General features: G+C 41.0%; 3 protein-coding genes and 2 long non-coding RNA genes across 15 annotated transcripts, besides 19 other annotated features; 2 read left to right on the top strand and 3 right to left on the bottom strand.

The window, feature by feature from the left end:
• Positions 23564–24063: an enhancer, noted in NCBI's record as "H3K4me1 hESC enhancer chr18:48636545-48637044 (GRCh37/hg19 assembly coordinates)". NCBI's record gives its function as "activates a minimal SCP1, AML or CMV promoter by ChIP-STARR-seq in naive H9 embryonic stem cells {active_cell/tissue: H9 hESC(naive)}" and the evidence as "EXISTENCE:reporter gene assay evidence [ECO:0000049][PMID:30033119]".
• Positions 23712–23821: a silencer, noted in NCBI's record as "silent region_9462". NCBI's record gives its function as "represses an Ori minimal core promoter by ATAC-STARR-seq in GM12878 lymphoblastoid cells {active_cell/tissue: GM12878}" and the evidence as "EXISTENCE:reporter gene assay evidence [ECO:0000049][PMID:35858748]".
• Positions 24064–24565: an enhancer, noted in NCBI's record as "H3K4me1 hESC enhancer chr18:48636043-48636544 (GRCh37/hg19 assembly coordinates)". NCBI's record gives its function as "activates a minimal SCP1, AML or CMV promoter by ChIP-STARR-seq in primed H9 embryonic stem cells {active_cell/tissue: H9 hESC(primed)}" and the evidence as "EXISTENCE:reporter gene assay evidence [ECO:0000049][PMID:30033119]".
• Positions 49196–104025, bottom strand: SMAD4 (SMAD family member 4). Of its 6 annotated transcripts, NR_176265.1 has the most exons (13): positions 103615–104025; positions 86943–87318; positions 85378–85552; positions 84914–84943; positions 79245–79457; positions 75994–76113; positions 75782–75898; positions 74322–74372; positions 68632–68815; positions 67051–67219; positions 57462–57600; positions 56819–56931; positions 49196–55982 (listed from the first exon to the last, which is right to left on the bottom strand). NR_176265.1 is itself a non-coding variant. In NM_005359.6 (12 exons), the coding sequence occupies exons 2-12, from the start codon at positions 87189–87191 to the stop codon at positions 55771–55773; spliced, it is 1659 nt and encodes a 552-aa protein (NP_005350.1). In that variant the 5' UTR covers positions 87192–87318; positions 103615–104025; the 3' UTR covers positions 49196–55770. The 6 variants fall into 6 exon arrangements, 4 of the variants coding, with proteins under 4 accessions (NP_005350.1, NP_001393971.1, NP_001393970.1 ...); NM_005359.6 differs by lacking the exon at positions 56819–56931; NM_001407042.1 differs by lacking the exon at positions 56819–56931 and having other exon boundaries at positions 103962–104025.
• Positions 103411–103990: a silencer, noted in NCBI's record as "silent region_9461". NCBI's record gives its function as "represses an Ori minimal core promoter by ATAC-STARR-seq in GM12878 lymphoblastoid cells {active_cell/tissue: GM12878}" and the evidence as "EXISTENCE:reporter gene assay evidence [ECO:0000049][PMID:35858748]".
• Positions 103411–104440: a biological region, named in NCBI's record as "H3K27ac hESC enhancer GRCh37_chr18:48556194-48556812".
• Positions 103796–104414: an enhancer, noted in NCBI's record as "H3K27ac hESC enhancer chr18:48556194-48556812 (GRCh37/hg19 assembly coordinates)". NCBI's record gives its function as "activates a minimal SCP1, AML or CMV promoter by ChIP-STARR-seq in primed H9 embryonic stem cells {active_cell/tissue: H9 hESC(primed)}" and the evidence as "EXISTENCE:reporter gene assay evidence [ECO:0000049][PMID:30033119]".
• LOC107985152 (uncharacterized) lies at positions 104144–159450 on the top strand. 4 transcript variants are annotated; one of them, XR_007066370.1, is made up of 4 exons: positions 104144–104320; positions 149898–150113; positions 151284–151372; positions 155152–155906. It is a non-coding gene; the product is annotated as an uncharacterized LOC107985152 (long non-coding RNA). The 4 variants fall into 4 exon arrangements; XR_002958225.2 differs by lacking the exon at positions 104144–104320 and adding an exon at positions 135040–145599; XR_007066371.1 differs by lacking the exons at positions 104144–104320; positions 151284–151372; positions 155152–155906 and adding exons at positions 135040–145599; positions 159245–159450.
• Positions 104271–104440: an enhancer, noted in NCBI's record as "active region_13325". NCBI's record gives its function as "activates an Ori minimal core promoter by ATAC-STARR-seq in GM12878 lymphoblastoid cells {active_cell/tissue: GM12878}" and the evidence as "EXISTENCE:reporter gene assay evidence [ECO:0000049][PMID:35858748]".
• Positions 106076–106175: an enhancer, noted in NCBI's record as "active region_13324". NCBI's record gives its function as "activates an Ori minimal core promoter by ATAC-STARR-seq in GM12878 lymphoblastoid cells {active_cell/tissue: GM12878}" and the evidence as "EXISTENCE:reporter gene assay evidence [ECO:0000049][PMID:35858748]".
• Positions 115952–117861, top strand: LOC124904303 (uncharacterized). Its single transcript, XR_007066372.1, has 2 exons — positions 115952–117365; positions 117460–117861. It is a non-coding gene; the product is annotated as an uncharacterized LOC124904303 (long non-coding RNA).
• Positions 124825–125119: an enhancer, noted in NCBI's record as "tiled region #5267; HepG2 Activating non-DNase unmatched - State 23:Low, and K562 Activating DNase matched - State 9:DNaseU". NCBI's record gives its function as "activates a minimal TATA promoter and a strong SV40 promoter by Sharpr-MPRA in HepG2 and K562 cells {active_cell/tissue: HepG2 | K562}" and the evidence as "EXISTENCE:reporter gene assay evidence [ECO:0000049][PMID:27701403]".
• Positions 141425–141719: a silencer, noted in NCBI's record as "tiled region #8611; K562 Repressive non-DNase unmatched - State 24:Quies". NCBI's record gives its function as "represses a minimal TATA promoter and a strong SV40 promoter by Sharpr-MPRA in K562 cells {active_cell/tissue: K562}" and the evidence as "EXISTENCE:reporter gene assay evidence [ECO:0000049][PMID:27701403]".
• Positions 141710–142210: an enhancer, noted in NCBI's record as "H3K27ac hESC enhancer chr18:48518398-48518898 (GRCh37/hg19 assembly coordinates)". NCBI's record gives its function as "activates a minimal SCP1, AML or CMV promoter by ChIP-STARR-seq in primed H9 embryonic stem cells {active_cell/tissue: H9 hESC(primed)}" and the evidence as "EXISTENCE:reporter gene assay evidence [ECO:0000049][PMID:30033119]".
• ELAC1 (elaC ribonuclease Z 1) lies at positions 146117–166198 on the bottom strand. Its single transcript, NM_018696.3, has 4 exons — positions 166124–166198; positions 159677–159841; positions 149675–150142; positions 146117–147619 (listed from the first exon to the last, which is right to left on the bottom strand). Exons 2-4 carry the CDS (start codon positions 159831–159833, stop codon positions 147153–147155), a joined length of 1092 nt encoding a protein of 363 aa, NP_061166.1. The 5' UTR covers positions 159834–159841; positions 166124–166198; the 3' UTR covers positions 146117–147152.
• Positions 165871–166360: a silencer, noted in NCBI's record as "silent region_9460". NCBI's record gives its function as "represses an Ori minimal core promoter by ATAC-STARR-seq in GM12878 lymphoblastoid cells {active_cell/tissue: GM12878}" and the evidence as "EXISTENCE:reporter gene assay evidence [ECO:0000049][PMID:35858748]".
• Positions 166511–166570: an enhancer, noted in NCBI's record as "active region_13323". NCBI's record gives its function as "activates an Ori minimal core promoter by ATAC-STARR-seq in GM12878 lymphoblastoid cells {active_cell/tissue: GM12878}" and the evidence as "EXISTENCE:reporter gene assay evidence [ECO:0000049][PMID:35858748]".
• Positions 171932–172132: a silencer, noted in NCBI's record as "peak3151 fragment used in MPRA reporter construct". NCBI's record gives its function as "represses an SCP1 promoter by STARR-seq MPRAs in K562 erythroleukemia cells {active_cell/tissue: K562}" and the evidence as "EXISTENCE:reporter gene assay evidence [ECO:0000049][PMID:32103011]".
• ME2 (malic enzyme 2) lies at positions 179981–255120 on the bottom strand. 3 transcript variants are annotated; one of them, NM_002396.5, is made up of 16 exons: positions 254930–255120; positions 238310–238429; positions 226042–226175; positions 221288–221437; positions 217995–218070; positions 216730–216891; positions 216025–216128; positions 213673–213782; positions 213480–213577; positions 213051–213164; positions 210026–210140; positions 208340–208482; positions 201878–201980; positions 194598–194668; positions 193852–193950; positions 179981–187221 (listed from the first exon to the last, which is right to left on the bottom strand). In NM_002396.5, exons 2-16 carry the CDS (start codon positions 238415–238417, stop codon positions 187054–187056), a joined length of 1755 nt encoding a protein of 584 aa, NP_002387.1. In that variant the 5' UTR covers positions 238418–238429; positions 254930–255120; the 3' UTR covers positions 179981–187053. The 3 variants fall into 3 exon arrangements, 2 of the variants coding, with proteins under 2 accessions (NP_002387.1, NP_001161807.1); NR_174094.1 differs by lacking the exon at positions 194598–194668; NM_001168335.2 differs by lacking the exons at positions 193852–193950; positions 194598–194668.
• Positions 233400–233449: a silencer, noted in NCBI's record as "silent region_9459". NCBI's record gives its function as "represses an Ori minimal core promoter by ATAC-STARR-seq in GM12878 lymphoblastoid cells {active_cell/tissue: GM12878}" and the evidence as "EXISTENCE:reporter gene assay evidence [ECO:0000049][PMID:35858748]".
• Positions 234292–234492: a silencer, noted in NCBI's record as "peak3150 fragment used in MPRA reporter construct". NCBI's record gives its function as "represses an SCP1 promoter by STARR-seq MPRAs in K562 erythroleukemia cells {active_cell/tissue: K562}" and the evidence as "EXISTENCE:reporter gene assay evidence [ECO:0000049][PMID:32103011]".
• Positions 254732–255291: a silencer, noted in NCBI's record as "silent region_9458". NCBI's record gives its function as "represses an Ori minimal core promoter by ATAC-STARR-seq in GM12878 lymphoblastoid cells {active_cell/tissue: GM12878}" and the evidence as "EXISTENCE:reporter gene assay evidence [ECO:0000049][PMID:35858748]".
• Positions 254732–255331: a biological region, named in NCBI's record as "H3K27ac hESC enhancer GRCh37_chr18:48405277-48405778".
• Positions 254830–255331: an enhancer, noted in NCBI's record as "H3K27ac hESC enhancer chr18:48405277-48405778 (GRCh37/hg19 assembly coordinates)". NCBI's record gives its function as "activates a minimal SCP1, AML or CMV promoter by ChIP-STARR-seq in naive H9 embryonic stem cells {active_cell/tissue: H9 hESC(naive)}" and the evidence as "EXISTENCE:reporter gene assay evidence [ECO:0000049][PMID:30033119]".

The following is a 282673-nucleotide window of genomic DNA, read 5'->3' as shown; positions in this document are numbered from 1 at the left end:
TGACCTGCTCAGCTTGCAGTCAACCATGTGCACTTAAGCTATGTCAAGCTGTTGCTGAAAAACGGTGGAAAAGGTGGGTGACAAACTTGCAGAAAATGCTTAGTACATTTATATTTCAAAATGAAATCTTTCAGTGTCTCTCACAGAATGACAGCTGAGGGGCGGGAGGGCTGGACTGCGGACCTTCCCCACGGCCTGTGGAAACAGCAGGCCGAGTGCCAGCCGGCACGTGGCTCCAAAGAGGTCTGGGTCTGAGGTCAGTGAACTGGCAGCCTGAGGCTGAAATCTGGCCCTCAGACCTGTTTTGATTGGCCCAAAGTGTTTGAAACTTTCTTGAATCATTTGCCAGCATTTAAACATTGAGAAATGTAAAAATAAATAAATAAATACAGGTTTCTGACTTGTCTTGAAAAGTTTGCCCTGGCGGCGAAAGGCTTGCTTTCCTGCCTGGCCATGGCCTGCTGCTGCCCCCTGGAAGTGGTATCGCCCCCTCCGTCCCCACGGCCCCACTCTGCCCAACCCCTGCCCCCACAGAGGCCTGAAGCAGTTGGCAGCTACAGTCAACTGGGTGTCTAGTCTTCCTTAGAGCCGGATTGAGAAGGCAAGTGGTGTTTTTCATACCTATGTCTCTACCAAAAGGCTAGGAAATCTAAGCTAAGCCAAAAGAGCTTCAGGTTTCAAGGAAAGAAATCTAGGAGTTCAAGACTAGCCTGGCCAACATGGTGAAACTCATCTCTACTAAAAATAGAAAAAAATTAGCCAGGCAGGCGGCGCGCACCTGTAATCTCAGCTACTCTGGAGGCTGACAGGAGAATCACTTGAACCCGGGAGGCAGAGGTTGCAGTGAGCCAAGATCGTGCCACTGCACTCCAGCCTGGGCGACAGAGCAAGACTCCGCCTCAGAAAAAAAAAAAAAGAAAAAGAAAAGAAATCTATTCTCTTTTTAACCCAGCTGCTTTCCCCATTTGCTCATTGGAGGCACCTGAGTTTGCCATCCTGATCTGACTTTTTTTGTTGCATCCTATGATGAAAGGGAAGGTGGTTCTTGTACCCAGCTCCCATGGGGAAACTGAGGCACTGAGAAGTTGCCATCCACCAAATACAAGGACCTGGCTCTAGTGCGATACCGAGGGTGAGGGTGTCCTGAGATCTGGGGCTTCTTCCCAGCTTTCTAATATTTCAGGGCCAAGTAACCAGGGTCTGCCCGGCCTGGGGGGCAGAATCCAGTTCAGTCAGCCACACCATGGCTGTTCCCAGGAGCCACAACCAGGCCCAGAAAAGAAAGGGATACAGTTTAAGCTAAACCAATGACAGGAGACATTCGAGAGAGCAGTGGCCTCTAACAAATGTTCACCTGCTCCTTTTCCCGCTGCTGGGACATCCTCTGTCCCTAATGGCACCCTACCTTTGGGGTCCTGGAGTACAGTCCTGTTTCCCAGGGTGTCTGGGGCCAGCCACACCCAGATGCTGCCAGCTTTCAGAACAGGCAAGGCAGGGTGCCAAGCAAGGGTGGGACCCAGACTGGAACTGGGCAGCCTCCACAGCCAGGGGCGTCTCTCAGCTTTCCACTGAAGGCCTTGGAAGCTCTTAATTGCCCCAAGAGACTTCGGGATTTTATCTTATTTGCAAATGGACAGGCAGTACAGGGCAGGCTGGACAGGGCAGGCTCCCTCTGCAGGGGAGGGAATTCGGCTTTAGTTATAACTAAGGCTGCCTATATTGTTAAAAAATTAGTCCACTTCAAGAAATGTGGTTACAAGAGTGTGGGAAGGGTAAAAGGGAGGGGAGGGTGGAGAGAGGTTGGTTAATGAATACAAAGTTGCAGTGACATAAGAGCAAGTTCTAATGTTCTATAGCACTGCAGGATGACTAGAATTAACAATAATTTATGTTTTCAAATAGCTAGAAAAGAGGATTTTGAACGTTTCCAACACAAAGAAATAATGGGTGTTGAGGTGATGGATGTGCTAATTACCCTCATTTGTTCATTACACATTTTAGACATGTATGGAAGTATCACTCAGTACCTCATAAACATGTGCAATTATTACATGTCAACTACAAATTTTAAAGCAACAAGAAAAGAACAGTTAGTCTACTTTATTGGGAGGAAATGGGACAAGAGCAGAGCAGGAGATGCCCCTAGCTGCTAACAGAAACCCATTGAGATCTGTTCCCAAAACTGATTAACCAACATGAAACAGATACTTGCCTACTAGCCTGGACTGCAGAGCAATGCTTGGTAAGTGGCAAGGGAGGTGAGTCCTTCGTTTTACTAGGAAGTGAGTGGGAAGACAGATTTAGGGTGAGGGAGGTGGCTGGACCAGGTGAGCCTCTGCCTGCAGGATTCTCATTTGCCTGTTGTTTGGCAATCACAGTATTCGCACATCTATTTGCTTGTTTGTTTGGGATTTTTCCCTTTGTTTGTTTGTTTTTTTAAAGTATTATGTACCGATACAGAAAGAAAAAGTAATAAAAAGGGGGGGATGGGCAAAAACTGCCTTTGGTATGCTGAGTTTATGTTCGAATGAGGGGAAATAATATGGTTCAGGGGCCGGGTGCAGTGGCTCATATCTGTATTCCCAGCACTTCGAGTGGCTGAAAGGGGAGGATTGCTTGATCCCAGGAGTTTGAGACCAGCCTGGGAAATACAGTGAGACCCCCCGTATCTACTTTAAAAAAAAACTTAGCCAAGTGTGGTTGCACATGCCTGTAGTCCCAGCTACTCTGGAGGCTGAGGCAAAACGATCACTTGAGCCTGGGAGATTGAGGATGCATGGAGCCATGGTAGCACCACTGTACTCCAGACTGGGTAACAAAGTGAGACCTTGTCTCAAAAAATATATATATATATACATATATACATGTATGTATATATGTATATATACACATGTATGTATATATGTATATATACACATGTATGTATGTATACACATGTATGTATGTATGTATACACATGTATGTATGTATACACATGTATGTATGTATATACACATGTATGTATATATACATGTATGTATATATATGTATGTATATACATGTATGTATGTATATATATGTATGTATATACATGTATGTATATACATGTATGTATGTGTGTATATACATGTATGTATGTATGTGTGTATATACATGTATGTATGTGTGTATATACATGTATGTATGTATGTGTGTATATACATGTATGTATGTGTGTATATACATGTATGTATATGTGTGCGTATACATGTATGTATATGTGTGCGTATACATGTATGTATGTGTGTGCGTATACATGTATGTATGTGTGTGCGTATACATGTATGTATGTGTGTGCGTATACATGTATGTATGTGTGTGCGTATACATGTATGTATATGTGTGCGTATACATGTATGTATATATGTGTGCGTATACATGTATGTATATATGTGTGCGTATACATGTATGTGTATATGTGTGCGTATACATGTATGTGTATGTGTGTGCGTATACATGTATGTGTATGTGTGTGCGTATACATGTATGTATATGTGTGCGTATACATGTATGTATATGTGTGCGTATACATGTATGTATGTGTGTATACATGTATGTATGTGTGTATATACATGTATGTATGTATGTGTATATATGTATGTATATATGTGTATATATGTATGTATATATGTGTATATATGTATGTATATATGTATGTATATATGTGTGTATATATGTATGTGTATATATATGTATGTGTATGTGTGTGTGTATATATATATATAGTTCAGAGTTGCTTATATTTGCATCAAGAAAATGCGGAAGGATGGCCAGGCATGGTGGCTCATGCCTGTAATCCCAGCACTTTGGGAGGCTGAAGTGGGTGGATCGCCTGAAGTCAGGAGTTTGAGACCAGCCTGGCCAACAAGGTGAAACTCCGTCTCTACAAAAAATACAAAAATTAGCCACATGTGGTGGCAGGCGCCTGTAATCCCAGCTACTTGGGAGGCTGAGGCAGGAGAATTGCTTGAACCCAGGAGGCGGAGCTTGCAGTGAGCCGAGATCACGCCACTGCACTCCAGCCTGGGCGACAGAGCGAGACTCAGTATCAAAAAAAAAAGGAAAGAAAAGTGTGGTTGTTGGGAACCAGGAGATGGGGACAGTTTACAAAGAATGTCATCTCAAGTTATACATTTAAAAACTAAAAAAAAAGTACCACAAGCAACTTCATGAAGAGTTTGAAGAGCAAAAGACGAAAACTCACCCTTAATCCTACGGTCATAAAAGCATGATACGGTGTGTTCATTTTGACATATTCTGTTCCTGTTTTTATCCAGATATTCGTATTTTATATATAGGTACAGACATGGAGCACATAAAACTGTCTCCTAATTGTTTCACTGACCATCCGAAGTATTTCCTATGTTGTTATGTTGGATTCATTTTGGCTGGCTGAATAAAATTCCACCAACTTTTTTTTTTTTTTTTTTTCGAGTCAGGTCTCCCTCTGTTGCCTAGGCTGGAACGCAGTGGCACAATCATAGCTCACTGCAGCCTCGAACTCCTGGCCTCAAGCAATCCTTTGCCTCAGCCTCCTGAGTAGCTAGGACTATAGGCGTGAGCCACTTGCCGGGTGAACTTTCTCATTTCAAAAGGCCAATGGTGCCTTTAAGACTCCTCCCCTACGCAAGGGATTACGCATGCACCTGGAGGTGGGACTATGGGCCTCTCTTTCCACCCTGAGCTCAGAGTGAGGGGCGAGACCCAGATGGATGAGTCTGAAGCTTATCACTTAGCACAGTTATGGCTGCAACTGGGATTGATGGGAGAACAGAACAGACCCTCTTCTCTCAGTGCACAGGCAGAAATAGAGGCAGCTGTCCCACCCTTCCCCAAGGGCAACTGGGATTTGTTCATTCACCTAGCACTGCCTGAGTCCCCACAGAATGGTATAATTTCCCCCCACGGCTAAGTGTTCTCCAGTATTTGTTTACTTTTTAGTTTGAAATAAATATAGATTGCAAGTTACAAAAATAGTATAGCGAGGTTCCATGTAACCTTCACCCCCTCTATGCCCAGTGGTTACTTCTTACACAAGTACAGTACAACAGCATCCCAGGAAATTGACATTGATACAATGTGTGTATAGTGCTGTGCTATTTCTTCAGTGTGCAGCTTCCTGTACCCACCACCCATCAAGATAACTATTCCAGCCCACAAAGATCTCCCGCGTGCTACCCTACCCACCCCCACCATCCCTAACTAGCAATTCGTAATCTCTTCTCCCCCCTTTAATTTTCTCATTTCAAGAATGTTATATAAATGGAATCATACAATAGGTGACGTTTTGAGATTGGCTTTTTGGGGACTATTACAAATGAAACTATTATGAACATTTATGTATAGGTTTTTATGTGGATGTAAGCTTCCATTTCTCTGAGATAAATACCCAGGAATGGCATTGTTGAGTCATACGGGAAGTGTCTGCTTAATTTTTTAAGAAACTGCCAAACTGTTTTCCTGAGTGTCAGTACCATTTTATATTCCCACCAATAACGGATGAGCGATCCAGCCTCTCCACATCCTTGCCAGCATTTGATATTGAGCATATGACACACATGAGCCAATCAGATCCTCCCCTGGACTTTTTTTTTTTTTTTTTTTTGAGACAGGATCTCACTCTATCACCCAGGCTGGAGTGCAGCGGCATGACTGTAACTCATTGCAGCCTCAAATTCCTGGGCTTAGCAATCCTCCTGCCTCAGCCTTCCAAACAGCTAGGACTACAGGGATGCACCACCATGCCGGGCTAATTTTTACAAATATACTATTTTATTCTAAGGGAATATTTCTGTGGTTTCTGCAAGGGGAAAACCTAAAAGTGGTTAAAAACCAAAAAATAAAAGAAAGGATGATTTAGATGTTTCTCTTTTTGTTTGTTTGATGTTTTTTTCTCCCCTGAGGGAAAAATATTTAATTTTACACAATTTTTGTGAAATTAAAAAAGCAATAATCAGACACACACATCAACAGCTACACTTACAAGGAATGACCAATAATTATCAATATTTTCTCTTGTGAATAAATGTAGGGTTCTGGGCAACTCTGTGGACTAACATGCAAATGAAATCCTGATACAGTCATTTATCTGGGTATTGCTTGTTCTCAGTTAAAAGATATACTTTTTTTTCTTTCTGGTATTTCATAACAATTTATCTACCATGCTAACAATATTTGTTTTTTCATACCACTACAGAAGGGGAAAATGTTAGTGTTTATACAAAACATAAGATTCGTATAGTGGGGACTATTACATCTGCTGTTTCTGGATAGTTTATTAGCAGACTTATCAGACAATCCAATTATTTGTCCTCCATATCAAACAAGGTATGGAAGTAAGTTTTCCGGGCAGAAAGGACAAACACAGATGGAATTAATCATACAGAATCGGGGCAGATTTACTTCTTTCATACAGTTCTTGGTAACAAAAATGAGATTTGTTACAGACACAGGGACAGAACCAGCAAGTACAGAATGTCAAAAGGCCTACTTTTTCATTTGAATTTGACCTAAATGCCTTTTATTTGTTAAAAAAAGAAATACATCTGTCACCCCTACCTAAAAAATGAGATATCCTGAAATGTCTTTCAAGATTAAAACTTCTAAGAGGCTTTTTGACATCTCTCAATTTTATCATAGCATCAAATTAACCTTAGCTAAAGAAGTTCTGCAATTGGCAAACGTCATATAAAAGCTTTGATTCAAAATTTTGTGGGGAAGAAACTGCCAATGGAGATGAGGGAGATGGACTGATATGCCACACACACCTATGATTTGCAATCCTCATAGAACTACTGAAACAGCTAGAGTTCGGAATAATGCTCTAAGACCTGCTTATGGATATGCAAGACAATGTCTTTGTATCCTCACCCCAGAATCCCTATTTTCAAGTTTCATTGGGCAACAAGGTCATCTTCCAAATGCTTTGTATAGGAACCTACTAGGACCTTTTCTGCCATAATTCAGATAGCTAAGTAATACCGTACATTTGTGGAATCACTCACAGGTTTGCCAGGAAAGAGACTCTTCTTTTTGAAATAACAAGGGTCTCCAGAAACTGGTGCAAAAGACAAAATAAGAGGAATTGTTTGGGAAGTAGGAAGGTAAAACAATGGGAGAAAAGCTGCCATTGGGGAAAAAATGAAAATAAAGGGAGAACCCCCATTTCTGTGTACTACAGCTCAGGCTGTGAGACAGCAGCAATAAAGGCCCACACCCAGAGACGCGGGCATTTTAGTGGGTTTCTACAAACATTTCAAGACACCTTGGGGTCTGATAGGCTCCACGATTTTCTGTGTGCATAGTTTGTGGAATATCATCCCCTTTACCTTAGTTTACCCACATCCGGACCCACCGCTGAGAAGGCTTGACCCAGAAAATGAAAGGGACACATTACTGTTAACAGCAGTGAAGGTCATTTTCCCTGATGTGAGGGGCCCATGGCAAAAGCTTCTGTCCTTCACATGATTGGCTTGGTGGTGAAAATCAAAATCAATGAAGACCACTTCACTATCTTTTTTAAAAAGTTGAGTATTGTTATTGGGTTTTCAAATCTGGCTCCCACAGTCCTCATTTGATGTCACTCTTCGCTCTGTACTGAGCTCTCCTCTGACTTTTATGGAGGGCTTGCCTAAGTAGCCTATTGCAGACATCAGGCTAATTTTTTTAAAAAACTTTTTGTAGACACAAGGGATCTCCTTGCTATGTTGCCCAGGCTGATCTCGGACTCCTGGCATCAAGCAATCCTCCTCCCTCAGCCTCCCAAAGTGCTGGGATTATAGGCGTGAGCCACTATCCCCAGCCAAGAGAGTCAAATTCTTAACTGAGGTGGCTAATTGTGAAGTGTGTTAAGTATGACTTCTTGTTTTCTATATTTTTGATACTTTGACATCTGGAGCCTTGCTGACCTTGAAGAGACTGCCCTCCCAGGGATAGCTAATTCCTAGAAATAGCAAAAGATTCTCCTGCTGGTGTGCCTTTCACATGCACATGAACCAGTCCAGACCCTGTACTCCCCAGCAGCCTCCTTTATTGGGCTCTCACACTTGGGGCACTACTGACCTGCCCTGCTCACCCAGGCCCAGAAGATACAGACAGGAGACAGGGAAATACTGGGTAGAAGAGGGCAGTCCCCCAGCAAAGGCCCCACCCTGAAGCCTGGATACCTGTGGCCCTAAATGGAAACAGGCATTCCTGTTTTCACGCCCAAAAATTTGTCTTTGTGGCCCGCCATACCCCACTATCCTGTACCCATATAAACCCCAGATCCTAGGCTCCAAAAGGAGATGAGAAGACGAACAGAAGAACAGAAGAACGGCAGAAGGGTGTGACAGAGAGGAGAAAAGGAGCGTCTGAACGCCAAGAGGAGTTCAGTTGGGGGCGGTTAGAGAGGAGTTTGGCTGCTGGATGACCAAAATCCAGGAGATCATTTTCCCACTCCATTCTCTTTCTAGCTCCCCATTCATCCTGCTGAGAGCCACCTCCACCATCCAATAAAACCCCTGCATTCACCACCCTTCAAGTTCATGTGTGACCTGATTCTTCCAGGACAATGGACAAGAGCTTGGGATATAGAAACCTGTGACACTGGCCCTCTGCCCTTGTGAAAAGCAGAGGGTCCACTGAACTGGTTAACACTTAAGCCATCCATGGAGGCCAAAGCTAAAAGAGCACACTGTAACACATGCTCCTGAGCCTGCCTGTCTGCGTGCTCCCCCTCCCATAGGGGTTTCAGCGTACTGTGACCAAACACACAAGCCACACCGCTGTCACACATCCTCAAGAGGGGTCAGGGAACTCTCCCATTTCACAGACATCAGACAATTAGGGCAGCCCCTACATCCCAGAACCTGCTGAAATTATTCAAGCTGGCCAATCCTACACCTGCTAAACCTGCTTACCTACCTTGCCCCTTCCTTCCCATGAAAATCACAATGACGGCTCTTGCCCACATTTTCCCCTTACATCCTCTGCCTCCTGGCCAACTCCTGCTTCCCCAGGTGGCCCTCTGTGGTGCAGTGTGACCCCTCCTCTTGGGAACTGTGGGTAACAATCTCTTCAACGGCAGCTGTCTCCTGACCTGTTGGCCTCACCATACCTGATACTAATAATAAAACCTGCATTTTATTTTATTTTTTTATTTATATTTATTTATTTGTTTATTTTTGAGATGGAGTCTCCTTCTGTCTCCAGGCTGGAAGTGCAGTGGCGCGACCTCAACACTCCAAGCTCTGCGGAGCTCCACCAAACCCTGCAAGCCCTGCCTGTCAGGTTCAAGTGATTTTCCTGCCTCAGCCTCCTGAGTAGCTGGGACTACAGGCTACAGGCATGCGCCACCATGCCCAGCTAATTTTTGTATTTTCAGTAGTGACGGGGTTTCACCATGTTGGCCAGGATGGTCTCCATCTCTTGACCTTGTGATCCACCATCCTCAGCCTCCCAAAGTGCTGGGATTACAGGCGTGAGCCACGGTGCCCAGCCAGAAAACCTGCATTTTAAAACACGAGGACCATGTGAGCCTGTAGTTGCTGGTGGCCACCTTACCCCACATGAAGAGAATGAACCCAAAGAATGCTGAGAATGAACCCAAAGAAACCTAGAGGATCTCAGCACTTTGGGAGGCTGAGGTGGGAGGATCCCTTGAGCCCAGGAGTTCAAGACCAGCCTGGACAACATGGTGAGACCCCCATCTCTACAAAAAAATAAAATAAATTTAGCCAGGTGTGGTGTACATGCCTGTGGTCCCAGCTACTCAGGAGGGTGAGGTGGGAGTGACACTGAAATGCTGGAAAGGGAAGAGCGTGGCCCCTTTAAATGATATGGAAAAGGGGAAAGGAAGTGCTGGGTAGAGGAGAGTTGTGGTCCCTGGCTAGGGCTCCACCCCCACGGACCTAGGTGAGGACAGGCATTTTTCTGCCCAAATGTTGCATTCCCCAAGACTACCCTGGCCTGCCACGCCCACATCTTGGGCCTATAAAAACCCATGACCCCCTAGAGGGCAGACACAGAAGCAGCTGGAAGTCGGGAGGAATACATTGGAGGAAAAAGACAAGCAGCTGGTCTTTGAGACCCGAGAGCCCACCACCCGGCAGGAAGGCAGGCAGACCGGCCATGAATCAGCGAAATGATGCGGAGTTTGGATGGGGCCGTTGGAAGGGAGCTGGGGCCACTGAGCAGCCAAACTCCAGGGGAAAACCATCTCCCTTCTGGCTCCCCCATTGGCTGAAAGCTACTTCTACTCAGTAAAACTTTGCACTTATTCTCCAAGCTCACCTGTGATCTGAATCTTCCAGTACACCAAGGCAAGAACCCGGGATACAGAAAACCCTCTATCCTTGGGACAAGGTAGAGGGTCTAATTGAGCTGTTTAACACAAACCGCCTATAGAGGGCAAACTAAAAGACCCTGTAACACACGTCCACTGGGACTTCAGGAGCTGTAAACATTCACCCCTAGACACTGCAGTGGGGTTGGAGCCCCACAGCCTGCCCGTCTGTATGCTCCCCTAAAGATTTGAGCAGCGAGGCACTGGAGAACCGAGCCACTCCACATGTCGCACACCCTGCGAGGGGGACAGGAGAACCTTTCCCGTTTCAGGAGGATCGCTTGAGCCCAGGACTTCAAGGCTGCAGTGAGCCATGATTGTGCCACTGCACTCTAGCCTGGGTGACAGAGTGAGACCCCGTCAAGAAAGAAAAGAGAGGGGAGGGAGGGAGGGAGAGATGGAGGGAAAGGAAGGAAAAGGAATGAAGGGAAGGAAAGAACACAGAAGAGACAGTGTCCTAATGGAGTCATTTCAGGTTCTACCAATCCCAGACGCCTTAGCTACATGAATAAGTACATTTTTTGGGCGGGGGAGTAGGCTTAAACTATTTTGAGTTGGATTGTCTATCCCTAGCACCCTGACTGGGGTGCAGACGGTCTGTGTGGACTACCCAGGTGCTGCGCTGTGGTCAGACTCAGCCCCCAGGAGTGCTGTGGGACCATCCTGACTGTGCCTCACCGGCAAAGAAAGGACTGGGCTGTTGGGGGCAGGAGGCCCTGGTGGGAGCGTCCACTCAGGTGCCGGTTGGGAGAGTAGCTCTCTGCGCTGTCTCCTCACCTTAAAGGGAAGCAGTCAGGCTGGATGTTCCCATGGGCTCTCCCCTGTTCTTTTCCCCAATTTTCTGCAAGTTTTTGTTTCAAAGTAAAAATAATACTAAAATAGAGCACTTACTACAAGTCGGGCACTGTGCTGAGATTCATACACAGGGATTCCTTGGAGCCTCATAACAACTCTGTGAGGGGTGATGGCCGTCCGGTTGCACAGATAGGGAGCCAGAGGCACCCATGGATGGAGGCCCAGCCTGCCTGGTGATCCTGCCGATGGGCGCTGCAGAGCTGCTCGGCGTCCCTCTCCAGCGCTTCCATCTGCGGGAAATTCACCTGTAGTCTCATCCAAATCCTCATTTTCCTTCTTCCAGTCCTTCCTTCAGTCTTAACTCTCCCAGGCTTAATCATTAAAGAAAGCCTTTTTAGACTGTCCTCGAGAGTGTTAGCTTGTTATTTAAAACAGTTTCTTCTAAGTTCCCTCCCACATTCCCCCTCATGGAATTCCAAACTGGGCATATGGTAGGGGAGGTTCATGCTGGGGAACAGGTCAGGCAGAGGACCGCGGCAAGGGCGAGCAGTGGCACCTTACAGTGTTCCCAAAGGCCAGGCAGCAGGGCCTTGGGACAAGACAGCACCAGGAGGGCGGGGCTAGACTCTGGAATGATGCTGGGGCAGAACGACTTGAAGACCCAGGTGTCGGGGTTGCATCTGTCTCCCATTTGTGAATAGTCCTGTGATGGGTGTTCTTTTCATCCTCCCCTCAATCGCATATAGTTTTCCTTCCCCACCATCAAGACCACCAGCAGGCCGAGGCGGGAGGCTTGCACCAGACCAGGAGGTTGAGGCTGCAGTGAGCTGTGATCGCACCACTGCACTCCAGTTCATTAGATGCCATTTTTCTAACGTTCTTGTCCCCCAGCATGTCCAAAAATACATTCTCCTGGCAAGCCCCCTGCACTTTGACTCTCACCATGAAATTCCTTCCCATTTCCATAATGATGTATCCTTAACATGTTGAGGGGTGGAGAGCCTCCCTCCTGAGTCACAGGTCCTCTGATCCCATTCACATGCAGACTTCTAGGGCACTTCCCTTTCAAAACCGTTGAATTTTTAGGAAACTGAAACCCAGAGAGACTTAAGATCCGTGTACCTCACTTTTCTCAGTTGTAAAACAGTGATAATATCCCCCCAAAGACTCTGAGAATTAAATGAGTAATGACATGTAAAGTACTTAGAATAGTGCCTGGCACAGGTTAGTGCTAGGTGTGAGCTGTTGTTGCCTTTAATTATTTTTGTTCCTCCTGGGCCTGGCTCTAGAATTTCCCCTTTGGCTCCTGATGCTGGGGGCTCCCCCAGCCTTTCAGTAACAGGGGCTGTTGGGGAGCTGAGCCTGGGTGCGGGGTGAGGACTGAGGAACAACTTTCCCAGCGATTCTCTGGGAGGTGCTCCCTGAGCACCAGGGGCTGCTGTCCCCTAGGCCCCTGAAGGGGACGGGGTCCAGGAGGCCTGAGGCCCGCAGGGTCAGGTGGGGCCTCTGTCCTGGGGAGGCGGACTCCCCCACCTGCGGATTCTGGGTGGGTGAGGTCCTGGCGTGGTCCCTCTGCAAGACCGAGGCTCTTGAGGCCATAAATCGACAGCGGTCACAGTGAGAGGTGACAGCGTGCTGGCAGCCCTCGCAGCCCTCGCTCACACTTGGTGCCTCCTCTGCCTGGGCGCCCACTCTGGTGGCACTTGAGGAGCCCTTCAGCCTGCCGCTCCACTGTGGGAACCCCTTCCTGGGCTGGCTGAGGCCAGAGCCGGCTCCCTCAGCTTGCAGGGAGGTGTGGCCGGAAAGGCACGGGTGGGAACCGGGGCTGCCCGCAGCGCTTGCAGGCCAGCGTGAGTTCCGGGTGGGGGTGGGCTCAGCGGGCCCCGCACTCCAAGCGGCCTGCGGGCCCTTCTGGCCTGGGCAGTGAGGGGCTTAGCACCTGGGCCAGCAGCTGCTGTGCTCAATTTCTTACCAGGCCTTACCTGCCTCCCCACAGGGCAGGGCTCGGGACCTGCAGGCCACCATACCTGAGCCTTCCCCCACCCCGCACCTTGGGCTCCTGCGTGGCCCGAGCCTCCCCTACGAGTGCCGCCCCCTGCTCCAAGGCGCCGGGTCCCATCAACTGTGGAATGCAGGCATACGGCACAGGACTGGCAGGCAGCTCCACCTGTGGCCCAGTGCGGGATCTACTGTGTGAAGCCAGCTGGGCTCCTGAGTCTGGTAGGGACTTAGAGAACCTTTATGTCTAGCTAGGAGATTGTAAATACACCAATCAGCACTCTGTATCTAGCTCAAGGTTTGTAAACACACCAATCAGCACCCTGTGTCTAGCTCAGGGTTTGTGAATGCACCAATCAGCACTCTGTATCTAGATAATCTGATGGGGACTTGGAGAACCTTTATGTCTAGTTAAGGGATTGTGAATGCACCAATCGGCACTCTGTATCTAGCTCACGGTTTGTAAATGCACCAATCAGCACTCTGTGTCTAGCTCAGGGTTTATAAATACACCAATCGACACTCTGTATCTAGCTAATCTAGTGGGGACATGGAGAATTTTTGTGTCTAGCTCAGGGATTGTAAACGCACCAATCAGCACCTTGTCAAAACGGACCAATCAGCTCTCTGTAAAACAGACCAATTGGCTCTCTGTAAAATGGACCAATCAGCAGGATGTGGGTGGGGCCAGATAAGAGAATAAAAGCAGGTTGCCTAAGCCAACAGTGGCAACCCACTTGGGTCCCCTTCCACACTGTGGAGGCTTTGTTCTTCCGCTCTTTGCAATAAGCAGCTTCACTCCTGAGCCAGCAAGACCATGAACCCACCAGAAGGAAGAAACTCCGAACACATCTGAACATCAGAAGGAACTAACTCCGGACACACCGCCTTTAAGAACTGTAACACTCACTGCGAGGGTCCGCGGCTTCATTCTTAAAGTCAGTGAGACCAAGAACCCACCAATTCCAGACACATTTTGGCGACCACAAAGGGACTATCGCCTATCGCCAAGCGGTGAGACTATCGCCGAGTGGTGAGACCATCGCCTATCGCTGAGCAGCAAGACTATCACCTATCGCCAAGCAGTGAGTACCATCAGACCCCTTTTGCTTGCTATTCTGTCCTATTTTTCCTTAGAATGCGGGGGCTAAATACTGGGCACCTGTTGGCCAGTTAAAAGTGACTAGCGCAGCTGCCAGACTAAAGACACAGGTGTCAGGCTTTCTGGGAAAGGGCTAACAACCCCCAACTCTTCGGAGTTGGGACCATTGGTTTGCCTAGAAGCAGCTTCCGCTTTTCCTGTACTTCCAGGCTGAGCCAAGCGTCGACAGAGAGGAAAGCCATGCAGCTCCGGGGTCCCAACAACAAATTGGTTGACCCTGCGGCCATGAGCGGAACTCTCAAAGGCATGTTGCCCAAGCGAGATTCGCCCATCTGTCCTATCTATCCTGACCCTTGCCCCTTGGGTCCTAATGCTTGCCAGACAAACTTCCTCTTGCCTCTCTTCTCTGAGGTTATTCCGGCTTCTAAAAATTGCTGCCTGTCTCTGGCGCTTTTCTAGTTTCTCCCATAAGAATGATTTCTAGTATAAACTCCAGGACTGTTACCCTCTTTAGGCACCCAGGCTCACCAATCAGAAAGACACAATTTTTGCCCAAAGCCCCATCATAGTGGGGACTACCTGGAATTTTAGGATCCCTCCTCAGACTAACAGGCCTAACAAAAGCTATTCCTTAAGCTAAGATATGGGGAGCCTCAGAAATTGTATCCTTCCTATTCATATAAGTGAAGACAAAAGGTGTCACTCTTCCAACCCTGGAGATCCCTTCCCTCCCTCAGGGTATGGCCCTCCACTTAATTTTTGGGGCATAACATCTTTATAGGACGGGGTAAGTTCCCAATACTAATAGGAGAATGCTTAAGACTCTTAACAGATTTTCGAGAATGCATCGGTAAGGGCCACTAAATCCGATTTTTCTCGGTCGGTCCTCCTTGTGGTCTAGGAGGACAGGCAAGGGTGCAGGTTTTCGAGAATGCGTCAGTAAGGGCCACTAAATCTGACCTTCCTCAGTTCTCCATGTGGTCTGGGAGGAAAACTAGTGTTTCTGCTGCTGCATTGGTGAGTGCAACTATTCCGACCAGCAGGGTCCAGGGACCGTTGCGGGTTCTTGGGCAGGGGCTGTTTCTGCTAATGCATCGGTGAGCACAAGTACTGCAATCAGCAGGGTCCAGGGACCATTGCGGGTTCTTGGGCAGGGGGAGAAACAAAACAAACCAAAACCGTGGGCAGTTTTGTCTTTCAGATGGGAAACACTCAGGCATCAACAGGCTCACCCTTGAAATGCATCCTAAGCCACTGGGACCAATTTGACCCACAAACCCTGAAAAAGAGGTGGCTCATTTTTTTTTTTTCTGCACTAGGGCTTGGCCCCAATATTCTCTCTCTGATGGGGAAAAATGGCCACCTGAGGGAAGTACAAATTACAATACTATCCTGCAGCTTGACCTTTTCTGTAAGAGGGAAGGCAAATGGAGTGAAATACCTTATATCCAAGCTTTCTTTTCATTGAAGGAGAATACACAACTATGCAAAGCTTACAATTTACATCCCACAGGAGGACCTCTCAGCTTACCCCCACATCCTAGCCTCCCTATAGCTCCCCTTCCTATTAATGATAGTCCTCCTCTAATCTCCCCTGCCCAGAAGGAAATAAGCAAAGAAATCTCCAAAGGACCACAAAAACCCCCGGGCTATCCATTATGTCCCCTTCAAACTGTAGGGAGAGGGGAATTTGGCCCAACCCGGGTACATGTCCCCTTCTCCCTCTCTGATTTAAAGCAGATCAAGGCAGACCTGGGGAAGTTTTCAGATGATCCCGATAGGTACATAGATGTCCTACAGGGTCTAGGGCAAACCTTCGACCTTGCTTGGAGAGATGTCATGCTACTGTTAGATCAAACCCTGGCCTTTAATGAAAAGAATGTGGCTGCTCTCCCTCTCCCTCTCCCTCTCCCTGTCCCTGTCCTCTCTGCATGGTCTCCCTCTGATGCCGAGCCGAGGCTGGACTGTACTGCTGCCATCTCGACTCACTGCAACCTCCCTGCCTGATTCTCCTGCCTCAGCCTGCCGAGTGCCTGGGATTGCAGGCGCACACCACCATGCCTGACTGGTTTTCGTATTTTTTGGTGGAGACGGGGTTTTGCCATGTTGGCCAGGCTGGTCTACAGCTCCTGACCGAGAGTGATCTGCCAGCCTCGGCCTCCCAAGGTGCTGGGATTGCAGACGGAGTCTCGCTCACTCAGTGCTCAATGTTGCCCAGGCTGGAGTGCAGTGGCGTGATCTCGGCTCGCTACAACCTCCACCTCCCAGCCGCCTGCCTTGGCCTCCCAAAGTGCTGAGATTGCAGCCTCTGCCCGGCTGCCACCCCGTCTAGGAAGTGAGGAGCATCTCTGCCTGGCCGACCATTGTCTGGGATGTGAGGAGCCCCTCTGCCCGGTCACCCAGTCTGGGAAGTGAGGAGCGCCTCTTCCCGGCCGTTATCCCATCTAAGAAGTGAGGAGCGTCTCTGCCTGGCCGCCCATTGTCTGCGATGTGGGGAGCGCCTCTGCCCCACCGCCCCGTCTGAGATGTGAAGAGCACCTCTGCCCGGCCATGACGCCGTCTGGGAACTGAGGAGTGTCTCTGCCCCACCACCACCCCGTCTGGGAGGTGAGGAGCGTCTCTGACCGGCCGCCCCATCTGAGAAGTGAGGAGTCCCTCCGCCCAGCAGCCGCCCCGTCTGGGAAGTGAGGAGCGTCTCTGCCCAGCAGCTGCCCTGTCCGGGAGGTGGGGGGCAGCCCCCACCCAGCCAGCCGCCCCGTCCGGGAGGTGGGGGGCAGCCCCCACCCGGCCAGCCACCCCGTCCGGGAGGTGGGGGGCGAACCCCGCCCGGCCGCCACCCCGTCTGGGAGGTGGGGGGCACCTCTGCCCGGCCGCCCCATCTGGGAAGTGAGGAACCCCTCTGCCCAGCCGCCACCCTGTCTGGGAGGTGTACCCAACAGCTCATTGAGAACGGGCCATGATGACGATGGCGGTTTTGTCAAATAGAAAAGGGGGAAATGTGGGGAAAAGAAAGAGAGATCAGATTGTTACTGTGTCTGTGTAGAAAGAAGTAGACATAGGAGACTCCATTTTGTTCTGTACTAAGAAAAATTCTTCTGCCTTGGGATGCTGTTAATCTATAACCTTACCCCCAACCCCGTGCTCTCTGAAACATGTGCTGTGTCCACTAAGGGTTAAATGGATTAAGGGCAGTGCAAGATGTGCTTTGTTAAACAGATGCTTGAAGGCAGCATACTCGTTAAGAGTCATCACCACTCCCTAATCTCAAATACCCAGGGACACAAACACTGCGGAAGGTGGCAGGGCCCTCTGCCTAGGAAAACCAGAGACCTCTGTTCACATGTTTATCTGCTGACCTTCCCTCCACTATTGTCCTATGACCCTGCCAAATCCCCCTCTCTGAGAAACACCCAAGAATGATCAATAAATACTAAAAAAAATTAAAAAAAAATACAAGTAAGTAACCAGAAAAAAAAAAAAAGAAAAGACAAGTAAAATTTTTTGTTTTTTTTTAAAAAAAAAGAAAAGAATGCGGCTTTAGCTGCAGCCCGAGAGTTTGGAGATACCTGGTATCTTAGTCAAGTAAATGATAGAATGACAGCTGAAGAAAGGGACAAATTCCCTACCGGTCAGCAAGCCAACCCCAGTATGGATCCCCACTGGGACCTTGACTCAGATCATGGGGACTGGAGTCGTAAACATCTGTTGACCTGTGTTCTAGAAGGACTAAGGAGAATTAGAAAAAAGCCCATGAATTATTCAATGATGTCCACCATAACTCAGGGAAAGGAAGAAAATGCTTCTGCCTTCCTCGAGCAGCTAAGGCAGGCCTTAAGAAAATATACTCCCCTGTCACCCAAATCACTCGAGGGTCAATTGATTCTAAAAGATAAGTTTATTACCCAATCAGCCACAGATATCAGAAGAAAGCTCCAAAAGCAAGCCCTGGGCCCTGAACAAAATCTAGAGGCATTATTAAACCTGGCAATCTCAGTGTTCTATAATAGGAACCAAGAGGCACAGGCCCAAAAGGAAAAGCGAGATCAGAGAAAGGCCGCAGCCTTAGTCATGGCCCTCAGACAATCAAACCTTGGAGGTTCAGAGAGGACAGAAAATGGAGCAGGCCAATCACCTGGTAGGGCTTGTTATCAGTGTGGTTTACTAGGACACTTTTAAAAAGATTGTCCAATGAGAAACAAGCTGCCCCCTCATCCATGTCCACTATGCCAAGGCAATCACTGCCCCAGAGGATGAAGTTTCCCTGGGTCAGAAGCCCCCAACCAGATGATCCAACAACAGGACTGAGGGTGCCTGAGGCAAGCGCCAGCTCATGTCATCACCCTCACTGAGCCCCGGGTATGTTTAACTATTGAGGGCCAGGAAATTGACTTCCTCCTGGACACTGGCATGGCCTTCTTAGTGTTAATCTCCTGTCCTGGACGACTGTCCTCAAGGTCCGTTACCATCCGAGGAATCCTGGGACAGCCTGTAACCAGGTATTTCTCCTACCTCCTCAGTTGTAAATGGGAGACTTTGCTCTTTTCACATGCCTTTCTTGTTATGCCTGAAAGTCCCACACCCCTATTAGGGAAGGATATATTAGCCAAGGCTGGAGCTATTATCTACATGAATATGGGGAACAAGTTACCCATTTGTTGTCCCCTACTTGAGGAAGGAATCAACCCTGAAGTCTGGGCATTGGAAGGACAATTTGGAAAGGCAAAAATTGCCTGCCCAGTCCAAATCAAGTTAAAAGATCCCACCATTTTTCCTTATCAAAGGCAATATCCCTTAAGGCCTGAAGCTCATAAAGGATTACAGAATATTGTTAAACATTTGAAAGCTCAAGGCTTAGTAAGGAAATGCAGCAGTCCCTGCAACACCCCAATTCTAGGAGTACAAAAACCGAACGGTCAGTGGAGACTAGTGCAAGATCTTAGAATCATTAATGAGGCAGTAATTCCTCTATATCCAGTTGTACCAAACCCCTATACCCTGCTCTCTCAAATACCAGAGGAAGCAGAATTGTTCATGGTTCTGGACCTCAAGGATGCCTTCTTCTGTATTCCCCTGCACTCTGACTCCCAGTTCCTCTTTGCTTTTGAGGATCCCACAGACCACACATCCCAACTTACGTGGACGGTCTTGCCCCAAGGGTTTACGGATAGCCCTCATCTGTTTGGTCAGGCACTGGCCCAAGATCTAGGCCACTTCTCAAGTCCAGGCACTCTGGTCCTTCAATATATGGATGATTTACTTTTGGCTACCAGTTCGGAAGCCTCGTGCCAGCAGGCTACTCTAGATCTCTTGAACTTTCTAGCTAATCAAGGGTACAAGATGTCTAGGTCGAAGGCCCAGCTTTGCCTACAGCAGGTCAAATATCTGGGCCTAATCTTAGCCAGAGGGACCAGCGCCCTCAGCAAGGAATGAATACAGCCTATACTTGCTTATCCTTGCCCTAAGACATTAAAACAGTTGTGGGGGTTCCTTGGAATTACCGGCTTTTGTCAACTATGGATCCCCAGATACAGCGAGATAGCCAGGCCCCTCTATACTCTAATCAAGGAAACCCAGAAGGCAAATACTCATTTAGTAGAATGGTAACCAGAGGCAGAAACAGCCTTCAAAACCTTAAAGCAGGCCCTAGTACAAGCTCCAGCTTTAAGCCTTCCCACAGGACAAAACTTCTCATTATACATCACAGAGAGAGCCGGGATAGCTCTAGGAGTCCTTACTCAGACTCGTGGGACAACCCCACAACCAGTGGCATACCTATGTAAGGAAATTGATGTAGTAGCAAAAGCCTGGCCTCACTGTTTAAGGGTAGTTGTAGCAGTGGCCATCTTAGTGTCAGAGGCTATCAAAATAATACAAGGAAAGGATCACACTGTCTGGACTACTCATGATGTAAATGGCATACTAGGTGCCAAAGGAAGTTTATGGCTATCAGACAACCGCCTACTTAGATACCAGGCACTACTCCTTGAGGGACTGGTGGTTCAAATAGGCACCTGCGTGGCCCTCAACCCTGCCACTTTTCTCCTAGAGGATGGGGAACCAATCGAGCATGACTGCCAACAAATTGTAGTCCAGACTTATGCCACCCGAGATGATCTCTTAGAAGTCCCCTTAACTAATCATGACCTTAACCTATATACCAATGGAAGTTCATTTGTGGAGAATGGGATATGAAGGGCAGGTTACGCCATAGTGATGTAACCATACTTGAAAGTAAGCCTCTTCCCCCAGGGACCAGTGCCCAGTTAGCGGAACTAGTGGCACTTACCCGAGCCTTAGAACTGGAAAAGGGAAAAAGAATAAATGTGTATACAGACAGCAAGTATGCTTATTTAATCCTACATGCCCATGCTGCAATATGGAAAAAATGGGAGCTCCTAAGCTCTGGGGGGACCCCAATTAAATACCACAAGGAAATTATAGAGTTATTGCACGCACTGCAAAAACACAAGGAGGTGGCACTCTTACACTGCCAAAGCCATCAAAATGGGAAGAAGAGGGGAGAACAGCAGCTAAGCAGCTGGCAGACCAGCAAGAAGGAAAGAGAGAAAAAGAAAGTCAGAGAAAGAGGAAGAAATAGAGACAAAGAGAAGGAGTCAAAGGAAAGAGAGAAAGAGACAGGAAGTCAGAGAAAGAGACAAAGAAGAAGTCAAAGAGATAGAAAGAGAGATGGAAGTAGTAAAGAGAAAAACAGTGTACCCTATTCCTTTAAAAGCCAGGGTAAAGTTCTGTTTACCCAGCCAAGGCATATTTTTCTATGTGGAAGATCGACCTATATCTGCCTCCCCACTAACTGGACAGGCACCTGCACCTTAGTCTTTCTAAGTCCCAACATTAACATTGCCCCAGGAAATCAGACCTTATCAGTACCCCTCAAAGCTCAAGTCCGTCAGTGCAGAGCCATACAACTAATACCCCTACTTATAGGGTTAGGAATGGCTACTGCTACAGGAAGGGGAATAGCCGGTTTATCTACTTCATTATCCTACTACCACACACTCTCAAAGGATTTCTCAGACAGTTTGCAAGAAATAACAAAATCTATTCTTACTTTACAATCCCAAATAGACTCTTTGGCAGCAGTGACTCTCCAAAACCGCTGAGGCCTAGACTTCTTCACTGCTGAAAAAGGAGGACTCTGCACCTTCTTAGGGGAAGAGTGTTGTTTTTACACTAACCAGTCAGGGATAGTACGATTTGCCGCCCGGCGTTTACAAGAAAAGGCTTCTGAAATCAGACGCCTTTCAAACTCTTATACCAACCTTTGGGCAACATGGCTTCTCCCCTTTCTAGGTCCCGTGGCAGCCATCTTGCTGTTACTCGCCTTCAGGCCTTGTATTTTTAACCTTCTTGTCAAATTTGTTTCCTCTAGAATTGAGGCCATCAAGCTACAGATGGTCTTACAAATGGAACTCCAAATGAGTTCAACTAACAACTTCTACCAAGGACCCATGGACCAACCCACTGGCACTTCCACTGGCCTAGAGAGTTCCCCTCTGGAGGACACTACAACTGCAGGGCCCCTTCTTTGCCCCTATCCAGCAGGAAGTAGCTAGAGCGGTCATCGGCCAAATTCCCAACAGCAGTTGGGGTGTCCTGTTTAGAGGGGGGATTGAGAGGTGACAGCATGCTGGCAGCCCTCGCAGACCTCGCTCGCTCTCGGAGCCTCCTCTGCCTGGGCACCCACTCTGGTGGCACTTGAGGAGCCCTTCAACCCACTGCTGCACTGTGGGAGCCCCTTCCTGGGCTGGCCGAGGCCAGAGCCAGCTCCCTCAGCTTGCGGGGAGGTGTGGATGGAGAGGCACGGGTGGGAACCAGGGCTGTGCACAGTGCTTGCAGGCCAGCGCAAGTTCCGGGTGGGTGTGGGCTTGGGGGGCCCATGCTCGGAGCGGCCAGCCAGCCCTGCTGGCCCTGGGCAGTGAGGGGCTTAGCACCTGGGCCAGCAGCTGCTGTGCTCGATTTCTCACCAGGCCTTAGCTGCCTCCCTGCGGGGCAGGGTTCAGAACCTGCAGCCTGCCATACCTGAGCCTTCCCCCGCCCCGCCACCGTGGGCTCCTGCATGGCCCAAGCCTCCCAGACGAGTGCTGCCCCCTGCTCCACGGCCCCTGGTCCCATTGACCGCCCAAGGGCTGAGGAGTGCAGGCGCATGGCGCAGGACTGGCAGGCAGCTCCACCTGCGGCCCCGGTGCGGGATCCACTGGGTGAAGCCAGCTGGGCTCCTGAGTCTGGTAGGGACTTAGAGAACCTTTATGTCTAGCTAGGGGATTCTAAATACACCAATCAGCACTCTGTATCTAGCTCAAGGTTTGTAAACACACCAATCAGCACCCTGTGTCTAGCTCAGGGTTTGTGAAGGCACCAGTTGGCACTCTGTATCTAGTTAATCTGGTGGGGACTTGGAGAACCTTTATGTCTAGCTAAGGGATTGTGAATGCACCAATCGGCACTCTGTATCTAGCTCACAGTTTGTAAATGCACCAATCAGCACTCTGTGTCTAGCTCAGGGTTTGTAAACACACCAGTTGACACTCTGTATCTAGCTAATCTAGTGGAGACACCGAGAACTTTTGTGTCTAGCCCAGGGATTGTAAACGCGCCAATCAGCACCCTGTCAAAACGGACCAATCAGCTCTCTGTAAAACAAACCAATCAGCTCTCTGTAAAATGGACCAATCAGCAGGATGTGGGTAGGGCCAGATAAGAGAATAAAAGCAGGCTGCCTGAGCCAGCAGTGGCAACCCACTTGGGTCCCCTTCCACACTGTGGAAGCTTTGTTCTTTCGCTCTTTGCAATAAATATTGCTACTGCTCACTCTTTGGGTCCACACTGCCTTTAAGAGCTGTAACACTCACCACGAATGTCTGCAGCTTCACTCCTGAAGCCAGTGAGACCACGAACCCACTGGGAGGAACGAACAACTCCAGCGGGAGGAACGAACAACTCCAGATGCGCCATCTTAAGAGCTGTAACACCCACTGCGAAGGTCTGCACCTTCATTCCTGAGCCAGCGAGACCACGAACCCACCAGAAGGAAGAAACTCCGAACACATCCGAACATCAGAAGGAACAAACTCCGGACACACCGCCTTTAAGAACTGTAACACTCACCACGAGGGTCCGCGGCTTCATTCTTGAAGTCAGTGAGACCAAGAACCCACCAATTCTGGACACAACAGGATGTCTCCTGGAGGGCCCGGCAGCCTCACAGTGAAGATCCAGACTCCGCAGAATCCAGGTGCTGGGAGCGTCCGGGCAAGGCTGGGCCTGGCGGGCTCTCTGAAGGCAGCGGTCCAAGCCCACCCAGCCTCGGGCTCTGCACAGGGCCAGCCCCTCAGGGACTGCGGTTGACGACTCCGGGCTTGGTCCACTACGCCCACCTGGGTCCCGGGACATTGTCTATCTAGCCCGGAGGAGCTGGGAGGACAGAGGCGCCTCGGGAAACGCGCGCCTGCTCCCTTCGCGGGGCAAGGGCGACACCCAGTGGTGGCCGTGGGAACTCGGCTGCGTGGTATCCCCAGCCCGGGGCAGGCGCTGGGGCCCTCTGACCCCACTGCCCTCTTCCCTCTCCTCCCTCCTGCCCTGCTCCCAGCCCGCCCTGCAGACCCTGGCCCAGTTCCCAGGCTACCGTCAGCGCTGCTTGCCCCAGCTCCCTCCGCCCCACAAGGGGCAAACCCTGGCCAGGGCGGGGGCACCCCGGCTCTTTCCCAGGGTCCACCGTCCAGGGTGTCTTAGGTGGCCTTGAATACCAGGGACTGCCGCCCACCTTTAACTCCAGTCTCGCCCTGGGGTGCATGGCCCCGTTACCTGTGGGCCTTCACAATAAACGCAGCTCCTGCTAGCCCCTTCTCGCTGGGAAAATCCGCCTCCCCAGTGCATTGAGGGGACCTCGCGCTGTCACCTCGCAAAGGGCTCGCTCCACACCTAGAATCTGGAGCTCCCTTCACCTGCAGAGCCAGGACCACACCTGCCGCGGTGGTGAGCCTTGGAGGAGGCCACCATTCCCCAAACAGGACACTGAACAGTCCCTCTAGGCCAAGTTTATGACCGGCGTGTCCACTTCAAAGGCCACGGACATCTCCCAGACTTAACACTTTTCCATTATGCGTCCCTTTCACTTTCGGTAGCGAGGTCTCAGGAATGCCTTTCCAGGCTCCAGTCATATCGTTAAGATCGTTACGTACACTTTTCTCACTTTATGCTCACGCCAAACCTAAGAAGTTAGGTATTTCCGTCAGTGTTTTACAGATGAAGATACAGCGTCTTTCAAAGTTAAAAACGTTGTGAAGTTCCAACACACAGTAACAGAGCTAAGATTTGACCTCGGGAGGGACAGATGCCATAATCTCTTAATCTGACACCTGAACGTTCAGTTACTGATTCCTGTAAACCTGTAGGAAGACGTATTATTGTGGTAGTGTGGTCACCCACGGTGGAATATTTCGCACCTTTACTCTCCCTCCTGTCTGAGTAGTCCTTTGGTTGGTTTTCAGTGTACCAAGGACAGGTACTTCCAGCTCACCAGAGGTGACAGCTAAGTCCTCCTGCCCCAGTTCCGCCCTGGGTGTTCCTCCGACTTGCTCTGATCCCACCGCATGTGCCCCTCAGCCTTGGCCTCTGCAGGCCAAGGATCTGCATTCCCAGCGGGTTCCCTTAAGGACACTGCAATGTGGCCTGGCTTGGCCCAATACTATAATAATTTCTCCTTAAAGAAAGCAGCCTGCCAGGGCATTAAGTCAGCTACCATTTTGCTCAGCAGAGAGTCCACCTGCAGCCCCCAGCACAAAGCCTGGTTCACAGTGGGCACACGCTGCACACTTGAAGAATGAATGACCCCAGGCTGGATGGCTCACGCCTATAATCCTAGTACTTTGGGAGGCCAAGGGGAGTGGATCACTTGAGACCAGGAGTTTGAAACCAGCCTGGCCAATATAGTGAAACCTGTCTCTACTGAAAATACAAAAAATTAGCCAGGCATAGTGGCAGGCACCTATAATCCCAGCTACTTGAAAGGCTGAGGCACGAGAATCACTTGAACCCAAGGAGGTGAGGGTTGCAGTGAGCTGAGGTCGCGCCACTGCACTCCAGCCTGGCCGACAGAGAAAAAAAATATATTCCCATGGTGCTCTCCCTGGTGTCAATCTGTATCTTTTCTTTTTCTAAGGACACCAGTCATAGTGAACTGAGGCCCACCCTAATGACCTCATCTTAACTTGATTACTTCTGCAAAGACCCTGTTTCCAAATAATGTGACATTCACAGGTACTAAGGGTTAGAATAACATCTCTTTTAGGGGGACACCATTCAACCCGTAACAGCAGTGAAGGGCAATGTACCTGTGGTCTCACTGTCAATTAAAACCAAAGCTCTCAGGGCTTGGTTTGTCACAGGAAAGGTCAGCGGCGTTTATGAGGTTGGGTTGCTTTACACACTGCAGAGATGTACTGGTTTCCCCCATGACTCCTTTCGCTTTTTATTGGTCCATCAGTAATGTTTTTGTGGTCACTGTAATGACTGTGTTTACTCCAGGCTTAAGTGCTTGTGTTTCTCTCTCTCTCTTTCGTGTTAGGTGTTAAAATGGACTATTAACTTGGAATACAGCCTCTCCCTCTTGGGAAGTGACAAGAATATTCTAATGTCAAGATAAGTCAAGCTGACCTTGCATTGTTACTGAAGCCGACGCTCCTCTGCCTAGTCCTTACCCTTCATCCCGGTCCAGCCCCAACCCTTTCCTGCTGCTGATCCTCCATTCTCAGCTCTACACACTGGCTGCTTGCCCTTCCTGAAATGCTCCTCGGGCTTCCACACTTGGCTGTGTCTTTCCTGGAAGCCCCTTTCCACATCCAGCTCATCCTGTTGGAATTCTCCCCAGTCTTCAAGGCCAGGTTTAAAGGCCATCTCCTCAGGAAGCCTTCCCTGATCCTCCAGCTTCCTCCTCAGAAAGTTGACCTTCAGTGCAAACACCAATCATGTGCTGCTTTAATCTGAAGTAAAGGTGTGTCTCTCACCCTTCTCCCTTCTCCTACGCAGCAGTAATGGAGAGCTTCTGGAGACCTCGCATAGAAGAAATCGCTGGGGCTGCTGGGAGTGTTTCATTGAAAAAGAGAACACTTCCTGGAGTCATGAGTCATGTGCCCTAAGCTTCCTTCAACTGTTAATCATCTATCAGACTTTGAGCTCCTCATGGAAACTCTACCTGGGCTTCTTTGGAGGTCCTTTACACACACACACACACGTGCATGCATGCATGCACACACACACAAATGCATACACACACACACGCACACATGCACACACACGCATGCACACATGCACACACACACACCCCTGTTCCTAGCACAAGCAGTGCCCACATACAACTTCCTGTCTGATGTGAAAGGTCTCTCTTTTGCACCCTCTTTGGTGGTATGGTGGGCAGAATTCTAAGATGGCTTCCAAAGCTTCCTGTTCCCTGAGTGCCTGTACCCTGACCTGAAGGATCCCTGAGACTGTGAATATCACAGATTTTACTCCTGTGATTCAGTTATGTCAGATGGTAAAGTTGATCTTAAAATAGGGAGATGATCTGGGTGGCCCTGACCTAATCACGTGAGCCTTTTGAAAGCAGACCGTTTTCTTCCATGGGTCATAGAAGGGGAAGTCTGAGAGCTTCAAAGCATGAGAGGGACTTGACGGTGGGTGGGTCCCGTGGCTGAGCTGGAGGAAGTCACGTGGCAAGCCCTGAGAGTGGCCTCTAGGATTTGAGAACAGTTCCCAGCCAACAGCCAGCAAGACAAAGGGACCTCAGTCCTCCAACTGTAAGAAAGTGAATTCTGCCAACAGCCCGAGGAAGTCTGGAAGTGGATCAAGCCTCCAGATGAGGACACACCTGGCCAGCACCTTGGTTTCAGCCTTACAAGATGCTGAAAGGAGGACCCAGCTACAATGTACTGGCCTCCTGCTGGATGTGGAAGTTCACCCTTGTGATCACAACTACTTGGGAGGCTGAGGCAGGAGGACTGCTTGAGCCCAGGAGTTCTAGGCTGTAGTACACTATGCCCATCAGGTGTCTGGACTAAGTCTGGCATCAATAAGGTGACCTCCTGGGAGTGAGGACCACAGGATTGCTCAAGGAGGGTGAATTGGCCCAAGTCCGAAACCGCAAGTAAAAATTCTCATGCTGATCAGTAGTGGGACTGCACCTGTGAGTAGCCACTGCACTCCAGCCTGGGCAACATGGCGAGACCTCATCTCTATTAAAACAAAACAAAACAAAAAAGGCTGCACTCCTGACCCATGGAACAGTGAGCCAGTAAGTTGGTGGGGAGGAGTATTTTCATCTGCTCTGCATGTTAAAATCATCTTACCTTAATACTAGTCAGGAAAATGCAAAGTAAAATGACATTATAGCATCGCTCTTAACCCAATGTGATTGTCACAAATTCCTAAATATATAATATCCAACGTGGGCAAGGGCAATGGAATATATAAACACTTGAATACACATTTGGTGGGACTGCAAAATGATAAGGGCTTCTGGGAGACAATTAAAATTTTTAAATGGGCATACCCTTCAATCCAACAACTCCCCTTCTCAATATCTGTCCTAGAGAAATATACTCAGAGGCATGTGAGATATATTTATTGTACCATTTGGTACTATTTAGAAACAAGTTAGAGACCTATTAATAGAACAGTGGTTAGAGGAGTTGTGGTAGAACCATACTGGGAATACTGTAGGTTTCATACAGTGTTTTAAAACAAGGTAGCAGCTCTAAATGGGCTAACGTGAAAAGATCTTGTGCATATATCAGTAGATGAGAAAAGGAATTGCAGGACAATATTTATAGGCCACATTTTAGCAACTGATTCGGAGACACACACTAATTACTTTTCAACAGCTCAGAAGGCACCTTACAATCGAGGGTGGCCCAGTGCCAGTCAAACTGCATATCCTGAACATACGTGAACCCTTGAAATTTCAGTTAACAAATCACCTTAGGACCATTTGAGGAAGGAACAAGGAGTTCTGTCTGTTTCTGAAAGCTTTCTATGAGATCAAGAAAGTATCAGCATCAAAAATTTTAGGCCAGGCCAGGAACGGTGGCTCACACCTGTAGTAATCCCAGCACTTCAGGAGGCCAAGGAGGGTGGATCACCTGAGGTCAGGAGTTCGAGACCAGCCTGGCCAACATGGCAAAACCCTATCTCTACTAAAAATACAAAAATTAGCCAGGCACGGTGGCATACGCCTGTAGTCCCAGCTACTTGGGAGGCTGAGGCAGGAGAATTGCTTGAACCAGGGAGGCAGAGGTTGCAGTGAGCCAAGTTCAAGCCACTGCACTCCAGCCTGTGTGACAGAGTGAGACTCCGTCTCAAAAAAAAAAAAAAAAAAAAAAAAAAAAAAAAACATTGTAGGCCAGGTGCAGTGGCTCATGCCTGTAATCCCAGCATTTTGGAATGCCAAAGTGGGAGGATCAATTGAGCTTAGAAGTTCAGGGCCAGCCTGGGCAACATAATAAGACCCTGTCTCTACAAAAAATAAAAAATTAGGTCAGGCGCAGTGGCTCACGCCTGCAATCCCAGCACTCTGGGAGGCCGAGGCAGGCAGGTCACCTGAGGTCAGGAGTTCAAGATCAGCCTGCCCAACATGGCAAAACTCCCTCTCGACTAAAAATACAAAAAATTAGCTGGGCATGGTGGTGGGCGTCTGTAATCCCAGCTACTCAGGAGGCTGAGGCTGGAGAATCTCTTGAATCCGGGAGGCAGAGGTTGCAGTGAGCTGAGATCGTGCCACTGCACTCCAGCCTGGGCAACAAGAGAGAAACTCCGGCTCAAAAAAACAAAACAAAAAAAATTAGGCCAAGCACAGTGGCTCACGACTGTGATCCCAGCACTGTGGGAGGCCAAGGCGGGCAGATAGCTTGAACTCAGGAGTTTGAGACCACCTGGGCAACATGGCAAAACCCTGTCTCTACAAAAAATACAAAGGTTAGCTGGGTGCAGTGGCATGCGCCTGTAGTCCCAGCTACTTGGGAGGCTGAGGTGGAGGATCATCTGAGCCCAGTAGGCGCACGTTGCAGTGAGCCAAGATGGTGCACACCACTGCACTCCAGCCAAAGCAACAGAACAAGATCCTGTCTCAATAAATAAATAAATAAACAAATAAATAAATAAATAGCTGGGCATGGTGGTGCATACCCACAGTCCCAGCTACTTGGGAGGCTGAGGCAGGGGGATTGCTTGAATCCATAAGGTTGAGGCTGTAGTGAGCTATCATCATGCCACTGCACTCCAGCCCGGGTGACAGATCAAGACCCTGTTTCAAAAAACAAAAAACAAATTGCAGAATGAGTGTTGGCAGCCAGGAAGACAATCCCTGAGATAGTAGTGAAGCAGTCTTTTCTTCTTTTTGTTGCCCAGGCTGGTTTTGAACTCCTAGGCTCAAGCAATTCTCCAATCTCGGCCTCCCAAAGTCCTGGGATTACAAGTGTGAGCCACTGCGCCTAGCCACTTTTTAATATTTTAAAAGATAATTGCCTGTTTAAACAAAAACAGTAACAATGTAATGTGGGGTCTATAACATATATAGAAATAAAATGTACAACCGCAGTAACACAAAGAATAGAAGAAGGGAAATGAAAATAAGGCTCACATATCATAAGTAAAGAAACAGAACTCTATATAAAGGTAGACTATGTTAAAAGTATATATTGTAAACCTTAAAAAAGCCACTGAAAATACAACAAAGAGGTAGTGCTAATAAGCCAGTAGAGAAAATAAAATGGAATCATACAAAATTCTACATCACTCCAAAAGAAATCAGGAATAGAGGGGAAAAGAACAAAGAAAATGTAGAATAAATAGCAAACAAATAGCAAGATGTGAGTTTTAAAACCAACTATATCAATAGTTATATGAACTATAAATGGTCTAAATACTCCACATAGAGAGATTTTTTTAAAGCAAGCTGGTCATGCTGGATGAAAAAAACAAGACCCAACTATAAGTAGAAGGATGGGGAAAAGATATACCATGCATATGAATCAAAAGAAATGGAGTTGTTACAATAGCATCTGACAAAATACAATCAGAGCAAAGAATATGATCAGGGGCCAGGCGTGGTGGCTCACACTTGTAATCCCAGCACTTTGGGAGGCCAAGGTAGGCCGATTGCTTGAGCTCAGGAGTTTGAGACTAGCCTGAGTAACACACAGAAACCCTATCTCTACAAAAAATAGAAAAATTAGTTGGGTGTGGTAGCATGTGCCTGTGTTCCCAGCTTCTTAGGAGGCTGAGGTGTGAGGATCACTTGAGCCTGGGAGGTTGAGGTTGCAGTGAGCCATGTTCGTGCCACTGCACTCCAGCCTATGTGACAAAGCGAGACCTTGTTTCAAAAAAAAAACAAGCAAGAAGAAATTATCAGGATAAAGAGAGACATTTCACTATTTAATTGCTAACTCGTTAAGAGGATGCCCAAATCCTACATGTAACCACAATCAACAACAGAGCTTCAAAACACATGTGGTCAATTGGTTTTTTGTTTGATTTTGTTAAACTTGTTATTTTATAAAGTTTTAGATTTACAGAAAATTTGTGAAGATAATTCAAAAAGATTCCATATAGTTTGCATGCAGTTTCTCCTATTATTAACATCTTCCACTGAAATGGTACATTTGGCATAATTAATGAAACAATCTTGATACATTACTATTAACCAGGGTCCATAATTTATTCAGATTTCCTTCATTTTTACCTAATGTCCTTCTTCTGTTCCTGGACATTAGGTCTGTATCCATAATACCACATTCCACTTAATTCTCATGTATCCTTAGGTTCTTCTTGGCTGTGACAGTTTCTCAGACTTTCCTTATTCTGAATGACCTTGGCAGTTTTTAGGAGTACTGGTATTTTATGAAATGCCCTTCACTTGGAATTTGTCTGACATTTTTCTTATGATTAGACTGGAAAAAAGACCAAAGAGGTAAAGTCACATTTTTATCACATCATATCAAGGGCACAGAGTAACAACATAGCTGTTGATGTGAACCTTGACTGCCTTGGCTGAGGCAGTGTTTGTCAGGTTTCTCCAGTGTGAAGTTACTTGGGCAATTACTTTTTCACAAAGGCGCTAAGGTGATTTAATGGAGGTGACAGAAAGACTTTTCAATAAATGAAGCTTGAACAACTGGATATACTTATGGGAGAAAATGAACCTTGACACTTACTTCATAGCACACGTAAAAATTAACTTGAAATGTATCATAGACCTAAACATGAAAGCCAAAAGTATAAAACTTCTAGAAGGAAATCTTTGTGATCCTGAGGTAGGCAGATTTCTTAGAACACAAACAGCACAAAAAATAAATTTTAAAATTCATAAAGTTGACTTCATCAAAATTTTAAAACAACTCTTTGAAAGTCACTAAGAACATGAAAAGACAAACTACAGATTGGGAGAAAATATATCTTTCTCCTTGATACAGGTCTTTATCCAGAATAATTTTTTTAACTCTTACAATTCATTAACAAGGCAAAAAATCTAATTTTTAAGTGGCAAAAATTTGAACAAATACTTCACCAAAAAAGATATGCAAATGGCCGAAAAACACATGAAAAGATGCTCAATATCATTAGTCGTCAAGGAAATGCAACTAAAACCACAATGAGATCCTGTTACATACTCATTCGCATGGGTAAAGTTAAAAAGACTCACAATATCGAGTGTTGGTGAGAATGTAGAGTAATGAAAAGTTTCATTTTTCTCTGGTGGAAAAGTAAAATGAAGCAGTGGATGCAGTGGCTCATACCTGTAATCCCAGAACTTTGGGAGGCCAAGGCGGGAGGACTATTTGAGGCCAGGAGTTCCATACCAGCCTGGGCAACATAGTGAGACTCTGTCTCTACAAAAAATAAAACAAATTAGCTGGGTGTAGTGGTATGCGCCTGTAGTCCCAGCTACTCAGGAGGCCGAGGCATGAGGATTTCTTGAGCCCAAGATTTCAAGGCTGCAGTGAGCTATGACTGTGCCACTGCACTCCAGCCTGGGTGACAGAGTGAGACTTTGTCTCAACAAAGAAAAAAAAAGTAAAATGATGAAACCACTTTGGAAAAGAGCTTGAAAAATGTTAAACATACATTTACTCTACAACCAATCAATATTACTCATGGGGTTTACCCAAGAAAAATAAAAACCAATGTCATCTAAAGACTTGCACATAAATGTGCATACCAACTTTATGCATAATAGCGAAAAACTGAAAACAACTCAAGTGTCTCTTAACAGGTGAATGAACAAATTATGATACATTCATACAATGGAATAGCACACAGCACAAAATGATATGAACTTCCAATACATACAACAGTTTGGATGAGTCTCAAAAGCATTATGCTGAGAAAGACGCACCAAACACGAGAGTGTACAGACTGTATGATTCCATTTCTAGAAAAGGTCACCGTATATGGACAGGAAGCAATGGTGCCCCAGGGCCGAGGGAGTTGATGTACAAGAGGGAACACTTTGGGGTGATAGAAATGTTCTTTATCTCCATGTTGGTGGTGCTTCCATTTGTCAAAACTCATTGAACGGTAAACTTTAAATTGACGTGCTTTATTGTCTTCCTTGATTAAGCTGATACAATGCAGCATCAGAAGTCAAGAAGCTCTGCTCCCGGGAGTTGACGGCAGTCCAGAGTTTTCTGTGACCCTTGGCTCTGCCCCAGGAGGTATTCTTTTTCCATTATCATTCTCTTTGGCTGAATCCGAAGAGAACATTTGAAAATATGACCTCTTAGGGGCTCAGCAGAAGACAAGGGCCTCCACTGTTGTTTTAGGTCTGGCGCAGTCAGTCTCTGGTGGCAACAGGACTCTCAAAACATTCAGCCAAAGGCATCTTTTATTTCCGTTGGAGTTGCAGCAGTGGGTGTGATTACCACACCCTTGATTTGGTATTTGCCACCTCGAAGAGCTTTAACCAGCCTTTGTTCCTCAGGACACTTCTTCCTTCTTCTGTTTTATCTTCTTGAGAGTGACATATTACTTCTGCTGCATTTCAAAGGTCAGAGCAGGTCACATGGTATCAACTTGGGGGAAAGACAGTATAATCTTCCTGAAACAGGAGAGTTCCCTGATTCCCCTTGCAGGACTTGTGACAGGGGTGTGGCTCGCCTATTTGGTCACCCTGCAGCTCAAACCCCTAGGGGGAGTGTGCAGATGGGCAGGTGCAGAGGCTGGGGTGAGTGCTTTGGGCTCTCGGCCCTGCAGTAGTGTCTAGGGGTGGGTTCCTGCAACCCCAGTGTTACCAAGCTCTTCCAGCTTTGTGGTCTGCAGATGGCTTGTGTGTTAGTCAGTTCAATAGACCCTCTGCCTTATCGCAAGGGCAGAGGTCCAGTGTGACAGCCTTCTGCATCCCAAGCTCTTGTCCAGCGTCCTGAAAGAATCGGGGCATATGCAGGCTCAAAGAAAGAGTGCAAGGTTTTATTGGTGGTGGAGTGGGCTATCAGCAAGATGGAGGGGGAGCCAGAAGGGAGGATGGAGTGGGAAGGTGGTCTTCCCCTGGAGTCGGGCCACCCAGCAGCTGGACTCTTCTCCAGCTGCCCTCAGCCAAACTCCCCTTGGTGTCCAAACATCCCTCCTCTTTTCTTTCTCTGCTGTGTTGTTCTACCATCAATGATCTGCTGGTCTTGACATTCAGCCACTTGTGTGTGTGCCCGCTGAGCTCTTGGGTTTATATGGGCACAGGAAGGGGGGTGTGGCAGGTCAGAGTGGTCTTGGAAAATGCAACATTTGGGCACAAAAACAGGAGTGGCTGTTCTCACTCAGGTCCATGGGCACAGTCCCGAGGGTGGAGCCCTCACTAAGGACCCTGCCCTTCTATACCCAGCACTTCCCTGTCCCCCTCCCATATCATTCCCACAATGGATGGGTAGTGGATTTTTTTAAACAACAATAAAATCAACCACATTCACCAAATCCTAAAATAGGAGTGTACCCAAGATTCTGTTTATTATTTGCAGTGAGGTAAGTTTGTTTTGGATAAATAAAATGAAGATGACATCAGCCAAATATAGAGTTTGAACAAATCTTATAAATAGATCACCTAGTTCAGGGTTCTGTAACCAGGCTGTGCAACATAATCCCCCAAGGAACTTCAAATAATACATATTATTAGGCCCTAGAGAGTCTGATTTAGTAAGTCTGTTGGGATACCAGGAAATCTGCAGTTGTATAAAGCTCCCTGAACTCCTGGGACATTCGAGTGCCACCAGCCCTGCTGCCAACCCCCACATCCACTGTCTGGAAACCATTACAAACTCTGATCCAGTTCACACCCAGCCCCTCTCATCCAGTGCAGGATGCTACTACCTTAAACGGGGGTATCAATGAAAAATAGAAGTGAAGTCAAATAAGACCTGGACCACAAATCTATAAATCTCAAATGGCAGCATAATGGGAAGCAGTGATGAAAACCTGAGGACTAGGAAAGGGTCTTTAGTCCTGAGATTATGGCAGCCCTCCCATTGGCATTGTGTGGGCACCAGAGCCCTAGACTGCTCAACACAGATCCAGAGAGCCAAGTAACTTTTATAAAACCAAGTAAGGAAAAAAATCCTGAGTTAGTATCCTAGCTGCAAAAAAGGCTGGCAAATGTCATCTTTTAACTGGATCTTTTTCTACCCAGAATAAGATTGGAGTTCTGTTGCAATGGAAAAAGGTGAGAAGACATATGGAGTAGGGAAACTCCATAACATTGGTTGAATAAATGAGTTACAAAGAAATGAATAAAATAGATTGATATATTTCATTGGGATAGACATTTTACTGAAATATTAGGTTTCTGACATTCTTAATTGTGTCCAGGTAGGCTGGTTCAGTAAGAACCAATTAAGTTGGCTGGGTGAGGTGGCTTACGCCCGTAATCCCAGCACTTTGGGAAGCCAAGGTGGGTGGATCACCTGAGGTCAGGAGTTCAAGACCAGCCTGGCCAACATAGTGAAACCCCATCTCTACTAAAAATACAAAAATGCTGGGTGTGGTGATGCATGCCTGTAATCCCAGCTACTCGGGAGGCTGAGACAGGAGAATCACTTGAACCTGGGAGTGTAGTTGCAGTGAGCCAAGACCATGGCACTACACTCCAGCCTGGGCAACAAGAGCAAAACTCGGTCTCAAAAAAAAAAAAAGAACAAATTAAGTTGAAAACTAGAAATAGTGATGAATACATGGACATCTGTTATTTTGTGGATCCTTAATCAGCAAGATTTTAGCTGAGTCATGCCCCAGTCACAAATTGGAAACAACCTGCTTATTACCTATGCTAAGTATTGTTCAGGCACTACAGAAAATACAGAGTATTCCTGCTGTAGCCTAAGTTCCCTCTTATGGAATCCCTACCTTCCTAAGCAGAGCCCAGCTCCTGCTACAGAACCCAAAGATGCCAAATCTCTGCTTTCCCAGCCTCTCTTGAGGCCAAGACAGGGACACATGATCTATGCTCTCCACCCACGTTTACCTGACGCACTTTGCTTTGTAGTCAACAGAAAGAAGTGGGGACTGTAAAGAATCTGGGCCTTTGGCAGGGCAGTTGCCTCCAGGCTCCAGAGGCAGCAAGGACAGTGATCTAGCAATAGCATCCAGGCCCCAGTGTTGGCGGTGCAGGAAAAGCTCACTGTGAGTCTCAGTTCAAGCCCGAGCCCAGCAACGGTAGTGAGAACTCCGCCAGACCAAATCTGCAATGGGATGTGGGGCAGTTCCTTCCTGACTCTGTGGACGCTAAGCCTGGGTGTCCTACTCTAGTGGAGATTCTGATTACTAAGCTGTATCCTTGACATAAATTTCTTATCTGCTTAAATTAGCTAAAGTTGGTTTCTTTGCTTACTAGATAAATCATGTCCTTAAGGAATTCATATTCTAGACAAGAAGCATAACACAGACTCCCTGAAACAAAAGGAAACAAAAAAGAGTAATTACACAAGTAAACTGGGTAGAACAAACCGGAAGCAAGAGGGATCATGAGGTGATCCAGGGATTTTGAGAAAGGCTTAGTGTGGATGAGCCATTATCCAAGTAGGAAGTGAGCCGGGCTCCTTCCCATGGCCACAGGGCTGTGAGACCTGCAGGCCCAAGGACCACCCTTTCCCTGAGGGTCCAGAAGAACAATACCAGAGCATCCATTGCTCTTCAGAGCCAGAGCTTCCTCAGCAGTGCTGGGATGAGCTGGGGTTCACTCCAGGCAGCTTCTTAGGGCTCACTCACTGAGCAGTGCTACTGTGATCTGGAGAACCTACTAATTTCATCATTCGAGGGAGCACAGCCCCCTACCCAGAGCAAGTTCTTCTCAGATGTGTCTGTTTCCTAGAGATCAGCCTGATATGAAAGCAGCACAGCACTGAGAGGGACACAACCTCCTCGAAGAGAAAGTTTCCAGTCCACCCATCAACACATCTCTTGGAGTACGTACAACAAGCAAGCACGTGCTAGATTTCATGTGTGGAATATTTATTTCTAAATAATTAGAAATAGATATTAGATCTTCCTTTCCAGCTCCTGGTCAGAGTTTCTAAAACCCTTATAATTTTCTAAGTGCTGAAAGTGGAAGAAGCATCTTTTGCTATATTTGGTTTTGTCTCCAGTTCCTGAAATAGCTCCAGGGTGATAAAAGTGAGAAGAGTGTCTTGTTATTTTCAACCACAGCTGAGTTTACATTAATGAAATGATCTTTGGGAAGCCCCTAAGGGTGGGGGAGCTGATTTTCAGGGGAACCAACCACATGATTAGAGGATTGGATTTAGTTTCCCCCTCCACCTCCAGGGCTGGAGATTTACTTAATTACCCATGGTCAATGATTTCATCAATCATGTCTTTGTAACGAAGCCTTGGTAAAAACCCTGAAGAACAGGGTTTGGTGCCAGGAGAGTTGTGTGAGTACGTAAAGATAAAGTTTTTTTTAAATTTTAGCCTATAATCCCAGCACTTTGGAAGGGAAAGGCAGGAGGAGGGAGGATTGCTTGTGCTCAGGAACTCAAGACCAGCCTCCAGCTGGGTGCAGTGGCTAATGCCTGTAATCCCAGCACTTTGGGAGGCCAAGGAGGGTGGATCACTTGAGGTCAGGAGTTTGAGACCAGCCTGGCCAACATGGTGAAACCCTGTCTCTACCAAAATATACAAAAATTAGCCAGGCATCATTACATAATGGTAAAGAGATCAATGCAACAAGAAGAGCTATCCTAAATATATATGCACCCAATACAGGAGCACCCAGATTCATAAAGCAAGTTCTTAGAGACCTACAAAGAGACTTAGACTCCCACACAATAATAGTGGGAGACTTTAACATCCCACTGTCAATATTAGACAGATCAATTGAGACAGAAAATTAACAAGGATATTTGGGACTTGAACTCAGCTCTGGACCAAGCGGACCTAAGAGACATCTACAGAACTCTCCACCCCAAATCAACAGAATATATGTTCTTCTCAGCACCACATCGCACTTATTCTAAAACTGACCACATAATTGGAAGTAAAACATTTCCTTAGCAAATGCAAAAGAACGGAAATCATAACAAACAGTCTCTCAGACCACAATGCAATCAAATTAGAACTTAGGATTAAGAAACTCACTCAAAACCACACAACTACATGGAAACTGAACAACCTGCTCCTGAATGACTACTGGGTAAATAACAAAATTAAGGCAGAAATAAATAAGTTCTTTGAAACCAATGAGAACAAAGACACAACGTACCAGAATCTCTGGGACACAGTTAAGCAATGTTTACAGGGAAATTTATAGTACTAAATGCCCACAAAAGAAAGCAAGAAAGATCTAAAATCAACACCCTAACATCGCAATTAAAAGAACTAGAGAAGCAAGAGTAAACAAATTCAAAAGCTAGCAGAAGGCAAGAAATAACTAAGATCAGAGCAGAACTGAAGGAGACAGAGACACAAAAAATCCTTCAGGCCGGGCGCGGTGACTCACGCCTGTAATCCCAGCACTTTGGGAGTCTGAGGCAGGTGGATCACGAGATCAGGAGGTTAAGGCCAGCCTGGCCAACATGGTGAAACTCTGTCTCTACTAAAAATACAAAAAATAGCCGGGTTTGGTGGTGTGTGCCTTTAGTCCCAGCTACTCGGGAGGCTGAGGCAGAAGAATCGCTTGAACCCAGGAGGCGGAGGTTGCAGTGAGCCAAGATCATGCCACTCCAATCTGGGCGAACTTCAAAAAATCAATGAATCCAGGAGCTGGTTTTTTGAAAAGATCAACAAAGTAGATAGACTGCTAGCCAGACTAATAAAGAAGAAAAGAGAAGAATCAAATAGATGCAATAAAAAATGACAAACGGGATATCAGCACTGATCCCACAGAAATACAAACTACCATCAGAGAATACTATAAACACCTCCATGCAAATAAACTAGAAAATCAAGAAGAAATGGATAAATTCCTGGACACATACATCCTCCCAAGTCTTAACCAGGAAGAAGTCAAATCCCTGAATAAACCAATAACAAGTTCTGAAATTGAGGCAGTAATTAATAGCCTACCAACCAAAAAAAGTCCAGGACCAGATGGATTCACAGCCAAATTCTACCAGAGGTACAAAGAGGAGCTGGTACCATTCCTTCTGAAACGATTCCAAACAGTAGAAAAAGAGGGAATCCTCCCTCATTTTATGAGGCCAGCATCATCCTGATACCAAAACCTGGCAGAGACACAACAAAAAAAGAAAATTTCAGGCCAATATCCCTGATGAACATGGATGCAAAAATCTTCAATAAAATACTGGCAAACCAAATCCAGCAGCACATCGAAAAGCTTACCCACCATGATCAAGTCGGTTTCATCCCTGGGATGCCAGGCTGGTTTAACATACACAAATCAATAAACGTAATCCATCACATAAACAGAACCAATGACAAAACCCATATGATTATCTCAATAAATGCAGAAAAGGCCTTTGACAAAATTCAACACCCCTTCATGCTAAAAATTCTCAATATACTAGGTATTGATGGAACGTATCTCAAAATAATAAGAGGTATTTATGACAACTCCACAGCCAATATCATACTGAGGGCAAAAACTGGAAGCATTCCCTTTGAAAACTGGCACAAGACAAGGATGCCCTCTCTCACCACTGCTATTCAACATAGAATTAGAAGTTCTGGCCAGGGCAATCAGGCAAGAGAAAGAAATAAAGGGTATTAAAACGGGAAGAGAGGAAGTCAGATTTGTGTCTGTTTACAGATGACATGATTGTATATTTAGAAAACCCCATTGTCTCAGATCAAAATCTCCTTAAGCTGATAAGCAAACTCACTCAGCAAAGTCTCAGGATACAAAATCAATGTGCAAAAATCACAAGCATTCCTATACACCAATAATAGAGAGCCAAATCATGAGTCAACTCCCATTCACAATTGCTACCAAGAGGATAAAATACCTAGGAATCCAACTTACAAGGGATGTGAAGGACCTCTTCAAGGAGAACTACAAACCACTGCTCATGGAAATAAGAGAGGACACAAACAAATGGAAAAATATTCCATGCTCACGGTTAGGAAGAATCAATATCATGAAAATGGCCATAATGCCCAAAGTAATTTATAGATTCAATGCTATCCCCGTCAAGCTACCATTGACTTTCTTCACAGAGTTAGAAAAAACTACTTTAAATTTCATATGGAACTAAAAAAGAGCATGCAGAGCCAAGATAATCATAAGCAAAAAGAACAAATCTGGAGACATCACGCTACCTGACTTCAAACTATACTACAAGGCTACAATAACCAAAATAGCATGGTACTGGTACCAAAACAGATATATAGACCAGTGGAACAGAACAGAGGCCTCAGAAATAACACCACACAACTACAACCATCTGATCTTTGACAAACTTGACAGAAAGAAGCAATGGGGAAAGGATTCGCTACTTAATAAATGGTGGTGGGAAAACTGGCTAGCCATATGCAGAAAACTGAAACTGGACCCCTTCCTTACACCTTATACAAAAATTAATTCAAGATGGATTAAAGACTTAAATGTAAGACCTAAAACCATAAAAACCCTAGAAGAAAACCTAGGCAATACCATTCAGGACATAGGCATGGGCAAAGACTTCACGTCTAAAACACCAAAAGCAATGGCGACAAAAGCCAAAATAGACAAATGGGATCTAATTAAACCAAAAAGCTTCTGCACAGCAAAAGAAACTATCATCAGAGAGAACAGGCAACCTACAGATAAAATTTTTGCAATCTATCCATCTGACAAAGGGCTAATATCCAGAATCTACAAGAAACTTAAACAAATTTACAAAAAAAAAAAAAACATCAAAAAGTGGGCGAAGGATATGAACAGACACTTCTCAAAAGAAGACATTTATGCAGCCAACAAACATGAAAAAAAGCTGATTATCACTGGTCATTAGAGAAATGCAAATCAAAACCACAATGAGATACCATCTAATGCCAGTTAGAATGGCGATCATTAAAAAGCCAGGAAACAACAGATGCTGGAGAGGATGTGGAGAAATAGGAATGCTTTTACACTGTTGGTGGGAGTGTAAATTATTCCAACCATTGTGGCAGACACTGTGGCAATTCCTCAAGGATCTAGAACCAGAAATACCATTTCACCCTGCAATCCCTTTCCTGGGTATATACCCAAAGGATTATAAATCATTCTACTATAAAGACACATGCACACATGTGTTTACTGTGGCACTGTTCACAATAGCAAAGACTTGGAACCAACCCAAATGCCCATCAATGATAAACTGGATAAAGAAAATGTGGCACATATATACCATGGAATACTATGCAGCCATAAAAAAGGATGAGTTCATGTCCTTTGCAGGGACATGGATGACGCTGGGAACCATCATTCTCAGCAAACTAACACTGCATGTTCTCACTCATAAGTGGGAGTTGAACAATGAGAACACATGGATGCAGGGAGGGGAACATCACACACTGGGACCTGTCAGGGGGTGGGGGCCTGGGGGAGGGATAGCATTAGGAGGAATACCTAATGTAGATGACGGATTGATGGGTGCAGCAAACCACCATGACACGTGTATACCTATGTAACAAACCTGCACATTCTGCACATGTATCCCAGAACTTAAAAGTATTAAAAAAAAAATTAGCCAGGCATGGTGGTGCACACCTGTCATCCCAGCTACTCAGGAGGTTGAGGTAGGAGAATCGCTTGAACCCGGGAGGCAGAGGTTGCAACACTGCACTCCAGCCTTGGTGACAAAGTGAGACTGTCTCAAAAAAAAAAAACAAAAACAAATAAAACCTAGCCTGGGCAACATGGCAAAACCTTGTCCCCACAAAAAATACAAAATATTAGCCGGGCAAGGTGGTACAAACCTGTAATCCCATCTACCTGGGAGGATGAGGTAGATAGGATCACTTAAGCCTGGGAAGTCAAGGCTGCAGTGAGCTGTGATTGCTCACTACACTCCAGCCTGGGCAACAGAGTGAGCCCCTGTCTCAAAGAAAAAAAAAGTTTTTTACTTTAACATGAAATGTGAAGTACACTCCATGCTCTCTGAGAACTCATGGGTTGGAGAGAGAGGTGGTTTACCTAACAAGGCCACTATACAAAACAGGAGTTAAAGGAGGCTCTGAAGAGCCCTACAGGCTGCTTCATGGCCGACATGGACTTTCCCAGAGTTCTATAAGGACACCACGGGCACAGCAGCAGTCACAGGTTTCCCCAGCCCTGCCCTCTTCCTATGCTTCCATGACCTGCACTGCCCCTGATTTCTGCCTGAAGCAGCAACTGTGGCAGCTGCTGTGGACCCTGGCAGCTCTGCAGGTTTTCTTCAAGTAAAGGCTTCCCCAGTGGCCCAGCAGCCCTAGGTCCCCAAACCCACAGGATATTTGTAAAAGGTTGTTACTGTCACAACCATTCTAGTTCTGAAGGTGGGGAGTGGGTTTGTGGGTGCTCATTTTACCATTACACTGCATATCTTATATATTATGTTCCTTTTTATTTATCAAGCATTACACAGTATGTATGTATGTATGTATTTTGAGATGGAGTCTCACTCTGTTGCCCAGGCTGGAGTGCAGTGGCATGATCTCAGCTCACTGCAACTTCCACCTCTCGAGTTCAAGCAATTCTCCTGCCTCAGCCTCTCAAGTAGCTGGGATTACAGGAGCACACCACCACACCTAGCTAATTTTTTTGTATTTTTTGTAGAGACGGGGTTTCACTATGTTGGCCAGGCTGGTCTCAAACTCCTGGTCCCAAGCAATCCACACACCTTGGCCTCCCAAAGTGTTGGGATTCCAGGTGTAAGACACCACCACACCCATCCCTGTATTGTTTTAATTGTTTAAAATTGTTTTAAATGCCAATAACTATAGCCAAAGGGGTTGTTTGCAAAATTCTAAGGAATTTTGCAAAGGATACTGTTAGCACTGGAGATCTCGTGGCTGATCCTCCTGCCTGTCAATTGTTTCCTGCTTGTAGCCTGAGTCAGATGATGGTGATGCCAGCCGTCCCTGACGCCAGGACGAGTGAGACAGATTCTGTCCCTGCTGAACTCCTGCTTCCTGGGCCCATCAGTAGATACTTGTGGAGAGGCTTGGCTGCCTTCCCTAATTTAAATCCCCTACTCTTACCATGCCTGCGGTTACATTTCTGTTTCAGGGATGTTTTTAGATTTGCCCATTTCTATATGCTTTCACTGGCAACTCACTAAGGTCACATCCTCCAACTCTCGCTTTCACCTTTTTGGTCCCAAAGAAGAAACCTCAAGAATATTATCACTGATGGTGAAGAGATGTCCATGGATGACAACTATGAGGCGGCCCTAGAGAAATGCTAGTCCTAACTGGAGCTCTAAGACAGAGGGCCACCTCCAGAAGACTCAATTAATTAATGTAACTGAAAGGTTGTCTGATGTGACTGACCATAATGAAGGAATTTTATTATTCTGTTGCAAAGTTGGGGACTCAAATAAGAGCTACACAGAAAAACAAGCAAATGAACATATTGAGGCAATTAACTTCCAGAAAAAGGCAAAAAAGTTGTATAAGAAAGAAAATTGACAGAGTGGCCCAGCTGTGAATAACGAATTAATCAAAAGTTGTGATTTACTTTCTTCGGTGAATGGGTAATAATGGTGGTAGTAGTGGTATGAGAGAGCTAACTCAACATTTTCCAGAGTAAGAAGTCAGTAGATGTCTATATTTAATAATAAAAGAAAGATATGGCAATATGACTATGCTATTTAGAAAGATGTGGGTAAACCCAGAAAAAACAGCTGACAAACAGGAATGGGAGTGGAAAATGCAGAGGTAAGAGACTGTTGTCTTTCATCATAAGCCTCATAGTAATGACTTTTTAAAATTAAAACTTTGAGATAATTATAGATTCACATGCAGTTCTAAGAAATGACACTGGGCAATCCCATGTACCTTTAACACAGTTTCCTCCAACAGTAACATCTTGCCAAATGCTAGTACAATATCACACCAGGGTATCCACATTAATAGAGTCAAGATAGACAACATTTCCATCCCTAGAAGAATCTGTTACCCTTTTAGATTCACACCTACTTACCTCCCATCCCATGCCCTCCCTTGGCAACTACTGATCTGTTCTCCATTTTTGTAATTTTGTCATTTCAAGAACATTTTGTAAATAGAATAATCCATCTTTTGGGAATGGCTTTTTTTCACTCAACGTAGTCCTCTAAATGTTCATCAAGGTTACTGCTTGTATTAATAATTTGATCCTTTTTATTGCTGAGTAGTATTCCATGTGTGTATTACAGTTTATTCAACCATTCACCTGTGAAGGACATCTGTGCTGTTTCTAGTTTTTAGTTGGTATAAATAAAGCTGCTATAAACATTCAGGTACGTTTTCATACTTCTCTGGGATAAATGCCCCGGATTACAGTTGGTGGGTTATATGGTACGTACTTGTTTAGTTTCTTTAAAAGGAACTGCCAAAGTGTTTTTCAGGGTGGATGTACCATTTTACATGCCCACTAGCAATGTGTATATGTGGTCCATTTTCTCTGTATCCCCACTAGCAGTTGGTGCTGTCACTATTTTTTACTTTAGCCTTCCTGATTTATGTGCAGTGATACGTCACTGTGGTTTTAATTTGCATTTTTCTAATAGCTAGTAATGTTGAACATCTTTTCATGTGCTTATTTGCCATTTGTATATCCTTTTTGGTGAAATGTCTTTTGTCCATTTTCTAATTGGATTTTTTTTATTGTTGAGTTTTGAGAATTCTTTATACATTCTAGATACGAGGCCTTAATTGGATATGTGGCTTGTAAATATTTTCTCCCCATCCAAAATTTGTCTTTTTATACTCTTACTAGGGTCACTCACAGAGCAAAAGTTTTCCATTTTGATGAAATCCAATTGACCAGTTTTCCCATTTCTGAATTGAGCTTTTGGTATCAGGTCTAAGAACTTCTTGCTTAATTCTAGATCCCAAAGATTTTGGTTATTTTCTAAAAGTTTTATAGTTTGATATTTTAAGTATGTAGTGCATTTTTAGTTCATTTTTGTACAAGGTATAAGATTTGGGTCAACATTCATTTTTATGTGTGTCCAGTTTCTCCATCACCATTTGGTAAAAAGGCTAGCTTTCCTCCACTGAATCGCTTTTGCATCTTTGTCAAAAATCAGCTGTGTGTATTTGTATGGATCAATTTCTGGGTTCTCTTTTGTTCCATTGGTCTATGTGTCTATCCCTCTACCAATAACACACAGTCTTGATTACTGTAGCTATAATATCTTAAAATCAGGTAGACTGATCCTTCCCACTTTCTTTTTTTCAACATTGTTTTAACTATTCTAGTTTTTCTTTACACATAAACTTTAGAATAAGCTTGTTTGTACACAAATACATCTTGTTGAGATTTTGGTAGAAATTGCATTAAGCCTGTCAAATTTAATAAAATTGAGGGAGAATCAACATCTTTACCATGTTGTGTTTCAATCCATGAAGATGGTATGTTTCTCCATTTATTTAGATCTTTATCAGCATTGTGTAGTTCTTAGCATGTAAGTCCTATACATGTTTTTTAGACTGACACCTATTTCTTTTTTTAAGTGGTTGTAATTGGTATTGTATTTCTAATTTGTGTTCACACATTCATTGCTAATAATAAAATTTTTGTCCATAGAGCTTGTATCTTGTGTCATTGCTGGACTCATTTATTAGTTGTTTAAAAATACATTCCTTGGAATTTTCTACATTGATAATCACATCATCTGCAACTAGGAACCATTTTGTTTCTTCCTTTCCAATCTGTATTTCCTTTTCATGCCTTATTACACTGGCTAGAACTTTCAGCATTATTTTGAAGAGTGGTAAAATCAGACATCTTTGACTTGTTCTCAATCTTAGGCAGAAAGCATTCAGTTTTTCACCATTAGGCATAAAATGTTAGGTGCCAGTGTTTGCTAGATGCTCTTTATTAAGTTGAGGAAGTCTCCCCTATTCCTATTTTTCTGAGTTTTTATCATGAATAGTTGTTGGATTTTGTCACGTGCTTTGCCTGCATCAACTGATATGACAACATTTTCCTCCTTTAGTCTGACAATGTGATGGGTTAGATTGATTTTCAAACATGAAGTCTGGGATGCCTAGAATAAACCCCACTTGCTCATGATGCTTTTTTTTTTTTTAATAGGTTGCTGAATTCCATTTGCTAATGTTTTGTTAGGGATTTTTGTGTGAATATTCACAAGGGATATTGATCTGTAATTTTCTTTTTTTTGTATTATCTTTGAGTTTGTATTAAGGTAATACAAGTATCATAGAACGATTTGGGAAGTGTTTCCTTCTCTTCTGTTTCCTGGAAGACTACAGAATCAGTGTTATTTGGTAAGAATTCTCCAGTAAAACCATCTAGGCCTGATATTTTTGGGATTTCAAAATTAAGAATCTTATTTCCTTAATAGCTATAGACTTACTCAAATGATCTTTTTTTTTTTTCAAATGATCTATTTCATATTGGATGAGTTGTGGTAGGTTTAAGAAACTGGTCTGTTTCAACTAGTTTGTCAATTTATGTGTGTAGAGTTGTTTGCAGCATCCTCTTATTATCCTTTTGATGTCTGCAGAGTCTAGTGATCTCCTGTTTCATTCCTCATATTGGAAATGTCTTCTTTGTGAGTCTTACTAAAGGTGTTTCCAATTTTATTTTTTCCAAATAAGCTATTTCATTGGTTTTCTCTAATGTTTTTGCTTCAATTTTATTGATTTCTGTTCCTATCTTTATTTCCATCTTTTGGGCTGCTTTCAGTTAATTTTGTTTTTTTGTTGTTTTTTTTTTTGAGACAGTTTCACTCTATCACCCAGGATGGAGAGCAATGGTGCAATCTCAGCTCACCGCGACCTCCGCCTCCCAGGTTCAAGCGATTCTTGTGCCTCAGACTCCCAAGTAGCTGGGATTACGGGCATGTGCAACCACGCCTGGCTAATTTTTGTATTTTTACTAGAGATGGGGTTTCACCATGTTGGCCAGGCTGGTCTCAAACTCCTGATTTCAGGTGATCCGCCTGCTTCAGCCTCCCAAAGTGCTGGGATTACAGGTGTGAGCCACCGCACCCAGCCTCGCTCTTTTTCCAGGTGCTTGAAGTTGGGGCTTAGAGTATTGAGATTTTTCCTTTTTTTCCTAAGGTTTGCATTTAGTGCTATAAAGTTCTCTTTCAGCACTGCTTTTGCCATATTCCACAAACACTGGTGTTTTATTTTCATTTTCATTCAGTTCATGGTTTTAATTTTCCTTGAGACTTCTTTGACCCATAGATTACTTACATTGTTTTAAGTGTTTGGAGATTTTCCTGTTATCTTTCTTCTGATGATTCCTAGTTTGATTATATTGTGGTCAGAGAAAACTTTGACTTCTTTTACACTTTTTGAGTTTTATGGCCCATGATATGACCTATCTCGGTTTATGTTGTTAGCATTTGAAAGGTATATGAATGTTGCTGTTATTGGATGGCTTATCCTATAAATGTAAATTAGATCTTATTGGCCGATAGTAGTGAGTTCTTCTATATTCTTGATTTTATGTTTAATTCTATTGATTGCTGAAAGAGAAATATTGTAGTACTCAAATATAGTTATGGATTTATCAATTTTTTTTCTTCACATATTTTACTGCTCTGTTGTTTGGTGCATACCTATTTAGGATTCCTATGTCTTCCTCATGGACTGACCCTTTCATCATTATATGTTCCTCTTTGGTATTTTCTTTGCTCTGAAATCTATTTTGATATTAGTATAGACCATTACTGTTTTCTTTTAACGTTTAGCTGATATGTATCTTTCCATACTTTTTTCAGCTTGCCTTTGTTATGTGAAATGAGTTTCTTGTAGACAGTATACAGTTGGGTCATGTTTTCTTGATCCATTCTGCCAGCATTTCTTTTAATTAGTATAGACCATTTATATTAATGTAAATTACTGATATGTTAGCATCTAAATCTCCCATTTTCCATTTACCTTTGTTCTGTTCTTTCTGTTCTTTTTCCTGCCTTATCCTGAGTTACTTTTTGAGAATTCTCAACATTTTTGAGAATTTCATTTTGATTTATCTGTAATGATTTTGTGTATACATCTTTGTATACTTTTTTCAGTACTTGCACTAGGAATTTCATTATATATTCATAACATCACAGTCTACTACTGTCATTTTACCAGTTTGAGTGAAATGTAGAAAACCTATATTCCTATAGGTTCCTTTACTCTTACCTGTTTATAATTGTTTTAAATAGTACCTCTATATACATTTTGAACCACCTCAGGCAGTGTTATAATTTTTGTTTCAACTATCAAATGTAATTTATAAAACTCAAGTTGAGAAGGAAATCCTACTTACCCATATTTTTGCTTACCAAGTTTTTTTGGGGTTTTCGGTTTTTCCTTCCTGATGTTCCAACTTTGCTTCTATCATTCTTTCTTTTCTGCTTAGGGAACTTCCTTTACTACCACTCGATTAAGGTAGGTCTGCTGGCAATGGATTGTCTGCTCTCCCTGAACGCCTCTTGTCCATCTGTCTGAGACCTAGTGGTGGCCTAACAAAACTATCAAAATATAGATGTGGATGCCACTCCAAAAGTAGGCCAGAACTAATGGAATTATTCTTTTAGAATACAAAGGGCTGAGGAGAAAGGGCATTACAATTTATCAGTAAGACAACAGGGGTGGGAAAGGTTTGAAGAAGTGATGGAGATTCCCTAAGCTTTGAGACTGCCATTTGTGAGAGAGTTGTGACGTGGGAGGAGATGGAATTAAGCACAAAGAATTAAGGGTCAAGAGCAGAAGGCAGAGAGACACACAACTGCCCTTTCACCTGAAGTGCTCCACAATGTTTTTCCTTTTTCTCAACTGAATGCTAACCTACTATCCTCTTCAAGTTCTAGCCTAAAATACTATAAATTTCAGGTTAGCAAACAGGTGAGAAGAAATCTCTCAGCCCGATAAACTCTCTGAAACTCATGTCAGCAAGCTTAGAAATAAAATGCTGATGTGGTCTTGTTATATACAAGCCATTGCCACGGAATCTACTTACCTGACCACCACTCCCCTCCCATTGACCCCTATTTCACAGAGAAGGCAGATGGGAGAGAAACAGCTTTCCTTATCCCTTAGCTGGGCAATGAAAGGGTCTCCAATTTCCAATTTTACCTCTCCTTTAAGCATCCTGGTTCTTATAATTCCCTAGCACCCATCTCTCTGATCACCATCACTTCACCTTCTCCTTTTAAAAATGAGAGAAGAATGGGGACTGTTATTCCAGGGTCATATTTTAAATGTCACATTTCCCATTTCAGTGGCCACAAGGCAATAAAGGAAAATGTTGACCTAAAGTTTGAAAATTCTCTAAGTGATCAGAAACCCTTTCCAGATCCAAGACATCCACAAGCTTAAGAAAAAGAATGAGCACATAATGATTTAGTTGGCTTTCTCTTTTAATCAAAAACATACTTTGTTACAGAGTTCTCAAGAAAGGTTCGACTATTTTTTAGCCACAGACTTTAACCAGGCAAAAGTATACAGAAAGCCACAAAGGAACTCCTGGGACTTTCAACTGACCAGTTGTCCCCAAAGCAGAAGCTACGAGTGGCTCTTCTCTGGCTTCTGGCATAGCTGCATTCCTCTGAATTTAGGGGAGGAAACAGTTGGGAAATACCACCACCAAATCTGTCCCCAACCCCCAACTCACTTCTTCTAAACTGGGCTCTGCAGCCCACCAGGTTTTCATCATCTATAAGCATTCACACTTTTCCCTTAAATCACATGTCCAATGCATTGAACAGAACTCAATACTTGAAGAAAGTTTGCCAACTCCATGTTTAGTCTTAATCAATCCAAGCCCGTGAGTCCTTCTATCAATGACAAGCAGCCTTTGCAACAGCAGCTGGTTTCATCCCTTCCTCTCCAGCTACCACAAAGCTGGCCTCTACCAGGACTCCCCAACCCCCCACCCTCAACCCAGCCCCAAGGAAGGCTCCCAGGTCCTTGAAAATATGAATTTCATTAATTGTACTCATCCAAGGGTAGGCTAGAAGAGAGCTCTGAATGATCCAGCCAAAAGTCACTTAATCAAAATGGACCTAAAAAGAGCCAAGAATAAAGTTAATAATCATCTACTGGTATTGTTTTCTTGAGTCATATAAACCAGTTTAATTGACACGGTTCAAGGGAATTTCCTTGTTTTGAGCATAATATCACTAAGCATTAACAACAGGTTTTCAATCCATTTTCACTGAAAAAAAAAATTACAAGCACACACCACTTAGGAGGGTGGTGTCACACACACCAACTCAAAAGCTATAATGTCATGACTCGAAAGCCTTAATAAACTCTGACCAGAGTGTGTGCGTGCGTGTGTGTGTGCACGCAATTCAAAAGCTAGAATGTCATGACTCGAAAGCCTTAAACTCTGACCTGTGTGTGTGTGTGTGTGTGTGTGTGTGTGTGCGCGCGCGCGTGCGCACGCGCGTTAAGTGTTTATTGCAGCCCCTAAGGTGGTGCTAGGCCTTTGGTTAAAATTAAGTCTTAAGGGCATACTATGTAACCTTTTGTCCATAAAAGAACAGTAATAAAATATCAAGCCTAGTCTCCTTTGAATAACATGGAAATAAGTAAAAAGCCCCCTCAAACAGCAGAACAAAGATAAGGAAGAAATCCAAAACTGCTGCAAGGTAGCCAAGGTCACTTAGAATTTCAGAGCTGGAATAATTAATCTACTCCAACTCCCTCATTTTACAGATGAGGCAACTAAGGCCCAGAGAAGATAAATGACTTGCCCAAAGGTCACACATCAAATTTGTGGCAGAGGGCAAACTAGAGAGTGCAACTGTCTGGCCCAACCCAGAGCCATTACTTTCAGGTTGAACAAGAACACTGGCTCTGGACCTATTGAGAAAGCATTTAAATAAACGGTGTGAAAAGTATCCACATCAACAGAGAGAAATGATTGTCTTCACCAAAGGTTTTCCTTAGTCCTTACTACATTAGAAAAAAAAAAACAGAAAAAAAAAGGACAAAAAGTTTCATTCATTCATTCCAGTCTGATGTTAAAATCCCTGAAAACACTAGCAATTACTTTAGCTACTCCTTGGGGCAGGATGTCAGACCCTCAATTCTCATAAAGGCACCTATAGGTCAAAAATATCTGTACAGGAGTAAGGCCAGAAGGCAGGGCTTCAAAGGGGACACCAAAACAAAACAAATGGCCTTAGTTTCCCAAGGTTTGTTTTGCTTTGTTGTGTGTTGTTTGCTGGTGTCCTCCAGACAACGGTATTGCCTCTGGCTACTGATGCTAATTTAGTAACCCTTGTAACCCCAGTTTTTGTAAGAGCAGCATTCAAGTGGAAGCAATGAAACCTTTCAAAATATTATTCTAAGGGGGAAAATATGAATATGACTCACTTCTCTCTATCTCAACTACCTGAAACTCAGCAAGAATCAGGAAGCACTCTAAGCTACATCAAACTGATATCAAATGCCAATACAATGAGGTCTTTTTCAGCACTTCACAGGAAAGTGTCTTGGGTCCTGTCCCAGAGTTTGTACTTGTGTTTTAAAGAACGTTCTAGTAAGTTTGGTTATCTGGTTTCCTTGCCTAGGCAGTCAGAAATGAAGAATCAGAAAGAGAAGAAGAAAATGCTAAAAGGAGGCACACTAACACTCACATATGAATGGTAATTATCAGAGAGGGAAGAGACCAGGAGGGGAAGTGGGTTAAAAAAAAAAAACTAAAAATTCAAAACCATAGCTGTCTCAGACCATTTAGTAAAGGCAACACAGTCCTGTCTGTTTTAGAAGCCCCTGAAGTCCACAAAGATAGCCAAGCACAGAAAGAAATGTTACCATCTAGTATATCCTCTGATATACATATTAAATAACTCCACCAAAAAAAGGCTAAAAATTAAAACGTTTTACTTCTTAAATAAGGCAATTCTGGATGATGTGGAAAATTTCACTCCACAGTGATTCCAGATAAACAAGATAAGCAACCTAGCAGCACTGGGACAACTGCTAGGGATAAGGCTGGGCCTAGGATGCCACTTTGTGGATGAATAAGGCCATGGACTTTTTACATACTTCTTGGTATGTTCAAAGAAATTACTTAGTTATCAGGGAAAAAAATGGAAAGGCTTGAACAAGATTGTCATAGCCTATTCTCTGTAGTCTTTGCAAAAGAGGATATGAGATTATTTAGATAGCTATCTGCAACAAGATGGATTCTGCCTTTACGGGAAAAAAAAATGCATTACTTTAAGCTGAGTGTACCCCACCTACAAAATAATTGTTAACTGGCTTTAGAGGTAATTGCTTTCATATACTCATTTACCTCCGTAACCTAAATTTGCCATTTTCCCAATCTGCTATCATTAAATAAAATGCCAGTAAAGTTGGCAATAACGAAGGGAGCAAACTAGAAATTATCAACAAAAAGAACTCTGTTCCACTCAGAGAATAAAACTGCTTCTCCCAAAAGGCTCTCAGAAAGGGTGTGAACTAATGTGACTCTGCATAAAATGGTGAGTAACTATTAACCAGTTACCATCAAACCAGGCACAGAAACATTTACCATTTTATTCTTTAACCTCCATAGACACTTAAGGAGCATTAATAGTAAAATGTAAAATTTTCCTTCCCCAGATGACCATAGTCAAAGATACCTGCAACTCACCTTCCTACAATTAGCAATAAACTTTAAAAATAATAAGATGTATATCATCTGGGAGACAGGACATTTTATTTTGCCTTCAACTTGTATTACAAACACCCCCCTTTACACACCACACCCTGCCCCACAAAAATGGATTTTAAGTCTGAAATGCAGCACAGCTAATATGAGTTCAGTTTACTCACATGTCTCAAGTATGGCTCTCCTTAAGCCAGACCATGCAACCTGTAAATCTGCACTGTTCACAGGAGGAATGGTATAGGCAACCTATTTAGTGGTTACAGCAATACAAAACAGCCATGTTTCTGGAAAAAGCAAGGTTATATGGCAGTGATTTATTGTCATTATCTTTGTATACCAGGGGCGGTAAACTATTAAAAATGAGATAGACTATATCCCACGATCTACTCCCCGGAAAATAAAGGCAACACCATGAAGGATTCCCTTTGATAATGCACTGAAAGGCACTGGACAAACATGGAATGAGGTCTTACGGTGGGTGTACATGGCTCATCTCTCATTCAGCTTGCACTGAAATTCAACATTTTGAGACTCTTTGAGATATGAATTAGCTAGAGAAAACCCACCCAGAACCATAACCTCATAATTTTACCCTTAAAGTAGACATAAAATTTTAAACCTGTGAGAATCTTTAGTCTTATTCATCAAAGATGACTACCACTAAGAAATAGAAATATAGATTAACAACCAAGCTCTCAGGAATAGCTGATCATAACATACTAGATGTTTTCTCAAAAGCGTGTGACTAAATCTAGGTACAAATATAAGCACTTAACAACTAGAAGTATTTCTATACTTTATGGCTCTTAGTAGAAAGAAACCAAGACAGGTGGCTTGGCTCCAAAGAGATACTTCTTAACAAATATTTTTCACATACTTTCCCCAGATGATTAAACATGAAAACTTTCCTTAAAGTAGAAAAGGGAACAATGAGGCCAGGGACAGTGGCTCACGCCCGTAATCCCAGCACTTTGGGAGGCCAAGGTGGATGGATCACTTGAGGTCAGGAGTTCAAGACCAGCCTGGCCAACAGGCAAAACCCCGTCTCTACTAAAACTACAAAAGTTAGCCAGGCATGGTGGCGGGCACCTGTAATCCTAGCTACCAGGGAGGCTGAGGCAGGAGAATCAGTTGAACCCGGGAGGCAGAGGTTGCAGTGAGCTGAGATCATACCACTGCACTCCTGCCTGGGCAACACAGCAAGACTCCATATCTCAAAAAAAAGAAGCAATGAATTATGTCAATGTATGATTAAGGTTTTAATCAAATCATCTGGATTTTTAAAAATCTGTTATTCTAAAACTCACTCCTATTCCTCATTCACAGTAAAATGGACCTAAAGTTAGCAATTTCTAGAGAAGATGTCTTTTTATAAAACTGCCAATAAAACTTAAATCACCAAACTTTTACAGAAGAAAATTAGGTGTTTACTGAAAGAATTTGTAAGTAATCAAGAGTACAAATGAGGTGGTAGATAAGTTATTTAAAGACAAAAGTCATGTAGCTTGGATCAAGATCTATGTTTAAATCACAGAAATAAGCAAACTCAGTGGTTTCTAGGATGGTCTATTTAAAAGACCTTCTGAGCAAGGCAGTAGAAGCTGTGTTCATTCCAGGTGATATAAGGAGGACTATCATCACACAAGTGTTTCTATAGCTAAAAGTTCTCCAGGCAAAAGTAAACACATCTGAAAGATAATCCTTGATTTTATTTCATACTATTTATCCTGTAGACAATCTATTTATCATCTTGTAGATAATCAGGTCTATTTCTGCTATAGTAAAATAAAAATTAAAAAAAAAAAAAACCAACTCTACACATGATACACAATGTCCATGGGGAAGTCCCGGTAGAGTGTGAGGGAAAAAAACAAAGCTGCCCAATAGAACTGGCTGTTGCCTGTCATTTAGTAGAAGGTACCTCATCACTGAGATTGGACTCAAAAGTGCAAAAGAAAAAAAAAATCTTAAAAATCAAACCTAGAATTCAACTTTGTATGTTGAGATTCAGTTTTATTTATGCTACCAGCTAGGTAAAAAGCATACATATTGTGTCTGTGGTACAGTCAATACATCTGCAACTTTTCTACTTAAATTCTCTATACAAAGTCACTGCCAATTGATATGATCATTGATGGCAAAGGGCTTAGAATAACCAAAAGATATAAAAAAGTTTGCAGTCTTGCCCCAAGATACAAAAACTGAATTTTAAACAATATCATAACATACATGATTTAAACATTATACCAAAAAAAGTCACATCAAATCAAGTACAAAAATATCCAAACTACCTATTATGAACTGTAATGTTTCCATTATTCTGCACAGTATTTAACATAGAATTTAGCAGTTTCCAAAATATTCAGTTTATTCATTATTTAGTTTAAGCATTGCCACCTTTGCAGAACAGTGAGACATTAGGTAGAGTGACGCTGCTTTTAGTGTTTTAAAAAATACAAAACCTTTCCCTATGAATGAAGGAAAAGAAATTCCTCTTATAGGCTTCTTAGCAACCAACCTTGTGCCTAGAAATACAGAAGAATACAACTACTGTTTAACAGGGGAAAAGTATACTTCATCAACAGTCATCCACTAGGAATAACAAACGTAATTTTAAATTTTTTTGTCTGGTAATTTTAAGGGATTCTCAATATACACACAGATTAAGAGTTTTTTGCCTTGGCAAAAATAAAACTGAAGTTGCAAGACAATCTGAATTGAAACCATCTTCACTAATATAACTTGCAAAAAATATTTTGGATGAAAGATTACAATACATTATTAACTTACTTTTTAAACACAGAGTAAAGTTACTCTTGGTAAAATTAACTCACCCACATGGCACATTATTTTTGAAGTATGTTCAACAATAACAACTTGTACACAAAATAACATAGGTGAATTAACTTTGAGAACTTCTCTGCCTTTAAAATCAGCAATACTGGATTATTCTGTAGAATGATATACATATCGATGTTCTGCAGATAAAAGGCTCTAAGACGTTTTAAAGGGCTAAATTTTCTAGCACTGGAATGATTCCTTCATACATAACAGGTGAAGAATTAATAAGAATGTGTTTCTCCTAATCTTCAAGCTCTGAGCCATGCCTGACAAGTTCTGAAGAGGAAAAAAAAAATTGTTTTAATCCAGTTTCTGTCTGCTAGGAGCAAGGCAGCAAACACATTTTCAACCCTTTATGAAAAGATAAAGCAGAACAAAAGTGAAATATATCTTCAGATTATAAACAGGATTGTATTTTGTAGTCCACCATCCTGATAAGGTTAAGGGCCCCAACGGTAAAAGACCTCAGTCTAAAGGTTGTGGGTCTGCAATCGGCATGGTATGAAGTACTTCGTCTAGGAGCTGGAGGGCCCGGTGTAAGTGAATTTCAATCCAGCAAGGTGTTTCTTTGATGCTCTGTCTTGGGTAATCCGGTCCCCAGCCTTTCACAAAACTCATCCTGAGTATGCATAAGCGACGAAGGTCATCAACACCAATTCCAGCAGCAGCTGACAGACCTAACAGAAAAGATTTGGAAGACATCAGAGGGACAGGGTGATCTCTTCCCATCCTCCCTACATTCTAAATTAATCAAGTGACCAGCTTTCTGTATTTCATTCTCCTCAGCATATAACTTCTCTGCTAAAGTGCCAAGAAGTAACAGTAGATCTAAACTTTATCAACAAGCTGCACACTTTTGGTTAAGGAACTTTACATTTCACATGTGTCTTCTAGCTACAACCAATTATAAAGTAAATTACCACAATCCACCAACACCTCACCTATTTTTTTCTTTAGAAGTGGAGGTGAAGGGATAAGAAACAACTTGTTTTTAAGAGGTAGTGCGTGTCCACAGGTTGCTTCTAAAAACCTTACTGTCTAAACAGCCTAGTTCAGAATAAGACATAACTAATAATGAAGCAGTTAATATTCTTAGTTCCACTAAGACCTCTTAGATGACCGAGATGAAGTCTCTCTCTCAATTTCAAAGTGTAACAGAGTAATACACTATTACTCAGTGGTGGCAACTGATGAGAATATGAAACTTAATAATAGTTCTGGATTCTTCAGTAAAAGCATGTTTATAACACTGAAACCAGCAAATTAATGGTATCACCCCAAATTTTAAAAAATCAAATTCTCTCAATGAATATGCCTAATCTACCTCTAAATTGTAAACTCCTGAACATAAGTCACAATGGAGACTGCATCTAATTTTCCAGTCAGAACATACAGTCATATAGTCCATCTGCATTCATCAATATTACAATGAAACTAATGGGAGGAATTTGCATGTACTGTAGAGAAACCTGCAGGGCCACTGCAGTTTTCTTAGCCAGTGTGATTTGCTTACCACACTGAAGAGGTTAAGAACAGGGGTTGAATGAATCACTAGTTATGCCTTCAGACGTGGAAGATGGGTGCCACGTGTTTCCATCATAAAAGTCTATAGTCAGGAGTTTAACTCTGCAGTAAAAAATTCCCCATCAGTGTGAAACCTGGCACACAGTTCAATTTTACCCTAAAATTAAAAAAAAGTCTACAAGTTATCAAAATACCACCCTCACTTAGTTTTCTCTCCATGTTTAGCATACTTTAAAAAAAAAATTGGAAAAGTGTCCAATTCTGAAATTGAAATATGCTTTCCTTACTAGAATAAAGCCAAGCACTTCAGTGATTACAACCCACCCTGGCTGGTGAGGCAGAATTATAATAAGCATCAACAAAAAAGGAGGAGATAGAACAGTATAATATAATAATCATCCCCTTTCTCCTTCATCCCATACTCCATTTTTGATACAAAAAGAATGCAAACAGGGTCATAGGCAAAAAGCAACTATTACAGAAGAACAGATTTTACCAATTCAAAAATGTCATCATCCCAGTAAAAAAAAACTTTAATTTCTATTACTGCTCAAAGAAACTAATCAACTGAGTAAATCAAGATAAAAATATCAACTATTATACCTTTAAAAAAGAATGAAAAGCATACTTACTGATAGCTGGAGCTATTCCACCTACTGATCCTGGGCCAGGGATGTTTCCTGCCACGGCTGCTGCCTGGGCAGCTGCTGCAGCTTGTGCAGTAGCCGCCTGCTGCTGCATCTGTCGATGACACTGACGCAAATCAAAGACCTTTTAAGAAAAAACATTTCATACTATGAGTTCATAAAGAAAAATTCCATACATTAAAAACCAATGCCTGACTTATTTAAAACTCAGTTTCATTATACCTCTCACATGAAAAGAATTAATTAAAACATGTAAACTTTTATGTACATTGTGATTGGTCTAAAACTAGTTAGGAAAGGTGGCTTGGAGCTCACCAAGAAGATCATGTCAACATCATGATGGCTTTGGCTGCCACACGCCTCTGTATCTTTTATCTAGTTCGAAGTGGGTCAGCTATTACTGTCCTTGTGGAAATCTGTGTAAAATGTACAATTAAGAAGTCCCCCTCCCCCTTTCATAATCAAATTGCTGAATTTTCCTTAGGCTGGAGTTGATAGCTTTGGTCGCCTGGCCAACTTTTTGTCTTATCATTTTTGCTTATTTGGAGGAGTTTAACAAAATGGCACTGTCGCTATATAAGAGAGATCAACATTTTTCAGAGATGCGTACTTTAAGCAAATAGAAGCAAAATAATATCCAGGACTTGTTTTAAAATACTTAAGAAACAACAACAACAAAAAGACTAGATCAAACAAATATAAAATTGTAACTACTTAATCCGTGCGATGGGTATATGGGACTTCATTAGTTTCTCTCTACATTTCTTTGTTTGTAAATGTTCATAATTTTTAAGGAAAAAAAAGGCCCAGTTTTAAATCCCATCACCGATACCTGCTAATTATATGGGCTGAGTTTCTTTTATCTATAAAATGGGAATGCTAAGTGTACATACTTTCATGAGGTTGTTGCAAACTTGGCATAGTATACAGTTACTTATTTTGTTTTTAGCCTCCCCCGTAGTCATTTATCTTTCAGGATGAGTTAAGGCGTTAATAAATAATTTTACTTTTATCAACCAAGTGAAGAACTGGCATAGTAAGGAAGGGGTTGCCATATCTACCCTTATATTTATGAAAGTACTGGAATGTTCTTTTAATATGCAACAAATTACAGATAATAAATCACATCACCTTTTTTTCTGGGGAAAAAAAAATCTTCCTAAAATATTTGTTTATTTGCATTTTTAAAAAGCATTGGAAGATTACACAAAAAGAATTTGCAGGAAAGGAGAACAAGGACAGGTTCTGAAGCAAGGCTGCTCAATGTCCACTGTTTTTAAATCACTTTAATTTCTGAACCATGTGGCTATACTCCCTATCTAAAAGGACATGAATATTTTTTAAAGTCCCATTACGTACATAAGGGGCCCAATACAAGCAAGCATAAATAATCTTGAAAATAAGAGAAATCTGAGAATGCATAATTTTTTAGTTGATGATAAACAATAGTTTTAGAACTTAAACCATAATTTTCAGATGCTTGAAAAAATTCTGATCATCTTCAACCATGGTATTTACATGAACCACAAAAACATACAATAACATACACTCTCCAAATAACAAATTGCACTCCTACTTACTCCTATTTCTCTACTCAGTGTCCATTTCCTCAAAAAACTTTTCCCAATTAGCACCAATGAAGGACAACACTCAGACTACCCTATTCTTTAAACAGACATGAATTTGTCCAATATACATATATGTATTTCCTGGACTATTAGGTCCTAAAATACTTTAGTAAAGAAAGCAATGACAGGGGCATGGTGGCAGATGCCTGTAATCCCAGCACTTTGGGAGGCCCAGGTGGGAGGATCACTTGAGCCCAGGAGTTCAAGACCAGCCAAGACCCCAACTCCACAAAAAAATTTAAATTTAAAAGAAAGCATGACAAAGTCAGGTTCTAGAAATCAGAAAGCCCACAACACCCAGAAGTGAAACCACTACTTCCTCAAATTTCTCACAGTCCATTCGTTTCAGAACTTCTAGGCTATGACATTTGGAAGGCATTACCCAGTACAGAACAAAGCAGGGACTCAAACATTTGAAAAGGTAAATAGCTCTACAACCACTTTTTTAAAGAAGTAAATTAATAAACTTTACTTTTTTAGAGCAGTTTTAGGTTCACAGCACAATTAAGCAGAAAGTACAGAGTCCCTGTCCCCACACCCAACCTTCCGCCACTATCAACATCCCCACTACAGTGGCACAATTGTTACAATCAATGAATTTACACTGACACATCATTATCACCCAAAACCCAGTTTACGTAAGGGTTCACTCTTGGTGTTGTACATTCTATGGGTTTGTACACATTTATGATGCTGAACACCTTTTCATATGCTTGTTTGCCATATGTGTATCTTCTTTGGTGAGGTGTTTGTTCATGTCTTTTGCCTTTTTTGTTGTTGTTGTTAAGATGGGGTCTTGCTATGTTGCCCAAGCTAGTCTTGAACACCTGGGCTCAAGGGTCCTCCCACATCAGCCTCCCAACTAGCCAGGACTACAGGCACATGCCACCATGCCTGGCTAATTTTTTTTTTTTTTTTTTTGGTAGAGATGAGGTCTTGCTGTTGCCCAGGCTGATCTTGAACTACTCCTGCGCTCAAGCAATCCTCCTACCTTGACCTCCCGAAGTGCTGGGATTATAGGAGTCAATCACTATGCCCAGTCTATTCTGCCCATTGTTTATTTTATTGTTGCATTATTTTATTGTTGAGTTTTAAGAGTTCTTTGTAATTTTGGATAACAGTCCTTTACTAGATGTGTCTTTTGCAAATATTTTCACCCAGTCTGTGGCTTGTCTTCTCATTCTCTGACCCTGTCTTTCACAGAGCAGAAGTGTTTCATTTCAATGAAGTCAGGCCTATCAATTCTTTCCTTTATGGATCATGCCTTTGATGTTGTATCTTAAAAGTTCTCGCTTTTTCTCTTGGCCAGGCACAGTGGCTCTCTCCTGTAATCCCAGCACTTTGGGAGGCCGAGGCAGGAGGATCACTTGAGGTCAGGAGTTCCTGACCAGCCTGGCCAACATGGTGAGACCCCATCTCTACTAAAAATGCAAAAATTAGCCAGGCATGATGGTGCAAGCTTGTGATCCCAGATACTTGGGAGGCTGAGACAGGAGAATCCCTTAAACCCAGGAGGCGGAGGTTGCAGTGAGCCAAGATGGCACCACTGCACTCCAGCCTGGGCAACAGAGCAAGACTCCGTCTCAAAAAAAAAGTTCTCACTTTTTCTCTTATATTATCTTCTAGAAGTTTTATAGTTTTGTGTTTTACATTTAGGTCTCCACAACTACTTTTTTTTAATCATCACTAACCAAGTATGGTGTGTGTGTGTGTGTGTGTGTGTGTGTGTGTGTGTGTGTGTGTGTATATATATATATATATATATATATATAATGTTATCTGGGAGTAGGGAATAAAACTTAATTATAATCTCCAAGATTCAAGTATGCCTTTAACATTAACACTCCCCCACCCCCACGAGTCATTTAAAAAAATAACCAAGTAATATGTCACACATAGGCTCTCTCCAATGTGTTGTAAATAATCGCAATTAGGATTGTTTCAGCCTGAATCTATGCTAACATCAGCAGCACATATTACAGGTTACCCACACGGATTAAACTTTATGACTTGCATCTGTAGATGCAGTAAAAATGATTCATTGGGCACCTCAGCAAACCTCCCTTCCACAGATTATTTACGTAATTATAGCACTCAAACCAGAAGACCTAAAATTATTCAGTTAGGTTCACTAATAACTAAAACCTGCATTGCCTCCTGACTTCACACTGTAACTAATCCATTGATAACGGATACCATAACAGATTCCATTTGTTACACTGGATGATAAAAATTAAAGCTATTATTGAAATGCTACTGTCTTCCTTTCATAATTTGACTAAATTGTTGACAAAGGCAATTCAAAGTAATCAAAGGCTTTAAATATTCTTTTTGGCTCAGATCCAAAAAATATTTCTGACCACCACTCCTGAGCTAATTTCTGCTTTAATTTATTTAACCATGTTTTCTGAATTTATTACAAAACCGTTACTTAACAAAGATGTGTGTCTCATAAAGATCACTGACAACATCTTTAGGATATTGTCTTTTACAACCAGGAGTCAAATTTTGCCATTTTCCTTTGACAAGGCTTAAATGCAATACTATATAATCTTAAATTAACATTAGGAAACAGTAATCCAGAATGAAAAATGCACCTGAACATAAACAAGATTGTGCTAAGGACATTCTAAGTTCTACTTGACTTAGGGAATCACAATGAGTGTTAATTGGGAATAAATTTAAATGAGGTTCATAATACCCTCTGACCTAGTCCACCAGTGGTTTAGAAGCATCTGCTGCCCCTTCCTCTAAAATAAATGTGTTCAAAAACAAACCCAACTCAATATTAACACAGGAAGTTTGCAAATCAAAACTACCACAATAAGATTATACTTCACACCTACTACAATGGCTAAAATAAAAAAGACAGATAACAAGTACTGATGAGAATGTAGAGAAATTGGAACCCTCACACCCTGCTAGTGAGAATGTAAAGTGGTGCAGCCATTTTGTAAAACAGTCTATCAGTTTCTCAAAAAGTTTACATAGAGTTATCTTACAATCCAGCAATTCCACTTTTAGGTATGTACCCAAGAGAAATGAAAACACACAAATACTTATACACAAATGTTCATAGCAGTATCCTTCATAACATAGCCAAAAAGTGGAAATCAAGTCCATCAATGGATAAACTGATGAACAAAATGTGTGTGGAGCACTATTCAGCCATAAAAAGGAGTGAAGAATTGGTATGTGCTACATGGATGAAGCTTGAAACATTATGCTTAGTGAAAAGAAGTAAGTCATAAAAGACTATATTACATAATTCTCTTCTATATAAAATGCCCTGAATAGGCAAATCTACAAAGAGCGTAGAATAGTGGTTGTCTAGAGCTAATGGAAATGGAGATTTGGGGGTGATAGTTAAAAGGGTATATGGAGTTTTTTTCCACAGTCATGAAAATGCTCCAAAATTGAGTAGTAATGACTGCACAATGTTGTGAATATACTAACAATCATTGAATTGTCCAATTTAAATGGGTGACTTGTATGTCATGTGAATTCTCTCTCAAAATCTCAATAAAGCTATTAAAAACTTGAAACGCCCAGTGCTAAATAACACAAAACAAAACATATTTTACTTTTGAAAGCAAAAGAACAAGGCCACTTAAAGAGAATTCAAACATTTGCTTCATTTAAAGCTTGTAAAATGTCATTTCATTACATCAGATTTTCGTTAAGTAAAAAATGACTACTATGTCATGAGAGAAGCAGGAAAAAAAGTCAACTTAGAAGGGTGAAAAAAACCACAATTTAGTCCTAGCTTCTTGGCTTATAAAATGAAATTATGGCTCTCCAAGTGTGTTTTCCTCATTTTAATTAAAAAGGGGAATGTGTGTGTGTGTGTGTATGTGTGTGTGTGTGTATGTGCATGCACACATTTGTGTACTCAAAGTGTGGGCACTCCTTCCAGGGGTGCATGCTATCTACATACAATTTACCCCAATAATATCATCTCCTGTGAAAATCTGATAACTTACAAATCCCTTAGTTACTGCTACCCAAAAAAACGAATGAAGAAAATGCCAATGGTTAAATTTTAAGGTATACAGTATTCCTCCCTTATCTATGGGGGATATGTTCCAAGACTTCCAGTGGATGCATGAAACTTTAGATAGTACTGTGCATATACTATGTTTTTTCCTATACATACATACCTCATAATGAAGTTTAACTTACAAATTAGGCATAGTAAGAGATTAACAACAACAGGTAATAATAAAACAGAACAATGTTAACAATATCCCAGCATCATTACCCTTGCACTTTGGGGCCATTATGAACTAAATAAAGGTTACTGGATGACAAGCACTGTGAGACCATGACAGTCAATCTGAAAACTGAGCTCGCTACTCAGTGACTAATGGGTGGGTAATGTAGACAGCATGGATATGCTGGCAAAAGGTTTTACATCCCAAGCAGAATGGAGTGAGATTTCATCATCTACTCAGAACAGCGCACATTTTAAAACCTATGAATTGTTTCTGGAATTTTTCATTTAATATTTTTGGACTGTGGTTGACCATGGATACCTGAAGCCATGGAAAGTGAAATTGTGGATGGGGTTGTACTTGTAACTGTCTCTTTCTGACTAGTAAGACTCTTCTAAAGAACAGTAATATACTTGGTAAACAGACATAATTATTTTAAAATCTTAGTTAATATACACAAATGAGATTTTTTTAAATTCCAAATATCTTGTCCAACAAGGTATTTATCTACTTTTCATGGTAAAAGTATGAGATCACTATTAAGATCTGTCCAAGACAGTGGTTTATCAAGTGATGACTTGTCTCACACCTTGGGGGCTTTTCAAAGGCCATCTGTACCAAAATATAAATAAGTCACAATGTATCTATTTGACATCCAAGAAATTACACTTGCACGATTCCACATTATTTAAGCTCAATTGTTTTAAATACTACTCCATATCTGATTAAGTTTATAAATACTATCTGGCACACAGTATATATTCAACACCATAGTTCTCTATCCAGTCACTTTAAATTACATAAATAAAACAAGAGACTTCTGAGTCAAGATGGGTTAAGTGGGTATACATAATCACCTTCTCTCTCTGCTTCAACCACATACAAATAACAGAAAAACTATTTAAAATAGTCATCCTCTCCAAACTGATCATGAAATTCATATGGAAACAATCCATACATCCAAACTGATGATAAATAAAACCCACAGTGGAGAGCAGAGACTAAAGATAGGAGGTACTAGGGGTATACCAAGACCATAAACAAAGGGCAGGGAACAGGAATTTGACTTCTTGGAATAATATGGAGAGAGACAACAGCCAAACTCTCTGGGGGCTACAAGTGGGCACCTGCCCATAAATCAAGTGCTGGTAAAATACAGCCAATTCAGAAGTACACCTAGGAATAAAATATTTGCCCACGGCAGGGAAAAGTTTCAGAGAAATCTAGGCAATCAGGAATTAGGCCCCAAGCATACCTGCAGAATGGAACTCAATTTCCTCAGGAGACAAAGTCCCCCTACTTCCTAAATTTATAAGATTTGGTTCTGAGATGTGAATCCCAGATGCCAGGGTAAGGCAAAATTGCCACATAGGGTGAAGCAATGACAGGAAGAAAAAATAAATAATAAAATGAGTGAATTCTCTCAAAACAAACTTGGCCCACGAATACAAAATGGACTACAAAACATATAAGGAAATCCAAAGCCATTAAAAAATAACAACAAAAGGCCAGGCGTAGTGGCTCACACCTGCAATCCTTGCACTTTGGGAGCTGAGTTGGGCTGATCACTTGAGGTCAGGAGTTCCAGACCAGCCTGGCCAACACGGTGAAACCCCGTCTCTACTAAATACAAAAATTAGCCAGGCGTGGTGGCACACACCTGTAATCCCAGCTACCGGAGAGGCTAAGGCATGAGAATCACTTAAACCCTGGAAGCAGAGGTTGCAGTGAGCCAAGATGGCACCACTGTACTCTAGCCTGGGTGACAGAGCAAGACTCTGTCTCAAAAATAATAATAATACAGCATAAATAACCAATACAGAAATTACTTGTGGAAAAAAACTGCAAAATACAAATAATTTCCACCTCATAGAGACAATTCCATTATACATACCAGTCTAGACTTATGGGTACATATAAACAAATAACAAATATCATGATATCATTTAACAAAAATGAGATCATAGTCTATGTATTGTCTATTTATTTATTTATTTTTGAGAAAGGGTCTCACTCTATCACCTAGTCTGGAGCACAGTGGCATGATCATGGCTCTCCGCAGCCTTGAACTCCTGGGCTCAAGCAATGCTCCCATCTCAGCCTCCCAAGTAGCTAAAACTACAGGCATGCACCACCACACCCAGCTAATTTTTTAATTTTTTTGTAGAGATGGGGGTATCACTTTGTGGCTTACGTTGGTCTTGAACTCCTGGTCTCAAGCAATCCTCCAACCTTGGCCTCCGAAAGTGCTAAGATTACACGCATGAGCCACTAAATCAGGCCTTATGTATTGTTTAATAACTAACTTTTCTATACACATGGATATCCTATCAATAAATATAATACTTTATTGCTTTATTCTATTGTTCTAACAGACTATAACTGATGCTCTATTGTTGAAAATTTTAACAGGGAATTGATGCTAATTTATTAAGTGTAATAAATAGCACCGCGATTATGTTTTTCAGAAGTCTGTATAGATTTGTGAGTTACACAGGAGTATTTTATGAGTTACTCACACAGAAATATTTTATGAGTGACTATGCTGTTTGGAATTGGCTTTCAACGACTCCAGGAAAAAAAAGTTGGGGGAGAAACACATTAAAGATTGGTAAAGTGCTGATAATTGTTGCAGCTGGATGATAGGTACATGTGGTTTATTATTTTCGCTATACTTGGCATGTTTAAAAGTGTCATATAAAAAAATTCCAACATTCTTTAACTGAACTATAACTGGAAATGAGAAACTGGGTTTGCTGTTGTGAGGTAATCAGGCAATTCCATTTTTATGGATGCTATGGGGCTACATTATTTTTATCCTAAGCAACTTCCTGGTAATAAGTTATGAGACACAGTTAATTCTACCAATTTACAATCACTGACAATGAAAATGTTGAGGATGACACACAATTAAAAATATATTTAGGCTATCTAATTACAACTGCCTTTCTCTTTCAAAAACAGGTTATATTATAAAGTAAAATTCAAACAGGTTGAATATATAACTAGTGAAAAATATTTCAGGCTTATCAGGTTCTTAATTTGAAAAGCTATTAATTTTAGAATTCTCTTCCATAAAATCCTGAAGATTGGCTAAGATGAAAGTCCAGAGTCTGATTCTTACAAATTTCAAGTTACAGGAATACAACTTTGGAGGCTTCACTCAGTATTTTCAAGAGCCTTTGTATTACTCTAAAACATGTAACAGGCCTGGCACAGTGGTTCACACCTGTAATCCCAGCACTTTGGGAGGCCAAGTTGGGCGGATCACTTTAGGTCAGGAGTTCGAGACCAGCCTGGCCAACATGGTGAAACCCCGTCTCTACTAAAAATACAAAAAATTGCCAGGCACAGTAACATGTGCCTGTAATCCCAGCTACTTGGGATGCTGAGGCACGAGAATTGCTTGAACCCAGGAGGCGCAGGTTGCAGTGAGCCGAGATCACGCCACTGCATTCCAGCCTGGGCGACGAGAGCAAGACTCTGTCTCAAAAATAAATAAATAAATAAATAAATAAAATAAAAAACAAAATGTAACAAATTGGCAACGATAAAACTAGATTACTGATAATGTCAATAAATGCCCTCAGAAAATGTGTTTTTTATACTTAAACACAATTTCTTATTATTTAATATATAAAACATTTTTCCATTCCTTCCACCCAGATTTCAATTCTTTTGACAACAAATAGAGCTTTAAGTCTAAAATATTCAAATAAAATTGTAACTAACCTTTATATATGCACTTGGGTAGATCTTATGAACAGCATCTCCAGGTGCACGCCCAGCTTCTCTGTCTAAGTAGTAACTCTGTACAAAGACCGCGTGGTCACTAAGGCACCTGACCCAAACATCACCTTCACCTTTACATTCCAACTGCACACCTTTGCCTATGTGCAACCTTAGGAAGAAAAAAGAAATTACATTTTATCTTGATAAGTATTTTAAATTAAATTTTAGTTCAGATTGTATAGCATGCTTAATATTGAAAAATTAAAAATAAAGATCACATAAAACCAAAAGATAGCTATTAACATTTTTGTATATTTCCTTTTTTCTTTTCCTGTTCATATCTAATAATGATGCACATATTTACAACACTTACTATGTGTCAGGAGCATGTAGTATGAATTCTCATTAAACCCTTACAACTCAACAAGTACTATTATTCTAATTTTTTTAGATAAAGAAACTAAGGCATACTGTCCAAATTGATAGCCACTAGCCACATGTGACTATTTAAATTAAATTAAAACTAATTAGAAATCCGATTAGTCAATCAAGTGAGCTATAATTTAAGTGCTCAATAGTTACATGTGGCTAGTGGCTACCGAACTGGACAGTGCAAATATAAATCATTTTCTTCATCACAGAAAATTCTATTAGGCAGAATGGCTTAGAGGTTAGGTAATTTGCCAAAGTCACATGACAGCAAGTGATAGAGCCAAGATTATGTTCTTTAGCACACACATCCTTAAAAGCCGAGATCATACAGTAGCTAAAATGGAATGTTCCTGTAATATTTCACTGTAAGCATTTCCATTTCATTATATAAACTTTTTTTTTTTTTTTTTTTGAAATGGAGTCTCACTCTGTCACCCAGGCTGGGGTGCAGTGGCACGATCTCAGCTCACTGCAACCTCCACCTCCTGGGTTCAAGCAATTCTCCTGTCTCAGCCTCCTGAGTAGCTGGGATTACAGGTGGACACCACCACATATGGCTAATTTTTGGTAGAGACAGGGTTTCACCATGTTGGCCAGGCTGGTCTCGAACTCCTGACCTCAAGTGATCTGCCTGACTCCGCCTCCCAAAGTGCTGGGATTATAGGTGTGAGCCACCGCACCCAGCCTCATTATATAAACTTTTAAACATTTTAATGACTGTATAAAAAAGGAAAAATTTATCATAATTTACTTAACCATTTCCCTTTTATTACCAATTTTTTTAACATTATAAGTAAAACTTTCAGAAACATGTTCTCATTTAATATTACTTCCTTTCAGTAATTTGTAGAAATGTATGATCACAGAAAATAAAATTTTCAAACTGAATTTCAAAAGGTATACTTACTATTCGAAACATAGAAACCTACTAACATAAAAAAGGCTATCTTTTATCATTATATGTTAAACAACAAAAACACCGACAATTAAGATGGAGTGCTTACAAATTCTGAGTTTTCAACATGACCTTTATTCCTTTATTTATATTTAAGAACACATATAATGTACATGGGAAAACATAACCTTGAATAAAAGACAATGTACTATGCTCAATTTTTTAAAGTAACTATCTGACTATACAATCAATACCTTGCTCTCTCAATGGCTTCTGTCCTGTGGACATTGGAGAGTTGACCCAAACAAAAGCGATCTCCTCCAGAAGGGTCCACGTATCCATCAACAGTAACAATAGGGCAGCTTGAAGGAACCTTAAATGTCTCTCCTACCTGAACATCCATTTCAAAGTAAGCAATGGAACACCAATACTCAGGAGCTATAGGAAATAAATGGGAAAGAACATCCTCCCATGAGAAAGATATAAGGCTTTCACTTGCACTCCACAACACAGTTTTTCCTAAAAGAAAGGGTAAAGGGAGGGGAGATGGAAATGTAATGCACCCAAAACAACTGGATTAAAATAACATAATGCATTAAAAGGTAGGAATTTCCATGTCTTCTATTTTCTAGCTCAGTACTTAGCACTGTTCTTAAAACACTAATTTTTTTTTTTAATTTCCAATTACCACTTATCCTCAAGTTCTAAAAGTCATTTTTTAAAATCTGGAATTTGGTTCTTACCTCAAAGGACCAGGTCAACTGAGAATTTAAAGAACAGAAATAATCAGAATCTAAAATAAATTATTTTACCATGGTATTTCATTTGACTACACATATTCTCTATGTAGTCTCAACTTTTATTTTTTAAAAACACACTGACCCTAAGATGTATTCCAGGGAACTGTCCTTGAATAACATCGACTCATGACATATTTTTATAGATTCCCTAATTGAGAGAAAGTGCATAAGCAAGTCAGCTATCCCATCCCTGAGTTAAGGTTAATTATACTCTAATCACACAGTTGTTGTACACACAGATTCTCAACTGTCTCTTGGGTAGAAGGTCATTTGTCCCACCTATGCCATAGCAAAAGGTATTTTTAGTGAAGTCAGGTCATGTTAACTACCACAATTTTAACTTTGGAGATGTATTTAGTGTACTCATTTGAACAATAATATATAATTTTAAATCACTGGGAAAAAAGAGGTGCTACTCTGGTTTACAAAGACAACTGATCAAGTATTTCTAATTTTTATTTGTAAACAACAATTATTACATCAAGCCCAAATACATAAAAATTATTTGGCTTTCCTGTTTTAACTCATTTAACAGATATCTACAGAGTATCTAGGGATCTTTCTAGGCACTGCATACACAGTAGAAAACAAAACAGCTACAGTCCCTGTTCTCACAGAGGTGCAGGGGCAGACAAATAAGCAAACAAATGAAATAACTCAGATAACAATGAACACTGTGAAGAAAATAAAACAGGGTATGGAACAGCAGATGATTGGGAAGAACACTTCAGACTGGATGGTAGGGGACATCCCATCTGAAAAGATGGGACCTGAATAACCTTTTATCTATGTGAAGACTGAACAGATTTCAAAGAGGAAGCGAAAGCAAAGACCCCAGGGTGGAAATAGGTTCGACATATTTAAAAGAAAGATTTATCTGTATCTCAATAAGCTGTTTATGAACTTTAAACTAGAATTTGAAGCAATAAAACTTTCAACAATCTTACTTTCAACAAAGTTACTTAGAATGACAAAAAAGAAACCCAGATCTTACGGAAAAAAAAAAAATAACCTAAAATGAAGTATGATTGATGCTTAAAATTTTTTTAAAAGAAAACAACTTGTAAAAGCTATGTACCCTAATTACTTTTCAAAATGCTGCCAAGCAATAAAATACTTTCCAATGCAATGAGGAGTTATCAAAACAGATCACATGAAGATTGGATAATTCAAAAACTTAAAAACTCAAATGTTTTGCCATGTCACTCTAATGAACTTGTCACAAAGATAAATATTTGTTTACATATATTTCATTATGCTTAGAACATAAAAACCAGTGATACACTAAGTGTCTTCACTGAGTGTCTTCTTAAAAAGCCAGTTTTGAAGTATTTATGAAATTATTTTCAGCCGGGCATGGTGGCTCATGCCTATAATCCCAGCACTTTGGGAGGCCAAGATGGGCAGATCACTTGAGCCCAGGAGGTCAAGGCCAGCCTGGGCAACATGGTGAAACCGCGTCTCTACGAAAAATAGAAAAATTGGCTGGGCGTGGTTGTGTCCACCTGTAGTCCCAGCTACACGGGAGGCTGAGATGGGAGAATCACCTAAGTCTGGGAGGTCAGGGCTGCAGTGGGCCATGAGAGTGCCACTGCACTCCAGCCCAGGCCACAGAGTGAGACCCCGTCTCAAAAATTTAAAAAAATATATATATATTGTCTATAGAAAATGTAATGTGAAGGTATCACATTATGCTATGGACAAGAAGCTTCAGCAAACAACTGATAGGTACACTGGTTAAACCAAAACTACAGAGATTGTCTAAGACAACAATTACCCAATGTTTTGGTGGCCAAAAAAAACACAACAAAAAACAGTAACAACACTTAAAAGTGGTCTTTACACAATCAGTCCAAATGTTAAATTGTTTTAAACAAGTATTTATAAAGCTAGGTAAAAAGAAAATGAGGGCCAGGCACGGTAGATCACGCCTGTAATCCCAGCACTTTGGGAGGCCGAGGCGGGCAGATCAAGAGGTCAGGAGTTCGAGACCAGCCTGACCAACATAGTGAAACCCCGTCTCTACTAAAAATACAAAAATTAGCCGGGCGTGGTGGCGGGCGCCTATAGTCCCAGCTACTTGGGAGGCTGAGGCAGAATGGTGTGAACCCGGGAGGCAGAGGTTGCAGTGAGCCAAGTCGCGCCACTGCACTCCAGCCTGGGTGACAGAGCGAGACTCCGTCTCAAAAAAAAAAAAAAAAAAAAAAAACAAGTAAAGCCAGATTACTAGACTGTTTAGGGATGTATTCATCACTTTAAAAGGGCCAGGCATGGTGGCTCATGCCTGTAATCCCAGCATTTTGGGAGCCGATGGGGCAGAGATCACTTGAGGCCAAGAGTTCAAGACCAGCCTGGATAACATGGTGAAACCCTATCTCTACTAACAATACAAAAATTAGCCAGGCATGGTGGCGGGTGCCTATAATCCCAGCTACTCGGGAGGCTGAGGCAGGAGAATGGCTTGAACCTGGAGGTGGAGGTTGCAGTGAGCCGAATTGCATGACTGCACTCTAGCCTGGGTGACAGAACAAGAGTTCATCTCAAAATAAATAAATAAAAATTTAAAAAATAAATAAAAGAGCAAAAAAAAAGTGATATCCATAAAAAGCAGGACAGTAGCTACCTCTGGGGAGAAGGAAAGAGGTTTTGACAGAGACAAAATTCATGGGGTAGGAGGGTTTCTGGGATGCCATAATGTTTTAGTTCTCAATCTGTGTAGTGGTTACATGAGTATTGGTTTTAGTGATGTTAGACTATATACTTACTTGTGTTACATACTTTTCTGTATATTACATTTCTCAAAAAAAGAAAGTTTATGAAAAGGCTAGACCCCTTGACCTACAAAAATGTTTAAAATCACAACACACAATGTAACACAGAAAATCCGTTACAGAAGATAATAAATATATATCGTTAAAAGAATGCTTCTGCCCCACTAATATCACCTTTTCCCTAACCAGAACAAGTATTTGCCTCTTAAATCAGCAAAAAGTTTATTAAACTATGACATCTACTGCTAGCCAGCACAGTAACCCTGGTTCTCACACTCTGGTGTCACTGTAATATGGCCTTTTGATCTAGAAATTCTACAAATTTCTTAAACTAAAATATGAGAAAAGTTATAAACACAAAGATGTTCCCTTCTATTTTTTTAAACAGCTAGAAGAAAAATTAAACCAACATAATCAATAACAGAACATTTACACAAAGAAAATTATGTAGACCTATTTAAGAATTTAAGACCCTTTGAATTAATCATTATGGGCGCTGTGTTTATGTTTTAAAAACCTTTACTGGAAATATATACTAAGATATTTACATATAAAACTAATATAGGATTTGCTTCAAAATAATATAGAATGAAGAAAGAGAGTGAGTATGAATGAAACAAGATTGGTCATTACTTGATAATGGCTGAAACTGAGGAATGAGTACAATGGGGGAACTTCCTGTATTATTCCGGTATGCTTAAAATTCTTTATGCTTGACTTATACACAGTGGAGTACTATTCAGCCATAAAAAAAATGCGATTCAGTCACTTGAGACAACATGGATAGAACTGGAGGTATTATGTTAAGTGAAAGAACCCAGGCAAAGAAAGACAAACATCACATGTTCTTATCTGTGGGATCTAAAAATCAAAACAATTGAACCCATAGAGACAGAGAGTAGAAGGATGGTTACCAGAGGCTGGGAAAGGTAGTGGGGGATTGGGGGAAGGTGAGGATGGTTAATAGTACAAAAAGTAGTTAGAATGAATAAGGTCTAATATTTTACAGCACAACAGGGTGACTGTAGCCAATAATTTAATTGTACACTTTAAAATAACTAACAGAGTATAGATTGTAACACAAAAGATAAATGCTTGAAGGGATGTATACCCCATCTTCCATGATGTGATTATCATGCATTATATGCCTGTATCAAAACATCTCATGTGCCCCATAAATATATACATCTCCTATGTACCCACAAAGATCAAAAATAAAATCATTTAAAAATATATTTTTTTAATTTTTCAAGCTTGGTGTGGTGGCTCACGTCTATAATCCCAGCACTTTGGGAGGCTAAGACAGGAGGATCACTTGAGGCTAGGAGTTCGAAACCAGCCTGGACAACATAGCGAGATCCCATCTCGGAAAAAAATAAATAAATAAATAAATAAATAAAATTATTAGCAGGAGGACTGCTTTAGCCCAGGAGTTCGAGACCAGCCTGGGCAACATGGTGAGACCCTGTTATCTACTAAAATACAAACATTAGCCAGGCATGGTGGCCCTTGCCTATAGTCCCAGCTACTCTAGAAGCTGAGGTGAGAGGATCGCTTGAGACTAGGAGGTCAAGGCTGTAGTAATCTGAGATCATGCCACTGCACTCCAGTTTGGGCAACAGAGCCAGGCCCTCTCTCAAAAATAAACAAGTAAAAATAAAAATATAATTCTTCATAATTTTCTTTTAATTAGGAGGAAAATTGAGTTTATAGTTTCCAAAAAATTAAGGTGATTAGCTGAAGTAATATATTTGCATCTTTTTATGCTAAGAAAAACAGATACGAAAGGATGAGAAAAAAATTCAAAATCTATGTTTGTGTTACAAGGGACTTTCAGTATTTTATTTTCAAGTGTTTTCTGTTTTATTACCTCTACAGTTTCAAAAATTATACACAAACTTTGAACTGAAGAAAGCTACTTAGCGATTTACTCTTTTGCATACAATTTAATCAAATAGTTTCTAAATTCCAGTTAACCAGAGATCCTGAATAGAGTGAATTATTTTTCTTTTCGGCATGTACTTAAGATTCTTTCCTGGCTTTTTAAGCTATAGTTTTACAGCTGTTCTATTTTGAAACCTAGTTTTATTCTGCTGCATATTTATGTATTCAATGCTGAAGTCAGCATTTCTGTAATTCTCATTTTAGCTGAAAAGATAGTTCTTTTCTTTTGGGGACAGTTAAACTGAATAAAATATAGACAGTCTATGTGTGACTATATTGACTACTCAAACTGTTGATTAACTCATGTCATGATGAGTATTGTACTCATCTGAGAAGTGACCCCATAATTCCATTAAAGCCTGTGTTTGTGCGTTTCAATCACCACTAAATCAATCTAAATACAGGAAATCAATTTTGAAATACACTTACCAGGATGATTGGAAATGGGAGGCTGGAATGCAAGCTCATTGTGAACAGGCCCTAAAGAAAAGACAACAAAAATTCCATTTTTATTTACTAAAAGTTGTCTAATGCTAAAACTTTCAGTAAATCTTACTTAAATATAACTATTATAGGTTAGGAATTGTTTAAAACAAGCTTATGCAATGTCTAAGAACTTAAAAGTTTACAATAAGCAAATAGTCTTAAACTATTAATACTTTTGTGGATATTTAATAACTAACATTTCAGTGCTATCTGCCAAGTGCTATTATTACACAATTTACACATAATTTTATATCCAACATTTAATACAGATCATAAATGAATTATTCATGTAACGTCCAATACAGTACAATTTATAATGCAATGTATAATAATAAACTGTTAGGTCTATTCTAAAAACAAGTGCTTATGTTAATTAAGGATGTTTATTTAATGGAATCATAGCTAACATAATTGAAAACTGGTAATGTGTTAAAACACTGTGCTAAACACCTCACATAAATTATTACGTTTACTTCTTACGAACACCCCTTGAGGTAGATACTACTATTATTACTCTTGAGGCTTAATGAGGTGAAATAACTTGTCAATGGTCACACAGCCTGTTAAAGGTCCAAACCCAGCACCCTTCAACACTATGACGGCCTAGGCAGCCATTAAAAATTACATTCTCTTAAGAAATGGAAAAAATAGTAACATAACTGAAAAGAAGCAAGATATATACAATACACATAGAGTAGGAGCCCCTGTCAATTTACATATACCTGTTTATATGACTGGAAGGAAAATAACAAAATATTAGAAGTGGCTGTTTTTGAGTAGCAGGATTCAGGGTAATTTTGCTTTTCTTATTTATACTTTTCTATATTTTCTAAGTTTTCTTTGGTACTATTAATATTATAATGAGAAGAAAGGGATTTAATGTATATAAGAGTTATACTCTCGATTTTACTAAGCCATATGAACAATGCTCCTATTCTACCTGAAACTACATGTTATCTGTAGGGTATTCCTCCCAATCATGCCAGCACAGAGTTATCTATAGATTCAACATTATCCAAAGTACACTGAATACTACGCTGAGGGAAACCTTGAGAACTTAGCACTCAAAGGGTTTCAATCCATTATGCGTGGATATACAAGACACAGATGAGATCTAAGAACATATACAAAGCAAACAAACAAATGAATGGAAATCAATGTGATGTTAATGAAACATTAGCAACAGAGAAATAAATGTATTTAGCAAACATCACTCCTCTAAAATAAAAAGGTAGGATAACTATGAAAAATAATACTGTTTACAAAAAATACTGAAAAGCACTATTTAATGAAACAAAATCACAGGATGAATAAAAGATGTAAAAACATTTTTAAAAAACAGAAAACAAAGCCCTACCAAAAAAAAAAAAAAAATAGCCCTTACAACAAAAACAAGAGCTTACAGTAATGTCCGGGATGGGGCGGCATAGGCGGGTGGTGCTGAAGATGGCCGTTTTGGTGGTGAGGCAAATTAGGTGTGTATGGTGCAGTCCTACTTCCAGTCCAGGTGGTAGTGCTGTCTAAAAATTAAGGCCCACATGGGTTAATTTGCTTTTATAAAGGCTGCCTACTTTTTTCTCAACTATTTAAAAGATTTTTTAAAGTATGTACATACTATGATGGTAAGTAGCTGGCTGACCAGTAAATCCATTCTGCTGCTGTCCTGGCTGAGGCCCTGATGCTATCTGCAACAGTCCTTCACTATGGCTGCCCCCCAGTATACTGGCAGGCTGACCTAGAGGAACAAGAAGACATTAACATGGTACATTCATAGATGTCATCTTATGATTTCATATACTAAATGAAGGACCAATTTTATCTGATAATGCACAACTATAAAGATGGGCAAAAAGTGTAACTCACCCATGGCCTATCAGGTAAAAAACCTACAGTCATCTATAAAGGCAAACTTTAACTTGAGGAAGCTCAAAATTATTCCATTTTAGGTAATGTCTAACTAATTGTAGTGGCTTATTTCTTCACAAACATATTTCAAATGCCAGCAAAACACCACTGTACGTCTGGCCTATCATATTAACTTCTTCAGAGGTATGTCAGTTCATCCTGGCCACTCCATCCACCTCTCTCTCTGGACCTTTCTGATTAGGACCCCAAAAATCCAGGCTCAAGAAAATGTTGAAAACTGAAAAATTAATCACTATCAGCACTGATACTAGTAATGGCAGAATGCTAGGGTTTGACAGAGAAAAGCAGAGCAGAAAATTATTTTAAATAGGATGTGATAGTGAAGATGAGGAAGTTAAAAAGATCTAGCTCTGCTGTCCAATCAATATACCATTTACTGGTTAAAAACAAACAAAAAAACTATCAGTCTACTTTCAAATTTTTTCAAGAGCTTTTATAAACCAAGAATCATTTCTTTTCAAGAACACCATCATATTCCCAGATGTACAAGAAATTAATTGCCCTCTCTGTATGTAATATACCAAGAGAATCAAGCTTCTCTTGGCTTGTATTCTATTCAAAAACCATCCTATGATATTGCTTACTGTCCTACATTTTTAAGGCTTTTTTTTTAAAGTGGAAATTTGGTTTCTTAAAGAGCATTAATTAACTCGACTGTTAATCCTATTTGGAAAGCACTAAAGTTATAATTATTTATAACTGGCATCACCTCATTCTTTTCTAAATGGGAGTATAATCAGATGGAAGAGAGTAACATGTCACCATTGCTCAAAGTATCAAAGAAAAGGAATATTTTTCTTTTCTTTACATATCACATTTCCTTAAAGCTAAGAATTACAAAACCAAAAGCTAAAGAGAATATTTCAATACTCCCCAAATTATTTATCTGTAAAAATGACATTTTAGCAACCTCCCTTCCTACTCATCCCCCAGATTCTGCAAGTTATCTTTAAAGGTTAATTATGGTTTTGTTCATATTTTTAACAATTCTACAGGCAATACTCTTAGCTAACTTACAAAAATTGTCATTAACTACACAGGATAAATTATTTTAATTTACAGGTATTTAAAAGGAAATTCTTAAAATATTCAGGTGTCAAAAGAACATAAATTGTAAAGTGACTCACTGTAGTTATCCATACTGAATACTTCCCTTATACAATTCTAAGTATGTAAAATAAAGTTAAACAATACGACTAAATCAGCTCACGTAAAATAGCCTTTCAAATCTTCTATTTTAGTTCAACTTCTTTTCATCAATATACTTTTTGAGACCTAAGGGAACCCTCTTTTTTTTTTTTTTTTTTTTTTTTGGAGATGGAGTCTCGCTGTGTCGCCCAGGCTGGAGTGCAGTGACTCGCTCTCTGCTCACTGCAAGCTCCGCCTCCCGGGTTCACGCCATTTCTCCTGCCTCAGCCCCCGGAGCAGCTGGGACTACAGGCGCATGCCACCACATAAGGGAACATTTTGACACAAGTTCTAAAACTTACAGTATTTACGGTATTCGATTATTAAAATCTACCCAATAAATACCAGGATAAAATTAGCTGCATTTCATTTCTATCACTTTTTCTAATCTTTGAATAGGATTCAACCTCAGGAAACAACACAGTCAAAATGAAGTCACTTTAGTAAGCATTGACAAAGGCACAGAAATTCAATCTCCAGATAATATAAACAGAAGTAGGTAGCTGTGCTCTAGCACTAATCTACGTTCAAGTGGCTATAATGTACCTTCTTTTATTTTCTATCACTACCCACTGTTTGTCAACCATATTCCTAATTTGGTAAATAAAAAGTAGACAGATAATAGAAGCACCAAGTGATTAAGGAACTGGGTTCTCAAGTGCTTAACCTATATGACCCATTTAGAATATGCTGCCTATAGTGAGACTGTCATCTCTTAGATAGCAAACCAAAAACATGTTGCTTTGAAGTGGTGTAATGAATTAAAGGGGAAATTCTGGTATACTTCACTTGAAAACTCACAATTACAGAAATCAGTCCCCCATTTATTCCAAAGATCAAAATTTCTATGTTGAATCTAATCTGATAGTAAAGCAAATACAATAATGGTACTTTCGGTAGCAACTAACACAGTATTAGCCCAGAGCTGTCAAAAATCTATTCTGATGTGGGTTTACATAAATTCCTTTAGCAACTGCATGCAACTAACACCATACACATGCCAAGACAATGCTCTATGATTAATTGAAAAAAAAAAAATGAAAAAAAAGCTACTTCATTTGCCAAGCAGCAAACTATCAAACCTTTGGTTACTGTGAAAATAAGTAACAGAACCAGGTCATATGATCATGCCCCCAAAAACCTGAACCTAGCAGCCCCTCTCCCTCCTATGACATGGCAGAAAAGAAGGATCTTTCTGAAACACTTTTTTTTTTTAATTACACATATATTTTAAAAAGAGATATAGAAGTTAGCTTATATCAAAATTGACTTAATTAATGTCTATCTTGAGCAATATATAACAAATTTGTCAAGATCCCTTTGCACAGTGAGAAAATCAGACAACTACTATAAGGTAATATTGTCCCAGAAAAACCAAAATAAGAACACCGCATTAAAAGAAAGGTTGCAATTCCATTAACACAGACCTTCATAAACATCTTGGATCAAAACTACTTGTTAATTATTTAAATATTTCTCCAAAATATATCTGGGAGCTTAAGAGGCTACTTACTGCTACATGTAATAGTAAAGTATAAATCAGATCATTAATTTAAATCAATATTATAATCAAAGCCATTACTTAAATTCCAAGTGATTGTGCATACCTGTTTAATACCTGTTTACCTATGAAAGATACTACAGTTACTTTTAATGTTTACTTACTTGGAGTTTCCCCCCAAGTGACTACACATAAATAAGCAATGATTAGGAAAACTCAACTTGCTGACTACATCTGATTCTAGAACTCACTTGTGGAAGCCACAGGAATGTTGGGAAAGTTGGCAGTGCTGGTAGCATTAGACTCAGATGGGGCTAACAGAGCTGGGGTGCTGTATGTCTCTGTCGATGCACGATTACTTGGTGGATGCTGGATGGTTTGAATTGAATGTCCTTCAGTGGACAACGATGGCTGTCCCTCAAAGTCATGCACATATTCATCCTTCACCATCATACTTGATGGAGCTATATAGAAAATTAAACATATTTTAAATTTTTATAAGCTTCTATTCCCAGAAAAAAAAATCTTATTAGCAAGTAATATAATAACACCTAAAATCAATTACAGTGTAAATTACTAACCTTAATTCAGAATTTTTTCATATTATTTTAAAAGCATACTACTTTACCAGCAAAAGTCATTTATTCAGCGGTAACAGCATGAGATATATTTTATCAATCAATCTGACTCTCAAATTTGAAGCTAGTCTATGTTTCAACAGCCTCCAGCAACAATCCTAAAAAGGTACTCCTCAGTTTCTTGATAAACCTAGAAGAATAATCACCTAAATACATAAGGCAGGCAAAAACCGAATGGCTGGAAAATGTGTCCAGCTGAGAAAAACAATTATTCGGTCTAAATAGAGACTGAGTATTTAACTATATCTTTTTGTTAATTTCACACTGTGGAGATATGAGTGGGATCTGATAGATATCCAATCCCAGGATCTAGAATTATTGTTAAGCAACATATTCTTTAAAAATGAAGTGTACTGAATGTAATGTCCCCTATAGGTTTAGAACCAAACGGAAAAATTATAAATGAAAAGTCAAACTGAAATTTCCCTCTAGAAACCCAACCCAAATAAGAGTATTTGATTAATATATGGTGTGAGAAAACTCAGTAATCAACATCTTTCACCTATGTGATTACACCTTCATAAGCAAAGCTAGATTCCAGCTGATACAGCATAACATCTTTCCATTAACCAACCAGGAAATAGTTAGCTCTGCTGTATGACAAAAAGAAAACTGAAACTGAACTGCATTAACAATGTTAATTCTCTGCCCAGAACCTTCCCATTTGTTTTTAGGTTATTGTTTTAAGGTTTGCTTTTTACCTTTAGCAACCAATCCTTTATTGCTTCTAAACTAACACTACTCCAGAACTTAACAATCCACTGAACTAACAGTAGGTTCTCTTCTTAAAGCAGTCAATTAGTAGACCACAAAAAGACATTCCCTTTTTCATTAAGAACCAGCATATCATTTCCCTTATCTTTCCCTATGTCAACCTTTGAAAAAAAATCTACTACATGTAAATATCAGTTAAGTTACATGGGTACTTTTTATTAAATTGAGACTAGTTTAAGGCAGTAATAATCATCCATTGTGCAAGTTTCTATGTACAACCTCTTAAAAACCTCTTAAGAAGTATGTTCATGCATCAAAAGTCATGAAGATGATATTCTGAAGACCTATAAATCCCATTCCAAAGTTCCTCTTTAGAAATTTTATGGAAACAAAAAGATAATCAAAAGGATGCGTAACAAATTATGTATCAATAAAAAAAACTGAACACAACCACTCATCAACATTGGCCAAGTTATAAAAATAATAAAAAGAAAAAAATTGTTTGGGGCACAAAATTGGTATGTCTACACTTATTCAGCCTTATATTACACCCTTCAACAAAGTTCAATGATTTTCTTCATATAAATCCTGACATCTCTAATTAATTCCTGGACATCTTAGGTTTTTTTTGTTGTTATAATGACTGGGATCTTTTTACCAACTTACTGGTTTTGCTAGCTGATTTGAGGATACAACTGGTCAACTTGGTACTCACTGCTTTTGCTTTTCAGATGACTCTTCAGTTTAATCAGCAATCATAACATCTTTATGTACCAACTGTATTCTGCTTTTAAACAGTTATGACCCATAAATCTTTCTTGCCCTAAATATGCTGGCTAAACTTCCCAAATGTAAGTTTGAAACTTCTACTGGTCTACAGATCTCTTTAACCCCAGATAATCCATAATAAATGTTTCTCAGGTAAAACTAAAGGTATCAACAAGGATAGAAGTCTGCAATATATTTTTGCCAAGAGAATCAAAGCAAGTTACAAAGCACTATTGTACACTATGATCATATGCATGTTTAAAAAATCATATACTGTAAGTAAAAAACCAAGGTCCAGAACAGTATGCATAGTATACGTTTTGTGTAAGAAAGGAGGTATGTATTTTTTGCATATAGAAACCCTGGAAGGAAACACCAGAAACTAAAAAAAGTGATTACCTGAGGTAGGGGGGAATGGGGGCAGGGGTGGGAGCACTTCTTTTCACTGTATACCTTTTTATAGTATTTTGATTTATGGACCATGTATTGCCTATTCAAAAAAATAAAATTAAAAAAACATATAGTATATATTTTTTAAAGTCCAGAAAAACAGATACCAAACTGTTAAATATTTCTCTTTATGGGCTAGCATTCAACAAATTCATTCACTGAAAAAATATTTCTTGAGCACTTCTGTTCCAGGTACTGTTCTAGTACTTGGGATATATCCATAAACAAAACAAATATCCCTGCTGTCATGGAGTTTGCAGTCTTTTGTAATATTTTTCCATTGTTTAAATATCTAATAGCAAGCACACATTACTCCGGCTCCTCCTAGTTGCCTATTCTTGGGCAAGTTCCTTCACCTCTCCAGGTAGCAGTCCCTTCATCTGTTAAAGTATAAATAATCCCACCTCCCATGTAGAAGTATCATGAGAATGATGACACAATACTCAGAAATCATTTAGCTCAGTCTGACCTGACACACGAGTACCCAGTGTTAGCTATTATTATTTAACCATATTTTTAGAGTAGTTATACATATATATAGTGATTATAAAATGTTCTAAGAGGGCTGGGTGCAGTGGCTCATGCCTGTAATCCCAGCACTTTGGGAGGCTGAGACGGGTGGATCGCCTGAGGTCAGGAGTTCGAGACCAGCCGGCCAACATGGTGAAACCCCATCTCTACTAAAAATACAAACAAAAAAAAATGCTGGGCATGGTGGCGGGCACCTGTAATCCCAGCTACTCAGGAGGCTGAGGCAGGAGAATCGCTTGAACTCGGGAGGCGGAGGTTGCAGTGAGCCGAAATCGCACCATTGTACTCCAGCCTGGGCAACAAGAGCGAAACTCCGTCTCAAAAAAGAAAAAAAAAATGTTCTAAGAGGGTCAAAGAATATATTCTCTATAGGTGACAAAAAAGCTGAAACCACTGGGCCCACCTTAGGTCTGTGTTCTTTATCATCACCAGCAACCAGGACACAGCACCTATCTCATGGTATTATCACTCTCTTATTTACTTTTTCTCTCCTCCACTAGAGTATAAGCTCACTTGAGTAGACAAAACATACCTTATTATCTAAGCATCCCTGGAACCTAACACAGTACCAGGCAATACATGCTTATTAAATACTTGTTAAAATGAATACACAGGTCAACGTGGTCATAGAAAGTTTCATGAAAGGTAAAAGATAGGCTGGAAATGATTACCACAAGACTTTAACTCAAAAATGAAGGAACTGTCCCATTTTCTTAACTTTTAGTTACCTGCTCTTGTATCATTCCTTTGTCCAAATCTAGAAGGAGCTGTGAGAAATACCAGTTGTTTTCTGAGGAAATAAGACACTGAAGACAGCCTTTACAAAACCACCACTAGGGGGATCTACAAGGCTGAATACAGCCCTACAGTCACTATAGAAAGGCTATCAACCCGTACAATCCCATCAATAACAGTGCATCAATAATTTTAGAATAGGGGAGGTGTGTGATGAGCACTCAGAATTTGAACCCCCTCACAAACAGCCCCATAGAGAGATTCAGACACACTTATCATTGCAGTCTCCCAACCTTTAATACCCACTGAGACAAACGTTTTCTCCAAAAACATGGATGGAAAATGGTGAAGATATGAAACGTGTTTACTTTCAAAAAAAAAAAGAAGTGATACAATATCAATGTCTGCGTAGCAAAGAAGCAGAGTTTTCACCAATCTTAAAGCAACCCTTCCCAGACCACCACAACAGCTCCTAATAATAAACCCACACTTGTCAGAAACCTACTAATCACTAACAAGCACCACAAGGCAGTGAGTCTTCCTCCATTACCAGTGATATGGGAGAAAGGTGGAAAAAAAAAAACAAGTAGAATTGCATACTCTTCCTAAATTTTGGTTAAGGTCACCTAGTATTTCTGACCCACCTCTAAAATTCTACAAACAAAAAAGGTGCTAAACTACTACTAACTGCCCTCCAGAACAAGAGCACACCTTTCTAAGATGACAGTGGTTCCTTTTTTTTTTTTTTTTGAGACAGAGTCTCGCTTTGTCAACCAGGCTGGAGTGCAGTGCCACTATCTCGGCTCACTGCAACCTCTGCCTCCCGGGTTCACACCATTCTCCTGCCTCAGCTTCCCAAGTAGCTGGGACTACAGGCACCCACCACCACGTCCGGCTAATTTTGTATGTTTTTAGTAGAGACGGGGTTTCACTGTGTTAGCCAGGATGGTCTCGATCTCCTGACCTCGTGATCCGCCCTCCTCGGCCTCCCAAAGTGCTGCGATTACAGGAGTGAGCCACCGTGCCCAGCCTCCCCCCACTTTTTTTTTTTTTGAGACAGTTTCGCTCGTTGCCCAGGCTGGAGTGCAATGGCGTGATCTCAGCTCACTGCAACCTCCACCTCCCGGGTTCAAGCGATTCTCCTGCCTCAGCCTCCTGAGTAGCTGGGATTACAGGCACCCGCCACCATGCCTGGCTAATTTTTTATATTTTTAGTAAAGACAGGGTTTCACCATGTTGGCCAGGCTGGTGTCAAACTCCTGACCTCAGGTGATCCACCCGCTTAAGCCTCCCAAAGTACTGGGATTACAGGTGTGAACCACCGTGCCTGGCTGACAGTGGTTCTTTATAAGAGTTTCTCTGCAAATTAATTAGTTCTTACAGAAATTTTAGTTTATTAAGTTCTAAGTAACAGAGCTAAAGATTTAATAAAACTCCATTCTCAAATATTACAATAAAAAACAAAAACACCCCCATTCACATTTCATTTTCTCACCTTAAAACACTTTTTCTTTTTAAAAATACAATTAGGTAAGCTGTGATGGGCATATGCTTTAAAGTAGCCTTGATTTATTTACTCAAAATGTAACAAGACTGAAAAAATACAAAAGAGTGCAATTTTAAACCATTCTCAACATTATCATTCATAAAAATGTTAGGCTGAAATGAAGGAAAATTAGAATACTGGTATTTTTAAAGGATATGTTATATGTGATTCCAAATTACCAAATATTCTGGGTATTTAACATCCATTTAAACTGGCTCTGTGAGATTTTCTTCAAAAATAGGTCTTAACTCAAAAAATATTCTTTATATTTGTTTTTGGTGCATTCCTCTATCATATTTTTTTACAGTACTTTAGTTCATAAATTGCAGTTCAAATACAAAGAGCAATAGCCAATTTAAATCCAGTTTTAAATCCAGTTTTAAATGCCCCTAACCTCAAAATCTACATTTCCAAAGCAGTAAGTTATTTTCTTGTTAATGTTACTGCCTGCCGCTCACACAAACTAATTCTAGGTCAACAAAAAAACAGAGAGGATAGGACAAAACAAAGAGAAAGTAGTAAGAAACAGATTACCTACCATTACTCTGCAGTGTTAATCCTGAGAGATCTTAATTGTTTAAAGGGGAAAACAAATGAAACATTAATCATTACAATGAAAGTATTTTCCATTTAAAAACAGAGAATGTAAATTTAAACCAAAGATTACAAAAGTTCATGAACCATTTCAATTCAGAAGTAGCATAAACGCTATCTAACAATACATAACTAAGTATTCAAATTTATAATGCTTTCCATCTTATTTCTCAAAAACAATGTTCTAAAGGGGCAAAATATCAACTACAATACTCGGTTTTAGCAGTCAAAATATAAGTTTGTTCCTAAATTCAAATTTAAATACGTATATTAAAAATGTCTGATTCTTTAACCTTATTTAAAGTCGCGGGCTATCTTCCAAATTTATAATTTAACTTACAAAAATTGAAACACTATTGAGATCCTTTTCCCTTTATGTTTCTTAGGATGAAAGCAAAGTCTACTTACCAATTCCAGGTGATACAACTCGTTCGTAGTGATATGGATTCACACAGACACTATCACATTTTAAGTCAAACGCATACTGACAATATTTAACATGTTTTAGTTCATTTTTGTGAAGATCAGGCCACCTCCAGAGACGGGCATAGATCACATGAGGAAATCCTTTCCGACCAGCCACCTAGAAAAATAAACGACCATTTATTCATGTGTCACATTATGCAAGACACTTTTATATATTCTGATTTAATCCTCACAATCCTACCAACTCAGTATTACAATCCCCATTTCATAAATAAGAAAACTAAAATTCACAATAACTAACTTGGCCATGTCATACATCAGACCTAGAATTTAAACCTTGGTATAATTTCAAGGCCTGTGCTCAGGTTTTAAAAATGTAAAAAGTGACTGGGCATGGTGGCTCACACCTGTAATCCTATCACTTTGGGAGGCCAAGGCAGGAGGATCGCTTGAGCCCAGGAGTTCAAGACCAGCCTGGACAACATGGCAAGACCCTTGTCTCCACAAATAATAAAAAATTACCCAGGCATGGTGGTATGTGCCTGTAGTCCTAGCTACTCAGGAGGCTAAGGCAGGAGAACTGCATAAGCCCAGTAGGTCAAGGCTGCAGTGAGCCATGTTTTGCACCACTGCACTCCAGCTTGGGCAAAAGTAAGACCATGTCTCAAAAAAATAAAATAAAATAAATAAATATGCAAAAAGACTGTGTTGCAGAAACTATGTGTAAAGTCTTGAAATAAAACTTTAAAATCTACGACAAAATTTCTGTAAGATTTATTTAAGCAAGGGAGCTGTATTATGAAGTTCTACCTGAAAAATGTGACCAATGAAACATTTGCTAACAGTGAAACATATCAGATTTCTAAATTATAAAAGGACTAAGTGTAATCCGGTTGTTTAAATGTACATACAATATCAAAAAAGAAAACAACACGACTGGGCACAGTGGCTCACGCCTGTAATGCCAGAATTCTGGAAGGCTGAGGCGGGTGGATCACCTGAGGTCAGCGGTTCAAGACCAGCCTGACCAACATGGTGAAACCCCATCTCTACTAAAAATACAAAAATTAGCCAGGCATGGTTGCACTTGCCTGTAGTCCCAGCTACTTAGGAGGCTGAGGCAGGAGGATTGCTTGAACCCAAGAGGTGGAGGTTGCAGTGGGCCAAGATCACGCCACTGTACTCCAGCCTGGGTGACAGAGCAAGACTCCGTCTAGGAAAAAAAAAAAAAAGAAAACAACAGGCTACAAAAATGAATACCAAAGTGCTAAAGGTAGTTCTTGCGAAGTGTGGGTTTTCTGCTTTTTATTTTTATTTTCCAAATTTTCTCCATTGAACATTTTTCTGAGTAGAACATTAAAAAACTTTAAGATTTTATCTTTTGCATATTCTTCCAGAAATTCCCATAATGCATATTTGTACAGGATGCACAGTATCTGAAGAGATGGAGCACAAATTAAATTACCCTGTAGTAGCTTGAAAGGAAACGTAGCAAGTTTTTAAATCTGCCACCATAGAGGGTATAGAAAAACTCTTATAAGACTAACCTGAAGCCTCCCATCCAATGTTCTCTGTATGGTAACACATTTACTAGGATGAGCTCCATTTGTAGTTATAGCTGTTATTAAAGAATCCAATTCATCTTTTTTCTCCTTCAGCTTCTTTACCAAACTTTCAATTGCTCTTTTTGCAAATGTTTCACTCTCTCCACCTTGTCTATGGCACATCAAACTATGCACAATGCTCAGACAGGCATCATTACTTGTTGGTGTATTCGTAATAGACATATTGTCCATTTGTTCAAGTTTTTCCTTTTAAATCAAATATGTCTCCAATTTCTGAAGCAATTTTGATCCTTTGGAAACAGTGAAAAACAACAGCTAACGTTGCAAGGAAAATTGTTAGACATGTATTCAGGATAACCTAAAAAAGAAAAAAAAAAAAGACACACATCAGAACACATTTTACGAAGTAGATCTGACTACTTGGGAAAAGATGAAATTGCTCTGGTTAAGTCAGAGATTCAATGCACATAATTAAAATTTGATGCTCAGAGTTGAAAATTACTTAAAATTCTTACAAAATATTAGCCATTAAAAATAATTTTTAAAAATAAAATTACTTAATTAAAATGTCACTGTTTTTGACATTCCAAAAATATTAAAGTTAGGTCTTCTCATTATGATAGTGGCATGCTCAATCAAGTCTTACTGACTTTACTAGTCACCCTAAAGGAAAATCTTACCAGCACTTTTTTAAAGGATTACTTATGAGGATCAGCACTAGTTAAACCTAAAAGTCTATTACTAATATTTATGAAAAATTTACCATCGCCTGGTATGAAATTCTACCTAGCAGTTAACACTCACCTTTGTTAAAAGAGACCAATTAAAAAAAAAAAAAAACCCCAATTTAGAAATGAACAAAAGGATTCTAAAGGACACTTCTCCAAAGACGATGGCCAATAAGCACATGAAAGATGCTCGACATTAGACATTATGGAAATGAAAATCAAAACCACAATGAGCTGCTACTTCATACCTACTGAGATGGATATATCAAAAAGACAATAGTAAGTATTGAAGAAGCCGAGAAATTGGACCCTCACTCCTTGGTGCTGGGATTACAAAATGGCACAGGTACTTTGGAAAACAGTCTGGTATTAATACAAAATGTTAAACAGAGTAAATATGACCCAGCAATTCTACTCTTCACACTTCTACTTGAGGGAAATGAAAACCCATGTCCACACAAACCTGTACATGAATGTTCATAGCAGCGTTGTTCATAATGGATACAACTCAAATGTCCATCAACTGATGAATGCATAGATAAAATTCCATACAACGAAATATTATTCAACCATAAAAAAGAATAAAGTACTAACAAATTATAACATGGATAAGCCTCGAAAACACATGCTAAGTGAAAGAAGTCAGTGACAAAAGGTCACACATTATATAATCCCATTTATATGAAATATACAGAATAGGCAAATCCACAGAGACAGAAAGTAAATCAGTGGTTGCCAGGGCCTGGGAGGAAGGGGAATGAGGAATGACTGCTAATGGGTATGGTGTTTCTTTGTTATAATGAAAAAGTCCTAAAAATTGATAATGGTGATGGTTGCACAACTCTGACTATAGTAAAAACCACTGAATTGTACACTTTCAAATAGTGAATTTTATGGTATGGAAATTATATCTCAATACAGCTGTTCTTTAAAGAGATCACTAAATTCCTCAAAAGATTTTACCTGTAAAAGCAGCAGGGTAAATTATTTTCAAAAAAATTAAAATAACAAAAACTGAAGATTAATAAAGAATCCATTCAACAGGTAGAAAACTAACTTATCTGATCCCAAGACCCCACAGAGAATAGGAAAAGGCCATTAGCTTAAGAATAAAGAAGATAAAGCAGGACTGGAGCCTGTACTTTGTGTGCTTGTTTGTATTTTATTTGTTCACTGAAGTTGCATTCCAGACTTATCTTGCTTTCATTTTCTTTTACTGCATACTTGAATCCTTAAAGTATCCTCCCACAAGATTAATAAAACTCATCATTCTACCAAAATCTCTTCCTCTTCTGAAGACCTTTGTTAAAGTATCAATTCCACTCAATTACCTAGCCTTGGGAAGCTTTGCAAAAGATCTCTGACGTGCCTCTTTCCTTCACTATCCCTACATTCCGTTACAGTTACAAGATTCTTTACCTCAGTCTTTTCTATCTCTCCTCCCATTCTCCCTGCCACTGTTGTAGTTTTGAGCCTCTTCAGAATGTACATCAATCACCTGATATTGAAGACTTGCTCCTCCCTCTGTTGTTATCTCTTTCACATAAATGTCTGTCTCAACTCATAAACCCCATGCAGAGAAGCAGTTTTTCATATGTCTTAGAGCACTTGCCCACATTAATACACATGCTGAAGGTACACTTTCCAAATAACCAAAGATAACCTGCATGGGAGATTTTGGAGTCAAGAGATTTGAATTAGAATTCCAGTTTTCATAGTAGTCAGAAAATGAAGTTACTCTGAATCTGGATTAAAAGGAGGGTATACAGAAGCTCAAAGGAAAAATTCTGCATAACGTGTCTGATACATAGTGTTCAGTAAAAAAGCTACTGTTGAAATATTAACATGCTTAATTGTGGCCAGGCACGGTGGCTCACACCTGTAATCCCAGCACTTTGGGAGGCCGACGCAGGTGGATCGCTTGAGCCCAGGAGTTTGAGACCAGCCTGGGCAACACGGCAAAACCTGATCTTTACTCAAAATAAAAAAATTAACTGGGTGTGGTGGCACACGCCTGTTGTCCTAGCTACGCGGGGAGCTGAGACTGGAAGATCACCTGAGCCTTGGGAGGTCAAGGCCTTGGTGAGCTGTGATTGTGCCACTGCACTACAGCCTGGGTGACACAGTGAGACCCTATCTCAAAAAAATAATAATAGTTTTACAAGAAGATTTTTCCTAAAATGCATTACGCATTTTTCTGCATTTTCTATTAAAATCTGTCTAAAAAAATGTAGGAGGTTCGCCAGGCATGGTAGTGTGGGCTTGTAGTCCCAGCTCCTCAGGAGGCTGAGGCAGGAGGACTGCTTGAGCTCAGGAGTTGAAGGCTGCTGTGAGTTATGATTGTGCCACTGCACCCCAGCCTGGGCAACAGAGTGAGACTCAGTAGAAAGGAAAGGAATCGGGAAAGAGGGAAAAGGAAAGATACGTTAAATTACAATTTAACAATTACGATTACAATTTAATTGTAAATTACATGTGTAAATTACAATGTAACACATTAGTTATTTGATTACATATCTGTCTCACATTGTTGCCACAAATTAGAAATCCAAGAAAACAGCAACAACACTCTCATTTTAGAAATTCCCAGCACCATGCACAGTTCCTGACATATACCAGGCAAGTGTTTCTGGACTGACCATAGCTTTTTATTCTGTGGAATTGTCTTACAACAAATTAGAAGAGTGCAGACACTTTTGAAGTCATTTTCTGATATTATATTCCAAAAGATGTGTATGAATCTACAATGCAATTAAAATGTTTAAGTGTTAACTATTTCACCACAATCTCACCATCAAATGTCATCATTTCTAAAATTTATGCTATGCTGGGGCCTTAACGGTATCTCAAAGTTTGTTTTAATACCAAGTTGCTTTGAATACAAATGATAATGACCTCGCTTTCTTAAACAAACAGCTTTCTCATCTCTCTCTTTATTGTATTCCTATGACCACAAGTGCCTGAAACATAATTAAAAGTTATGCATATAAAAAATAATACTAGCAGGAATAAAGAGATGTATTCCTACATTAAATGGTTCTAGATTATGGAAGTATGGTAGGCAAGAGCATAATATCGATATAAATAAAATTATATATTCTAATTAAAGGTCTAGCCGCATGACTGAATGTTAACATCTCTCTCAATTCTCTCATCTATAAAATGGAAACACCTGCCCTGACAACTTCACAAATTTATTGTGGTAATTAGATGCAACAACGTACATAAAAGAAATGTGGGAAACATAAATTGACCAATTCAACAAACACTGTATATACAAAGCACTACAGATACAAAAACAGGAAGCCCATAGTAAGAAAGTGGGTCTGGACTCTCTCAGACCAACATCCCATTTTTTTTCCAACAAATAATTTATATCACCACCTTAGCTTTACTGAAACAAAATTCTAAACTACTTAAACATATTTTGAAAATTTAACAATGCCCTAACTATAACAAAAAGGAGGAAAAGCTTAATATATAATGTGTACTTCCACCTATAAATACTCAGGCATGCCAACTAAGTTAGAATGTATAATAAAGAAGTTAGATGCTAGCACTTATATACAGAATCATTACAAATGTGACAGCTACAAATTCAGACCTTCCAAGACAAACGTGTTATACTGGCAACTCAAATAGCACAATGGCACTGCAGTCAGTAACATGGATTTTCCCAAATGGTGAACTCTTAAACAACTTGAACTAAGAAAATGAATTAACAAGAGGCTGGGGCAGGAGGACTGCTTGAGCCCAGGAGACCAAGGCTACGGTGAGCTATGACTGAGCCACTGCACTCCAGCCCAAGTGACAGAGTAAGATTTGGTCTCAAAAATAAAAAACAAAACAACCAAGTCCGGGTACAGTGGCTCATGCCTGTAATCCCAGCACTTTAAGAGGCCGACATGGTTGGATCACTTAAGCTCAGGACCAGCCTGGCAACAAAGGCACGGTTGCCAGGACCAGCCTGGCAACAAAGTGAGACCTCCTCTCTACAAAAAATACAAAAAATTAGTGGGGCATGGTGGCACATGCCTATAGTCCCAGCTACTCAGAAGGCTGAGGTGGGAGGACGGCTTGAGCCTGGGAGGCAGAGGTTGCAGTGAGCCAAGATCACGCCACTGCACTCCAGCCTGGGTAACAGAGCCTGAAGTAAGGGAGGGAGGCAGGGAGGGAGGAAGGAAAAAGAAAGAAAACAGAGAGAAAGAGAGAGGGAGAGAGGGAGGGAGGGAGGGAGGGAGGGAGGGAAGGAGGGAGGGAGGCAGGCAGGCAAGAAAAAAATGAATTAAAAGAAATTTAACTCCTGGCAAAGTGAATATATATTATAGAGTTAGGTTCTGGGCTAATTATATTTTCCTCCTACATGAATTTCTGGGGCATCTGAAAGTCTTGTGGGATGCAAGATAATTATTCGCTGTCTCTCACATTGCAGGATGGCATCCCTGGCCACCAATCCACCAAACCCATCCACAAATTTCTACAACATCCCTTAAAGAGCAGTACTTACTCCACTGAGAACTACTAATCTGGAAGACCCAAACATATTATTACATAAGTAATAAATGCTAAAAGAAGTAGGTATAAAGTGATTTGGGACTATAAATGAGGGAGCATGGAAAGTTCATAGGTAACCTAGGTCTTGGCACAACGTATCAGTCAGGATTGGCTAGTCTATGCTGCAGTGACAACCAACCCCCAAAAGATCAGTAGCTTAAAACAAAAGCTTATTTTCTGCTTAGGATATAATACACATTCATCACAGATCAACTGGGGGCACTGCTGTCATCGCTCAGAAATTAGACTGACAAAGGCTCCATTTCTACATATGTCCTTAAATGGCAGGAGAAGGGATAGGACAGCTCATATATCTTCTTTTAAAGGCTACCACTTCTGCTCATGTTTGACTGGCCAAAGTCATAAGGCCATGCCAGGAGTTCTCAACCAGGGGCAACTTTGTCCCTCAGGGGACACTTGGCAACATCTGGAGGCAATATATGGTCACAACTGGATACTACTGGGCATCTGGTGGCTAAAGGCCATGGTTGCTGCTAAATACCCTGCAATGCACTGGACAACACGCAAAATAAATTATCCAGCCTAAAATGTCAACAGTGCCAATGCAAGAAACTCTGGGCCATGCCTAATTTCAAGGTAGGGATGAGGGAGACAAAGAAGCACAATACTACCATGTGCCAGGGGACAGCCATCAGAATATTGGTAGAATAGTATTAATGGATTACCACATACGAATAAGAATTTGCCAGGCTGAAGGAAAATGATGAGGAAAAGCAGAGACGGATAAGAGCTTTGTCTAGAGTAGGTTCATGGTAGAAAGAGGAGAAAAAACAGCATTAGATTTGTATTAGAAAACTTCAGTGAGAGCCTGGAGAACAGCTTTGGAAAAGGAAATAGAAAACCAGTTAGGAAACAATTACCAGAAAAGCGGTAAGATCCTAGACTGGGGCATGGGCAATGGGCCAAGGAGGGGAGGGGGAAATCAGTGAGCTATTTCTAGGTAGAAAAGACTGGAGTCTTTAACCAACTGAAATATGAAGGGTGAAAAAGGGGGGACAAATAAAAGACGACCCATTTCTAGATAACTCAATGATTAAAAAATTTAAAAGCAGGTATGTAACAAATTCAGCTTTAGATATCTTGAGTTTGAAGAGATGAGAAGTTAGGCCTATCTGAAAGGCACTAACATATACAGGTATTAGATGCAGTCAAGAGTTATGAGAGGTAAAGAGTTAGCAAGAAGAGACAGCTGATTCTTGTTATCTGCCTGTTGTTTTTCCTCTAGCCTTGCTATTAATTGTAAGCTGTCACCTGACGTTGACCATAGGTATACTAATAAATGGACGAGAAAGCCAAATAACCAAACTAATTAAGATACTCTCTAAAATTAAACAGGCTGAATACTGGCCAGAGAGAGGTTCTCATGTAAATTCATGTATTTTAGGTAAGGAGTGTTGACATTTTTTCTCAGATGTTAGTTTACTTTTGAATTAACTGTATTATATGTGTCAAACATGTATTTTCTAGAAGTTGTAAGTGTTTTGATCAGTGATCAATAAACTACTTACTATGGGAATATTTGAGAAAAGTGCTTAAAATTTTTTTTTTTTTTTGAGACAGAGTTTCACTGTGGCCCAGGCTGGAGTGCAGTGGTGCCATCTTGGCTCACTGCCACTTCTGCCTCCTGGGTTCAAGCGATTCTCCTGCCTCAGCCTCCCCAGTAGCTGGGACTACAGGGGCGCATCACCATGCCCAGCTAATTTTTGTATTATTAGCAGAGACAAGTTTCACCACGTTGGCCAGGATGGTCTCGATCTCCTGACCTCATGATCTGCCCGCCTTGGCCTCCCAAAGTGCTGGATTACAGGTATGAGCCACCATGCCCGGCGCAAAAGTGCTTAAATTTAACTAGGGGAGGAGAAAAAAGCTGGGCCTGGTAATATATCAATGTTATTACTAGGAATAAACTCTAAACTTAGGTTTACCAACAGGAAAAAAAGGTGTTCACGGTTAGTGCAACTGTCTGCAGCACAAGCTAAAGACTAAATCCTAGACAGCAAGTTGAGGTTCTTCAAACTGAGGGCAGTTGGCGAACTTCCAAGAGCACATTTATACAGCAATAAAAGCAACAAAAAGTTTTTTTTTAACTTTTAAGATGAATGACAAAGGACAAATCGAGATGTATGCTTCTTGTTTACCTATGTGTCTTAAATGTCATTTTGGTATGCCACCTTCAGTTTAAATGATCTTATTTAAAAATTACCCTTTTTGGATTAATAAATTAAAGGCTGTTAAAAGAAGAAATAACAAAGTACTATAGGTGGACATCAGTTTTTGTGTACCAGCATGTATTTCTCCATTTGTAAAACAGCAGTCTGATTTTCCAAGGAGAATCTCCCCATCTGGCCAGGTGGGACAATTCCCAGACTAACCAGAGCCACCCCCTGGCCACAGTGTTGTTTCTGATGAAAAAGAACGCAAGGCAGGCAAGTGACATAGCTCTAGCACTTCCGATGGAACTACGGGGGGTGGGGGGGTGGGGGGGTGGGGGGGGGAAGGCCCTCTTCATGCTTCCTTGAAGCTGGGGATAGTTAGCCTGCAAACTACCTGAGAAACAGAAAGAAAGCAAAGTCAAGAGTCCTGGTGATGCTGCTTGAAACCCTGGATATAGCAATCTGAGGTCAGCTCTATCTCCAGACCAAGCCAATGAATTCCCCTTTTTACTTAAGTCTGACTCTTACATGTTCCCTGATAACTGAACAGAAACTGAATGACTAACGTCCTTAGAAATAACAGCAATATAGTACAAACCATAAAAACAATTCAATCAATCAGTAATTTAGTCGATAATGCATAGAAATAGTTACTTTAAAACAGCAGCTGTCAAACTCTCTGATCTCAGGATCCCTTTATTCATATTCTTTTTCTGAGACATAGTCTCAGTCTGTTGCCCAGGCTGGACTGCAGAGGCATGTTCTCAGCTCTCTGCAACCTCCGCCTCCCAGGTTCAAGTGATTCTCGTGCCTCAGCCTCCCAAGTAGCTGGGATTACAGACATGTACCACCATGCCCAGCTAATTTTTGTATGTTTAGTAGAGAAAGGGTTTCGTCATGTTGGCCAAGTTGGACCTTTATTTATACTCTTCATTATTAAAGACACCAAATAGCTTTTATGCGGGCTATATACATTGATATTTATCATATTATAAATAAATAAAACTACTAAAATTTTTGGTATTTGCTTTATTAATTCATTTAAAATAATAAACCCATTACGTTAATATAAACATCTTATGAAAAACAGAATTTTCTAAAACAAAGTCAGGAATCAGAGTAACACTGTTTTACATCTTCACAAATTTCTCTTAATGCCTAGCTTAATAGGAGACAGCTGGATTCCCATATCTGCTTCTGCATTCAATCTGCTATGATATGTTGTTTTGTTTAAAGTACATGAAGAAAACGTGTCTCACATGGACAGCTAATTGGAAGAGAGGAGTATTTTAACAGCCTTCTCAGAAAACAATGGATATTCATCTTTTATTCAACACCAAAACTCAAGTGGCAATTCTGAAAGGTTAGTTGCAATGTGGAATTCACTGTATCAGTGAACTTTTTGGCTCTGGTGTATATAAAAATCCATTTGTCTATGTTGTACTTTGAACGGATCGCCTACCCATGCACGATTTTGTAACATGAATTGGTCATTTGGGAAAATATTGGTTCAATGAGTTACACAGATCTTCCCAGTGTTGACACACTTCCTCATACTGCCCCCCCCCCCACAGTCTCGCTCTGTAGCCTAGGCCCGAGTGCAGTGGTGCGATCCTAGCTTAATCCAGCCTTGAACTCCCTGGCTGAAGCAATCTTCTCACCTCACCCTCCTGAGCAGCTAGAACTACATGCCACTACACCTAATTTTTATATGTTATTGTAGAAACAGGGTCTCGAACTCTTGGCCAAAAGCAATTCTCCCACCTCCGCCTCCCACAGTGCTAGAAATATGGGTGTGCATCATCGTGCCCAGCCCAACATATTTTTTTTAATCACATTCCTTAATATCACCACCCATCTCATCAGAAAAGTCTTTAAGTATTAAGAAACTGGCAAGTCATAGTGACAGGAGTTTCCCAAAAATCTGATTTTCACTTGAAACATCAGATTTTAGCACTGGCTATAAATGTTCTCCTCGAAGTGGCCAGCTCACTTTATTCATTTCCAAGGAATTACCTGCCAAATACTCAAATCTAAATAGCTATCTGAGCTTATCTGTCATCCTGTTAAATAAAAATAAAAATGGTGTCCCACTAAAAAGCAGCTAGTTCAGCTTGCAGCTCAATAACACAAGTGCTTTTCCTAGAAAAGAACACTGTACTTCAATGTGCAGAAATGCTTTATGCATACTTCCCATTTAATCACACTATTAAAAAGACATACTCCAAGGTAGAGATTTTTTTAAAATTAAACCTTTTTACTGCTGCAGCAAGGGGATTATTAAGTGAAACCGGCATTTTTTCAAATGCTTATGTGTGTTTGACTATAAAGAACACAATGAGGACTCATATGTTTGGTATAACTGCCTAGAGTCATTTTAAAGTGCCAGCAGTTTACCCACCACTGCTCCTTCACCACCCATACAAATGTCCTCACAGTGAAAGGGCAAATAACGTCTCAGTTTCATTATGAAAATAATTTTGATTTTGTGAACCCCTTAAATATAAGGATCCTAGGGATCTCCAGGAGTCTGTGGACCATACTTTGGGAACCACTGTTTTAAAAGATGGTGGAAACCAAACTGAATTTTAATAACTGATAACTGAAAAATACATTTTATAAAACTTTTTTTGTTTTTTTGAGACAGTCTCGCTCTGTCAGCTAGGCTGGAGTGCAGTGGCACAATCTCAGCTCACTGCAACCTCTGTCTCCCAGGCTCAAGCAATTCTCTTGCCTCAGCCTCCCAAGAAGCTGGGATTACAGGCATGTGAGTAGCTGGGATTACAGGCATGTGCCACCATGCCCAATGAATTTTTGTATTTTTAGTAGAGACGGGGTTTCACCATGTTGGTCAGGCTGGTCTCAAACTCCTGACCTCAGGTAATCCGCACCCCCCTTGGCCTCCCAAAGTGCTGAGATTACAGGCGTGAGTCACCGCACCCGGCCTCATTTCATAAAACTTTTAACTGAAGCAGAGTTTCAAGTCATCTAGCTTATTCCTTCAAAGGGGGATGTATCAAAATCCCCCGCAGGTTAGGCCAGCTCCACTAACTAGAATCAAGGGTGGGGCTGTACCTTTAAAAAACACTCTGGAAGTCTGAGGTACTGTTAGTTTTACAAAGCATTGATCTAGTCTACAATCTTTACTTTACAAATTAAGTATCATGAGTATATGCAACTGATTAAAAAGACTAATTATATAGAAGTTGTATCATTTTTCCTTACAATTAGCCAGCCCCTTCATTATTTCAGCATCTATACACATTCTTCCTTCAACTAGTTTTAGTAGGCATATTTATGATGTAAGACACACCTAATGTGTTTATGTACAATGATTCCTGGCTTAGCTTACCCCATTAAATATTATTTCCGGTCATCCTTTCACTAGATTATTCAATTTTTACAAGGACTGCCCATCTACTGATAACATATGCTCTAGAATTCACTAGTGAATATCACTGACAAATATCCTTAATTCATCTTATATTTAGAAATACATTTTGACTTGAAAAGACCTGAGTAGCATACATTCATCCATATTAACATACAGAAATAATACCTTACTATAAAAATATATATTCGGTAGCATTCCTAGTTTTAAATCATAAATAAGATTTGGCTAGCCTGGGCAACAAAGCAAGACCCCCGCCCCCCCATTTCTACAAAACAGTTTTAAAAAAATCAGCCAGGCGTGGTGGTGCCGGCCTGTAGTCCTAGCTACTCTGGAGGCTGAGGCAAGATCTCTTGAACCCAGAAGTTGAAGGTTATAGAGGGCTATGATGATGTTACTGCACTCCATCCTGGGCAACCTGTCTCTAAAAAATAGATAAATAAAGCAGTAAGGATAAGCATACCAAAATAAACAAAACCTTTAGAATCAAGAGGCACTTTTTAAAAATAACACAGATTCCCATGCCTCCTCCACTCCATTCCCATTCTGAAGCAGCATGTGTGTTGCAATCAGATGGGAAAAAATATTTTTATTTTTTTAAATAGCTCTTCCAGAGACAGAGATGAAACTACTCCATAGCCCAGCACTTGGGAACTACTTCAGGTGATGTAAATGGAGAGCTGAACATGCCCTAGATGATCTCTACAGAAGTACTAGCTAGCTGGCCTAGCTGAGCAAATGTCTCACAGTGTATTAATTAAGCCCTGACAGAAAAAGCCCAATGCAACCTGCCTCTCAGAAACCAGTTAAGTGACTAGTTAATTGGGGGCTTGAAAATGTAAGGTTTACCAAGTAGATTAACGCCCTAAGAAGACAATTTGCATTGGGAGTTATATTTATTTATTTATTTATTTATTTTAGAGATGAGGTCTCACTTTGTTGCCCAGGCTGGCCTTGAAATCCTGGGCTCAAGTGATCCTCTTGCCTTAGCCTCCTGAAGTGCTGAGATTATAGATGTGAGCCACCAGACCAAGCCCACAGGGAGTTCAGATGCTAACTTGGGGACTTAAAGTAATTAGTCTCCAAAAGGAGTACAAGTAAGCATTTGAGAATATACTTTAAAAGAAAATCAACTTCCTATTTAAAATAGTGATGATATACTAACTTCTCATCATGGGAAATACAGCTTCCTAAAACTTACTACCAGACAGTTCAAATAAACTGAAAGTGAAGAAAGAAACAGAGGAGAAAGGAATAGGTGACAGGAAGGGGGAGAGAAAAGAAAGAGACAGACACAGAAGCAAAGCAAATGTGGCAATACTTTCAAAAGACCCGTTAAGTTAGATGTGTGAGATGGCTACACTGTACATGTGTGTAACACTGTATTAAAGAATGTAAAGCTAACACAAGTGAAACAGTTCAAAAGAAAAAGTCAGAGGACCCTAATGACTCAATCACTGCGGAGGGCTAACCTGGCTGCACCCTAGACCAACCAAATCATAATTTCTGGGGCTAGAATTCAGGTATCAGTATTTTGTAAAGCTCCTCAAGGGATCTAAAAGTACAGCCAAGATTGAAAACTACTTGCCAGGCGTGGTGGCTCATGCCTTTAATCCCAGCACTTTGGGAGGTCGAGGTGGGACGATCACTTGAACCCAAGAGTTCAAGACCAGCCTGGGCAACAGAGAGAGACCCCCATCTCTACAAAAATTTTTCAAAAAATTAGACAGGTGTGATGGTGTGTGCCTGTAGTCCCAGCTACCGCAGCAGCTGAAGTGGGATTGCTTGAGCCTGGGTGGTAGAGGCTGCAGTGAGCTATGATTGCAGCACTGTACTCCAGGCTGGGGCACTGAGCAAGATGGAAAGAAAAAGGAAAAAAAGGCTGGGCGCGGTGGCTCATGCCTATAATCCCAGCACCTTGGGAGGCTGAGGCGGGTGGATCACCTGAGGTCAGGAGTTCAAGACTAGCCTTGCCCAAAATGGTGAAACCCCGTCCTCTACTAATAATACAAAAAAATTAGCTTGGCATGGTGGCGCACGCCTGTAATCTCAGCTACTCGGGAGGCTGAGGCAGGGGAATCGCTTGAACCCAGCAAGTGGAGGTTGCAGTGAGCCGAAATCGTACCATTGCACTCTAGCCTGGGTGACAAGAGCGAAACTCCGTCTCAGAAAAAAAAAAAGAAAAAGAAGAAAAAGAAGAAAAAGGGAGAAAGGGAGGGAGGGAGGGAGACAGGAGAGAAGAAAAGACCGTTGCCCTAAACATTGGGAGTAAAAAAGCAATAAAAAGATGAATTCAACACATTTACAAGTTTTCCAAACTGCAAAAAATTCTCATTTGGAATATAAATAATGAAATACAGTCTTTGGGCTGAACGGTCTTTACTGTTACCGCCAATTTTAAACTGATTAAAATGTTAACAGACCCTCTTTACAACTGGTCTTTGGTACTTATCTGATCTATAATATAATTTGCAGTAGCAACTCATCAAGGCTTAGATTATGAGAACCTTATAAATTGTAAGAATCCGACTACCTACCATCTTAGTTTTACATATGTAAGCACTACCCTAGTTTTCATTCACTCTCATAGTTAAAAACAAATGTTCCCGGATGCCAATTACACCAGGTAATAGTGTTAAGGTGACACAACCTAAAATACCTTGTTCCTGAGAAACTGGAATTCAGTCAAATTTCCCATTACCAAAATTACACATTTTAGAAAGAGAAAACAAAATCCAAAAATTCTAAATCTGACTTATGATCAAGCATATGCTTGATATATGCAAACAGCATCATTCTACAAGTAGCTCAAATGAATATATCTAGATATATTTGTGAACTGTTTGAATTTCTCATTTTAAAACAATTGAGACTTCATCAACTGTTGAACAAAAAGCCCAAAATGTGATAATTTTACAAAACTGTATTAAATGCTGTTATAGGACAGGCGCAGTGGCTCACGCCTGTAATCCCAGCACTTTGGGAGGCCAAGGCGGGCGGATCACCTGAGGTCAGTTGTTCAAGACCAGTCTGGCCAACATGGCGAAACCTCGTCTCTACTAAAAACACAAAAATTAGCCAAGCGTGGTGGCACATGCCTGTAATCCCAGCTACTCAGGAGGCTGACGCAGGAGAATCGCTTGAACCCGGAAGGCGGGGTTTGCAGTGAGTGGAGATCGCGCCTCTGCACTCCAGCCTGGACAACAGAGCGAGCCTCCATCTCAAAAAAAAAAAAAAAAAAAAATGCTGTGTTATGCTGGTGTAAGTCCTTTAACTGTAGAAAACAATGAAAACATTTTAGTCAGGTTACTTTTATACGCGATTAATGGTCACCTCAGAGTCACCCCATTCATCATGGCTTTAAGACAAAAAAAAATTTTGGGGCGTAACCACACAGTCTTCTAGTTCAACAAAATAAGAGAAATCCAAACATATATAATGACCATTGAAATGGCTAATACAAGATGCTTAAAGAACCACTCTAAAAAAATCGCTGGATTAAAAATGAAAAAAATGGTTAGTCATGAACTAGAGAGGGACAAAATGAACTAAGTTTAAACATCGACAAAACAACATGTTTTCACCAAAATAGGCAAAAATTTAGACAAGCCGAAATATGCAGTTTAAATATAATGAACCCTACAGATTCTGTAGGGTTAACCTCCCTAGCAGAGGCCTCAGTAACTCACACCTCAATTAGAATAGTGTCTAATGATGTTACTATAACACTGGCTCAATCAGAAAAAAACTGCTTCCAAGTGGGAGAGCTGGAGTGTGACTGGGCAGCATAAATTAGGTTAATTCTCGCTCCTTAATTTGCGGGGAGAAAGAAAAACTGAAGGGGAATACAGAAAAAGAATTCACACACAATCGCTCGACTAAAATGTAGCTTAAGAAAGTGAAGCAGAGGTTTTTAAAAGTAAGATTTGCTGCTTCCTAGTAGAGGGAGAATTGCTTCAAACAGCAAAGCTATCATAAAAGATCAATCATTCATGTAAAACTTATTCCAAAATATTTCAAAGTGACTTTCTCGGCACAAATTTTCATTAAGTCTGAAAAACAGATTTGCAGTTTGGTTTTTTCTAAACTCAAGATTTACAATGAAGGCAGTGACCTAAACAGAAACATACACTCCCACTTCAAAAATAAAAAAAACGAAGATGCAATACTTCTTTAAAACTCGCCCAAAAACCTGGAAAGCAAAGAAAAAGCCACTTCTATTAATAGAGTCACAAAATGTTATAACGACTTTTATCAAAAGAAGCTTTTAGTTTTAATTCCAACAACTTAAACCTACATAATTCACCATCGTCTTTAGACCTAAAGCTACTCCGAATTACAAATGCTTGGTCCATCTCTATTACATTTGTTCTGTAACAAACCCATTTAAGTAAACAAAATCATGACAGCATTATGGAAGAAACACTAATTTTAAAAACCGTATTTTTAAATGTTAATCATTTTACAGTTTGGAATATTATGTACTAATCATATCAGAACTTTCCAATATAGAGAGAGTAAGTCCTTAGCATTAAAAAAAAGTTACATTTTAGAACTTCCTAGATTTCAACTGAAATATATATTATCTAGTCTCTGCAGGGTATGGCAAAAGTAATTTATGAAATCCACCATAAAAATTATTCAAATGCCTTGTTCTAAATCTAATTACGAAATTACGCATTTTTTTTTTTTTGATACTAAATGGTTTTTGCCAGCAAAAAGGAGTGAACCTACTTCTTAAAACACCCGAGTAACCAAGCTGCTACTAAGACTAGAAGGATGCTAATTCTGGCAAAAGTCAAAGGTTACTAACAAAAATTAGCTAAGATTATATGTTTGCAGAAAGTCAATTCAGGGTAATTCCGCTATTATCCTGTTGTGTTTATTATTCCTAAATAACTGGCAATTCCACCTTAAACTACGGTGCAAAAACTAAATGCATTAAGAAACTAATTGGGAAATAAATGTGTTTTTTTAAATAAAAACAAACGTACTTAGGTTTTTGAAGGGAAACAGCTATCAATCTTCAACAGGGCTTTTTAAAGCCTCTGCACCAGCAAATAAACCTTTCAGGTTAACTAAACACACTTGTGTCTTTGAAAATCTAGTTTGAGAAATCCTAACAGCAGTTTGGGACAAGTGATGGAGCCACCGCCCTCCACCCTACACCAATTTCACTGTCAGTACATGCAGTGCTAACAGTAAGATCAGCTGTGTCTTTTATTAGGAAGCATGTTTTATTGGGGGCAAGGAGGGGTTCAGTTAGGTGCTAAGAATGTGTCCTGCATACCGCTGTCACTCTCAGTACTCAAAAAGTAAACATATCAAAGCCAGAAGCGTAAACTGGCATGACAAGACTAGGAAGAGAAAGTAGGGGACAAAGACAAAACAGAAATTGGCTGGAGAAAATAAATTTAGACAAACAATTTACAACTTTCACTTAGACCCTAAGGCAACACATTCCAGCCGACCCAACGCGCTCAGCCGGGGCGACCGTGAAACTACTGAGAACAACAAAGAGGAGCGGCGGCCGCGGCAGGAGTCCCGTCCGAGTTTAACTTGATTCTCCCACGAGCTGCAAGCGGAGCTGGGGGCCCGAGGGACGCGAGGCACCGCCGCCCGGCATTCAGCCGGCCCGCCCGGCCCGGCTCGTCAGGCCGCCGCGGTCGCCCTCCCAGAGGATTCCGCGCGCTCCCAGCCGCCGCCGCCGCCGCCGCCGTCGTCGGGAGCCCGCCCCGGGGCGGGGAAGCCACAGGCGGGGTGCGCGGGCCCGGCCGGGGGAAGGGGAGGGGACATGGCGCGGTTACCTGGGCTCGGGCGGTGGCGAGGGGAGTCCGCTCTCCCGCGCTGCTGGTCCGCGGACGCACCGGGCCCGTAGCTTTCCCCGGCGGCCCGGAGAGCTCCTCGGCCCCCGCCCCGAGGCGTCCCGGCCAGGCCGCCCCTCCTCAGCGCCGCGCCGCTGCCCGCGCGGGCCGGACCGCCTCGAGCTCCCGGGCCGCCCTGCGGCGGGGGGCCTCTCTCGCTGGGCGCCTGGCTCCCCTCACCCGCTCCCACCCCCTGGGCGGCCGCGGAGCCTAGGGGAGAGCAGGAAGGGCCTCCCGAGGAGAGCGGGAAGGCGCGAACGCAGGCTCCGCCACCCAAACCGCTCCGTTACCGCAGCGGCGACGACGACCAGGGCCGTGTTGTTGCTGCCAACTTGTCGAGAAGCCACTGAGCATGCGCGCGCGGGGACCACATCCGGGTAATTTCAGGGTTTGGCCCTTTTCCCCCGCAGCTTTCCTTTCTCCCGGCTGCCCCCGCCTCCCGCTCCGAGTGACGGGGAGGGTCGCTCTGCGCAGGCGCCTACAGGGCAGCGCCAGCCGGCGGGCGGCTCTGAATCTGGACCTGGGCCTGGGCCTCAGCGCGGGCGGAGGCGAAGGCCTGTTTGAGGGAGTGGTCGCCGGGGAAATTGGCATCTCGTTGCAAAAAAGTATCCAAGGAGCGCGGGAGAGCTCGGCGTAGAGTGGGCGTCCAGTAAGTGTTTATAAATAGCTATTAGCCCGGCCTTTGTTGTTTTTTTGTTTTGTTCTGTGTTGAGGACCTGCGTAGGCACAAAAATTGGCCTTCAACAGCCAGTCGACAGCTCTGGGGAGAAGGTGGCTAGGTTGTAGGAGTTCACTTCGGGAAGAAACAGACGCTGGCGGCACCTTCCTTCTCTTTCTGGCAGCCCCGAATCACGAGCCCCAGAGGTGTTTACACTCGAGAGACGCACAGGACAGTCAAGGAATCACATATTGAAGAGCCTTGCCAGGCGTTGCAAGTGTGAGTGGATTTTGTTGGAAGAGATGTAGGCGCACTCTCGGAGCTGGAGGCGAACTTCGAATCCTACGACACACCTGTTAACTAGGTTACCTGTTTGTTTGGTGGGGGAAGGCATAGGCTCTGCTTTTGACTTTATGCCTCTTTTATTTCACATTTTTTACAAGACGCATGCATTTCTTTTTCATTTAAAACGCATTAATGATTTATTTTCACCAACCAGGAACTACTTTTAGTCCCTCCAAAACCAATGATTAGCCAGTTCTAAAGTCATTTCTTAGGTCACGTCGCCCAGAAAATCTCTACACCCACCGTACGCCTTCGCCACTCATACTCAGTGCTTCATTCTATCCTCCACATCACCGCCTGGGCCATTCCCTCTTTGACCAGAAAGCCCCTAAAGCTCCAAACTGGTGTTCTCTTACCCCTGGGGTTTATGGAGACCAGTTTTAAGGGAATTCATTTCCACATCTTCCATTGCTATATATTCTATTTTCTAAACTTGCCCAGCTTGAGAAAGGAGCTGAGGACACAGCATCCCCTTTCAAAACTGTCCTCCCACCTTACAGAAGAAAGTCAAAATTCTCACCCACTACTAAGGTGCATGGGATCAATGCAGAACCTCCCCAGCAATCCAAAAGGGACAATTCAAAAATCGGTATCTATGCTGAGAAAGTAAATGACCTTAGTGAATGGATATTAAATTATTTTTCAAGTCAGATAGTTTTCAAATCTTTTCTGTCAACAAAACTGAAGGAAGATCTGTCAGCTGATAGATTACAAAACATGATTTGGTAACAGATCAATATGTGAATCTTAGGTAATATACCTCAGAAGAAGTTTTTAAGAAATTGAGACATTGTTATAACTAAACTTCTTCTATTCCGTCTGTATTAGTTACCTATTGCTGTATAACAATCTCACCACAAATATAGAAGCCTAAAACAACAAACATTTATGATCTTACAGATTCTCTGAGTCAGGATTCCAGGCATGGCTTAGCTGGGTCCTCTACAAAGTGAGGCTGGAACAAAGGATCTGCTTCCAAGTTCATGTGGTTGTTGGCACCATTCAGTTCCTTGCAGGCTACAGGACTGAGGGCCTTAGTCCTTTGCAGGCTGTTGGCTGGAGACCCCCTCTGTTCCTTGCCATGTGGTGCTCTCCATAGGGAAGCTAACAATATGGCAGCTTGCCTCTTCGAAGCCAGCAACGGGAAGAGTCTCAGCAAGACACTGGTTTCAATCTTATGTAACATCATCACATACACAGTATCACTCATACTCTGTCACCTTTGCCATACATTGCTGGCCAGAAGCAAATCACAGGCGCCACCTACATTGAAGGGGAAGGAAACACACAAAAGCTTGAACACCAGGAGGTGGGAATCATATGGGGCCTCTTTAGAGTCTACCACACCATGTATTTATTTATGCAAATGATATTCCCTGTAAGCTCAACCTCTTCTCAGAATTTCCCTTCAGGTTCCCTTCACCTTTTTACTTAAGGAAACCCAACTTTGCCCTGGGACACTGCTCCTCCTTCCACCTCTCAAGTAGTGGCAACTGTGTTTTCTTTCTTTTGTTTTTTTTTTTTTTTCATTTTTAAAATAGATCAGTTTTATTCTGCTAGTTCCATAAAAACAATGTAAACGCAAGCGTTCTGTACATCTTGCTGGTGAATTCACATAACGTTTAGTTTCCTGATCCTTGACCTCCTCGTCTTCTCCAGTTATTTTCTGTTTGGACTACTGGCCACAGGAGTGGAGTGGGATTGGGGCTTAGGAGAGACCAATGTGGCCTTTTGGTATGACTTGTTTTATTGCTTGCCCTCTCAGCACACTCCTGTTACTCCTAACACAAAGGTTGAGATTTAAGCCCTTAAACCTGTAGGTTTCACCGTCAGCTTTTTCTTTTTTTTCTTTTTTTTTGGCATAGGCATTACTAGGGACGTGAATGGGAGACTGGTATAGAAAGTGGTGAGGAGCCGAAGCCAACAAATTGCTTTAAACACAAGATGAAAATGCTCTGTTCTGTCCTCACGAAGAATCACCTAATACTGGTGTGAGGCATCTCACTTAGCTGTAGAAAAGTCCTTGGAATTAGATCTCAGATAGTTCCAGCTTTAAGACAGTAAAACCTTTTGGCAATGGGCTAATTGCCTTAAAGGAAAGAAGAGTTCTTACTTGAAAGACCTTGCAGGTGGAGAAATTGTCCTACAAAGATTCTTGGAAATGTTAGTGGAGATAACTGACATGGGTAGCTGTGGGACAACCAGGAACTGTCAACAGCCCGATCTCAGCAAAACCAGAACAGCCAGTTAATAGTTCTTCAGTTCTCTGATGGTCACAAATGTAATTTTATTTTATTTAGCCTTGTGGAGGTTCTGCAACAAATGTAATTTTAAAGGAATTGGGAGCCAGAAAGATAAATGCAACTCCTTCAACTATGTGACAGGGCAGACTGGTTAATCTGGGTTCCCAGAGTGTGGAGCAAGTGCCCTGTATCAGAGAACAGCCCAGGGGGAACTTGCATGATGCCGAACCCCACAGGACAGAACTACTTCCGGCAACTGTGTTTTCAACCTTCAGCTTCTTAGTGCCTGGAGGTGAGATAGGTTTCCTTCTTGCTTCTCAACATTGCTTCCAGGTCATCCCCCTCCTCCTCTAAACCGGCAGCTTTAAATCTTGCTGTCCGATACCTCTATCGCTGACCTCACCCCGCTTCATCTCTGCACAATTTGCTCCTGACATTCACTCCAATGCCACTTCTGTCCTAGTGGTAGGTGGTTATAAGATCTTCCCAGTACCCTGGCCTCTCAGTTCCTTTTCTTCTTCTCAAGGATCTTCTTCATTGCTTCAATTTTATGATCTTACAGTTTCTCTGGGTCAGGAGTCCAGGCGTTGCTTAGCTGGGTCCTCTACAAAGTGAGGCTGGGATAGCGGATCTGCTTCCAAGCTCATGTGGTTGTTGGCAGCATTCAGTTCCTTGCAGGCCTCAGGACTGATAGCCTCAGTCCTTCCTGGCTGTTGGCTGGAGACTCCCACTGTTCACCATTAACCTCAGGTAGACCCTTAGTGCTGTTCAGCAATTCTCTTATACTTCCCTGATCCACTCTTCTGGATTTTATACCTTCTCTGTCCTCTAACTTACACATCCTCCCCTTGATCATTCTAGATTTTGTACCTTCTCTAACTTCAAACTTGCACATATCCTAACTCAGCCACTTCCTCCCATGGTCATAATCACCGTAGCCTTATCAAACTCTGCAACTTCTTCATTATCTCAGTTTCAAACATCTCACACCCTGATCACTACCTCAGTTTTCCAGATCACTCCCTATAGTACTCTAACTGCAACAATTCTTGAACCCTCATATCTGCTGTCACCCAGCCTCAACCCCCAGCCAATCACAATCACTCTTACACATGCCCTCAGCCCCCTTGCCTTTTTTTCCCTTTGTTGTGCTTGCTTGGCAAAGCCACAACCCTGATTCAAGCTGGCACCCATGCATCTGAATGTGGCGAGAGAAGAACACAATCACACTGACTACCTTCACTTTAATTTCATCACCATGAACCTCAGATAGACCCTTAATGCTGTCCAGCAATTCTACTTCCCGCCTCCATTCTTCTGGATTTTGTACGTTCTCTGTCCTCTAAGTTGCATGTCCTCTCCTCAATCATTCTCAATTAATAGCCTTGTTTAGAAAATTGAAGCAATGAGAGAAAAAATTCCACAGAATCTCAGCATCACCCACACCCACATACCAGCCTCTACTTTGCCTTCCCCACCCTCACATGGTTGAATTGCCGTGCTCCTAGCTAAAGGAGTATTGTCACCAAGACATAGATTCCAGTACTATCTTGCCTAATCAAGATCCTCACTGTCACTCCAGCAATTATCCGCCTATTCTGTTTTATCAGTATTTCTCTACTGGGTCATTCTGATAAGCTTACAAGCAGCTGTGATTTTTCCAATCCTACAGATTCTTCTCTTTGACCTATTTCTACTGTCAGCTATCACCTATTTCTCTACTCCCTTTACAACAAAACTTCTAAAAGAGTTTTCTATACTTTGTCTGCAGTTCTTCTCCCATTCTGCAACAGCAGAATACATCCCATACAATACCATTTATACAAAGTTCAAAAACATGTCAAGCATGATACGTATGTTAAGACTCCATACATATGTAGTAGAATCATTACATGCGAGGTACACATGTGGCGTATTTTAGGTCATCAGCTGAGTGTTAGGTTTCCCATCCTCTCTTAAACTCCATTCATGCTTTCATCCTTACTACCGTATCAAAACCACTCTTGTGAAGGCCAACAAGGAACTTCACATTGGCTAAACCCAATGATCTAGTCTCGGTTCTCATCTTATCTGTAACAGCTGACACAGCTCATCACTTGATTCTCTTTTTTTAACCACATCCTCTTGGTTTTCCTCCTTCATTCGTGGTTCCTCCTTCCCTGTCTTCTTTGCTGGGTTCCATCTCTTCTCTCAGACCCCTTAACTGGGGCTTATTCCCTGAACTCTTTATTTTTTTGAGACAGAGTCTCTCTCTGTCACCCAGGCTGGAGTGCAGTGGCATGATCTCGGCTCACTGCAACCTCTGCCTCCCAGATTCAAGCAATTCTCCCTGCCTCAGCCTCCCAGGTAGCTGGGATTACAGGCGCCCACCACCACACCTGGCTAGTTTTTGTATTTTTCCGTAGACAGGGTTTCGCCTTGCTGGCCAGGCTGGTCTTGAACTCCTGACCTCAAGTGATCTGCCTGCGTCAGCCTCCCAAAGGGCTGGGATTACAGGCATGAGCCACTGCACCTGGTCCCTTGAACTCTTTTTAATCTATACTCATTTCCGTGATCTCATCCAGTCTCCTGACTTTCAGTACCATCTAAGATATATAATATCATCATATATGATGACAACTCTTAAATTTATATCTCCAGCTCGGATCTCTTACCTGAACTCCAGATTCTGATATCCTCAAACATGTCACAAACTGAGCAATATTCTCCCTCAAACCTGTTGAACCCACTAGCTTTCCAATCTCATTTGATAACTCTATTGTTCAAGTTGTTCAGACCAAAAACCCTGAGCAGTTTCACTTTAATTTCATCACCATGAACCTCAAGTAAATCCTTAGTGCTGTCCAGCAATTCTGGATTCCCCTCGTTTTCTCACACCCATGTCTAATCCACAGAGCATCCCTAACCACCTCCACTGCTGCTCCCTGGTCTGAGCCACCATCATCTCATCTTTGGATTCATCTTCTAAAAGCTCTCCCTGTTCTCATGCTTGCCTCTTCCCAACATAATAGCTAGAGAGATCCTTTTAAAATAGAAGTCAGGGCCAGGCACAGTGGCTCACGCCTATAATCCCAGCACTTTGGGAGGCCAAGGCGGGCAGATCACGAGGTCAGGAGATTGAGACCATCCTGGCTAACCCGGTGAAACCCTGTCTCTACTAAAAATTACAAAAAAATTAGCCGGGCGTGGTGGCGGGCGCCTGTAGTCCCAGCTACTCGGGAGGCTGAGGCAGGAAAATGGCGTGAACCCAGGAGGCGGAGCTTACAGTGAGTGGAGATCGCGCCACTGCACTCCAGCCTGGGTGACAGAGCAAGACTCCGTCTCAAAAAAAAAAAAAAAAAAGTCAGACATCTGCACTCTGCTTAAATCCCTGCATTAAATGATCCTCATTTCATTTAGAGTAAAAATCTACATCCTTACAATAGTCTAAAGGGTTCTATAAGATCAGCATCACCACTCCACCCTGAGCATTACTTCTCTAATCTCATTTCCTATCAGTCATTCTCCAATATGTCCTAACCTTCCCGACCTCTTTTCTTGTCCCTAGAAGATGCCAGCCATGCTCCCAAGTTAGGGCCTCTGCACTGGCTGTGCCCTCTGCCTTGTACATGTTTCCCCCAGATATCTGCATTGCCAACTCTCTCACCTCCTTTGGTCAAAAGTTACCTCATTGAAGCCTATCTTGACCTTTTAAAAATCACAGCCCATTCTTAACTCTCACAGTACACCCAAAGCCCCTTTACCCTGCTTTCTGTTTTACTATAGCACTTCTGACATACTATATGATTTACTTATGTGTTGTGTTTATTGTTTATTGCCTATTACCCCCCGCTAGAATGTAAGCTCCATGAGGGCAAGGATTTATCTGTAGTGTTTACCAGTGTATCCCAAGTGCCTAGAGTAGCTATTGACACGTAGGAGGTGCTCAATAAATATTTGTTGAATGAATGAACAAGGTGTTTGTGCTTCTATCCATAGAAGTGAAAACTAGGATTAGGTTTGACCCAATTCTATTTCATTCAGCAAAAATATCCTTTAATTTTAATAGATACCAAAATATGTAATATTTTATGTTGTTTAGATCAATTAGATATTAAAATTATACAATCAAAATGAGCTTTTTAAGCTTATCAGACTCAGTCAAGAATTTTTTTAAAAAAATTTTTTTGTAGGGAAATATGATAGGTTGATCAATAAAAGACTCTCCAGCTTAAAATATTATATTAAAATATTGAGGGGTAAGTGGAATGGAAATACAAGATAAGAAAAAAAAAGTGATGTAAAATTTACTTTAAAGAAAAGCTTGTTCATATATTTTTTAAATGGTTGATAGATGCATTATGATCTTTAAATTTCCTTGGATACGTTTAAAGAATGATGTAACAATCTTATTTTAAAATGCCAATACTTACGCCAGAAATAACAAACCTTACTATTATTTAAACTTGTGATGAAACATTTTAGATATGACCTTTAAAAGTTCAAGAAGAAACAGTTTTAGCCAGGCGTGATGGCTCATGCCTGTAATCCCAGCCACTCAGGAGGCTGAGGTGAGAGGATTGCTTGAGCCCAGGAGTTTGAGGCTGCAGTGGGCCGTGATCATGCCACTGCACTCTAGCCTAAGTGACAGAATGAGACCCTATCTCTTATTTTAAAAAAAAGGACGGAAGGAAGGAGAGAGAAAGAAAGAAAAAGGAAAGAAAGGAAGGAAGAAAAAAACACAGTTTTTCAAATTTCTTTTAGGAGAAAAGCAAGCAAGAAATCTTGAAGACCATAGTTCCAAAGCACTCAAAGGGAGCCAAGCTACTGCCAGTTCCACATAGATCTCTGATAGGCGCAGGCAAAGACTTGAAAGGTTTATTTTCCTTTTGTTTTATTTAATGGTTTTACCTCCTATGAATAGGAGCTTTCTAAGGGTGAGGAGAATATAGAAGTTTAATCTTTTCATCCTTGGGATGGAGACAGAGTGCTCTTCCCTCAAGTAAAGGACCTCCTGGCACAAGTTAGCATCATGATATTTTAGTGTCAACCCAATGTTTTGGGTTTGGTTTGGTTTTGTTTTTTAGAGATGGAGTCTTGCTGTGTTGCCTTGGCTGGACTCAGACTCCTGCGTTCAAGTGATCCTCCTGCCTCAGCCTTCTGAGTAGCTGGGGACTACAGACATGCACCACTGCACCCAGTTTAATCCAGTGATTTTTAAAATAATTCCAGTTGCTCCTGAAAATTACTTGACATCAATTAACCTAAATATTACAAGTGATTCCCACATTCCTAAAAGCAATAAAATAAACTCTGTCATCTCTTTGGCTTAAAGTATACAGCCATAGAAATGTATTACCTATTCAAAATATTAGATTGAAACTGGATTCAAACTTGAGATTCAAAATGACTGGAATCCAGGCTGTGTCTGGAATATTCTTGTTCCTGTCCTTTAGGACTCAGTGGTCCTCTAGGAATGGTGCCCTGCTGTGTCAGAGTTGGCTGCCCTTTCTTTCTGCTCCCAGACTAGGCTGTGAGTTCCCTGAAGATAGAGGTTCTCCTTCCCCCACGTTCTCTGAGTGCCCAACACTGGGCTTGCCCATGGCAAGTGTCAGAGAAGCGAGAGATGAGGCTGGGAAGATGGATCTGGGGCCAGACAACGAAGGTAGCTGTGCTGATGAATTGAACTCCATTCAGGACCAGATATGCTTGGGATTTTTTCTTCTTTTTTTAAAATCTTATTGAGGTATAATTTACATATTATAAACTCGACGCAGTGGACAATTTGATGCATTTGGGCAAATATATGCAATGTGTAACCACCACTACCAATCAAGTATTAGAACACCTCTATCCCTCCAAAAAGTTCCCTTATGCCCCTTTGCAGTCAGTGCCACCTCCCAACCATATGTTCCTGTCCCCAGGCAACCACTGCCATGCTGTCTGTTCCTAAGGCATTTTTTCTAGAATTTCACATAAATGGAATATTTCCATGTGCAGTCTTTTGTATTTGGGTTCTTTCACTCAGTATGTTGTTTTTGAGATCCAGAATGTTACTGTGTATCAGTAGTTAGTTCCTTTTTATTGCTTAGTAGTATTTCATTTTATGTATATGCAAAGCCACAGAAACAGAGGTAGATTAACAGATCGGTGGTTGTCAGGGGAATTGGGAGGTACAGGGTTTCTTCATGAGGTGATGGAAATGTTGTGGAATCGGATAGTGCTGAGAGTTGTACAACATTGTAAATATACTAAGAGACACTGAATGTACACTTTGAAATGGTTAAAATGGTGAACTCTAGGAAAATTTTATGTTTAAAAAGCTAGATTTTAGCAAGCACCACAAGCATGTTACTAAGCGAATAATCTTTGCAGTCTCACTGACTTGATTCAAGTCCCCATGTCACTCCTTACTAGCTATGAGACCTTGGACAAATGATTCTAAGTCTCAGATTCTTCTTCTGTGAAGTAGGGGTAAAAATACAGCCCATCTCACAGAGCTGCAGTAAAAACGAAATGAGACAATGCACTTGAAGCACTTGGCATGGCGCTGACAAGTGCCTGATCAGTGGCAGCTTCTTGTTTAATCCACCTGCGCCTGCCATGTGTCAAGCCCATTACGTGTCTTCATCTATTTGATTCAACATGAAGGAGGGACTATTCCCAATTTACAAGTGATGAAACTGAACCGTTAAGAGATTAAAAAGTTACTTGTCCCCATATTGAGGGACATTCTGTAACATAACTAGTCTATAATTTTCAAAAATGTCAATATCATAAAAGACAAAGCCTGAAAAACTGTTCCAGATCAAAGGAGACTAAATACACAGGACAAGTAAATGTCATACATGATCCTGAATTGAATCTGGGGAAAATTTTTGCTACGAAGGACCTTATTGGGACAATAGACATGATTGGAAAATAGCTTATAGATTAGACTATAGGTATATAATAGATTATAGATTAGATATAATAGACTATAGATTAGATAATAGTAAGGTTTCCTGATTTTGATAACTGTAGCATGCAGGCCAGAACTAGGGCGAGACAACAGAGGCTCCTAGGGTACAAAGTTGAAGGAAGCCCTCTTGAAGGGCCACTCACGCTCAGGCCTTGTTAGCCTCCATCTAGTTCTAGCCCTGGTGTTGTCGTTATGTAGGAAAATGTCCTTGTTTTCAGAGCTACACACTGAAGTATTGAGGGTAAAGACATGCCAGTATATGCAATTAACTCTCCAAGAATTCAGGAATAATCATCATACATAGGTAGAGCGAAAAAAATGATAAAGTATACACTGCAAAATGTTAATAGTTGGTGAGTCTAGGTAAAGTATTTACAGAAGTTCTTTGTACTATTCTTTTTTTTTTTTTTTTTTTTGAGATGGAGTCTCGGTCTGTCACCCAGGCTGGAGTGCAGTGGCACGATCTCGGCTCACCACAACCTCCGCCTCCCGGGTTCAAGCCATTGTCCTGCCTCAGTCTCCCAAGTAGCTGGGATTACAGGTGTGTGCCGCCACGCCCAGCTAATTTTTTTTATTTTGAGTAGAGACAGGGTTTCACCATGTTGGCCAGGCTGGTCTTGAACTCCTGACCTCGTGATCCACCCATCTCGGCCTCCCAAAGTGTTGGGATTACAGGCATGAGCCACCATGCCCGGCCCTTTGTACTATTCTTGCGACTTTTCTGTGAGTTTGATTTTTTTTTTTTTTAATTTTAGGTCACTTGTCCCTGTGATGAGGTTCACAGCAGAGCTGGAATTTGAACTCTCTGCCCACAGAGTGTGGCATGGTGCTATCTGCAACCCAAATAGCTCTACCCTGAAGCCAGGGCCTGGGAGGGCCTGCTGATCAGATGCCTCAGAGCAGCATTTCTCCTACTTTAACATGCACACAGATCACTTGGGGAGCATGTTAAAAAGTAAATCCTGATTCCTTGGATTTGAGGGTGGGCTGGAGACTCTTCATTTCTAATAAGCTCTCAAGTGAGGCCAATACCGCTGGTTCCAGAGGCAAAGCCCTAGAATCCAGGGTCTAGAACTGTGTAGGACCTAAATCTAAAATGTACTGGGGAGGGGAATAATGGAACACTAAATTATTTAGGAGACAGTTCACAGTCATGATTCTACCCACCTAAAATGCTTTGTGATGAAAGTTAAATTTTCGGACATCGTTTCCGTTGAATAAACATGTAGAGTGAGCCTACTGGTTGCCATATCTTAGAATGCAGAATTGAATGGCAATGGATATGAACTGAAACACAGTTTATCCAGTCTTTCCCTTCCCCCAGTAGACGCCAGATCAGACTTACATCTAGACAGATTTTAGTCCCTCAGGTGAACTTGGCATCTAACGGTTTTCCTCAGTGTCACAGGTACAAGAGAGAACATCACAAGCAGGGAGTGCTGGAAATGACAAGTTCATCCAAAACAAACCTGCCAGGCACGGTGGCTCACGCCTGTAATCCCAGTACTTTGGGAGGCCGAGGCAAACCATTTGAGGTCAAGAGTTTGAGACTGGCCTGGCCAACATGGCAAAACCTCGTCTCTGCTAAAATACAAAAATTAGCCAGGCATGGTGGTATGTGCCTGTAATCCCAGCTACTCAGAAGGTGGAGGCAGGAGAAGCGCTCGAGCCAGGGAGGTGGAGGTTGCACTGAGCTGAGATTGCACCATTGCACTCCAGCCTGGGCTACAGTGCTATGGTGTCATTTCAGTGATAAAAGTTAATGAATATCTGTGTTACTTTCAACTCTGAGGAGGAAAACAATCTACCTAAACACCACCAAATTATTTCCATATTCTTTAAGCATTTTTCTTATTTATTTATTTATTTTTTTTTGAGAGGGAGTCTCACTCTGTCACTCAGGCTGGAGTGCAATGACATGATCTCGGCTCATTGCAACCTCCACCTCCCAAGTTCAAGCAATTCTCCTCCCTCAGCCTCTTGAGTACTTGGGATTACAGGTGCTCACCACCACACCTGGCTAATTTTTGTATTTTTTAGTAGAGATGGGGTTTCACCGTGTTGGCCAGGCTGGTCTTGAACTCCTGACCTCAGGTGATCCGCCCACCTCGGCCTCCCAAAGTGCTGGGATTACAGGCATGAGCCACCGTGCCCGGCCTCTTTAAGCATTTTTCTTGGGAGACAACCTTGAGGAAAAATAATTTTAGCTTAGACCAGAATCACAGTTACTATTTTTTTTTAAACTTTTAAGAATAATCAAGAGTTACCTTTTTGAGGTAAGAATTAGGCCCAGCAGATGGGTATTGAAGAGAGAAGGAGACTGTGAGCGCTTGGGTGAGCACAGACCTCATGTCTGCTCCTCAGGACAAACTGTGTGTAAGGGGCAGAGAAGGGAGGGGATTCCAAGACCCAGCCCCTCCTCCAAGGAAAGATGGAAAATCCATCACTGCTCTGAGGCTCCCAGAACACTCGCCCCTCTAATGTCTGCTGTCCCTTTCTCCCAGAGCTGCTGCTGCCTCTCTGCTTTTCCTTCCTCCCCTTTCCTTTCCCTAGCCGACTTTTGCTTCCCTGGCACTTCTGACATGCTTCTCCCAGCTGCTGCCCTTGAACTGCGGCCCCCTTCCTTCCCTCTGTGCTGTACCACCCAGGGGAGCCGGCTCCCAGGATGAGCTGCAGCACAGTGCTTTCTCAGGTTGAGGGAGCCTCCTCCAGGGCTCGGGTACCAAGGCATCTACATCTTTAATCAGGAAGGAAATAGCACCACATAACCCTGGGCATAGGTGTTTCCCTCCCTCCTCCTTTTCAGGGAGGCTGGTTCCCAGGTCACCTCCTACCTGGTTCAACAATAACATCCCCCATCTTTAAGAAAAATGCTGTGGTTCAAAAGCCCCTCTGGGCCCAGCTGCCTTCCCCAGTACACAGATCATCTCCATTGCCAGGGAGCTGCAAAGTGGCTCTGCACTTGCCAGAGGCTACACTGGTTAGTTAGAATGCGGGTCCTGACTGCAGGCCTAACCACAGTCCACAAAAGCTCCCCAGAGAGTGTTCTTTGTTGGTAGGTTTGAAACAAAGGCCCAGGAATGCGGCTTACACAGTCCTGACCCTACAGCTGGCCCTCCATCCTCACTGCTCTCCCAGGAGAAGATGGGAACTGGCTTCTTCAGCCAAGGACAAAGCCACGGTGGACAATCGCAGACCCAGGCCCAAGGTTTGCCCTGTCTCCTGCCTCCATCTTTACAAATCTCATGCATGAGGCCAACTCCCCTCCTACTGATGACTCCATCTCCTCCGTTGATCTCATCCAAACAACCTCAAGGCACTCCACTGGCACTTGATTTTGTAGTCTTGTGTGTATACATTCCACTTCATTATGAGACGGTAGATAGAGGCTAAGACAATGGATGAGCTTTGAAGTCAAATGGACAAGCATTCAAATCCTGGCTCTATCTCTGTGCCCTCCTGGCAAGTTACTGAACCTGTCTCACCTTCAGTTGCTTCGGCTATAAAAGTAGGTATAACACTTGTTCAAATTTTTCTTTTCCTAAGATTTAAATGAAAATTCTCATCCAACAAAAATTTATTGAATTTCTACTCTTTGCCAGGCACTGCTCTAGATGGAGATACAGCGTGAGACAAATTTCCTGGTCCTTAAAGAACTTATTAAATACATTCTTTTTTTTTTTTTTTTTTTTTTTTTTGAGACAAAGTCTTGCTCTGTCACAAGGGTGGACTGCAGTGGCGCGATCTCAGCTCACTGCAACCTCTGACTCCCTGGTTCAAGCGATTCTCCTGCCTCAGCCTCCCAAGTAGCTGGGATTACAGGCACGTGCCACAACGCCCAGCTAATTTTTGTATTTTTAGTAGAGACAGGGTTTCACCATGTTGGCCAGGATGGTCTCAATCTCCTGACCTTGTGATCCACCCACCTTGGCCTCCCAAAGTGCTGGGATTACAGGCGTGAGCCACTGTGCCCGAACTTATTAAATACATTCTTTATAAAGACACATACATGCATATGTTTGTTGGTGCATTATTCACAATAGCAAAGACATGGAATCAACCTAAATGCCCATCAGTAATAGACTGGATAAAGAAAATGTGGTATATATACACCATGGAATTCTATGCTGTCATAAGAATGAACAAGATAATGTCCTTTGCAGGGACGTGGATGGAACTGGAGGCCATTATCCTTAGCAAACAGATGCAGGAACAGAAAATTAAATACTGCATGTTCTCACTTATAAGTGGGAGATAAATGATGAGAACACATGGATACATGGAACCACACGCACTGGGGCCTGTCAGATGAGACGGGATGAGAGGAGGGAGAGGATCAGGAAGAACAGCTAATGGATGCTGGGCTTAATACCTGGGTGACGGGATGATCTGTGCAGCAAATCACCATGGCACATGTTTACCTATGTAACAAACCTCCACATGCTGCGCATGTACCCAGGAACTTAAAAGTTAGAAATGAAAAAAAAACAAACTTACATTCTAGTGGGTGATACATATGATTAACATGTGGCCAAACAGATAATATAATATTAAAGTGATAATTGCAATTTTATTAAAAAAAAAAAAGACCATAGAGAATTAGATTGGGGGAGGAGGTGGAGTACTATTTTAGATAGGGCAATCAGGAGAGGTTCTCTGAGAGGGTGACATTTGAGTAGGGACCTGAATGATGGAGAGAGCTATGCAAAAATCTGGAGAGAGCTGATGTTAAGATCCTGAAGCAGAACTAAGCTCAGTGTATTCACATGACAGAAGTAAGGTCAACACAGTTAGGGCAGGATAAGAGAGGAGTGAAGTAGGAGGTGAGATGGGAGAGAAAATACATGTGGAAGAGGCTCCATAAATATTCTTTTTTTTTTTTTTTTTGGTGAGACAGAGGCTCTATCACCCAGGCTGGAGTACAGTGGCACGATCTTGGCTTATTGCAGCCTCTGCCTCCTGGGTTCAAGTGAGCACATCCAGCTAATTTTTTGTATTTTTAGTAGAGATGGGGTTTCACCATGTTGTCCAGGCTGGTCTCAAACTCCTGACCTCAAGTGATCCACCTGCCTCAGCCTCCCACAGTGCTGGGATTACAGGTGTGAGCCACCACACCTGGCCCGGAAAAAACTGGAAACAATCCAAATGTCCATTCATAGGTGAATGGATGAACAGATTGTGGTAAATTCATTCAGTGGATGTTTTAGTCCATTCTGCGTTGCTATAGCGGAATACCTGAGACTGGGCACTTTATAAACAATAGAAATTTATTTGGTTCACGGTTCTGGATGCTGGGGAGACTAAGAGTATAGCAGCAGCATCTGGTGATGGCCTTTGTGCTTCAACATAACATTACCTCTTAATGCCATCACAATGACAATTAAATTTCAACATGAGTTTTGGGGAGACATTCAAAACCATAGCAATGAAACACTACTCAACAATAAAAATGAAATGAGTTACTGACACATTCAAAAACATGGTGGTTGGGCCACCCAATTGGGGCATCTATATATTATATGCAGTTAAGTGATTAGTTATGCTTATATAATATTTATAGTTTGGAATATTTATGTTGCACTTGTGGTGTTAACTAACCATTCCTGTGGTGCTGAAGCAGCATCACTGTCTGGGGTAAACACCTGGGGTTCATTGTCTCGTGCTGAGAAGATTAAGGACACGGACACACAAGGAGTGAATTTGGAAGCAGAGGTTTAATAGCCAAAACAAAGAGAAAGGAGAGCAGCTCTCTTTTGTGAGAGAGAGAGGCATTGTCTGAAGGGGAAAAGCTGGCCTGCAGCAGACTGCAGCAGATTTTATAGGCAGGCTTGAAGAGGTGGTGTCTGATTTATGAAGGCCCCACAGATTGGTTCGACCAGGTGTGATGTTCACATGGCACAAGGAGACGGCTGGTTGCCCCACCCCAATCTTATTATGCAAATGGGCTGTCCACTTGGCCAGTGCCATCTTGTCTGCTTCTTACTGTACACATGGCTAGCAAAGAGAAGGAAATATGGAGCTACCATTTTAATCATGCCTAGTCCCAGGTAGCCTTTTCCTATTGGCACAACTGCCAGCATTCACCCATGCAAGCTTCCAGCTTGCTTGTCTATGCCTGCAGCTCGATTTTACAGGCTGCTCTTTGTTAGAAAAGAAATGATTTGGGGGCTGCTTTTCATTAAAAGAAAAACCTTACCAAGGACTTTCTTACCTTCACAATCTGCCTAAGTAATTTCTTTTTAACTCCTTTATCAGTGTTTCTCAAATTTACCTGATAATAATTACCTGGTGCAGGCCGGGCGCAGTGGCTAACGCCTGTAATCCCAGCACTTTGGGAGGCCGAGGTGGGTGGATCACCTGAGGTCGGGAGTTCGAGACCAGCCTGACCAACATGGAGAAACCCCATCTCTACTAAAAATACAAAACCAGCCAGGCATGGTGGCACATGCCTGTAATCCCAGCTACTCGGAAGGCTGAGGCAGGAGAATCACTTGAACCCAGGAGGCAGAGGTTGTGGTGAGCCAAGATTGCGCCACTGCACTCCAGCCTGGGCAACAAGAGCAAAACTCTGTCTCAAAAAAAAATAACTACCTGGTGCAGTAGGCTAAATAATGGCCCCACTATGTCCATGTCCTAATAAACCTTGGAACATGTGAATGTTACCTTGAATAGTGTTTTTGACTGTTTTCTGTTGCTATAACAGAATACCTGAGGCTGGGTAATTTATAAATAAAAGAAATTTATTTCTCACACTTCTGGAGTCTGGAAAGTCCAAGAGCACGGCACTGGCATCTGCTCAACTTCTGATGAGGGTTTTCATGGTGAAGGGCATCACATGGCAAAAGACCACAGGCATGCAAACTCAAGTCTCTCTTCCTCTTATAAAGCCACCAGTCCCATCATAGGAGCCCCATCCTGATGACGTCATCTAGTACTAATTACCTCCCCAAATCTCTGCCTCCAAATAGCATCAAGATATGAATTTGGGGATTTAGTTTTCAACACATGAAATTTGAGGGACACGTCCCAACCATATAGCATATGGCAAAAGGGAGTTTGCAGATGTGACTGAGTTAGGATCTTGAACTTGGAGATAATGCTGGATTATCCAAGTGGACCCAATGTCCAGTGGTTCTTATAAAAGGAGCACAGAAGGAGTCAAAGTTTGAGGAGAAGGTGATGTGATTATAGAAGCAGTAACTGGAGTGATGCTCTTCAAAGATGGTGGACCAGGACACAGCCAGCCACCAGAAGCTGAAAAAGGCAAAGAAATGGATTCTCCCCTCAGAGCCTCCAGAAGAAACCTCCTGTCAACACCTTGACTTTAGCCTAGTGAAACCAATTTTGGGTTTCTGACCTCCAGGACCATAATAAATCCATGTTGTTTTAAGCCACTGAATTTGTGGTAATTTGTTACAGTGGCAATAGGAAACTAATACACCTGCGGTACTTGCTAAATATACAAATTACCATCCTTCTCCTATATAAATTCTTATTATGGAGGTCTAAGCTGGGAGCCAAATAATTGTTTTTTAACAAGGGTCCAGGGGATGTTTATCTTCAGGTCAATTTGGGAACTGTTGCTGTAGTGAACTGGGATAGCTCAGCCGAATTCTTTACCACTTTTCTGGTGACAGACTTCATCTGCTTTGGCTACAAGTGTGGAGACATAACCAAGGATTGGCCAGTCCTGGCACTCCATTGCCCTAGAGCTTGAGACTGGTTCACGGGCAGACATGTGGCCCACACTGACCAATCACAATCCTTCTCTAAGACATCATACATGGAAGCCATCAGAGAAACATTTTCTTTCTTTGTGCTGGGATTTGGTTTGACAGTGGTACCCCAGCATGGAGTATTGGCCTGCCACTGCTGGCAGTCAACTTCTCTGACTACATCGAGGAAGGTCATTTGCAGTAGGAAAGAAGATAATAAACAAGAAAACGGAGTAGAAATCCAGAAGGAGAGAGAGGGAAAACCCTACTCTCCTTTGAGCCTCAGATCCAATTGCATTTGATGCTGGTACCATCCCTGTTTTTTTGACCTATGAGAATCAATACATCTTATTATTTTTCAAGCTCATTGAATTGGTTTCAGTCTCTTGAAATATATGGACTCCTAACTCTCACACTGGGGTGTTATCTGGAGTGGGAGGGGAATAAATTTTTTACATTGTCTGGCTTTCTTTTCTCCCATTTCTATGTACAACATCAACTGCTTCATATTTGTCTATGCCAGTTTACACTAGTCTGATCAGAATGTATATACTAAAAAAAAAGAATTTATATAGTAATTGTGTAAAAATTTTAGTCACTCTCTCTCCACCACTCACACTAACTCCTTACAGTATAAACGTTTTCTGCCCCAACCGCATAGTCCCCAGCATCTGTATGTTCAGGCTGATTCTCTTTTCTGCTTCTAACTCCCGCTCCCTCCCATCTATTCAATGACAAGAAATTCTGGAGCTGTGGCTCTCTTCCAATAAAAACAAACTGTAAAACTCCTATGATTGCTTTTGTGCAAAGTACTACCTACAAAATATCTTCTGTGGTTATATTATATGGAGTTTTATAGGCATCTTTAGCTTGAAATTTAAGGAGCAAGGATATTCAGTGTTGACTGGGAGATTCTCTCCCATTATTTGAGTTACTTCATTGATGATTCTTTCTTGTCTTTCAATTCCAAAGTTTATCAGCTGTAGCAGATGCAGCTAAATATCGTTTTCTGCAACATTTGCCTGATATAAATCCTCCTTGCCAGGGGGGTGGCTCTATAACATTTACAAATTGGGATTAAGCATATGAGACCCATACCTTGCTGAAGGCTCACAACAGACCACCATTGGTAAGGTTCTTTGTAGAGTCAGGCTGTAAATATTGGTGGAAGAAAATAAAAATTCCTAACACTTTCCTCTACCAGTAAAGTAAAAAGGGCACTGGGCTAGCAGTGAAGAAACCCAAGTATGATCTTGGCTCTGCCATTTGTTACCATGTAGTAAACTTAGGCAAGTCAGTTAAAACCTCTAGGTTCTAATATCTTCATCTATAAAATGGAATTCATGATACTTCCATGCCTGCTTACTTCACTGAGTAGTTGTAAGAATTAAATAACGTATACAAATGTAAGGTGTTATTTTGCACTATACAAATATAAGGTGTAATTATGATGCCTTAGTCCTAGACATCTTTATTTATCTTTATTGGATTGTGACTATTCTACTTACCAAGATGGAAAAAAGTGAATTGCTTCTCATAAGCTAATCTATTTAATATCCATATGTTATGAATTAGGAATTATGCAAGCCCATGTATAGCATAGTAGCAAATTTGGAACATCAGTTAGGATACTACTATATGCAAAGGATTGACAGTCAAAGTATGGAAACACATAATAATGTAAATAGATGCTATACATTTCTGCAAAACATGCCTAAAAATGGTCTTTAGCATATGCTTTCAAACTCTCTCTGGATTACAGCTTTCAAACACAACAAAAAACCTAATGGATTTGGACCAGAGATCTTTAAAACCTCCTCCACCCCCACAACTATCTTTATTTAGTACTAAATTTAGAGCAGATGGAGAAACCAGCAAGCAAGACAATGCTACATCTGCTAATATATTAATACTGCTGAGCTGAGCAACTAGAAAAATCTTGAGTGGTCTGTACGTGTTAGCAGAGCTACAAATAATGCAAGGCTCCTGCTTTTGAGGAATTTATAATTTATATGATTTAGACATAGTGTTGTTAGCTAACATTTATTGAGGATTTACTATGTGTTGGGCACTATTCTAACTGCTTTACTCAAATGGACTCATTTAATCTTCCTAACAACCCTGTAAAATAAATAGTTATATTATCCAGTCTACAGGAAGACACTGAGTCTCACAGAGATAAAGTGACTTTGCCCAAGATCACCTGGCTAGTAACACAATTGGGATTCCAAAGCTCACACTCCCAACCATATGCTAAACTGCTCCTTTAGAAAGCCACAGATAGGGCCAGGCACAGTGACTCACTCATGTCTGTAATCCCAGCATTTTGGGAGGCTGAGGTGGGAGGATGGCTGGAGCCCAGGATTTCAACACCAGCCTGGGCAACATAGCAAGACCTCATCACTACTTAAAAAAATTAGCTGGGCATGGTGGTGCACACCTGTAGTCTCAGCTACTTGAGAGGCTGAGGCAGGAGGATCGCTTGAGTCCAGGAGTTGGAGGCTGCAATGTGCTATGACCATGCCTCTGCACACCAGCTGGGGTGATAGAGCAAGACCCCATCTCAAAAAAAAAAAAAGAATTAAAAAAAGAAAGACACAGGAAGAAATAGAATGTCCTATGACTTCATTTCATACTTACCTAGTATTTATTATTTTTTAGAAGGGCAACCTACCCCAGTTAGAATGTTCTACAGGTCTGTATCATAGCACTTATGGTAACCCTTGCATACAGTAGGTGCTCAGTTAATATATATATTGATTTGATGACCAACAATATTATTTTAGAGCCTTAGGTTGCTTTGAACCTAGAATTATCACAAGAACTTAAAGCAGCTGATCAGTGTCATGACACATGTCAGATCTCTGAATTCCGGCAAGTCCCGTGTCCAATACATGTGTTCAGACTGCATTGCCATTACCATCTTCCCTTCTGCTTTCTCCGTGAAGGTTGTAAGTTCCTTGAGGGCAAGGATAGTGTCCAGGTCATCACTACATCCTCAGTGAACAGCCTGGTGCCCGGTGCATATTAGTGAGGAGTTTTAATCATGAGTAACAGGAGCTCAGCTGGTATTTGTTAAAGCAGAAAAGGAAGTTGGAAGGATGCTGGGAAACTCCTAGGTTCCAGCATCCTGGAACTGCAGGAAGAGCTGCAGGAAGCAGAGGAGCTCCAGAAACTGGACCCAGGGCTCCATGCTGCTGGGACTTTCAAGCCATCTCTTTCTCTGCTAGGGAAAAACACATCCCTCAGAGCCCTTAATTCACAGCCTTCTAGCTCAATAATGTGACACATGTCAAGGGGCTACTTCCTCTTCCCTAACTCCAGTGAGAATGATCTTGAGGAAGTCATGGATTGGCCAAGCTTAGGTGGTGAGCTCATTTCTGACTAATCATCTGGAGCACACCACTTGGCCATACCTAGAGTGTGTGCTTATCCCTGGGGATAAGTGGAGTGTGGGATTAGGGTAAGAATGATGTGGAAGCATGCCAGGTAGCCAAAATAGTAGCTGTCACACACCAGTAGGTAACTGAGGTAACTGATAATTGAGGATATGGGCTGGGAATGTGGAGTGAATTATTTCCTTAAAAAGTTGATTCCATATTGAAAAATAATAAGGCTTCCTTGTTATTCAACTTATATTCATTCATTCAACCAATAGTTTTTAAGTGTCTTATCAAGGGCCAGGCCTAGTTTTAGGTGCCAGGTATACTTACAGGAGACAAAACGGTCCCTATCCTCCTGAATTTCCATTCTAAAGGAGGGAGACTGGCAATTAACAAACAAATGTGCAAACACAGAATATGTCAGCTGGTAGTGTTATGAGAGTAATTAAAGCACGGTAAAGAGAATAGAAAGTGCAGAAGGGGGTTGCTGCTTTTTACAGAGAGAACAGGGTAGGTTGCTTTGATGAGGTGACATTTGAGCAGACACCTGAAGATGAGAAGGTGAGCTCTGTGGACAGCTGGGGATGGAACATTTCAAGCACAGGAAGGAGCAAGTGGAAAAGCTGTACAGTGGGCACTGGCATGGTACAAACAAGAGTAGTAAGGAGGCAGAAAGAGAGGGGAGGTCAAAGGCAGTGAGGTCAGAGCTTCAAGGCTTCCCTGAGCCTGGGCAGCTGTTGTTGGGGTTGTGGAGAATTCTAGATGGGGTCAGGGGAGCCAGGCTGCAATCTGGAGGTATTCTGTGTAAGCATGTGTGATAATTTGCCTAAAGAGAGATCAGAAGAAAGGGACCAGAATTTCCAAGAATCCAATAAATTGTTGTGATTTATTTTCTCAATCTAAATTCACATTCAATTCTGAACCTGTATTAGGAGTTCTCCAGAGGGATAGAGCCAATAGGATATGTGTATATATAAAAGCGAGTTTATCAGGGAGAATTGGCTCACATGATAGCAAGGGGAGGTCCCACAATAAGCCATCTGCAAGCTGGAAAAAGACAGAAGCTGGGAGTGTGGCTCAGTCCAAGTCCAAAAGCCTCAAAAGCAGGGAAGCCAATAATGCAGCCCTTAGTCTGAGGCTGAAGGCCCAAGAGCCCCCAGGAGCCACTGGTGGGGTTCCCAGACTTCAAAGGCTGAAGAACCTGGAGTCTGATGTCCAAGGATAGGAGGAGAGTAAGCAAGCATCCAGCACATGAAGAGAGAGAGCAAGGAGACTCAGCAAGCTGCTTTGTCCCCCTTCTTCTGCCTGCTTCGTTCCAGCCTCTGTTGGCAGCTGATTGGATGGTGCCCACCCACACTGAGTCCCAGTCCAACAACTGAAATGTCAATCTCCTCTGGCAACACCTTCACAGACACAACCAGAAACAATGCTTCCCCAGTCATGTAGGCATCCCTCAATTCAATCAGGTTGACATCTCTATTAACCATAACAAGTCCACCCCTTGTCAACTTGGCACTCACACACACCTTCTTAAATCATACTTATCTCCAAATAAAGACAATAACAAGGTCATAATTCCACCCAACATAATGTAACTATCCTTTGTACAATTGAAAATGCACTAATCCTTAACTTAAATACTATTACATAAAATTAACAACACTTAAATGCTGATGTGACGTCAGTAAATCTTATGTTACATCATAAAGGAACAAGAAAAGACAAAGATATCTGCTTAATACAAGTGTATATATGCACAAATGTATTATTAACAAAATAAGGAGAGAATACTCATGACAATTACAGTCCTCGTTTCTGAAATGGGTCATGTAGTGGCAGCTGGTATTGATAACTGTAAAGTTAGCCGAAAGAAAGGACGAGAGAGAGAGAGAGAGACCCAAGGTCAGGCAAGGAAGTTTATTAACCTGCCGGGCTGTTCCACCACAGTCAGGAGGCAGCCCTGAGCTTACAAAATGAGGGGTTTCTATGGGGGAGAGAGACTCTGGGATTGTTTGTCAGTTAACTTTACCACATATCATCTCTTGACCGGCTTACAGTATATTATCTTGTGAAAATAGGAATTTACAAGAGGGTGTAACCTAGGTTTCTCCTGACCTCTCCAGTGCCGCCCGGGGGGCTATAATCAGGGTTTGCTCAGCAAGTCTGGTGACCTTGCTGTGGCGCCTAGATAAGGGTTTAGGAATGCAGCTGCAGAGTATTCAGGGTAAGGGTCAGCTGCATTGCAGGGCGGGCGGGGGGGGGGGGGGTGGCGGGGGGGGGCGGTGGTCCCTGGGGCAGCTTGTCCCTAACCATAACTACCTTCTTCTACTACCCATTCTGTATTCCCTTTGCTATCTGGAAGCACCTCAGCTGGTTGTGGCTTTTTTACCTAGTGGCGTGACCCAAACCTTCATTTCTGAAGTCTAGGCCATTTGTAGTCCTGCCTGGATTGAGTTGCTGTAGTTTCCCATTGACCTTAATTACAGGGCAGGGTGATACTAAGAGACATCCTAAAGGATCTCCTAAACTGCAGACATTCTTCCTTTCCTCCATTGTGGAGTAGTAGTCTGATTTCATCTTGACAGTCTGGGTAAATCGCCCCAGGCAACACTGTAACTCACTTCCTAACCTGTTGACTCCGAAGCTTGAGTTGCCTAAAGTAGCTCCTCAAGCCACTTTTGTATTATGTCTCCTGGTGGCAGCATTTCTCCCTCTGGAACTAAGAACTCTAGGCAGCAGAACATAATGTCACTGGAACAAGAAGCAAACATTTTGCTAGTGGGTCACTAGGGGTGATGGTGAGTGGTGCCACTTCCACTTCCACTCCTTGATTCCTGGATCTGTGAATCCTGGCTATGGGAGAAACAGTACCATATACTAGACACTGATTCAGAGCATATACAGCCTTCTGGAGAAGACTTCAGTCCTATAAAGTATTGTCACCTAGTTGGCATTGTAACTGCAACTTCAAAAGGCCATTCCGCCATTCTATCAAGCCAGCTGCTTCAGGATGATAGGGAATACGGTAAGACCAGTGAATTCCATGAGCATGAGCCCACTGCTGCAATTCTTTGGCTGGGAAGTGAGTTCCTTCATCAGAAGCAATGCTGTGTGGAATACCATGGCAGTGGATAAGGCATTCTGTGAGCCCAAAGATGGCAGTCTTGGTAGAAGAATTGCATGCAGGAAAGTCAAATCCATATCGGAAATAACTGTCTGTCCCAAGGATAAACTGCTGCCCCTTCCACGATGGAAGTAGTTCAATGTAATCGGCCTATCATTAGGTAGTAGTTCCACTCAAAACTAGCAGCCTTTTGTGTCACTCAATAAATGGGCCAGAGTAACACGCCCAAATGAGGAATGTGTTGCCTTGAAAATACAAATAAGCTCACTAGGTTGTTGCACCTCTTTCATAGTTGTAGGAGAGGCGAGATGCAACAATTTATCCTTCACCTTAGAAGGAATATCTCAACAGGCCCCACACCACTGGAGTCCTAGAAATTTCACTGAGGCAGAAGGCCCCTGAATTTTAGTCAGATTTATTTCTCACCCCCGATATGCAAATGTATCACCAAATAAGGCCAGAGTGGTTGCTACTTCTCACTCACTAGGTCCAATCAGCATAATGTCAGCAATATAATGAACTGGTGTGATATCTTGTAGAAGGGAAAAGCAATCAAGGCCTCTGTGAACAAGATTATGACATACAGCTGGAATGTCAATATACCCCTGAGGTAGGACAGTGAAGGCAAATTGCTTCTGGTGGGCCTTATGGGCAGCAATGGAGAAAAGGGCATTTGCCAGATCAATAGTTGCATACCAGGCACCAGAGGATGTGTTAATTTGCTCAAGCAATGAAACCACATTTACTATAACAGCTGCAATTGGAGTCGCCACTTGGTTAAGCTAATGATAATCCACTGTCATTCTCCAAGATCCACATCTTCTGCACAGGCCAAATAGGAGACCTGAATGGGGATGTGGTGGGAATCACCACCCTCCGTGTTTCAAGTCCTTAATTAACTATTTTCCTAGGTAGAGGCATTCTTAATGGCTTCCATTTGGCCTTTCCCACTGTAATAGCCCTCATCCCACAGGCCAGGGAACCAATTTGGGAATTCTGCCAGCTACTAAGAATATCTATTCCAATTACGCATTCTAGCACTGGAGAAATGACCACAGGATGGATCCAGGGACTCACTGGACTCGCTATAAGTCAGACCTGAGATAAAACTCCATCAATTATCTGACACCTATAAGCCCCTAGTCTAATTGGAGGGCCACAATGATTTTTTTTTTTTTTTTTTTGAGATGGAATCTTGTTTGTCGCCCAGGCTGGAGTGCAGTGGTACAATCTCAGCTGACTGCAACCTCCACCTCCCGGATTCAAGTGATTCTCCTGCCTCACCCTCCCAAGTAGCTGGAACTACAGGTGCATGCCACTAGGCCCAGCTAATTTTTTGTGTTTTTAGTAGAGATGGGGTTTCACCATTTTGGTCAGGCAGGTCTTGATCTCCTGAACTCAAGTGATCCGCCTACCTCGGCCTCCCAAAGTACTGGGATTACAAGTGTGAGCCACCATGCCCAGCCCCACAGTGATATTTTGGCTCCCCTAAAATCAATGACAGTTCAGAACCAGTATCCAGTAGCCCCCCAAAACCCTGATTATTTATTTCTTCAGAGCACAGTTACCCTGCTAAAAGGCCAGAGGTTTCCTTGAGGAAGGTTAGGAGAAAGATTAACAGTATAAATTTTCAGCAGTATAGTGGGGTCCTTCCTCAAGTGGACCTGGCCTCCCTTTCATTCAAGGGGTTCTGGGTCTATAAACTAGCTTGAGTCTGGAAATTGATTGAAGGACCATGATTCTCTGTTTTTATAATTCAAATTGGACTTTTGTTCACCTGACCTGGAAGTTTTCTGCTTATACAGATCAAGTAAGAATGTAGTAGGCTTCCTGTCGATTTCACTTCTAGGAATACAATGATAAATTAGCCAATGCTAGAGCTCTATAGGTTTCAGACTATTCTGATTGCTGTTTTGCTTCTGCTGTCCATTACTAACCATGCCCACCTTGCCTTTGATGGTTGAGTGCTGCCACTTGGCCTCTGCCACCTCAGGATCCAATTATTCCCATTGCATTTAAGTTTTCCAGTTGAGTGGCTGTGGTTCCCACTGTAAGATCTGACATACAGAGAAGAGCAATCAAAGAGCTCTTCAAGGATGCTGGTGCTCCCTTCACAAATCTATTTCACAAGGAACTGGTGAAAGGTGTGTCTTCTGGACCCTCCCAGTTGGGATGAGTAGGTCCTTACTGACAAATCCAAATCCACTCTAACATTCCAATCTCTCTAAGCCTTGGGATCCTTCCTCTACATTAAACCAAGGGAGATCAGGCATTTCCAGCTCACTCACAGTGGGCCATCTTTCGATCCATGTTTCAGCTAACCAAGCAAATAAACTATTAGAACCCTTTTTTAACTCCCTGAGCTGCAACATTAAATGCAGAATCTCTGTTTAGTGGACCCATAGGAATGAGTTCAGCCTGATCCAACTTTATGGTCCTTCCTCCATTATCCCACACTCTTTTTTTTTTATACTTTAAGTTCTAGGGTACATGTGCACAACATGCAGTTTTGTTACATATGCATACATGTGTCATGTTGGTGTGCTGCACCCATTAACTCATCATTTACATTAGGTATATCTCCTAATGCTATCCCTCCCGCCTCCCCTCACCCCATGACAGGCCCCAGTGTGTGATGTTCCCCATCCTGTGTCCAAGTGTTCTCATTGTTCAATTCCCACCTATGAGTGAGAATACATGGTGTTTGGTTTTCTGTCCTTGCGATGGTTTGCTCAGAATGATGATTTCCAGCTTCATCCATGTCTCTACAAAGGACATGAACTCATCCTTTTTTATGGCTGCATAGTATTCCATAGTGTATATGTGCCATATTTTCTTTATCCAGTCTATCATTGATGGACATTTGGGTTGGTTCCAAGTCTTTGCTATTGTGAATAGTGCTGCAATAAACATACATGTGCATGTGTCTTTATAGCAGCATGATTTATAATCCTTTGGGTATATACCCAGTAATGGGATGGCTGGGTTAAATGGTATTTCTAGTTCTAGATCCTTGAGGAATCGCCACACTGTCTTCCACAATGGTTGAACTAGTTTATAGTCCCACCAACAGTGTAAAAGTGTTCCTGTTTCTCCACATCCTCTCCAGCACCTGTTGTTTCCTGACTTTTTAATGATCACCATTCTAACTGGTGTGAGATGGTATCTCATTGTGGTTTTGACTTGCATTTCTCTGATGGCCAGTGATGATGAGCATTTTTTCATGTGTCTGTTGGCTGCATAAATGTCTTCTTTTCAGAAGTGTCTGTTCATGTCCTTCGCCCACTTTTCCATGGGGTTGTTTGATTTTTTTCTTGTAAATTTGTTTAAGTTCTTTGTAGATTCTGGATATTAGCCCTTTGTCAGATGGGTAGATTTCAAAAATGTTCTCCCATTCTGTAGGTTGCCTGTTCACTCTGATGGTAGTTTCTTTTGCTGTGCAGAAGCTCTTTAGTTTAATTAGATCCCATTTGTCAATTTTGGCTTTTGTTGCCATTGCTTTTGGTGTTTTAGTCATGAAGTCCTTGCCCATGCCTATGTCCTGAATGGTATTGCCTAGGTTTTCTTCTAGGGTTTTTATGATTTTAAGTCTAAAATTTAATTCTTTAATCCAGCTTGAATTAATTTTTGTATAAGGTGTAAGGAAGGGATCCAGTTTCAGCTTTCTACATATGGCTAGCCAGTTTTCCCAGCATCATTTATTAAATAGGGAATCCTTTCTCCATTTCTTGTTTTTGTCAGATGTGTCAAAGATCAGATAGTTGTAGATGTGTGGTATTATTTCTGAGGGCTCTGTTCTGTTCCATTGGTCTATATCTCTGTTTTGGTACCAGTACCATGCTGTTTTGGTTACTGTAGTCTTGCAGTATAGTTTGAAGTCAGGTGGCATGATGCCTCCAGCTTTGTTCTTTTTGCTTAGGATTGTCTTGGCAATGCAGGCTCTTTTTTGGTTCCATATGAACTTTAAAGTAGTTTTTTCCAATTCTGTGGAGAAAGTCATGGGTAGCTTGATGGGGATGGCATTGAATCTATAAATTACCTTGGGCAGTATGGCCATTTTCACGATATTGATTCTTCCTATCCATGAGCATGGAATGTTCTTCCATTTGTTTGTGTCCTCTTTTATTTCGTTCAGCAGTGGTTTGTAATTCTCCTTGAAGGGTCCTTCACATCACTTGTAAGTTGGATTCCTAGGTATTTTATTCCTTTGAAGTAATTGTGAATGGGAGTTCACTCATGATTTGGCTCTCTGTTTGTCTGTTATTGGTGTATAGGAATGCTTGTGATTTTTGCACATTGATTTTGTATCCTGAGACTTTGCTGAAGTTGCTTATCAGCTTAAGGAGATTTTGGGCTGAGATGACTGGGTTTTCTAAATATACAACCATGTCATTTGGAAACAGGGACAATTTGACTTCCTCTTTTCCTAATTGAATACCCTTTATTGCTTTCTCCTGCCTGAGTGCCATGGCCAGAACTTCCAACACTATGTTGAATAGGAGTGGTGAGAGAGGGCATCCCTGTCTTGTGCCAGTTTTCAAAGGGAATGCTTCCAGTTTTTGCCCATTCAGTATGATATTGGCTGCATTATCCCACACTCTTAATATCCATTCCCATACCTGTTCCCTGGATTTCTGCTCATGTAAATTAGAAAACTCGAGTAGTTGGAGCCAGCATCCAGTAGCCCCCAAAAAGTCTGATTAGTATTTGGAGCATAGCATGCCTTCTCATGAGTCATACCCTGAACCTCACCTCTAAGGGCCTGTAGGAACTAGAGTCCAGTTAGAGTCCAGAGGCAAGGACAGGTGGTGGGGATGGGTCCTGAGGAGAACCAGCATTGTCTTTCCTGGCAGCTGCCTCAAGGGAGGACATCCCTGTTTCCCCGGGGCAATGCAGGGTTAATCTTAAAGATGGAAAGGCTGGTACTGGAGTGTGTGGGTAAAAGTATGTTGCCACTACGGGGGGTGGGGATGCCATTTCCTCTGGCAAAAAAGGCTCATTAGAATTTAGGAGTTAGGTGTCCCTAGCTTCATCAGAGTCCCCCATATTCCCATCCCAACTTACAGGGTCCCATTCTTTCCCAATCAAAGCCCTCCCTTTGACAGTAGACACTTGGTGAAGCTGAGCATGAACCTTCCATTGCAGGTCAGCCACTTGCATAAGAGCTTGTGTCTGATTTTCAGCAATTTCAGCTCTTTGTCCACAGAAGAGAAGATTCTTACCCAGGGCACCCTGAGAAACTTTTTGGCTATGTATGTGTATCTAGAACCAGGAAATAGAATCCCTCAGCTCATCCTTTTCGTTCATCACTTTGCCCAGTGAACTTAGGAGCAACCAGCCAACTTCATTATATTCCTTGGTTCTCCACAAATGTTCAAAGGTATCATATATAGAGTCACTAAACTCCTTGCCTCTTAGGAACAGGGAATCAGAAATATCAAATGCATTTATTTTGCGTAACTCTAAACAGTTCAAGCCAAGGACTATTAGTGCTGTCCATACTATTAGAAATAGAGTCTTTAGCATTTGGGTCTAATCAGATTAGATATCCAACTCCAGAAACCCCAAAACCGACAAAGGAAATTTATGCTTAAAATTATGTTCCTCTAGAACCACTCCTGATACCAAAACCTGTATTAGGTTCTCCACAGGGACAGAACCAATAGGATATATGTGTGTATATATAAAGGAGTTTATCAGGAAGAATTGGCTCACAGGATTATAAAGCGAAGTCCCATGACTGGCTGTCTGCAAGCTGGAGAAACAGAAGCCGGGAGCGTGGCTCGGTCCAAGTTTGAAAGCTTCAAAACCAGGAAAGCCGACAGTGCAGCCCTCAGGCTGAGGCCTACGGCCCGAGAGCCTCCAGGAGGCTGCCGGTGCAGGTCCCAGAGTCCAAAGGCTGAAGAACCTGGAGTCTGATGTCCAAGGGCAGGAGGAGAGGAAGCAAGCATCCTGCAGAGGAAAAGAGAGCACCGGAGAGGACCCAGGAAGTTGTTTCTTCCCCTTTTCTGCCAGCTTTGTTCCAGCCACTCTGGCAGTTGATTGGATGGTGCCCACCCACACTGAGGGTGGGTCTTCCTCTCCCAGTCCAGGGACTCAAATGTCAACCTCCTCTGGCAACACCTTCACAGACATATCCAGGAACAATGCTTCCCCAGACATCCAGGCATCCCTCAGTCCATTCAAGTGGACACCTAGTACTAACCATCACAGTACCTAATTCTAAACTCATTATTCGGCTGGGCATGGTGACTCATGCCTGTAATCCCAACACCTTGGGAGGCCAACGCAGGTGGATCACCTGAGGTCAGGAGTTCAAGACCAGCCTGACCAACATGGTGAAACCTCGTCTCCACTAACAATACAAAAATTACCCAGCCTGTAATCCCAGCTACTCGGGAGGCTGAGGCAGGAGAATCGCTTGAACCCAGGAGGCAGAGGCTGCAGTGAGCCAAGATCACGCCACTGCACTCCCGCCAGGGGGACAGAGCGAGACTCTTATCTCTAAATAAATAAATAAATTCATAATTTGTACTTTTTCTTAGCAAGAACTCATGTTCATCTCCCCCTTTCTTTCTCCCATGATGTAAACTTCAGGTTTCGCAAAATTTGGAACTTGATTTACACTGAACCTGAGAGAGGGGGTGGGGTGGAGGCTGATCACACAGGAACTGGTAGACTTCGATCTGGATTTTGACTTACTCTTGAGTGAGATCCGATATTACTGGAGGGTTTTAAGCAGAGTAGTGACATGATCTGAATTGTATCTTTAAAGGACCACTCTGACTGCTGGCATTGAGAAAGACTGTCTAAAGCAGCACTGTCCAGTTGAAATATAATGTGAGCCACATAGGTAATTTTAAATTTTCTAGTACCCACATTAGAAACTGCAAAAAAGGGACAGGTGAAATTAATTTTAGTCATGTCTTTTATTTAACCTGATATGTCCAAAATATTATTTCAACCTATAATCAATGTAAAAAATGATTGAACTATTATTATACATTCTTCTTTTCATACTGTCTTTAAAATCTAGTGACTTTTTTCCACTTACAGCACATCTTAATTTGGACTAGCCACATTTCAAGTGTCCGATAGCAACATGTGGCAAGTGGCTTTAACACAAGTCAAAAGCAATGTGCCCTGGCCCCCAATCTAGAAGGTTGGAGGCACTCCTTACCCCAGCCTCTGGGCTGGTGGAACACTGTGAGGGCAGTTTCCAAAACCCCAAAGGAGTTAAACCTCCTCTGAATGATGAGGGAACATCGTAGGCTCCAATTTGAAGTTTAATAGTGATAATGTCTGATCTGTATATAGCACTTTCTGTTCTAAGTGCTTTACATATGTTAAATCATTTAATCTTTTTTTTTTTTTTTAATAGAGACAGGGTCTCACTATTTTGGCCATGCTGGTCTCGAACTTCTGGCCTCAAGCAATCCTCCTGCCTTGGCCTCCCAAAGCACTGGAATTATAGATGAAAAATTATCTGCTTTTAAAGGGCTCCCCGATTGAGTTATGCTCACTTGGATAGTTTTACAGTCAACTGGGACTTCAATTATATCTGCAAAATCCACTCATAGTAATGCCTAGATTAGAGCTTTAATTAATAACCAGGAGATAAGAATCTTAAGAATTCTGCCTAGAGTTTTTCATCAAAAATGTTAAGTCAACTTTCCACAGATATATAACCTATGTTCAGAAAAGCACCCAAATCACATCTGAATAGATTAATTTTCACACAGTAAACACACCCATATTAACTCCTACCTAGATCAAGACTTTTAAAAGTTCTTTATAAATTCTTTGGTAGGCTGCCTCTGATGGCCCACCAATTACCCTGCTTCCTGGTATTTATGCTATCTGCAGTCCCTTACCCTTGAGTGTGCACTGGATTTACTGATTCGCTTCTAATGAATAGAATGTGGCAGAAGTAATGAGATGTCACTTTCAAGGTTAAATTATAAAAAGACTGTGGCTTGGGTGCTCATTCTATCTCAGGTTGCTTGACATGAGGGAAATCAGCTGCCATGTCATGAGGCAGCCCTGCGAAGAGACCCATGTGACAAGGGACCAAGGTCTGCCTACAACTACATGAGGAAGCTTGAAAGTGGATCCCTCGCTTGGGTCTTCAGATGAACCCACTGCCCTATAGCTGGCAGCTTAACTACAACCTCATGAGAGATCTTGTGCCAGAAGTACCCAGCTAAGTTGTACCGAGATTCCTGACCCACCAAGATTATGAGATCACTGTTTTGGGGGTAATTTGTTATGTAGCAACACCTAACTACTATTGAATTCTAGATTCAAATCCTTTATCAACTACAGCTATTGTAAATATGCTGTACTACTCTGTGGCTTGCTTTATCACTCTCTTGATAGTGTCTTTTATGAATAGAAGTTCCTAATTTTAACATTCAATTTAACTACCTTTTTCTTTATTATTCTTAGTGCTTCGATTTTGTTTTAGTAATCTTTGCCTACTCCAAAAAGGGAGCTTTTCTATATTCACATTTAGTGCTTGCCTCGGCAGCACATATACTAAAATTCTAAATTCACATTTATATATAAAATCCATTTGGAATTGATTTTTGTGTATTGTTTAAGGTAGGAATCAATGTAATCAATTTTTTCATTATTGAAATCTGATTGACTCTCCATTTATTGCAAAGGCAACTCTTTCTTTGTTGCACAGAAATTTCATATTTGTCATAAGTGACTAAATATGTGTGGGTTTTTTTCCCCTGAACGTCTTTCTATTCCATTGGTCTATTTGTCCTCCTTGCAACAATATTATACTAAGTGATTGCAGTTTTACTGTAAGTCTTGATATCCGATAATGTAAATCTTTTAATTTTGTTCTTCTTTTAAGATTGTCCTAGCTATTCTTGGTCTTTGCATGCCTATATAAACTTTAGAAACAGTTTCTCAATTTCTTCATAAACATATCCAAATAAAAACCTACAGTTATTTTGATTGGGTTGCATTGAAACTACAGATAAATTTAGGGATAAATGACATCTTTCCAATACTGAATATTCTTGGTTTATTAACATGGTATGCCTTTCCATTTATTTTACTTTTCTTCATCTGAATAATATTTTGTAGTTTTCAGTGGAGAGGTTTTGCATATATTTCATTAGATTTATTCCTAGATTTTTGATAGTTTTGATCCTTCTGTAAATGATATCATTAAAACATTTTCTATTAGTTTGTTGTTGGAATGTAGGCATAAAGTTGATTTTCTTTATATTGACTGAGTATTCAGCAATCTTATTAAATTCATCTATTTATCCTAACAGGTTATTTGCTTATTCTTTAAAATTTTCTATGTACATAATCATGTCACCTGCTAATGATGAAAGTTTTATTTCTTCCATTCCAATCTTCATTCTGTCTATCTATCTATCTATCTATCTATCTATCTATCTATCTATCTATATTGGTCTGGCTAAGACCTTCAAAGCAATATAGTACATGACCAGGCACAGTGGCTAATGCCTGTAATCCCAGCACTTTGGAAGGCTGAGGTGGGAGGATCTCTTGAGCCCAGGAGTTCAAGACCAGCCTGGGCAACATGGAGAGACCCCATCTCTATACAAAGTTTTAAAAATTAGCTGGGTGTGGTGGTGCACATTAAGGGTCTCTCCTATCCCTTTTTTTTTTTTTCTTTTAACAGTACTTTGAGTTGCTGTTTTATCTCATTCTTTTTTTTTTTTTTTTTTTTTTGAGATGGAGTTTCACTCTTCTTGCCCAGGCTGGAGTACAATGGCGTGATCTCGGCTCACCGCAACCTCCGCCTCCCAGGTTCAAGTGATTCTCCTACCTCAGCCTCCCCAGTAGCTGGGATTAGAAGCATGCTCCACCACGCCCAGCTAATTTTATATTTTTTTAGTAGAGATGGGGTTTCTCCATGTTGGTCAGGCTGGTCTCAAACTCCTGACCTCAAGTGATCTGCCCTCCTCAGCCTCCCAAAGCACTGGGATTACAAGCGTGAGCCACCACGCCTGGCTTTTATCTCTTATCTTAATAAGCTAAGAGTTCTTACTACAAATGACTATTAAATTTTATCAAAAAATGTTTTGTATCTGTGGAGATTGTCCCACAGTTTTTCCTCATTTATTTTATTAAGTGGAAAACACTGATTTTCAAATGTTAAATGAATCTTGCATTCCTGGAATAAACTCCTTTTATGAAGAGGTCTTATTCCTTTCATATTTCACTGGATTCAATTAGCTAATTATTTTCTTCAGGGTTTTTATGATAGAGACTAGCATGTAATTTTCCTTTCTTTTAATGTCCTTACATTTTGGCATCAAGGTTATGCTAAACTCATAAAATGAGTTGGAAAGTGTTCCCTCTTTTTCTACTTTCCAGAAGTGTTTGGAGAAGAAAGGTGTATTTCTTCCTCAATTGTTTAAAATGATTCACTAATCTGGCCCTCAAGATTTTTTTTTTGTAAGAAGGTTTCTTTTTTATCACAAATTCAATTTCTTTAATAAATAGAAAGTCTTGTTAGTCCTATTTACTTTCTGTGTCAGTTCTGGCAATTTTTTTTTTTAAGGAAGTTGTTTCAGTAACTTTGGAGTTATTTATAATATCCTTTTTTATCTTTCTAATGTAAGATCTGTAGCAATATCTTACAAACATAAGATCTGTAGGAATATCTCATTTTTCATTTCTGATACAGGTGTTTTGTAGACAATATTTTTCATAATCTATTATTGGATCAACTGATGAATGGATAAAATGTGGTATATCCATAGAATGGAATATTATTTGGTCATAAAAAGGAATAAAGGATTGATACAACATGGATACATCTTGAAAACATTATACTAGAAGAAGCCAGTCACGAAGGACCACATAATGTATGATTCCATCTATCTGAAATGTCCAAAATAGGCAAATCTATAGAGACAGCAGATTAGTGGTTGCCTAGGGATGGTAGGTTTGGGAGATGGGAAGGAGTGGGTGTGAGTGCCAATGAGTATGGGGTTTATTTGGGGGATACTGAAAATGTTCTAAAATTGATAGTGGTGATGGTTGTACAACTCTGTGAATATATGAAAAACTACCAAATTTTATGGCATGTGAATTATATCTCCATAAAGCTGCTTAAACAAATCTATCATTGGACAGATTAGATCCTCCTTCAGTTTTGTTCAAAACAAGTTGGAAACTACCTAACTTATAAAAGGTGTTAATCATTCATTTTTTTTCAACCTCAATATCAATATTCCAATTATCCCTTTCACTGGTATCCCAGAGGCTTTTCATTCTGGAACAATGCACAATACTACAGCAAAACACTTTGATTGCAATAATTCTCAGGAAGATAAACTCTACGAAATATTTCATATGAGAATATGCCTGTGTATCCTTAGAAAAGTCTTTACATATCTCCAGGGATACTATTACCTAGCCTGAAGGCCACTCTACTAGGCTATACTGCCTCTCGGTATAGGCATGCTGGGGAGGATTGTGCCCTGTTATCTGCTAGCTGTGTGAAAATGTATTCCATGGGAAGGCCCTTTGTAAGCCAGTTGGGATCAGCATTTGAGTTGCTGACCCAGACATGGGTACTTCTAAGGTACCCATGTCTGGGTCAACAACCGTAATCCCAGCACTTTAGAAGGCCGAGTGACAAGGTCATTTCCAGCCCAGGATGTGTCAAGAGATATAGTCAGACAAGCCTATGACATCTGGAAGCCATAACAATGTAGAAAACAACCCAGATAACCTTGGTTTCATTTGGTGACAGTGAACTAAACATTGTGTAGTTCTCTACCTGAGGCTGCCTGAATGATTTCTGGCAATTAAAGGTAGATTTATATAGCTGGACAACTTGATCCCTTGTCTTTCCCCTTTTACTTTTTCGTGGCTGCATTTCATCTTTGTACCTTCGATGTCTGCTGGGTGTATAATTAGCATCCTGACATCTGAGCAGCAGTGCTTCTCAGCTAGCTTTATTTAGGGGTGGAAATATTTTTTGCTTTGGATAAACTGAGGTACTGCTTCCCCCCAAAAAACTTCCTTGTTATACTGGATATGACAGCCTTTTAACCCTTGAAACATATCAAGGACACAGAAATATCTGTGTCTAGATTGCAGTTGGAGTTACCCTGTCCTTTAAGATATACATGAAATTGGCTCAACCCCTGTCACTCTCATTCCATGGGCTATGTTAAGGTCAATGTCCTCTTCACAATTTTCTGAAAATAACTGGGAAACATTGGTTCATGTAATCACCTCTGACTTCAGCTCCTGTGAACTGTATTAGTTTGGGGATTGTCTCACTCTCTTCCCTGCTGTCCTTTCTCCCCCCAGGTCAACCTAGTCATGGAATTTAGAACTTGTTCTCTTTTGGTGGTGTGCAGGGCTGGGGAGGGATCCCCAAGTCATATGTGTCTAGCAGACTTCAAAGAAAGTTAGGTAGAAAGTAGAGATTTAATTCCAAGCAATGCAGGCAACATAAAATTGAGTATCAGATATCTGTGTTCTTAAAAGTTTTCCCATTTTTCCTACCTGCATAGGGCTCCAGACTCCTGCCTGGGGCTTGGCTGTCTCCTCTCTGTTCTGATTCCCCTATACATTGCAAAAGCTAACATCCCAACTTTTTAGGCAGAGTAAATCTTTTTTCCAATCATTCCCATGGGTCTAGGTTTCTGTCTGCATATCATATGACACAAAACTAAAGCTTTAAAATTAGTACTTAAAAGGATTCACCCCATTAAAGTCACAGACAACCATTATCCTCCTTCCCACTTTTATTTCAGAGACTAGGGGTGGGTATTTTGTTTGTTTTTAATATTAATCAGGAAGAATTCCTAGGAAAACAAAGCACTGCATATTAACTGAATAACAGGATGACGGGGAAAACTGAACCAGTCAACACTATTTATTGAGTGCCTAATATGTTCCAGGCACCAAGCTAGGCACAGAGGGAAACAAAAGACACAGTTCTGCTCTTGGGAAGCTTACAATGCTAATGGGAAAGAGAAACATCGCTCACAGAAGCAAAATGAAAATAGTAAGTGCCAAGCACCAGGAAGGTCAGATGCAGGTGCTATAAGAGTAATATGCGGCCGGGCGCAGTGGACCATGCCTGTGTTCCCAGCACTTTGGGAGGCTGAGGCAGGCGGATCACAAGGTCAGGAGATCAAGAACATCTTGGCCAACATGGTGAAACCCCGTCTCTACCAAAAATACAAAAATTAGTTGGGCGTGGTAGTGCACACCTATAGTACCAGCTATATGGAGGCTGAGGCAGAAGAATCGCTTGAACCCAGGAGGCGGAGGTTGCAGGGAGCAGAGATCGCACCATTGCACTCTAGCCTGGCAACAGAGCGAGACTCCATCTCAAAAAAAAAAAAAAAAGAGTAATATGCTACCTAGTGGGGAGGCCAGGGAAGGTTTCCCTGAGGCTGTGGCTATAGGGCTGTGATCTGAAGGCCCAGGAAGGGTTAACTTGGGGAGAGGAGAAAGAGCATTCCAGGCAGAGGGAGCAGGCCTTGCAAAGGCTTTGCGACAACAGAAAGCCCTGACAAAGGACTGAAAGAAGACCCACGTGGCTAGGGCTGCAGAAGTGTAGAGGAAGATTAGATTGGGAAGGTGGGTAAGAAATGACCATTAAGTTTCAAGCAGGGGGAACATGAGACTCAAATGTGCATTTTGAAAAAAACAAAACACACAGACTCAGACTGCAGTATGGAGAATGGGACTGGAATGTTACAAAGGCTTGAGAGCAGCTGCTAACTGCCTGTAGCACCCATGGGGAGACACGCAATTGTTAAGATTACTCAGAGCAGCATCTTATCTGTGTGTGTGTTTTAATGTAATTTTTAAACTAAATGAATACACACAAATGGTTTAAAATGTAAAATAGTGCTAATACTATTAGGCTTATAAAAAATAGCGGTCCCCTGACCATCTGTCCCCACCCCCTTGACCCTTCTGGCCCCTTCTTCCACTCTTAACTATTCATCTGGTAGTCTCTCCTCCCCACCTTCTGCTTTTTAAAAACATACTATGCTTAGAGTACTATTTGTTTTTCACTTTTAGACATTGTTTACTTCCTACTAAGGAAGAAAATAATTTTGCGATCTTACCCGCCTCCCCGCTCTATTCTTATCCTGCCAAGAGGGAACATTCAGAGCATTACCAGCGCTTCCTTTTTAGTCTTCCCATGTAAGAAAAATACTGACTCATTCATTACCTGAAAAATCCATCAATCAGTAAGGACAGAACCAGCACATTTCACGATAAATTTATACCTTTGTTAGTAAAAAAGTACCTTCACTGTACATCTATCATGGACATATTTGAAGCAGTAAGGATTTTTACCCCTAAAGTAAAAACTACCAAATTTTTAAGTTGGCATAAGAGTATTCAAGGAAATCACAATATGTCCTACTTGCAAGACATAACAAAGTTATTTGCACTGGGAGGTGAAAATAATCTTCATAGGACTAATGTCTTGGGGAAGAAGCGTTAGCAAGGTCATGAGCTGATGATACTCCGTATCATCTCCAGATAGAATACCAAGACAGGCCACTCCTATTCACTGCTGCTAGGAGTGTAAAAGAGCATGGAAACCAGTGGGCAATTCCTACCCAGAACCTCCAAAAAGAAGTCAGATTTTCACCCTCAGAGAAATCAATTCTAAGGAAGGAAATACTCAGAGATACAAGGATTTATGCATAAGAATATTCATGATAGTATTATTTATAATAACGGAAAACAATCTCACTGCCTCCAAATAAAAAAACGGTTAAGTGATACTGTATCTATAGAATGCAATAATAGAAAATCATTAAATTCATGCTTTCAGAGAACACTTAATGCCGTGGGGAAATCCTCATAATATGCTAAATGAGAAAAACAGTTGAGGTCAGCCTACATGTAAAAATATACAGGTGTACATGTGTATAATATACACACATACCAACATAGGTAGAAGCACATACAAAATATCTAAACACACGCAAAACTTTTAAAACGCATAGAATAGACAGTTTTTTTCTCCCAATATGGTCTGCCACTCATATACCTCAGAATCACCTTGGGGGCTTATTAAAAATGCAAATTCTTGGGTATTACCCCAGACGTTTGAAAACAGAGCCTAAGTCTTTGAAAACAGAGCCTAAGGATCGCTGTCTACCTACACACCCTGAGTAATTCTCACCCACCCCTCAGTTTGGGGACCACTGGATCAGAAATAACAGCTCTCTGTGGGTGAAGGAATTACGAATAATTGTCTTCTTTTATTGCATCTTAAAAAAATTCTCTACCAAACATACGCTGCTTTTATAATTCAAAGTTCATTAAAAGTGCATTAATGAGGCATGAGTATTAAACAGAGCTGATTTAGGGTCTATCTGGGCAAGTGTAAACAACTTTGGAGAATTAGAACATGCACTTCTTTTTTCTTGCGACGGAGTCTTGCTCTTTCACCCAGGCAGTGCAGTGGTGTGATCTCGGCTCACTACAACCTCCGCCTCCTAGGTTCAAGCGATTCTTCTGCCTCAACCTCCCGAGTAGCTGGGATTATAGGTGCCCGCCACCATGCCCAGCTAATTTTTGTAGAGATGGGGTTTCACCACGTTGGCCAGGCTGGTCTCAAACTCCTGACCTCAAGTGATCCGCCCACCTCGGCCTCCCAAAGTGCTGGGATTACAGGTGAACCATGGTGCCTGGCCACAAGTGTGCATTTTTTAAAATCTAAAATACAGAATGAGACTCTGTCTCAAATAATAATAATAATAATAATAAAATAAAATCTAAAATAAGTAGGTATGTATGGATTCCTTACAATTGAGTCAGTTTAGGACAAAGGAAGTAATACATTAAGTGTAGACATGGAAATCATGAGCTCAATAAATTCTGCAGGTAAAAAACATAAATAGAATAATTTTGCAACGTATGGAGAATGGCATTTCTAAAGTTCCAAGATCTTCCTTGGCAAAAAGAGGATTCAGTAATCAAATAAATTTGGGACACAATACATAATATGGTCACCCTCCCCACTTAAGAGTCAAATCCTTGGGTAGATTACAGGTTCCGAGAAGTCCAATATAAACTTCTTTCTTAATTCTAGCTCCACAAATTCTTAGAATGTCTCTATCACTGAAAACAAATTCTAGCCCAGAAGAGGGTCTAGAAAAAGTTCTCATCATGGACTGATACTCTACACTTGACCCAACATATCGTTTCCACATTCCCATGGCCTCTGAGGGCTTAGCCCATATGTATTTATAGAGCCTGATTCTAAGGGCATGGCTCAAGTCAGCTACCAAGTAATGCTCAGGAACAGCAAAATTCGAGTGCCCAGGATACAAGATTAGAACATGTGAAGCAACTACAGATTTACTTTTTATCTACTGGTCTCTTTCACTAGGCTGTGTGCTTAGGGCTGGAATTTTGCCATTTGTCTATTCATTTATGTACTACCAACACAATAAAGTCTGGCACTTACTTAGTACTCAGTGAATGGGGCACCACCAAAGAGGTGGTGTAAATTCTTTCCGGTAAGTTCAGTAATGAAATGGGCTAGTTTCATTACCATGCACCACCACACCTAGCTAATCTTTGTAATTTTAGTAGAGACGGGGGTTTAGCCACGTTGCCCAGGCTGGTCTCGAACTCCTGACCTCAAGCAATCCATCCACCTTGGCCTCCCCAAGTGCTGGGATTACAGGTGTGAGCCACTGCCCCTGGCCAAGATGGAGTCTTGCTATGTCTCTATGGACTTGAACCCCTGGACTCAAGTGATCCTCTCACCTCAGCCTCCTGAGTAGGTGGCACTACAGGCACACACCACTGCACTCAGCTCTAGGTGGACATTTCTAAGGATGTGGCAGTGACTAAGACATAATAATCTCTATCCTCAGGGGCTTCATGCATTAGAGATACTCATCTGAGCCATTCTAGTCCTAGAGTCCTAGCCTCTTGCACAAGTTTAGGTACATTAGATGTCTAATTAATGCTTATTTGAATTGAATTTAGAAACCATGGCATGCTTTATGCATGATCAAAATTTGGCACTTTTTGCGGGCAGAGTCTATAGTAAGACAGACCATTCTAGAGACTGCATCAGAATGATCATATCTTAAGTAACCAGACCTATTTTGATCATTGTTTTTTGCTTTTTTTTTTTTTTTTTTTTTTGAGAGAGGGTCTTGCTCTGTTGCTCAGGCTGGAGTGCAATAGCATGATCATGGCTTACTGCAGCCTCAACCGCCCCAGGCTCCCACCTTGGCCTCCTGAGTAGCTGGACCACAGGCACACCACCATGCCTGGCTAAGTTTTGTATTTTTTGTAATGATGGGGTTTCACCATGTTGTGCAGGCTGGTCTGGAACTCCTGGGCTCAAGCAATCCGCCTGCCTTGGCCTCCAAATGCTGGGATTACAGGCATGAGCCACTGCCCCCAGCCAATCATCACTACTTTGGAGTCTCCACAACTAGCCAGGAGTCAAAAAATTTGGCCAGAGAAGCCCCAGAACCCAGAGGAAATTGAACAGTAAGTACTACAACAGTGTTTCTAAATATGTGTGCTGTAAAGCTCTCTAGGTTCCTGAGATGTTAACAGGTAGTACCTGGTGAAATAGGACTGAGAAAGGGGTTCAACAGAGCTGACAGGCCTCTGTACTGCAGGATTTCTCAACACCTTCAAGCAATGTGCTATGCTCCTTATATATGTTGTCTTGTTTAACAATCTATGACATAGGTCTTACTGTTTTTCCCATTTTTGAAATGAACAAGCTGAAGAAACTCAGAGAGTGGGTTACCTGCTCCAGACCACACAGAGGTACTACCACATATCAGAGAATGGGACTCTGGGATCAGGTCTTTCTGGCATCAAACACTGGTTTATGATCATTTGAAGCAATACTGTTTTTAGTATGTTGATGGACACTACACCACTCCTAGGAGGACAGACAGCAATAATGTGTTTCCCAAACTGATTTGACTGAGGAGCTCCTCTGAGTGAATCAGCACTGAAGGCTAGCTTTCCATGGAGCATGTTTTAAGAAACATTGTGGGGCAAATAACGTTTATTAATAGGGACACGTCAATGAAACCTCAGTTTAACAGATAAGCATTTTTTACCTCCAGGTTCATAAGCTTCACTTAATGGCTCATTTCTTTTGAATGTTATTTGGTATGACACTGCAATTCTAACACATTCACTCTTTAGGATTTGACTTACCTAGTAATTCCACTCATTATGTCACTAATTTTGGTAAACTATATTCACATCAAGAGTATAAACTAACTTGCTGTGTATCTCAATGGGCCTGCAATTTGCATTTCGGGGTGAGATGATTCTTTATTGTATATGACTGACCAAAACTTTGCAGGACAGCTAACATCCCTTATCCCTGCTGACTAAATACCAGTAGTAGTAGTACCACCACTACCACCACCGTACTCAGTCACTGTGACAAGAAAACATACCCATAATTTCAAACCTGCTTCTAGAGGAGCAGTGTCACCCCAGCTGAGAACCATGGGTTAAGACCCAAATAGAAAGTTTAATAAAATGTTAAAATAAACACCTAGCCAAACCCTGCATTCAGTATTCCAGCAAAGCTATGGTCATGCTATCATCAATCCTGCCTGTCCAACGTCTCATGACATTTCTCCCTCTTCTGTTAATAACACAAACAGATTCAATACAAACTGCCAAAATACCATTTTTAGCCACGAGGGCTGAGTCCTGTGCTCTTTGCCAATAGCAGCAATAAAGCTGGGCAGAAGCTAAGCCCAGGACTGCATGGAATATTGGCTATCTGTGGTAGTAGCACAAAATAAGATGTATAACTGAATAGTCTATCATTTTGACAAATCTGGACTTCAAAAAGGATGCTGGGTTTTTTTTCTCTTAAAAAGATTTATTATCAAAAAGTTTGCTCCCTTTAAATACTGAGCCAATTCATCAATGCAGCTCCATTCTTTTTAGGATTATTAGGGCCCAAATAATTTCAGACTAAAACAAGAAATAAAAAAACTGGACTATAGGTTCAGTAACATATTCACAGACATGTCAGTGTGCACTCAGGAACACTGGTTTCATTTCTTGATTGGAATGCTTATCACCATAAAATCTTCTGCTAGAGTCACTTCTTGGAGATCTAACACTGATTCAGCTTGCTTTTTTAGTTCTGCAATGCCATCTGTTTCTCCTTCTCTGGCCAAGGCAACTGGTTTGTACCTCTGACTGAAGTGAGTCAGAACCAGCCTCTTTGCACGGCACAACTTTGCAAATGTTGCTGCCATCTGTGGTGTGCTGTGGCCATGCTCCTTTGCTTTGTCCATCTGGGCATCATCCAGGGTTGCTTCGTGGATCAACAGGTCTGCTTCAAAGCACAGTTTTACTCCTCCATCACCCACAACCCCAGAGCAGTCACCCAATATGCAGATTTTTCTTCCAACAATAGGCTTTTTTAAGACATCTTGGGGAGAAATTGTAACCCCATTTTCCAGAACAACAGAAATTCCATTTTTCAGCTTCCCATAGGCAGGACCTGGTGGAACACCTAATGATGAAGGCAGATAACATTACATCATAGGAATGGAATTTATGACTTTTCAAGAGTCTATTTTAACAGCATTGCAAATAGCTAATGGAAAAGGCATCCATAATTGTTATAAATGTTTTACTACTTGTGGAAAACTGGATTTATACATTTTTAAAATTTCAGTGTTGATTGATATTAGCAATGCCTTAGTACTTGAAACATTTCCCATGCATACATGTCAGACAAGTTTTAGTCTCCTAAGTATCACTAGGACCTTATTGTAGTCACTGTAACATTCTTGATTCTCTGCTGTGCACAGAAACAACAGTTTTTGAGAGTGCTTTATTTAATAAGCTCACCTTTGGGTAAAATTTGAGAGTGTATTTAAATAGTGATATAGTCAGGCTGGGTGCACTGGCTCATGCCTGTAATCCTAGCATTGTGCGAGGCCGAGGCAGGTGCAGTGGTGCACACCTGTAGTCCCAGCTATATGGGAGGCCAAGGCACAAGAATTGCTTTAACCCAGGGGGCAGAAGTTGCAGTGAGCGAGCTGAGATCACACCACTGCACTCCAGCCTGGACAACAGAGTGAGACTGCCTCAAAAAAAAAAAAAAAAAAAAAAAAGATATAATCAACACCTAGTCAAAACAAGTACCTACAAAGTAACTTAATAAAAAAATTGTTAGCAGGATTGTTTGTATTACAAGATCAAGGAGCATTTTTTCAGGCAATTGTACATTATTAGTCTTCTTGGCAGACAGGGGCAGTTCCACATTTATCAAAGTGGGCTTAAATCTCGTATTAATTTAAAGTAAGACCTGATCATCACTATGGACAATACTTACAAACTAGTATAGTATGACCACCAATTCCAACACAGATCATGTTTAAAGTTTCCAAATATAATAGTATTTCCACAGGCTTTCAGGTAATAAAAATATCCTTGGCCTAAGTCACTTTTCCTCATTATCTAGCATTTTGTTTTAGTTGAGGAAGAGATCACATAAATAAAAAAACAAACACACACAAAATGCCACTGTGCTTTTTACAGGCACTGCCACAGCATGCCTGTGAAGGCAGTGACACTGGAGATATAATGTACCTGGACTCTACCTCACAAGAGGTGCTGAAAAGATCCCCTCATGCATGCTGGCTTAGCGCTTAGCATAGAGGAGGTGTGAAGCCTTAGATGGGCCCCAAGCCCACCTCTGTATGCTTGCTTTCAACTACGATGAACCCTGATATCTAAAACTGGTTGAGGCACAGGGTTTTGAATACCAAATTAATTTAATCAAGGTTAAATTAGTAAGCAAAGTAGATACAGAAGTAAACTCTGAAAGCACATGGTTGCAGTTGTAAGGTTAAGAACGATGGCAAAAATTCTCAGACCGAAGATGTCATCAAAAACACGTATCAAAGGGAAGACATGAAAAAATAAAGCCTGGACCTAAAACCACCACCACTACCACCCAAATCACCTTGCCAACCAAGATAGTATAAGGTGAAGACAGACTAAGAATGTGGATCCAGGGAGATGAAGACAGGATTCAAATGTATACTTGGGTTTTGCTCTAAATAGCATTTTTTGGCCCCATGGATTTTCCTTAATAAGCAAACTTTGGACAAAGGGACTAAGTGGAGAAATTGTCAGTTTCAGGCCTGGGATAGAGGAGTGGAAGCTTACTATGACACTTTTTTTTTTTTGAGACAGAGTTTCGCTTTGTCACCCAAGCTGGAGTATAGTAACACTATCTTGGCTTACTGCAGCCTTGACCTCCCAGGTTCAAGTGATCCTCCTGCCTCAGCCCCCCAAGTAGCTGGGACTACAGGCACATGACACCACACCCAGTTACTTTTTGTATTTTTAGTAGAGATGGGGTTTCGCCATGTTGCCCAGGCTGGTCTTGAACTCCCGAACTCAAGTGATCCTCCCACCTCGGCCTCCCAAAGTGCTAGGATTACAGGCGTGAGCCACAACTCCTGGCCTTACTATGACATTTCTTATAGCTTCAGTCAACAGGAGCCCTATTGATGAGAAGGCGGGAAAAAACAAAAAACAAAAAAACACTTACCAAGGTCTTTAAGTTTCTGTGCATTGAGTTTACCTGGGCGTTTCTTTTCCACGACTGAAAACCCAAATGAGGGAATTCTGTGAAAGAGGCGAAATGCTTTTACAACAAATTGTTCATCATCAAACAGAAGGTATGAGTTTTCTTCTGAGTCTAACAGGATAGTTCTTCCTTGTTCCTCTTTGGGAGGACTGTCTGCTCTATTCACATGCGCAAATTCTTTTAGTTCTTCTGCAGGACATTGATCTGCTGTAGGAACCAGTTCATGAACCACATAATGGAAGACCAGCTCCGTGTGAGAGAGTTCCATGGTTCGCCAGATAAAGTCCCGAAGCCCTACAGGGCCATAGATTTCAATAGGCTGTTTGGACACCATGGAGCCACTCTGCAGGCTGATTGTGCAGAGGAGCCCAGGAAGGCCAAAGAAATGGTCTCCATGAAGGTGTGTGATGAAGATCTTGGTAATTCTCCCTTTTGATTGAGATAGAGAAATACGTTTGGAAATTTTTCATTAACTAAAAACCCATACAAAGCTATTTGAAACAAGCCTAACAATTTACATTAAAAATAGTAAATTGAATTTAAAAGTTCTACTTATCATCATAAACTTATTCATTTACATTTTGCTACATGATTCCAAAAACAAGAAGACAGGCTTTATTTCACCAGGTGGTTTTTTGTTTGTTTGTTTTTAATAGTTTTTTTTTTTTTAAAGAGACAGGTCTTGCTCTGTCATCCAGGCTGGAGTGCAGTGGTGTGATCATAGCTCACTGCAGCCTTGACCTCCTGGACTCAAGTGATCCTACTGCCTCAGCCTCCCAAGTAGCTAGGACTACAGACCCTACCACTATGCCTGGTTTTTTTTTTTTTTTTTTAATTTTGTAGAAATGAGGTCTTGCTATGTTGCCCAGGCTGGTCTCAAACTCCTGGCCTTAAGCAATTATCCCACCTTGGCCTCCCAAAGTGCTGGGATTACGGTGCCTAGCCCCACTAGATGGTTTCAATAAGATATAACATTTTTCATAAGACATCTTCATATTACATAGTTTTACAGCTTTCAGAGTATTTTAATACATTTTCTGTCACATAAAAAAACAAGTAGGCCAGGCACGGTGGCTCAACGCCTGTAATCCCAGCACTTTGGGAGACCGAGGCAGGAGGATCACCTGAGGTCGGGAGTTCGAGACCAGCCTGACCAACATAGAGAAACCCTATCTCTTCTAAACAAAAATACAAAATTAGCTGGTCGTGGTGGCGCATGCCTGTAATCCCAGCTACTCAGGAGGCTAAGGCAGCAGAATTACTTGAACCCAGGAGGCGGAGGTTGCGTGAGTCGAGATTGTGCCATTGCACTCCAGCCTGGGCAACAAGAGCGAAACTGTCTCAAAAAAAAAAAAAAAAAAAAAAAAAACACCAAGTAAAATATACAAGTGTACCAAAATAATTCACTTAACTATTAAATAGATAGGCCTCAAGTATTAAAAGCATCTAGCAATTACATTGCCCCCTACTGCTCCCTCTGAGAAAAGCAAACATATATTCCAGGAAAACAAAATGTTCCACTGGCTCCAACTGACTGGACCAGTGCCTGAACCCAAAATTGCCTTTTAAGGACTCCCTATACTGGACAGCGATTAACCAATCAAGTCACGGCCTGCTTGTCTGGGTGAGGTGGAAGAAGATGGAGAAAAAGGAAGAACGGTGAGGAAGGGAGGGGAAAAGGAGGAGGGAGAAGGGAGGTAGGAGAGGGAAAAAGATGAAGAACTGAGAAGGAAGGTGGGCAACAGAAGGCAGAATGCAGGAAAGCCGATCCCCTAAGCTATTATGTAAGGGTACTTGGGTCCATTCTTCCTTTCAGTCTGAACTAACACAACAGCTTTTTCAGTGCATATTGGCTTAGGTTATAACTTGGTTTAGCCAATGGTAAACTGAATTTATTGCTGGAATATGGCAGGATGCCACATCAGCATTTTCTGAGACACACCACATGACATTTCAAAAGTAACAACAAAAATTAACACATTTCTAGTGCAAAAGAGGCTTCTGGTCCTTTGCTCAAGGCCCACCTATTTTAAACGTTTGATGCTATAAAAGTACAGAAACAGTTTATTGATACCATAAAAGAACAGGAATAGTTTACTGTAATGTGATTTGTTCTATAACATCAAGTGTTCTCCAAGCAAGTCTTTCCAGAATTACTACATCCAAGCCCAGCCAGCAACAGAGAACAACAGATTGGCACAGGCTGATTGTGGACTTTGCGAATCCCCAGGAGGCACTCTAGAAGTTTCCTCGATATGCTCCTTTTTGCTGTTTTTTTACTGCCTGAATTCCTCATTTCCCCCGTCTCCCTGTCCGGGTTGCCAAGCCACCTCCATGTGTGACCTGAGGACTCTGCAGACAAAAAAACTACAGCAATAGGGCCGGGTGCAATGGCTCATGCCTGTAATCACAACACTTTGGGAGGCTGAGGTGGACGGATCACCTGAGGTTGGGAGTTTGAGACCAGTCTGATCAACTTGGAGAAACCCTGTCTCTACTAAAAATACAAAATTAGCTGGGTGTGATGGCACATGCCTGTAATCCCAGCTACTCAGGTGGCTGAGGCAGGAGAATCGCTTGAACCCAGGAGGTGGAGGTTGTGGTGAGCCGAGATCACGCCATTGCACTCCAGCCTGGGCAACAAGAGTGAAACTCCATCTCAAAAAAAAAAAAAAAAAAAAGAACTATAGCAGTCACTGAGTCCAGATCCCCCAGTGGCCTAAAAACTACCAATATCTGACTTTCTGGGCCCTTTCCCTATCCACTCTAAAACAAAGCCAAACTGAACACCAAAACAACCTGTGAACTCGAAGTGAGGCAAATTAAGTGACAAACTGCTTCCTACAGTTATCACAGTTTCAAGGAGACAAATACTTCATTTTTCAAGAAACCTGATTTCAAAGGGAGAAGGAATGGCAACCACAATTATCAAAGGTATGAGGAAGCTTTCAAATGAAGACACAAAAATGCCTGAGTTCCCTTTTCCTTGGGAACAAGGAAGTTATGGGGGAATATGTCATCCACAGAGGAATGGAATATTGAGCATTCTCTAAAAATGAAGACATAGGTATATTGACTGGATTTGGAAAAGCTGCAATATATTGTTTGTATACATTGCTCAGTTGAAAAAAAAAAGCAGGTTATGCCAAGAGCAGTATAATTCTATGTATGCAGAACTATACACACACACACACTCCCATACTATCACCATATCTATGTACATAGAAAATTCACCTATGAGGGGAGACTTGGACTTTTCTTATTTACACTTTTCTCTTTTGTTTGAATTTTTACAATAAGCATTTATACTTTTTATATCATTTAAAAAATCATGCTCTTATAATACTTTTAATAATCATTTCATGTGTACACATAAGTATAGGGTGTAGAATAATATACATGGAAGACTTGGAAGAGTAGGAGGGTGGCGGGGGGTGGGGGTGTGTGGTGAGGGATAATTAGTTACCTGATGGGTACAATGTACATTATCTGGTCATGAGTACATTAAATCCCAGACTTCACCACTATGTAATATATCCATTATCCCTAGAGGTAGTACAAGCTCAAAGGGTTTCAATGAATCAAATAATGATAGGTCCATAATAGGTTATGGAGAGAAATTAGTATGTACTGAGGGTGCTGCATTCCAGTTTGAGACTAGGGGCATCTGAAGTACTAGAGAGTCACAGGTAATGCTCTAGGATTACTATCTCACCTTCCTCTCTACGGCCAGAAATTTTTCTTTTTTTTTTTTTTTTTTTCGAGATGGAGTCTCACTCTGTTACCCAGGCTAGAGTGCAGTGGCACTATCTCGGCTCACCACAACCTCCGCCTCCTGGGTTCAAGCGATTCTCCTGCCTCAGCCTCCCAAGTAGCTGGGTTTACAGGCACCCGCCACCACGCCCAGCTAATTTTTGTATTTTCAGTAGAGATGGGGTTTCACCATGTTGGCCAGGCTGGTCTCAAACTCCTGACCTCGTGATCCACCTGCCTCGGCCTCCCAAAGTGCTGGGATTACAGGCATGAGCCACCATGCCTGGCCTCAGAAATTTTTTTTCTAAGCGTATAGAAATGTAGTAAACTAAAGGTTCCTTTGGGCTTTTGGGGTTGTGTTTTTTTTGTTTTCTTTTATTTTGTTTTGGGTTTTTTTGGCCAAGATTAGATTTATCAATTGTATGTATGAATGCATGCATTTATGTTTATTTATTTATTTGTTGAGACAGGGTCTTGCTCTGTCACCAGGCTGGAGTGCAGTGGCTCAATCATGGCTCATTGCAGCTTTGACCTCCTGGGCTCAAAGGATCCTCCTGCCTCAGCCTCCCACTGGGACCACATCTGGCTTTATTTCTTGTAAAGATGGAGTCTCTTTTTGTTGCCCAGCTTGGTCTCAAACTCCTGGCCTCAAGTGATCTTCCTGCCTTGACCTCCCAAAATGCTGGGATTACATGCATGAGCCACTGTGCCCAACTCCAACTGTTTATTTAAATCCTATATAGACTGGGCACAGTGGCTCACACCTGAATCCTAGCACTTTGGGAGGACAAGGCGGGTGGACTGCCTGAGCTCAGGAGTTTGACATCAGCCTGGGCAACATGGCAAAACCCCATCTCTATTAAAAATACAAAAAAAAATTAGCCAGGTGTCATGGTATGTGCCTGTAATCTCAGCTACTCAGGAGGCTGAGGCATAAGAATCACTTCAACCTGGGAGGCAGAGGTTGTAATGAGCCGAGATCGCACCACTGCACTCCAGCCTGAGCTACAGAGCAAGACTCTGTCTCAAAAAAAAACAAAAAACAGAAAATCATATATAAAGGAACTGTAAAATATACTTGTGGTGGATACTTTAGGTGATCCCTGTGGCCCCTACCTCCTGGTGTTCACGTCCTACAATCCCCTCTCCTTGAGTGTGGCTGGGACTTGTGACTTGCTTCTAACCAGCAGAATATGGCACAAGAATGCAATGCGATTACTTTATGGGACATAAGACTCCATCTTGCTAGCAGACTTACTCTAGAGTCTCCTTCTCCCATGCTGGCTATGAAGAAGCAAGCTACCATGAAGCAGAAACCTACAATGCAGAGAACTCAAGGAGCTCAGGGTGGACTGTCCTACCACTGTAAGGGTTCTGCCAACAACCTGAAAGAGCTGAGAAGCAGAATCTTCCCCAGTTGGGCCTCTGATGAAATTGTAACCCCAGCCAACACCTAGATTGCAGCCTAGTGAGACCCTGAAGCAGAAAACCTAGCTAAACCAGGCCCGAACTCCCTAACCTACAGTAACTAGGAGATAATAAATGCAAATAAGCCACTAAATTTATAATCTGTTATGCATTATTAGATAGTATCAGATAACTAACACAAGTATTAAATAAAAAGATGTATCCCCACAGCCAAACCTCTGGTACTCACACTTAACAATTTCTTGTTTCTATTTCAGTACACCTTGCCACCTCAACTCCTACTGTCTAAAATGTTAACTGTCAAGTCTCTACTCTGGCCTGTGCCTGTCCAGAGGGCTCTCATGAAGGTTCTCATGAAAGGAATCTCTGTACGATCCAAGAAAAGCAAAGAATAGCACCTGAATTATCTCAAAGTTTCAACACAAGACAGTATATAACTACGGTTCAATTGTACCTACCATATGTCCCAAACAATATGCATTAGCTCCTTCCTCCAACAACTCTTTTCCTGACTTCTTCTCTAGGTCCAGGACATCACCATCAGTAACTTGTATTAATTCTTCACTTCCTCACACACTAGACATTCAGTGACCATCTCCTCTTATTTCTACAAGTATCTCTTAAATTGAATCTCTCATCTCCATCTCTATACTTCAATATCCTCATTCTCTCTCTCTCTCACACACACACACATATACACAGTGATGATATGGTTTGTGTCCCCACCCAAATCTCATCTTGAACTGTAGCTCCCATAATCCCTACATCATGGGAGGGACCCGGTGGGAAGTAATTGAATCATGGGAGCAGGTTTTCTCATGCTGTTCTCGTGACAGTGAATAAGTCTCACGAGGTCTGATGGTTTGATAAAGGGGAGTTCCCCTGCACATGCTCTCTTGCCTGCCACCATGTAAGACATACCTTTGCCTTTGCCTTCCACCATGATTGTGGGGCCTCCCCAGCCTTGCGGAACTGCGATTAGTTCATTAAACCTCTTTTTTTTTTAAATAAATTACTCAGTCTTGGGTATTTCTTCATAGCAGTATGAAAATGGCCTGATACAGTAAATTGGTACTGGTAGAGTGGGATAATGCTATAAGGATACCTGAAAATGTGGAAGTGACTTTGGAACTGGGTAGCAGGCAGAGGCTGGAACAGTTTGGAGGGCTCAAAAGGAGACAGGAAAATATGGGAAGGTTTAGAATTTCCTAGAGACTTGGAGGGCTCAGAAGACAGGAAGACATGGGAAAGTTTGGAATTTCCTGTTGAATGGTTTTGACCAAAAAGTCCAGGCTGAGGTGGTCTCAGATGGAGATGAGGAACTTATTGGGAACTGAAGCAAAGGGATTCTTGCTATGCTTTAGCAAAGAGACTGGCAGCATTGTGCCCCTGCCCTAGAGATCTGTGGAACTTTGAACTTGAGAGAGATGCTTTAGGGTATCTGGCAGAAGAAATTTCTAGGCAGCAAAGCATTCAAGAAGTAACTTGGGTGCTCTTAAAAGCATTCACTTTTATGTATTCACAAAGATATGGTTTGGAATTGTAACTTATGTTTAAAGGGAACCAGAGCATAAAAGTTCAGAAAATTTGCATCCTGATGATGTAACAGAAAAGAAAATCCTATTTTCTGAGCAGAAATTCAAGCTAGCTGCAGAAATTTGTGTAAGTAATGAGGAGCCAAATGTTAATCACCAAGACAATGGGGAAAATGTTGCCAGAGCATGTCAGAGGTCTTCACAGCAGCCCCTCCCATCACGTGCCCAGAGGCCTAGGAGGGAAAAACGGTTTCCTGGCCTGGGCCCAGGGCCTTGCTGCTTCGTGCAGTCTTGGGACTTGGTGCCCTGCATCCCAGTGTGGCTTAAAGGGGCCAAGGTACAGCTCAGGCGGTTGCTTCAGAGACTGCAAGCCCCAAGCCTTAGCAGCTTAGATGTGGTGTTGGGCCTGCGGGTGCACAGAAGTCAAGAATTGAGGTTTGGGAACCTCCACCTAGATTTCAGAGGATGTATGGAAACATCTGGATGTCCAGGCAGAAATCTTCTGCAGGGGTGGAGCCCTCACAAAGAACCTCTACTAGGGCAGTGTGGAAGGGAAATATGGGGTGTGAGCCCCCACACATAGCCACTGGGACACTGCTTAGTAGAGTTGTGAGAAGAGAGCTACTGTCCTCCAGAACCCATAATGGCAGCTCTATTGACAGCTTACACTGTGTGCATGGAAAAGCTGCAGACACTCAACACCAACCCATGAAAACAGCCAGGAAGTGGGCTATACCCTGTAAAGCCACAGGAGTAGAGCTGCCCAAGACAATGGGAGCCCACCTCTTGCATCAGCATGCCCTGGATGTGAGACATGGAGTCAAAGGAGATCATTTCGGAGCTTTAAGATTTGACTGTCCTATTGGATTTTGGACTTGCGTGGGGCCTATAGCCCCTTTGTTTTGGCCAATTTCTCTCATTTGGAATGGGTATATTTACCCAATGCCTGTACCCCCATTGTATCTAAGAAGTAACTAACTTGCTTTTGATTTTACAGGTTCATAGGTAGAAGGGACTAGCCTTGTTTCAGATGAGACTTTGGACTGTGGGCTTTTAAATTAATGCTAAAATGAGTTAAGACTTTGGGGGACTATTGGGAAGGCATGATTGGTTTTGAAATGTGAGGACATAAGGTTCTGGAGGAGTCAGGGGTGGAATGATATGGTTTAGCTATGTCCCACCCAAATCTCATCTTGAATTGTAGCTCCCATTATCCCCACATGTCATGGGAGGGACCCAGTGGGAAGTAATTGAATCATGGGGGGCAGGTTCTCTCATGCTGTTCTCACGACAGTGAATAAGTCTCATGAGATCTGACGGGTTGATAAAGGGTGGTTCCCCTGCATATGCTTTCTTGCCTGCCACCACGTAAGACACGCCTTTGCTCTGCCTTTGCCTTCCACCATGATTGTGAGGCCTCCCCAGCCATGTGAACTGCGAGTCCATTAAACCTCTTTTTTGTTGTTGTTTTAATAAATTACCCAGTCTTGGGTATTTCTTCATAGCAGTATGAAAATGAACTGATACAAGTGAACTGCAATTGCCTTGGAACTGGTCTCCCTGATGCTATTCTCTCTCTCCCAATACATGTGCCATCAGAAAACTCTGTCCTAAAACACAAACGAGATTGCATTATTCCCCCTTAAAAACATGAATGGTTCCTTTTTCCCAGTAGAACAATAAAGTCTAAATATCTTACTATGCTACAGAGGACTTCACAGTCAGCCCTCACCTTTTCAGCATTCTTAGTTCCATCTAGCCTAGCCAAGTACTCAATGCTCCCCAACATGCCAGTTCTTTCCTGGAAACTTCCTTACTTGTTGCTCACTTTGTTGTCTGTTCCCTCAATGTCCATCTCTACCTCTCTCTCAGAAAAACTTCTATGAATCTCTTGGATCCTAGCTCAACTGTTAACAATCTCTGGGATGCCTTCTATTAATGAATGAATGGTCAGTTACTTCCCCCTCCTTTGTGCTCCAAAGTACTTAGAAAATACTTCCATTATTCTACTTATCACATTACATGATTGATTACTGTCCGTTTGCATGTCAGTTTCCATCACTGGACCAAGAGATCCCTGAACACTAGAAGTATCTTTCCTTTAGTCACCAAGTGCCAGGTACTGTGAAGAGTTGTAGGAATAATGACTTCAATACTATTTATCAAGACCTAATAAGTGAGAGGCACTGTGCTAAGTTGCTAAACGTCTTATCCATTCACTAAAGTAAGTTCCATGATCATTTATATACTTAGTAGATGCCTAGTTGAACAGATATAACTAGGCATCTACTAGGTATATAAATGATCATGGAACGTACTTTACAGTATAGGGAGATAAAGAACACAGAAACAAACTAAATAACATAATTTCAGATACTGATGATGCTAAGAAGTCAATAAAAATAGGACAAAGTAAAGGAATGACTGGGGTGAGAGAGGAACTACTTAATCCAGGAGGATTTGGGAAAGCCTCTGAGAAGATGGCATCTGAGCTAAGATTTAACTGAGAAAGAGGCAATCACACAGAGAATAAATGATTACATGTAATTCTCATAACACCCTTTCTAAGTAGACTTTTTATCCCCATTTTCAAGATCGGGAAAGTAAAGTTGAAGTTTGCTGATATGCTAAGGTCACAGGCCCAAGACACAGCCAGGACTAGAACCCAGGTCTGCCTGACTCTGAGCTGAAGCTTTTCACCACTGGACTGCTCTATCTCCCAGGTGCTGGCCTCTGCTCACTCCATTCCCCCTGATTGAAATGCCCTTCTTCTCCTCAGCCCTGAAATTCCTCCTCCTCCTTTGACAATCCACAGGTCAACTTCTCTGAGAAGTTTACCCTGATAACCCCAAGAGGAAAACAACATCTCCCTCCTCCAAACATTTCCTACCCTTTGCATCCTCTCATGAAAACTATCTCCTGGTGGAGGTAAGTATGTACACTGCTTCCTTGCTAAGGCAGTGTTCATCTAATATGCCTGGTGTATCCCACGACATTTCCCAAACCCCAAGCCTACATGAATCCTTGCTTTCAGCATCTACAGGATAAATGAAAAGCAAGTAAATAAGTAAATGAAGTTCAGTGGACGTGGCCAGATGCCTGCAGGCCTTCCAAGTCTCACCAGGGTGTAGCACTGAAGTGGGATGCAACCATCAGGGCTGTTTCTAAACAAAATGTCCAAGGAGAGCCAAGAAAATGAAGCAGAACAACAAAAAAATCTTAATGAGATAGCTGAAGGCACACTAACCTGCTTTAAGTTGGCTTTTCATAAGCTGTGTCTGTGTTCCCTCCCCACAGTCAAAGAGCCAGCACTCGCCTTCACACCGAAGGACCACAGCAGAGGCACCCCGGGTTGGAGATGGGTATGCTGCACCCGTCCCCAGGAATGTCACATCCATAGACATCTTCCACCCTGCAACAGAAAGATCATCTGGGGATTATTTCATATCACTGTACCAAAAACATATTCCTGTAATATTTATCTCTATTATTACTTTTTGGTTATTTAGAACAGTCTGGATTCTTGGTCTCTCATAGTATTCCACACATATCCACAGTAAGGTTTTAATAACTTGGCTAAAACTACAAGTTAACAAATCTTGTATAATTGTTCACACACCCAAACAAACAAAAATAACCAAACCCAGGCAATTAAAAACTATAGCTGAATTCTAACTATATGATGTTCTCAAAAAGGCAAAACTATGGAGACAGTAAAAATCGTGCTTGCTAGTGATACAGGGTGAGAGAAGGAAGAATGAACAGGCAGAGCACAGGGGATGTTTAAGGCAGTGAAACGATTCTGTATGATACAGTAAGACAGACATATGTCATTATACATTGGTCAACTGTACACAGAATAAACACCACTAGAGTGAATGAGCTCTAATGTAAACTTTAGTTGACAGTGTATCTGTATCAATATTGGCTCAACAACTGTAACACATGTAGCACATTTTTCATTTTTTTTTCATGAGCCCTTAAGCTTCTGAACATATACCGCATTAATGCAAGATGTTAATAAGGGGAAACTGAGGGGTGAGGGATAAGAGAGTATATGGGAACACTCTGTACTTTCTACTTACTAATTTTTTTAAAAAAAATCCTTCTAATAAACACTAAACAACAACAACTCTAGTTGAGATACAGGGCAAGAGATGGTATTTAATGATACTCACCATATGGTGTCTCTGATGCCCATAATGATCAGCCCTTTCCCTTTCTCTGAACAATCATAACAGTAATGCTCTATTATGCTCTATAGTCATGCTGATATTTCACAATAATGCTGAACAAATGTCTCACTCCCTACATGACATGGTCCATGACTCACGAGGACTTGGGACTCTGCTATTTTAAGTGATCAGCAACAACCTGTTGAATGTGCAGGTTTATTCCAACTCCTGGCACTATTCCTTTCACTATTTCTAGGTACATCTGACATCACTGATATACTTCTGAGATGGAATATATGTATCAAACAGAATATATTAGAATGAACTGAAATTTATACATAACTGATTATAGATTATCCACATTGATGGCAGGGAAGAAAACAAAGAAGCTTAAGAAAAACTACTGTAAGAGAATTTGACTGACAGCTAGATATAAAATATACAAAAACTTCAGTAACTCTTCTCAGTCTTAGCAATAACAAGATAAAAACAGAAATGGGGGAAAAACCCATTCTAAGAGCAAAAACAAAATTACCAGAAATAAAGTTAGCAGGAAAGGAACAGCACCCAAAAGATTCACACGAATAAAAGATACACATTATGTCCCTGATAGGATGACTTGATATCACAGAGATGTTCATCCTTCCTAAGCTAATGTAGATGTATTTGGTGGAAATTCTATCAGACTTCCAGTGGGATTTATTTTGGAACAGAAACAATCCAAAAATCATATGGAAGGAAAAATAAATGTCTGAGAAGGGATGAGAAAATTCCAAAAAGCAGTGAGTGGTGACCTGCTTTTCTAGGTATTAACATTTACTACAGCAATCTGACATAATTAAAACAGAATAGGCCGGGCACGGTGGCTCATGCCTGTTATCCCAGCACTTTGGGAGGCTGAGGAGGGTGGATCACCTAAGGTCAGGAGTTTGAGAGCAGCCTGGCCAAGATGGTGAAACCCTGTCTCTACTAAAAATACAAAAATTAGTCGTGCATGCTGGCGCACACCTGTAGTCCCAGCTACTTCAGGAGGCTGAGGCAGCAGAATTGCTTGAACCTGGGAGGCGGCAGTCATAGTGAGCCAAGATTGCACAATTGCACTCCAGCCTGGGTGACACAGTAAGACTCTGTCTCAACAAATACATACATACATACATACATACAAACAATAATATTGGCACAAAAATAGAGGTAAAAGGGAAGGGAAAGTTCAGAAATAAACCAGCTACCTATCGGAATCAATACAGTATATAACAAAGGTGTAAAAAGTGTGGTTTCTTTAATGAATGGCACTGACATAATTGGCTATTCTAGCAGAGAAAAAAGCAAAGAAAGATGCTCACTTTGCATTGTATATAAAAATACACTTCACGTAGTTAAGAAATTTAAATGTAAAAAATCCAATAACGTGTTCAAAAAAATTAGGAGAATGTTTATACATTTAACTGTGGAGATGGGAAGCCCTTATTGGCAAGACATAAAATCCAGAAACTTTAAAAACAGACATTTTCACTAAATAAAATCTTTTATATATATTGAGACTCATAAAGTCAAAGGACAAGAAAAAAAACCTGAAAAAAAAAAGTTTGGACCCCCTTATGACAGGGGGTTAATGCTCCTAAAAAAAAAAAGTTTATGCAAATGCATTCAAAATACAAAAATACTTGTGCAACAGAAAAACAGGCAAAGGATATATATATATATATATATATATATATATACACACACACACACACATATATACATATATATACATATATACACATATATATACATAAATATGTATATATATGAATCACAGAAGAAATCCAAATGGCCTATAAGCATGAAAAGGGTTCAAACAACTATCGTGTATCTATTTAAAAAATTTAAGTTAATAAATAAAAGATAAGGGTTCAGTCTCCAGGTAGTTAGTGGAATGCAAAATAAAGAACAAAGAGGCTGGGTATGGTAGCTCATGCCTGCAATCCCAGCATTTTGGGAGGCTGGGGTGGGAGGATCACTTGAGCCCAGGAGTTTGAGACCAGCCTAGGCAACATAGTGAGACACTGTCTCTACAAAAAAATTAAAAAACAAAAATCAGCTGGACATGGAGGCATGTGCTTATAGTCCCAGCTTTTCAGGAGGCCAAGGCAGGAGGATCATTGGAACCTGGAAGGTTAAGGCTGCAGTGAGCTGTGATTTCACTGCTGCACTCCAGCCTGCTTGACAGAACAAGACCCACTCTCACAACAAACAAAAAGAGAGACCATTTACCACACATCAGCTGGCAGGCAAATATCAATAGAGCAATGCTAGTCAGTGCTAACCAGGATGACGGTAAATGGCTACTGTCACAAACTAATGGTGACAAAGTTATGAATTGCGATTAGGCTTTCGGAGAATAATTTGGAATATATATTACCAGTAATAATGATGCTGTTGATAATTATATGCTTTCACCCAGTAATCCCATTTTTGGTAATCTACCCAAATAATAAAGAGCTATGTAAAATGACGTGTATTGTGTTGCTCTCAAGATGGCTAAAATATGAAAGCAATCTAAAAATGTCAATAGGAAAATGGCTGAATATTTTATTGTACATTTGTGCTATTATTTAGTCTATCAACTATTTATTCTGCAGCTAATAGAGTCTTCTGTAACTACTGTTGTGGAGGGATGACAAGGAGAAAAGTTACAGATGGCTATGGTATGATCTCGTTTTTATAACAATACCCCAAACCCCTACATTTATGTAAGACAGAGAAAGTCTGATGTGGGAGAGGATACACACCATCCTGTTAATATGGGTTATCTCAGGGGTAATTAAAGTGATGGGGTGGGGGCTGTGCGGGGGGTTAACTTTTCTTTTAAATTTATTGCATTATGTTTCAATGAGTGGCATTTTATTTTTTTTAAATTTATATTTACTTAATGCTGATGATTTTTTTTTTTTTTTGGAAATGTGTCATATGGCCAAACATGCTTCTCTAACTACACACTACCTAGTCTTCCCTTCCATTTTGGGAAACAGCCCCTCCCCATATTTCCTGCCCCCAACCCTCATACATAAGGTGGTGCATCTCTACCTTAAGCATAGCGTTGAGGTTATTGCTAACATCCCTTTCATGTGTTACTCTACATTATCACCTCCAAGATCAAGTCTTCCTCTGCTAAGAAAGGAGCTTTATTTGCAGAGGCTTCCTTATTGATTTGCAAGATAGGTAAGAATAAACAGAATGCAGAAAGTTAACATTTGTAAAGGCAAATTAACTGCAGAAGGAATAATAGAATATAATCACTTTGTCATCCCTAACAAATAATGGATTTAGATCAGTAGTACATAACCCCGGGGGCATATTAGAATCACCTGGAGAGCTTTTAAAACATATCAGTGAAGGTCAGGTACGGTGGCTCCTGCTTGTAAACTCAGCACTTTGGCAGGCTGAGGTGGCAGGATGGCTTGAGGCCAGGAATTCAAGAGCAGCCTGGGGAACATGGCAAGACTCTGTCTCTATAAAAAAATTAGCCAGGCATGGTGGCATACACCTGTAGTCCCAAACAAAACAAAAAACCCTATCAATAATTGGGCTCCATCCCAGAACATTTAGATAGGAAATTCTGCAAGTGAGACATGTTTTAGTATTAAAAAGTAAATAAATAAAATAAAAAGCCTTCTCCTGTGATCCTAACATGGAGTCCGATTTGAGAATCACTTAGTGAAAGGCTAACAGAGAACTGCAATGTATGGATCAGGTTGACCTAAACTCACTACTCAACTAATCAATCTTTTTAAAAAAAGTTTTATTCTGAAAAACTTCAGACACATACAGAAGTAGAGATTAGCATAATGCAATGCCATACACCCATCATTGAACTTCAACAACTGTTAACTCATAGGCAATCATGTTTCATCTATACACACCACCCCCATTACTCCAAGAATACTTGATAAGACAAACGGTGTGCTGTCTGATGGGAGTACCCCATTAGGCAGCACGCATTGTCTAGCTGTCTCTCTTTCTGACGTTAACAGCCGCTAGTGATCATTGCCAGGATCCATTATTTCATTAGGGGTTGCCAAAAGGTGATATTCTCTCATTTCTTTTGCATGTATTTGCTGGCATTCCCTGGTCAATTGTTACCCTACGGTGCTACTTGTACATAAAAGGTCCACAAAGAGAGGCAAGATGCTATCTAACTCCTGGTATGATACAATGTGAAAAACACAGTAATCCCCCATTAAGTTCTCTTGCCAAAAAATCGAACCTGACCTGAACAAGTCTGCAGGTCTAAATACCTGCTTATTAAAGGATACCAGAGATGGAAAAAGCAAAATCCTGGTTGTAGAAAACGTGAACCGTACAAATGACTTGTTCAAGTAAAATACAGGGAACAAAATAAAGAGCAAGAGAAAAAGATTAAGAGAGATCTAAGAGACATCAACCAAATATAACGTGTGTAGATTGTTTGGATACTGATTTGGACAAACTGGGTAAGAGGAAAGAGACAACTAGGAAAATGTAAATGCTGACTGGATAGTAGAGGGTAAAATGAAGTGCTAAGTACACTGATAATGGCTTTATGTTTTAAAAAGGTGTTATTGTGTTTTATAAACATGAACAAGGTAACAGATGGAATGGTACATTTCAGATTTGCTTCAAAATACTACAGTGGGGGAGAGGGTAACAGATGAAACAGAATTGATCATGAATTGGGAGTTCAGTTACTATTCAATTTTCATATATGACTTGAAGGTTTCCATAATAATTTTAAAACAAATATAATGAAAACCCTCCAAATAGGTCGGGAAGTAATCAGAAATTATTTAATCAATGGTGCATGTTTTGGGACATGCACCATTCTAGGCACTAGGAATTAAATGCGAGCAAACCAGATTAGGTCCCTGTCTTCTTGGAAAAAAAACAAAACAAAAACCCAGCTGCTTGCTTTCTCAAGACTGTGATCCACGTTCGGCGAAGTGCATATTCCAGTCGTGATCACAGTACTGTCATTTCACTCTGGGCCCGTGGATCTCGGTCCTGGCCGCAGATCACAATTCCCCGGTGATGATGGGGCATCAGCATTTGGAGGCTTCCCAAGCGATTCTACTGGTTGCCGGGTTGAGAACCGGCGCTCCTTCGTTTTCAGGCAGGCAGTGTCAACCCTGCAATCACCCTGTGGTGTGCCTAGGGCAGATATCGCTGTCCTCCATCTTAGAGCTGAAAGAACCGAGGCCGGGCGGCAGAGAGTAAGAGGCCAAGGCACAGGCAGGGCCAGAGGCCAGATTTCCGGCCTCCAGAGAGCCCAGGCTCCCCCACGAGACCGTGTTGGCCTCGAAAAAGGCTGGGTGGGCGGCGGCGCCGGGCGGCCGAGGCTCCGGCCCGCCGAGACTCCGGCCCGGGGCGGTGAACGAGGCGCGTCCTCGCTCCCGGGCGCTCCCCAGGCTTAGGTCCCCAGCGCCGGGCCGTGCCTGATCGAGCCGGCGAGTCCCGAGGAAGCGCGCCCGCCCCCCTCTGGTATGCCCTACCGCACTCACCCTCTCCCCGAGGCCCGCGCCAGGAGCCGAGGGAGGCGCAGGCCCGCACCCTGGCCCAGCTGTCCGCGGGGCTACAATGCGCCCGGGCGGAAGTGCGCCGCCGGCCGGGTCCCGCGCGGCCGCTCTAGGATGCGAGGGAGGTCCGCGCTCGGTGGCGCCCGCGCGGGACCTGGCTCTGGGCGCGCTTCCGGGCTCCCCCCGGGCCGCGAGGGCAGTGATTGAGTTTCCCTCTTTCCCAGGTCGCTGTGTGTCAGGTGGTAGCTATCGCCCTGAGGACCAGAGCGGGATAAACCAAAAGGGAAAAAGTTACTCTTCTTTTGTTTTCCGTGTAATATTTTCCACATAAGAGTGTTCTTCCTGATGTTTTGCTCATACATATGTGTCATTTTTGGTCTTTGGTTGGGATGAATCTTTACTGTCTTTCATCCACTAAGATCCTTTGCCTGACCATGCACCTTCATAAAGCCCCGTCCATATTCCATTTTCCTACTCTAGGTTGGAATATTTGCTTAACATCTGAAGCTGATTGTGCCATACTCACTCCAAGCCTTGGTGTTCTCTTAGGTAGCGGACGTGGGATTGAAAAACCCAGGCTGGCTGTATACAGAACGGGCACGTGGCGATTACAGACCACAGGGAAAAACTCCTTCAGTTTGAATAACAACTTTTAAAAAAAGTATTTCAAGCTCCTGTGTACTGCCAGATGCACTGATTTCGTGCTCAGCGTACTTGAGGTGGTCAAAATATCCAGCAGCTGGCCGGGCGCCGTGGCTCACACCTGTAATCCCATCACTTTGGGAGGCCAAGACGAGCGGATTGCCTGAGCTCAGGAGTTCGAGACCAACCTGGCCAACATGGCAAACCTCGTCTCTACTAAAAATACAAAAAAAAAAAAAAATTAGCCGGTCATGGTGGCACACGCCTGTAGTCCCAGCTACTCGGGAGGCTGAGGCATGAGAATCGCTTGAACCCAGGAGGTGCAGGTTGCGGTGAGCCAAGATCGCACCACTGCATTCCAGCCTGGGCGACAGAGCGAGACTCTGTTAAAAAAAAAAAAAAAAAAAAAAAAAAAAATCCAGCAGCTTCAAAATAGGAATCGGAGTGGTGTTTCTTGAAACTACCAGGACAGAGAGACTGCCACTTGTTTAAAAATCATTAACTCATCTACTTCTACTTATTGGGCTCTTTTAACCTTTATTCCAGTATTAATGGAGCTCTGACTTTGTGGATAGTATTATTTTTGGGGCTGAGAGATTTTAAAAATTTGTCATGGTCCCTGGTTTTGGGTTTTTGTTTGTTTGTTTGTTTGTGACAGGGTCTCACTCTATCACCCAGGTTGGAGCGCAGTGGCGCGATCTCAGCTCACTGCAACCTCTTCCTCCTGGACTCAACCAATCCTCCCACCTCGGCCTCCCAAGTATCAGTAGCTGGGACTACAGGACTACAACCTCCCAAGTAGCTGGCACTACAGGCAAGCCACCACACCCAGCTATTTTTTTTTTTTTTTTTTTGTAAAGATGGGGTTTCACTGTGTTGCCCAGGCTGGTGTGAAACTCCTGAGGTCAAGCGATCCACCCGCCTCAGTGTCCCAAAGTGCTGGGATTACAGGCGCGAGCCACCGTGCCCTGCCGGTCCCTGGTTTTAAGGAGCCTACACTCAGTCAGGAAACAATCCACTTAAAAGGATATGGAAAAAGGGAGATCACTAGCTAAGAGATGAGTGAGGAAGAGGTAGGATTTGAGCTGAATCTTGTAGGATGATGACACTTGAATTAATGTGGAAATAAAAAAAATAAAATGGACTTGGTCAAGTGGGGTCTAAATTAACAAAGCATTGAACACTGGAACTTGGACTTATCTCTCCTGACACTTGCCTAGCTAAAAGTTCCTTAAGAAGACACATAGCATTCTACAGCTTGGTCTTGATCACAATCAGCGAGGACAACAGTCCCCAACCTTTTTGGCACCAGGTACCAGTTTCATGGAAGATAACTTTTCCTTGGGAGCAGGGGGTGGGCATAGAGTTTTGGGATGAAACTGTTCCATCTCAGATCATCAGGCATTAGTTAGATTCTCATAAGAAGCATGCAACCCAGATCCCTCCCATGTGCAGTTCACAATAGGGGTCACAGGTCTATGAGAATCTGATGCCCCAGCTGACCTGACAGGAGGCAGAGCTCAGGCAATAATGCTTGCTGGCCTGCCGCTCACCTTCTGCTGTGTGGCCCAGTTCCTAACAGGCCACAGACCTTACTGGTTTGCAGCCCAGGGGTTTAAGACTCCTGAGCTAGGGATCTCCCAGAGCAGTATTCTCCATAGACCTGGCTAGGACTTATTTCTGCCCATCCATCAAAGCTTCCTACTCCCTTCTCAGAGGTTATCACACTTTTAGAGAATAGTGGATAGAACTGTTTGTTCATTTAAAAAATTTTCTATCATGGGAAATTTCAAACATATAAAAGTTGAGAAAATTATGAATGAACCTTTACATACAATCATCACTAAACTTCAACAGTTAGCAACATCTGATCCATCTTGTTACACCTATAATTCCTCTGTATTAGTCCATTTGCATTGCTATAAAAAAATACCTGAGACTGGGTAATTTATAAAGAAAAGAGGTTTATTTTGGCCCCCAGTTTTACAGGCTGTACAGAAAGTGGCTGCCGGCATCTGCTTCTGGTGAGGGCCTCAGGAAGTTTACAATCATGGCAAGGTAAAGAGGGAGCAGGCATGTCACATACTGAGGCAGCGAGGAGGAGGGGCAAGGCTTCTTTTAAGTAACCAGCTCCCCAGTGAACTAATAGAGTGAGAACTCAGTCATCACCAAGGGCATGGCACTAAGACATTCATGAGGGATGCACCCCCATGATCTGACACCTCCCTCTAGGCCCCACCTCCAACACTGGGGATCACATTTCAACATGAGATTTGGAGAGGACAACCATCCACAGTATCACCGTCTCTCTCCAAAGGCAACAACAACAACAAAAACAAAACCCTGGATTATTTTTTAGCAAATTCCAGGCAAAATATCATTTTATTCATAAATACCTCTATGAACATTTAAGGACCCTTTAAAAAAATCTCATCACAATATAATGATGGTCAGCATTGTAGTATGTAAATATATATAAAAGATAAGGACTTTAAGAATAGAACCATAATATCATTATATTATAAAAATAAGAAAATAATTCCTTAATATCATCAAATATGCAGTGACTGTTCAAATTTCCTAATTCTCTTATAACTTTTTAAATTTTTAAATTTTTTTATTTTTATGGGTCCATGGTAAGTATATGTATTTATGAGGTACATGAAATATTTTGATACAGGCATACAATGGGTAATAATCACATCAGGGTAAATGGGATTTTCCCCTGTTCTGTGATGTTTTGTCATTACTTTCTTTTCTTTCTTTCTTTTTTTTTTTTTTTTTTTTTTTTGAGACAAAGTCTCGCTCTTGTCCCCCAATCTGGAGTGCAGTGGCACAATCTCGGCTCACTGTAACCTCTGCCTCCTGGGTTCAAGTGACTTTCCTGCCTCAACCTCCCAAGTAGCTGGGATTACAGGTGCGTACCACCATACCGAGCTAATTTTTTTGTACTCTAAGTAGAGACAAGGTTTCACCGTGTTGGCCAGGCTGGTCTTGAACTCCTGACCTCAGGTGATCCACCCGCCTCGGCCTCCCAAAGTGCTGGGATTACAGGCGTGAGCCACCACGTCTGGCCGTCATTACTTTCAATGTCAAAAACCAGTTACTTTTGCAGCAACCTAATAATTTACATTCCCACCAACAGTGTATAAGGGTTCCTCTTTCTGCACATCCTTGCCAGCATTCATTATTGTCTTTCTTTGGGATAGAAGCAATTTGAACTGGGGTTAGATGATATCTTATTGTAGTTTTAATTTGCATTTCTCTGATGATCAATGATGTTGACCACCTTTTTATAGACCTCTTGACCATCTGTATGTCTTCTTTTGAGAGAAGTCCTATTAAGACTTTTAGCTCATTTTTAATTGATTAGATTTTTTCCTGTAGAGTTGTTGAGTTCCTTATAAATTCTGGTTATTAATCCTCTGTCAGATGGGTAGTTTGCAAATATTTTCTCCCACTCTGTGGGTTCCTCTTCACTTTGTTGGTTGTTTCCTTTGCTGTGCCAGAAACTTTTTAACTTGATGTGATCTCATTTGTCCATTTTTGCTCTGGTCGCCTGTACTTTTTGGGTATTACTCAAGAACTCTTTGTCCAGATCATTGTCCTGGAGAGTGTCCTCAGTGTTTTCTTTTAGTAGTTTCCCTAGTTCTATGTTGGGAGCTGAAAAGGCCAAAGGTATCATGACCAACTCAGCATTCCACTGGAGGCTATATGATCAAACAGCAAACTGTTTATCATGAATGCAGGATGTGGGCAAACTCACACTGTGCCTGCCACCAGAAGGTTTGCTGAGGGTGGTCACTGCCTGGCACCGGGCTCCTTGAGGTTATCTACTGGGACATCTAGAGCCTATTGTTCGAGGAATGCAGTTTTGCAAGCCCACTGTGGACCGAGCACCTGACCTTTTCTGCCACCCCACTTCTCACTATCTCTTTTACCAATAAATACGAAGGGCTGTAGAAAGTCTGGGTCCTTGTCCACTAGAAGCAAGGTGCCCCCGACCCCTTCTTCCAAACATACTTGTTTGTCTTTGTCTTTATTTGTCTTTGTCTTTATTCCCGCATTCACTCTCTTTGTTCAGTCCACCAGGGATCGAGGTCGGTAACAGTTCTAGGTCTTGAATTTAAGAACACAGTTTCAGTGTTATAATATTCTGCATTTGTCTGTGTACTTACTGTTACCAGTGAGTTTCCTACCTTCAGATGATATCTTTTTTTTTTTTATTTTTTGAGACAGGGTTTCACTCCCATTGCCCAGGCTGGAGTGTAATGGTGCTATCTCGGCTCACTGCTCTGCCTCCTGGGCTCAAGCGATTCTCCTGCCTCAGCTTCCCAAGTAGCTGGGACTACAGCTGCACACCACCACACCCAGCTAATTTTTGTATTTTTTGTAGAGACAGGGATTCACCATGTTGCCCAGGCTGGTCTCGAACTCCTGGGCTCAACCTCCCACCTCAGCCTCCCAAAGTGTTAGGATTACAGGTGTGAACCACCATGCCTGGCCCAGATGATATGTTATTGCTTGTTAACATCCTTTTCTTTCAGATTGAAGAATTCCCTTTAGCATTTCTTTTAGGACAGGTGCAGTGTTGACAAAATTCCTCAGCTTTTGTTTTTCTGGAAAAATCTTTATTTCTCCTTCATTTTTGAATATTTTCATTGGATACAATATTCTAGGATAAAAGCATTTTTCCTTCAGCACTTTAAATACATCATGCAATTCTCTCCTGGTCTGTAAGTTTTCCACAGAGAAATCTCCTGCCAGACATATTGGAGTTCTTTTATATGTTATTCTATTCATTTCAAGGAAGGAAGGAAGGAAGGAAAGAAAGAAGGACTCACTAGAGGGGCCCTACAGTTTATTTTAACTAACAGAAGAAATAATTAGCAAATTCGAAGCTGGGTCAACAGAAATTATGCAATCTAAAGAATAAAGAGAAAAAAGAATGAAGAAAGATAAATAAAACCTCAGAAAAATGTGGGTCATGGTTAGGCACACGAATGTTGGTGTATTGAGAATATCAGGAGAGGGAGAAAGAAGCAGAAGAAAAGAAATTATGGCTGAAATTTCTCCAAATTTATTGAAAAACAATAATCTCCACATCCTGAAGCTAACAAACTCCAAATAGGATAAATGCAAAGAGACCTACAGACAGGCACATCATAATAAAAATGCTGAAAGGCAAAGACAAGGAGGAAATCTCGAACATAGCAAGTGGAAAATGACTCATCACTTACAAGATTAAGAGATGACTTCTCAGCAGAAACAATGAAAGCCAGAAGGCAGTGGGATAACATATTTAAAGTGCACAAAGAAAAAAAACCTGTCAACCAAGAATTTTATATCCAGCAAAGCTATCTTTCAAAAATGAAGATTAATAAAGACTTTCTCAGATAAACAAAAACTGAGAGAATTTGTTGCTAGCAGAACTGCTTTATAAGAAATACCAGGCTGAGTGTGGTGGCTTATGCCTCTAATCCCAGGATTTTGGGAAGCTGATATGGAAGGATTGCTTAAACCCAGGAGTTTGAGACCACCTTGGGCAACATAAGGAGACCTCTTCTCTACAAAAAATAAAAATAAAAAAATAACTACACAAGCATGGTGGTGCACACCTGTAGTCCCAGCTACTTGGAAGGCTGAGGCAGGAGGATCACTTGAGCCTGGGAGGTTGAGGCTGCAGTTAGCTGTGACCACACCATTGTACTCCAGCTTGGGTGACAAAGTGAAACCCTGTTGGAAGAAACAAAAACAAAAAAGAAGCTGGGCACGGTGGCTCACACCTGTAATCCCAGCACTTTGGGAGGCCAAGGCAAGCAGATCACGAGATCAGGAGATCAAGACCATCCTGGCTAACATGGTGAAACCCCATCTCTACTAAAAATATATAAAAAAGCGGTGGCTCATGCCTGTAGTCCAAGCTACTCGGGAGGCTGAGGCAGGAGAATCGCTTGAACCCAGGAGGCGGAAGTTGCAGTGAGCCAAGATCGTGCTACTGCACTCCAGCCTGCATGGCAGAGCGAGACTCCATCTCAAAAACAAAAAAAGAAAAGAAAAAGAAAAAGAAAAAAGAAATACTAAAGGAATATCTTCAGGCTGAAAGCAAATGGCCTCCAGATGATAATTAAAATTCCCATGAACGAAAACCAAAATGAACTAGTAAAGGTGCACTCCTTGTAGCTGAATGGCAAGTTTTTTTCTGAAGGAAGTTCTAAGAAGCACAACCCTGTATCAATACACAAAATTCCTCCTCATTCCTTTTTACAGTTATCTAGTACTTGCTGTGTGATTTTGTATCATTTTATTCAGTCAGTCCTTTGGGTTGTTTCCAGTTTTGCTTTCTGCTTTTTGTTTTGTTTCGTTATCACAGTATGGTAACAAATAGTCTTGTTCATAAGTAATTTTTTATTTTTGCAAGTGTATCTTTGGCATAGATTTATACCAAGTGGGATGGATGGCTTAAAGGGTAAATACACATATAATTTTGCTATATATTGCTAAAATTCCCTCCATGAGCATTGTGCCATTTTGACTTCCGTTAAGCAATTTATGAGAGTGCCTTTTTCCTCAGATCTTCATCGCCAATAATGTTGTCAAACTTTTGGATTTTTGCCAATCTAATATCTTAATGTAGTTTAAAATGGCATTTATCTTTGATAAGTGCGCTATGTTGAGTATGTTTTCATAAATTTAAGATCCATTTGCTTTTTTTTTTTTTTTTTTTTTTTGAGATGGAGTCTTGCTCTGTCACCCAGGCTGGAGTGCACTTGCATGATCTTGGCTCACTGCAACCTCCGCCTCCCAGGTTCAAGTGATTCTGCCGCCTCAACCTCCCAAGTAGCTGGGATTACAGGTGCACGCCACCAGGCCAGCTAATTTTTGTATTTTTAGTAGAGACGGGGTTTCACCATGTTGGCCAGGCTGGTCTTGAACTCCTGACCTCAAGTGATGCGCCTGCCTCAGCATCCCAAAGTGCTAGGATTACATGTGTAAGCCACTGCACCTGGCCCCATTTGTATTTTTTTCTGTGAACTTTTTGTGCATATCTTTTGGTCAGTTTTCTATTGTATTAGTGGCCTTTATCTTCTCTTTTTTTTTTTGGTGCTTTCTATATATTAGGGATAATAACTCTTTTTTTTTTTTTGTAACAGGGTCTCACTCTGTCACCCAGGCTGGAGTGCAGTGGTGTGATCATGGCTCACTGCAGCCTCGATCTCCCTGGACTCAAGCGATCCTCCCACCTCAGCCCCCCAAGTAGCTGGGACCACAGGTGTGTGCCACCACACCCAGCTAATTTTTGCATTTTTTGTAGAGACAGGGTTTTGCCATGTTTCCCAGGCTTGTCTCAAACTCCTGAGCTCAAGCAATCCCCCCACCTCGGCCTCCCAAAGTGCTGGGACTAAAGGTGTGAGCCACTGCGCGTGGCCAATAACTCTTTAACTATGAAATAAGTTGCACATCTTTTACCCAATTTTTCATTTGTCTTTTTTCATTGCTTAACCACATGGACTTTTCCGTCAAAATACAATTTAAATCTTGATTTTGTCCCATTGTATTTGAGTGACCTGGATCAGGTGGTCATTTAACTTTTCAGAGCCTCTTTTTTTTTATTGGTAGAATGAGGTTAATAATTGCTCTTTTTGCCTTAAACTTTTGCTATAAGGACTAAATGGTGCTTGTTGAAATGCTTTGTAATGTGTTATTCAAATTTAAGTCATTTCAAAGTGATACTTAACACATCTAATACTATAATTTATACAGATAAGAGAAAGCTGCTTTCTCTTTTCTCTCTTGCTCTCTGCTTAGAGGTAATCTACATGTAATATAATAGTGGTCTCCTAGAATCAGTAAATGAACTTTGTCTACAGAGGTAATTAACATAGAATGAAGCGGGAAAATAGTGCCTTTGATTACAAATTAGTAAAAAAGTAGTAGGCAAGTTTTAGAGCCAACAAACTGCTAACATGGCAGGCTTCATCACTATTTTTCTTTCAAATTATAGTCAGAAATTGTTGATCATTTGATTATGTGAAATCAAGCACTGCTTAAACCTATAGAGTAGAGAAAGAGCCCTGTACTGGTCCAAAGGTAATGATTAACCTCAATAGATTGTTCACAGTCAGTTACAGATTCAGCTCCTTGTTCTACTCTTTACCCCCTTCTCACTATTGTGCTTGACTAGTCAAAAGAAAGAAAGAAAGAAGGAAAGAAAGAAAGAAAGAAAGAAAGAAAGAAAGAAAGAAAGAAAGAAAGAAAGAAAGAAAGAAAGAAAGAAAGGGAGGGAGGGAGGGAGGGAGGAAAGAAGGAAGGAAGGAAGGAAGGAAGGAAGGAAGGAAGGAAGGAAGGAAGGAAGGAAGGAAAGAAGGAAAGAAAGAAAGAGAGAAAGAGCCCTGGACTGGGTGAGAAAGAGATTTTGAGACTATATAAAATAAAAAACACAACTCCTGTCCTCATTTTGCATAAAGTCTGGTTGAATGATCTAATATATACACCCTTATAAACAGCTAAGATCTTCTTCATTCGATGTCAGTTAGAATTGTTGGTTACTAGAACAGAAGTTAATTTTGGCTAATTTAAGCAGACTGAAAGGAAACTGGATAATCCACAGAACTGACAGAAAACATGAGCTAATGGAGGCAGCAGGAACCACAGTCAAGGTCTTGCCTCAGAGCCTTCTTAGGGCATTGCCATGGACACAACACCAGTAGATACTGGCCTCTGTTCTTGGTTGCCATGAGGTAGGGAGCAGACGGATCCTCCCCACACCAGCTTTGGCTTCTATAGAGGAGGACAGAACACCTTATCCCCTGCAACACCACACATAGTGAGAAATCACTCCAAAATAACAGAGTTGAATGTCAAGTGTCACCCAAAACGTGTCTAATACACACCTCAAACTTAACTGACCCAAACAGAACTTTTGCTTTCTTCATCTAAGCCTGCTTCTTCCTCAGTTCATTCTACATTGTGTGTGTGTGTGTGATAGTGGCACTTGGATTTCACTCAAATGAACTATTTCCATACCCTTCTTGATAGCATTTTTAAATACTATCCTTCCAAATCTGTAGTGACTCTTTTCTAAGTGAAATTGGGACAGATGATCTGTTACAATAGCTACAATTTTATTTTATTTACTTAATTATTTATTATTTTATTTATTATTTTTTTGAGATGGAGTTTTGCTCTTGCCACCCAGGCTGGAGTGCAATGGCATGATTTCGGCTCACTGCAACCTGTGCCTCCCTGGTTCAAGCAATTCTCCAGCCTCAGCCTCCTGAGTAGCTGGGATTACAGGAGCCTGCCATCAATCCAGCTAGCTTTTGTATTTTTAGTAGAGACAGGGTTTCACCATGTTGACCAGGCTGGTCTCAAACTTCTGACCTCAGGTGATCCACCTGCCTTGGCCTCCCAAAGTGCTGGGATTACAGGCGTGAGCCACCATGCCCAGCCTATTTATTTATTTCTTGAGTCGTAATCTCACTCTGTTGTCCAGGCTGGAGTGCAGTGGTGCAATCTCGGCTCACTACAGCCTTTGCCTCCTGGGTTCAAGCAATTCTCCTGCCTCAGCCTCCTGAGTAGCTGAGATTTCAAGCACCTGCCACACACCTGCCTAATTTTTGTATTTTTAAGTAGAGATGAAGTTCCACCATGTTGGCCAGGGTGGTCTTGAATTCCTGACCTCAAGTGATCCGCCCGCTTTGGCCTCCCAAAGTGCTGGGATTTCAGGCGCGAGCCACCGCGCCCCACCTGTAATTTGCTTTTAAGTATTTCAGTCTACTGATGTATTATTAAGTATTTGTCAACTAATTTAAGCTTTAATTTTAGGGGGTGGTCAGCCAATAAGAGTACTGGAGTGATTGCCTTAAATCAGGAAGAGCTGCACTGCAAAAGTAGCTACCACAAGACCTTCTGCTATTATTTTGATAGAAAACCAATGATTTGCAAATTAGCATACTGAATGTCAAAAAATGGATTTTATTGGTTTGTTAGCATGATGAATGTTAGAAAGAAGCTCTCATTGGTAAAATGCAGGGTATTCAATATAGATAGATTGGCTGAAATAATTCAGAGATTTTCTCCACCCTTGGATTAACAAACTAAAGAATCTATTGAGATTATAGGTGCCTTGGAGTGGCACCTGAGCTTGGATTCCCTGGCTGTCTTGGGGAGAACCTTTTCTGATTTCATGATGCCAAGTAGAGGGCATAAAAATCCTGCCTCTGGGTTGTTCTTCTCCTTGAGCGAACCTTTACTAAATTGAATCTCTCCCCACATTTCAAATGTTGAATCCCTAAACCTCAATGTGACTGTATTTGGAGATGAGGTCTTTACAGAAGGAATTAAGGTTAAATCAAGTCATAAGGGTAGGGCCCGATTGAGGATTTGTGTCCTTAGTGCTGGAGTTCCAGCCTCCAGAACTGTGAAGAAATAATTTTTGTTTAAGCCACTCAGTTTCTGATATTTTGTTATGACAGCCTGAGTAGACTAAGAAGTATGAATTGTTTTGTGTCTGCTTATTTTTTAAATTATTTAGTTATTCTTCTTCTTTTTTTTTTTTTCTTTTTTTTGAGATGGAGTCTCACTCTGTAGCCCAGGCTGGAGTGCAGTGGTGCAATCTCAGCTCACTGCAAGCTCCGCCTCTCGGGTTCATACCATTTTCCTGCCTCAGCCTCCCAAGTAGCTGAAACTACAGGCGCCCGCTACCACGCCCGGCTAATTTTTTGTATATTTAGTAGAGATGGGGTTTCACCATGTTGGCCAGGATGGTCTCGATCTCTTGACCTCGTGATCCACCTGCCTCGGCTTCCCAAAGTGCTGGGATTACAGGAGTGAGCTACCACACCCGGCCAGTTATTATTCTTATTATTTTTTGAGACGGGGTCTCACTCTGCCACCCAGAATAGAGTGCAGTGGCACAGTCTCCACTCACTGCAGCCTTGACATCCCAGCCTCAAGCGATCCTCCCAATTCAGCCTCCCAAGTAGCTGGGTCCACAGGTGTATATAAACACACCTGGCTAATTTAATTTGTGTAGAGACAAGGTCTCACTATGTTGCCCAGACTGATCTCTAACTCCTAGGCTCAAGTGATTCCCCTGTTTCGGCCTCCCAAAGTGCTGGGATTATAGGTGTGAGTCATCATGCCTGGCCTGTGCCTGCTTATTAATGAATATTTGCTTAATGAATGTTTGTATACATGGCAGAATTTGGTCTGAGACTTGTTTTTATTAAAACCTAGTAGTAAGGTTGTAGGGGGTAGCTAACCCTTACCCACCTCAAACCTCTTTGGTATTGTTATTGACTTGAAAGTACCTGTTTTGGGAGCATGTGTCCGAATTGGTTTAGGTTAGCTCACAACATGGTCTGGAGTTGAGACAGTATATCTGGAAGAAAGATCATATCAGAAAATCTAGAAAGTCTAATTACCTTACCAATAGCTCTAATAGTTTTAGTGTTTCTCATCTGCAAAACTACATCCTGAATCAACTGCTCTGTTAGTCTGGGTCATCCAAGAAGGAACATCTCAGTCAGGACTCACTGCAGCCTTGACCTGCTGGGCTCAAGCAATCCACCCTCCTCGGCCTCCCGAGTAGCTGGGACTACAAGGGCACACTACCATGCTGGCTAATTTTTTGTATCTTTTGTACAGATGAGGTCTCACTGTGTTGCCCAGGCTGGCCTCGAACTACTGAGCTCAAGAAATCCTCCCACATCAGCTTCCCAAAGTGCTAGGATTACAGGCATGAGCCACCGTACCCAGCTGATATGCAAGTAATTTATATGAGAAGAAATGTCTGTGAAGGTGGGGAGGGAGCCAGGAAGAGCCTGCAAGAGCCTTCATAGCGTCATACAGATCTGATCCCAAGTGAAAGAGAGAGGAAAGAAAGAGAGGTTGAGTGAAGAAGTGCCTTAGGTTGAAGTACAGTTCTGAGCTTGGCAAGGCCACGGGGCAGGGCTTGAGCTAAAGCTATGCATCAGAGGACTCTCCTGTCTTCCAGGAATAGGCCTGTCATACCATCCCTGCTGTGAGAAGTCACTGGCTAAGAGCAGCCCACAGGAGGCATGGCTTCCATGTGAAAGCCATGATGAATTTCAGAGCGCAGCAATTGGGGATGGTAGTTACTTATATTCCCAGCAGTTGGAGATCTGCGAGGTTGTAAGTGTAATTTTTAGATCAGCTTGAGAAAGAAAATCATTTGTTTTTGAAGTTGTATTCTATTCAGTTTAGACACAGACCAGGTGGTATTTGAGGTCCACACTGTTCAGGATTCAAGAACAGAGCAGTTGTATTTGGGGAAGGAGGTGCTGCTGACCCACTGCTCTTGCTGAGGTATCTAGGTGTTATTTGCTATAGAGGCAACGATAGGCCTTTATTGGTCTGGCTACCTATTTCAGCCTCCATGCAAGTTGGGGCCTTTCACCATGCCAGCCCTCCCAATAAAGAAGTATGATGGAGTTGTCAAAAAGTGGTGTAGGCCGGCCGGGCACGGTGGCTCACGCCTGTAATCCCAGCACTCTGGGAGGCTGAGGTGGGAGAATCACCTGCACTCAGGAGGCAGAGGCTGCAATGAGCTGAGATCGCCCCACTGCACTCCAGCCTGTGTGACAGAGTGAGAACCTGTCTCAAAAAAAAAAAGAGGCGTAGGCTAGTTTTTCTCAACCTATCCCGGGAAAAGAAAGGGCCCTTTCATGAAGGTGATGGACTCTCTCCCTCCAAGAGACACAAGCATAGGATCATGTATTATTTCAGGGGCTTCGTGGACTCCTGGGAGCTATTCATGAATCCTGAGGCAAAAAAAGAACTTTTATCTGAGGGTCTCAGTAGGTATTTGTTATTATATAATTCCCCCCTTCATCACAAAATCAACATAGTCTCTCCTGATTTAGTATCTTAACATTAGGGTCTTGGTGTTTGCGTGTGAGAAGTGGGGAGAAGAAAAGGCGATAGAGAATTCCTTTAGTATCATAATTAAATCAAGTAAGAAGAGGAATAGGGTAGGGAGCTCAACAAAAGGGAATGAAAAGATGAGGAGCAAAACTAGTACTCCATAGGTGAATTTAAGTCCAACAATACATTCCCAAGAGATCAAGTATTCTGGAGAGAGAGAGAAAGAGAGAGAGTGTGTGTTAAGGTTTATATTACCAAGTTTTAAAAGTGTCCTATACACAGAGCCTTTAAAAACAAGATCATAAAGCATTTTATGCTTAAGAAAATTTTACTAAGAAAATATAAGAACACACATCTCATTACAACATATCACAACAGAGAAAAAATAATTCACATAATTCTGAAGTTTTTAGACTGATTCTTGGAACCATTTTTAACAAGTCAATCTGGTATAATATGTTCTATACAAGGCATTCCTCTTAAACTAGCATTCCCATAAGCAATTACTACAAGACTACCCATTCCGTCATCTTATCAACACTCAGATGTGAAAGGCTAAGCAATGACTTGCAATACGTGGCTTCCTTGAAGTCAATAATTAGTGCTTGGTATGTTAACAAAGGGAACACAAAAATATCAACTGCAAAAGTACGGTTTTAATTTCAGTTAAATTTAAAGGTCATTAGACAAAGTATAATAAAACATTGGGCAGACATTTTATATTGTCATATATTTAGCTAAACTAGGTCTTTTAAGAAAGTTCTTATTTCATACACATTTTTATATTACTACTTTCTAATTATTCTCACCTTTCAATGGAATATGTGTATACAATACATAGATATCACTTAAAATATACCTTATAATTGAATTGCAAATTGACAGGTGGATTCCTAAAGTGAATATTATAATATATAAGCACAACTGAAATTTATTTGCACAGAAGTGTTAACAGTTGTTGATTCTGTGAAGATTACCAAATCAAAAGATGTTAGTGAATTGGCTACTGAGACTTTTTGGTGTAATTTATTAAATTCAACACCAAATCTTTAATGTTCGTGTCGAATACTTAAAATGCTGAAGACTAAATGAATAAGACGTTTATATTATATTTGAATTATAAATGGGAACAAAGTAAAAATCAGATGAACTGGTAAAAGACTAAGTGAGGCCGGGCGCGGTGGCTCACGCCTGTAATCCCAGCACTTTGGGAGGCCGAGGCGGGTGGATCATGAGGTCAGGAGATCGAGACCATCCTGGCTAACACGGTGAAACCCCGTCTCTACTAAAAATACAAAAAATTAGCTGGGCGAGGTGGCGGGCGCCTGTAGTCCGAGCTACTCGGAAGGCTGAGGCAGGAGAATGGCATAACCCGGGAGGCGGAGCTTGCAGTGAGCTGAGATTGCGCCACTGCACTCCAGCCTGGGAGACAGAGCAAGGCTGTCTCAAAGAAAAGAAAAAAAAAAAAAAAAAAGAATAAGTGAGAATTCTCATCTGAAGTAACAATTCATGAAGGTATTAGATGAAATTGCCTACACAGAAGGCTTTCTTCACTGAGAGGGGTTTGAGCTAAAAACCCAGGCTCTGCCACACATCATAAGACCTTTGACAAGTCATTTAACCTCTCTGTGCCTCTGTCTCTGTCTGTAAATCAGGCACAGAAACAGAGGGTAAACAGAGGATTAAATATGTCGGATCCTTAGAACAGTGTCTGGTATAGAGTAGGTATTAACCACAAACTTTAGTTTGTCATTATCGGCCCACTGTATATACCAAATGTGTTGGTGATAATCCAATGGCTGTATAGGAATCAACGATTTGCTTGAATATATACTTAAAACTAGGAAAGGAAAAATTACTTTTCTAGAACATAAAAGAAAATCCTGAAAACCACTGAATATATACCCACAAGTTTCCCCTAGTCTTAACATTAAAAAGTGTGCTGAATGGAGGAATAACTCCCAATTGCAAAGTTTTTATTTGGAAAAAACAAGATTCTATAGCCATATGAAAAGTTTGTTGACAAAATGCTGTTTACCAAAAGACACTAAGCATTCAAATCACTTGACTTAATGTGTCTATTTTATGCAACTGAACTATGAACATATTTCCATATTTACTTTTCTCTTTGAGATGCACAATTTTCCTTATTCAAGAAAGGAAAATAATGTTTTTAAAATCTAATCACTAATCTATCTAAGTAACTTCTGGCAAGAATAGGATTTGTAATAATAGTCATGTCTTAATTAGGCCCACCTGAACTTACTGAAATTTGAAATAAAACACTGCTTTATTTTTTTCTCTGCTTACATTAAAAAAACTTACCCTGATTTCAGATGAGAAAGTTTTCTATGGTCAAATTGCTGTGAACTTTTTAAATATGAAGTATGTTACTTCAGCTCACCTGTAGAGAGTTTCATTTTAATAATTAGATGCACAAAGTGCAAATCACCAATCAGTTGAGAGCTATATGAATACATGGCACCTGAACACGTGTGGTCTTGTCTTGGATGGAAACAGGATGCTGGTGCCATTTCATTCTTAGGACTTCCCTTTAAATGGAAGCCCAGTAAAGAGCTATGGGTTTATATTAATGTTCTCGAGTATTACATAGGCTCACCAGAGCTGACCCCATTTTGGTGAATTCAACAGAACCCTGGAGATTTTTTTTTTTTTTTTTTTTTTTTTTTTTTTTTTTTTGAGATGGAGGCTCACTCTGTCGCCCAGGCTGGAGTGCAGCGGTGCGATCTCAGCTCACTGCAACCTCCACCTCCCGGGTTCACTCCTCAGACTCCCGAGTACCTGGGACTACAGGCGCCCGCCACCACGCCTGGCTAAGTTTTTGTATTTTTAGTAGAGACAGGGTTTCACCGTGTCAGCCAGGATGGTCTTGATCTCCTGACCTCGTGATCCGCCTGCCTTGGCCTCCCAAAGTGCTGGGATTATAGGCGTGAGCCACTGCGCCTGGCCATTCTGGAGCTTTTTAAGAGTATGAAGAAGTTAAAAAAAAAAAAAAAAAGACAACGTAACACGTCAAAGAAGAGAGGAGAAAAGAATATTATAACCTCTGTCATAAAGCTAGCAGAAACAAACAAACCAAAAAAAAGGTATGAAAAAGTTATCCTTGAAGGATACTGACTGGGCTTGAGGAAAAAAAACTATGGGAGCATTTGAAGTATTTTTCCCAAGGCAAGGCTTTCTTCACTCCGCCACCATCCCTTTTGGGTTTTCTGTTATCTGAGAGCCAGTAAATAATGCTTCATACTCCTTAATAATGACGTTTTGATCTTAATTCATTGGCAACTCATTTGCAAAAATGTAAAATCCTATTTCTCCAGAGGCTGACAAGTTACAGAAAAAGGACAAAGGATATAAGGCAAGTCATGTCATAAGAAAACTAAGAGAAATAAATGTCCATTTGATAGCTAATCTTTTACAAATGAAAATTGGTTACTAAGTTTACTAAGTATGCTACAAATCTATAATTTAGAATTAAAGAGTACTCTAGTTTTTATGTTTTCAGAAAAATATGTTCAAAAATTCTCTATTTTTGTTCTTGTAAACAGCCTGTAAAAACATAATAAAACTAGATGAAAACTATTCTGTGTAAGAACATAATTTCAGTTGATCTTTTTCATGTAACTTGAAGTATATGACACATAAACGCTAAAGAACTGCTCACTACATGCAGTATCCTGGAGCAATGCCTCTCAGCATGTTGTTCACTGTACCAGCAGCATAGGCATCACCTGGGAGCTTGTCAGAAGTGGACATTCTTGGCTGGGTGCAGTGGCTCATGCCTGTAATTCCAGCACTTTGGGAGGCTGAGGTGGTTGGATCACTTGAGGTCAGGAGTTCGAGACCAGCCCAGGCAACGTGGCAAAACCCCCACTCTTCTAAAAATACAAAAATTAGCTGGGTGGTTGCATAGACTTGCGCCTATAGTCCCAGCTACTCAGGAGGCTGAGGCGGGAGGATCGTTTGAGCCCAGGAAGTGGAGGTTGCAGTGAGCCAAGATCACGCCACTCACTGCAGCCTGAGTGAGAAAGGAAAAAGAAAGAGACCCTGTTTAAAAAAAAAAAAAAAAAAAAAAAAAAAAGCAGAATCTGAGGCCCCACCCCAGGCCCTATGCATCAGCATCAGAATCTTGTTAGTTCTCCAAAAGATTCTGCTGCCTGCTTTAAGGCAGTGATTGTGAGGGCAGAATCGGTGTGTCAGGGGTCCTCCTGAAGAGACACCAGCCAGGGCTCTGCCCCCGGGGGCCTGGAGGGAGGAGGAGCAAAGGCACCTGCATTTTAAAGCTTCACAGTGATCTGAGGCAACTTCTTGGTTATGAATCAAAAAATTTTAAAATATTTTAACTAAAATCTTGGACTAAAACTTCTCATTGTCAATAAACCTTACCCTTGCTAGTAATCCAATTTGTTCCATACAACAGGTGGTGGTGGGAGATTAGAAACACATGTATTCTTACCTTTTCCTACTACTTACTGACACTCTAATCATCAGAATTTCTTCTCAATTCAAAATAAAAGATTCTCTATTGCTGTTATTCAAAATAATTACCTTCTTGCTAGGTAAAGTCTCATCGAAGGTAATGTTTTAATTTCTTTTCCAGCTTGATGCCATTCTGGCCTCCCCCGATTTCCTCAATGCTCATAGTCCTTCCTGTATTCTTAGCTTAAATATTAAGCAATTTTACTTTAATTTACATCCAATAATTGATACTTGTTGAAAGATTGACTGGTAAATAACAATGACAATTGGGAGCTTTTTAAAAAAATAGAATTATTTTATTTAAGCAGGCTATATGCCATTTAGCCTATTTTTTTCCTTAAAATACTTAATAACTTCCATGAAGACTGTACCAGGCATACTTAATAAGCAAACTTCGTAGTAAAATTACTTTAATTCAGCATACGTTCCTGCCTTCAATAAACACTAAGCAAGAAACAGGTTTATATTTATTATATTTCTTAGGTTGAACTAAAATCAAGATTTCACACAGAGAGTATGTTTAGGCGTGATTTTGTTTTGATAAAGGGAACATGAAAAACAGAAGCCTCTCAGCCAGGTGCGGTGGTGCACACCTTTAGTCCAAGCTGCTCAGGAGGCTGAGGCAGGAGGAGAGCTTGAACCCAGGAGTTCCAGGCTGCAGTGCTCTATGACCCACGCCTGTGAACAGCCACCGCCCTCCAGCAAGGGTGACATAGCAAAACCCCATATCTAAAACAAACAAACCAAAACCCATAAACCTTTTGTCTTTAATTAAAAGAAAGGAATTGTGACCGTATGTTATGAAAAAGACTTCTGACTTTACTAATCTGTTCAATGAATTAACCAACTGCATTTTCCCATACTCCAAATGGCAATGCCATTGCGACCATTTTAAAATTATTAAATTATATTCAGAATTATGATGAATTGGACCAGGTGTGGTGGCTCACGCCTGTAATCCCAGCACTTTGGGAGGCCAAAGTGGGTGGATCACCTGAAGTCAGGATTTTGAGACCAGCCTGGCCAACATGGTGAAACCCCATCTCTACTAAAAATACAAAAATTAGCTGGGTGTGGTGGCCGGTGCCTGTAATCCCAGCTACTTGGGAGGCTAAGGCAGAAGAATCGCCTGAACCGAGGAGGCAGAGGTTGCAGAGATCATGCCACTACACTCCAGACTGGGCGACAAAAGCGAGACTCTGTCTCAAAAAAAAAAAAAAAAAAAATTGGCTGGGTGCGGTGGCTCACGCCTGTAATCCCAGCACTTTGGAAGGCTGAGGTGGGCGGATCGCGAGGTCAGGAAATCGAGACCCTCCTGGCCAACATGGTGAAATCCCGTCTCTACTAAAAATACAAAAATTAGCTGGGCGTGGTGGCGTGTACCTGTAGTCCCAGCTACTTGGGAGGCTGAGGCAGGAGAACTGCTTGAACCTGGGAGGCAGAGGTTGCAGTGAGCTGAGATCACACCACTGCACTCCAGCCTGGTAACAGAGTGAGACTCTGTCTCAAAAAAAAAAAAAAAAAAAAAGAATCAATTTGTATTCATAGGCAGAAGATGAAAAAAATGAAGTCTCTTTTTTCCTACAGAGCAATATCAAATACTGTGCATGCTCATATTATCGATGAATTATCTGTTGTTGTTACTATCCTAGAATGAGCATTTAAGTTTTCTTCCCTAAGAGCAAGCATGGTAGGCAGATATATTTTCCTTTAGAATTCTTCAATATGCAAGCCACACAAGAAAACTGTTCTGGATAGCCATTATTACCCATTTTACTGGGATTAAAAAAGGCATTTCCCAGATGAACACCAACCTTATTCATCCCCATTTAGCTCTAAATTAATGTTGGTGGTTTAAAAAAATTAAGTCTGCCTTCAATGGAGAAAGAGTTGTCACTACTAATGATATTCAAAGAAACAGTATCATAGTAACATTCCAAAATTATCTCAAGCAATAAAGAGCATCAGTTCTGGAATAAGGGCATAGTTTCTCCAGTTAAATATGACTCATTTTGATGTGAAGCATGACTAATTTAGATTTAAAAAGTCACGTGATGTTCCCATATGATTAGGTATCTTATACTCCCTCCTAGAATCATCTAGAAGTAACAAAAATATGTGTTTTTCATAAGCAAATCTAAATTTCTAGTTGGGCAATAAGATAGCATAACTGAAGCAATTAAATGTAAGATATTTATTAAATAAAAAGGTTACACTATGATTTTTATACACTGTTGAAAACAATGACTTTTATTTACTTAAAGCCAGCAGTAGTTCCCATTACTCTCATAATGTTATAGTTAAGGCTTGATTTAGTTCCAGAAAATAAATAGGGTAAATTTTTAATATTTCCCTAGCTCTGTCTGCTATAGGGAATTTCAGAGTATGAAGGTAAGATGAAGCAGATATATAAGAACATTTTTAGATAATGACAATTTTTCCTTAAAATTTGGTGAAAATTTAGTTTCTTCTCAAAATTCTGTACTTCTATCCATAAAAGTAAATTTCTATTTTAGTAGCTCTGTAAGAACTAGGCCAGAGAAGAGTATTACCCATAATAGTAAATAGCAAATACTTTGGCAAGTCTGAATTAGAGTACAAGTGAAGACATTCACAAACACACTTTTTACATCTCCTGGATGTGGTACGGGCTGTATGTTAGAATTAAAGCATCACAACTATCTGACTGTAGGGTGCTGGTGGGCAATGCAATCAATCAACACGTCTACCCCAACAGATGTGGAGACGCATGGAAAAAATACATCAACCAAAGTGGTCAGGGAGAACAAAACACAGAAAACACCATAAAACTGAAGACATTATCTCTTCTTGTCTGAAAAAAGGGGTTCCCTGGAGCACAGAAAGTATTTATCAGGGGAGTGCTTCTATTCTGTTATCACAGGAGGGCTTGATGCAGATTCTGGCCATTCATACACATCTGGCAGCAGGGAATCATATTCACTCCGCCATGTTCTTTCTTTAACATATTTGGCCTTGTCTTCAGGTTCTGGGTATCGGAAAGCCATTTTATTAGCATATAGGTATTCTGTAACCTGAAAAATAAGTAAGGTTATTGTGTAGGCTCTGAGTATTAACCTATTAGAGAGACAACGTACTATTATAACACAGGAAAATAAGTTTAGAAGAATGGCATTCTTCTTTTTTCACAGTAAAAAATAACATTGCTTTGACTCCTTTCAAAACATTTGGAAACTATGGAAAGTTTAAAAGATAAAACCAAACACATTTAAGTTCTACTGTGTCATTCTAGTAAATACATTTAGATAACCTGCCCAGCCTATGTCATTCCTCCCAGTCTTGCTGAAAGAGTGGCCTTTCTAGAGGGGCACAGAGACTATTTCCTAATCACAGCCAACTTGACCAGGAAGAAAACCTAACCCAAGGTGAGAGAGAGGTTTCTGCTCTAGAATTTGGATTAAGAGGCATAGTAATTATTATAAATCAGGATTTAGACACTAGAACTATAAGGTCAGGTGAAGTCAGGGCTAGAACCTATACAGGGGAACTGACACCACTATCACTGAGTGCCAGGCACTTTCTATGTGTTTTACAAGGATACCTCCTTTACTCTCGACAAGAACCCCAGGAGATAAGTGCTATCATTATTCTCATTCTGCATATGAGGAATGAGAGGAGTTTAAGTAACTTGCCCAAGGTAGTTACTTGAGAGCTGTTTCAAACCCAAAGCATTCTGAGTCTAGATATTAGACCCTCAACAGTAAGCTCGACTACTCCCCACCAAAGGTGGCTTGAGTGAATTTCAAATTCTCCACCCAAGCCACACACCATGATTGGTGGTGAGAATAAGCCCTTGAACCTCAGTTCTGATATAAAATGAGGAATGTGAAACACTTCCTCACAGGGTAGCACAGCACCTCTCACACAGTAAAGTTCTGAAGTCATGGTTTTATTTATTTATTTATTTATTTATTTATTTAAGATGGAGCCTTGCTCTGTTATGGATTTATTTATTTATTTATTTGAGATGAAGCCTTGCTCTGTCACCCAGGCTGGAGTGCAGTGGCACGATCTCAGCTCACTGCAACCTCCATCTCCTGGGTTCAAGCGATTCTCCTGCCTCAGCCTCCCCAGTAGCTGGGACTACAGGCATGCAACACCATGCCTGGTAAATTTTTGTATGTTCAGTAGAGATGGGGTTTTGCCATGTTGGCTAGGCTGCTCCTGAACTCTTGACCGCAGGTGATCCGCCTGCCTCAGCCTACCTAAGTGCTAAGATTACAGGCATGAGCCACCATGCCCGGCAGGTTTTATTTTAACTTAAAAAAATGTAGTGACATATGGTAGAAAAAATTCAAACAATTATAAGATGTCGCTCTCCTCCTCTAATTCTCATTCCAAATGGTAACCATTATTAAAGTTTCATATTTCAACTTTCTAAAAGAAAAATCTCAGAATAAGATGGTTATTAAAAAATAATCCTTGGTACCAAGAACTCAATCTCAGTGTATTTTGTGATAGAAAATGTGTTCAATTGTTTTCTGTTCTATTATAGAAAACATATTTTACTAATATTTTATTATCACTGACTAGGAAAAAGAAGTAGGGAAGGGCTAGATCCTCAGTGGCAGGTAACTGCAATAAAGATCTGAGGTTAAAAACCTAAGGGCTGGCTGGGCGTGGTGGCTCACACCTATGATCCCAGCACTTTGGGAGGCTGAGGCAGGTGGATCACCTGACGTCAGGAGTTTATGAGACCAGGCTGGCCAACATGGTGAAACCCTGTCTCTACTAAAAATACAAAAATTAGTCAGGCGTGGTGGCGGGCACCTGTAATCCCAGCTACTCAGGAGGCTGAGGCAGGAGAATCACTTGAACTTGGGAGGCAGAGGTTGTGTTGAACTGAGATTGCACCACTTCACTCCAGCCTGGGCGACAGAGTTGAGACTCCATCTCAAAAACAAACAAACAAACAAAAAACCTAAGGGCCAAATAAACATAACATGTCATTAGTACAGTTTGTTGACCAAATTGCTCTTCTCAGTTTTTGTACTAAACAGGAAAAACAGGAATGATATAAAAAGACAGGCAGAGATTTTTGCTTCCAGGAGGATGGAATAAACACATTTTTCCTCATTCCTTCCGACCTTGGAGAGCTGAACACGTGGCCTGCCTGATGTGAGGGGCAGTGGGAGGTGTTCTGAAGCCAGTGAGCAGCATAATTAACATAAATAAATAAATATAAATTTATAAATAAATGAATGAAGGAGAGAAGGCGGCAGACTAGACACAGAAACTCTCACTTGTGGCAGAGCATGGGAGGGAGAATGAGGCAGTGGCCACCATGCATACAATAAGAAGTCAGCTAAAATTTTAAGGAACTGCCAAAGGTCAATGTGAGCTAGTGTTTTATTCTGGAACAACTGCAAGCTTTAGACATAAGGGGGGCTCACACTCACTGCAAATCTCTTTCCCACAGGCTGGTAGTAACCACAGAAAAAGATTACGGGCAAGGCATGAGATTGGAGAAAGCTCCCCTTGGTCCTGGAGGCATGCAGAAGGTGACTGGTGGCTGTCAGAGGAGCACACACAGCCCTGCTCATAGAGCCAAAGGGGTGAATCAGTGGCTATTTGGGGTGGGGACAGACACAAAGCTCTGCCTCCTCTACTCACCACTTCCTTATTTGCTCCTAAAAAGAAAAGCCTATGCCACTGCAGACACAGCACACTCTCTACTCCTGCCTCTGGGGAAACGCAGAGACATGAACCTGGGCCTCTGTTGCTATACTAATCCTAAGCAGAGGTCTCCTTCTATGACCTCATGTACTACCTCTCATTTGGATATACCAATTATTTCTCTCTCTTTTTTCTTTCTTAGAGACAGGGTCTTGCTCTGTCACCCACACTGGAGTGCAGTGGTATGATCATAGCTCACTGCAGCCTTGGCCTCCTGTGTTTAAGTGATCCTCCCACCCCAGCCTCCTGAGTAGGTGGGACTACAGGCACATATCACTGTGCCCGGCTAATTTTTTTTTTGGTAGAGATGAGATCTTGCTTTGTTGTCCAGGGATGGTCTTAAACTTACAGCCTCAAGTCATCCTCCTGCCTTGGCCTTTGAAAGTGCTGTGATTACAGGAGTGAGCCACTCTGCCTGGCCCAGTAATCTCTTAACTGACTAATATCTTCCAAAATCTCTCCCACCTGTAATATCATTCTATAAATTCTAAAGTTGGACTCTATCATCCTAGTTCTGGGCTCTAAAATCTTCAACTGTTTTGCAGTAGAAGGTAATCATACTCCTTAGCCTGGCATTTGTATATTTGTACAGCTGGCTTTAATATAACTTTCAAATTTTCTTCCATGCCATTTCCCTACCTGTTCCCCCAGGCTCAACTATTATTCCCTGAACATACCATCCTTTACCAATTCCCAATCTTTGCTTAGGTTACAGGCACCAAAATAATGTAATAATAAAATTAATAGTCAAAGCTGGCCACAGTGGCTCACATCTATAATCCCAGCACTTTGGGAGGCCAAGGTGGGCAGATCTCCTGAGCTCAGGAGTTTGAGACCAGTCTGGGCAACAATGCAAACCCCCATCTGTACCAAAAATGCAAAAAACAATTAGCTGGACATGATGGTGCATGCCTGTGGTCCCAGCTACTCGGGAGGCTGAGGTGGGAAGATCGCTTGAGCCTGGGAGGCAGAGGTTGCAGTGAGCTGAGATCACGTCGCTGCACTCCAACCTGGGTGACAGAGTAAAACTCGGCCTCAAAATAAATAAATAAATAAATAAATAAATTTAATAGTCAAAATGATAAAATTTTATGATCAACTGTATGGAAGTTGAAATTGTGGCTGATAAATTCCACAGTCAATCCTAATGTTTAAGAAAAATCTTAGTAATCTAGAAATAGAAGACTACTTCTTTTAAAAAGTAGAAAATACTTATTTCAATCAAAAGCTAGCATCATATTTAATATTAACATACAAAGATGTTAGCCAGGTGTGGTGGCATGTGCCTCTAGCTACTCGGGAGGCTGTGGTAGAAGGATCACTTGAGCCTAGGAGTTTGAGATCAGCTTGGCAACATAGACTCTGTCTCTAAATTGAAAAAAAAATACAAGAATACCCTTATCAACCTAATTGCTTAAGACTATTCTGCAGTTTCAGCTGATTTATAGTTAGAGAAAAACGGACTATGCATATTAAAAAAAGAAAAAATTACTTGCAGACAATTAAAAACTCAACAATTCCAAATGAAATGAAAAACTATTAAAATAAGATTGTTCAAAAAACTGGTCATCAAGTAAATTCATAAAAATGAATGTTTTCAAATTAGTATTATTCCTACCTTTTCCTATATATTAGAAATGATCAATGAGAAGATACTTGGAAAGAAAAAAAAGTCTTTGTTAGAAAAACAGAAATTTAAAAATATTTAGAAAAAAGTAAAAATGCCATATTCAGATGAAGAAAACAAAATTATACTGAAACACTTTTTAAAAAAGATCTTAATAAGTAAAGAGAGATAGTGATTGGAGAATACTCAATACTGAAAGACCCAACTTCACCAATTTATAAATGCAACAATTTCATACAAAGTTGCAGAGTTTTTTAAAATTAAAAAAGCAGATACAAAAACTTGTCCAGAAGAAAACAATTTAGAACAGTCAAGAAAACACTGAAAAAGCATAATGATGGGAAAGATAAAGTACTAAATGTTACATTATACACATTATAAAATTTAAAACAGTGTCAGATAGTAAACAAAAATGGTCAGGAATAGAAATCCCAGGAACAGATTCAATTCCCAATTAACTGTAAACAACGGACGCATTAATCAATAAATAATGCTGGGGCAACTGGTTAACTACTCAGGAAAAAATGTTTCCCTTTCTCATATCATACATTAAAATAAATCCCAGAGAGATTAAAAAAGTTTTATTTTAGAAAATGCAAGTAGACAGTTATGATTTTGGAGTGACAGAAGGCATTAATATTCATAAAAGGTGAGGAGAGAATCCACAAAATAAACAAATAATTCCATAAAAAACTTTTAAAAGACATGTCAAACAATTCTATAAAGTTAAAACAAATGACAAGTGGGAAAATATCTGCACCACAGCAAACAGTATATATACACTTAATATATATATATTAATTCTTCAATCTCACTAATAATGCCTTAATAATGAGAAACAATTTTACCTATTAAATATGCAAGATTAAAAAAATAATTCTAAGTATTGGAAAAAGTGTGGAAAAAGATACACTCATATCTAATTGCTGCAATGTAAATCAGTACTTTTTCTGAAGAGCTCATTTGACAATATGCATCAGAAGCCTTAAAACACCTTAAAAACCTTTGTTCTTAAGCTTAGAATTTATCCCAAAAAAAAAAAAAACCATCACAGCCCGGGCGTGGTGGCTCACGCCTGTAATCCCAGCAGTTTGAGAGGCCAGGGCCGGTGGATCACCTGAGGTCAGGAGTTCGAGACCAGCCTGACCAACATGGTGAAACCCCGTCTCTACTAAAAATACAAAAAATTAGCTGGGCATGGTGGTGGGCATCTGTAATCCCAGCTACTTGGGAGGCTGAGGCAGGAGAGTTGTTTAAACCTGGGAGGCAGAGGTTGCAGTGAGCCGTGAGCTGAGATTCCGCCACTGCACTCAAGCCTGGGTGACAGAGCAAGACTCTGTCTCAAAAAAAAAAAAAAAAAAAAAAAAAAAAAAAGAAACCATCACAAATACACACAAAGATTTATCTGTAAAGACAGATGTTCATTACGCTGTTATTTCTTTCTTTCTTTTTTTTTTTTTTTTTTTGAGATGGAGTTTTGCTCTTGTGGCCCAGGCTGGAGTGCAATGGCACGATCTCAGCTCACTGCAACCTCCTTCTCCCAGGTTCAAGTGATTCTCCTGCCTCAGCCTCCAGAGTAGCTGGGATTACAGGTGCCCACCACCATGCCTGGCTAACTTTTTTTGTATTTTTAGTAGAGACGGGGTTTCACCATGTTGGCTGGGCTGGTCTCGAACTCCTGACCTCAGATGTTCCACCTGCTTCGGCCTCCCAAAATGCTGGGATTACAGGTGTAAGCCACTGCGCCCAGCCTACAGTGTTATTTCTAACAATAAGAAGCTAAAAACTTAAATGTCCAAAAACAGAGAAATGATGAAACAAATTTTGAAAAAATAATAAAGAGAATGCCATGCAGCATTAATGATCACATACATGAGAATTATTATTAAGTTACATGGAAAAGACTTACAATATATTAAGGGGAAAAAGTGCAGTAAGAAACCAATTATAAGAATGGGCACAGGCCAGGTGCTGTGGCTCATGCCAGTAATCCAAGCACTGTGGGAGTCCAAGGCAGGAGGATCGCTTCAGGCCAAGGGGTTAGAGACCAGCCTGGGCAACACAGGAAGACCCCTATCTCTATTCTTTAAAACAATTTTTCAAAAAGGCACAAGTGACTACATGCATGTGTGTATGCATGTATGTGTTTGCAAAGAAAAAAGACTAGAAGGCAACAAACCCAAAATAATCATGTGTGTTATATTCTGGTAGTAAGAATATGGGCCTAAAATTTCTTCTTTGCAGCCTTCTAAATGTTTCAGATTTATCTTAATAAACCTGTATTTCTTGTATAAGAAAATGTCATTAAAATTAATGTGAAGAAGTTTAAGTTATTACTTACTTTAATAGCAATGTTAATAGAAACTTCCTGAATATTAGCAAGCGGTGGGTAAAGTCTCCCTTGGGCTAGCTCTTCATCTGTCAATTGGCTTGTCAGGGCCTGAAGAGAAAAACAGCATTTTGCTTTTGTTTGTTTAAATAACAGAATAAGGACCCAGTAAATGGAAAAAGCATTGGGGAAACAGAGAGTAAAACAGGTAATATAATTCCTCTTATTTCTTGAAGGAATACACTTAAACCACTGCAGAAATTAAAACTGTTCATCACTAAACAATAAATAACCAGATTTAAAGACTTATTGATTATATTCTGCTTTATATTACACATGTAGAGCTTGGCTTAATTGCAATGGCTACTTTGAAAACAGACATTAATTGTATTAATGTGAGTTCTTCAGAAATACTTCAAAGTCTGGAGCTCCCATAGGCCAGCACTCCAAATAATACCAGTACTTGTCCATTAAAAACATGCAAGGAGTTATCTATGCTGTCACAATATATTCAGATATACAAATTGCAAGTATAGTCTAAGTGTTATTAAAACGAGAGGATTCAGTTTACAAAAATTTAAGTCATGATTAAAAAAATTAATTTTATGCATAAATAGGCAAATCATAAAAGTAATTTGAGTAACTTCCTTTTCATTAATAAGGCAGATTTAACCCATTCTCTCTCTGCCTTTAATTTTCAGATCTACTCATCTTTATAATTCATCCTTTATAAAATAAACAACATTTAAAACATTTACCTTTGCAGCTTCTAGGAAAACACTGTCACTAATATGCCGGGTGTTACAGAGAATAACAGCTAAAGCCACACCTAGAACACATTTTAAAGTTTACTAGTATGGTCACTTTTCAAATTATGAAAGAAGTAAATTCCTATATTCAGGCAAATAAATGGTAATCCATCCACATCGCAAACAGCTCCCCCCAAACAGAAAACAGCCAAGAAGAAACAGAAATCTGAGTTAAAATCAAACGATCTTTAATAATTCTTATTCGCTAAGTAATTTCAGAAATATCAAATGGCTTTTCTCAGTTTAGTTTTTACATTTATGAAAATGACAAATACATACAATTCATCAACGCTTGTTTTAACTCCAGTTCCCAGCCCACCTCTAACACTCCACTTCTTGCTCTACAGAGGCAATGACAATTTTTTTTAGCTGATTGTTTCTCTCTCTCACTCTTAAATAACTTATGTTTCTTGTGATTTTTTTTTCTCTCTCTCTCTCTTTTTTTTTTTCTTTTTTTTTTTGCCTTCTCTTATTGTGCTGATCTTGCATTTTCTGTTTTGGAGATCACTGACTCTTTCCTGTAGGAGTAAATATTTAGCGCTCTTTCATATTTTCAGCTTTCTTTCTTCTTCCCAATATAGTTAGAGCATAATTGTGGTTCAATCAATATTCAATGTTTATATCATGGTTACTTTTCCTTTTCTGCATAACTTTGTCTTTCCTGAAGTTAATAATTGTCCTTTTTCCTTTACTTTGATTTTTTAGTATTTAACATTGTTATTTCACCCTTGAACTCTCACTCAATTGTCTACATTTTCTTCTATTTTAGCTACTTTATATATTCTCGAATTTCCTGCTCTAGAATATATCTACTAAAGCTCCATTCTGGTCTGGTTGTCCCCCATTCCAGCTATGGAGCTGTCATCCTAGAAAACCCCTTTATCATTACAGGCCTCTTTGCTTCTTTCTAAGTTGATTCCATTTCCCAAATACAACTTTTCCTAGTTTATTACTCCCTCTTTTGGTAGGGTACATTCTCCCAAGGCTTTCTGAAGAACAGTGCATGGGAGATATATATTTTTTGAAATCTTGCATTTCTGAAAATGTGTTTGTTTACTTCTTTCTACTTATATTTGATAGTTTGTCTAGGTTTAGAATTCTGGCTTGGAAATATTTTTCCTTCAGAACTGTGAGGTATTATTCCAATACCATCTAGCTTCCAGTGCTGGTGAGAAGCATCAATCTGAGTTCAGAGCCTTTTCAGGTGATTGTTTTCGTTTAATCTCTGGATGCATGTAGGATCCCTTTTAAAAAAAAATTTTTTTGGCAACAGGGTCTCGCTCTGTCACTCAGGCTGGAGTACAGTGGCACAAGCTCACTGCAACCTCAACCTCCCTGGACTCAAGCGATCCTCCTACCTCAGCTTCCTGAGTAGCTGGGATTACAGGCATGTACCATCGCACCTGGCTAATTTTTTTATTTTTTGTAGAGACAGGGTTTTACTATGTTGCCCAGGCTGGTTTCAAACTTCTGGACTCATGCAATCCTCTTGCCTCAGCCTCCCAAAGTGCTGGGATTACAGGCATGAGCCACTGTGCCCAGCCAGATCCTTATTTTTATACCTAACGGTCTACAATTTCATAACACTGTGCCTTGATGTGCATTATTTTAATTCATCATGTTTAGCATTCAGTGAGTAGGCGCTTCCTATCTGAAAACACGAGTCTTTCAGTTTTGGGAAATGTTCATGAAGTCTTGAGGATTCACTTCCCTCCATTTTTCTGTTCTTGTTCCCTGACATTTATATTTTCTGATATTGTACCTCTTGGATTGGCTCTCTAATTTTCTTTATTTTCCTTCTCCTGTCCTTTGCTCTCTTTTTAGGTGACTTAACTCATCTTTTTCTTCTTTCTGCTATCAAACTTTATTTTTAGGAGCTTGTTTTGCTTTCTATTTTTTTAAAAAATAAAAATCTGTCTTTATAGGATATAATATTTTGTCCCCCTGAGGATATTGATAATTTTTAAAACTTTCCTTCTCTTCCCATTATCCTTGTTTTTTTCCCCAAGATGTCTTTTTCTGTTTGTCTGCTTTGGTCTCTTTTATGAAAATCTTTAATAAAGAGACTTTCTTCAGATGACTAGTAATCTTCAAGCATTTCTCACATTTAAGAGTTAAGAACTAGAGAAAATGATTGGAAGCTATGAGCATGAGGGTGGGGTTTACCTCCTCTGAGCATCACCGCACATGCTTTTAAACTTCCTATTTTCTAGCACCTCTGTCCTCAACTATGTCTGGTGTCTCCCAGCCTAGAAACACTGTTTTACTCTATTCAAAGAATATCCCAACTGGCTTTGAGGAAGGGTAGTCACCAGATTACCTCATGACTGAGAAGATCACATGGTTAATAGCATTTTTTTAAGTAGAGAATGTGGTCCATTTAGATTTAATGTGGTTTTTACTTTTACTTTTAGTTTTTTTTTTTTCAAGTAATTGGGGCAGATTTAGCCCCCAAACATTTAGTCTCATCACTCTCATCTCATCTTGTCTTGCCTATGTTCCTTTTCCTCTTTTTTCTTGCTTTTCGGATTTTTGTTGTTTCATTTCATCCCAACATTACCTTACCATAAACAGGAAGTCTTTGTAGTGTTTTAATGGTTATCCTAAAATTTATATCATGCATCTTTAACCACCAACGTTCTACATTAAATTTTTTTTTGAGACAGGGTCTCGCTCTATTGCCCAGGCTACAGTGCTGTGGCACGACCAAAGCTTGCTGTAACCTCAAACTCCTAGGCTCAAGTGATCATCTGTCCTCGGTGTCTGGAGTAGCTGGGACTACAGGCACATGTCACCACACCTGGCTAGTTAAATTTTTTTTGTGTGTGTAGAGACAGAGTCTCCCTATGTTGCCAGGGCTAGTCTCAAACTCTTGGCCTCAAGTGATCCTCCCATCTTGACATCCCAAAGTGCTGGGATTATGGGTGTGAGCCAATGTCCCCAGCTCCACATTATAATTTTTAATTTACCTTCCTGTCAATCAATGTAAGTCCCACATAACAGCTTAACTCTATTTAACGGAGCTATTGTTGTTGTGCATTTTAATTCTCTCTATATATATTTTTCAAAATCCCATGTGATGTTTGTTTCACTCTATATAAACAACATTCATTTTGTTGTACCCACCCACTTATTCATAACTTTCTTTGCTTTTCATTCCTTCCTACACCTTAGGGTTTCTATGTGGGATTATTTTCTTTTTCCCTAAGGAACAAAATTTCCTTTCCTTTAATATAAAAACAGTCTGCCAGGTGGTGAATCCCCGGTTTTTTGTTTTTCTGAAAAATGTCTTCATTTTGCTTTAATTCTTGAAGGATATTTTCACTGTGTAATGAATTCTAGGTTGGCAAGTATTTCCCATAAGCAACTTTAATAGGTCATTACCACTGCCTTGGTATCTTATTGTCACTGAGGAGTCTGCTGTCAGTCTAACGGTCGCTTCTTTGAAGGAAATCTTTTTGTTCTGACTGCTTTCATATTCTTCTCTTTGTGGTGATTCTGAAGCCTCACAATAATGTTCCTAGATGTAGATTTCTTTTTATGCATCCCACATGGGTTTCTGTGAGCTTTTTGAATATTGATTGTCAATCACCAGTTCTAAAAAAAAAACTCAGCCATGAGGCCGGCACATGTTGCCTCTGCTTCATTCTCATTTCTTCTAGGACTTCAATTAAAGATCTATCAATGAAATGTATGTCCCTTACCTATTTTTTTTTCTTTTTGGTCTCTCTGTGCTGCATTCTGGATTGCTTCTTCTGAGATATTTTCCAGTTGATTAATTCTCTCTGGTCTAATCTGCCATAAGCCTCATTCACTCTTTTTTTTTTTTTTTTTTTTTGAGACAGGGTCTTGCTCTGTCACCCAGGCTGGAGTGCAGTGGCCCAATCATGACTCACTCCAGCCTTGACCTCCCAAGCTCGAGTGATCTTCCCATCTCAGCCTCCTGAATAGCTAGGACTACAGGCATATGCCACTATGCCTGGCTAATTTTTTTTTTTTTTTTAATTTTATAGAGATGGGGGTCTCACTACGTTGCCAGGGCTGGTCTCAAACTCCTGGGCTCAAGCAATTCTTCCACCTTGGTCTCGCAAAGTGCTGGGATTACAGGCATGAGCCACTACACCCAGCTCACTCAGTTCTTATAGACTACTACATTTTTCAATTCTAGAATTTAGTGGTACTTGTCTTAAGTTTTTAAGATTGGCTTTTATCTCTATAAACATAATAAGCATATTTGTTTCATAGCATTTACGGTATATCCAGGGTTTCAGTGTGTCTGTTTTTCTTGTTTTTGCTGGTTTTGGCTTCTGTTGTTATGTCTCTTTATGTGCCTCATTATCTTTTTTTTTATTTTTCTACTTAGGTTGTACTTGAAAATTTATAAAAATAATTTGAGGACTAGGATGCCATTATCTTATTTCAGAGAAATTTTTGTTTGCTTCCGCTGGGCACTTGTGGGCACTGGCAGTCCCGAACAGAGGCTTGAGGTTTTCTAAATCACCCATTGCTGCTGCAAACTATACCCCCAATCCAAGGTACAGCACTTTAGGGTTTCAGTCCAGAGTGGGAGGTAGTGCCAGACTCGGACATGGTGCCGATCTTGTCCACTTTCCATGAAAAGCACAGCTGTACCTCTTAGCCACTTTCTTCCTGGTCTATATTTCCACTGTAAAACTGGCTTCAAAAGCTTGTTCTGTGCATTTGTTCCCTCCCTAACCTTGGTCCAGAATTCTCCAATATTCCATTAGAGTCAATATCTTATCCCTTTGACCCTTTTAAAGTCTTAAAAAAAATTTTCATCCGGTTGTTATAGTTGCTCAACTAGGTCATTCAAATATTAACAGTTTTTTTTTTAAGTTGCTTTATAAACAGACTTTCAGCCAATCCTCCTGCTTTTAGGCTCATTTCTGCCTCAAATGCCAGGTCATTTTATTTTATTTTTTTGAGACAGTCTCACTTTGTTGCCCAGGCTGGAGTGCACTGGCATGATGATGGCTCACTGCAGCCTGGACCTCCCAGGCTCATGCGATCCTTCCATCTCAGCCTCCTGACTAGCTGGGAATAGGGGTGTGCACCACTACACCTGGTTAATTTTTTTAATTTTTGGAAGAAACAAGGTCTCACTATGTTGCCCAGGCTGGTGTCAAACTTCTGGCCTCAAGCAATCCTCCTGCCTCGGCCTCCCAAAATGTTGGGATTACAGGCGAGAGCCACCATGCCTGACCAGGTCATTTTTAATGTCTATATTTATGGTATCCATAGCTGTTATTTAAGTTAGGATTTTAAAGTGTTATATAAAAATAATCAACTGCTAAATTCCTTAATACTCAGATATGATATAAAATATGGTTTTGCTGAATTTAGAACAACCATTCGACCCAGCAATCCTATTATTGGGTATATACTCAAAGGAATATAAATCATTCTACCATAAAGACACATGCATGTGTATGTTCACTGCAGCACTATTCACAATAGTAAAGACATAGAATTAATCTAAATGCCCATCAATGGTAAACTGGATAAAGTAAATGTGGCACATATACACCATGTGTATAAATAAAAAAAAATACTATGCAGCCAAAAAAATGAATGAGATCACGTCCTTTGCAGTAACATGCATGGAGCTGGAGGCTATTATCCTAAGTGAACTAACACAGGAACAGAAAACCAAATGCCGTATGTTCTCACTTGCAAGTGGAGCTAAGTGATAAGAACTCATGGACACAAAGAAGGGAACAACAGACACTGGGGCCTACTTAAGGGTAGAGGGCGGGAAGAGGGTAAGGATCAAACAACTACCTATCGGGTAGCATGCTTATTAGCCGGGTGATGAAATAATCTATACATGAAACCCCCTGCAACACACAATTTACCTATATAACAAACCTTCATATGTACCCCTGGAACTAAAAAAAAAAAGTTTAAAAAAATAGCTTTGTTAAAATCAGCAGAAAAGTATTTCCTTTCCTGCCCTCATGTCTTTTAGGCCATAGAAATGTTACTGAATAGAACACATTAATTTTGAACATTATCAAGTTCTAGAAAGAGATTATGGATGACAGGACAGTTTCTATTATAGAAGTTAGGTCTCAAGAGACATATAGGAAAACATGAGGGGCAAAAAAAAGGAGAAAAATATAGAAAAGTACCAGGATATTCACAGACTAAATACCCTCTTTACTTTGACAACAGTTATACATGCTTGCCTGATGCCAGCCTATATAAACTTGTCATATCTTAATTAGAGCCTGCTGTCAGCTAGTCAGGGAAAGACCTACCAGAAGAAAAAAGACACAAGTGCAAAAGAAAATCATACAAAATTCCTGTTTTACTCAACACAGTCTTGCTTAAAAGAAAGAGACAACTGAGGATCACTAGAAATTTATGGAAAATACAGCACAAAGGCAGAAACATTGAAAGGAATCCTAATAATTCTCCAGAAAAAGCTCAATGAGTACTGTAACCATTTTTGCTTTAAAAGTAGCTATTTAGAAAGAGCAATTCTAGAATAAAAAAGGTATTGGGAATAAAAATAAGTTGTTGAACTGAGGTAATGATAAACGATATTAAGCAATTATTATTAATTTCCTTTGGTGTGATACCAGTATACTGGGTGTATCTTACAAAATAAGAACACCTGGCTGGGCGTGGTGGCTCACACCTGTAATCCCAGCACTTTGGGATGGGCAGAACACCTGAGGTCAGGAGTTCGAGACCAGCCTGGTCAACATGGTGAAACCCCATCTCTACTAAAAATACAAAAATTAGCTGAGTGTGGTGGTGCATGCCTGTAGTCCCAGATACTCGGGAGGCTGAGGCAGGGGAACTGCTTGAACCTGGGAAATAAATCTATCAGTCACGATGGTAACCATCAGAAGAACTCCCAGCAAATTATTGACAATGGTTCTGAGAAGTATGATTAAGGAGGTACACCAAGGGGAGATAGAAAGGGTTACATAATTTTGTGCCATTCTGTTCCTCTGCATTTTTACAAATCATGCAATATATTATTTCTATAATAAAAACAAATTTAATTAACAATATGAATAAATTTTCAGAGAAAGTGGAGCATGCTGAATTTGATGAATTCCTTGAGTTTCCTTGTACATTTATACCAAAATTCTGTAATACTGTTGCTCAGTTCAGTCTCCCATTCCAAAGAATTCCATTAAGTATTTTTACATAATTAACTATTGCTCTATAACATAAATAATGGTGGCATTTACCTGGAAAAATATAAACATTGTTTCCTTGACCTGGTGTAAAGACTCGCCCATCTGTAAGTTTCACTGGCCCAAATGGACTGCCACTGGCAAACAAACACCTGCCCTGTTAATAAAATGAAATAACTTCAATTTTGTTATTTTCTGTGGATGAGAAAATTGAGGTGAATTCATACAAAATCAAGTCCTGAAGTAAAATAGACCAATATATTACTTGGAAGCAAGGCATAATATACTATATAACAATCTTTTCGTTACAATCCTTTTGTTAGAATGAGGTTTGTTTCATGTGTAGTATACATTCAATAAATAAATAATAAAGTTAAAAATCATTTATTACTAAAAATTTAAAAACCAGACACTTATTTTTAAGAAATTTAAGGCCAGGCACAGAAGCTTACACCTGCAGTCCCAGCACTTTGGGAGGCCAAGGTGGGCAGATCACTGGAGGCCAGGAGTTTGAGATGGCCTGGAACAGAGTGAAACCCCTATCTCTACAAAAAATACAAAAAATACAAAAAATTAGCTGGGTGTGTTGGCCCATGCCTGTAATCTCAGCTACTCAGGAGCCTGAGGCGGGAGAATCACTTGAACCCAGGAGGCAGAGGTTGCAGTGAGCCGATAGCACGCCACTGCACTCCAGCCTGGGCAACAGAGCGAGACTCCATCTCAAAAAAAAAAGAAAAAGAAAAAAAAAAGAAATTTAAAATGTAGACGGCCAATAAATACCATTCCATATTATAAAGACCAATATAAACACTGATGAATGAAGGGGAAATACCAAAACAAATGGCTGTCATTTACTATATATCCGCTAAAACTAATTACCAAGTGCTTTATATGTGTTTAACTCAGTTAATTTTGCCATCATGAAAACTTCATCATCATCTCCATTTCACTAATTTTAAAAAATCAGAAAACTAAGGCTTTAATATTTTCAAATACTTTGTCAAAAGTCACACATCAAAACTGTAGTAGTTAAATCTTAATCTAGATTTTTTTGTAACTCCATAGCCACAGGTTTTCAATGATGCTATAATACCCAGCAGTAGGCAGTTTATAACACAGGCATGTGGCATGACCACAGTATCACTCCAGGAAAACAAATGGCCTGATGCCTTGTTAAAGAAGAATACTTCTCCAAATTTGTCACATCTATCCAATTTTGATACTATGCTCTATAATGGCATATAATAAATGTTACTGGCATATTCAGTATTTCTAAGAGAATTAATTGTGTTATTATTCTTTATAGCATTGTAGACCCTTGGCTTTAGTGGATTTAACATTCAAGAATTTGACTCCAGGTAATCTGAAGGTCAATAATGCAGAGTAACCACTACTTTTACAAGACATACTTTCCATTTCAAAATGATACAAGGTTTAAGAGTAGAAGCAAGCTAACTATGCTAGTAGGGCAGAGCTGACTATCTTAGACTTGCAACTCTATATTGTTATATCATTTTCTACCTATTCTATGGATAGCTATTACAATTATCTATCTGTTCTAAACATTACTTGTGACTAAAAATTTTGTTTCTTTGATGATTAAGGTTAGTTCATGGTTAATGTCATACATGTTATCACAATAAGTACATAATTATTTTTCTGGCACCATTAATTTTAATAGTCTTATAAGGTAGATTATACAATATAGCACATCATGGAAAAAATGTTCTCATGGTATCAGTAAGTTTGGAAATTTAGAAAGATCTTGGGAATCTCTTCAATAATGACAAGATTCTATAGCAGTTCACGTTCTCCAGGTCACCATCCCTGCCTCCCTGCCCATTTAACTCAATAATTAATCCATGGCTTAAACGTGGCCAGATTTTAATGATAATAGTATATTCTTATTCTGAAGTCCAACTTGGTCTATGTAAGCAGCTGGCAATTCAACTATGAAGATTTTTTTTTAGAGTATTTTTCTCGCTGAGCAGCAAACGGTGTTGGAGTAACACCTCCCTGGTGAAAACAAAATGGGACTAAAAATTTAACAGGTGACGACTAGTCAAAATTCTATGCCATTATTTCATGTAACACTAAGAAAGAATTTATGTAAAAGTAAACTATGACACCATGCTCTTTTTATTTATTTATTTTTGAGACGGGGTCTCATTCTGTTGCCCAGGCTGGAGTTCAGTGGCACGATCACAGCTCACTGCAGCCTCAACCTCCTGGGCTCAAGCAATCCTCCCACCTCAGCCTCCCAAGTAGCTAAGACCACAGGTGTGCGCCACCATGCTTGGCTAATTTTTAAATTTTTTATACAGACAGGGTTTCGCTACGTTGCCTAGGCTGGTCTCAAACTCATGGGCTCAAGCAATCCTTGATCTTAAAACTGATGAAATATAGTATATCAAACTAGTCTCCTTGGGGAATTTTTATTTATTCCAATAAAGTACATTTATTACAATAATATTTATACAAAAAACAAAATTCTTAAATGAGCAGTCTTCTGGTGATATACCACTACTACTCGAAACACTTAAATTTTTTATATTTTGGAAATGTCAACGATCCATGATGCATTTAATATATTTACCCAAGAGTCATTGTAGAAGACTAAGATTTAATTTGGGGAACAATAACCATTAGTTTTAAGTAGTAAAACCTGGTGAAGAGGACAGGCAATCAAGCTAAAAGTAATAAAAAGATAAGACAGTATACTAAAGAGACTAATTTTTAAATATCTGTATGGTGATTTTGTGATTGATTTAGAAGAAGAGATTTCAATAATTATTATATCAATTGGAAACTAACAGTCATGAGAATTTATTTTGACTAATGGAGTGGTCAAAAAGGTCAAAAAGGAATTTTGAGAGAATACATGTGTCAACATAAAGGTTGTTTTTTTGTTGGTTTTTTTTTTTTTTTTGAGACAGTCTTGCTCTGTTGCCCAGGCTGGAGTGCAGTGGCACGATCTTGGCTCACACAGCCTCTGCCTCCTGGGTTCAGACTATTCTCCAGCCTCAGCCTCCTGAGTAGCTGGGACTACAGGTGTGAGCCACCACACCTGGCTAATTTTTTTGTATTTTTAGTAGAGACAGGGTTTCACCTGTATTTTTAGTTGGCCAGGCAGATCTTGAACTCCTGGCCTCAAGTGGTCTGCCCACCTTGGCATTCCAAAGTGCTGGGATTACAGGCATGAACCACTGTGCCTGGCCTACACAGTGTTTAACAATGGGAAAAAAAAAAAAAAGAATGCCAAATATATCAAAAGTATGAATATTAAGTTCAGGAAGTTCTGAGAGTTCTGCTTTGGCAATGATTTTCTGGGTTGTTTCATACCAAATTTTCCTCTGGTTACAATTTAAAAAACCAGATAAAATACATTTTTAAAAATTTTTGTAAGCAAGCAGAGACCTAACAAGATAGTGAGAGTTTGGTGTTGGGGAAGAGAGGTTTCCAAGATTCAAAAGAAGAGGGAAGCAAGATATATGAGCCTAGCATTTGAAGCTCTTCCCCTCAAGATGACTGCTGATTTCCAAATCAAAAGCTGTGACTGAGACCCTGAACAGCAAAGCCACCCAAAGTCTCATGATGACAGAGAGGAAAATGGATGTTCAGGGACCGTTAAGGATGAGAGGTGCTGATAAATACCTCAGGACTTTTGATGATTCATACCCAAAGGGGTGGATATCAGGAGAAAGGGCAAACTGGAAATACCCCAGGCCTCATGTGGACCACATCCTGACTGGATTATGGCGATCTACTTGAAAAAGTAAAGTCCCTTTCTCCAAAAATAACTTTATCCACAGCCTTAAATTATTGCTATAGTTCTTTTTCTACACTATCCATCACTCAATTAAGAAAAACAAAAACAGTCCGGGCGCAGTGGCTCATGCCTGTAATCCCAGCACTTTGGGAGGCCGAGGCGGGCGGATCACAAGGTCAGGAAATCGAGACCATCCTGGCTAACATGGTAAAACCCCATATCTACTAAAAATACAAAAAAATTAGCCGGGCATGGTGGCGGGCACCCAGCTACTCGGGAGGCTGAGGCAGGAGAATGATGTGAACCTGGGAGGCAGAGTTTGCAGTGAGGTGAGATGACGCCACTGCACTCTAGCCTGGGCAACACAGTGACGCTTCATCTCAAAAAAAAAAAGAAAAAAAAAAGGACAAATTAGCCTTACAAACAAACCTGATAACCAAGACAGAACAAAAGATAGATAATAAAAATGAGTGAGATATTTGTTACCATCAGAAAATTTTAATTGCAATTCACATATTCAAGAAATTAGGTGGGGCACAGTGGCTCATGTCTGTAATCCCAGCACTTTGGGAGGCTGAGGCAGGGGATCACTTGAGGTCAGCAATTTGAGACCAGCCTGGCCAACAAAGCAAGACCTTGTCTCTACAAAAATAAAAATTAAAAAATTAGCTGGGTGTGGTGGTATTTGCCTGTAGTCCCAGCTACTGAGGAAGCTGAGGCAAGAGGATTACTTGAGCCAGGAATTGGAGTCTGCAGTGAGCTATGACTGTGCCACTACACTCCAGCCTGGGCAACCAAGAGAGACCCTGTCTCAAAAAAAAAAAAAAAAAAAAAATTAAATGACAAGATATAATTATTGTTCAAATTATGAGGTATAACAGTACTGTGGTGTGTATATATATATATATATATATATATATATATGGTTTTTTGGGGTTTTTTTTGAGATGGAGTCTTGCTCTGTCACCCAGGCTGGAGTGCAGTGGTGCGATCTCGGCTCAATGCAAGCTCCGCCTCGTGGGTTCACACCATTCTCCTGCCTCAGCCTCCCCAGCAGCTGGGACTAAAGGCACCCGCCACCACATCTGGCTAATTTTTTTTGTATTTTTAGTAGAGACGGGGTTTCACTATGTTAGCCAGGATGGTCTCGATCTCCTGACCTCGTGATCTGCCCACCTCAGCCTCCCAAAGTGCTGGGATTACAGGCGTGAGCCACCGTGCCCGGCCCTGTGGTTATATTTTTAAAAGAATCCTTAGCTTTTGAGAGATACACTGTAATACTTTTCTACTATAAAAAACGTTGTTTTAAAGGAGTGAAGATTAAAAAAATGTATCAGATTTATTACTTACTCTCAAGGATGTAGTCTAGCAATTATAGCTGCTAGACATCATTGTAAACAAGCCTTTAAAAATCACTTCCTAGAGCCACTTAGATCACTTACCACAACAATATAGAAAGTAATTGTGGAGATTACAACTACATCCTTACAGAATGGTAGGAAAAAAACCCAAATGTCAAGTGATTTATAGGCAGATATTTGTAATTGGGCTATAATCCCGTGGTAGTGTCAAAGATCTAAAAGTAGTGAATCTTAAACAGTTCGGATGTAAATAAAAATTTGTTCTCCACAGCGCCAGATGACTCAAAAAAAACAGCCTTAGAAAAGACAAACACTGATGGTGAAGATGCATTTGAAGAGAGTAAAAAGTTTCATGAAATGTGAGTACAAGAAAGCAGTATTTAGAGATTGATTATTTCTACAGTACATGATTTTAAGTCTGTTACTAAATTAATAAATTACTATACAGATAAAACACAAATTCTACAAATGAAAAAATACAGCAACTAAAATTAAGAACCTAACAACAGATGAGCACAGCTGAACAGAGAATCTGCAAACTGGAAAATAGGGCCAAAGGAAATCACCAGATTGAAACACAGAAAGCAAGAGAGATAGTAAATATAGAAAACAGTGTAAAAGATAAATGAGATATATCTCTAACCATATAATTAGAGTCCCATAAGATGAGAGAGACAATGTGGCCAAAGTAGAGATACTGGCTGATATTTTTTCAAAACAGAAAAAACAAAAACCAAAAACAGACATCAAGCCATAGATTCAGGAGCAGTATAATCCCCATGTGGAATAAATACAAAGAAAACCACGCATATGTCCGCCATAGTCAAACTGTTAAAAACCTAAGACAATGCTATATCATCAAAAAGAAAACAAAAGTCAGAAAACAGTAAAATGATATCTTCAAAATGCTCAAGTATTTACCAACTTTTACGTCTATGCAGAGTGAAAATATCCTTCAAAATGAAGGCAAAATAAATTACCAAGAGAATTCATTAGACCTACACTTAAATAAAGGAATTCTTCTGGTAGAAGGAAAATGATCCTAGGTAGAAGCACTTGCAGGAAGAATAGTGATAAATAAATTAAAGTGTAGGTAAATCTGAATAATTTTTGTAAAATATAACAATAATGTATTTTGAGTTTAAAATACATAGAAAATTAAAATTCACAACAATAGTGCAAACAGTGTGAGGGCATTACAGTGGAGTTATAAAGTACCTGTTTCCCATAATTGGTATAAGCAATAATTAATATCAGACTTTGATCACCCATAGATGCATGCTGTAATCTCTAGGGAAACCATTAGAACAATGGTGTAAGAATGTATAACTAATAAGCTAGTGGAGGGAAAATAATATACATATCAATTCATGTGATTATTAATACCTCTGTAAGTGTATATGCTTCTTCAGCCGTGCACTCTGCCTGTGCTGTAGGATTACTTAATGCAAATATTACAGGCCTTTCATTGATAGAGGCCATGGCTCTGATTACATCAGGAGTGAAAAGACGGCCAGCACCTGCAACTCCTGTAATAAGTAAGGGGGAAAAACAGCAACTTCATTATAGGTATAAAAGCAATGCTTATCAATAGCATTTCTACAATAGGCCTACAATAATAAAAACACAGGTAATATCTCATTACAAAGATAGCACTATCTCAGCAATGCAAAATCTATGAGAACACAATCTCAAATCTGAAAAGAAAAAACAGTAAGATGCTGAAAGTTCTCACTTAAATATTTATTGTCTACTATACACATAGTAAATTATGGGAAATTTTATTCTTTTAACTTTTTGTTTTTTGAGACAGAGTCTCGCTCTGTCGCCCAGACTGGAGTGTAGTGGCACAATCTCAGCTCACTGCAACCTCTCCCTCCTGGGTTCAAGTGATTCTCGTGCCTCACCTTCCCAGGTAGCTGGGATTAAAGGTGTGTGCCACCACGCCCGGCTAATTTTTGTATTTTTAGTAGAGATGGGGTTTTGCCATGTTGGCCAGGCTAGTCTCAAACTCCTGACCTCAGGTGATCCGCCTGCCTCGGCCTCCCAGAGTGCTGGAATTACAGGTGTGAGCCACCATGCCCAACCAATTTTTAAAAAGAGTATATGACTATCTTCATCACTCTAATTGGGAAGATAAAACTTGCTACCACATGGATGAAACTTGACATTATGCTAAATAAAATTAGCCAGTCACAAAGAGAAAAATACCATGTCATTCCATTTATATGAGGTAGTTAAATTCATAGAGACAAAAAGTAGAATGGTGGTTGTTAGGGGGTGGGGAGTGGGGAAAATGGGGGGTTGTTTATTTTTATTTATTTATTTTTTGAGATGGAGTCTCACCCGCCGAGGCAGGTGGATCACCTGAGGTCAGGAGTTCAAGACCAGCCTGGTCAACATGGTGAAACCCCATCTCTACTAAAATTACAAAAATTAGCTGGGCGTGGTGGCGGGTACCTGTAATCCCAGCTACTTGGGAGGCTGGGGCAAGAGAATTGCTTGAACCCGGGAGGTGGAAGTTGCAGTGAGCCAACTCCAGCTTGAGTGACAGAGTGAGACTCTGTCTCAAAAAAAAAAACAAAAAACAAGAAAACAAAAAAACTTACAGCTATACAGCAAATTAAATAGCTCCTCTTTTAAACACTTTTACATTTTCTGCTGAGAATGTAATGCCATGATGACATAGTCTGATGGCATCTATGCAATGCCTGATTCAAAACACACTCAAAGTTTTCAGCTTTGTTGCCCACGAAAACTTTGAGTCTGCATAGAATTTTCCTGGTAAAATCTGCAAATGGCTTTGGTTTTTTTCATGTTTTGAGTCCAACAGTCATACCAACTCTAAAAGCAAATCATGATCGACTACACAGTGTCTAGGACCTAAAAGTATAAAGCAACATCTGGTAACTGAATTTCATGCATGGTAACCAAAAAGTTATCACAGAAAACATTGTACATGCTGAAAGCTAGGTAAAACTGCCAATTCATTTTTAGTAATCCTACATGGTAATGATGACTGGCAACATACAGTTAGGGAGTAAAATTATTTATCAGAAAAACTTTACCTACCAATTATAGTTGAAGGCTTCAGTATATTCACTGCATCTTCAAAAGTATCAGGTATGCTCTCTGGGGCTGAGTGAGTAAATGGTTCCTGATAACTATCTATTTTTGCTTTCCGTCCCTAAATTTTGAGATAAAATACAGTATTTTTTTAGTCAATGCATATTAAAGATGAAATAAAAAGACATCATTATGAGTTACACATTGTTTCTACAATAGAAATGTCTTTTCATTTTCATTTACTTTCCTCTTCAACCCATACCTTCCAACTCTATCTTCATCATGTCCATAAACTCAAATATAAAACAAAAATCAAATCTACCATTATTCCTAGAAACTTTCTAGTTCCTCTCAAAAATGCATTTACACTATGAGGTCTTCCTAAGTCCAATGTGGCACAAAAGCCTACAGTCCTTTATCTGGGGTAGATGAGTTTTGGAATTAAGAAATTTTCATATTTAATTTAATTTGATTTATTTATTTTGAAATGGGGTATCACTCTGTCGCCCAGACTTGAGTGCAGTGGCAGCCTCTACCTCCCCGGGCTCAGGTGATCCTCCCACCTCAGCCTCCAGAGTAGCTGGAACTATGGGCACACACCACCATGCCCGGATGATTTTTTTGTAGAGATGGGGTTTTGCCATCTTGCCCAGGCTGGTCTCAAACTCCTGGGCTCAAGTGATCCGTCCACCTCAGCTTCCCAAAGTGGGAAGCTGAGCCACCACATGCATGAGCCACCACTCCTGGCTGAGAATTTTTCATATTTTAGAAATACAATATGGCGTATATCAAATATTACATATTCTCCCTCCCAACAGATACTCCACAACTGAACAAACTTATGAATAGTCACATCAAGTACAAAAGGTTAAGATTACAAAGAGCTTCTTATTAGTTTGAGTCAGGTTTCGCTTCTAGGTAAATTCAAGGCAATCAGATTGGTCACAAAAATAAATTTTGGAAAAAATTTTGGAATTTCAAAGCCTTTAGGATTTCAGAATTGCAGACAGACACCATGGACTTGCACTACCAAGAGTTCAGAAACAAGAGGAACAGGGAATTCTGGTTAAAGATGGCTGAATGAAGAAACATGCTTTCCTTTCCAAATCCCAGGTCAAAAACCATAAAAGTTAAATTTGTAGTAATGCCACAAAGCCAGAAGAGATACCACTGACAGACTAGAACAATGAAGAATTTCTCAAAGATTTAAGGCAGACAAAAACATACTGAATGCAAAAACCAACTGAGAACTCATATTCTTATTTTGGTAAAAAAGAAGACTTCTGAAAAAGTGTATTTCCATCAGAACTCCAAGATAACTCCAGATAAGAAACTGCAGGGGTTAGTAAAGCAGGACACTATCATCAATCGGCTGAGAAAACCAGGCTGAGCAAACAGTGACATAAGAAGCCACTGTTTTCAAAGTTTCAAAATGAAGGGCAGTGTTTAGGATCACCAGGAGACACTGGAAGCCTAATGCCCATAGGCCAAGCTACCTGCACACTGGAAAAGAAATATATAATCTGATGATGAATATGGAGATGGACAGGGTTCTCACTTTGTGCTAAGTAAACACATTGTAGCTACCAATACTGTGTTAGACCTGACCTACCAATATGCTAAAGAATCACAACATATTTGATGAAAACCAACATTACAAAAAGAAGTACCAAACTAACTGTGTACTAGTCAAAACATACATCCCCCAATAGCCTTCTAAATATGTGATGTTTTATCCTTGTGCCTTACATACTAGTAAATATGGTAGTTACAGCCTCTTTGGGAGGCAGCACAGTTTAATTATTCAGAGCACAGGCTTCGCAGTCAGGATACTTGGTTTTGAATCCTACCTCCGTCACTTATAAGCTGATGACTTTGGAAAACTCCCTCGACCTTTTAAACTGTTTCTTCATTTGTAAAACTTCACAGGATTTTTTGAGATGATTAAAGGAGATAATACATGTAAAGTCTTATAACAATGTCTGGTATATAACTACTATTACATTTTAAATTACATGTAGTTTGAGCACTCAAGATTTTTCATTCACATACTTTAACTTTTCATTTTATTTTTTGTACTAATAGAATACTGGTTCTAATTAACAAGAAAAGATTTTAGAACTGGAACAAAGTACATTTAGATAGCTTGCTCCACAGACATAAATGCCAAGCGACAGCTATACCATTATATTTTAATGTGTACATACAAAAATATAACAGCATTGTGTACTGGATTGGTTTAACTATGGAACAGTTTACTTATATTCAATGTGTTACACAGAAGATATATGACATTCTTAAGCTAGTGAAAATGGTAATCAATGCTAACAAAGGTAGTCAGGCCCAAAGGTACTAAGTTAATCTGGGAGATAAGCTCTTTATTATCCATAAATTGGTTTCAGGAGCACATGCTTTTTTCCTGGGGATAGGGTCCACAGATTTTTATTAGATTTCTTCAGGGGATTATGATCTCCAAAGGGTTAAGAATTTCTGCTCACGGCCAGGCACGGTAGCCTCGGGAGGCTCAGGCAGGAGAATTGCTTGAACCCAGGAGGCAGAAGTTGCAGCGAGGTGACATCGCACCACTGCACTCCAGCCTGGGTGACAGAGAGAGACTTCATCTCAAAAAAAATAAATAATAATAAAATTAAAAGAATTTCTGCTCAAATATCAAAACTACTGCAATACTGCAATTTAATTAGGAAGTTCTCAGTTCCTACTAAAAACCTAGTTTTAGGAGTGTCAAACACGATCATACTTGTACAATGGCCATTTGATCTCTTAAGAGCAAGACAACAAAGCAAGAAAGAGTAAGTCTGATGCCAACATAGAGATTATTAATTCAATATGAAGCAGAAGTCTTTGTAAAAGACAACAAGACTAGGGACATCTGTTGAAAAGAGAGTGGAAGGTCCCAATTGGTATAATTTGGAGACTCCAATGAGAAACAAGATTTTAAGGAATAATATTTTAAAAATCCAACTAAAAATATAATACACTCTTTTGCTTCTCCAAATTTTAAATACCTTACCTTAACTAATAAACCATACTTGTCAAACATCCAGATTTTCTTTTGTGCCTCTTGTTCTGACAGGCCATTTTCTACCATAGACATAACTATAAGATTTGCAATTCCAAGAGCAGCCTGTTCAACAAAACATAAATTTTAATATATACTAGAGTACGATGCAATGCTTGAATTACTTTATATATGAAGATTATATGCCATAAGAAATATTTGGTTTATTTTTCCCTTACAAATCAAACAAAAATTCTTCGTGATATTCTCTCGAAACATATTTTAAATTACATGTTTTACAGCAGAACTCTTGATTTCATATCCTCTACCTCAACAAAATTACAGGCTCACTATGCTCTTTCATAAACATCAATATTCTGCCCATTTTCTAATTCTATAAGAGAGGATAGGCTTAAGTTTCAAAAAGCCTTCAAAACTTACCTCTCCTGCTCCAAGGAATAAGATTTTGTGTTCGGAGATTGGTTTACTAATAACTTTTTGTGCTGCAAGAAGACCTGCTAGAGCTACTGCAGCTGTCCCTGTAAGAAAAACAAAGATTTTTACAAATAAAAAATGGGCACATTAAAAATGTTTAAAAAGTAGGAATCAAAACCCTGAAGTTTTTTTGCTTTACCTTGAATATCATCATTGAAAGTACAATATTTTTCTCGGTACTTTCTCAAGAACCTGAATGCATTATGATTTCCAAAGTCTTCGAACTGAATGAGTGTGTTCCGGCCATATCTAAAAACAGCAAAACCCACAATAGTTGTGTTGAAAATAACACTATTAAACAGCTTTCCACCTAATATTCCCTATGATAGCATTCAAAAATAATGTATTATGTTAGTTCAATTAAGGCCATCTGAAAAATTTCAGAGCCTGTGAAAGACTAGATCCAAAATGTAGAAATTATTCAATAAAAAAAGTATGAGGTGTTTAAAAAGAATGTGGCACAATGATAAACCCATGGGCTATCAATCTATGTAAACTATTTTCAAGTGTCCAGGAGGACACTTCCTTTGACTCTGAACCTCAAAAAATATATATTTGATATGTATATTCTCATTACATTAATAGTTAAACAGCAACACAAGAAAGTATATATTAAATAAGAAATTGAAAAATAATTGCTATTTGAGTTCACTGACATTCAGAAAAAGAAGATGTTAATCGTCTAGGTGAGCTCAAGTAGTAAGGGAAGGCTTGAAAAGGAGGTGGGCCCTGAAAGAACAAAAAGTAAAGAGCTAGGAAGAAAAGCAGGCTGTTATTAGGGTGACCCTGAATTTTCAACAGTCTGGCTATATATTTCATGGTTTACATTAAGAGATAAGGGAGAAATTGGTTAATGCAGGTTGGAACCAAATAAGGGAGGATCTCGAATGCTAAATTAGAGAAGAGGGACTTTCTTCTGCATCCCATGTAGAAACAGTGAAGGCTGCAGAGAAAGGAAAATATTCACATATGACTCCCTTTAGGAAGGATAAACCTGCCAGTGATACGTAGCTCATATTGGTGTGGGGAGACGGGAGTGGCAGAAGCAACTAGGAGGCTACTATGATACGAAGACAAGAGATCTGAAGCAGAAGATGCAGGAAGCAAAAGGAGTAACTATGAACTATTAGGATGAATAGAAATTGATAAGGATCAACTGGGAAATGAGGAAGAAGCTGTTACAATGTGAAGGTAATGGGGTAACTAAGAAGGTACTATTTGGTTGTCCAAGATAGGAAAGTGAGAGGAAGAAGGAGAGATGGCAATTTCTGAGAAGATGTAAAGTTCAGCTTTAGACTTGTTGACTTTGACTCTGAAAAGGAATTAATGTTTAAATATCTTCTACGTGCCAGCAATTTTAAAGGTAGGCCAGGGTTAGATCATTAAGGTAAAAGAGTTTGACTTTATCCTATGGCAATAGGAAACCAATCAGAGATTTCAAGCAAAAGAATGACAAAATGAAGCACACGTTTCAAAACAATTAATCTGGTATTAAGGTGGAGACGAACTGGAGAGGAGAGAAACTGGAGGAAGAATTAGAAAACTCCAGAAGAGAGATAAGGAGAGAGCAAGATTGCGGCAATGGAAAACAGGAGACATTTAAGTGGTAGTACCCACTGAATTTGAGGAATATCTGAAATCTGACTGACGGAGAAGGCAGAAGAGTCAAAGATAACACTAAGATCAAAGTTTTGGCAACAGGATGAATGTTACTGCCAATAATAGAAGCTGGGAATACAGAAGATAGGTTGTTTGGAAAGGAAAGGAGTTCAGTGTGGGATATGAATATGCACTCATAACAGAATACCCAGATGGAAGATTCTGATTATTAGAAATGCAGGCCTCACAAGAGCAGTGGAACTACAGATGGGTTTTTATGGGTTTAGTAGTAACATGCATAAAGGTCATAGTTGACATGGCTGAAAGAGAAGAGGACTAGGTAGTTATCCACATTTAGTAAGAGACAGCAAGAACCTGTGAAGATGACAAAAAAAAAAAAAAAGAGAAAGGTGGGAGAAAGACCAAGTTAGGAGGAAGCTGTTTAGCAGTCAAGAGAAGAGAGAGTTTCAAGGACATAGAAGTGGGAAAACCTGAGTTGACGGTGCAAAGAGGTAGAGAAGTGGGAGGACCCAATGGTCAGAGAACTTAAAATACAAAAGCTGCACAAGAGCTTCAGTGGAATGGTGGGCGTGAGCCTGAAGGTCAAGGCTGAAAAAGGTACTGAGCAGTAAGCGTTTGATGGAAGCAGTGAGGGCAGACTTCCCTCAAAATGTCAGGTAACTCAAGAAAGCAAGGCAGACCATGGGTACCACCTCATATCGGCACATCTAATCAGGCAGAAACAGCCAGGCAGAACAAAGTTCTCAAAAATTTAATCGCCTCCTGCTTATCTACACAGGAAAGAAATAAAGGAAAACAAAACAAAACTTTGGTTCTTACCCCACCCACCCCATTAAAGGTGCTTTCATATACTCAAACTTTTAAAAAATACCTGTCAGTAATAGCTTTCATAAACTCATCAATCAGGTCATCATACTGTTGTGTGCGATCTCGTTTCTGGTACAAGCCCATGTAAAATGGGTCTTTTAAGAGTGCCTACAAAATAAACCAAATGTAAAAATAAAATAATTTATATAATCAGTTTAAACACATACAATAAAAATTGCAAAATAAAAAATTACTAATACAATTTTTTAAATGTATTGCCCTACAAGAAACTTTATTTTTTCTTTTTTGAGACAGTCTCACTCTTGTCACCCAGGCTGGAGTGCAATGGTGTGATCTCGGCTCACTGCAACCTCTGTCTTTTGCATTCAAGCAATTCTCTTGCCTCAGCCTTGTAGCTGGGATTACAAGCATGTGCCACCACGCCCAGCTAATTTTTTTTGTATTTTTAGTAGAGTCTGGGTTTCACCATGTTGGCCAGGCTGGTCTCGAACTCCTGACTTTTGGTGATCTGCCTGCCTCGGCCTTCCAATGTCCTGGGATTACAGGTATGAGCCACCATGCCCGGACCAAGAAACTTTTAATAGACTTAATTTACTATTATTTATATAAATATTAAAAGTGGAGTTTAAGAAAAAAAAATCTAATCATAAAACTTTCCCTTCTTAAATTATCATTTTCAAAAAAGGAATATTGTACACATTTTAAAAAATACAGGAGGAAGATAAAGGGGGAAAATGATGTTACTCACGATATTATCAGTTCCCACATCAATACACACTGGCAGGCATCTATCAGGCCGTATTCCTGCACAAGCTGTATACAAACAAAGTTTTCCTACTGGAATTCCCATTCCATAGACACCCAGATCTCCAAGACCCAGAATTCTCTCTCCATCAGTCACTACAACAGCCTTAATCACAAAAAAATGCAAATTAAAAGTTGTCAAAAATGGGGCACTAAAGAAAAGCATTTTTTAAAAGATTGATTCACTTCATATATATTTACTCTTTGCTCTTAAAAATAAAATTGTTTCTTGGCTAATTTCCAATGTAAACCAACAAAGCATACTTAAAATTCTAGGACTTCTGAGTATTATGAGACATTAACTAGATTTGATTTCCCTCTGACTTCGGTTTAGGAATAGAATTCTTCTGACTAGAGGACCAACTTAAATATCTTCAGAAAGATTAAATATGGCAGAGATGAACAAGATTCTGATGGAGAGATTACCATAAGAGAAAAATAAGAGTTTAGAAATAAACAGCATGGTACTCCAACACAATAACCTAGGCCAAACAAAAAAAACCTTAGCAACTGTGAAAAAGAAAAAGGTCTAGAACAAAAAAAATACCTACTTATAAGGAAGGTCTTAAGATGATACTGTGAGTTTAATTATTTGACCAAATTTTTGCTAGAGTATTCAAACCAACGATCATTCAATGTTTATTTTGGAAAGGAGTATAAAGGCAGGTAAGATTATTGCCTACAATAAAATTTACAAAAGCCTACCCAAAGATCTTGAAATAAGTTATTACATTTTATTTTATGAAAGATAACTAAATAGGCCAGGGCTTATATTTGCTATATTTAACATTTTTATATTTGCTAAGGTTCTAAATCTTAGATTTAAAAGAAAAAAAGGCATAACCAAACTTCTCTAACACCATTCATAAACAAAAGTTTTTATGGCATTTTAATGTATTTTCTTTACCTAGAATAATATTAGTGAAATAGAAAAGGAGATTGAGAAGGCAGGAGACACCAGTGGTGCTGATACCGAGAGGGCTCACCTTGTATTCTAGCTCTAATTTCTTTCTCAGAGTCAAACTTTATACCAGTAGCCCATTTTATAACTACTACTATTATCATCACTTCAGCTGCAAAGCACTAAATCTGCATGTATATAAGTGCAAAATAAATGAGAGCAACAATGAAAAACTGTTCTTGGAGATTTAGAGGTAATTTACAAGAAAAGAGAAAACATTGTGAAAAGGAGGGTTGTGCTATTAGTACCTTAACATGATTTTCTGGCCAGTTATCCACAATTGATCTAACATGACCTCTGTCTGAGATCGAAATAAATAATCCCCTGCAACAGAACAAAAACACCTTTGCATTTCACAACAGCTTTGTTTCTAAGTTTTTGTTCATAATTGAAATATTTTGATATTTTAATAAAATATCAAGACATGGTATAATTTCCAAGCAGATTTAGCTAAGTCACACTGGTTTATTTTCAAACATTTTCAAGTACTTCAAACTGTAATTACTGTTCATAGCAGATGCAACAAAGATTATTGTTAAATGATACAGTCATTTTACCCAAGAAGAAATGTAACCACATCTCATGTTCAAATAAACTCAATACACCACCAGGAAAAAAAAAAAAAATCTAAAGCAAGCCACCAATGCAGGAGAGCAGTACAAGGCCAACTAAACTATTGTTAAGACTTACTGAAACTGAAAATTTGAAATTTGAAGGAGCAGGAAGGGAGAGAAGAAAATTACAGTAAAATCACACAAAAGATGAGACACCTGAAGCATCAGGAAAAAGTGAAGTTACTTTTACTTATTTAATATTATTTTTTAATTGGCAAAAATTGGATATACAGTTGACCCTTGAACAATGTGGGTGTTAGAAAATCAAATCAAAAATTTACATATGATTTTCCAAAAACTTAACTACTAATGGCCTATTACTGACCAGAAGCCTTACCAGTAACACACAGATTGACTAACAATTTTTTTTCTTTTTTGACTTGGAGTTTTGCTCTTTCACCCATGCTGCAGTGAAGTGGTACGATCTCGGCTCGCTGCAACCTCTGCCCCTCCACCGAGGGTTCAAGCAATTCTCCTGCCTCAGCCTCCAGAGTAGATGGGATTTTACATGCCCGCCACCATGCCTGGCTAGTTTTTGTATTTTTAGTAGAGATAGGGTTTCGCCATGTTGGCCAGGCTGGTCTCGAACTCCTGACCTCAAGTGATCCACCCGCTTCAGCCTCCCAAAGTGTTAGGATTAAAGGTATGAGTCACTGTGCCTGGCTGACTAACACTATTTTGTATGCCATATGAATTCTATACTGTATTCTTACAATAAAGTAATCTAGAAAAAAGAAAATGTTATTAACAAAATCATAAAGAGGAGGAGGAGGAGGAGGAGGAGGAGGGGTTGGTCTTCCTGTCTCAGGGGTGGCAGAAGCACAGGAAAATCTGAGTATAAATGGACCTTCACACCTGTGTTGTTCAAGGGTCAACTGTATTTATCATGTACAACATGTTTTGAAATATGTATAAATTGTGGAATGGCTAACAAAAAGTCATTTTAGACACAGTATATTGTTACCTAATTCAGATAATCAATCCAGATTTCAAAAGAGAAAGCAAAGAAGGAAGGGAGAGAAGGAGGAAAAAAAGAAGAAACGCAGGTTCTAGAACACAGGTCAGGCAGACATGAGGGCCAGTGGATCCTCATTGCTGTCAAACTGATCTTAGGTTTAACTTTCTCATTGGTATCTTAAATTTGGCACTACTATTACAGTTCAAATCAGTTTAGTTCAGCAATTTCTCAATCTGGCTATATAATGGAATCATCTGATAAGCTTTAAAATGCCAGGGTCCCACCTCCAAAGATTCTGATTTAATTAGCTTAAAGTTTAGATCAATCAACCAACCAATCAAGATTTAATGACCATCTACAAAAACAAAATGAACAACAAAAAAAACCCATAGCACAATGCATTGCATAAACAATATACAGTATTTGCCCTCACACATAAGCCATGCTCTTCATGTTTCAAGTCAGTTCTCAACTCTGGGTATACATCAGAATTACACCAGGCTCTTTTGTGAAACTCCTAAGTCTAGACTAACTGAATCTGAATCTCTGGGGGTGGGGCTCAGGCATCAGTATTTCTAAGTTTCTCTCTATCTTTTAATCATTCTAATAAGAAACTATAAAATAGCTGAACAGCATGGTTATGTCACAGAAATGTTTTAGTTACAGTAATTGTTGGCAGCATCTAGGTTAGAACAGTCTGTTTCTCAGTGTCTTCCAGGGAACACCTGCAACACAATCACTGAGGGTGCTCACTAAAATCCGGACCTCCAGACCTTTTTTCTTTTTCATCAGAAATCTTGGGGATGGGGAGGAGAGGAAAGTTGGCAGAGATCAACATTTTGAGTAAGTCCCACAGGTATTTCTTACACACATTAAAGTTTGAAAGCCACTAGACAAGGCGACAGGAGACTGAATTTCTACACGTGGAAGAATGTGTTAATTGGGCATGGGGAAAATATTATAAGGATTGAGAAAAATAATAATGGATTAGAGGAATAAGAAAACTCAGATTAAGTGAAAACAGCATATGTGTGTGTGTGTGTGTGTGTGTGTGTGTGTATAATATTGCTGATAATTTTCCAAAGAACTGTCACATTGGTTTCTCCAATAGCTCTTTGATAGGTCCTGCTATTCCCATTTTACACATGAGGAAACACATTCATGGGGATCACGCGACTCATTCAAGAACTTGAGTCAGTCCTTGCCATTTCAGTACTCTTCCCACTTATAATGTTTGTAGGTGCTACAACTATTTGGAATGAAAATTCATTAAAAAAAGGAGAACAGGCCAGATGCAGTGGCTCACGCCTGTAAATCCCAGCACTTTGGGAGGCTGAGGCAGGCTGATCACTTGGAGTCAGGAGTTCAAGACCAGCCCAGCCAACATGGTGAAATCCCATCTCTACTAAAAATACAAAAATTAGCAGGCATGGTGGCGTGCACCTGTAATTCCAGCTACTAGGGAGGTTGAGGCACAAGAATTACTTGAACCTGGGAGGCAGAGGTTGCAGTGAGCCAAGATCATACTGCTGCACTCCACTCCAGCCTGGGTGACAAAGTGAGACTCTGTCTCAAAAACAAAAACAAATTAAAACTGATTAAAAAATGAGAAAAAAAAATCTCTTAATTTGACTTTATTGACAAAAATTTTAATGATAATTCTGGATAATCTCCCACCAGAATTAAGACTTTTTTTGGTGGGGGAGCAGGTTCCAGAAGTATGTATGTAATTCCTCTAACAATCACAATAATTTAAAGAAGATTAGAAATGAATTATGCTATTTTTACAAAGATAAAAGTTATGAATATGTTGGGATTTTGTTAATCTCTTTTAATCAAAATTACGTTTTTCTGAGGTGGGAAATGTGATTTGGCTAACAAACATAAAATAGAAATGTAATGGGTGTTATGGAATGATATTTTCCTTATTCAATAATCATTTACAAGCTTTTTTTTAAACAAGCCTTACTTAGGTCTTCTAAAGATGTGTCCATACTGGGAGCAGGCAAGACCAACCGTCGGTGTATATACAATTGGCATTAAACTCTCAATGTCATCTTGCAGTATTCTATAAAACAATTTCTCATTTCTTTCTTGTATTCCCATTATGTAGATATATCTGAAATGAAGCACAGTAAATAATGTCTAAGTCAGCCTGCATTACATTAAAAGTCTTGGCTTATGAAAGTTAAACCTAAATGTCTAAAATTGAAATTGAGCCCCATTCTCACATCACATTCTAAAAAAAACCCAAAACCTTAGATTATTACTATTTAACACCCAGGACTAAAAATTAACAAAAATATGAGGGTACTTAAATAGTAGATGATGATGACGATGAAATAACAATAGAAACAATGTTTACTGAACCCTAACTGTGGGTCAGGCTCTGTAGAAGGCACTGGAAATGCAAAGATCACCATGAGGTCCTTACGCTTAAAGAATCAGTCTTCAAGGAGACTGACATATAAACAAGGAAGCAAAATAAAGTGGCATTAATTCAAACATTTGCTTAACACTATATGCCTGGCACTATTCTCCAGGGATATAAGAAGTTACCTCTATTTTCAAGGAGTTTATAACCCAGGAGCGTTAGAAGTATTATAAGGTCTACACAGAGTGCAGAAGCAGCACAAAAAAGGCAATTGTCAATTGATGTCAATAAATATATAAATAACTTGTTTTTAAATTTAGAGAACAGGGAAATATCAGCTTGAAAGCTTGAAAGTCAGTAATCATCTTGAATTAAATATGTCTAAAGCAGACTTATCTTTCCCCTGACCTTGTTTCTTCTGCTATCACGTGACCAAATGCGAAACCCAGATTCCATTCTTGATTTATTCCTCTCCTACCCTCCCCAACACCAATCCTATAAATCACCAAGTCCTACAGAGTCTACCTGCTAAGTAGCTTTCAAATATATCCATTAGCTCCCTCCACCCTTGCACAGTACAAGCTACCATCATTTCTCAGCTGATTTACCTCAAAAGCCTTCTTACCAGTCTTTATAAATACAATTTCCTCCTACGCTCCAATTCATTCTTCTCTTAAAAACCTAACTGTGATCATTTCTGTTCTCCTTAAGTCGCTTCCAAATAAATCATCGTAAAATAAGGCTCAAGCTCCTAAAATAGTTAACAAAACCTCTGCCTACTTTTCAGCCTCATCTTCTTCATGTTGACTTACTTCAGCTCCTCAAATGCATCACAACTCAACCTGGACTTGCTGCGTTTGATGCACCATTTGCCTGCACTCTCTCCAGGTATAGTCCTATACATGTGCGCTCCAAATGCAGCTCAGGTGGCGTGCTCTCTGGGGGCCCTTTTCTGTCCACTCCCCTCCCCTATCATGTATACATACACGCTTTAGACTTTCCTGTTTTCAGGTCCCATGATAGCCTACTTCCCTCTGTTAACTCTCACTCCACTCCTTGACTTTCTGGCTTCCTCCAGTCTAGACAATACCATAAGTTAGAAATGATCACCTCATATACTTCTATAGTTCCAGGAACTATTAATAGCAATATGTGGCATATAACTGGTGTGCAAATATTTGGTGAATAAATGAGGAGACGTGATCCCTTCAATTTTATTTTCTACATAGCTAATAGTGGAAGAAATGGTATCAACAGATAGAAATTAAAGGGAAGAAGACTTCTCTGCAGTATAGGGAAGTAAACAAACTGGGCTGCTAAAATGGAATGGATGGCTTTGTGAGATGGAAGTAATGTTAAGGAAAGAACAGATGACCTATGAGGCATGTGATAGAGGGAAGCTCTACAAGTCATGGATCTCCTCAATGTTACCACTTTCAATCCTTATTTCACTTTAGTCAGTCTTCTGTGTGCCTCAGTGATGGGCAGCACTCACCTAGGATCATTATAGCTCAGCAATGGTGAATGCCCTTATCCACTCTTGGATCACAATCCTCTACCATTTTGGGTAGCCATATGATGCCCTCACTTCGTCATCCTTCAGAGGGATCTCTAGCTCTTTGACTGCTTCATTTTCTTCCAATTCTATGGGCTCCCTTCAGGATCCTCTTTATTTCCTGCTCTGAATCCCAGGATCAAATCTCTCACTCTGAGCAAATCTCTCCCTGTCATTACTGTTTAGGAATCCCCACATGATTTATCACTGTACTACCCTTCCACAGTGTCTGCCTTTCCACCAGAGATAGTGAACTCTCTGAAGAGAAGGGCTGAGTGTTTTCATTTGTGGAGTTTCAAAGCTTAGAACAATGCCAGGCACATTAGCAGTCCTGAATATTAACTGAATGAATTTATGTAACACCTGCCTTTGCCAGCCCAGCAAACTCCAAGCCTGAATCAGTGTTACATTTCATTTTTTCTATGGAAAAATAACATTGCTGTGCAGAATGGCACCAATACAAACAAGATCTTGCCACCAGGCCATCAGGGTCTGCTCTCACCCCTTTAACCTGCTCTTGTTTAGCCTTTTTCTTTTTTTTTTTTTTTTTCTGAGACAGGGTCTCACTCTGTCACCCAGGCTGGAGTGCAGTGGTGCAATCATGGCTCACTGCAGCCTTGACCTCCTGGGCTTAAGTTATCCTCCTGCGTCAGTCTTCTGAGCTGCTGCAACTATAGGTATGCGACACCATGCCTGGCTTTTTTTTTTTTTTTTTTTTTTTTGTAGAAACAGGGTCCCACTCTGTTGCCCAGGCTGGTCTGGAACTCCTGGGCTCAAGTGATCCTCCCACCTTGACCTCCCAAAATGCTGGGATTACAGGCATGAGCCACCAAGCCTAGCTTTTGTTCAGCTTTATCTTATAGCCACATGGCTCTTCCAAGCATTTCTCACTCTCCTCACCAACTCTACTCAACCCTGGCCCTTCTAAATCTGAGCGATGACTTTCATATTCTATGTCATAAAAGAAAGCAAGATCATCAGTTAAGATTGAGAGTTCACTACTTCTGCTCAAACATCTCCATACTTATCCTTACTATCTGTATTTATGTTTATTCCAGCTTCGGAGAATGAGCTGTTCTTTGTTCTTGCTCAAGACCAGCCACTCTATCTCCGCATTTGACCCTATGCCTTTTTCCTTTCCCTAGACCTTGCTCTAACAATTATCCTTTCTCCTGGGCTCATTCCTCCTAACTACGATGAAACATTAAATTTTCTTCCAGCTTGAAACATACTTAATCCCAAGTCTTACTTTACTTATTATTTAATATCTTCCTTCCCTCCTTACCTGAACTTCTTGTAAGGGTAGTTTACATTTCCTCCCCCTCCATTCATTTTTCAATCTATCACAGTATCTCTTTTGCTCTATCACATCAAAGAAACCACTCTTACCAGTCACCAATAATCTCCTATACTTAACAAACTCAATTGATATGCTTAGTTCTATATGCAGACCGATCCCTCTACCCAGAATACTTTGCCTGCTACCTGTAACATCCTGTTTACAATTCAGCTTAGGCATCACTCCCTTCAGGAAGCTTTTATCTGATTCCCCAAGTTGAGCTAGATGCCCTCTGCATGCTCTCAGAATATATCTGCTTGTACCTTTTTCTCATTGTACTGTACATTGTGGTCTAGAGACCAATAACAATCATAGCATAACTGTCTGTTGATGACTTTTAGAAGACAGGGCTATGAGTTACTGGGTTGGTCATATATATTAAGTTTGCTGCCTGGTGCAGTGGCTCAAGCCTGTAATCCCAGCACTTTGGGAGGCCAAGGCGGGCAGATTGCTTGAGTCCAGGAGTTCAAAACCAGCCTGGGCAATATGGGCAATATGGTTAAACCCTGTCTCTACTAAAAACTACAAAAATTAGCCGGGTGTGGTGGTGCACTCCTGTAATCCCAGCTACTTGAGAGGCTGAGGTAGGAGAACTGCTTGAGCCCGGGAGGCAGAGGTTGCAGTGAGCTGAAATTGTGCCACTGCACTCCAGCCTGGGCAACAGAGTGAGACCCTGTCTCAAAAAAAAAAAAAAAGAAAAGAAAAGAAAAAGTCCAGGCGCAGTGGCTCATGCCTATAATCCCAGCACTTTGGGAGGCTGAGGCGGGCGGATCACCTGAGGTCAGGAATTTGACACCAGCCTGGCCAACATGGTGAAACTCCATCTCTACTACAAATAAAAAAATTAGCCAGGCATGGTGGTGGGCGCCTGTAATCCCAACTACTCAGGAGGCTGAAGCAGGAGAACTGCTTGAACTTGGGAGGCGGAGACTGCAGTAAGCTGAGATCGCACCACTGCACTCCAGCCTGGGCAACAGAGCGAGACTCCATCTCAAAAAAAGAAACAAAAAAAGTTTGCCAGGGGTAGCTTTGGGTACACCTCTTTTTTATTCTCCAAAGTATCCTAGATTAGGTGATATAATATATGGTCATCCTATCTATTACCCACTTTATAGCCTCAGTGGCTGGTACAGTGTCAAACACAAAGCAGGTGATCAATAAAAGTTTTTGAATAAAATGAGTGCAAATTAGATGGTATCCTTTGCTTCTAATATTCCATTCAAACCTGAATTGCTCTGACTGTAAGCATAAAAACTAATTTGTTAAGTTTTACAATAGTGAATACTTGTGAAGTATTCACCGAAGTGAAAGAAACACAATCTTTATAAAAGTAGTTAACTGACAAAACACAAACTTATATAAGATTGTGTATTTCTCATGCCATAATAACCATAATGCTCATAAGTTTTCTAATCAGAATACCAATAAAAAAAGAAACATCTAAGCAACTCTTACTTTTCCAAAGGGCTAGTCATTTTCTTCAAGTTTCTATGAAATCGTAAGGCTTGAATATCTTGTGTCTCTATTTTGGGAGGTAGAAGTCCTTGAAGACCAAGCATTTGTCGTTCTTGTAAAGTAAATGCCATTCCCTAAAGAGGAGAAATAAAAGGATTAAAAATTATTACTTACTGGGGTAGCAATGACATTGTTCTTCAAAATATAATTTAAATGCAAATTTGAAAAATCAATGACATATTATTTTTGCCCAGGCTTTCAAAACTTTGTAAGACTGATGTCAGTATTGGTCAGGGTGTGGAAAATAGTTATTCTCACAAACCACTGCTGGGAATATAAACTAGTTTAGGCCTTTGGAAGACAGTTTTAAAGTATTCTTAAATTTTTTATATACATATTATTCATCAAGCAATCTGACTTCCAGGGAGCCATTCTAGAGAAACATTCTTAATGGCACACAAAGGCATATACAAAAAGTTTAGTTGTAGCATTGTTTCTAGTTCTCTTGGATATTACAAGCTAACAAAAAGCCCATTAACTACGAAAGAGTTAAGCATCCTATGGTATATTCATACCATGAAATACCATTAAAAGGGGATAGAAGAAATGATGCTTAAGAAAAAATTAATCTATGTCATAAGAAAATCTTTTTCAATTTCTGGCATTTGACTATGGGTTAAATTCTTCGTATCAAAGCAATGTCAATGAAAATGCTGGAGCAAGGCCTTTGGAAAATCTTTTCCTCCATAAAAGCAACAAGAACACTGGACAAATAACCAGAAGCAACTTCTTCAACATTCTGGAAATTTACCAAAGAAATGCAGCAATCAGGGAGCAGTTATTCAGGAAAAATGGCTGGATTTCAGTAAGCAACAAGCTTTGTGAGTTTTAAATCGAAAACTAACACCTCACAATTACTATGAAAATCAGCAGCCTGGAAGCCACCAGGGCAGGAAGAAGGGGCTGGAGATTCTTCTAAGCCCTATTCCAGGAAAATGTCATTATTTGACCTGTCTGGTGGTTCCCTGGAAGACCCCACTTGCAAGGCTATCTTCATTTGACCTAACTTGGCGCTCACCCCATCTGAAAAGCCATTTCCCCAGAAGTGCTTGTTGGAAACAATCAGAGGCAATAATTTAGCATAGCAGCTGCCCAAAGCAGTGGATAACAGTTGAGAAAAACAACAGGGTAACAAAAAGCTCACAAGGAAAAGCTAAAGAATGAGATGACCATGGGGTTGGAGCTTTCAAAAGCCATGAGGTATTACCGGGACTCTAGAAGGTCACATACATGAGCTGTGGACACATCCAGGAAAGACCTGAAAAGATCCTAGCTCACACCTCTGGCTAACCTTAAGGCTCTGTGCAAGAAGGAAGTGAAGGCTTCTGGGTAGTTGTAAACTGCCTGGTTCAGTGCTGGAGGTATGCCGCAACATGCACACAGAGCCACTTGGCAAAAAATGGGAAATTTACTAGTTCCAAGCATTTAAGTCTTTGTCTAATTATCAGCTGACCACAAAACTAACCAATCAGAGACTTCAGTGGGCATGTACAAGAATACAGACTTTATAAAGAATAGTTTGGAGGCCAGGCACGGTGGCTCATGCCTGTAATCCCAGCACTTTGGGAGGCCAAGGTGGGCGGATCACCTGAGGTCAGGAATTCGAGACCAGCTTGGCCAACATGGTGAAACCCTGTCTCTACTAAAAGTACAAAAATTAGCCGGGCGTGGTGGCATGTGCCTGTGGTCCCAGCTACTCGGGGGGCTGAGACAGGAGAATCACTTGAACCTGGGAGGTGGAAGTTGCAGTGAGCCAAGATCATGCCCCTGTACTCCAGCCTAGGCAAAAGAGCAATACTCCATCTCAAAAAAAGAAAAGAATTAGTTTGGAAATATCACTAAACAAGCAAAAGTAGCAGCAATACAACAAACCCTGGGAGGAGTATTTGATTTCCTGAACTGCTACCTTATTTAAAATGTCCAGTTTTCAACAAAAAATCATGAAACTGTCCTTGAGGAAGCCTAAACATTGTACTTACTAGATAAAGACTTTACATTCACATCTTTGAATACATTCAAAGACTTAAAAGACACCATGTCTAAAGAACTAAAGGAAAGTATGAGAATAATGTCCCACCAAATTGAGACTACCAACAAAGAAATTAAATGGAAATTCTGGGAATGAAAGTACTGCAAACCAAAAATAAAATTCTAAGGTCTCCCAACCACCTGAATGGACTTCCTCCTTGGCCAGGGCACTCTTAACATTTAACCTGAAAAGGCTGGTTTAGGTTATGATGGCATGGGGGGTCGGACATGCCTCACTATACTCCTCCAGCATTAACATCAACACAGACCTTAAGCCTGATAAGAAACATTTACAATCTATTCTCTCTGAAGCCTGTTACCTGGAGGCTTCATCTGCATGAAGAAACTCTGGTCTCCAAAGCCTCCTATCATAATCCAGACATTTATTTCTATTGATAATAACTCAACCAACTGCCAATAAGAAAAAATTTAAACCTGCCTATAACCTGGAAGCCCCCACTTCGAGTTGTCCCACCTTTCTGGACTGAACCAATGTGTATCTTAAATGTATTTGATGTCTCATGTGTCTCTAAAATGTACAAAACCAAGCTGTGCCCCCACAACCTGGGGTACATATTTTCAGGATCTCCTGGGGTTGTTTCACAGGCCATGGTCACTCATATTTGGCTCAGAATAAATCTCTTCAAATATTTTACAGAGTTTTAATCTTTTCATCAACAGTACAATAAATGAAAATGAAAAATTTACCAGAGGGGTTCAACAGTAGATTTGAGCAAGTGGGAAAGAATCAGCAAACTTAAAAATAGGTCACCCAAGATTATCTAGTCTAAGATAGAAAGAAAAAAGAATAAAGAAATATGAACTGCCAGGTGCGGTGGCTCACGCCTCTAATCCCAGCACTTTGGGAGCCTTAGGTGGGTGGTTCATGAGGTCAAAAGATCAAGACCATCCTGGCCAACATGGTAAAACCCCATCTCTACTAAAAATACAAAAATTAGCTGAGTGTGGTGGCATGTGCCTGTAGTCCCAGCTACTCGAGAGGCTGAGGCAGGAGAATTGCTTGAACCCGGGAGGCGGAGGCTGCAGTGAGCCAAGATCGTGCCACCGCACTCCAGCCTGGTGACAGAGGGAGATTCCGTCTCAAAAAAAAGATGAACAGAATCTCAGAGATCTGTAAGACACCATCAAGTATGCCAACATATGCATAATGAAGTTTGAGGAGAGGAGAGAAAGAAGCAGAATAATATTTCAAGAGATAATGCCCCAAAACTTCCCAAATATGAGAAACATTAATCCACACATCCAGTAAGCTCAACAACTCCAAGTATTATAAACTCAAAAGAGATCTACACCTAGACAAAGAGAAAAACAAGTTTGCAGATGGAGCATAGTCTAAATGCATTACCATACTTCTCTAAAGAAATAATGTCGGCCAGGCGCAGTGGCTCATGCCTGTAATCCCAGCACTTTGGGAGGCTGAAGCAGGTGGATCACCTGAGGTCAGGAGTTTGAGACCAGCCTGACCAACATGGAGAAACTTCATCTCTACTAAAAATATAAAATTAGGCTGGGCGTGGTGGCTCACGCCTGTAATCCCAACACTGTGGGAGGCGGAGGCAGGCGGATCACAAGGTCAGGAGTTCTGAGACCAGCCTGGCCAATATGGTGAAACCCCATCTCTACTAAAAATACAAAAAAAAAATAAGCCAGGTGTGGTGGTGGGTGCCTGTAGTCCCAGCTACTTGGGAAGCTGAGGCAGGAGAATAGCTTCAACCCAGGAGGTGGAGGTTGCAGTGAGCCGAGATTGCACCACTGCACTCCAGCCTGGCTGACAGAGTGAGACTCTGTCCCAGAAAAAAAAAAAAAAACAGAAGAAAGAAAACATAATCCAATTATATGCTGTCTGTAAGGGACACAAATAAGTGGAAAGTAAAAGGATGGAAAAAGATATACCACACAAATTGTAACCAAAAGAGAGCTAGAGTGGCTATACTAACAATAGACAAAACAGACTTTAAAATGAATGCTGCTACTACAGAGGACATTTTACAATGATGAAAGGGTGAATCTATTATGAAGATATAACTATTATAAATATAGACATACCTAACAACAGAGGTCCAGAATACATGAAGCAGAGCTAACAGAATTGAAGAAAGACAATTCAACAAGTTGGAGACTTTAATACCCACTTTCAATAATGGAGGAGACGCTAGACAATAATAAACATGTGTCTCATGTTTCTCCTTGTATGATTTTATTGAAGGCTGGGAAATACAAAGAAGGTAAAACCAAAACTGTCACTCTTGCGTCTTTTTTTCCAACTCTAGCAAAAGGGTAAAGGAAAAGGCTAAAACGTATGTTTAAATGAACTATGCAGTTCATTTAGAAGTGCTTTGGGCCAGGCACAGTGGTTCATGCCTGTAATCCAAGCATTTTGGGATGCCAGCACGGATAGATTGCTTGAGCCCAGGAGTTTGAGACCAGCTAGGGCAGCATGGTGAAACCTCATCTCTACAAAAATACAAAAATTAGCCAGGTGTGGTGGCACATGCCTGTAGTACCAGGTACTCAGAGGCTGAGGTGGGAGGATCTCCTAAGCCTGGAAGGTCGAGGCTGCAGGGAGCCATGACTGTGCCACTATACTTCTGCCTGGGTGACAAAGTAAGATCCTGTCTCAAAAAAAAAAGTACGCTTTGCCTATCCTTATTGCCAAAGATAAATGGAGTTGACTACACAAGGCTGCACTGCCTATTTCCTATTTAGATTTAAGGGACACTCAAAAGTGATTTATTTATAATGCAGAGTAAAAAATAAAATGATTAAATAATTTTATGTATAGATATTTATGTTAACAGTTGATTAAGTTCTTAAATTTGCTAGGCTGGTGTTAATAAGTGAAGCAAGCCTGTGATGATGACATTAGTTTAAAATGAATGGCCTGGTTAGTTTAGTATTAAGCAGAAATGATCATCCTCTTATCTACTCTTCTCCTACTTTCTCCATCTCCCTTTGCCACTTTTCCCAAGTCTCCCTTTTTCTCATCTATGCAACAGCAATTCCCTCCCTCCCAATTTACATAGCAGAGGTGTACTTCCTCCAGCTGATCCTGAAAGACCCTGAACTATTTTACTTTAGGCACATGCAGTTTCTCCACGAGTCAATATTGACACAAATCTCTTAAACAGACACTTGAACATTCAGGTAAACATGCTAGGGGGCCAGTAAAGGTGCAAAGCTGGGAGTCTCATCAGCCACTGGAATTCCAAATCCAAAGGCTACTACACTATTATGCACCCATATATTTATTATACAGCTTATCAAACATTTTAGAGATATATTTATAGTATACTTTTCCCAGTGGTAAAATTGCATATAAAAGTATATGTTATAATCTTAAAAGTAAGTATACTTTTAAGAGAATCATGGCCAAATAAAAATAGATGATAGAGGCCAGGCACAGTGGCTCACGCCTGTAATCCCAGCACTTTGGGAGGCTGAGGCGAGTGGATCACCTGAGGTCAGGAGTTCGAGATCAGCCTGGACAACACGCTGAAACCCCGTCTCTACCAAAAATACAAAATTAGCCAGGCGTGGTGGCACATGCCTGTAATCCCAGCTACTTGGGATGCTGAGGCAGGAGAATCGCTTGAACCTGGGAGCGGAGGATGTGGTGAGCCAAAATCGCACTATTGCACTCCAGCCTGGGCAACAAGAGTAAATCTCTGTCTCACCAAAAAAGGTGATAGAATAATAGCAATGTGATTTTTAAATCTTTTATTAGTCATATTATTTGTGTAAATAACCAGAAGAAAATTCTAAATTTATTAAAGAACTAGCCGGGAGAAGTTAAAATATAAACAAATAAATTAACAAAACCCTCAGAGAACTAATAACCAGAAAACCAGAGTTCCAGATACAAAGCTTGAGCATGTCCTTAAATCTTAGGGATGGAATCTACAAAATAAAGGAGTTATTGATTCTCTTCTTTAACACTCCTTCTCGAATTAAGTTAATGGTTTGCATAGGTATTTACTATGTACTTAGCTCTTTTAGTTCTGGCAATCTATGGTTCATTATTCTAAATAGAGTCCATTAGGATATTTGAATTTGGCTGAAATAAATTAAGAATCTGTAGTAAAATCTCTTCACAATCTTACATCTTGAAAAGAATACTTGGTTTAAAAGAGATGTTTAGTAGTATTACGGGAGGAACTAGAAAAAGAAAAAAACGTAGATAGCAGGAGTTACTTGAGAATTACTAGGTTATATCAATAGTGTTCAGGTGTTTTTTTAAAAAAATTTCAGAAGGACTCCTATACCTTTAGCCCACTGGGTCATCAATAAAAATGTTGGCATCTCTCTTGCTAAGGCAGCCAACACAGAGGCAGGAAGAACAAAAGTGAAAAACAAAATTGAGGGTCGGAGGCTATGTACATAGTTTAGAGTTGGCTCACCTTGTAATCAAACAATTGTACACTTTTACTGTTGTAATCATAATAGACCTCAGCCTGAATCCTTCCCAAATTTCTTGTTTGAGCACTCTACCCTATGGAAGCATTATTACAGTGTAAAAGAAAGTATCACTTATATCTACCTCTAAAAGCTTTAAATCCACACTAAAAATGAATAGCCAATTCATTTGTTATATATTTTCTCATCTCTCTGATTCAACCAAATATTTATTTTCTGGTACTCATTTCATACTTTAAAGCACATTTTATCTGTATCTTTAAGCCTTGTACAATCTAATATAAGACATATCCTGAGAGTAACAGAAATAATCTAAGACTAAAACAACTCTTTAATACAAATCAGACTCTTTAATACTGATTTACGTTTGTAATGAGAAATGTAAGATAGAAGGCAAACGATTCAGGAGATAGAATCCATTTACACACATTTATAAGCAGGAGATAAAATGCATTCCCTTAACCTCAATACGGATAGGCGCTATGTAGCCAGTGCCTCACTAGCACTCAAATGCTTGTTTAGACTTCTGAAAATGTGTTAATTGAGATGAAATTGCACTAAAAGGGCAAATTATAACTAAGTGGCAAGCTCTGTTCATCACAAATCCACAATTATTCACATCACATGTTCTATGGCTTATGTTGTTTTGGTACAGAAATTAGGTGTTAATACATAAATTTGAAATAAAATATACTCATTGTATTAGCCCATTCTCATGCTGCTATGACGAAATACCAAGACTGAGTAATTTATAAGAAAAGAGGTTTAACTGACTCACAGTTCCACATGGCTGGGGAGACCTCAGGAAACTTACAATTATGGTAGAAGGCCCCTCTACCCAGGGTGGCAGGAGAGAGAATGAGTGCTGAGCGAAGGGGGAAGTCCCTTATAAAGCCACCAGATCTTGTGAGAACTCACTCACTATCACAAGAACAGCATGGGGGAAACCACCCCCACGATTCAGTTACCTCCACCTGGTCCTACCTTTGACACGTGGTAATTATTAAAATTCAAGATGAGATTTGGGTGGTGATGCAGAGCCAAATCATATCACTCAACTGAAAACTTTTTAATGTAATTTAAAATTGTTCTTGGCTGGGCGTAGTGGCTCACGCCTGTAATCCCAGCACTTTGGGAGGCTGAGGTGGGCAGATCACGAGGTCAGCAGATCGCGACCACAGTGAAACACCATCTCTACTAAAAATACAAAAAATTAGCTGAGCATGGTGGCAGGCGCCTGTACTCCCAGCTACTAGGGAGGCTGAGGCAGGAGCATGGCATGAACCCAGAAGGCAGAGCTTGCAGTGAGCCGAGATCACGCCACTGCACTCCAGCCTGGGCAACAGAGCGAGACTCCATCTCAATAAATAAATAAATAAATAAATAAATAAATAAATAAATAAAATTATTCTTACTTTTTTCCTTCTTCCTCCCCCTATTCTTATTTAAAAAAAAAAACTGCATCACTCAATTTTTAAGACTTTGTAAGATGAAATGGGCTTTGTAATGCAAGCCATGAGGAGTGGCTGTAAATACAGATGAAGCTTCACTTGCTCAAAAAATGATAAGAAAACACATAAATCAGTACATGGGGAAAAGAGGTGTGAATAGGGGTATTTCCTAACTTGTTTTACAAGAGTAGGTAACAAAACTCCTATCTAATCCAAACTTATTTTCTGGAAACAAAACCTATGTTTAATTATCTGTGAAACTCCGAGCACCAATCATGTCAGATTTTGTTTTCCTATTTGCTCATCTGTTTATGCATTCATCCATCTACCCAGCATGTACTGAGGCTCTGTGTGTGCTAAGTACTGTGGGGTAAGATAATGAGGATACAGACTAAGATATGGTCATTGTCCTCAATGGAGGAATGAGATAATTCCAACTGAGTATGATACATGGTATTGACAGAAGTGAGCACAAGAATGCTCAAAGGACAGGGGAGTAACTCACCCAGTGTGGTGAGGAATTAGGAAAAAGGGTCACTGAAAACTTCCTAGAGCAGTGGTCCCCATCCTCTTTGGCACCAGTGACCAGTTTCATGGAAGACAATTTTTTTTGAGACAGGGGCTCACTCTGCCACCCAAGCTGCAGTGCAGTGGCACGATCTCACTGCAACCTCCACCTCCTGGGCTCAAGTGATCCTCCCACCTCAGCCTCCTGAGTAGCTGAAACTATAGGCATGCACCACAGTGCTTGGCTAATTTTTTTATATTTTTGGTAGAGACGAGTTCAGGCTGGTAGAGACCAGGCCAGGCTGGTCTCAAACTCTTGACCCCAAGCAATCCACCTCAGCCTCCCAAAGTGCTGGGACTACAGGTGTGAGCCACCACAGCCAGCTGAAGACAATTTTTCTTTTCATGTCTTAGTTGTTATTGAAGTCATTGATGATAGTTACATTTTCATGAGTTTTTATCTTGTTGACTCTATTTCAGGGGGTAGGGAATGGTTTCAGGATGAAACTGTGCCACCTCAGATCATCAGGCATTAGATTCTCATAATTAGTGTGCAACCTAGATCCCTTGCATGCGCAGTTCACAATAGGGTTTGCACTCCTCTGACAGGAGGCAGAGCACAGGCGGTAATGCAAGCCATGAGGAGTGGCTGTAAATACAGATGAAGATTCACTTGCTCAACCACTGCTCACCTTCTGCTGTGTGGGAAAGGATGCAGAGCTGAATTTCAGAAAATTATGAGAAAAGTTAGCCAAATGAGCATGGGGAGAAAAGGAGAAATCCAATTTTATACTTGTATAGCCCTTTAAATGTTTCCAAATGCTATTACCTATATTATTTACATGAAGAAAACTAAGGCCTAGAGAAGTTGAAGGGTTTGCCAAAGTTTCATGGCTAGTAAATGGTAAAGCCCAAATTAGCACCTAAACTCCTGCTTATAACCTAGCATAATGGTGTCCCACCTTTTAAAGTGTAAGAAATTTTGGCCAGGTGTGGTGGCTCATGCCTGTAATCCCAACAGTTTAGGAGGCCAAGGCAGGCGGATCACCTGAGCCCAGGAGTTCAAAACCAGCATAGACAACATGGCAAGACCTCATCTCTACAAAAAAATACAAAAAGTAGCCAGGTGTAGTGGCACGTGCCTGTAGTCTCAGCTACTCGGGAAGGTGAGATGGGAAAATCACCTGAGCCCGGGGAGGTCAAGGCTGCAGTAAGCCATGATAGTGTCATTGCACTCCAGCCTGGGCAACAGAGTGAGAACCTGTCTCAAAAAAATAAAATAAAATGAAATAATACTAGGTTTCTACTTGGGATAATAAAAAAGTTCTGGAACTAGATAGTGGTGATGGTTGCACAACACTAAATAAATTTAATGTCACTGAATTGTATACTTTTAAATAGTTAAAATTGTCAATTTTATATTATGCTTCCTTTACCACAATAAAAAAGTTTTATAAACAAAGAGCAGGTATACCTTGAGTATACAGTGATTACAGACATACATTTAAGAAGATTCAGAATTCAATACTGCCTTTAATTACTATTTTATTAATTACAGCAGCAACATATCCTTAAAGATAATATTTACAAAAATGTGAAAAGTTATTAAGTATACAATATTTGAAGCACAAATGAGATTTCTTTACATGGTAAGTTCCTGAGGAGTCTATAACCCATGAATTGGGAATCACTGGTCTATGTTCTTTAAACAAAAATAAACTCTTCCTGATGTTTAAGGGGTTTCCAGAAGTGGTCCTTCAATGATGTGACCATATAGATGCTATTCAATCTTAGGGATTTCAGAAGGCCAGAATGTTAGACATTCTTTTTTTTCTTTTTCTTTTTCTTTTTTTTTTTGAGATGGAGTTTCGCTCTTCTTGCCCAGGATGGCATGCAATGGCACGATCTCGGCTCACCGCACTCTCCACTTCCGGGTTCAAACGATTCTCCTGCCTCAGCCTCCCAAGTAGCTGGGTTTATAGGCATGCTCCACCACACTCAGCTAATTATGTATTTTTAGTAGAGATGGGGTTTCTCCGTGTTGGTCAGGCTGGTCTCGAACTCCCAACCTCAGGTGATCCGCCCACCTCAGCCTCCCAAAGTGCTGGGATTACAGGCATAAGCCACCATGTCCGGCCTAATTTTGTATTTTTAGTAGAGACGAAGTTTCTCCATGTTGGTCAGGCTGGTCTTGAACTCCTGACCTCAGGTGATCCGCCTGCCTCAGCCTCCCAAGGTGCTGGGATTACAGGAGTGAGCCACTGTGCCTGGCCGACATTATTTTCTTTAGGGAAGTATGGTAATGCACTTAGACTATGCTCCATCTGCAAACTTGTTTGACACTCAATGTACTTTATAAATTTCTTATAATCTCTAAGTCCCCAGAGTAGGTTTTAAATAAATTATTTCCATAAGTATAAAATATAAAACCAATATATTTATCAAATGCGCCCATAGCACTGTAAAAGATACACAGAAGTATTTGAATGGTCCCTGCCCAAAAGGAACCCGAAATATAGTCAAGAAGATATAAACTCAGGAAAATGTAACTACCATCAATGACTTCAATAACAGCTTAAACCATGAAAAGAAGCACAAAGCAACACCTATTGATTACTTGCCACAGGAACAGGAAGAAACTGCTATGGGGTTTCAGAGAAGGGAGTAATTACTCCAGTCCATGGTGGTGTAAAAAGGTTCTACAGGAGAACTGGATTTGAAATGAGGTGCATCTTAAAGAGCAAATGAGATTTGGAGAGGTCAGGCACAAACAAGAGAAGATCAGAATATCCTTCATTAAGCTTCATTTAACACACTAACTGCTTGCTGAACTCATTCTGTGTCATGTACCAAGAATACAAAGGTGAGGTGCTCTGTGTGACCCATGGTCAAATTCCCCTTTGTAGGCCTGAAACCCCTCAAAACTTATCATAGGATAACAATTAACAATTAACTATTTTCCCTGATAGTGGGAAACAAACGGGACTGGCAAGTTTTTTATGACTGTTCTTTTAAAATAAGTCACACTTTTCATTTGAATTTACCTTTCCCCAAAAGGTAAATTTCATATATTGCAATAAACTCAATGTATCCTCTTGCAATCTTCTTGTAAAAAAAATCTCTTCCCAGAACTTTTACTTACTATTTAATATTGCCACTAAAAAACAGGCAGGCACTTGTCCACCGAACCAAACATAGATGAAGGATGAAGTAATGACTGGATCTCAATATTGCACGTCACTTTTGTCACAAGAGTACAATAAAGAGCCAGGAGTCTCTCTATTTTGAAGCAGTCATCTAATCATTCTAATTAATGGGCACAATTTTTTGTGTGCAATGGTTTGTGTCCAAAAAGATAAGTGGAGGTGGGGTGATGTGGACTTTACATAAAGGTTCATTTCACAATTTTGACCCTACTTTCCAAGGGCCTAACTGATTAGCTCAGGGTGAGTACCTGATATGAGCTGGGGAAATGTAAATATCTCACATGTGGCCCAAAGTCCTGGCCAAAGCACTATTCTGGGATTTTTTATTTTTTATTTTTTAAAGCTAGAACTAGGAATCAAAGTCAATCCTTTTCTGGTGGTAAAAGTCATGAGGATGAAATTGAGGAGGTATAAAGCAACCACGATTTTGCCATGTGGAGAAGCGTGAAAATTTCATGTAAACAACTATCTCTGAACAACCTTAGCATAAAGCTACAAAAATATGTCACACCTTATCAGTCTTAAATATATCAAACTTTAATAAGAAGAGAGAAAATGTACATTGATATTAATGTTACTAACCTTGTTTGTTCTTGGGTTCAGCATAAGTGGCTTGCCTTTTTCTTTTATGTGCAAATGTCGACATGCCAAAGTACAAGTGGTGGAAACTACTCTTAACCGGGACAACATCTTTTCTTTCACCTGAGAAAAACAAAGCAAATAAACCACTGAAGAGAATCATATTATAGGCCTTCATGTCCATCGGGTATCAGTTTTCAAAACACATTTATGTTTCCACAGGCTGCAACAGTTTTAAAAAGGTAACAAGAGGCGAAGGTGAAAACTTACTTTTTCTGATAACACTCTTATGTTCTTGGGAAATAATCACTGCTACTCTTTAAGTACCACCTACTATGTATCAGACACTGCAAAAAACATTTAACCTCTTTCTAGTCACACAAGTGTGGCAAGGTATGCATCTCCCACTTGTAACAGAAACACATTAAGAGGTAACATAGTAAATAGCAAAGTGAGTTCCATTTTAATGAGTGAGAGTTTAGCTTGAAGGTGGAAAAGTAAATAATAAGAAAGCAGAGACACAGAGGAAGAAAAACTATCCTGATTCTTAATCTAGACCTAGAATTTTAATGGACTATGTTTAATGTTTAAATTTAACGTACTAGAATTTTTTGTCTTAGAAAACCTGTTATTTAATATAAACAAATCATATAAATTGGCTAGAAAACATATAAAGTAATTGTAATTACTTTATATAAAATAATGTATAAAATAATTGCATCCATCATAAACATGGACATTTTTAAAGAGAAAACTATACATTAAATCTAAAATATTTAGTGATAATAGTCTTCTACTTACCAATTATCTCACCAAAAATCAGAATTTGAAATGCTTATTTATTTCTTTAAACATTACAAATCATTGTAATTATTATGCTGTGAAGTTTTTTAAAATGGATTTCTATTTGTGGAGAAATCCATGATATGTGTGAAGGGGCAGCAAAACCATTTACATAAGGATTTTTTTTTTTTTTGAAGCTCATATATCATAAAAGTAACCATTTTAAACTGAACAATTCAGAGGCATTTCAAAAAAATTTTTTTTTTTTTTTTGAGATGGAGTCTCGCTCTGTTGCCCAGGCTGGAGTGCAGTGGCATGATCTCAGCTCACTGCAAGCTCCACCTCCCGGGTTCACGCCATTCTCCTGCCTCAGCCTCCCGAGTAGCTGGGACTACAGGCGCCCGCCACCACGCCCAGCTAATTTTTTTGTATTTTTATTTTTAGTATATAAGGGGTTTCACTGTGTTGTCCAGGATGGTCTCGATCTCCTGACCTTGTGATCTGCCTGCCTCGGCCTCCCAAAGTGCTGGGATTACAGGCGTGAGCCACCGTTCCCGGCCAAAATAGGGATTTTTTTTTTTGAGATGGAGTCTCTTTCTGTCACCCAGGCTGGAGTGCAACGGCGCGATCACGGCTCACTGCAACCTCTGCCTCCCGGATTCAAGCTATTCTCCTGCCTTAGCCTTCTGAGTAGCTGGGATTACAGGAACCCGCCATCATGCCCAGCTAATTTTTTTTCTGTATTTTTGTAGAGACAGGGTTTCACCATGTTGGCCAGGCTGGTCTTGAACTCCTGACCTCAGGTGATCCACCTGCCTCGGCCTCCCAAAGTGCTGAGATTACAGGCGTGGGCCACCGCGCCCGGCCAAAAAGGGATGTTTTAAATGTGTTGCTTGATCATTTATTCCTGGACACTGAAACACTCCAGTTTGCAAGTAACTTTGCTGAAGTTGTTTTCTGCCTCCCATACCACTTCCATCCATCAACCTTTGAAATCAAGTGTGATTTGATGTTTCAAGACCACTTGTATGAGGCTTAGAGTTTCATCAACACATCCATGTATGGATGGTAAGCCTGATATTAAATATGACGCAGTCAGGGTTAGAAGACCTTCAACATTGCCAAGAATGTTTCACTCATATTAAATAGTCATAGATGTAATTAAACTGTAAATAATTAAAGCATGAAGGACATAAATGAAAAGAATGTCTGAATGATTTAAAAGGTTTCCTGTTCTTTGTCAAAAAAGTGGAAAACACTGTACAGGTAGCCAGGCCAAGATAGTAGGGATGGTTTTGTTCACAGCTTCAAAGAAGAAATTTAAGAATTAATTGTGGGCCTTAAGAAAACACTGACAAAGAATGTAGAAAATGGGAAGAGCAGAAAGAGTAAGAGGAAAAGGCAGCAGTAGAAAATCTTCAATGTATTGTTAAAAAAATGATTTAATTTCTGAATATGTTCTGTCAGTAGAACAAAACTACAAAATCACACGTAGGAGATTTGAGACCCTTTTAAGAAATATCTGAGCTGTTCAAAAGACAGTAAGACAGAAAAATAACCAGTAGCTGAGCCTACACAAACTTTTTGAGTCAAACACAAGCCAATTACTTCCTCAGTTACCAAGGCTAACTACTGGGGAGGCATCAAACTCTAACAAATTCCTGATGGCCTTTTCAGGGGAAAGGTAACACAACATATTGAAATTATGTATTTTGCTCATCTGAATGGTCTTATTCATTAAGCAGGTGCTACATCATTATCCTCATCCTTTTTCATTGCTGGATTTTTATCATAGCCGTAATAGTGTAGCAGAAATAACCATGATGAAAAGTAAGTGTTCAGGTTTCTTTTTAGAAATTAATTTATGCTACCATCTTGATGCTTTAAGTTCAAAATACCATAAAATTACAATTTTGCATATACACTCTTTATTACTATTATTCTGTATATTTATGCTTATTATTTTATAATAAGTATTGAAGCAAATTTAAAGGTGTTTTTTTTTTTTTTTTTTTTTTTTTTTTGAGATAGAGTCTTACCCAGTTGCCCAGGCTGGAGTGCAATGGCACGATCTTGGCTCGCTACAACCTCTGCCTCCCGGTTTCAAGTGATTCTCCTGCCCCAGCCTCCCGAGTAGCTGGGATTACAGGTGTGCGCCACCATACCCAGCTGATTTTTTGTATCTTTAGTAGAGACAGGGTTTCACCATGTTGGCCAGGCTGGTCTCGAACTCCTGACCTTGTGATCCGCCCACCTCGGCCTCCCAAAGTGTTGGGATTACAGGCGTGAGCCACTGCACCTGCCCTTAAAGAGTAATTTTTTGCTATACTTTTCACTTCATGACTCCACTGAATTGTTTTTCTTAGAATAAAAAAGCAGCATTATTTTGGGCCCATTTACAACGAAGGTCTAAAGCTGCAGATGATATAACTGCCACCTAGAAAATCTGAGACAATCAACTGAAAAAAATACTAGAACTAATAAGAAGACTTCAGCAAAGTGGCTGATTATATCAGCAATAATAAGTTAAGATATGTAATAGGATAAAAGATTCTATTTACAATACTAATACAAATTATAAAATACCTAGGAATACACCAACACAGAAACTAACAGACATAAAGAAGTCCTAAATATATGGATAGAAATACCCATTTCTGGATGGGAATAGTCAACAGTAAACATTTCAGTTTCCCCTCAAACAATCCACAGTTCTAAGGCAATTCCAACAAAAATTCCAAGAATATTTACAGAGCTTACATTTTTATTTTTTTAGAGACAAGATCTCATTCTGAGCTCAGGCTAGAGTGCAGTGGCACAATCATAGCTCACTGCAGCCTTGAACTTTATGGAGCTTTAGACTCAGCTTAAATATATATTTGAAAGAGCACATGTGAGAAAATCCAAGAAATTTTGAAAAAGAATAGGTAGAAGGATTTGCCACTACAGTTAGCAAAACCTTTCAAACAGATTAAAGATATTAACATTTTTTCAAAAAGTAAAGCAACTATAAAGAATTACAAGTCCAGGCCGGGTGCAGTGGCTCACCCCTGTAATCCCAGCACTTTGGGAGGCCGAGGCAGGCAGATTGTTTGAGTTCAGCAGTTCGAGACCAGCATGGTCAATATGGTGAAACTCCATCTCTACCAAAAAAAAAAAACCCACACACACAAAAATAAAATTAGCTGGGTGTGGTGGTGTACACCTGTGGTACTAGCTAAGTTGGGAAGACTGGATGAGTCTGCGAGGCAGAGCTGCAGTGAGCCGAGACTGTGCCATTGCACTCCAGCCTGGATGACAGAGTGAGACCCCATCTCAAAAAAAAAAAAAAAAATTATAAGTCCAATTCCAGGTGGGCGTCCTGGTGTCATGGAGTAATGGGTCTGTGACCAATGCCCCCCACAAATTTGTGTGATACTAGAGACACCATACATACACACCATCCTTCACTGTCTATGGCAACAAGAGTCTTCTGCTATCTTAGCCTCTTTGTGGGAGTGAATTCTTTTGGGGATCATGCGGAACCAATTCTGTGCCATTTAAAAAATTCCACTCATGTCTATGGTATTCTAAACCTGCAAAGCTACCTCTGGGACTTTCCATGAAAAAGGCTTATTGGCTTAGGTGCTTATGGAATAAATTAATTGGCTGTATTTATGAGAAAATTTTGCAGAGACCTCTCATCTTTTCAGAGACCTATGAAAAGACACAAAAGGAACAGAGCAAGCAGAATTCAGATTTAAAACAAAGTAAAACTCCTTTGTATGCTCAAACTGCCTGCTTTGGATCCCCTGTGGGATTTATAAAGAAGGCCACTCCACCTTGTAGTCTGGTAGTTCAGATTAACCTTCCTCGGTGTCTCCTCTGACATATTCAAACTCCCTCTTGAAAAAGCTTAAATTCTCTCTATTTGAAATAAGCTAGTTTAAAAATTGTTGGTAAAATAGGAATGTCTCAAAATTGTCAATATTAAATATAATTCAGACATTTTTGCCTTGGGTCTACTGGTTAGATTTACACAGTTTCTTCTACGTATTTTAAGGTCATCAAACTATTGCTCCTGAGATATTTTTAATATTTGTTTGATTTGTCTGAGCTTATGTTTTTGGTTTTGAGCCTTTAAATTCTGCAGTCTACACAGGTGACCATGGTGAGGCCCAGGTACATACGTTTATCTTCAGTACCTGGGCCACCAGCTGCAGGGCAGAGCCAGGCTCAATATGGCCCTGCCCTCCTGGTCCAGCAGTGCCTCCTGGCCATGCTAGAAGGGGTTGGGTCCTCCAGACGTAGTCGTAATAGCTCTGTCCAGAACTCTGTACCTGGTACATAGCAATTAAAATTGCTTCCTACTAGGTTTTATACTGGAAATTAGTAAGAGTCAAAATTGTAATATATGTAATTAAAACAACTAGATATAAAGAAAAACAATGCTTTTACAAGAAAGGCAGGATGCTTTTTGGTGAGGAAGGTTATAAGAAAGACAAAAGATGTGTTTTTTGTTGAAAAAAGGAATTCTGTCTAGTTTAGAGGTTATTTAAAGGTTTCATAATGAAGGAAAAAATGATATAGATAAAACTAAATGGATAAAACAAGTTGGGGAAGAAAAAAACCTGAAATAATTTTGTAAGTAGTTGTAAAAAATTTACGGAAATCTTATGTTGTGTGGTCAAAGCTGACTGAGATTGAATTTGTTTATAAGGTTTTATTAAAATTCACTTTAATAATAATACATTGAGGCCCTGCACAGTGGTGCATGCCTGGAATCCCACCACTTTGGGAGGCTGAGATGGGTGGATCACTTGAGCTCAGGAGTTCGAGACTAGCCTGGGCAACATAGTAAGACCTTGTCTCTACAAAAAGTACAAAAAAAGAAAATAATAATAATATATTGAATTTGGTTTTCTCTTCTGAAGATTTTTGTGTAGTATTAATAAAAAATAACAAAATATTATAGTTTGCCTTTTGAGTAAGCTGCAAAATAGAAGAAACATTCTGTTTGCATCATGCTGTCTTTATTAGGCCTTTTGATTTTTTTTTGGAAAATGGGGTTGCTTTTCTATCAAAGAGTGAGGATTCTTGATTTTTGAAATCTCTTGATTTTTGAAATCACTTCAGCTAAATGAATATTATTTCATTTCATCACAGTGACCTTTGATACTATTTTTGATCAAGTGTTTTAAACCTTTGACATAATTAACAGGCTTCCCCAAATCAAATTTCAAATTCTAAATTACATCTTTTTGACCTTAAACTAACTCTTGGACATTCCAAAAGGGCCTGTGGAAGTCCAAGCGAAACATATTAGGCTTATTGGGCATGTTAAATTATATGGGAAGCATTGCCAAATAAGAATAATGTTTAACCATTTCCTAGAATCCCATTAACATGAACAGGTTAATATGTGTTCCAAAACTGCATGAGATTCCTAGAAATCTGATACGTCTTAGGAAATGTTGTCAGTCATAATTCTAATGTTAAATTGTTATATGTCACAGAAATAACTAAATTTCCTTGTCAAATGTATCATTATTAGGAACGCTTAACAAGTCTTTAACCATGGCCCATTTTTAAGTCTTCTTATCCACAATAAATTGCTTTATTCTAATATGTCTTCAAAAAATCCCCCTTTATTATAAAGGATACAGATGAAGAGCCAGATAAAGAGATGTAGAGGGCAAGGCATTGGGGGCAAGGGGATGCAGGGTTTCCATGCCCTCTCTGGACAGGCCACTCTGCCAGCACCATGTGTTCAGCAACCCAGAAGCTCAGCAAATCTTGTCGTTCAAAAGTTTTATAGAGCTTAATGTCCAGCACCCCCTTCCCCAAAGCTCATGGATAGGGCTGAAAGTTCTAACCCTCTAATCACTTGGTCTTTCTAGTGATCAGCCATACCCTGAGGCTGCCTAGGGGCTCTACCCTAAGTCACCTCAGGTGACTAGCATACACTCAGGTGTGATCAAAAGGGGATCATTATGACAAAAAACACTCCTATCATGGGGGGGAGGGAATTAATGGATAAAAATATACAACTTGACAGAAGGAATAAGACCTAGTGTTAGATCAGTAAGGTGAATATAGTTTATAACAATCTACTGTACATTTAAAAATAGCTAAAAGAGAAGAACTGGAATGTTTCTAGTATAAATACAAATATTGAAAGTGATGGATATCCAGAATACACTGGCTTGATCTTTACAAATTATATGAATATATTAAATTATCACACGTACCCTGAAACTATGTACATCTATTATGCATCAGTTTAAAAAAAATTTTTTTTAAAGACACTCTTATCATTCAGGAAATCCAAGGGTTTGAGGAGCTCTGTGACAGAATCAGGAAGATCAATATATTTAGTATAATACCACACTATTTAATACATTGTTATGACCCTGATACCCTTTATAGAGCTTCCTTCCTAAAGCATTAGAGTATGTATCATATTACCAAGTACATAAACCTAAATAGTGCTTTATTCTAATTAGATGTACACACTTAGATTTTCCTTGAATCACAATTATAGTTATCACGAGTCTTAGACATCACCTAGTTTAAATATCTTAATTTAAATGAAAAAAAAATAAAGCCCAGAAACAGAAATGGACATGTCCAATATCACTCAGCTTACCAGTCGTAGTCCAGGGTTTTTATTTTGTTTTCCCTTCCTGTTCCAAAATTTTCAGCCTCTAAGCCTTTGGTTCTGTTGTTTTTGTTTCATAAATGTATTCCCTCCCATTCCTTTCTAAATCCCATTTTTCAAGACAAAATTTCATTTCGTATATTTTCATTTTTTTTTTTTTTTTTGAGACAGGGTCTTGCTCTGTTGCCTAGGCTAGAGTGCAGTGGCATGATCACAGCTCACTGCAGCCTCGACCTCGGGGGCTCAAGCAATCCTCCCACCTCAGCCTCTCAAGTAGCTGGGATGACAGGCATGTGCCATCATGCCCAGCTAATTTTTGTAGTTTTTTTTGTAGAGAAAGAGTTTCACCATTTTGCACAGGGTGGTCTCCAACTTCTGGGCTCAAGTGATCTGCCAGCCTCAACCTCCCAAAGTGTTATGATTACAGGCGTGAGCCACTGAGCCTGGCCTCATTTCTTAATTAAGCAATTTATCCACCACCTAACTTCTTATATAGCTCTTTAGTTATCTATTTCTGATATTCCATCTTTTCACTTCAATTATTTTATGTCTATATTTCTATTTGGTTCTGTTTTATGGTCACCAGTTCATGCTTCATAACTTTAAATTCTGGCTTCATTAAATATTTATTTTAAAGATCTTTTCTAATGTCTTTAGTGCCTGGATATAAATTTTCAGTCTCTTTCATGGCATAATTTTTGTCTATAAGCTCACTTTGCAATCTTTGATGGTGGTCCCATACACGTTGTGTGTTGTGGAAACCAACCCTTGGAGGCAGTTTTAAGTTTGCCTCTATATGAGATCCTGAGAGTTTACAAGCTAAAACTAGTTTCTACATTAGTTTCTGTGTTAGATGGTTACATACCTCAGGTAGAATTCCAAAGCCAAATTCAAACAAGTTGAGGTTTAGGATTCTACTTATGGTGTGGGATGGATGGTTTAATTCTCGTCTCAACCTCAGTGAGGATACAGTCTTCATTTATGGAGAGAAAAGTGTTTCCCCATTCTCAGCTTCCCAAAATATGTCTAGTTTTGATTCTGAAGGTTGAACAGGCCTTGGGAACTCAGTTTCCGTCTCCTGGCAAGCAATAAACACTTCAGATCCTAAGTAGTATTCATGTACTGTGTTTGTTCCCTGTCTACCCATGGAACATTTGTCTTCAATCAAGCTCACTGCTATAGGTTCTTTCTTCACTCCTGCATGTGGAGATTTCTCTCTTGCTTTCAAACTTGGCTCTGTGTTGTTTCAATTTTACTTACCATCTCTGTGTTTTTAGAGCAAGAAAGGGAGATTTCAACATGTGACTAATCGATCACTTTAAACTGGAAGTTGATTCAGTTTAAACATATATTATACTTATTTACTCATCTATTGAGCACCTACGTCAGGGCCGGAATGAGGCCTAGGGTTAGTATTGCTCTCATATTCTTACTTAACACTACAGGAATCCATGTCTTTTTAGCTGCTGTGAAACTTACACCATCAGATTTGGTTTTCTTTTTTCTTTTTGCGACAGAGTCTTGCCGTCACACAGGCTGGAGTGCAGTGGCACGATCTCAGCTCACTGCAGCCTCCGTCTCCTGGATTCAGTGATTCTCCTGCCTCAGCCTCCTGAGTAGCTGGGACTATAGGCATGCACCACCATGCCCGGCTAATTTTTTGTATTTTTGGTAGAGACGGGGTCTCTCTATGTTGCCCAGGCTGGTCTCAAACTCCTGGCCTCAATTGATCTGTCAGTCTTGGCCTCCCAAAGTGCTGAGATTACAGGTGTGAGCCACTGCATCCAGCCAGATTTGGTTTTCTCTAGGTAAACATCAAAAGCATTAAACAGAATCTATTAAATCACCACCATGCAGTATTCTCTTAATGTTCTATTACCAGTAAGTTATAAAGTCCTAAATAAAGCTCTCCTTTGTGCTTTTTAAAAGAAATATGAACATGAACAAAACCAAGAAAAAGAACTTGGCCAGGTGCAGTGGCTCACGCCTGTAATCCCAACACTTTGGGAGGCTGAGGTGAGCGGATCACTTGAGGTCAGGAGTTCAAGACCAGCCTAGCCAACATGGTGAAACCCCATCTCTCCTAAAAATACAAAAATTAGCTGGGCAGGGTGGTACGTGCTTGTAATCCCAGCTACTCAGGAGGCTGAGGCATGAGAATCTCTTGAACCTGGGAGGTGAAGGTTACAGTGAGCCGAGATCATGCCACTGCACTCCAGCCTGGGCAACGGAGTGAGACTCCATCTCAAAAAAAAAAAAAAATCTAACTTACCCTTTCTCAATTTTAAATTAAAAAATAGACACATACCTGTATAGGCTTCCCAAGTTTTCCTTTTTTTTTAAATTTTAAATTTGTGTGGGTATATAGTATAAATATATACACACACACACATATATATAGAACCAGCATTGTGTACTTATGAATTGTCTTCACTATCTGAATCTAATAATGGATATCTATTAAATGTGTACAATCTAAAAGAAGAAACAGTGGTAGAGCCTGCTTTGAGCAAACTCCATTGATTTTATTTTTAAGAGAGAGAATTTGCTATATAAGAGAATTCTTCACTGGACTTCTTTAAATAGCAAGATTTTTCAGGCTATTTTTAAATTTTAAGTTACTCAAATTTGACTTTTATACATCTTTTCAGGATTATCTTGCATAAAAGCTCCATGTCACTTTATTTCCATTTATTATTATACTGCAGAAAGTACCAGCAGTTGGCTCTAAAAGTACAAATTATATATACATGTTTCTACACTTTTAAAAATTATTAATCAGTATCATATGAATAATAATGTTAATTATAGCAGCACAGTGTTAAAAATATATATATATACCAAGTAGCTTTCTCCCCAGAATCCCCAACATGGTGACAAAAGTATTATTAACAAAATTGGGATGGTTGATACTCTGCTAAGTGATGAAAAAAAACCATTTAAATTTTATAAATTGTCATTTAAAAAAAGTTTTATATATTTTTTTTTTTAGAGACAGTATCTCACTCTGTCACTCAGGCTGGAATACAGTTGTATAATCACAGCTAACTGCAGTCTTGAACTCCTGGGCTCAAGTGATTCACCTGCTTTAGCCTCCCAAGTAGTTGAGACTACAGGTACAAGCCACTGTGCCCGGCTAATTTTAATATTTTGTACAGCTGGCGTTTGCTATGTTGCCCAGGCTGGTCTTGAACTCTTGGCCTCAAGCAATCGTCCGATCTCAGCCTGTGAGTTGCTGGGATTAGAGGCATGAGCCATCACACCCAGCTAAAAAGAAGTTCTAAAAGAATTCATCATATGTTTATGTGGCTCTTCCAGGAGAGATAGCATTATTTACTACAGTTAAAACTTTGGGCCTGGCGTGGTGGCTCATGCCTGAAATCCCAGCACTTTGGGAGGCTGAGGCAGGCAGATCACCTGAGACCAGGAGTTCGGGATCAGACTGGCCAACATGGCAAAACCCTGTCTCTACTAAAAACACAAAAAATTAGCTGGGTGTGGTGACCGGCGCCTGCAATCCCAGCTACTCGGGAGACTGAGGTGGGAGAATTGCTTGAACCCGAGAGGCGGCGGCTGCAGTGAGCCGAGATTGCACCACTGCACTGCAGCCTGGGCAACAAGAGCGAAACTCCGTTTCAGACACACACACACACACACACACACACAAACACACACAAACTTTGGTGATTAGTACTGCAAGGTAGGCAAATCTAAAATGGTATGGAATACATTTTATTTTGAATCAAAGGCAATCCCCAAAAAATACATTTTGGAATCAGTAGTTAAGATCAGGTTGCTGATATACGAAATCTTCTATTTTCAACTCCTAGTTAAAATCTTGCTCCTATCAAATAATGAATTTGGGCCTGGCGCAGTGGCTCACGCCTGTAATCCCAGCCCTTTGGGAGGCCGAGGCAGGTGGAACATGACGTCAAGATTTCAAAGCTATCCTGATCAACATGGTGAAACCCAGTCTCTACTAAAAGTACAAAAATTAGCCGGGCATGGTGGTGCGTGCCTGTAGTCCCAGCTACTCGGGAGGCTGAAGCAGGAGAATTGCTTGAACTCAGGAGGCAGAGGTTGCAGTGAGCTGAGATCACGCCACTGCACTCTAGCCTTATGACAGATTGAGGCTCTGTCTCAAAATAAACAAATAAATAAAATAATGAATTTGGCTTGTATATAAAGATAACACCACCTCTCAAATCTACCTCATAGAAAACTGTGATGATTAAATGAGAGAATATATGCAAAAGAGTATTATAATTAAAGATAAAACATATATTATTCAAACTATTAGATAATTTTATTAGCAAGTGATAGAGTAAAATAAAATATAAAAGTAATTTTAATAGTGTCTTTAGTAGGCATAATTAAAAAAAAACTTAAGGAAAAAAACAATCTTTGCCGAAATTGGAACTTAGAACACTTACAGACAGAAACAGACAGGTGGGCTTAATATCTGCTGGAGACAAGACAGAACGAGGAAAACACACACCTAACTCCTTATGTTACACAAAGATGACAGAAGGAGAACTATAGGAGTGAGTGAAGTAAAAACAGGAAATAAAAGAAGGTGGGGATTCGAATTTTGAATGACTAAGTAAAATCAAGCTATTTACTGGAGAGTTTCTTTTTTTGTTTTTTAGACAGAGTCTTGCTCTGTCACCCAGGCTGGAGTGTAATGGCACAATCTTGGCTCACTGCAACCTCCACCTCCTAGGTCAAGCAATTCTCCTGCCTCAGCCTCCCGAGTAGCTAGCACTACAGGTGCCCACCACCATGCCCGTTTACTTTTTTGTATTTTTAGTAGAGATGGGGTTTCACCATATTGGCCAGGCTGGTCTCAAACTCCTGATCTCAGGTGATCCGCCCGCCTCGGCCTCCCAAAGTGCTGGGATTACAGGTGTGAGCCACCACACCCAGCAGGAGAGTTTCTTGAATACTGGAATATGCCCGTGGTTTCTTGCCCTGGTATGGTCACTGCCTTGCCCCTTCCATGAGTAAGCACAGACAAAAGAACTACCTCAAACAGGGAAGCAGTGGAACTCACCCTCTGGGTGGTATTTACAAACTGGACTGGGACTAAAGCTGTTAAGACATTGGCTGCTGGAGACTATTCTCCCTGGCCCCCTACCTGGAGGGAGAAGGAAATAGTCAACACCTGAGAAAGACTGTTCACAGGAGACCAAAACCCTAGACACTGTTCACTAGAAAGAGCTCATGACAGGGCAACAAGCACAGGCTTTGCTGTCAGACAGACTGGAGAGTGAATCTGGACTGGACTCAGCTAATTACCAGTTCAGAATCAGTTGTGTCACCCAGGCATTCCTGAATGATCTCTGAATTGGTGTTAGTTTAGGACATGTTTTTGACTGGTCTATGACCAAAGGAGGAAAAACTAACACAATGTAATATAGTTTTTCATAATATTAAATTTATTCTGTTTTTATGTTGTAACTATGACCTTCCTACCTTTGTGGTGGTAAAAATGTCCCTTTTTTAAGGAAAGGATCAGGACAGTAGATTGCAGTAGTTTTTTTGTTTGTTTTTTTGAGATAGAGTCTCAAAAATCACTGTCGCCCAGGCTGGAGTACAGTGGTGTGATCTCAGCTCACTGCAACCTCTGACTTCCAGGTTCAAGCGATTCTCCTGCCTCAGCCTACTGAGTAGCTGGGATTATAGGTGTGTGCTACCATGCCCAGCAAATTTTTGTATTTTTAGTAGAGACGGGGTTTCACCATGTTGGGCAGGCTGGTCTCGAACTCCTGACCTCAAGTGATCCATCCACCTCTGGCTCCCAAAGTGCTGGGATTACAGACATGAACCAATGTGCCTGACCAGATTGCAGTAGTGTTTAAGAAGATTCTCAACCTTGACAGAAATAAAAGTTGGAGATCTTACGTCTGGTCCCAATTGTCCCCCACACATAACAGTTTTTTACTTGTTGGCAAAGTCCAAAAGTCTGGAAGCCATTGACTTAGATGTTTCATTTTTCTCATCAATAAAGTGGGGGAGGGGAAACTTGCAGAATTCTGTGTAGTAATGTTGATATATACATATTATTAATAGTGTCAAGCCTTTAGAGCTTTACAATAGCATCACTATAAAGAGCTTGACTACTTGATTTCAAAGTTTGCTTTAAAAAACCCATACGAAATAGTCTAGCAGAGTGGTCAAAGGGCAAGTTCTGGAGTCAAACTGCCTGGATTTAAATCCCGTGGCGAACACCTGTAATCCCCAGCACTTTGGGAGGCCAAGGTGGGTGGGTTGCTTGAGCTCAAGAGTTCCAGGTCAGCCCGGGCAACATGACAAAACCCCATCTCTACAAAAAATTTAAAAACTAGCTGGGGGTAGTGGCACACACCTGCAGTCCTGGCTACTTCAGAGGCTGAGGCAGGAGGATGGCTTGAGCATGGGAGGTTGAGGTTGCAGTGAACCATAACAGCACCACTGCACTCTAGCCTAGGTAAAAGTGAGACCCTCTCTCAAAAACAAAAACAAAACAAAATAAATCCTGGCTTTGCCATTTGCTAGCTCTGTGATGCTGAGTAAATCACAACCTCCCCAATTTGCATTTTCTCATCAGTAAAATGGGAACGTTAAACTACAAGACCTATTTAATAGGCTATTTTAAGATTTAAATTAGATAATTCATTAAGATGCTTATCACAATGCCCTCTAGGTGCTCTAGAAAGGCTAGTTATCATAAGCATTACTATTAGTAGTTGTAGACTAAGGTGGTCACAAGGTGCCTTCTAAATGCCTGCTTGTTTCTGCATCAACATCTTTTAATGATCAAATTAATATAAGAGGCTATAAGGATAATCATGATTAACATTTATTCAAAATATTTCAAATCAAATCTCAAAGTCAAGAATGAGAATCTGGATGGTATACAAATACAGGCAACATCAAATGTCATCCTAAACAAGTATATACAGAATATATTTTTTATCACTTTTGAAATTTGTACATATTGATCAAAGGAGGTACAATATGCCACCATAAAATCAAAATCGTAACTTTCAAATAAAATAGTTAATTTCTAATAAAAGTTATCTTTTTATAAAGTCAATGTAATTTTTATTTAGTGTGAATTTTGTCCTGTAATATTAATCCTTAGTAAATATAGGTTTTAATGTTATTTGTGTTTTAAAATACGGCTAGTTCACCGGGCATGGTGGCTCACTCCTGTAATCCCAGCACTTTGGGAGGCCGAAGGAGGTGGAGCACTTGAGGTCAGCAGTTCGAGACCAGCCTGAAAAACATGGTGAAACCCTGTCTCTACTCAAAATACACACACACACAAATTAGCCGGGCATGGTGGTGCATGCCTGTAGTCCCAGCTACTCAGAAGGCTGAGGCAGAAGAAGCGCTTGAACGCGGAAGGCAGAAGTTGCAGTGAGTGGAGATCGCAACACTGCACTCCAGCCTGGGCAACAAGAGCAAAACTCCGTCTTAAAGAGAATAAAATATGTCTAGTTTGTCTGAAATTCACCAAAATCAATTAGAGTTTTTAACTTAATATACAGATTATACATACATAGCTGTAAGTTTTTAATTTTACAAAAGAAGTTCCCAAATGGTAAATGGGTTTTTTCCTTTATGAATATTTTGTTTTCATAAATATATTAAAAGACAAAAACATATAAACACCCTCTAAGGGTGTCACCCATAAGCAGTTCTCAGAAATAGCTACTAAGCATAAATATATTATTCTCAAGAGAATATTTCTACAGAAGCATAGCCCAACATTTCCTATTAATGCATGATAAAAGTCATATTAGGAGCTAGGCGCGGTCGCTAACGCCTGTAATCCCAGCACTTTGGAAGGTCAAGGTGGGTAGATCACTTGAGGTCAGGAGTTCGAGACCAGCCTGGCCAATACGGCGAAGCCCCCGTCTCTATTAAAATTACAAAAATTAGCTGCCCTCAGGTGATCCACCCACGTCGGCCTCCCAGAAGTGCTGGAATTACATGCGTGAGCCACCGCGAACGGCCTATATGTATGTTTTTAAAAACAACTGTTTCTCTCATCTAATTTACAGAGTATTTGTAAATTGAAAATCAAAATTATGGGTACAACATCGCAATTAGCTTAACAACATGAGCAATGCTTAAGGAGTATACACGTTTAAGGGAGTGGGGGTGGAGGATGCAGCTATGAAGTTAGACCACTTGAGTTTGAATCTAGGCTTTGTCACGTTAAAACTGTGGTCTTAGGCAAGTTACTTAACCTACCTAAACCTTAGTTTCCTGGTTTGTAAAGTGGAGGCAGTAACAGTATCAACCTCAAAGGGTTATTTTGAGATAATCCGTGTAGAAACTAGCGCTCTGCCTGTCACTAGCAATTAATACATGCTACTATTGTTATCGTTATCAACTGCAACACTAACAGAAATAGCAATGCTATTAACCTCTTTGCTTAGAGGTGATAGCCACAAGCATCAGGAAGGTAAATCCACAGACAGAAGATGATAAAACGTTTTGTAAGAAAGCACGTGTTAATTTGATCACGCTTCTCACCACAAGCAACGTAAATTTTCTAGAATTATCTCTGGAACCAAAAAAGAAAGTCGAAACCTAGGACCACCTAGGTAACACCACATGCAGAGATAGTTATCGCCAGCGTGAAAGAAACACCTGCCAATCCCGGTCCACAGATGGCATTTAATAATAGACGGAATCGGTCCAATCTCAGAACTCTCCAGCCCGCAGCAAGTCTTTTTTTAAAGGGAGGAGCCACACACACAGCCTAACTCCTGCCGTTAACTCGGCCCGACTGAATAAAGGAGATAGGCTTGCCAAAGGGTTTCCAGCCACAGAAGTCCTTTTGTGGAGGGGTGCAGAAAGAGCGAGAAAGAGATGCTGGCGTTTGGAGGCCCAGGGCCTCGCTCCCGGGCGAGAGCGGGGCGCCCAGGCACCAGCCGGCGGAGGAACCTGGAAATCGCGCGCCGGGTAGAGCCGCGGCCGCTGGAACCTGGGTCGCCGCGATGTAGCCGGTCCCTCGCCCTCAGCCCGGACTCCGCAGACCGCTTCCCTTCCCCCAGCCCCCACCGCCAGGCCGGGAACGGCGGGGGCCGCACGCGCGGAGGCCGGAGGCGCGGCAGCGCTGGGCTCTCGGGGCCGGGCCAGGGGAGGCCGGCGCCCGCTCCTCTCCCGGACCCCCGCCCGGGCCCCACCGCGCCGGGCCTTACCAGAGGTCTCGCGCCGCGACAGGTGGTACACCCGGCGGAGAGGCCGCGCCCTGCCGCCCGCCCTGGCGATGCTCAGCTCCCGCGCCGCCCGGCCCTCCCCTTCTGCGAGCCTCCCGGAGCCGCCGTCAGCTCAGGCTCACACTGGCGCGGGCGGCCCCACACGCAGAGGCGGCCCGAAGAGCGGCCGAGAGAGGGGAGGGCGCGAGGAGCCGGCCAGCCGCGGGGCCCGGAAGGCGTGGCCCACGGTGGAGACGGACGGGCTCGCGGGCCAATTGGAGGCAGGAACCGGCCGGAGGGGCGGGCTCCGTCTGGAGGCTTAGCTGCCGGCGCTGGGGTTCCTGTCCTCCGCGCCTTCCTCAACCCAGCTCCTGGAGGTTACGGTTCTGAGGCGGGGCGGGCGGCCTCGTGGACGCGATGCTGAGGATGTGAGAAGTGCAGTGCGGAGGAGGAGGTGGAGCTCCGCCGCTCCATGAAGGAAGCCGGGGCTGGCCGACCGCGCCCCCCAGCACTCCTGGCCCGGGGGTCCCAGTCTCCGAACCCGCGGAGGCCAGGGAAGCTGGGAGTTGGGGTCTGTCCTGCCTGAGCCACAGAGGAAGGGGGAGAACGGGAGGGCAGGAGACGGCAAAGGAAGGAAGAAGAGGACCCAGGAAATGCGAGGCTTCCGCACTTCAGCGACGCTTTCACTTTCCGAGCTGTTTTGTGTGCTTAGGACTTGCTCTTCTGCAGAATTCTTTGCCACTCCTCATGGCTGCTGGCAAGGTTATTGGCCTGCGGTGAATTTACCAATCACCTCCACTGTCACAGTCACCATAAATAGATGCTCAATGTTCTGCCTCAGAAAAGCACCGGAACACTTAATTGTCTTGTCCTTGAAAGCCGCAGGGACCGTGCCTTCCAACATCCCTACCCCCGCCCTCCCAACGGTTGTGACATGGGAGGATATTTCTTCACCCTTATTTCAGAAAATGTTATCACCCAAAACTCTTTACTATAATGAGCTTGTGTACTCTTAAAACAAGGCATGGTAATGACAATTTCAAAAATAAGATGTAAAATATAAAAAAAGAGGCAAGGCAGAATAAAATTAAAAGTGATGGAAATGTAGGATTGAGAAGATGGAGTGGAAGTAGGGAAGAGTGAATTGCTCCCTCCTAAACTCTGACAATTAAATAAAATCTGGGGCAATCGCCCCTCTCTGAACATTGAAGGGTGGGGCCTGTGAGGAGGAAACTCCAGTTAGGTGATAATCCATAGGTGTGGTTGCTATAATAACCACCGCAGGCAAGGAGAGGTTATAAATATGAATGACCTAAAGTAACTCTGCTTGCCAGGAACTTACAAGATGCAGCAGGTTGGATGAAGGAAACTAAACATTACCAGTGTCTTTCTACATAAATGCTTCATTAGTAGAGGTGAAATTCTTTTGTCTTTGAAAGACAGTTGTGGGGGTGTTGGGGGGTAGATGGGGAATGGGGAGATGTTGGTCAAAGGGTAAAAAGTTTCAGGAGTAAGTTTTAGAAATATCGCACAGCATGGTGACTATAGTTCATAATGTATATTTCGCAATGGCTGAAAGAGTAGATTTAAAATATTCTCACCAAAAAGAAATAAGCATGTAAGGTGATGGATATATTAGCCTAATTTGATCATTCCACAATGTATTGAAACATTACATTGTATCCCATTGCATTAAAGTATATACATTTTTTTTCTTTCGAGATGGAGTCTTGCTCTGTCGCCCAGGCTGGAGTGCGGTGGCGTGATCTTGACTCACCGAAACCTCCGCCTTGCAGGTTCAAGCGATTCTTTTGACTTAGCCTCCCAAGTAGCTGGGATTACAGGCACCCGCCACCATGCCTAGCTGATTTTTGTGTTTTTAGTAGAGCCGGGGTTTCTCACCATGTTTCCCAGGCTAGTCTCGAATTTCTGGCCTCAAGTGATCTGCTTGCTTCGGCCTCCCAAAGTGCTGGGATTACAGACATGAGTCACCCGCGCCCGACCATAATTATATACAATTGTTTGTCAATTTAAAGAATTTAAGGACAGTTTGTCCTACATTCGAATAATCCCAGATTGAAAGTTGTAGAGAGCTATCATGGAGGGAACTTATTTTGCTTACATTGAAGTCAATTTATTCCTTATTAAATACCCGCTACTGTCAAGGAGGTAGAAACTGCTGTTTTCTGGTCTGCTCTGACAACAATTTCTTTCCCCTTAGCCACTTACAGTGATTGGTCAAAGGCTTCCTAATGAAAACAGAATTCCATCCTGGCTAACTCAGTGAAACCCCGTCTCTACTAAAAATACAAAAAATTAGCCGGGCTTGGTGGCGGCCGCCTGTAGTCCCAGCTTCTCGGGAGGCTGAGGAAGGAGAATGGTGTGAACCCAGGAGGCGGAGCTTGCAGTGAGCTGAGATCACGCCACTGCACTCCAGCCTGGGCGACAGAGGGAGACTCCATCTCAAAAAAAAAAAGAAAAGAAAAAGAAAACAGAACTAACTTTTTCTGCTACTGTGCACACACAGTCACCACAGAACACAATACTTCACCTTTAGTCACCAAAATGTGTGTGGGTTGCTCTTCACCAACAACCAGTTCTTCAGCTGTGACCTGGTGGGTGTCCTATCATTTAACTCAATTCTGATGCTATCTACCAGGAGATAGTGTCGCATCGCACAGGTTGAGGGCTCAGTCTCACAAGAGTGTCCCCCACTTCAGATGCCAGTCACAAGTCCCAGGTTGCCATTACCCTGTCACTGGGTTATATTAATTTGCTAGGATGGCTCACAAAACTCAAGGAAACACTTTACGTACGTTACAAAGGATGTCATAAAGGACACAGATGAACAGCCAGATGGAAGAGATGCATGGGGCACAGTATGTGGCAAGGGGTGTGGAGCTTCCATGCCCTCTCTTGGCTTACCACCCTCCATATGCCTTCACGTGTTCAGCAATCAGGAAGCTCTTTGAACCCTGTCCTTCTGGAGTTTTATGGAGGCTTCCTTACATAGGTGTGATTGATTACATCATTGACCATTGGAGATCAACTCAACCCTTATCTCCTCTTCCTTCCCAGGAGGTCAGGGGGCAGAGGATGGAGCTAAAAGTTCCAATCCTCTAATCACATGGTTGGTTCCCCTGGCAACCAGCCCCCATCCTGAGGCTATCTAGGAGCCCACCAAGAGTTGCCTCATTAGAACAAAAGATGCCCCTGTCACTCAGGAAATTCCAAGGGATTTAGAAGCTTTTTCTCAGGAACCAGGGCAGAGACCAAATATACATTCCTATTCTATCACAATGTCACAGGCTTCTTTTCCTTTACAATATAGTGACATATGGCTATTGAGTACTTGCAATGTGGCTATTTTAAGTTGAGATATACATTGGATTTGCAGACAGTGCAAAAACATGTAAAGAATGGAAATATCTTAATTTTTAAAATATTGATCACATGTTGAAATAATATTCTGTATATTTTCGGTTCATGCAACATATTATTAAAGTTATTTTTTAAACCTCTTTTACTTTTTAAATGTGGCTACAGAAAATTTAAAATTATATACGTAATTCCTATTTGTGGCTTGCACTCTATTTCAGTTGGATCATGTGGGTCTAAGGTGACCCTGTTAGAAACACATACAAGGAAGCTGACGGCCGGGGCTTCTGGAAAGCCTTTTTTAAAAAAAAGAACAGATTCAACTGGCATGTGTCTTTGGCTGTTTTGCTTCATCTCACTTTTTGCCACAGATGTGTAGTGGCATGGCACCCATCATTGGGCCATAAGATGACAAACAAGAGAATGAAGGCCTGCACTCTAAGGATGTCAGAGGAGTAGAAGAGCCTGGGTTCTTCTCCAGTGCACACACATGCATGCTGGAAAAGTTAATACAGCAACCTAACATGTTCCTTTCATGTAACAGCTGCTGAGTGACATATTACATATATTGGGATCTGAGCAGTGAAAAGGCAGGAAAAAGACACATGTAATTGGAAAACATGAGTAATCATTAGTAGAAACATAGTGTCTAAACCTTCTGAAATTTCCCTCTGCTGGTTTCTACAGGCAAGAATTACACTGGCGGATATAACTCCTGGGTTAAATAAAGTAGTCATTACTCTGCAACTGGTTGTGAATTTTCTGCATGATCATCTTAAGCTTTGAAAAATACTGTGCTTTCTTGCATTTACCTTTTATCCCCTATCTGTCCAGCATTCTTGCTTGAATTGAGCTATTTCATCTTTAAATGATACTATTTTGGGCTGAGTGAGGTGGCTCACTCCTGTAATCCCAGCACTCTAGGAGGCCAAGGTGGGTGGATTGCTTGAGCACAGGAGTTTGAGACCAGCCTGGGCAATATGGTGAAACCTCATCTTTACAAAAAAAAAAAAAAAAAATTAGCCAGGCCTGATGGGGCATGCCTGTAGTCTTAGCTACTTGGGAGGCTGAGGTGGGAGGATCACTTGAGCCCAGGAGGCGGAGGTTGCACTGAGCTGAGGTCGCATCCCTGCACTCCAGCCTAGGTGACAGAGTGAGACCCTGTCTCCAAAAAAAAAAAGCTACTTTGATCCAGTAATAGTTATAGTGAGACACTAAGATGTCTCATCAGTTAAAAGACCAAGGGGAATTATATACATCCATAGGTCTCCAGAAATAATGTAAGTGTGTAGTTATTTTTCAAGTATAGAGTTTTTAAAAATGAATGTTAAGGTCTAATATATAGTAGGTCAGGGCACACAGAATCAAAACAGTACTATGATTATCCTTACTACTATTATTACTAATCTACTACTAGTAGTTTATACTTGACATCCTCAATTTGACCTAATAAGAGTTAATGAGCTATTCTAAAGGAGGAAATATAAATGAAGATATTACGACAGGAACAAGATTTTTGTGCATTTTAACAGTAACTGTTAGAAATGATTTTTAGCTCCCAACAACAGAAAACCCAATTAGAGTTGATTTATACAAATATGGGCTTTTTCACAAAAATGTGAGGGTAGGATTTAAGGCTAAACATGGCTCAATCACTTTCTGGATAATCCTTGAGAGAAGGAAAGAATCTCTTCTAAATGCAGGGTCTCTCCAGTAAATGAAGATAAAACCTGACAATTTTTGACTAGAACTATGGCTGAGCAAGAAATATAACTCCAAGCAGAGTATAAGTTATCCATAAATTAGACACCCCAATTATAGATAATCAGGGAATGATAGAAGGAAGGTTGTTTGGATTCCTATGGGGTGGGAGTGGAAGGCATGGAGGGGATGTTTGAAAATTATCTGGACAAATGCCTCAGTTCTTCAAATTTTTTCTTTTTGCTTTTGTTTTATTTTGTTCATTTACTTATTTACATCGAAGGAAAAAGCACACTTTGGGAGTGTGGAATACTTGAATTCTAGGGCTAGCTCTCACACTGTCTTAATAAGAGGCTGGATGTCTTTTTCTCCGGTTAGGTGGACACAATTAAACTTTCCCTATGTATCTCAAAGGGCATTGAAAAGAGGAATGAGACACAAAATATGCAAGAGTTTTGTGAATATTAAAAGGATACAGATGCAAAGTATTCTCATGCAGGCTGTCTGCCTGGCATATAGATGATGTTTGATAAATAATAATTACCATTCATTGAGTACTTACTATTTGCTAAGCGTTGCTCTAAGGCACCTAGTGTATTTTATTTATTTTTACTTTTTTTTTTCTGAGACAGGGTCTTGCTCTATTGCCCAGGCTGGAGTGCAGTGGTATGATCTTGGCTCACTGCAACCTCTGCCTCCCAGGTTCAAGCAATTCTTCTGCCTCATCCTCCTGAGTAGCTGGGATTACAGGTGTGTGACACCACACCTAGCTAATTATTGTAATTTTAGTAGAGACAGGGTTTTGCCATGTTGGCCAGGCTGGTCTTGAACTCCTGACCTCAGGTGATCCACCCTTGGCCTCCCAAAGTGCTAGGATTGCAGGCATGAGCCACTGTACCCCGCCCACCTCATGTATATATTAAAATTATTTAATTATCCTAACAACGCTATCAAGTAGGTATAATTATTTCTGTTTCTTTCTTTATTTTATTTTAGAGATGGGGTTGGGGTCTTGCCATGTTGCCCAGGCTGGTCTTGAACTCCTGAACTCAACGAATCCTCCCATCTTGGCCTCCCAACGTATTGGGATTACTGGCATGAGCCACCGTGCCACTCCTGTTTTTGTCGTTGTTGTTGTTCAAGATAGGGTATTGCTCTGTCACCCACGCTGGAGTGCAGTGCCAATTGTAGCTCATTGCAGCCTTGATCTCCCAGGGTCAAGCAATCCTCCTGCCTCAGCCTCCCAAGTAGCTGGGACTACTGGCATGTACCACCACAACCAGCTAATGTTTTTTATTTTTAGTAGAGACAAGGTCTTGCTATGTTGTTCAGGCTGCTCCTGAACTCTTGATCTCAAGCTATTCTCCCACCTTGACCTCCCAGAGTGCTGAGATTACAGGCATGAGCCACTGTGCCCAGCTGGTAGGTATAATTATTATCCCCATTTTACATATGGGAAAACTGAGGACTTAGAGGTTGATTCATCCAAGGGTACCACTAATAAGTGGAAAGAGGATACAAACTACACTGTACAGACTGAATATTTTAAAATATGTTTATGTACAGTTCAGTGTCTTGGAAAGATTTGAAAGTAAGCTTGGAGCATTATGTCACCCCACTCCCCAACCTGGGAAAGACTTCCCCGCTGTAAGCTGTCAATTAAAAACTGCTTCGTAATTCAAGGACAAATTCTAATCTCAGCTCTTCAGTGAACACTGGTGTAATAGTATGTAAACGCACACTGGAATCACCAGGGAGCTTTAAACAAATTGATGCCTACCTTATACCAATAAAACAAGAATGTTCCGATATGGGTCTCCAACACCCATGTTTCTTAATAGTTCTCATGTATTTCTGTTTTGTATACTTTTATACAACATATTAGAAACTCCATGAGAGTAGAGATTTATAAAAAGTATTTCTTCCTGTATTCCTAAGTCCTCACATATGATTGATACTTGATTAAAGGATAAAACTGTTTTATTGTGCAAATCACTCAGTGTTGACATCTAACGCGGGAGTTCTCACAGTGTGGTCCCAGGCCATCATCATCATCATCATTGAACTTGTTAGAAATGCAAATTCTCAGGCCCCACCCCACAGCCACTGAATCAGAAACTCCAGAGTTGGGGCCCAAGTGTCTTCGTTATAACAAGCTCTCCAAGTGATCTGGACACACACTCAAGCTTAAGAACCACTGTTTGATGTTGTACATTCATCAAGCATTCCTCAGGGCATAATTCATTTTCCTGTATTAAATTTCCTGCTGAGAAAAGGTAATTGGGAAATAGAAATGAAAAAGACCCAACATTTACTTCATCATCAGGGAGTCTATATTACAATATGGAAACAAAGTATTTACTCATGTAAGTATTTAAACAGGCAGTAAGTTATTAAATATTTACAGGTGAAGTGATACAATCATTATATTTCTAATGAGATTGTTGAGGTTGGATGAGGTTTTGTTGTTGTTGTTGTTTGCTTTTGTTTTTTGGTTTTTTTGAGACGGAGTTTCACTCTTGTCACTGAGGCTGGAGTGCAGCGGCGCAATCTTGGTTCACTGTAACCACTGCCTCCCAGGTTCAAGCAATTCTCCTGCCTCAGCCTCCCGAGTAGCTGGGATTACAGGTGGGCACCACCACACCAGCTAATTTTTGTATTTTTAGTAGAGACGGGGTTTCACCATGTTGCCCAGGCTGGTCTTGAACTCCTGATCTCAGGTGATCCGCCCACGTTGGCCTCCCAAGTGTTGGGATTACAGGCGTGAGCCACGGCACCTGGCTCCAGATGAGGTCTTTATGGGGTTCATTATACTACATTTTCTACTTTTGGGTTTAACCAAGCATTTCATTATAAAAGTTTTTTTTTTTTTTTTAATCACCATGTGAAGAATAAGCTCAAAGTGCTATAGTAGTTCAAAAGAAGTAGTCACTTCTTAAATTTGGATTACCTCAGAAAGCTTTGTGAAGACCATGGACATCAGAATGAGCCTTGCCTCAAGCAGAAAAGTCCCTTAAATAATATATTATCAGCTTGGTGCGGTGGCTCACACCTGTAATCCCAGGACTTTGGCAGGCCCAGCGGGGTGGATCACTTGAGGTCAGGAGTTCGAGACCAGCCTGGCCAATATGGTGACACCCCTTCTCTACTAAAAATACAAAAATTAGCTGGGCATGGTGGTGCATGCCTATAATCCCAGCTACTCAGGTGGCTGAGGCAGGAGAATCTCTTGAACCCGGGAAGCGGAGGTTGCAATGAGCCAAGATCATGCCACTGTACTTCAGCCTGGGTGACAGAGCAAAACACCATTTCAAAGTAAATAAATAAATACATAAATACAAATATTATCTACTACAGATCCACAAACTATTATCTATAATTCCAAAATCCAAAAAGTTTTTTTTTAAATTTTGTCATTTTGGTAGTTCCAGAATTTATTTGGTGACAAATAAGAATTTGTCACAAGACTGTCTATAGTCTGTATTTCCCCAACATAGTGTAAATATTTATTTATTTATTTATCTTCAAAAATGTGAATGTGTTAATAGGCACTGCTCTGGATCCCACAGTGGGTATTATGTAACATACAGTGTATGCTCCAAAAGTGTCTAAATTCTGAAGCCCAGCTGGCTCAAAGGGCATCATTCATTTGTGTGATCAAAAAGTGAAGCTCTTCTTGTGGTAAAAGAAATTAGGGAAAGGCTTTGTGTAGTTCTCAATTTCAATTTTCCAATTTCTTAATTAAATACTGCTTATTATAATGCCTGAAACCTAAGCTTATTGTGAATGAGAAACAATTATGACATTTTATTTGCTGTTGTGCACACAGAAATGACTCATTTGAGTTTTAAGAACTTAAACTTGGCTGGGCACAGTGACTCACACCTGTAATCCCAGCACTTTGGAGGACGAGGCGGGCAGACTACTTAAGCTCAGGAATTCAAGACAAGCCTGGGCAACATGGCAAAACCCTGTCTCTACTAAAAATAGAAAAATTAGCCAGGCGGAGTGGCACGCGCCTGTAGTCCCAACTACTCGGGAGGCTAAGGTGGGAGGATCGTTGGAGCCTGGGATGCAGAGGTTGCAGTGAGCTGAGATCACAGCATGCCACTGCATTCCAGCCTGGGCCATAGAGCGAGACCCTGACTTAAAAAAAAAAAAGAACTTAGTCTTTAAGGAAATATTTGTGATGACAGAAGTCACTAAAGTGGTTACCGTTAAGATAGGTTGGCTGGAAAGAGACATAAAGGAAATTTCTGGAGGCTGAAAACATTTTATCTTTCAGTCTGGGCAATGGCTACATAGATGTGTACATATATAAAAATTCATCATGTTTGAAATTTATGTACTTTATATACCTCACTGCATAAATTTTATATCCACCTCAATAAATATATAAAATAAGCCATTTGCATTGTGCATTGCTGTTTCTTTGGGAGTAAAGATTCACTGCAACTCTGTTGTGAATTCAATATCTTCCTAATGGGCTTCCTCCTTGGTGTCTGATATTAAACTCTCTGAGAAAAAGGCAAGAGCCATCCTTGGCACATTCTTGATTGCCCAGAATAAAGCTCACCAGGCCTTGTCAGTGTGGTCAAATGGCCTTGCAGACAATACAAACAATGCTGGGCCCAGAAAGAAGACACAAGCTCTTCTTGGAAGAAAGATGGATTATGACACAGAGGATCAGGTAAAACAACGTGTCAAGGCCCAAATGAACATGAAACCAGAGGAGGAAATAGGTGTTCGGTTTGATTACGGAACAAACAGAGGAAGGCAGAGATGTGGATTAGTTGTGTGAATTCTCTACTGGTGGAAATTGAGGCTGCTATTTTGGGCTTTGTTTTCAGTTCAGCCTATTCACCTGTGAATGGGGAGGAGCCTTAAAGTGGCAGTCTGCGGGCACACACCTGGCCATGTGACTTCCCTGTAAAACCCTTCCATTGGCTAAGTGTAAAGCTGTATATGTGCCAGTTATCTCAAGATGGGCATATATTCATCAGCTTTTCTTAAAATTAAAGGAAGATGCCTGGAAAAACTTTTGTATCAGGTATCAGTTGCCATGAGAATGGAGCAGCCTTATCTCATCCCAGCACCATGATTCATTTTTATAAATTTATTATTATTATTATTATTATTATTGCAGGGGGGTCTTGTTCTGTTACCCAGGATGGAGTGCAGTGTCCCAATCATGGCTCACTGGAGCCTCGAACCCCTGGGCTGAAGCGATCCTCCCATCTCAGCCTCCTGAGTAGCCAGGACTCAGGTGCACACCACCATGCCTGGCTAATTTTTTTTTTTTTTTTTTTGTAGAGATGGGGTTTTGCCATGTTGCCCAGGCTGGTCTCTTACTCCTGAGCTCAAGGAATCTGCCCTCCTCGGCCTCCCAAAGTGCTGGGATTACAGGCATGAGTCACCCTCCCTGGCCAAAATCCATATTATTGAGATTTCAGAGACTTACAGAAGGTTATTATCTTTGTAATGAGAGTAGTATATGAGTAAGATTGTCGGTTTTATGTTGACACACTACCTACTGCAAAAGCAGATAGATTGTGCTACTCATATCTTTAGATTTGTATAACTCCATCTGCTTTAGAAGATATTAATAATGAATACTGACGGCAGCACTGAGAATTATTCTCTAATAAATTAGGATCATTAAAAATGCAAACTCTAAAAATACAAGAGTAAATAAACAGTAAAGGCATTTTTTTTTTTTTTTTTGCTAGACATACTGCAAAAACAAACCTCTTGTCAGCCTGGTCTGAAAGTGAGGCATAAAAGCATTTGGTGTAGGTAAGTATGATCATTAAGAAAAAATCATGTTTTCCCCAAATACAGTGAAGTGCTAACGGTGGTAATTACCTCCAGAAAAGTACTAACAATTCTTTATATAATTAAAATAAATACAACTTTCGAGTTGTCTAAAGAGTAAACTAGTGCCATAATAAGCAGTGTCTTCATTATCAAAATATTTTAAGATAAGTTCTAGAAAGTTTTGTGAAGAGTAAAGAAGTTAAAATGACAGGCTTATTAACAATAGAAGAACCTTTATTCCTTAAGGAATAATAGCATGTTAATATTTATGGATAATATTGCACTACATTTGATTTTCTCTTCGGGCTTTAGGTAACCTGGAGGGAGTAAAGCAAAAATTGACTAGCATCATGGCATGGTGGAAATACCCTCTTCTTTTATGAAAAGTAATTCAGTCTTGCTGAAGCCCCACCCCTAAAATCTTCCTGAGTTGTAGGCTGCTTATTATTACCTATTCTAAATCCTTCTAAATCCAGGAGTAGTCCTGGCTCCATCACTACCTAGAAGTCCTTATCTGAGGACTCCAGAAACAGCAATTCTGGCATCACTAGGCAGCTTGTCAGAAAAAGCCACTCCAGGGCTGGGCGCGGTGGCTCACGCCTGTAATTCCAGTACTTTGGAAGGCCGAGACGGGCGGATCACGAGGTCAGGAGATCGAGACCATCCTGGCTAACACGGTGAAACCCTGTCTCTACTAAAAAAAAATAAAAAATAAAAAATAAAAACATTTCTGGGCATGGCGGCGGAGGCCTGCAGTCCCAGCTACTCGGGAGGCTGAGGCAGGAGAATCGCTTGAATTCGGGAGGCGGAAGTTGCGGTGAGCCGAGATTGCGCCACTGCACTCCAGCCTGGGCGGCAGAGCCAGACTCCGTCTCAAAAAAAAAAAAAAAGAAAAGAAAAAAGAAAAAGCCACTCCAGGCTCACTGCATCAGGATTTGCACTGCAACAGCATGCCCAGGGCACAGTCATGTTTGAGAAATACGGAGGACCCTCTGAAGTGCTTGATTCTGTGAACTCACACTGCTGTAAGCAGACTTGTTTCTAGATAGGGGATAATGAGAAGCCCATGGTATGCTCTTTAAACTTCCAAAAGGTCCTGTGCCAAGACAAATGCACAGTTGTTCTTTTTCTTCCTACACTGAGAATATGCTATGCTTAAACCATGAGCATTACAATTTTACTGTTCCTTCCCTAGATGTGTAATAATGAACTAAGCACCAAATAGGATAGATACAGTTTTTGGTTGATGTCTGGGGAAAAAAAATCCCAAGAATATTTACCTTGATCACCCAAATAGTATTCCTGGTATCTTGAAGTTAATTCTACATAAATGTCTTTAATAGGCCCTGCAGGCTTCAAAGCTCTTAGACTATGTGGGTTTGAAAAGCTACCTCTGAGATTCTATCTCTTGGGGGCAGTACAGGGACATTTTTCTGTAAAGTGTTCATAATTTCTCTGGCCAAGAGAGCAGTTACAACAGGTACAGTCATTTAAGGACACCAAAATGGATAAATTGTGTTTGATTATCCAGTATCTTTTCCTGCTAAGCAACAAATGGTAAGTTATTTTGTGCATGGGATATCAGAATCCTAAAAACAGCTTTGACATTGTACATTGAATCTTTCAAATATTTTACATGAACAAGATGTGGTCGAAACACAAAAGAAACCTCCTAGGTGTGCCTTTCCTGCCAATAGGTTTTTCTTTTTGAGACAAGGTTTCACTCAGTCACCCAAGCTGGAGTGCAGCGGCGCAATCTTGGCTCACTGCAACCTCCAGCTCCTGGGTTCAAGAATTCTTCTGCCTCATCCTCCCGAGTTGCTGGGATTACAGGCATGTGCCACCATGCCCAGCTAATTTTTTGTATTTTTATTAAAGATGGTGTCTCACCATGTTGCCCAGGCTGGCCTGGAACTCCTGGGCTCAAATGATCCGCCCACTTCAGCCTCCCAATGTGTTGGGATTACAGGTGTGAGCCACCATGCCTGGCCCCAGTAGTTTTTTACTTTAAACTTACTAGGCTTCTGATGTGCTTTCTGAATTGAATTGCCTCCCACAGCAAGCTGTGCTCCTGCGCTGAAGATCCTTCCAAATGTTCTTCTCATGGCCGTTAGTTACCTTAGGAATGTCTATGGGACTCCAAGACCTCTTTAGAGGTTTGACTCAATTCCAGTGTTTCACCTTGGGACTTGGCCATTTTGGGGTCTGCACCAGCCCCAGAAATTAACTGGGAGCGTTCCTGATTAACAGGCATCCAAAGGAAAGTAGTATGTCTTTCCTTCCTTGCACTTGAACCACATGTTCTGCTTAAAGCATGAGCAGTATAATTGTATTGCACTATTCACTAGATGTGTAGCAATGAACAAGGCAAGAGGTAGAAGGTTTCACTAAATAGGATAGAGGCAAAATCTCTGGCTGATATCTGGAAAAAAAATCCCAGAACAGGAATTGTACTTAGATTGTAAAACCAAAATTGTAAATAAGATTGTACAGGATATAGACTAAATGATTATTCCTAAATAACACTACTTTGCAAAAAGGATAATCTAGATTCCAACTTACTAAGGCCACCAAATGGTGCAAATAGAATTTCTTGTTCATATCTTTGTGCCTGCAACTAAAAGATGATAGCCTAAAAACTTTATTCATAAAGTACTAGATCAAGGTTTCCTAAACTTTTTGGTGTGCTGGACACATCAGCGGTCTGATGAAGCCTACAGACTCCTCAGAATGTTTTATTAAATGCATAAAACAAAATACATAGAATAACCACAGAATCCAATTATACTGAAATAAAGTTACCAGAATAATTTTTTAACCTCCAAATTTCTGGTATAATAATATATATGCTACTTTTTAATGCATTAAATAACAGTGGCTCTAATAACTAGTAATAATGATATTTCAAAGTATTAGGTTGGTGCAAAAATAATTGTGATTTTTGCTATTACTTTCAATGGCAAAAACCTCAATAACATTTGCACCAACCTAATATCTGCAACTACTGTAAAGTGACATAAAAAAATCTGTAATTTCTGCTGGGCACGGTGGCTCACGCTTGTAATCCAAGTACTTCGGGAGGCCGAGGTGGATAGATCACCTGAGGTCGGGGGTTCGAGACCAGTCTGACCAACATGGAGAAACCACGTCTCTACTAAAAAAATACAAAATTAGCCGGGTGTGGTGCCACATGCCTGTAATCCCAGCTACTCGGGAGGCTGAGGCAGGAGAATCGCTTGAACCCGGGAGGCAGAGGTTGTGGTGAGCCGAGATCACGCCATTGCACTCCAGCCTGGGCAACAAGAGCGAAACTCCGTCTCAAAAAAAAAAAGAAAAAAAAAATCTGTAGTTTTTGTTAATTCTAGCAGTTTGTTCCCTACATTGATAATTGAAGAAAATGTTAAATTCCAGTTAGAAATTAGTGTAAATAAATACAGATGCTCGTCAACCTCTGATGGGGCTATAACCTGATAAACCCATCATAAAAATATTGTTAAGTTGATAATACATTTAATTCACCTAACCTACTGAACATTATAGCTTAACTTCACTTACCTTCAGTTTGCTCAGAACACTTACATTAGCCTATATTTGGGCAAAATCACCTAGCACAAAATCTTTTTTATTTTATTTTATTTTATTTTATTTTTGAGACAAAGTCTGGCTCTGTCACCCAGGCTGGAGTACAATGGCGTGATCTCAGCTCACTGCAATCTCCACCTCCCGGGTTCAAGCAATTCTCCCGCCTCAGTGTCCCGAGTAGCTGGGATTACAGGTGTGTACCACTATGCCCGGCTACTTTTTGTATTTTTAGTGGAGACCGGGTTTCACCATGTTGGCCAGGCTGGTCTCAAACTCCTGACCTCAAGTGATCAACCTGCCTAGGCCTCCCAAAGTGCTGGGATTACAGACGTGAGCCACTGTGCCTGTCCACAAAGCCTATTTTATAATAATGTGTTGACTTTCTCATGCAATTTATTGAATACTGTACTGAAGTGAAAAATAGAATGGTTGTATGGATACTTGAAGAATGTTTTCTGCTGAATATGTATAACTATCCCACTATCATAAAGTTAAAAAATCTAAAGTCTCGGACTGTTTGTATATTTTTCCCAGTCCAAGTTCACATACCACCTATGCTTAAGAACTCTTGTACCAGGCTATCAGTTTTTATCTAAGTTCAACTAGGAACCCTGTTTTATCTGTCAGCAATTTATGAGTTCAACTTGTGATCATGGAAAACAATTTCCTGTAGCAATTTCTTTTGTCAGATCCCCAATTTCAAGGTGAAGTGGGGACATTCTCCGTCAACAGGTGTTTTGTGACTTTCAGTAAACTCCACTCTTTCCATTTATTGAGCTTTGCCAGGGACAATGTTACATTCCCTGGGCTTTCCAGTTACTGGGTGAATCCACACTATGACACAAACGCAGGTTTAACTGATTAACATTGCAGAGGTTGCTTTCAAGTTGAAAACTGGCCAAATTTCCCAGCCTCCAAGGTTTACAATTTAGGGAACTTGTCTTAGCTATCTTCTGTTCCACGTGAAGAGGAATTTGTTTATGTCTCTCCTTGTGCCAGGGGCACATATTGTTAGGTCAAGAAAGTAATTTATTTCTGACATACTGACTTTCAGAATAATTGCTGTAGAATATGTTTTTGGAAGCCTCCCACAGAGAATTTTTTAAAAAGCAGTTTACAACTTTATTTTTGGTACAGAAATATATTTTAGCTTCTTTTGTGAAGAAAAATGACATATATGTGTGTATATATATACACATACACATATATATACATATATACACATATATATACATATGTATGCACATATATATACACATATATATACATATGTATGCATATATATATATATATATATATTTTTTTTTTTTTTTTGAGACAGAGTCTCACTCTCTCACCCAGGCTGGAGTGCAGTGGCATGATCTGGGTTCACTGCAACCTCCACCTCCCAGGTTCAAGCAATTCTCCTGCCTCAGCTTCCTGAGTAGCTGGGACTACAGGCATGCACCACCAAGCCCAGCTAATTTTTGTATTTTTAGTAGAGATGGGGTTTCACCATGTTGGTCAGGGTGGTCTGTGGTCTTGAACTCCTGACCTCAGGTGATCCGCCCGCCTTGGCCTCCCAAAGTGCTGGGATTACAGGCGTGAGCCACTGTGCCTGGCCCTTGTTTATATTTTATTTACATTCTCTGAATAGGCATTAGTGGGCAATAGTCATCTTCATGTAAGGTTGGGAAAGGAATAAGATTTCATTTTATGCCAGCTGTGAAAATATTTTTTTTTCTTTTTTTGAGACAGAGTCTCGCCCTGTCGCTCAGGCTGGAGTGAAGCGGCATGATCTTGGCTCAGTGTAACCTGTGCCGCCCAGGTTCAAGCAATTCTCATGCCTTAGCCTCCTGAGTAGCTGGGATTACAAGCACGAACCACCACGTTGGCTGATTTTTTTGTATTTTTAGTAGAGATGGGGTTTCACCATGTTGGCCAGGCTGGTCTGGGACTCCTGACCTCAGGTGATCTGTCAGCCTCGGCCTCCCAAAGTACTGGGATTATAGGCGTGAGGCACCGCACCTGGCCTCAGTTGTGAAAATAATATTCAAAAGGCATTATGCCAACAGTGAGGAAAGGGAAATGGAACTGTTGTCGGGTCACAAACCCTGTGACTCTCAGCCCATTTTGTACTTATTGGGGCAGAAAGGAGAAGAAAATAGGAGAAATAACATTCTGGGGCTCACTGTACTCCATCCAAATGGGGGAACTTAACTCACCTCCTTATGCCAAGCCATTTCCACAAGCAGCCTGCAGACTCCTGTGAAAGCAGTCGCATCTACAGCTCAGGGAAGCTGGTTTCTATCCCCACAACTTTTTCAAAACTGCAAAAGTTCCTCTTTTTTGGTGACATTCAAACCTTTTCTCAGTCCTCAACTTCCTGATTCTTTCAGCCAAATTTGCCCCAGCTGATCTTCCCTTCCTTCTGGAAACACTTTTTTTTTTTTTTTTTTTTTGAGGTGGGGTCTTGCTCTGTTGCCCAGGCTGGAGTGCAGTGGCTCCATCTTGGCTCACTGCAACCTCCACCCTCTCCGGGTTCAAGCGACTGTCCTGCCTCAGCCTCTCGAATAGCTGGGATTACAGGTGCCTGTCACCATGCCTAGCTAATTTTTGTATTTTTAGTAGAGATGGGGTTTCACCATGTTGGCCGGGCTGGTCTCGAACTCCTGAACTCAGGTGATCTGCCTGCTTCAGCCTCCCAAAGTGCTGGGATTACAGGCATGAGCCACTGCACCTGGCCTGGAAACACCTTTTTTGGTTCCCCTGGCCCGGGACTCTTCTGGATCTCTTGCCTCATCTTTGCCATTTCCTCTCCCTTGTTTTCATAATTAGGGGTGATCCCCAAGGTTCAATTCTAAACTTACCTCTACTGAGAGGACTCTCACATCTGGGTGCCCCACTGTGAGTTTTTACTTTTGATCCAGTCCTTTTCCCCCAGTTGGCACCATTCTGTCAGCAAACACCTTTGGAGTGCCTACTTGGTTTCAAACAAATATACGATTGTCCCTGACATGACAGAGCTCTCAGGAGGTGGCAGAGAGGTGAAGAGAGGTGGGAGACAGATACATCTACAGTTAATTATAATGTCAGTGCAATAAGAGAAGTGTTACAGGCTGGGCATGGTGGCTCAAGCCTGTAATCCCAACACTTTGGGAGACTGAGGTGGGTGGATCACCTGAGGTCAGGAGTTCAAGACCAGACTGACCAACATAATGAAATCCTGCCTCTACTAAAAATACAAAATTAGCTGGGCATGATGGCACATGCCCGTAATCCAGCTACTCAGGGGGCTGAGGCAGGAGAATTGCTTGAACCTGAGAAGCAGAGGTTGCAGTGAGCCGAGACTGCACCATTGCACTACAGCCTGGGCAGCATGAGTGAAACACTTGTCTCAAAAGAAAAAAAAAAAAGTATTACAGTGTATAATGGGGGCACAAAGAAGAGACACCCACCTAACCCATTTGGGATGGGGGTGGAGAAATCCATTAATTTTTTTTTTTTTTTTGAGACAGGGTCTTGTTCTGTCCCCCAGGCTGGAGTGCAGTGGTGCAACCAGGGCTCACTGCTGCCTCCACCTCCTGGGCTCAAGCGATCCTCCCACCTTAGCCTCCTGAACAGCTGGGACTACAAGTGCATGCCACCATGCCCAGCTAATTTTTGTATTTTTGGGAGAGACACTGTTTCACCATGTTGCTCAGGCTGGTCTTGAACTCCTGAGCTCAACCAATCCTCCTGCCTCGGCCTCCCAAAATGCTGGGTTTACAGGCATGAACCACCGTGCCCAGACATAATTGCAGAACCGAGGAGTGGAGGTGGGTTGAGCAGGAAAGATGACAAGTCCTGTTTGTAGCCTGTTTAATTTGAAGGCCATCAGGGAGGACATTCCCAGCAGGCAACTGGTGAAGAAATGTTTCTAAAGCTCAGAAGAAAGGTCTGCATTGGACAAATGGACTTGGATGTCACTGGCATATAGGTAGGGTTGGAAGCATGAGAGTTTACTCCTGGAAAACTGAGACCGCTCCTAGAAAGTGAATGTAGTGAGAAGAATGGTGAACCCAGGACAGAGACCCAGGCTCATCATCTGTGTATTGTCTCTTGGCTTCAAATCTGTCCTTCTGGACTCTGTTCTTTGAGGCTATGGTTGAGGTTTGCAAACTTTTCTTTCCAGTCTCCCCCTATTTCTGGATGTGTCTGTGAGGGTGTTTCAGGAAGACATTAGTATTTGAATCAGTAGGCTCAGTAAAGATTTGCTCTCACCAGTGTGAAAAGGCATCATCCAATCTGTTGAGGGCCCAAATAGAACATAAAGACAGAGGAAAGGAGACTTTACTCTCTGCTTGAGCTGGGACATCTAGCTTCTCCTGCCCTTGGATGTCCATCTTCTGCTCTTGGATATCAGAGATCCTGAGTCTTGGGTCCTTGGACTCTGTGACTTACACCAACCCTGGCACTCCCCCTCACCCTTTCCCAGCCTCCCATTCACAGGCCTTTGGCCTCAGATGGAATTATACCATGGGGTTTCCTTGCTCTCCAGCTTGCAGATGACACATTGTGGGACTTCTCTGCCTCCACAATTGTGTGAGCCAACAAATTCTCTCTCTCTCTCTCCTATCTATTTATCTGTCTGTCTGCCTGTCTGCTTGCCTCTCTGCCTGCCTGCCTTTCTTTCTTTCCTTTCTTTCTCTCTCTTTCTTTCTTTTTTTCTATTTTTCTCTCTCTTTCTCCTCTTGGTTCTGTTTCTCTGGAAAACCCTGTCTCTAATTCTCTAATTCAAGGGTCAAAGCCCAGCTGTGCAGTAAGGGAGACAGGTCTCTGAGAGCCTCTAGAGGTGGGGGTAAACCTCACCTCTTTGTTTTTCAGCCCTAGGACTGGGGGTGGCTTCCTGCAGTTATTGATCTGGGCTATCTCAGCACTCCCCTGTGTATTCTTTCAGCTTTCCAATGGCTATTTCATCAATTTCCTGTATTGAACACCCTCTTTTTATAGGGAAACATCTGTTTTTCTGATTGGACTCTGATTCAGACCCCTAGGGCAGGCAGAGGGAAAACCTGCAGAGGAGGAGATGGAAGGGTAAGAAGGGTGCCAAGAGAACTGGAGGTAAGAATAAGGACTGTGTCTTATGGAGACAATGTAGCAGGGAGCTTCAGGAAGGAAGCAATGATGGCCTTTTTCAAAAATTATTATTATTATTATTATTATTATTATTATTTTTGAGACAGTCTTTCTCTGCCGCCCAGGCTGGAGTGCAATGGCGCAATCTTGGCTCACTGCAACCTCTGCCTCCTGGCTTCAAGCGATTCTCCTGCCTTAACCTCCCGAGTAGCTGGGATTACAGGCACACACCACTATACCCGCCTAATTTTTTTTTTGTATTTTTAGTAGAGACAGGGTTTCACTGGTTGGCCAGGCTGGTCTTGAACTCCTAACCTTGTGATCCGTCCGCCTCCGCTTCCCAAAGTGCTGGGATTACAGGCGTGAGCCACCATGCCTGGCCTAATGATGGCCTTTAAAACATGGAGCAGCCAGGTGCGGTGGCTCATGCCTATAATTCCAGCACTTTGGGAGGCTGAGGTGGGTGGATCACCTGAGTTTGGGAGTTCCAGACCAGCCTGATCAACATGGAGAAACCCCCATCTCTACTAAAAATACAAAATTAGTCAGGTGTGATGGTGCATGCCTGTAATCCCAGCCACTCAGGAGGCTGAGGCAGGAGGATCGCTTGAATCTGGGAGGTAGAGGTTGCAGTGATCTGAGATCGTGCCATTGCACTCCAGCCTGGGTGACAAGAGTGAAACTCCATCTCAAAAACAAAAAACAAAACAAAACAAAAAAACAAGGAGCAGATCATACGATCCAGCAATACCTCTTCTGGGTATATGTCCACAAGAATTGAAAGCCGGATCTAGAAGAAATATTTGTATGGCCATGTTCATAGCATTATTCACAGTAGCCAACAGGTGTATGCAACCCAAATGTCCATCAGTAGATGAATGAATGAACAAAATATTGTTCATCCATACAATGGCATATTATTCAGCCTTAAAAAGGAAGGACATTAGGCCAGGTGCAGTGGCTCATGCCTGTAATCCCAGCATTTTGGGAGGCCGAGGCAGGTGGATCACCTGAGGTTGGGGGTTCAAGACCAGCCTAACCAACATGGAGAAACTCCGTCTCTACTAAAAATACAAAATTAGCCCAGCGTGGTGGCGCATGCTTGTAATCCAGCTACTTGGGAGGCTGAGGCAGGAGAATCGCTTGAACCTGGAAGGTGGAGGTTGCAGTGAGCTGAGATCGCGCCATTGCACTCCAGCCTGGGCAACAAGAGTGAAACTCCATCTCAAAAAAAAAAAAAAAAAAAAAAGAAGGAAATTATAACACATCCCACGACGTGGGTGAACCTTGAAGACATTATGCTAAGTGAAATAAGCCAGACACAAACAGACAAACACTGTATGATTCTACTGGTATGAGGTATCTAGGATAGTCAAATCCATAGAGATAGAAAGTAGAATGGTGGTTGCCAGGGGCTGGAAGAGAGGGGAGAGTGGGTACTTGTTGTTTAATGGGTTTGCACAACAATGTGAATATATGTAACACTACTGAACTGTACACGTAAATATTGTTCAGACAGTAAATTTTATGTTATGTGTATTTGACCAGAATTTAAAATAAAAATTTTTAAAAAAGGAGCAGAGGGGCCCAGGAAGATAAAAAGAAGATGTGTCAATTAGGAGGGCATTTAAGATCTTAGGGGTATAGTTTCCAGAGCTAATGGAAGTGAGAGTCAGACTGCAGGTTGAGAAGCAGGTGTGAGGTGAGGAAGTCAAGGCTTTCTGTCCTTTGAGAAGTTTGGAGAAGCAGGGATGGAGAAGTTGCGAGGTGTAGGAGGAGAGGTTGGAGCATGTTAGAAGCTGACAGAAAGGAGGCAGCAGAGGAAGAGAGATGACACCCAGTGGTGTGAAGGAGCAGAATCCTGGGAGGCCCAGGAGGGCAGGTCCTGGCCTTGGGCAGAAGGGACAGTGGCTTCTCTGTTGAGGGGAGGGAAAGCAGTGGCAAGGCTGTGGACGTTGCTACATTTATAGGTAGGAGGATGATGGAGAGAGAAGGTGTGATGCGCTCAGGCTTTTTCTATGAAATAGGAGGCAATGAGGGAGAGACTCTGGGCAGGGAAAGAATTGAGGGGTGCTCAGGGCCCAGCTGAAGTTGGAGATTGTGAGTGTTCTCTGCAAGACTGAGAAAGTTTCCTCTGGCAACTGAGTAAAGGTGAAGACAGGTTGTAACATCCAGCCAGGATTGGGGTATTGTCTGAGAGATGTTACAGAGTTACATCTATACTTTTCCATTGGGGTACTGGGAAATCAAAGGCAAAAGCAGGCTTTGGATAATGAGCTAAGGCATCTGGGGTTATTTGGAGAGATGGAGACGTCTGGAGGAACTAATAAAAAAAAGACTGGGGCCAGGCATGGTGACTCACGCCTGTAATCCCAGCACTTTGGGAGGCCAAGGCGGGTGAATCACAAGGTCAGAAGTTTGAGACCAGTCTGGCCAACATGGTGAAACCCCATCCCATACAAAAAATTAGCTGGGCATAGTGGCAGACACCTGTAATCCCAGCTACTCGAGAGGCTGAGGCAGGAGAATTGCTTGAACTTGGGAGGCAGAGGTTACAGTGAGCCAAGATCGCCCCACTGCACTCCAGCCTGGGTGACAGAGTGAGACCCTGTCTCAAAAAAAAAAAAAAAAAAAAGACTGGGAGACCAGTACTCTTTGGGAGGCTAAGGCAGGAGGCTTGCTTGAGCCCAGGAGTTCAAATCCAGCCTGGGCAACACAGTGAGCCCCTATCTTTACAAAAAATGAATAAAAGTAAAATTAGCCAGGATTGGTGTTGTGCACCTGTAGTCCTAGCTACTCAGGAAGCTGAGGCAGGAAGATTGCTTGAGCCCAGGAACTTGAGGTTACGGTGAGCTGTGATCATACCACTGTACTCCGGTCTGGGTGACAGAGTGAGAGCCTGTCTCAAAAACAAAAACAAAACAAAACAAAAAAGACTGGGAGAAAATAAAAATATCAAGGGATTGATGTTTCTAAAAAGTCAAAGGCATTTCGGTGTTTGCAATAGGAATGAGAGAGCTGGAGGCCTGGAAAGTTGGAGAGTTGTAGACAGAAAGCGAGGTTTTAAGTGGAACAGTTGCCTGAGATGGCTGAGATACAATGTGATCCAGAGGGAGTCAAGCAGTGGAGGTCACTGGTTTTTATGTGAGTCAGGATGGAAAGCAAGACGTGAGCCAGGTCACTATGGAACATCTGCAATTAGATATCCTACCACAGCTCAGATCCAAATCAAAGCCAGTGTATTTCCCCTCTACGGGCCACTCCTCCCAGCAGTGCCATTTCTTTAAATGCCACTTCTCTAGATCCATAATGTCATGAAGAGAATACGGGACTTGGAATCAGGATGCCTGGATTCAAATTCTGCTCTACCACTTACTAGCTATGGACCACAGCAACTCTCTCAACATCTCTTACAAAACTTATTTATCTCTGTAGGATCGTTCTGAAGACCAAATTTAAAGAGCACATGAAAGCACTTAAGAGTATAACTAGGAATAGAATAAGAGGCCGCGTGCGGTGGCTCATGCTTGTAATCCTAGCACCTTGGGAGGCTGAGACCGGCGGATCACCTGAGGTCAGAAGTTCAAGACCAGCCTGGCCAGCATGGTGAAACCCCACCTCTACTAATAATACAAAAATGAGCTGGGCATGGTGGCACATGCCTGTAATCTGCTACTCAGGAGGCTGAGGCAGGATAATCGCTCGGACATGGGAAGCAGAGGTTGCAGTGAGCCAAGCCTGCACCACTGCACTTCAGCCTGCGCAACAGAGCGAGACTCCATCTCAAAAAAAAAATAAGGAAAAAAGAAATAGAATAAGTGTTCAATAGATGTCAGTGGAATCTGAAAAGGATTTTTCCTTTTTCCCCTATAATGCATTTGTCACCTGCTTCCTATCTTTGCATTGCCTTCTCCAGCCCTTATTAATTGTCATACCTCCTAACTGGCCACATTTCTGTCTTCCTCATCTTCCAATGCTTGCCCCATTACGAATGGTTGCTTAACTTACCTTTCTTTCTTTTTTTTTTTTTTTCCACTCTGTTGCCCGTGCTGGAGAGCAGCGGTGTGATCTTGGCTCACTGCAACTGAAGGACAACATTGCCTTCTCCAGCCCTTATTAATTGTCATACCTCGTAACTGGCCATATTTCTGTCTTCCTCCTCTTCCAATGCTTGCCCACCTTACAAATGGTTGCTTAAATTTTCTTTCTTTCTTTCTTTCTTTTTCTTTCTTTTTTTTTTTTCTGCTCTGTTGCCCACGCTGGAGTGCAGTGGTGTGATCTCAGCTCACTGCAACCTCTGCCTCCTGGGTTCAAGCAATCCTCCTGCCTCAGCCTCCTGAGTAGCTGGGACTACAGGCACGTGCCACCATGCCCTGCCAATTTTTTGTATTTTTATTAGAGATGGGTTTTCACCATGATGGCCAGGATGGTCTCCATCTCTTGACCTCGTGATCCACCCACCTCAGCCTCCCAAAGTGCTGGGATTACAGGCGTGAGCCACCACGCCTGGCCAAAATTTTGTATTTTTTTTTTTGGTAGAGACGGGCGTTTCATCATGTTGGCCAGGCTGGTCTTGAATTCCTGACCTCAGGTGATCCGCCCGCCTCAGCCTCCCAAAGTGCTGGGATTACAGGCGTGAGCCACCACACCCAGCTAATTTAGCTTTCAAAAACAGCACTTTGACCATATCATGCCCCCAGGTCAAGGCAGTACAAAGAGGCACGGCACCTTAAATCAGAAGTCTGAGTAAACATTTGACTTCTCCCATTTCAGGTTCTTCCCCTTTCTTAAGTGTGGGGAAGTGCCATACAAAGCCAGTACTGGTGTAATGCCAGCTTAAGTTCCTGGAGCTGGATAGCCCAGATGTGGACCTGGAATTAATCCCCCATCAAGGTATTCAGTTGAGGCATTATTGTTGGGGGGCCTGAAATAATTTGATTCACATGTGGATCGAACCTGTTGGCTGCCCCTGTATCTTGCATAATTCTTAGTATACTTTGAGGCTCAGATGACATGAGGGATGTTTTATTCAAAGTCTGAAGTCCATTGTTTCCCCTCTTTATTACCTACCAGCCTCCCCCTCTGCTCCCTCTTCTAAGTCAAGGTCAGATTTCACAGCCTGCCTCTCCAGACTCTCCAGACTCTCCAGGAGTTGGTCCTGTTTTATTCCTACCCAGTTCTATTCCCCACTGAACTGTTAATTTCTTTTCAGGTGTTAGTTTTGCCCTGGCCATTGCCCTTAGGCTCTTTTGTACTTCCCAGGGATGTAAAAAGCCACTTGCTCAGAACATTCACTACTAAGTGAATGAATTCCTCTACCACAGCTTGAAAGCTAGAAAGGGACTATTGGTTACCTAAGTAAGTTCAGCATTTTTCTTTCTTGGAAGGTGAAGTGAGACTTGGACAGGTAAGTAAATGAGTCCCCTTAAGACTCACTGCAGGCAAGGGCCACACTGCCGGCCAGAACTCCCCCATTTCACCCACCACACTGGCAGGGCAGTCATCCGTCTACAAAATGCCTTTCTTCAGTGTCCTGTGTGAGATGCCGCTCAGATCTCGTAGTTCGTTACTCAGCGCCTTCGCAGTTGACTCACTGACTGCTCTGAGACTCAGCACTCTGGGAATTTCAACATAACCTTTGCCTCAACCTTACAAAGCCCTAACTCTAATCTCTGACCTCATTTGCTGGGGAACTTGAATATGTTCCTTTATCCTTCTGGTTTCCTCTCCTCCCCTGACTCATAGGGAATACAAAAGAATTGATTCTTATGAAAAGTGCCAAGTAGGCACTACTACACAGTTATCTGAAATGTAACTCACTTGGATGTATAATGAAAGCTTCTTTCTGCATAGATTAACCTCTGGACTGAGGATATGGTTGTATGATAAATGATTAACATCATTTCTGGACAAAACGTGCAAATTTAAAAAGTTTAAAGTTGAAGTTACTTAACTATAAAAAAAAGTTGTTGACAACATTCACCCCTAGTGTATTAATGAATTTTTCTTTCTTTTTTATTTATTTATTTGAAACAGAGTCTTACTGTGTTGCCCAGGCTTGAGTGCCATAGTGCAATCTTGGCTCATTGCAACCTCCACTTCCTGCGTTCAAGTGATTCTTGTGCCTCGGCCTCCTGAGTAGCTGGGACTATAGGTGCATAATTTTTGTATTTTTAGTAGAGACAGGGTTTTGTATTTTTAGTAGAGACAGGGTTTCACTATGTTGGCCAGGCTGGTCTCTAACTCCTGGCTTCAAGTGATCTGCTTACCTCAACCTCCCAAAGTGCTGGGATTCCAGGCATGAGCCACTGCACCCAGCTGGATTAATGGATTTAATAAATACTTCATTAAGTAACTTTATGAAAGGGAGTGTACTAGGGATTGAAAAGAATATAAAATTCAATAACACTGTCCTTGGCCTTGTGGAGTTTGCAATTTGGGATAAGAACTGGGCTGTGTGCACAAGTTACTGTAATACAAAGTAAAAGGTAACAAATGCTTATAAGGGGGAGTTTCGTGGAAGTGCCAGGAATAGGGGGAAAACATTTCAGGTAGGGAATATCAAGGAAGGCTTGTGTAGTAGATGTCATTTGTCATTTTATCTGAGTCTTGAAGGATAGCCATAGTTCTGATAGGTCAAAATGAATTCCAGACAGAGAAGTAGATGTGAAATCTTAGAGCTTGTTCTGTTAGCAGGAATTTGGAACAGAAGAATGTAAGCAAGACTAGATTGGCAGGTTGGGGCTCAAATGTGGAAGCCTTCAATACCATGCAAAATAATTTGGTCTTTGTTCTGCAAGCAATGGAGAGTTAGTAAGAGTTTTTGGAGGTTGCAGGGGAATGGGGTGACAGTAGTGACATGATCAAAATGTGGTTTAGAAGTATCATTCTGGAGTGATATCAGGAACCAGGTGACCATGTAGGAGGGTAGAACAATACCCTAGACTAGACCAGGGGAATGGGAATGGAAAGGAAGAGATGGAACACAGAGCTCTGCAAGTTTGACAGAGAGAGGGAGGCATTTTTCTAAAGTTTTAAGAGTAATTGGTTTTTCAAAGAGATGTGAGAAAATGGGAAGTGATCATTCTTTGGTCAGGCAGAGTAACAGAATCAGGGAGGCCCAGCACTTTGAGAGGCTAAGGCAGGCAGATCACCTGAGGCCTGGAGTTCGAGACCAGCTTGGTCAACATGGTGAGACCCTGTCTCTACTAAAAATGCAAAAATTAGCCAGCCGCGGTGGCGCACACCTGTAGTCCCAGCTACTTGGGAGGCTGAGGCAGGAGAATCACCTGAACCTGGGAGGCAGAGGTTTCAGTGAGCTGAGATTGTGCCACTGCACTCCAGCCTGGTGACGGAGTGAGATTCCGTCTGAAAAAACAAAAACAACAACAACAACAACAACAACAAAAAAAAAAAACCCAAAAAATAGAATCAGGGAGAGTCTTAGAAACACAAACAGACTGCTTGATAAAGAGCAGCCCGCGTGTTCTGCAAGCTTGCATTGTCCTGGGTTGAAAGTCAGGTCAGAAGGAAGCAGGTGATGAGGCATTGGTGAGCTTCCCTTTGGAAACAGAAGCAAACTATGAGTTTATCTATAGTTTACCACTGGTTTCTGTGCCATGGGAGAGGTGATAAAAAAATCTCCCTAGGAAAAGGGATTGGACATTCTTTCCTTTGACTTAACTTTGACTTTGGCGATAATCCTTGGATGAGGAGCGGAACCCTGGCTTCACCCCAGGAGGTTGCAGCAAAGATGGGAGGAGACTCCAGCAGCTGAGTAGGCCCAGGTAGGAAACAAGCTTTGGGGTTGAGTAGTGGAAAGGTCTGTAAGGCCTCCCAACCTGGGAAATAGATACACTTGTTAAGGATTGAAAAACCAGCGTGTGGAAAGGTGAAGGGTTCTATTTTGGACAAATTGAATTGGAGGTGCTGGCTGTACGAAGACAGACTAGTCGTGGGTAGCCAAGCCTGGACTGATGCGGCTCATTGGTTTGAAGCCCCGTTTGCATCAAATGAAAATAAGATCTAGGCTGGTCGCGGTGGCTCATGCCTGTAATCCCAGCATTTTGGGAGGCCGAGGCGGGCGGATCACGAGGTCAAGAGATGAAGACCATCCTGGCCAACATGGTGAAACCCCGTCTCTAATAAAAATACAAAAAATTAGCCAGGCGT

Source organism: Homo sapiens, chromosome 18 (assembly GCF_000001405.40).
Source record: "Homo sapiens chromosome 18, GRCh38.p14 Primary Assembly".
In the NCBI taxonomy this organism is placed as follows: domain Eukaryota; kingdom Metazoa; phylum Chordata; class Mammalia; order Primates; family Hominidae; genus Homo; species Homo sapiens.
The sequence above is the reverse complement of the archived record's forward strand: the minus strand, read 5'-3'. Positions and strand labels throughout refer to the sequence as shown.

Coding starts and splice junctions, on each gene's coding strand:
- SMAD4 (NM_005359.6), bottom strand. CDS start 87,191: ATGGACAATATGTCTATTACGAATACACCAACAAGTAATGATGCCTGT. Junction 68,816..74,321: donor TCCCATTTCCAATCATCCTG/GTAAGTGTATTT, acceptor TATTTCCTATAG/CTCCTGAGTATTGGTGTTCC. Junction 67,220..68,631: donor GAAGCCATTGAGAGAGCAAG/GTATTGATTGTA, acceptor TTTCTTCCTAAG/GTTGCACATAGGCAAAGGTG.
- ELAC1 (NM_018696.3), bottom strand. CDS start 159,833: ATGTCTATGGATGTGACATTCCTGGGGACGGGTGCAGCATACCCATCT. Junction 150,143..159,676: donor GAAAAGCCAACTTAAAGCAG/GTTAGTGTGCCT, acceptor CTCAATCAAAAG/GGAGAATTACCAAGATCTTC. Junction 147,620..149,674: donor ACAGAAACTTAAAGACCTTG/GTAAGTGTTTTT, acceptor CTTCATCATTAG/GTGTTCCACCAGGTCCTGCC.
- ME2 (NM_002396.5), bottom strand. CDS start 238,417: ATGTTGTCCCGGTTAAGAGTAGTTTCCACCACTTGTACTTTGGCATGT. Junction 226,176..238,309: donor TGAACCCAAGAACAAACAAG/GTTAGTAACATT, acceptor TCTCCTCTTTAG/GGAATGGCATTTACTTTACA. Junction 213,783..216,024: donor ATGAAAGCTATTACTGACAG/GTATTTTTTAAA, acceptor TGCTGTTTTTAG/ATATGGCCGGAACACACTCA.